The sequence below is a fragment of the Odontesthes bonariensis genome, chromosome 14 (genome assembly GCF_027942865.1).
Source record: "Odontesthes bonariensis isolate fOdoBon6 chromosome 14, fOdoBon6.hap1, whole genome shotgun sequence".
NCBI lineage: Eukaryota > Metazoa > Chordata > Actinopteri > Atheriniformes > Atherinopsidae > Odontesthes > Odontesthes bonariensis.
In genome coordinates this window covers 34041250-34296004 of record NC_134519.1, presented here as the reverse complement: position 1 = coordinate 34296004, position 254755 = coordinate 34041250, and the positions used below count along the sequence as shown (strand labels likewise).

At 39.6% G+C, this 254755-nt stretch overlaps 12 protein-coding genes and 1 long non-coding RNA gene across 34 annotated transcripts; 7 read left to right on the top strand and 6 right to left on the bottom strand.

The window, feature by feature from the left end:
• Positions 1-3280: 3280 nt before the first annotated feature.
• cnn2 (calponin 2) lies at positions 3281-8672 on the bottom strand. The gene is made up of 7 exons (XM_075484127.1): positions 8459-8672; positions 6065-6186; positions 5871-5937; positions 5394-5531; positions 5123-5239; positions 4765-4911; positions 3281-4561 (listed from the first exon to the last, which is right to left on the bottom strand). The coding sequence occupies exons 1-7, from the start codon at positions 8513-8515 to the stop codon at positions 4256-4258; spliced, it is 954 nt and encodes a 317-aa protein (XP_075340242.1). The 5' UTR covers positions 8516-8672; the 3' UTR covers positions 3281-4255.
• Positions 8673-11351: 2679 nt separating this feature from the next.
• Positions 11352-16481, bottom strand: crsp7 (cofactor required for Sp1 transcriptional activation, subunit 7). Its single transcript, XM_075484126.1, has 3 exons — positions 16167-16481; positions 15083-15157; positions 11352-14993 (listed from the first exon to the last, which is right to left on the bottom strand). Exons 1-3 carry the CDS (start codon positions 16236-16238, stop codon positions 13257-13259), a joined length of 1884 nt encoding a protein of 627 aa, XP_075340241.1. The 5' UTR covers positions 16239-16481; the 3' UTR covers positions 11352-13256.
• A 4600-nt stretch (positions 16482-21081) lies between these two features.
• On the bottom strand, positions 21082-49093 carry crtc1a (CREB regulated transcription coactivator 1a). 2 transcript variants are annotated; one of them, XM_075484123.1, is made up of 15 exons: positions 48942-49093; positions 46890-47006; positions 42784-42909; positions 42436-42497; positions 38688-38785; positions 37940-38025; positions 37817-37839; positions 37237-37427; positions 36908-37053; positions 35917-36009; positions 33146-33241; positions 31129-31233; positions 27786-27869; positions 27476-27653; positions 21082-25963 (listed from the first exon to the last, which is right to left on the bottom strand). In XM_075484123.1, the coding sequence occupies exons 1-15, from the start codon at positions 49056-49058 to the stop codon at positions 25758-25760; spliced, it is 1728 nt and encodes a 575-aa protein (XP_075340238.1). In that variant the 5' UTR covers positions 49059-49093; the 3' UTR covers positions 21082-25757. The 2 variants fall into 2 exon arrangements, with proteins under 2 accessions (XP_075340238.1, XP_075340239.1); XM_075484124.1 differs by lacking the exon at positions 31129-31233.
• A 4514-nt stretch (positions 49094-53607) lies between these two features.
• On the top strand, positions 53608-55768 carry LOC142398434 (uncharacterized). 2 transcript variants are annotated; one of them, XR_012772795.1, is made up of 4 exons: positions 53610-53676; positions 53914-54043; positions 54376-54710; positions 55135-55768. It is a non-coding gene; the product is annotated as an uncharacterized LOC142398434 (long non-coding RNA). The 2 variants fall into 2 exon arrangements; XR_012772794.1 differs by having other exon boundaries at positions 53608-54043; positions 55135-55767.
• A 2461-nt stretch (positions 55769-58229) lies between these two features.
• Positions 58230-60315, bottom strand: gdf15 (Growth differentiation factor-15). Its single transcript, XM_075484125.1, has 2 exons — positions 59917-60315; positions 58230-59401 (listed from the first exon to the last, which is right to left on the bottom strand). Exons 1-2 carry the CDS (start codon positions 60251-60253, stop codon positions 58614-58616), a joined length of 1125 nt encoding a protein of 374 aa, XP_075340240.1. The 5' UTR covers positions 60254-60315; the 3' UTR covers positions 58230-58613.
• A 5219-nt stretch (positions 60316-65534) lies between these two features.
• Positions 65535-96889, top strand: mast3a (microtubule associated serine/threonine kinase 3a). 7 transcript variants are annotated; one of them, XM_075484131.1, is made up of 28 exons: positions 65535-65746; positions 67143-67174; positions 73470-73549; positions 76869-76941; positions 78481-78501; positions 78688-78760; positions 80366-80523; positions 82605-82680; positions 82948-83157; positions 83735-83836; positions 84798-84930; positions 85571-85656; positions 85854-85939; positions 86236-86444; positions 86642-86780; positions 87019-87151; positions 87266-87431; positions 88090-88191; positions 89112-89234; positions 89609-89721; positions 89850-90031; positions 90576-90697; positions 90785-90973; positions 92004-92227; positions 92656-92778; positions 92997-93133; positions 93363-93544; positions 93678-96889. In XM_075484131.1, exons 1-28 carry the CDS (start codon positions 65708-65710, stop codon positions 94535-94537), a joined length of 4173 nt encoding a protein of 1390 aa, XP_075340246.1. In that variant the 5' UTR covers positions 65535-65707; the 3' UTR covers positions 94538-96889. The 7 variants fall into 7 exon arrangements, with proteins under 7 accessions (XP_075340246.1, XP_075340249.1, XP_075340244.1 ...); XM_075484134.1 differs by lacking the exons at positions 65535-65746; positions 67143-67174 and adding an exon at positions 69054-69091; XM_075484129.1 differs by lacking the exons at positions 65535-65746; positions 67143-67174 and adding an exon at positions 69098-69514 and having other exon boundaries at positions 78691-78760.
• Positions 96890-97446: 557 nt separating this feature from the next.
• Positions 97447-142241, top strand: pik3r2 (phosphoinositide-3-kinase, regulatory subunit 2 (beta)). 3 transcript variants are annotated; one of them, XM_075484121.1, is made up of 16 exons: positions 97447-97690; positions 106538-107418; positions 116275-116367; positions 117852-117926; positions 118176-118328; positions 121341-121551; positions 121735-121817; positions 121913-122015; positions 122219-122317; positions 122436-122616; positions 122797-122916; positions 130903-131045; positions 131203-131379; positions 131512-131583; positions 131729-131899; positions 135290-142241. In XM_075484121.1, the coding sequence occupies exons 2-16, from the start codon at positions 107100-107102 to the stop codon at positions 135489-135491; spliced, it is 2202 nt and encodes a 733-aa protein (XP_075340236.1). In that variant the 5' UTR covers positions 97447-97690; positions 106538-107099; the 3' UTR covers positions 135492-142241. The 3 variants fall into 3 exon arrangements, with proteins under 3 accessions (XP_075340236.1, XP_075340234.1, XP_075340235.1); XM_075484119.1 differs by having other exon boundaries at positions 106533-107418; XM_075484120.1 differs by lacking the exon at positions 97447-97690 and adding an exon at positions 104766-104912 and having other exon boundaries at positions 106533-107418.
• Positions 142242-150308: 8067 nt separating this feature from the next.
• Positions 150309-153577, top strand: ifi30a (IFI30 lysosomal thiol reductase a). Its single transcript, XM_075484151.1, has 7 exons — positions 150309-150537; positions 151656-151844; positions 151965-152039; positions 152216-152302; positions 152415-152567; positions 153238-153306; positions 153409-153577. The coding sequence occupies exons 1-7, from the start codon at positions 150406-150408 to the stop codon at positions 153475-153477; spliced, it is 774 nt and encodes a 257-aa protein (XP_075340266.1). The 5' UTR covers positions 150309-150405; the 3' UTR covers positions 153478-153577.
• An 860-nt stretch (positions 153578-154437) lies between these two features.
• pde4ca (phosphodiesterase 4C, cAMP-specific a) lies at positions 154438-212924 on the top strand. 9 transcript variants are annotated; one of them, XM_075484141.1, is made up of 17 exons: positions 154438-154795; positions 158546-158775; positions 199385-199576; positions 200215-200259; positions 200747-200783; positions 201533-201606; positions 201739-201791; positions 202487-202599; positions 206172-206265; positions 206425-206591; positions 206698-206796; positions 207078-207242; positions 207378-207477; positions 207607-207761; positions 207887-208009; positions 209253-209435; positions 209524-212924. In XM_075484141.1, exons 1-17 carry the CDS (start codon positions 154757-154759, stop codon positions 210016-210018), a joined length of 2364 nt encoding a protein of 787 aa, XP_075340256.1. In that variant the 5' UTR covers positions 154438-154756; the 3' UTR covers positions 210019-212924. The 9 variants fall into 9 exon arrangements, with proteins under 9 accessions (XP_075340256.1, XP_075340260.1, XP_075340257.1 ...); XM_075484145.1 differs by lacking the exon at positions 154438-154795 and adding an exon at positions 184441-184594 and having other exon boundaries at positions 158693-158775; XM_075484144.1 differs by lacking the exons at positions 154438-154795; positions 158546-158775 and adding exons at positions 175565-176714; positions 184441-184594.
• LOC142398654 (uncharacterized) lies at positions 165850-166887 on the bottom strand. The gene is given in 2 exon segments (XM_075482737.1): positions 165850-166440; positions 166876-166887. Coding segments are annotated over 2 exon segments (603 nt in total).
• A 2629-nt stretch (positions 212925-215553) lies between the features above and the next one.
• LOC142399443 (ras-related protein Rab-3A-like) lies at positions 215554-241611 on the top strand. Of its 2 annotated transcripts, none has more exons than XM_075484114.1 (5): positions 215554-215641; positions 217370-217594; positions 218229-218347; positions 222242-222366; positions 239206-241611. In XM_075484114.1, exons 2-5 carry the CDS (start codon positions 217370-217372, stop codon positions 239394-239396), a joined length of 660 nt encoding a protein of 219 aa, XP_075340229.1. In that variant the 5' UTR covers positions 215554-215641; the 3' UTR covers positions 239397-241611. The 2 variants fall into 2 exon arrangements, with proteins under 2 accessions (XP_075340229.1, XP_075340230.1); XM_075484115.1 differs by lacking the exon at positions 215554-215641 and adding an exon at positions 215807-215858.
• Positions 241612-241897: 286 nt separating this feature from the next.
• On the bottom strand, positions 241898-243865 carry LOC142399442 (transcription factor JunD-like). The gene has a single exon (XM_075484113.1). It carries the CDS (start codon positions 243572-243574, stop codon positions 242639-242641), a length of 936 nt encoding a protein of 311 aa, XP_075340228.1. The 5' UTR covers positions 243575-243865; the 3' UTR covers positions 241898-242638.
• On the top strand, positions 243084-253425 carry LOC142399444 (pyroglutamyl-peptidase 1-like). Of its 3 annotated transcripts, XM_075484117.1 has the most exons (6): positions 243084-244785; positions 246019-246156; positions 246572-246624; positions 248900-249016; positions 249155-249390; positions 249997-253425. In XM_075484117.1, exons 2-6 carry the CDS (start codon positions 246126-246128, stop codon positions 250205-250207), a joined length of 648 nt encoding a protein of 215 aa, XP_075340232.1. In that variant the 5' UTR covers positions 243084-244785; positions 246019-246125; the 3' UTR covers positions 250208-253425. The 3 variants fall into 3 exon arrangements, with proteins under 3 accessions (XP_075340232.1, XP_075340231.1, XP_075340233.1); XM_075484116.1 differs by having other exon boundaries at positions 243084-246156; XM_075484118.1 differs by having other exon boundaries at positions 243087-246156; positions 249158-249390.
• Positions 253426-254755: the final 1330 nt, after the last annotated feature.

The following is a 254755-nucleotide window of genomic DNA, read 5'->3' as shown; positions in this document are numbered from 1 at the left end:
GTACAGACTATGTAGGAAGTATAAAAAAAATGTCATTTCAGTCAATAATTTATTGTGTTCATGAATTGGTACAAAGCAGAATCTAAGAGTAAAGATGGGAAGAGGATCTCCAGTTTGTCAACAAATGAGTGAGACATTCATTGTACTGTTTGAGAATAATGTTTCTCAAATAAAAATTGGAACAGGATTTGAATAATATCATCAAATCACTCTAGCAATCTGTAAGAATTTCAGCAAATAAAGGACAAACTAAGTTGATCTGCTGTGTTCTTTTATTGCTCAGACGACACTGCATCAAGAACCTCAATTAGCTGATATGAGCACATGCGCAAGTCATTACTGTGGGAAACTTTTGATATGGACTTACATTCACTACTGTCGCTTAAAACTTTAGCAATGTGCCAAAAACAAAACTTCAGTTAACCTTACCAATGACCTCTCTGGGTTCAGAGGCATCTGGGATAAACTTTCTTTAGAAGAAATCGACAGTATGCTCCAGACCAAAGATGGAAAAAGATCAGTCAGACTGTTTTTAACAAGTCCAAAAGCTATGCTCCGGAGGTTCAAATATCAAATATATTTATATTTATATATATTCAAATATCGTGTATCGTGTATTTATTAAGAATTTAAGGCTATAACTTGTTTTTTTATGTATAGAAATAGGATCCTCCTCCCATTTATTGTCAGAAGAGAATTATTAAAGTAGTATGTTCAAGATTACAGATATGCTTAATCCAGTCTGAAGTCCTTGGATTTTATTGATCAATCTGCACACAGCTTTATTACAGAGGAAAGGTGCCATAAAAGGAGGGAGATCCTCTGACTTGTTATCTGCGCTTAGTTTAAAGGTGTGCATCTCTGATGGTATGGGGGTGCATTGGAACCTATGGAACTGGCAGCTTGCACATCTTGAAAGGCACTCAATGCTAAAAGGTATACACAGGTTTTAGAGTGACATATGCTCTAAAATCCATACATCTTGGATATTTTAGCAAGACACCGTCCCTCGCAACAGCACGACTTCAGAATAAAAGAGTCCATGTGCTTTACTGGCCTGCCTGCAGTCCAGGGGCCCGTTGCACAAAAGTAGGATAAGGGATTAAGCTGGGATATGTTGGCTATCCTGGATCAATTTATCCGTGATCCAGTTGCACAAAAGTAGGATAAGGGAAGTGGGATATGTTCAGACGTAAGTTACCATGGAGATTTATTCTGTGAAGCTAGCCTGCTCCAGACCAGGCTAAGTTCCAGGATCTATTTAATCTCATTCCTTATCTCAGTCAGCGGTCGCCACAAATGGAAACCAATATTTATTCCACTGCCTAGAACATATTGTTAAAACATTTAACTATACCCACTATCATTATTGAAACATTTGTGATCATTAATTGAAATCATTTTAGATAACTGATGATTTTAGATGAACCACTAGATAATTTAGTTTCCCACAGACTACACATAAAGTACATCACCATATAAATATAAATACACATTAGAGAGTACCACGATGTTCCTTTATTGAACAAGGATGAATCAAAGCAAGTAAACCATCAGCTCCTTTCAAAACTGAAGTCACACAGTGCTCTACAAGACAAAAAGCACAGAATCAAAGCATGCAGTTTGAGACAAACTGTTTGTAAAAATGGCCTATACAAATAAAATTGCCTTGCCTATACAGCACAAAAACCTAACAAAAATTCCTTAGCCATTGCAGGCCCAACTTAAATAAACATGCAATATTAATTAAAATAATTTAACACATATTGGTCTCTGACCAGCCGACCACAGTCGTCATCCGGGAAGATGGCAGGAATGTCCCAGTCTATGAGAGCTGGCACTCTGGGGGCCCTCTCCTTTCTCAGGCAGGCCACATTGTGGAGGACAGCACAGAACACAATGATATCACATGCCCTGTCTGGGCTGACTCTCAGGTGGTTCAGACACAGAAAGCGTGCCTTCAGTAGGCCAAATGTCATTTCTATCCGGGCCCTTGTTCTGGCATAGGCATGGTTGTATGCCAGTTGTGCCTCCAGCATAAAATAATAATTTCAGTCAGTAAGTATGTATCAAAGGATGCTTGACATAAGAACACTTATTGTTTTTCATAAAAACTAAGATTAAATAAATGACTTAGGCATTTTTTGGACCACACATTTGATGCCAAAAAATGACTTGGGCGATTATTTTAGGAAGGTGACGATATGTTAATTAACATTTTATTTGGATTGTAGCCTAATTGTGATAGTTTCAGTGGAGCGGTGAGTGTGATTTGTGCACTACTTACGCATTCAGGCGGCCAGCAATGGTTTGCCACGCTTGCTCCCTTTGTTTTTTAACTGTGGCAGTATTTCCTTTTTGTTTTATTTTCTCCTTCACCTCTTCATATGCTTCCATTAATAATTATTGCTCCGCTGGGGAGAAATACGCCGCCCTTGTTGCCATGGTGAATCAGTGTATCTATGATCGATCGTGGGGTCTATTTAAGCAAGCCGTGTGCAGCACTTATCTAGGATCGGTTTCACCTGGCTTAATGAATCCGTGTCTGCTCATCCTGGCTTGGCCTTTGTGCAACCAACTAAGCCTGGGCGCCCATGTTTTGGATTCCTTGAACCTGGCTAAGTAATTCATCCTGGATGTCTAAATCCTACTTTTGTGCAACGGGCCCCTGACCTTTCACCTTTTTGAAATGTGTGCATCATAAAACACAAAATGTATATAGAAATGTGTACAACTATCCACGACTGTTGAGCAGCTTGAATCTTAAATCAGACAAGACTGGGACTACATTTATCTCCCAAAGGTCCAGCAGCTGATCTTCTCAGTTCCTAGATAGTGGTTAAAAGAAGCAATGCTCCACAGTGGAAAACATGACCCCATCCCAGCTATTATGAGATTTGTTGCCATTATCAAATTTAAGGGGACCTTATTATTTGTCATGAAATAGTAAAATGTCTCAATTTCAGATTTGCAAATCATTGTATTCTATATTTTACAAAGCGTAACTTTTTGGGAATCGGGATGATACAATAAAATCTCCGGTCAACTAATTTGCAATATCATTGATCAATATGGCTTTATATACATCAATAACATTCATTACTGCCATGCAGATGACTGTATATAATAGACTCTAGTTTGTACTCAAAATTGGACCTGGCCAAAATAGAATCAAAGGGCCATTTTCATTTTCTGATATTGGGCATGCTCATCTAGTAATATCTCGTGGCCGGAAGTCTTCAACTCAGCCTCCAATAACCCAGTACAAACATACAAAAGATAATAATGCATACATCTTTATTACATAGTTCTCACATATTTAATTCAATAATTGGAAGAAAAAAAAAATAGAAAAGAAAGGCATAGTCCAATATCAAATGCTTCTCAGAGTCAAGGCACAAAACCCCTCTTCAGATCACAAATATGCATAAATAACATCAAAATGATCAAATATAATGCTAGAATTGGTTCACATATAAACCAATATTTAAGATTGATTACTTACACTATTCACTGGCCAAGGGAAAAAAAAAAAAAAAAAAAAAAAAAAAAAAAAAAAATCCAGTATTCTTGCTTGGAATGTTGAAAACTTACTCGATTACCATTTTATTCACTTCTCTCCTATACTCAGTCCAAAGAAAACAAGCCTCTCCAGTTGAACCGATTATGCAAACAAAGAAACTATTTCCTCCATTAGAAAGTGGAAAGAAAATTCAATGAAAAAAGAAAGTGATTTTTTTTAAAGAATAAAAACATTTGGTTCTATCCATACTGTTCCCTCATCCGTCTGGAAATTGTTACAATAAATCATTGATCGATACTCAAGGAATGAAGAAGATACTGACATAGTAACAAAGAACATGTACATTTTCATTCACAGGAACTAGTTTACACATAAAAATACAGCTATTATGGAGCATAAGCTTGATTTATTTTTCCAAGCAACATGCATTACAGAATCCTTGTGTGTGTGTGTGTGTGTGTGTGTGTGTCTTCCTCACAAATGTTTCACTTTTGGATTCATGTTATCCTCAGAAAAATCTAGGCATCTCCCTTCATGCAATTATTGAGTCACCAAAAACCCCCATGGAAGTACAGGGGGAAATGTGTAGCTTTGGCACATTTCATACAATACTAAAAAGGATATGACCTAAACAAAGAAAAAAAACAAAAAGAAGGTGCAACTTCCTGGGTGTATAAAAATAAACCACACCTTTACACAAACTCCCTTTCCCTTGCACTTCCCTAAGGCCTCTTAGTAATCTGTCCCGTCATCTTGGTACACGTGTTCCTCCTCATGGTAACCTTGGTAACCCTCGTCTTGGTAGTCAGGGATGTAGTCGCGACCACTGCCTGCCCCATTTTGGTCAGCTGCGACCTCTCCAGCTTGAGGACAGTATTTGGCATCATAGATCTGCCTTCCCAGCCCAAAGTTCTGCCCGCTCTGGTTGGCTCCCTGGCTATAACCCATCTGCAGAGACATGGTGCTGTTGTCGCACTTGTCTGTGCCCAGTTTCTGGTCATAAATAGCCCTCCTTGTCCCAGGAGCAGTCATTCCAGCCTGTAATAAAGACACCACCAACCCAGTTGATTTATTGTCAGCTTTGTGTTGTAAACAATTCAGGAGTTTAAATCTTTGTATAAGACTAAACATGATGCCAGTTTACAGCTGCAGTCAATCTGGATATGAGTGATGCCACTCATATCGGCCTGGGGCTTCTTTCCACTGTAGTAAAACTGATTTTATGAGCTCTGTTCAAATACCTGACTTGCTCCCTTGTTGGTTCCCATTTGCAGACTGATAGTTGTGTTGTCCATGGGGGGCTGGATTTGAACTTTGGGGTCATATAAATGCCTCCTGGTCCCATATGCATTCATGCCTGCCTGACTGGCACATTTGTTGGTCCCCATCTACAGACAGAAACATCCAAAGACAATTCATATACAAAAAGAAATTGTTATTCAAGACTTACAGAACAGGATAGTGCATTAGATCCAAGTTGTTGCAGGACATTAATGCATTCAACAAGAATGAGGTTAATGTCCATATTAACAGCACGAAGGCAAACAGATGATTTTAAGATCAAGATTTGCCCAGTACTCCTAATGGAGTAAAACCTACCTGTAGGCCAATGACACACTGTCCAGCCTTCATCTTCTCCTCATTAAACATCCTCTCATGCTTGTCAGCATACTTCACTCCGATGTCAACCCGCGACTGGCAGCCCTTGGTCTTCGCCTGGCAGAAAACACAGGGTTGAAGTTTTCTTTCCCCCCTCTTTTTTTTTTTTTTTTTTTAAAAAAAGGTGACCTACTGAAATACAAATACAAATACAAATCCAACCACACATAACCTCACTCACAGAACAAAGTTAAGATGGTTCAGGACTCACCATGCTAGCGAGGGCGAGCAGCGTGGTCTGGACCTGCGTCATGTTGCCATTCTCAAACAGGTCATTGGCTTCGAAGATATCATGAGGCCTCAAACCATATGCTGTGATGGCTTTGATGAAGTTGGTCAGGTTCTCCAACTAAAAACACCAATTCAATAAAACATGGTTCATGCAACAATTTTCTTGACAAGCGCAATCATTTTTCTATTAGCAAATACAAAACAAATAAAGAACGAGCACAACTTCAATCAAGTTTGTGAGTGGTTATGTCTCAGTTACAAAAGACAAAAAAAATAAAATGATGTTGTTTCAACACTGCCAACAGGAAAGTATAGCCATGACGCACGATTCCATGCATTATGAAGCAGTTTTAAAGTATGTGCAAATGCAAGCCTCCAACTACATGTAACAATGGCCCTCCTCAATCCCAATGAGCCGCGCCCTCAGTTGGTTGAAAAGGATTCCTCGTAAGCTCACCTGATGCCAGTTCAGCGCCGACTTGTTGGTCTTTTTCACAGAGCCTGGCTGGAGTTTATTAATAAGGCTGTGGAAAAGAAAAAAAAAAAAAAAGGAAAGTTGGTGCTGAGGCTTCCAGATCAATGTGTACATTAAAACCAGATGATCATGGGCCTTGCAATTCAGTGTGGACATTTGATGCATCTTCTGCTTACTCGCACAGAATGACTCCATTTTTCAGGCCTTTCTGGAAGTCAGGGCCGATGGACGAGCCAGTGATCTCCTCGATCCAGATCCGGAGCTCCTCCTCCTTCTGAGGGTCGTACTTCTGTGCAATCTGGTTGAAAGAAAAAAAAAAACAAAGGGTCAGAGGTCACGTGTGTTCTACAAAAGGGCCATTACGTAGCTTTTAAGACAGTAATTCAAACTTTTGTTAGCAGCTGTGAGGAAGCCTGTCTGCAGTTAACCGACTTAAACTCCGTTACATCAGAGTTAGTTAAGATGTCGATACCTGAGCAGCAAAATTACTGATGATCACACACAACACTACTCGTGTCGATTATATTTTAATATAAGTTGTGCTTTACAGTTTATTATGTGTATGTAATCATTTTCCATGGTCAGGAGTGAGTTTCACTTTGCCTCAGAGTTGCAGGCTTCATCTACAAAAGGTGTTTTTGTCTTATATAATCCTTGTAAATAAAAAGAAAAGGTGACATTGACGTGACCACACACACACACATACACACACACACACACACACACACACACACACACACACACAGATTTCCTGTTTGGTAAACTGCTAAATTCTCTCCAGAGGCACAGGAAGCAAGTTGGTGAAAAGAGGAGGGAGGGTGAGTTTTAAGGGGCTCAACATGACACAAAGACTGACTGTCCAATGAAGCGTCTGTTGGAGTTACTGTTTTTCCAATTAAAGAGGTGAGCATGAGAAGCATGCTTTATTGATTCTGAAAGAGGCCATGTGGGAGTAACGCGGTCACATTAAATCTGTTGTGTGAAAGGAGAAATGAAAAAAAGAAGTCAGGTAAACATTTCTTCTCCTCCAGTGAAGGGTAAAGTGTTGAGTGAGCTGCGTGCAGACTTCCAAGAGCAACGACAAACTGAACCACAGACTGTATACTTAGAAGCTGGCTCCACACAGCTCACAGCGGGTTAACTCTTTAGGAATCTCTACCTTCTAATTAAATTTCCTTCTGTCGTCCACTATTAAGAACAACACGGGCAATTCCAATTGACCACAAAGAATCCAACAGAAGTAATTCACAACGACAAGCTGAATGGCAGGAATTTACCCCTCAGTGCTCGGATAAAAGAGCCGAATTAAACAAAAGGAGCGGGATTGTGTGTGAATGGATGCGCAACGTGGAAACACTCAAATGTTCCTGCAGCTGGTCAATACTGAGCTCAAGGTCAGCCAGGAGAGCTTTTCTGAAATTTTGATCAGTTTACAGTAAAGATTAAAAAAAAAGGGAGAACAGGTGAAGTGTGGATCCTTAGTCCCTGCCTTTACGTTTCAGAGTGGGCTATGTCACACATGGCAGGAAATGCCACTCAACTGAGCATCTCTTTTGCCCCCCACCTCCTGGTGCGCACACGGAGTCTGGACCTTTTCTCTCCCATTCAAGAATGCAGATCAAAGCAAAAAGTTGACTTAAACGGGCCCCGGACCATGTCAAACTGAAGATCTTATTAAACAGATCAGCTAAAACTTTTCACACTTTAGTGCCGACAGACAAATATGATGAAGATCTTTTTTTTTTTTTTTTTTTTAAAAGGAAAAGTTCTTAAAGGTTTGCAGCTCGATTTGGAGGCGTGGGTCAGATAGTAACCACAACTCAACTCTGGTAATTGAAGTGGACCGAGAGGTGCAGAGGGCTCTGAAGACAGGCCCAAATAAACAAGGGGCTTCCCGCATCAAGGCCGCAGCCAGAGGCACACAGTAACAAAGAGTCGGCTGTCTCTGGGGAGTCAGTCAGACTTTAGCAGAGAGGGCAAATTAGTTCTTGCGCTGATGGCCGTTAAATCATGACACTCAGCACAACACCACGCTGAGGGGAAGTGGGGAATTATTTTAGCCAAAAAAAAGCTAAATTACTTTAGCAAAAGCCACAATGACTGGCATTCTATCCAGGGACTAATGAGCTAATTCTATTAACTGTTAATGCGGGTCACAATGTTGGGCCGCTGGGCCACACAAACAGAGTTCGCTGGGAAGTGGAATAACAGTTTTGCCACAATGACAGACTTCTTTGCCAGGAGGGGCAACGCCCATAGCTTTTAAGGTTAAAGTTAGTCCCGTGCACGAGAAAACCTGAAAAGTAGCTTCTTCACGAAGAACTCGAGCATGTTTAAAACCGAGAACTTTCGGTGCTTGAAAACAAAGAAAATATCACTTTTACATCTCGCTTTTGTCTATACACCTCTACTTTTTTTTTAACCTGGGCACACTTATCAAAATGGAGGCCAGGTGACTCTGACACTGGCGATCCGAGAATCAGAAATAAGGGAGGGGGGGGCACATGAGCAAGTGATAGAAGGAAAAGTTCACTTTAAATTCTATATGAAAATATATAATGCACTCCTACCTTGTTTTTGACTTCCGCTGATAAGCCATAAGCTGGACCTTTGTTGAAAGAAGACATTGTCAAAGTCTTGAGACTTTTCTACTCTTTGGGTAAAAAAAAAGACACTCCAACTTCTGAAAAGAAAACTGCGCTTAATTATCTTCGACTTTCTCTTCCAATGAAACCTCGAAAAGAACTGAATATACTTCCTTTCTGTTTTACGGCCGCCAATTAGAGCGCTCCCACAGTTTCTGCCAAAGAGCGTCGACTCCAGTGTCAAGATAGTTCCCTGCCGCCAACCTCTTACAGTCCATGGAGGCCACGCATGCGCAGATCCATCTGATTGGAAAGAAAAGGGGCTCATTTACACCTCATATAGACTTGATTACACAGTTCAACAAGGTTGTTCAAAAGGTACTTCAAATTCCCAGTCTGTAACCAAAGATTGTACCACAGAATTACAGGTGTCGTCCCATTATGGGGTCGGAAATACTTTCATACAGAAACTAAATCAATCAGTCAGAATGGTGTACAGCATGAATTCAGTTGTCACACATCATGAAGAAAGAAAACGCTCTGATGTTACAGCAGCTGATACTTGCCAGACAACAGCAGGGGGAAGAGGTGTGTGAGTGTGTGTGTGTGTGTGTGTGTGTGTGTGTGTGTGTGTGTGTGTCCGTTGGGCTCTGTGCTGGTACACCTGCTCCTTGGAGTACCACTTTGTGATGTTTCCAGTTATAACCCATTTCTCTGAGGGAACCCATTCTGAAGTTGTGGTATCTAAATTTGAATACATGTGACTCACAGAAAGTCAGATTTCTTTCTTTCAGTGGCTCACAGGTGAGTTTGCAGCTGTTTAAAGACCTTCGTGTTGTGAAAGAAAGTCAAAAGACATTCTTGTAGCAAAGCATGAAATAGGCATGTAACAGAAAACTGTTTTTTTTTTCTTAATGCCATCGAGCGTTTCAATAAGACATCTGGCCCTCGTGTCGAGCACATTCTGAGAGCTTTGCAGAAGCAGTGTGAGTCCAACCTATGAGGCTATAAATGCAAATGATACCCGGAAATCGAGGCTCAGTCTGACGGATTTCCTGCGGGAGCTGTGTTCCACTGAGCCCAGCGCTGATATGCTTTGACATGTGACTACCAATAAACACTTTATTTAACTTGAGATTCCTCCGGCTTGTTCTTGAGCTTCCAATGAAAGAATCGATCTAACAATAAGTTAGAATTAGCACAAGTCTATTGTAAGTTTAATTCGTGTAGTCTTCTCAGGCTGTTCATTAAACGATGGTGGATCTGAAAACAAACGATCAGGGAATAAAGCCAGTGGCAGTAAATGGCACTGCTTGTCGGGCAAAATACTGTGAACATTTCATATGTGGGGCAAAGCCCAGGCAGCCAGAAAGGAAGGCATGACAAATCCAATGAAACGTGTTTGCAGTGGTGGTGAAACATCAGAAACACAGACTGGACTCCTCTTACTTTCCTTCCTACTCTTTGTTTGACACCATGTTGATCGATCCCAGGCTCCACCTCCGCCTGCTCTTCCTCTGGGTCGCGATTTATATGAAAAACTCCTTATATGGAGGGAAACTTCCCAAATTCCTGGATGGTGGGAGTGATCAACCGTACCCACCCGACATACCAGACGTGCGGCCGACGAGACAAATTGTCGCACTTTCTGACTCAACCCAAAAAGTTTGGAAGAACTGGAGCTCAGCGAGCTACTGGGGTGATGTAATGTCGGTGGTGAAGAGAATGACATTCCGTTCAAAGTGGTCTGGCATGCCTGAATTTGTAAGTTGCGAATGCTGTCTCGGATGATAAAAGCATGCCGTCCGGGGGGGGGGGGGGGTTCTTCTCGGGGCAGAGGGTCCCTTTTTGACTTTTCAGTTTTTATTTTTCATCCCCTCTACCTCCGTTTATCTGGGAGCAAAAAGCAGGAACACAAAGCGACATCTCAAACTTTGAGTGTAAGGTAACACATAACTGATAGTTCCTCCTGACATTGAAGACATTTGGACAGCTTCAAGTAAATCTATTGATTAGTCTTGGGTTGGCCTTGGAGATTCACCCCTTATTTTACCATCTGTGCTTTTGTGCTGATAATGAACTGAACCATTCAACCAGTACATTTCAATGAATTGAACACCTTTAACTCTCTTGGGTTCATTTGAAATCCTTCAACAATAAAACGCTGGTTTCCAACACATAGGTTCTCACCCAGACACCTTTTTATGATGTCTGGGCCGTAATCTGATAAGCTGAGAAGTAACAATCCTAATCAATGACCAAGTCACAGGTGCCACCTGCTCAGCGTCTGACTGCATGTCTACTCATGGATACAGCGAAATATGGCGTCATCCAGGTGTAAACACACCCCAGGGGAGGAGGGTTACTCATCCTGACGTGTGATAAACATGCATCAGCTGACACTGACGCAAGGAGTGACGTAGTTGGGATATCACTGAGCATATACCACATATAGTCACCCATATGCGTCAGTAAATGCAAACAAAAATAATCACCTTTGTACACAAAAGGCCATTTAACAGTGTTTAAACTTTTAGGCTAATAGATATTCCATATGGCACAACCTGAATCAAAATCAATTCAATTTCAATTCAGTTTGTTTATCTTAAGTGCCTCGAGATGACGTTTGTTGTGATTTGGCACACAATTAAGAGGTCTCTTACATCACATAGCCAAAGCACACAGCTGCACAATGTGCACCCCCCTATGGATGAACTGTGTGAGTACAACACATTAAAGCAGAACCATAACAGGGAATTTATTAATAGAAAGAGCTAAGGCTGACCACTCTTTGTTTACCGTGGTCCCACCTACTTAGATGGTGAAAATCATTTGACCAAATGGCACCACAAAGGATCTTCAAGTCACCTGACCAAAATGAAGATTTACACATTTTATTTTTCAAACAATCGAGGATGTTAAACGATGAACAAATAAAAGATGCCCCAGTCAAAACTGAAAAAAAAAACAACCCAAAAAAACAGGTTAACCAGTTGTAGCATTTATCCTTTATTGCCAGCTGTGTCTTTGTGCAGTTTATCTTTATCTGCAGCCTCACCTTCCCTAGATCAAAATGTACAAAATTGTAACAGAAAACGGTGTATATACCAGCATCATAATGATCATGGGATTTGTATTTCTCGCACATAAACCGAGCTCCAGGCAGGCATATTTAATGCGGAAGCAAATCCAGATTTACCATTTACCAAGGCACATTGGTAGGGATGAATGAAATAATGAACAGAGAAGCTACACAGTGGCCAAGCTCGATTTAAATCGTGTGTCCGTTGCATATAAATGAAAATCAAATTTAACATCAATAGCTCATGACATGGAACATTACAAGAAAATCTGATTCTCACAGCTTCTCTCTCCCTTTTATGTTTAGTAAATTTAAAAATACAAGCAAAAGAAAAGCTACTTCCAAAATTGTAAATATGTCCAAAACTGAATAAACTGGGCACAGAACTTGGCTAACTTGTAGGAGCATCAGTTGCTGTTGAAGCTTGAATTGTGTCAGTGATGAAATGACAGACAGGTCGTCAACTAATGTACAAGTGCATAAGAGGTCATAATGCTGCACATTGACTAAGGCTGTAAAACTCAGAAAATACTGTCAAAGAACTTCAGAAGGCAATCAATATGAAAGGGAACAGAAAAAGTGACTTCCAGCATTCAGAAATATCCTTGCTTCAGTTTCTCAAATGCAATAAATGATCAAAAGCACCTGATTTCCCACTCATTTTTGGGAGAGAATTAGTATACAGTTTCTATTTTTTTTATTTATTTTTTTTCATTTACATCACACTATTTTAATGGGACTATTTGAAAGCAAAGTAATTTTAAGAATTTATTTTAAGCTTTTGATAGCATGGACTTGTAGGAGCTCCATGATTGACACAGGTGAAGGGTGGACTTTGGAATGTTCATAACCAAAATATTAGGCAACTATCAGAGAAGGACCATGCCAACGTTTGTATGCCCCCTCTAGTGTTGAAGATGAAGCTGACAACATTGTAATCCAAGCAGAAAAAAAAAAAAAAAAAAAAAAAAACAACCCACAAGCTAGAATTTTTTGAATAGTTGTTTTGATGAAAATCTGTAAATGAACTGTTCAAAAATAAATATATGTATACATGATAAGAAATTTATAATTTACTTTTAATGTAATTTACTCTTACATAAAGCCTCTTGTAAATGCTAAACGTGTTCCAGCATTTCATATTCTGGACACGTTCAGCTCCAACTGTACTAGATGAACTCTATTAACATCTTTCTGGACACCAACACGGTAGCCTGGACAAGGACAGCCAAACCCCAGCCTTCCCTCAAACATAACCCTAGGTTGCAACTCCTCAATCCAAACAAGAAGGCAAATGAAAACACCTCCGTGTGCCTGAAATAAGGGTACAATTAAAAATTCACATTCCAACAACATTCCAGGTTATGAGAAATAAGTTTTTTTTTTGTTTTTTTTTGCCTACACTGTCAGCAGCAGATGTCTGCAACATGGGCATCATCATTCCTGTGGCTTTCAGTTTGAAAAATAGAACAGAAACAGCCCTTGGTATTACAAACTCAACTATTCTTTTAATCGTTATACTTTTAATACCAAAATCTTAACAGATTATCACAGAAAGAGGCATGGGGAGGGGAGTTTGGCAGGTCTGGTTCTTGCCAAACTCACAGTCAACAAACAAAATCACAAAGTATCTTGTCTCTGTGAGCAGACAAAAAAAAAAAAAAAAGGAGTGGAAAAGAAACTGCAACCTTCCCAAACCCTTCAGTCAAGGCAAACATATGGCAGGATATTCAATTTGCTTTCATCCCCATGAGGGTCCAGTGATATGCACTCTGTCCAATCATACCAGGTACCCATAGTATCGTAACAACCATTCACCCCCGGCCACTGCTGGGTGTGTATCCTGTCCAAATCCTCATCTGTCACCTCTCGGCTCAAACCCGGTAAATCCCCTATAGAGTTGTCCGTCAGCAAAACATGCGTTTTCCTTGATTCCTTGATCTCCTGTTCTTCCCTTTTCAGATATTCTGACATGAAAAAGTGTGCAGCAGGAGCTTGAACCCCTGAGGAGTTGAGCACATTGCTCTGAAGGTTCAAGTAGGACTGGATTATTTCATTTCTAGACAGCTCCTTCCAATTTGTCTGGAGGAAAGGGTTGGGACTGGGACCTGGGGTTGGGGCTGTGGCTGGAGTTGGGGCTGGAGTTAGGGTTGGGGTTGGGGCTGGGGCTGGCGCTGGGGCTGGGATTCTGACAGCAGGTTGTTGTACAGTGCTTTCAGTTCTCTGCCTTAACTCTGCAGGATGAGGACTGGGCGACTCCTCTGTTTGAGAAGAGTCTTTATGCACTAGAGGTTTAATCTGACCAGTGACTGGGTCAAATGTTAGTCTGCGTTCTTTTAACCGTACAGGCTTAGTTGTGTCCTCTATTCTCTGGCCATCTAAGTTGACAGAGTAGTCTCTAGATCTATACTTCCTCCTTTTATGCTCGGAGTTAGGTACTATTGTCCCATCTGTGTCATCAGACATAGTCATTACTCCCTCAAATTTCGATCTTTGTAATTCTGAGTTCTGTTGAGAGGTGGGGGGGGTGGGGGAGACTGATGGGGATTCCAGTGTTGCAAATATGTCTTGGGGTGGGCAATGAGAGGAGACTTCTGACGTACTGGCCGAGTGCATTGAGGACCTCTGAGAAGACTGTGCCAGCTTCTCAATACAAGATGCCTGGCTGGGGGAGGACAAAGGCTGGGACAAAGACACAGGAGAGTCTCTGGAACAGGGGCTCGGGACTGGCGTTCCTTTTGCTGCATATGCGGAAGAGCGCTTGGTTACCGTGTCTTGCTTCAGGCTTCTTGGACTAGAAGAGATGCTGCGGGGACTTCTGGCTTGATAACCCCCTCCTCCTTCATCCAATCTAGCCTGTTGCTGCATCACAGCAACTTTGATCAAAGAGGAAGTGCTAGGTAGTTTGGCCACCCCAGGAGAGCTGGGGCGAGGCTTGACAGCATTAACTGGAATTCTGTTAACTTTGTCATTATCAATGTGGTCTATACGAGATCTATCAGGAGAAGGAACGACCTCCTGGTCGGGAACAGCATCTGGACTGCCAGCAATCCCGTTTGTAGGTGGTTGTGAAACAGAATTATCGTATGAAGCCATCTTTGAAATTTTCTCTGGTAAGTGGACTCCACTGTCTCTATTCTCTGCCCGGCGCTTGCGGCTGCTTGATTTTTCAGCTTTAGGTGAATAAGTGTTGTGAACATCATTTCTGATTTTGACTTCAGGGACTCCTTTCCCTGATACAGAAATGTCAGGAGGAGATGAATCTGCTCTGCAGGGATGAGAACTGCCATTGGTAGACCCAGGAACACCAGCAGACACAGCTGGCCCAGGTTCGATAAGTTTTTGCCAGTTTCTCAACAGTTTCTTTGCACGCTTTGCAAGGTCTTCATCCTTGGTCTTCTTCCTAACATCATTGATCAATTTTCCAAGTCGAGTTTCCTGCAATAATATTGTATGCAAAGTAGAAACGATTTAGGCATCTTAGTTTTTATATGAAGTACTTGTACATTAATCATGATTTCTTTTACCTCAAGTGCTTCTTTGGTGATAGGATACTTCTCCAGACAGCCAATTACTTCCATTACAGCCACCATATTGCATATCTGCAATGAGGATAAACAGTTTGTATAATCTAACCTCGACAGAAAGTAAAAATTTGAAGTTAACCTGAGGTCACTATTAACATAGGATATAAAAGGAGTTGTCACTGAAGGATCAATTTAACAAAACGGCTGGTATATTAGACAGTGTCTATAACGAAAACATCCATCATTCAATGAGTCCCCCTTACTAACGATGAAAGATGTTTAGGCAAATTTAAAGCTCACTGAATCTTGCTTGCAACGTGTGTAAGATAACGATTTAGCCTGGAACCGTTAGCATGTCTGTGTGCTTCATAGACAAAACGTCGTTGCAAAGTAAAGATGGCAAAGTGACAACTCAAATTACCTCCGTCTTTTTAAACACCTTAAAGATGTAGCATATGAAAAATAATTGGGGCACAAATTTATAAACTGAAACGAATTTCGTTTCTTGTTGATGTTGTCGATGGATCTACCTGTAATAGCTAATTTAGCTACAGCTAGCATTTAACTCAGTTGAGAAGGAAGGATCCGACTATTTCCTAAAACGTATCTTTAGCTCTTTAAGCTAAGAGAAAGTTTCGACCTCCCATACTTTAGAATATTAATGTAAAACAATCTACAACGAAACCCTGGCCATCTAGTAAAACTTACAAAAGACTTAAAGTGAAATAAGCATTCATTGAGACAATGAGTAGATTATGTTCTTTCATACCGTTGTATTTACTAAACCTGCTTTGGTGCTAAATTAGCAGTTAGCATGCTAAGTAACGGCAGATTTCTGTCTAATGAAAGCAACGCTGGTGCCGAATTAGCATGCAAGCTAGCTGTCAACTCAAGAGCCCTGCACATTTGTGTCTCCGAGACATTCGACATATCGGTGGCAACTAAATAGTTGCGTATTCTCTATTAATAAACAGCAAAACATTTAAATGACAGCGGGCGGACAAACTGCCATGTCAAGTTTACTAGAGTGTAAGTAAATAAGCTAAGGTTAGCTAGGTAGCCTGTTAGCTTTAACATAACTCACATTGCTCTGACTGTCAATGGCCTGCAGCAGCCGGTCCCTCATCTGCCGCGGGGTTGCTGAGACCGTTGTCATTGCCTGTTCGATGCGATCCGGAGGATTGAGGGAGGAATCCTCCAAAGTGAAAGCCGGGTGACAATGATGACTCAAAAGCCGCTTCGGGAACACGTCGGGCGCCCGAACAGCATATTTTCTGTAGCATGTAAGGTAGATGAGTCAGTTTATCTCACATGGAGAAATAAATGTGTGGGCTATGTTGACCGTCGGCTGCTGCCTGCTCGGCGCTCTTGCAACTCACTACCAGCTGCTGGATCTCTCAACGGCCTCCTGCTGCATGCTGGGATACAATGTCTGCGCCATGACGTCTGTACGTAGCCGAGTAAACATTCCTGGTATCCAACTTTAGTGCTGGGTATACCCCATATCCGCTACATATTTTATATACTTATTGTATGTGCAAATTAAGCTAAAAGAGCCCCTGAATTAGATGAGACTGGAATCTAAGTAAGTAATTTATTTCCTGTTTAATGACAACCAATTCATCAGCCAATTGAAAAACAGTCTAAATTGAAAAAAATATATATGATTGGCTTGAGTTTACCCCAAGCCAGGGTACACCCTGGACAGGTCGCCTGTCCATCACAGGGGTGAAAAGTATGTCAAATGAAAAAAAACATCAACCAGTTTACAACTCACTTCTGCCAGAGGGACTAAAATCCCTGTCAGTTGATGGAATTGTCCTACTTGTTGGTCTTCGAAATTACGTTTTTGTATTACTTTAGTCAACTGCTTCACCTGTACCAAGCATTCACTTTAAATGTTACAACAGAGTAAGTTATTAACAATGATTACTTTTTATAACAACAATTCACCAGTAGATGGAGTCCTACTGTTTCTAAACTAAGGTCTTTTTTTTAAACCATTGGATTTCAGATCTGCCTGATCCTTTTGGAGATCATTCATTCTTAGTCGAAGTGTTTAGTTTAAGTTGTGTATTTGAAGTAATTGTCCAGCACAGTAATTTGATTATCTAACTGAAAATACAAATTTAAATTTACATTGATTTTTTATTTAATTGCAGACAGTATGAACTCAAGATTTCACGTTTTGTCTTATCAGCTTAATTTGATGCACTTATATACACCCATTTCTGTATTTCTGGTCTGCAACAAATTCCAAAATAAAGTTTGGACAGTAAAGCTTTTTCCACTTAAAAGGCATTCTGGCATTAAGGATACCAATCAGTGAGTCTTCAGGTGTTATTTTTATCCAATTTGTCCTGCTAATGGTCAAGTCAAATCACCTTTATTTATACAGCACATTTAACCTGAGGTGCTTCACAGAATAAGAATACAAGACCCATGAAAACAGCAATGAATAATACATAAAAATTATAGCAAAAAAAATGACCTTAATGATCAGTAATATCTTGAGTATTGTGTACATGTAACAGATCAAGTAAGTAAGTTGGAGCCTGTCCATTAAGGCATTTAAAAGTGAACAAAATCTTTTTATAACAATATCAATCTTCTGGCGAACAGGGAGCCAGTGGAGGGAGTGCAATAAAGGTGTAATATAGTCCCTTTTTTTCTTTCCTGTCAGTAGGTGAGCAGCAGCATTCTTAACTGTTCCATTCAATTTTCAATTTAATTCAGTTTTATTCATATTGCGCAAAATATCAACAAATGTCATCTCAAGGCACTTCAGAGATACAATCCAATTAAGCCAATTAGAATCCAATTCTTTATAGCACAGTCATAATCCAATCAAATCCAATTAAATTAATTCCAAATGAGTTTCATGCAGAAACAATAAAAAAAAAAATTGCCAAGGAAACCAACAGAATGCTTTGAAACGTCTCCTTGATTCTGTCCTCCATCTTGAGCACGTGTGAGGTGACAACAAGATGTTGCAGATCTTCTACAAGTCTGTTGTTGAGAGCGTCATTTCCTCTTGCGTCATCTGTTGGGGCAGCAGCATCAGAAGCAGGGACCTAAAAAGACTCAACAACCTGATAAGGAAGGCTGGTTCTGTTCTGGGGACGACTGTGGAACCTCTGGAGACAATAATGCTAGACAATAAGAAGGATTTTGCATAAAATCAAGAGAATTATGGACAACCCTGAACATCCTCTCCATTAGACTGTTATCAGAAAACAGAGTCTCTTCAGTCAAAGGCTTCTTCAGTTTGGATGCAAAACGAACCGCTACAGGAAATCTTTCCTGCCCACAGCCATCAGCATCTATAATAACTCTTTGATTTAATTGAGCTACATCAACATTTAATTTCCCTCTGGGATAAATAAAGTATTTTTGAATTTGAATTGAATTGAATGGAACAAAAAAACCTCAGATTTAACAGGAAGAAACCTTTGACAGAACCAGACTCAGGAACGACGGCCATGTGTTTTGACTGGCTGGGGGTTTAAGAGGACAGGAAAGAGGGGACAACATGCATGATTACGCTAGGCCAGGGACAACAGTAATGTCATATATACATGGAGAGTAAAGAGAGCAGATTGAGGAAAGATATCATCGGAGGCCCCCCAGCAGTCTAGGCCTATAGCAGCTTAACTATGGGATGTTTCAGGGTCACCTGAGCCATCCCTAACTTTAACCTTTATCAAAAAGAAAGTTTTAAGCCTGATCTTAAAGGTAGAGAGGGTGTCTTCTTCCTGAATCCAAACTGGCAGCTGGTTCCACAGAGAGGGCCCTGATAACTGAAGGCTCTGCCTCCCATTCTACTTTTAGAAACTCTGGGAACCTCAAGTAAACCTGCAGTTTGGGAACGAAGTGCTCTGTTAGGGAAATATCTAGAGCAGAGGTCTTCAACAGGGGGTCCGCGACCCCCAGGGGGTCCGCGGAGGTACTGCAGGGGGGTCGCGAAATCTTTGGTTCATTAGACGATTTTTAACATTTAAAAAAAAAAAAAAATTTTTTTTTTTTTTTTTCAAAGTTTTTTCTCACAAATTGTGTGCAGACGTGTGCCATCCACAGATGGTTTGAGGATTCATTGTCCCATCTACATGCATGTTTAAAGTTAAAATCTGTGGATTATTTGAATAGCTCAGTGTTGTATGCAAGATGTTTGTTTATAAATGGCAGTGGCACGGCCACCCTGTACCTTGCACATGTTTAAAATAAAAACATGAATATATTAACCTGTGTATTATTTGAATAGCTTAGTATTGAATGTACAATAACAGAGTAGCTATGTTTAAACACGGCACTAGGCCCCGTTAAATGTAAAACACAATTGTATGCCATATAAATAGTAGGGGGGTCCCTGCTCCAACTCTCCATCAGTTTGGGGGTCCCTGGCCTGAAAAACGTTGAAGACCCCTGATCTAGAGTAACTATATAGCTAGATGGTTTCCTCCTGAAGTGCTCAAGCTCAAAGACAGGAATTTCAGTTTTGTCTGAATTTATAAGCAGAAAAAAGTCATCCAGGTCTTTATGACTCAGACACAAAGATGTCTCAACGACATAAAGACATGAATGTCTATGTTTATCTTGGATGTTTATCTGTTGTAACTAACTGAAAAAGGAAGGTCACTCTGTGCTGGGAACTGCTTCGGAGCCCCTGGAATTCATTATGCTAAGAGGAATGTTGCAAAATCTGCTCAATATATTGTGCCTGTTGCATATTTTGTTCGACAATTTTCAATATATTCTATAATGTGGAAAACTCAGGACTGTATGCTGACCACTCCAGTACGCAGACCCTCTTCTTCCATAGCCATGCATCTGTTGTGTGGGCAAAATGTGGTTTTGCATCAACTTGTTGAAAAGTGCATTGAAAGAAATCATGTTGAAGGCATCATATGTTGTTTTAAATGTACTTTTCTGCATTTAAGGTGCTATCACATAAGTGTAAATCAGCTTTGCCAAGGGCACTGATACGACCCCACACCATCACAGAGCCTGGCTTTTGCACCTCGATGATAAGAGTCAGGTGGATGGTCTTTTTAATTAAATCTCATAGCATCCATTTATTTTGGTGATTTGTGAATCTAACTCTGTATTATAATGTTTTTGTAAAGGTCTCCCACAGTGATCCGTTGATTACGTGGCCATACCGGCTATTGTAGGATGACAGTTGTTAACGCAATGCTGTCTGTGGACTCGGCGATCAGAGTGTCCACCTTTGACTTGACCCTTTGATTCAACGCACTGAAATTCCTTAATAATTCTTGAACTATTTAATGATCTTCTTCTCTGTAGAGAGAGCAATATACACACCGCTTCCAGCATTTCTTTGAGTAACATTATTTTCAAACTGTTCTGTGGTTGTCTCGCATATTTGTTGACAAATTGGAGGTCCTCTATCCATATTCGCTATTAAAAGAATAAGCCTTTTATGGATACTTCTGTCGTATATTATTAATATATATATATATATATATATATTATAGCCCCATTCCAACAATTTTTTAAAATGTTCTAGGCCTGTAATGCAAAAATGGATGTACAGTAATGGATGTAAATCAACAAAAAACCTGCAGTTTACCACCCCAAATTTTTCAAATTTTAGGTTTTGAACTGTTGAACTGTTCGATTTCGTCTATATCAGAATAAAATTAAAGACTGAAAGTTACACAAATTTCTTAAGATAAGCATAGCATTTTTCTTCCTCAAGGAAAGCAGAAATGTTCCTGTTCATTCATTTTGTTGCACCCATCTCATTCTAAAAAGGTAGTCACTCATCATAAACACTTTTCATATGAACTGAGTGGGAAAGGAAGGGGGGATGCTTGACCTGAAGCTGTGAAGGGAGTGAGCAAGTCCAACATATTAGTTATAGGGACATAAGTTATAATCCCACTATTGCAATCCTTCGTTCTTCTCTCATGCAGTTTGTTAAATCTTACATGTGATGTCATTTTTATGACAAAAAGTGTGTCTTTGTTTTTTCAGATATATTTTTATTCATATTAAATTTACAAATAATAAAGCAAAGGTACAAAGACAGAAGCCATTACACAAGAAAAACATCAGTTACAGCTCAAACAGAAGTGTATTTCATTTTCAGTACAGCACAAATTTATAGCCACCCTTAATTATTTTGGTCCAATTTAACAGTTAGAATAGCAAAACCACAATTTGAGAAGCAAAGTTTGTTATTTTTAAAGGGTTTGCTAAAAAAACAACAACAAAAAAAAAAAAAACATTCCAAGCTGTGCTGCAGAATGCGAAATTTTGCATATTGGATGAGCACAATATTTCCTGTTGCTGTAAGTACACGATCGGAGCATACTGCACTGCTTGACGGCAGTTACATGTATTTTTTGTGTTTTGAAAAGTCTCACTGTGCTCAGAAAGTAAATACATTATGTAATAATTTAGCTGCCATTGTATGAGGCTTGATCCAGCACTGGGCTGCCCTCTGAATGCACATAAAGGATTCCTAACTGTGGCTAATCCACTGATTGACCGTAGTGAACCAACTTTATCTTTCTGATTTTGCTTGTCTTTTTACATGCCCTGTCACAAAGTCAATCCGCAGGTATTAAAATATATCCTGACTGCAAAGTATTTTTCCTGATATGTCCCACTTGTAGTGTTTCAACTTTGTCATTTTTATTTATTTATTAATTTTTTTTACAAGACATATAAATATTACATGTAAGTTCATTTCACAACAAGGTAGTGTTTGACGGAAAATTCTCAAAACATAGGAAAACAAAATGCTTAATTCAAACTAAAATACAACATGTTTCTATATTTTAAAATTCATTTTCATGCATAAAGGACAGTTCCCATGTCCTGCACGGAATATTTCAGACATCTCTAAGTTATTCTGAAAATATTTATGCTCCCTGTAAGCAATGTATCACAAAGTTCATAGCGAACATGAAATAATTTGTCACATAGTATTAGTATTTTTTAAGAGCAAAAACAAGTTTTTCAAAAATTTGAAGGATGAAATCCTCAGCACTATCTAGTTTATGGCTATTTTGAACTTTGATTTAACTGTTAATTTACCACCAAATAAAGAAAAAGATAGTGCTGATGAGAGATTTATTGTAAAGCAAAATCCTATAAAAATCTAAAAAGTTATTCTTATCTTGATAGATAACTTTCTGGTGTTTTTAAATTATGCGAAAAGTGCTCTCAGGGCTTGAAATGCACGTGGATAGTATCTAAAAGTTTTATAATTTATTTATTGACGTGAAAGAAACCTCTTGAAACAAAATGTATTCTTTAAAGTGACATAGAGATTATTGTCCTACATGTGAAATGATGTTACTGATACACAATTATATCTAAACAGCAAAATTATTTTGCTTATCTACAGTGCAGTTGTCTGAGATTCCAGTTAGTGTAAAACTTAGCTGAAACATTTGAAGTAGAGAAAAAAAGAGACCATTGCTCTGTTGTAAACTCTTATCTCTGTAAACACTGGTATTATACCAATGGATACCTGAACACTCATCCATAAAAAGGAGACAGTAACAAGGTGACTTTTCAGTCAAAGCTTTCCACATGTGTAGAAAAAAAGAAAAAGAAAAAAAAACACATAGAAATGTCAGACTCTGGAGTCTGGAGATCCACAGAATATAGAGCCTCAAAGACGTATTGCAGCGGCCTGCAGCCAGTGCATTATCTCACTTTGACATCATATCACATTAAGCACGAAATACATTGTTCCTACCATACAGCAATATACAAAGCTAGTCTATAGAGTTACTTTGACATAATTACAGTCTGTGGGTGTTGCAGAGAAATTAAGCACTAAAGTATACATTGCAGTATAAACAGTACCAAGCAACAGCTTCTACATGTGCATAAAAAGCTGATCACCATATGTTTTTAGGCTTCCCTCATTTACATACACATCACGCAAGTTTAAACAAGACAAATGACAATTTTAGTAAACAAGAAAAACTTAGACAAACAAAACGTATCCCATGTTTCAAATTAAATAAACACAACCATAATGGGGAAAATCAAGTCGAGAGATTCATGCAGTCACAAAATCAGTATAATAAGAATCCCCGCCACACATATATTTTTGTTTTACACTCTGTGAGAATAAAGGTGAAATATGCTGGTTCAAGAGGTCTTTAAAAAAGCAACATATGAAATCATATTGCAGCTACAGAAGAGCCATTTTCATAGTTGGAAGTTTTGAAGCAAAATAATGTCCTTGAAAAGTATTATTTTATTGAATGATAAACATTTCACCAGTACTGAATTTGTGTTACAGGGATTCGCTGATCTCATGTGCAACAATATCATAACAATATCTCCTACTAAAGTCAAATGCACTTATCTAAAAACTCATTTCAATATAGTGGACCATTTTAAAGTAACAGTAGAGAATTTCATAAATGTTTTGCTCTTTGCCTCCCCCTACAGTTGTGGAATGTAACACCACTGGTATAAAAACAAATCTTCGTGCGAGCCCTGCAAATGTATACATATGAAATTTGGTTAATGTTGAAGAGGCAACAAAGACTTCATTAAAAGCCCTCAAAAATGTCTAGCAACCATAAAACAAAATGGTGTGGTGCAGGGCTGGAAACCAAAATGGTATCACAGCTCCTGGGGTGGTCGAGGGCAGTTTCAGGCCTGGGAATGTGCACAATAAAAGTCAGTGGACTTCAAAATGAATAAGAAACACATTGTAGGTTTAAACTTCCTGTCTGTTAGTTCTGTTACTCAAACCCACTGTCCATAGCATGAAGAGCTGCTGTAACGTGATGTGACTGTGGACAGAATGTATATCATCAGAAAGATAAAATACTCACTGGTTAGTTCATACAAACAAATTCAGATCTTTTAAAAAAAACTATCTGAATAGATTTTTTTTCTTAAAAATAACCATGATTTAGCTTTTTCATGTTTTTTCTTCTTTTCTTTACAAGACATGTTTTACCAAAGACAGGGCAAACAGGTCCAGTTCATGTTAACAGTCAAGGTGAGGGGGGGTACTTTAAATTTTCATTAATTAGTGTTTTGAATAGAAGCATAAAGTGCAATGATGAGAAATGGAACAACGTTTTGAAGAAATTTTACCTATTCACTGTAACACACACCGTACAAATGCAAAGTCAACTATAGGAGAGACACAGAGAAAAATCAATAAGGAACACATGATGAGGAAAAGGGGATATTCAGTGTCCCTGTAATCCTCAGGAAACAAAGTTATATAGAAAACATAAAAGAGAATCTGCTTTGCAGGGATAGAATTAGCAAGCGAAAGATTTTTGGTCCCACTGGGCATAAAGGCTAGAAATGAGAAACAATGAGAATGACAAGATGGCAACAACACAACTGCACAGATGTGACCTAAATACATTCTCATTGCATTGACAATGCTTTTCTAGTACAGAGGCATTTCAGTTGTCTGGAAAAATATATATATTTCAACTACTCTGACATCACATCTTTGGGGCGAATCCAGGGAAAAGTTTTTACGCTATGCCACATGCAATGCTGAGTCTTTTCTATCTACTACAACTTAGCATGAAAGAAAAATATACATACGTATATGTATATATTAACATATATATATGTTTATATATATACACACAAAGTAACATGGCACCATCACTGTTCATTCTATAAGAATCTCCTGCACATTGCCTTTATAAATAAATTAATATGTGTGTATATATATATATATTTATATATATTTGTATATATAAAACGTGTCTCACATTTCACAGTCTTTTTAATCACTGTAGTTTTGCATAGATATCATTACGCAAAATCTGACCACATTCTGTACATGTAATATACTAAACAAAACAAGCCTGTAAACATCTATATCATAACAAAAAACTCTCTTTTCTCATTTAGGTTTGATGAATGAATATGGAAACGGATGTGGTAATGAAAATACAACACTGAATCATATAGGCCAAACAACCTGCAGGTATGTAAAAAGGTGTTGTTAAGTCATGTTTATTTTCCTCATTTACATTTTCATCTTTGCATGAAAACCTAAATGTTAAGCTATTAAGGCAAAACAAGTATCCACAGTGATTTATGATTTCATGCATAACTGATAATGTCTCATGATTAAAATATAAATTCAGCATTTCCTAAAAATAAATTAGGTTGCAAAATAATGACCCACTGCCTCACTGGGGCAAATTTCACAAGCCATCCAGATATTACCACGAAACTGCCATCTAATTTTGTGGTACACAGGGAGGTTAAATTTGACCAAGTCTTCGCTCCGAGTGATCAAACTACTCTTAAGTTAAAAGCGTGTGCGTTGTAATCGCTTAAGGTTTTTTTCTCCAAATATAGTTTAGTTATTTATTGAAAATAAAACACTGGATTGTCTTTGCCCTCATCAAGCTAAATCACATGACAACTAAGCATCTAAGTGAGTCAAAATGAAATGCATAATTTGCAAATTAGTGTCAGAACCATTAACATGATTAATTCCATACTGTTTGATGATGTGTAAAAGGGAAGTTGGCAGTAGTGTTCAAAACATTTGAACGCCTTTTCCTCCTACGGCGGCTTTTAAAACCCTCTCTGTGGGGTATCTCTGCCCACTCCAGATATCTTCTCCTCTTTAGTAACCAAAGGCAGCAACATTTACACACCTGTGCATGAGAATGTAGAGTGCTGTTTACAGCCGGTCGAGGCGAAATGCGTCCTCTGTGGCCGGGTCTGTGAGGACCATGTCCGGGTCATTCAGCATGTGCAAACCATCCAGTGTCAGTGGGTCAATTTTCAAATCGTCCAGCGGGAATTGCGAGTCGACATCGAAGCTGACGTCTGTGGACATTGAGCAAGTCAGGTCCTTGGGCAGGCAGGGTGGAGATTCGCCACTCACTGAAGCGAGACAGCATATTTTAAGAAAGAAAAATTCATATCAATTCTTATTAGGTCTCTATAGCAGAAAGGATATGTTCCTTGCTTAAATTAGAGAATTGTATACCAACAGAATACAGGTGACTCGCATTTGATCAAAACTCTACTTGGAATCTTGATTGCAAATTTCAGTAAAAAGTCATTAGAATCTTCAGAAATGTGTAAATGGATATCTAAGGGAGCATTAAAGATTGTGGTAAACATCATAGGTTTATTTCTAATTGCACATGTGCATCAGCCTTTACCCCTTTCACTCAAGAGGGAAGTACCTCCCGAGTGCTTTTTAAGAAACATTTTTAAATGGCAGTCTCAAAAGGTCAGACCTAGTAACATATATGCAGTCATGTTAATGAACGGACACACACACACCATTCAGCTTCTGATCAATATTCAGAAACTCAACAGGTACAATATTAAATACTTAAATAACAGCACTGTTCAAACTTATCTCACCCACAGTTTTACCTTGTGATAATTAACTGCAGTGCTGAGTCATTTTTTTTCAGAGCATCTGAGCCAAATTAATGAAAGAAAATAATTTAATCTTACACTAAAACTTCTACTCTGACAGTTTATTTGAACCCAATGCAGCATGACATGTTGTGAGTCTAGAGACTACTATATCATATTGAAATTTTAGTCTCACACGAATGGGAATTATCTTGTTCGCTGTGGCTCTTTCCATCTGACTGAATAACATGGCTTTAATAGATTGGCAACACAATTAATGTTGCATATCTAATGTTTTACAGTCCCTTAAGCAGCATTTTTAGTAATGACAGGGGCAATTACCTGAGCGATCAGCTGTCCCTGCCTCCAGACAACAAATGTGGCCAATATTGACAAAAATAAACAACAATCCAACAACAATTAAAAGAAATTTAAGAGAAATCCTACATAACCCACCTGGCCAAGATAACTCATTTTGTTTGTGTCTTCTTCCTCTAAGTTTTATCTCTGGTTAGCAACTACTTCTGTTTATTGCAGATGTGTAACTTAACTAACTTATATCACATCTGCTGACAGTACTATGTAGCCTCATTTTTTTTAATCTCCAAAACAGGAAATAGAATAGTAGAATTGAACCTTATGCATATTCTCTATGAAGTGATATTTTTCAAAGGTTTGCTTCACATTTGTTGTGCCACTGAATGGAAAACCAAGCATTATCTGCCTGTCTCTCAGTCAGCCACAACTTCGGTCAAGACTGGAGTGGTATAATTCTATTATAATTTTTTACCTGACATTACTGGTGCTTAGTAGATAAATTGTACTAGATTGAATTAAACTGACCTATCTGCTGTACCAGCAGCTTTAATCTATCTTATGAAACGTTGCCAAAAGTCATACAAACAGGTATGAAGTACAAGCTTTATTCTGGCCTGGCATCCGGCAGTTCGGCACGGTCTAGGTGCCTACCTCAACAAGCCACTTGCAGTCTAACCAAGAAGCCATGACATGTTGAAACAGCACCTGTAAGAATGATGTTGGGAATGTTGCCATGGCTACTGTAGCTCAGCTGCTGTGAGTCCTGTATGTTGCAATGGCCAGTCAAACCCATCATAAGTGCCTGGGAGTAGTTGAGGGTGGAGGTCTGGTTATACAGGCTGTCTGAACTGATGGGGGTCTCAATCATGTTGAATTGTTCCAACTGGTAAACACAGGAGAAAGAAACGTTGCAACACTCATTCTTTACTCCAACTGTGCCTGTCATCTCCATGAAACAGGAGCAAGGTAAAGCCAGAATTAAATATAAACATTTTTGTTTTTTTATGACACACACCTGTTGCGAGAGAGCACTGGCCTGAATGGATGGCAGCTGCTGGTCATAGAAGTCTGCAAACACACTGCCCAGTATGGAGTTATGCTGCAACAACAAACAAGCCAGACTGGGTTACTTCGACTCCAGTCAAAACTCTAACTGAGGACCACAAATATAAAAGCTGCATAAGTTACACATTTAACATAAAAGATGGCATACGGACACAGGACAGCATCAAAGCAGCAATAACACCGATGAAACTAAGTGCTTAGTATCACCTCGTGACTGCTATAAATGTTATTTTTCAGGAATAGTTTTTTCCAGGTGTATCATACAATATATATGCAATTATTGGGATACAAAAACTTGCATACATTTTGGCACCCAATGTCAAAATTTGGGTCAGTGTGAATAGTTCTGTGAGAAGAAAATTAACAGATTCCTGAACGATATATAGCTGAACATTATTTTAAATTTCAACAGAGAACGATGTTGGTGGTAAGATTAAAAATATCACCCATCTTGGTAGAGTTATGGTTGCACACAGTCAGTCATCATTTTAAAAGCTTGATTATGCAGATTTCCAAGCTTTATAAATACTCTTGACACAGATCTACCTGCAAAAGTCTGTCCTTAAAATGAAGGCTCATCATTATGAAACACTTTTCACGTCCTCATCACCAAAATTCAGCATCGGAGACTTGCAATTGAACTTATAAACAAATATGACAAGTCTGCTGAGTGATAATGATGAAACAGGAATTTTTGGCATCCATGACAAAAGGTATATTGTTGTAGGAAATGGGTACGGAACACTTGTAAAACTGTTAAGCTCAAGCTTGGGGCAATCATGCTTTGGGCAGCCAGTGGCACAGGGGACATTTCATTGGTAGAGTGAAGCTTTGATTCACTTAAACACCAGAAAATTCTGGAAGTAAGCATTTCATGGTCAGAGAAGTAAACTGGGGATGAAAAGACGACAACTTCTAAAACAACATTAGGATTTTATGCACACAGGCGGCTGTAGCTCAGGAGGAACAGCAGGAGTAAACCAATTAGAAAGTCAGTTGTTCAATTTCCGGCTTCCCCGGACCACAGGTCACACAGTGAAAAAGTGCGATAGAGGTACAGTCCAATTACACCTCAAAACTTAGGAGCAGAGCAGAAGATTTTGCCAAGACCTTCAAAATCCCCCAACCTCAACATTATCAAACAGTCAAACCAGTGCATGCAAGACAATTCAAGAATGTTACAGAACTAGAAGCCTTTCGGAAGAAAAAGAACAAAATCCCATCAAGCAGGGTCTGAAATACTCTTATCTGACTATAGAAAAGGTTGGTTTTACTAAATACTGACCATCAGAAATATCAGTTGGGTTGTTGTTAGTTATATTGTAACTGAAAAAGATGAAAACAAAAAAAGTAGCCTGTTAAACCTGAAATGTGTTACCTTTAGCTATTTGTCTTTGGGAAATCAGATCACACTTTACTCACTTAACCATATGCATTGACAGGGGTGTCCAAACTGTTTGCAGAATACTGTAGACTATGCATGAATAATTCTGTTAGAACATTAACATAGCCTGACTGAATGAGTGAGAGTATGAGGGACCCACAAAAGATTCAGAAACAAAATTTTCTTTCTCAGTGGATGTTAAAGTAAAACACAACATGCATGTCAACTGAGATTACAAAACCTCCATGATCTACAATCATTCCAAACTGCACTGTAACTATAAAAAAATATATATATTTTTTTCACTGTGTCATTTTCCTTAATAAATTAATGACCATAGAAATAAATGAAAAGAAGATAAAAACAAAACGTGCTTAAATCAATGACATAAATAAAAATCATTCAATACGAGGAGCCAAATTCTCTCTGTGTACATGCAATTTTGTTTAATGGAAACCAGCCGTATGCTAAAAAAAAGTAAGCCAAAGACATGGAAAAGGAAGCTTTATTTCAAAAGCAACCTCTTTCCCACATTCTCTTCCTCTGCTGCCATTTGGCCTTGATGTTTTAATTAACCAAAAAAAAACATGGAATGTCATAAATATAAAATAACGGGAATGATTGAATACATAATCCCCTTTGGGTTTACTCTCCCTCCACTGACTCATCCAGTACAAGCTAATGCTCTTGAAGTTTCTCATTTGAATGTCCTCATTGAATCAGCAACAGAAATTCTCCAGTTTCATTGTGGCCTCATAATGCATAAGTAATTGGATCATATTCTCAGCCTGTGCTTCTCCTGTTTCAAACCAAATAATCAGAGTGTGCAGTAGATGTCCCCACAGGACAGAGCAGGATAACAGAGCACACGGCTTATCAGTTGTGGATAACCTTTGGAAAACCTCAAGAATATGCGTTAGTTGCAGCAGCATGAGACAAAACAGAGCTGGACAAGCAAATAGCAGGACAAACCTGTCGAAACACACACAGCATGAAACATCACTGTCATTCACAACATTTCTCTTTCTTTGCATCAAAAACACAAAGTCCAACTTCCAATGCAGCAAACAAAAGAAATGCTTTTTAGTGAAGGCACCATGTTTTCAGCTGAATCTGATAAGAGAACATTTTAATTAGACATTTTAATTAGACATTTTAATGTCTAATTTTAAAAAACAATCACCATCACTTCAAAATACCAGTTAGACAAATGAACAATCCCCAACCATATTTACCTTTGGTGTGTTTAGGTTATCTTAAAACACCATCCAATGTTCATACTTTCATGTTTGCTGAGATTTAACCATGGGAGTTATGAGCTGCTTCTTCTCAAAATTCCTTTGAAGGGGATTAATATCTCCCTTATTGCTCACTCAATCCCCATGCTGGTGCAAAAGCACAATAAACAAAAAGATCTGACAAACATATTAAAAAAACTGATTTCCAGATGCAATGGAAATATCACAAAAGCAGAAAAGAAGGAAGGTCAGTAACACAGCTACATCACAACACATCAAAGACACCGAGGACTTAAAGAGAATTAGGGTCAGATCTGGGCAAAAGAATAGAAGTGTTTTTTGGTTGTTTTAAATGACTATGATATTTTTATGTGATTTAACATCTAATATTTCCTTTCTTTTGTTCTGTAAGTGCACAAAAACATGGCATTGATAAATAAAATAAATTCTTATATTGTCCATGTTGGGACTGTTGACTGTAAGAGCTAAATTGATTAAAAAACTGAAAATTGCCCAGATCTGCTAATATCCACAAAAGGAAGACGCCATAGGTAGGGTGGGGGTTCAGCCACAAAGCCCTGATCGCCAACAATAATCACAGAATTATAATGCAAGGGACGGTGATGTTTATGCAAAAGGAGCCAGAACCTCACTGGTTCACACGCCCTTACTTGAGGCGAGCCTCCAGGTGAGAAGCCTTGATTGGAGACGGGAGAGGTTGGAGACTGATTGGCAGAAGATCCAACCCTACTGCGATATTGTTGCAGAGAGGAGGCCTTATAAGAAAGGATACATCTGAGTTATTTACACTGGAGTTATTTTCTGGAGCCTCTGTGTTTCATATATGTCTTTTCTTGCATTTTTTCTCTCATGTTTGGAACTCAGAAAATGTACAAACTGAATAATTACTGCATGTGAAGGAAAGTGAGCACCAAGTACAGCATGTCACATCAATGTTTTAACAATGCTGAAAAAGATGTGGGCGACACACTGAAAACTAAAGGGAAATCATTAGAAGAGGAAAATTATTGCCGCCAGTTAAACCAAGGCAAGTGAATATTGTGAAACTCAAGTCTAAAAAGAACTGACTGCTGACTTTAGTTCAGTTGCATCATACCAGCTCTTTCTTTTTTCTTGTCCAATCAATCCATTCCAAACAAGTCAATATACCACTTCCATTGTCGGGAGCTCTCATGATCAAAGGTGCTATCAAAGCAAATAACTGATACATTCTCAAGTCCTTCAAATCCAGAGATGTATAAAATCAGACTGATAATGTCTTATCAAGAAAGACTAAAAGAGTTCAAACTTGGTAAATCTTAAAGGGGAATTCCTGTATTTTCAACATTAAGCCTCTTTTCTGAGTCGTCTGCAATGTTTTAGAACCCCCCTCACCGCTTTTTTGATGTTTACTGCTGTCTCTGGTATTTGCACCGCAAATGCTGCTAGGTGTATTGCATTTCCGGTGCGAGAGAACTACAAACATGTCCGCTATCGACGAACATCCAGTCTTCAATACAACTCAATGGGATTTACAAAATGTCAAATAAAACACGACAGAAGCAACTTTTCGCTACGAAATTTGATATGGATTACCAGTGCACACCAGTAACCACTCCGGTGAGTTGATTATTTTGAAAACGGACGTTTATTGGGCTTTTACAGACCTTTTAAGACATGCACATGACTAGCCGTTCTGAAGCAGGTTGAGAAGAATCAAAATTAGGCAAATACCGGAGACAGCAGTAAACATCAAAAAAGCGGTGAGGGGGGTTCTAAAACATTGCAGACGACTCAGAAAAGAGGCTTAATGTTGAAAATACAGGAATTCCCCTTTAATATATATTGATAGATTTGTTATCACAATATAGCACTAGTAGCATGAAATAGGATGTGCTAAAACAGTTAAAGGTCTGTGGACATTTACAAGTACAATCATGTGGTATGCTCATTTCTGTGGAAAAAAAATATTCGAGCTCTGATAAAACTGAAACAAGGCTGTTTTCCATTATCTCTCTGTCGCTGGATTTGTTGCACTGCTAGAACTTACATGATAGAAATGAAGGAAAACATCTGAAAAAAAAGCAACACATACAATAAAATAGATGAGTTTCTTATTTGTGGTTGATAAAATTAAGCTCCGGGCACACTGAATACGTGAAATGTTTCTGCTTGACCCCACACTGCACAAGTCACAAACTCAGATGAACAGAATGTAGGCCACTTCATTCCTGCAGTAATCCAAACACATTCCCACTGCAACAGAAGCACTGCAGCATGAACAAAGATCTGAAGGACGAGCAGTGCCTTACATAACATTAAGATTTGGATGTTTTCAACATTGTCTTGTGCTTCTGTTTTGTGTATCGATTACTTTTAGTGCAAAACACAGACACCCAAATAATAAATTATATAACTGATTAATTAATACTTAAATTCTTAAAGTGCAAATAACATTTTATGCTTTAAACACAGAGTACATTTCCACTGTTTTTATACCTAAAACACTATGCAAGTTTCTTTTCTTTTCTTGAGCAAGACTCAAGACATGAGCACAGCAGCTTGGAAACTCAACGAAATGTACACATTCATGTCATCCGAATACAACTTTTCAGGGAAAACAGGAGCAGTTATTACTGTGTTGCAATCACAACATAACGTAGAATGTGTGGATTTTGCACTGCTCACCGTGTTCATATCCATGGTCATGTTGGATTGTGAGGATGTCTGGTTGTCTGATGTGGAGCAGGAGTTCACAGAGGACGGCAGCTGGACCAGACCTGTCTGGTGGAAAATGAACAGGGGCTTCAGAAATAGATACAACCATCATCAAGCACCGCTGTGTAGTTTTGAAAAGAGACTCTTGATGAGGAGATCTACTTTTATTTTTGGCATAAATGTTTAAGAATATTTTTCCATTTGAACCCTATATATGATAATATTTTTTGGAGGAGAGACCTAAACACAAAGTGCAAAGATGGGAGATGAATGACAAAATGATGTCTGTGCCCAGCTGATATTTCAGTTGTATTAACTTAACAGCCTAATGGTCTAGAGTCATAACTCTCATTTTAAAAAATCCCAATGATAAACTTCAAGTATTCTAAGACTGAAAGCCAAAACAAAAAAAAGGGAGGAGGGGGGTCTCATCACTAAGGACATTTTTAAAAAGGTAACTGAGTAAGAAGGAAGTCAAAAATGATAAAATTGTTGACTAAGGCGAATTGAGAAATGTAAAGGATGCCTCATCTGTAAATCTTACGCCCCAAAGATATAAGTAAGGAGATCACATGCCTTATGGCACTTTATAAATCGATTCAGGATAAAATAAAATAAAAACTTCATAGATACACCATCTCTGTAAATAACTCTTTAAATAGACATGTTTAAATGTTGAAATGGGGGATTTCTGTCCTTTTCTTATACATATATCCCAGGAGCTTCTCCCACAAACATTTGTCTATTAAAGAACATTCCAAGTCGTGAACCCTCATAGACTTAAATGTTACAGTGACAAATAGATTGTGATCATGTGTGCGAATATCTCTTTTATGAGTGGTAAAAACTATCAAAGGTGGAACATGAGCTCTTCATGAACATCACTTTTTGTAATCTCAGATGTTGACAATCTTACCAGTTTATTCACAATTAGATCATATCCTAATGCCATCATTTCAGTTGGGAAAAAAGTGATAGTTACAGTCTCTTTCAAATCAGACTGAAATTACGACTGATATTGAAGTATACCTGAATATTGGACAGTTGAAAATTCTTAAACTCTTGGATTATCTAACCAAGTCTCCGCGGAAAAACAGATTTTATACCTTAATTAGACAAGCTGGTTAAAGAAAGGAAATAAAAAATAAATTTGAATTGGCATCACTATCTGACACTGTGACTGCAAAACTTAAGAATCTAATGAAAGAAAAAGTAGATGTTTATGTACAAAAACTAAAAAACTTATAGTGAAGGCCTCACAGCTTAATTCCCAACAGTAATCATTTATTTTCTATAATCATCTATCTAATAATTGTAGCTTAATCCAACTCAGGGTCACGAGGGATTCAGAGCCTATCCCAGCTGTCATTGGGCGAGAGGCGTGGTACACACTGGATGGGTTGGCAGTCCATCAAAGACAAACAACCAAGGGTCCTTTTAGAGCCAGCAATTAACGTGACATGCATGCATTTGGGTGGTGGGAGAAAGAACCTACGCATACACGGGCAGAAGGTGCAAACTCCACACACACAGCTGGGATTTGAACCAGGAACCCTCTTGCTGTGAGGCAATGGTGCTAACCCCCTGTAGTAATCATGTCTACAAATTATTTTTAGTACATAGAACTCAATTTCCCATCATGCCTATTAAAAAAATGAAACATTTTGGTGCTTCTTGGTTGTTCTACATTCATGCAGCATTAGCAAACTGTAGTTAGCAACATCTCAACTTCTGCTAGAAAGCCTGGACACAGCGTTGTTTGTTTATCAACAGATGGCAAGCTTCTCAGTGAGAACCACACACTTGGAATAGGAAAGAGGAGTCAGACAGAAGAATCTAAACCATGTTGGATACAGTGAAGCTGATAAGAGTCTGAGGAACAGCTGCATTGGAAAGAAGAGAGTGACGAAGATGAAGAAAAAAAACAAACTGAACAGAAAGTAAAAGATGAGGTGGAAGTGTGTGTACTATGGCTTCCTCCCACCATCCAAAAACATGCATGTTAGGTTGATTGGTGACTCTAAATGGTCCCTAAGAGTGAGTGTTAGCGTGGATGGTTGTTTGTCTGGTTTGACTCTGTGTGGCCCTGTGATGGACTGGGGACCTGTCCAGGGTGTACACCGCCTCTCGCCCAATGACAGCTGGGATAGGCTCCAGCCCCCCCGCAGCCCTAAATTGGATTAAGCGGATATAGAAAATGGATGGATGGAAGTGTGTGTATGTGAGAGAGAGAGAGCGAGAGAGAGAGTAAGAGAGAGAGACAGCTAGTCTGTCACAGAGTTGGATGAGAGACATGCAGCCTGTGTAAATGAGTGAGACAGTGCTATGTCATGAGTGCTCAAGGTCTGCTCAAGACTACGTTTTAATAATATTGTGTAGCAGAATACACCGTTCCCTGTTGTGCTGAAATTTTTAATGTACCAGTTTTGAAGCATACTGGGAGTATAAACCCTATTAAGCTAAATGAGCACAGCGATGTGCTCATTTAGATGTTCTAAGTCTAAGGAAGTTTAATTTGTTTAAAGAGGATAGTGGGATCATAGTTTAATATGTTCATACCCATTTAAAAACTGGTTTGTGCATTTTTTTACCAACTGTAAATAACTGTCTGTAATTCTTAATTCATGAATGCCCATTTCATTGTGATCTATTCTCACCGAGCTAAAATCAGTCCACAACATAATAAATACACAAGAGCTGGTAAGCATTTGTGTAACAGTTGGTTTTGCATAGAAACTCACTTGCTGGTTCTGGTGTGTCTGGGATGACTGCTGCTGGCTGAAAAAGGCATACTGGGACAGCTGTTGCTCAAGGTTCATGGCATCAATGGCCGCCTGAGGAAAGGAAAGCAACTGATAAGACACAAAACTCCAACAATTAACTGGAACTTAGGTTAATCTAATAGTTTAGACTGTATTTCAATATTTCAAAGTCTGTCTTAATATGGCTTATAACTCATAAATCAATGATTAAAAACCTAATATATTGATATCGATTTAACCAGGAAAATGTTCAGATTCAAAAGGTCTTCTGAAAGATTGTCCTGGCAATGACAGGTAGCAGCTCAATAAGCTGTCACGTTCTGCATCTTTTGTCACGTTTGTGTTTCTGTCATGTTCAGAGTCTTGTGTTTTGCCTCAGTCTTTCTTCTGCCCTGCCATCAGCTTCTCTTCCTTCACCAGTGTTCATTCTCACCAGCTGCACTCACTAACCACCCTCCTCTGTATTTAGTCTCCAGGTTTGTTCATGTTCTTTTTCAGATCCTCACCATCATTCATTTTTGTCCTTGTCAGGTTTTTGTTTGTTCCTTATGTTTTTTTTTTGTTTGTTTGTTTTTAAATCCGGCTTTGCTGCATTTTTTTTGTTACAGTACTTTGAAATAAATCAAGTTTTCATTTATATAATCTGCATTCAGGTCCTATCATCACCACCGCGCCAACACCTTGTTGACATAAGCAAAGGTTACATACCAACAAAGAAGTCATACAGTATACCCAAGAATAAACGCAAATAAAATATAAACATGCACATGAAATAAAGAACTACAGAAACACTAGAATAAAACATCAAAGCTATAGTGGCATAAATCATAAAAAGTTTTGTCAAAACAAGTAAATAGGCATAGTGATGGTCAATTATAATGCAAATGACTAAATTTAAAAAAAAACAACAACAATGTGCTAACATACTTTGACGGGGAAACTAAGTTCAGGGCAGAGAGACCAGCAGTACCTGAGAGTGAGGGTCTGGTGGAGATGTTGGGGAAAGTTGCAGGTTCTGTTGCTGGTGTGAGTCTCCTGCATTCAGGATCAGAGGAACAATGCTGTCCTGTCCAGGCTGTATTTCCATTTTTACTGTGGGTTGAGAGTTGCTCACTCCTATCCAGTACACAACAACACAATGGGGAAAGAGTTCTCTTTAAAGAACCCTCAAAGAAGGCACCAAATAGGTGCAAAATGATTAAATGAAAACCTGCACATATCATGCACATATACTGCACAGAGTAAGAAAAGCTTGAATTATCTATGCAAAAGTAGTCCAGACCTGCATCTGAAAAATACCTTGCAAATTAGCTAGACCCTGTAAGCTGCTGGAGGAGCCGAACGAGGCGGCAGCTGCATCATCTGAGTCGAGCGGGGTAGGCAGTGGAGGAGGGAACTGGATGTTGGTAAGGTCAGGAAGAGAACCACCACTATTGTGGGCTGCTGGTTTCAGTGAAGTGCTAAACTGCTGGTCAGGAGTTGGGAATATGCTGTAGAAAAAAACAGATGGGTGCTGTGAACTCTCCAGCAGTGAGCTGAATATTCTAGATGATGAACAGAACAAAATCCCAAACACTGAAAAGCTTATGCAAATTGCCTGGCATTGTTCCAATACAACAACAAGACATTTGGACCTTGATTCATTTAGCTTTACGTAATTTTGAAAAAAAATTTGGCTTCAGAATTTCATTACTTTAACAGTTGAGTGATTCCATGGATGTGTGTAATTAGATATGTAACAGAGGCCGTCTAGTTAAACACAATTTTATAACAGTGAATCCGGAGTCAAAACATACCAAGGGAATATACTTTGTGTTAATCAGACTACAGAGGAATAATGCTAACACATGCGATAAGATAAGAACCATTAAATACTTACTGGATCCCAGGAACTTCACAGAGCTTGGACCGAGACATGTTCGAAAGAGGAAAAAAGTGCAGCTAAAGCATTATGCAGGCATAAGAAAAATCAGAAGGAAAAACACCAATCTTCAGGCTCTACCTTTTTGCAGTCCCAGCCCTGTTTTTGCCTGTCTTCAGTGATCTCTTGTTTAATTGCTTCAGACCCCGGTACAGAGAGTAAGAGAACTGGAGAGATGGAGAAGACAAAATCAAAATCTCCTCATTCTCTGTGGATATCTAGCCTGTTTGAGCTTATAATTGGAGACTCCATATATATATATATATATATATATATATATATAAGGTGATCTAAAGATATTCAAATTAAAAGAAATACAACGTGGATGTGTGACATTATGAAAGTAATAAAAAACTCAACTAAAAGAAATTCAAGCAAAGTACTTCTGAATTCACAATGATCTACCTCACGTGGCCATTAGAAAATTAATTTGATGCTTGAAAGCATCCCATCTTCTCAGCAATCAATTTACCTTTTCTGCCTTCAAAGCCACATTCATAACCTTTCATCGTATACTGTACTGGAGGGCACTTGACTGAACGCTCAAGAGAAGGCAACAAAATATCAGAAAGATAAACAGGACCACACTAAAACAGCCTGAACACCCCCACCACCTACTGTGGATTACACAAAACACCTAATCAAAATGCAAACTGACCCATTTCAAGCAGAGCTAAATTACAGCTTTCTTTATACTGTGAGAAGGGATGGTGAAGACTTACTCCTCAACTAATATCTCTGAGTATCTGAAATATTTCCTGTTTAGGATGTTGCTGAGTAATTCAAAGAGAAGTTTGGAATAAAAACTTTTTGGGGAAGTCCTCTGTACCTCGTTTTGTCAGGAGCTCCTGTGATCCTCCAGCGAAGCAGGACTGGGCAGGGCTCAGTGTTAGTGTGCTCTGATGCAGCGCCGAGTCTGAATTTGTCCTGTAATACACAGAAAAAAAAACACACTCCAATTTATAGTAAAACGAAGTGTTGTTTTTGCTGAAAAGCATGAACTATAGTTAGAAGTCAGAAATAGGGGGTGCTGTAAGGAAAATGCATTAAAACATGCAGTACTTACATTTAATTCAATTTTTATTTAATTGCAGAGTATATATTTAATGTTTTGTGTCATCAACTTAATTGAACTTGTTACTATATATACAATTTTGGAATTGTATAACACTTTGTAAATATTGACATTCCTTCTCACTAAACTTGAAAAGATGTACTGGCATTGAGGATATCAAGCAATGAAGAATTCCCTGTGTTAACTTGTCCCATTATTCCTGCAAACGCCTCTTAAGGTGTGCAACAGTATGGGGTTGTCACTGTCCCATCCTCCGTTTCAAAATTCTCCATATATTCTTTGTTGGGGTCAGGTCAGAAATGCAGGCAGGCAGATCCAGTGCCTGTACCCTTTTACTCTGCAGCCATGCCTTGTTATGGGTGCCAATGCCAAAGGCATTAGAGCACAAGTTACTATTGTGCATACTTATTCTGCTTCTTATTCTTCCGTTTCCATCACGGTTTTCGGTGCTGTCATGTCTGTGGGTTTTTGCCACATTTTTAGTTTCTGTTTAAGTTCTTAGTTTTGCCATGTTTTAGTTTTTCATGTCTTAGTTAAGTTTCAGGTTCAGGTCTTGTTTTTAGTTTTGCCTTGCCATGCCACCTTTTCCCTCAGTCTTTCTCCTGCCCTGCCATCACCTGTGTTTTCCCCATCAGCTGCACTCACTCACCAATCACCCTCCTCAGTATTTAGTTTCCAGATTTCCCCATGCACTTTGTCAGATCCTTACACTTTCATGCCACGTCTTCTTGTTCAAACCAAGCTAAGTATTTTCATGCCAAGTCAAGTCTTTTGTTTTTTTTGTCACTGTCATGTTTTGTTTTCACAGTCTCTTTTTTTGTCATCCGGCTTTGTGTTAACTTTGTTTTAGAAATAATAAATCAAGTTTTGCTTTCACTTCTGAAGTCCGCATCCTTCCTCGCACCCACCCCTCTTGACAGGTGCGCTACTAATCCTGCACGAACCCATAAAAATCATGCCTCAAAACGTGCGTCCTCTTCGGTTTACTCACATTTTCCCATTATTGTGAATTCATCAACTGGGCCTTATGCGTTATAACAGGTTTATGCCAGCCACTGTGATATGTCTGCTACCAATACAATATAACATGACAGCCTCTGTTTCTCAGCGAGCAGTAGCTTCAACTAATCAACTCATCACACAGCTGCTACTCCTTATGAGGGCAAAGCAAAGCTGGCTGACCTGTTATAACAGGTTTATGCCAGCCACTGTGTTATGTCTGCTCCCAATACAGGATCGGGCACAATATGGGTCCAAGTGACAGGGACACCTTGGTCACAGTACAATATGACTATAACATGACAGCCTCTCGGCAGGCAGTGGCTCCATAGACACTCAACCATCAAAATTTCTTCAGAAATTTTCTTGTTGAAAGTAGAATTTACTTTTGCTCAGGGAACTTGTACAACCCCATACCATCACAAAGCCTGGCGTTCTGTCTGCATGGTTCTTTCTATCTTTGGTCTGGTTTTCCAAGAAAAATCTGGAATACAGATTGGTCTGAACAAAGTACATGTTTCCATGTGACAGCATAGTCACATGCACAGTTGAGTCGAGCTTCGGTTAAAGTTTCATAGGCTATTTAACTTGACCACTATCCTTGCAACTGTTTACATTAAGAGCAGAATCAAGTCGGTGACTCAAGTACGTCTGAGGCCGTGATGCTGTGAACTGTGTGAGGAAACAATGCAGTGGACTGTGTGTACAATACATGTTGCCACTTCTTTTTCTGTGAGAGATTACCGAATGCACTGTACAGACGTCTTTAAGTTACTTGATCCGTGAATTTATTTTTTGTTAGTATCTATTTATTTATTTTTATTCTTTATTTTTATGATTTTTTTTTCATTTTTATGCAGTTATACAATCAGGACTTTATTCAAGCAGAGCGATAGTCTAAAAATGCTTTAAGACTGCGAGTTCACACATAGTCTCACAGGGAATTTTTTTTTATGACAGTTGCTAAAGTGTTCGGCCTTCTGACAAAGGAAACAAAATAAACATGTAAATGTGAGCAGCTTTTTGGGGATCCTGTATTTCCTGCATACACTTGTGTTTTACTATTTTTACAAAAGATGCAAAAAGATGGAACTTTGGAACACTTCCAGAAATCATTGTGAAGAAAGTTCACCGTTCCATCCACAAAGGCAAGTTAAAGCTCTATGATGAAAAGCCATATGTTAAGATTAAGAGACTTTTACTGTCATGGAGATACAGGAAATACACAAAATGACTCCTCCGCATTTAACCTATCCAGGCTGGCACCTGTTGAACACACACAAGCACATGCACAGGGTCACACACTCATAGAGACAGATGCCATACACTGGAGCGGTGGGCAGCCATTCACAGCGCCCGAGGAGCATGGGGTTCGGTGCCTTGCTCAAGGGCACCTCGGCCGTGGCAAGGAGGTGGATTGCCACCCCTCCAGCTCGTCAGTTCACCAATTTTTTTGGAGCGGTGAGATTGGGAATCAAACCGCTCCGGTTATTGGACGACCCACTCGAACCACTGAGCTACGGCCTCCCTGTGAAGGTAATCAAGGAACACTTCCATCTTCTCTAAGCTGAAGCTCATTTCAAATGGAATGTGGTAAAGTGGAAAACTGTTCTGTGGTCAGATTAATTGATATTCAAAAGTCTTTCTCTAAATACCAGACATTGCGTCCACTGGACTAACGGAGGAGAGGGAGAATCCAGCTTGTTCTAAGAGCTTCGTGCAAAAGCCTGGATCTCAGGATGGTGTGTGAGATGCAGTAGTGCCTATGGGACTGGCAACTTGCACATCTGGAAATGCACCATTAATGCTGACAAAAGTATAAATAGGTTTTAGAGCAACATATGTTCCCATACAGACAGCTTGTTTTTCAACTTTTCTTTGCATATTTCAGCAAGACAGGGTGAACTGCATACATTATCTATTACAACAGCATGGCTTTGAAGTGCAAGAGTTTGAGTGCTAAAGCAGCTGGTCTCCTCAGTTCCCAGATATTTATGGTCTGTTGTTAAAAGTGATGTTACACAGTGGTAAACATGGCCCTGTCCCAACTTTCTTTTAGATATGTTGCTGCCATCTTAGATCAGCCTAATTTTTTCTAATATGGGGTTATAAAACAGTTCTATTCTCTACTAGTTTGGTTAGAATTCAACCAAAATTATCAACCTATTTTCTCCTTGATGATGGCATTTTTTAAACCAATGAGTTGGCAATATTCTAGAAAAAAAAAACTCTTCTCATATATTACTTTCATATATTATTTAGTGTACAATGTCTTGATAAAGGGAGCTAAACACTTCATGCAGTAGTGGCAAAAATTCCTATTTTCAACTCAAAAATATCAATTTGCAAGTTGTCCCATTTTTGTGGTTGCTTAGATGTACATCTTGCAGTTCTAGAGCATTTCTTTAATTCAACCTTTTTGGGGTAAATCACTAGTCATTATAAATAGAGTACACATGAATTGTGATACAGAGACAGTGTTTATCATTCCAAACTGTCTTACCTTCTCCAGTTGGTATCAAGTGGTGGTGACAGGTATACTGAGCCATATGGACAGCTGTCAATGTGAGATATCACGTTAAGAAAATCCATCAGCAGTGAAGCATTTCGTGGATTCCATGCAGTCTCCCAATTGAATTATTTAAACAGAAGAAGATGTAATTAAAAAAGCAAAGAGCTGTTTGTGTATCAACCAAACTGGCCTGTGATTTAAGTGATGATTGGAGCATATCCCAGCTTTCGTGACTTGAGAGGAAAACTACACTTTGGATAAGTCAGCAGTCCCTCACAGGACTAACAGAGAGACAGACAAGTATATGTCATATAAGCATCAAATCATTCTAAAGGATATCTGGCGTCCATGTTTGTCAATAGTCAGGGATTTTCGATTGGGCGATGTGATGCGGTTTCGGTCACGGTAGACTCTGTCCACCAATCCATGGTGACGTGTTGATCTGTTGGAGTCCAGCTCTGAATTCTGGCAAATGAAGACAAGAAAAATTTGAACCGAAGTGCTCACAAAGTGTAAGTTACCATCCCCTCCCAGGTCATTATGTTTGTGAGTGACGGTCTCTAATCATTGCTCTACAAGCAGTAATAGATAGAACTGAAAATCCAATGAACATAAGGCTTTCTTAAACAGTGAAGTAATTGATTTACAAAAAGCATTGCCTCAGTCTAGGTAGGCTGTACTTGGACCCAGCTGTACAGACCTTGGCCAGCAAACAATAAACAAAATCCTCTGAGCAGCACTGGACACAGAACACCGATGAAAGTTAATGTGACTCAGAGCAAAATGAGAACATAAGACTGAAACGAAAGAGTGAAATATGAAACTAAATCTATCAAAATCAAACTCTTCAAACACCAAATAAAGCAACATTCTCACAAAGCTAGTTATGTCACTAAAATGCATGTGACTAAATTAAAATCAAATTAAATTTCCCTTTTTATTTTTTCATGGTTGTATATCATGGTCTGATATTTTACATATGCCTAATATTTTCAATGGCAAGGCAAGAAAGTACCCAAAGTAGAGATCTGACAGACAAAAGCTTTTCATCCAACATGTCCGAGATGTTCTATTTTGTAGTAAAAGCTTCAACACTTTTGGGTGCCGAGTAAAAGAAAGAAACACAGAGCAGCAGGTCCCTCTCACATATACAGAACGACACATTTACAACCTACCCCGAGCCCTACTACCATAAACTCAACAGCTTTTCTTTATTTAACTCATTACAACCATCCATTTAGAGCAGCTGTCTAAAACCTCAGGTTTTTTGGAAATCCTAAAACTGTCCTCTGAGACCTTTTACTTCTGACCCTGTGAATAAAGTGGAAAAATGAAATCATTTCAAAGGTTAAACCTTCATCTGTAAAGCATTGAATTATCATTTAGGTTTACTGACATTAATTGTAGGCATGTCTTGAAAACACTCGTGTCACATGTCACGCCCATGGGATTTTCCCCATGTTTTTAGCTATGTTTTATCATATTTTAGGTTATGTTTTGGTTCTTGAGTTAATGTTTTGCCATTTGCTTTTCCCCTCACTTCACCTACCAGCTCGTTAGTTTCACTCACATCACCTGTTCATTGTCCCCAGCTGCACTCATTCACAATCACCCAGTTCCCTATTTAGTTTCCAGGCTCCCCTGTCCTTTTGTCAGGTCTTTACCTTGATTACCTGAGTTTCACCCCCTAATGCCACGATGTCATGTTAGAGTTAAGTATTTATCCATGCCATGCTTAGTAGTTTGTTTTTGTCATAGTCCTCTTAATGTTTTGATTTCACAGTTTAAGTTTTGTCATCCGGCTCGGTCGTGCCCTTTGTTTAACGTTTGTTTCTTGAATAAAACCAAGTTTGCTTTTCCCATCCTCTGAGTCTGCATCCGTGTCCTACCCACCACCCCGTACTGACATCACATCAGACTTGAAAGGTAAAACCAAATGCAAAAACTAAAACTAATTTCAGGCAGAAACGTTGTGGTTTTGTAGACTTCCCTAGCGTGTGAGATCATTTGTGTTAGAAATACCCCAAAGCCATGGCTTCTTCAAAAGAAAATTGCCTACCTACTTCTGATGTGTCACGGCATACAGTCACACACTCGGCTAATGTGCTGTGTCAGCAATACATGAAATTCATGATGAAATCTATTTCCCAATATGGTGGACATTGTTTCTGTACAGGGTAAGAGTTTGACACTGATGAACAGCCCTGTGTAGGTTATCACAGAGCACAACACTATAGAAAACAGAGTTGACCGTGGCTTGGTATAGTTACTTTGCCTTTGTTGTATTCTAAATAAAACACTCTTTTGCTTGAACGCCGATTACATAAGTGGCGTATACATGGCCGTAGCGACATTAGAGGACAGCAAGGTCTGGACCTCCCTTATTTCATTCGAGGTTTTTTTTTTTTTTTTTTGGACCGCCAAAAATGCCCAACTGAATCAAACATAAAAAAACCTCAAAACCTCTGTGAAACGTGCTTTGCAGATTGTGGTTAACATCCATGGGCTTTGTTTTCGTTTTTTGCCTGTGTGAGTGAAAAAGACTGTGCGAGTGGAGTGGTGCGACTCGTGGAAGAGAACGCAATTCAGCAGACATCGCAAGTGATTAAAGCCTGATTCTTACTCGGCGCAACCTCGCTTTGACCCATTCTTACTAGCTGGTCGCAAATGGCGCAAACGGTCACGTGACCCAAAATTCCGCCACGCCCCCCGTCACAAGCTAAAAAATCCTCGCGCGTCGCAAGGTCGCGCACACAACTTTTTTTTCTGACTTCGCGCGAGCTCAACCGGGAACAGCTGACCAAGACAAAGGAAACATGAACACTGCAGAGACCGCGGTGACCGAGAGGGTGCGCCTCTACAAACATCTGTACGACACGTCTATGAAGTTACACTGGGACAACGTTGTCCCAAAGGACAACGTTTGACAAAGTTCGTCTTGTTGCAAAGGACGAACATTCCACCTTCTCTTCTGTTTTTGCCGCAGCCGCTTAGCTCTGAGATACATATACAGTTCTACACCCAGAGTAAATTCATTCCGCATCAGATGTGCCAGCCTCTGCTGACGTGACACCACAGGTGGCATTGTGTATGCTTTCTTCGTATGCTTTTCTTCGTCCGGTTCTTCAGCTTGTTTCCTCAACAGTGACGCCCGCTGGTCTGGAGAGAACTGCAAATGTGATGCATACTCGGCGCAAACTGCGCTTATGAGCTGAAGGAACTGTGAAGGGGCTGGCGCTTTCGATGACGTCATTAATGGTTCTCGAGCCAGAACAGTTGCGCGGTTGCGCCGAGTAAGAATCAGGCTTAAGCCTGCGCAGCGCAGCACTTGGGCGCAACAAAGCCAACAGTTTTAAAACAGTAGCCTATGCATAATGAGTTATGAGTAGGCTATGATGTCTTCTTTGACAACTATGTGAAGCAATTTGATAAGTCACTGTTTTTAAGAAGTCGTCATTTGGTTAGTGGAGAAAAAAAAACGACTGACACCATCAGCTGCATAAAATATGAACATTAAAAACATAGGCTCATGTAAAAGCATAGACTATCCGTGAAAGGTAATTTGATTGTAAATTGGAAGGCCTATGATATACGTTGATAGACTTTCGGCTTTTTGCGTTTACGTGTGCAGAACTAAGAGAGAAAAAAATAACACAAAGCGGCGCGCGTGTGGATGTGGACCGGGAGAATATCCTTCGACGGTGAGATGCCTCTGGTCATAGGAGGATTCAGCTTGCATTTGATGAAAAAGTTGATTGTTGAGATTTTAGGTGATGCCATTTGTACTTTTAGGGGCTGTAATTTGCAATGATTTATTTCTACTTGAATATTATTTTTATTTTGGAATATCACTACCATTCATCATTCAGTTCAATAAGTTCAAAGTTACCCCCTATATTCTTTAAAAACATGGTGGTGTACTATAAAAAAATGTAAATTTAGTACAGTACATTTAAAAAAATAAATGCTGGTTTATACAATTAAAAGACATTTAAACAATACAACTCTTGTGTGACCTGTAATTTAATAAATACATTAAAAAATATAAATATATATTGTACATATACATAAATGTAGGCTATATATTAAAAACTATATAATTTAAAATATATCTATATATATATATATATATATATATACATTGTAAAGATTTCGGCGCGCTGTGCGCGCACATCATGGACCTCGCCTATTCCAAAGTCCTGGCTACGGCCCTGGGCATATACAAAGAAGGTCACTTTCAGGGCAGCTGAATATCAAGTCCAGGAAATACAATTTTTGAGGTGTACAAAAAGAGGTCGTAGATCAATGTTGTAAAATATTATCATAAGTAGATGAAAAAGCTGCAAATGACTTGCATAAAAATAAATTGGTGCTACTCTTTTAGTCCAGCTATAAAGTTTTTCAACAGTTATTTGAAAGTGAAGACCATATCAGAAATGCCTCACCTGAAAAGGAGCATCGACAGCGCTGTTTCCAACCTGATTGACGTTTGGCAAAGAACCTCCATAGTACTGCCCACGGTTTTGTCCCAGCTGCAAATACTTCGTTTTCTGCAACTGTAACTACAAGCAGGATAACATCTGGACTTTACCATAAAAAGTTCATCAAGTGACAGCAAAATAATGTGACGGTGACACAACAAGACCGGAAAACATCAAGATCAACAATAATGTTAGCAGTGTCAATAACAATAGCTGAATATCAAGAAAAATACTGAATCAGGACATTTCTACAGCTCTCTTATGAATGTATGGTTTATAAATGATAACACTAAAAACATCATGTTTATTGATATTGTTATTTTGCCAAAAATCACTGCAGACTGCAATGACATCTACAGTGCAGTGAAAATGTCAATCTAATAACTTCTTGAGTGTGCAGAGATGGTATAGCACTCGCAGTGGAAGAAAAGCATCTCACAAATAAATCAATATTTGCTGATTGTTGCATATGTGACTGTCCAATAGCAACATGTAAAAGGTGCTTATTTAAAAATGAACACATTTTTTTAAAACTTCCATTGGAGAGTCCATTACCATTCAATTAAACTGACCCATGCAAGCTCACTGCTCACTGTTGGCAGGGCAGAAAATTTAATAATAACAATTATTACGCCTGCATCATAGTGTATTTGGGCTGTGCCTCTGACATCAGGGTTTATTTCTTTAACTACATGAACACCTACCCTGCAGCAAGGGATTACATGCTGAACCACATCCAGAACATGAGGTGGCCAAAAGGCCAATCGAAATCTTTCTAACTACAAGTCATGTACAGATGTACCGTAACAGAAAATCAAATGGAGAATGAAGGCAAATGAGGGTGAAGCACTAAACCAAAGGCTAGCAGGTCAAACTGTGGCTCAGACAAGAGTTTCTGACATATCTTAGAGCTACATCACGTTAGACCAACCAGTCTACACATGCATCCCAAGAAATACCTCCTTCAAAACATACGAAAAATTCTGACACCATTGATTTATAAAGCACAAATGTAACACTTATTGCAGTAATTGGTAGATAAGAGGAAGAAAAAAAACAACATCTGTCATGATATACTTCAAGACTACAAATAAAAGTACCAGAGATACTAACGTTTACAAGCAATAATTCACAACTTTTTCATTTAAGATTTTTATTAGTAGGAATGTTCAATTGTAATTTCTCTACTATTCTTGATAAAAAGATTAAAAAACAAATTTATTGGAACATGGGTTAGGATTGCTACAATGGCCAAGTGGAGGCGGCATATCAAAAGGGACCCGGTGAATAGATTAGCCTATGTCTTGACAATTACAATGTCGCGCATGGTAAATAATTAAGATCAGTGTCTATTTCGAAGACCCTGCCTCCACTCAGCAATGGTGAAAGCTCTGCTGAAGTCCTGCCTCCCCGTAGCCTATAGGATTTGTTTTGTATGGCTTAATTCCACATAATCTGATGGCCTTCTTTTTTGGCGTGAATGCCTGTTATACATCAGTGTACAAAGGCCTGAAGACCTGTCAGACAAGTTCGCAAAGCCGCGGTGCACAGAAACACACGCCTCTCCATATCCCAATACCATGCATATTCCATGTATCACAAATTATTCAATACAAAAATATGTTCATTTGTATCTCATTGGATTTAATAATTCTGTCAAATCACATTTGAAACTGATTACGATATTAAAATAAAACCTTGTAGCCTACGGTTGGGCGCGCTGTCAAACAGGTATATGCACGCCCCTTTGCTTCCCATTGGCGTGGGACAAAAATGGAAATGTAATAACTTTTTGAGGACGAGGGTCCCTGCAATCCACATCAGCACTGAAGGACCGATGCCCCCTGGCAGCGCCGCGCACTGTCACTGGTTTTAAAGGAGGGCTCCAGCTGCACGGTTTGTTATTGTTTACCAGCTCTGCCCTGGATGCGTGCTGCCGCCGCGCTGCGAACACATAGCTGACAGCTCGCTCACAACAGAAAAGAAAGCGCAAACAGCAAGAAGTGGTGTCGTTACCCGAGTAATGCTGAGGTCTTTCATCACTTCTTCAAAGGCTGCTGTCTCCTCTGCTTGCTTCTGATTATGTAAAGCGATTTTCTCGCTGAATTTCCGTGGATTGTTCGAAGTCGCCATGTTTCGCTCTTCTGCTCCCTTTTCCTTCAATGGTCTGAGTCAAGTTATACTGTGTATGGATATGCTACTTCCGGTTAGAGATCCCCAGCGTATCCAAGAGTAAACTCGTTTTATCCGTCGGTGGACTAAAAGGTTCATATAATCCCTGCTCTGGTATACCAGCAGATTGCATGATTGAATAGCATGGAATAAATCCAGGGTTGTACTGCCTGGTGAACCCTGGTATAAGGCAGACCCACTTTCAAACATCTCTGAAGTGCATCAAATTCAGACGTGTTGCAAGTCATTTAGACTTTTCTTAGAGTTTCAGCGCAATCTGTTGGTTTCCTTAGCTAGGAAATTGTTTTTGAATTGGCTCTGAACGAATTGGGTTATTTTATGAATAATTATGATTACAATTAATTGAATTCCAATTGGCTTGAATTTGACTTTATTATCTAAGTGCCTTAAGATGACATTTGTTGTATTTGGCGCTATATAAATAAAAATGAATTGAATTGAATTGAATTAGAGGGCAAAGAGATAACATTATCTGACTTCCTAGTAGCAGCTGCCTTTACTAATTCCATAATGGATCGTGGATCAGCAGAAGTTATGGGACAATTAGCAAAATACCATTGGGTCACGTTTACGTTATTGTTTTCTAAAACAAGGTGTTAATCCTTTGATGGGCAGGCTGTTTAAAAAGACCAAAAACAGGGTCGAAATGACGAATATACCTCAGTGCACCACACACCACAGAATGCATCCGTTGTGTTAGTGGGCCCTCCTTTGGCTCCAGCTTTAACACACCTCCTCGTGATGTCACAATAATGTCTTACATAGTTCTGAGGAATTGCTGTCTATTCCTCAGTCAGCTCTCCAGAGATGGCCTCACATTGTATGCCGTCGCCACTCTCACCTGCTCAGTAAACCGAGCCATTCTACAGACATGGCCTACAGTTGTGAAAATACTCATCACGGTTTGTCCACTCACTCAAGCAGCGCGCACAGTTGAGTTTGGGACACGATCATTTGCTCTGTTGCGTGTCAGTCTCTCGGTTGTGCGAATAAGGGAGTGCCTTTATTTCAACGCTCACAGTCACAAGTTTCCGGTACATTTTGGGTTGTCTCTGGCTGACTTGACAAATCTCCTTTGGTGAGGCGTGCTCACGTTGCTGCGCGGGCGTGTTGTGGAGGCGCAATGCACATCTGGACTGCGGAACAACTTGAGACCTGAATTTGTGTGTGAAATAGCCTACACACATAAATATATACATATATATTATATATATCCAGTGTATATATATGATGGACTAGCGTCCAATGATAGCTGCAGGCTCCAGCCCCCCGCGACCCTGAGTTGTATTAAGGGGGTATAGAAAATGTATGCATGTATGCATGTGTGTGTGTGTGTGTGTGTGTGTGTGTGTGTGTTTGTAATTATCATTATTTCTATCATTTTTATTATTGTTGTTATATCTTTTTACTCATAAAACACAAACCACTCCTTGCTGTAAACACGTGAATGGAAGCGGCGGTATTTCAGTCAGATGTTTAAGTCCAGTCAACTCAAGCCTCACGCATCAAAGCACAAAGTATATAGAAAATAACGCCCCCCATGTTAAGCAGTATTTTACTGTTTTAGTTAGGCCTACTGCAGCAACAGCAAACTGCCAGGAACAAACCAGGTAAGTTCAGCTGTAAAAAAAGAAAAAGAAAAAGAAAAATTGATTTAAAAGAAAAAGAAAAAGAAAACTTAGTTGTCAATTTGGATTTATAATAGGCAAAAGATTAAAAAGTAAAAGTTTGCGTTCTGGCCACATACCACAGAATAATTGTATTTTCAGACACTGAAAGCTCAGTGGAGCTGTTTCACCTGCCAATAAGGAGGGTGTTATTCAGTTGTAAAGTTACCATGGCAACAGTGTAAAGGAAGCAACTCCAGGACAGGTGGAAAGAGGGACTGTGTGCACAGGATTATTGTGTTATCACTGAACAAACTTCCAGAGGCAAAATGCTTGAAGTTAAGGTTGTTTGTAAAGGCCTTTTAAAATTGAGGAGAGCCATATTTTGAGGGAGATCTGTGGATCCAGCTGGCGTCAGTCCGATAATGTTAATGTTTATCTAAAGCAAACCTGTGTCTGTAACAAGAAAAGATGGCCAGCAGCAATCTCTCACTCAGTGCAGTAAAGATGGAAAGTTTTACTTCCTTTCAGTTCAACCTGAAAGTTGATGTGCAGAAGTTGATAAAACTGTAAAGTATTGAGTGACTGCCTATTGTTGCAGTTTCCTTCTTTAAGTCTGTGACATTTGGCTTTTTTCAAATATCAGTAAGAACATAGAACACTTCCGTTGTAAATCAATTGACAACATTTTTTTGTGCATTTACATGCTTCTATCCTTTGTATGATAGTTTTGTGCTGCCAACACCAGCTCTGACCTGAAGCATAATGTTTATCTGACTTTAGTCATATGTTTACTGATGATATTAGGATTTTGTAATATTTTTCTGAGTTTAAAGTCCTCTAAAGCAATAGAATTCTATAAATTTTTTCTGAAAAAAAATGTCCATCCTCCTTTTTGAAATGCAGAATTTTAATGAACCATGTAGTTCAAGGTATTTAACCTTGCCACAAACTTTTGCCTTGACAATTCTACTAAAAATTAAAAAGCATAAAAAAATTCTATATGAAATGTGCCTGAGCTGGAATGTTAATTATGCCATATTATCATGTGTTCGGCATGTGGGTACAATGCCTGACTGCAGGGGGAGGCAAAGGTCATCATAAACTAACTACCGAGTTTAGTTCTGCCCCCTGCTGAGTCAGACCTCCTGTGTCTGTAACTGGTAGTGACAGTCAAACTTATTGTTTGTCCTTATATTGGGAATTTGGGATTTTCAGGTTTGGTCATAAATATGAAAAATAATACTGAATATGACTCAATGACTATAGATCTGTTGCCCTAACATCCCACATCATGGAGGTGTTGGGCTGTTATTGACTTACCTCCACAAGAGAGTAAGCACTTTTCAAGCCCCACTGCAGTTCGTTTATCAGCCTGGAGTTAGAGCAGAAGACAACATAATCTACATGCTTCAGCTGGCCCACTTTCTTCTAGACAAAACAGGCATCACTGTGTGAACATGCTCTTCGATTTCTCCAATGTATTTAGCACTGCCATGTGAGAAACTCCAGAGAACACAGGTGGAGAATATTTCCTGGATTATTGATTACTTGACAGACAGATCACAATTTGTTTTACCGAAGGGTTGTGTGCCTGAGGAAGTGGTTAGACGCACAAGAGCACTGTGAGGGACTGTACTTTTTTTACATTACATACACTATTTCAGTCCTAAGTGAGACGGTGGAGGTGGTGGAGGACAACAGACTGAACTGAAAAGGCAATACTGAGGCTCTATACGAGAAGGGACAGAGCAGATACCTCCTGATGATGCTTAGGTCCTTCAGTGTTTTCATCAAGTTACTGAATATCTTCTTATAAGTCTTTGGCAGAGAGTTTGATTTTATGTAGGGCAGTATCTTCTTGCAGTAGCCTTAGAGCCAGTGACTAAAAAAATAAAAATAACAAACTGATATGCAAATACCAGTGAAATATTAACATCAGTAAGAACAGCAAAAGCCAACATGTAAATACAAGGAAAAAATATATAATGAACAGAAAGATCAACTCATTTGGTGAAAGCTCCTCCAAAGGGAAATGTTATAGTCTTAAAAGCCAAAATGGTATCTCAGTACTATGTTCAAACTGGGAAGAGGTTCCACAGGATAGGAGCCTTCCATTCTGGTCTTGGAAATTCTGGAAATAGCAGACATGTTCTCTGAGAGCAAAGAATTCTTGTGGGGTGACACGAAATGACGAGACCTTTTAAGGAATATAGAGCTTGGCCATTGAGGGCTTTGTAAGAAGAATCTTAAATTATTCCATTTTTAATTAAATCTATCTATTTTAAATTGAACAGGAAGCCAATTTAGAGGCTAAGACAGCAGAAATCAGATCTGTCTTGGTGGGAAAATATGTGAAAACATTTGACTTCTTTTGGCACCGGACAGAAAGTCCGGTATCACCAAATCTTTCAAATGCATCATCTGGGTACAATGAATATCCACGCAAAGTCTTTTGGTAAGAGTTGTTTTTCTTGCAGCCCAATAAACTGGGTAGGATCTCTTAAAAAGTAAGAGGGTGAAAGAAACTGAAAGTATTGGTGTGAAGTACTGTCTCTCACATACACTGACACTTTTATTTATTTGAATGTGGTGACAAACGTGCGGTTGTTTGAAATCAGCTTAACAATTATTCCAAGGGCAAACAGTTTACAGTTTTTGAGTAATTCTCTTGACATACCAAAGATGTAGGATTGGAATGGAGCAGAGGAATGCAGCATACAGCACAAGTATACTCTGTATACTGGGGACTTGCCAAAGAGAGTGACCAAGGTCTTTTTAAACTAATCAACAAGATTAGCTGTGCTCCTGCTTGTGTTTGTGGGAGTCATTTTGGGTGAACTAAAGGTGGGCTTATCTGTCAATATTTGTGTGGTCTGAAAGCTGGAAGACCATGAAATTTATGGGGTCCTATGGGGAGCAAATATGCACACAGCTAAAAACCTTGAGACGTGAGTATGGATGGCATTGCACAGATTAAAAGTTGTGATGTGATTGAAAATAAATGAATAAAAACAAACATAATCAAAATTTCCTACTGCTCAGAATTATTTCAGTCAAGCTAAAGTTGTTTCATGTTGGGATTTTTGTTGTTGGAGTCACAGAGTTTGCTACTAAACAAATTCACAACTTGTCAGCAACTATCTTTTTTCAGCTTGAGCTTTTTACCGGAAATATTCTGGTTTCAGCTCTTTTGGCCAGTTTCATCATTTCAGAAAAAGGGAACTTCTCTGTTGCAAGTATGAGGTTTAACAGAAAAGGTTCCATGTCTTCACTTGCTACACAGACTTTGACCAATAACGCTTGAAGCCTTGCCTGGTAAGATCAAAGTTCTTGTTTACCTAAACTCTGCCCAGAAATGTGTTTGACTTGGCTTAGATAATATCTTCATTATCTGAATTTCTTAAAAAGATATGTTTACTCTTTTTAGATTTTTGATGGATTAAATCAACTGACAAAGAGTATGCTATTTTCTATTTGTGTGGAGGTCTTATAAATAAGCATAACCACATGGCTGAAACCACTTTATACATTTTGCACATCTCAGCTTGCAACGAATGTCACTCCAACATTGTCGTTTGACTTAAACTTTTGTGTGCAGTGTCATCCCATAATTCCTTAGAATAATTCTGTATCTTTCATAATTACAGATCATGGTTGTAAATAGGACTTTTGTCCAGGGAAATGGAACCGACTCTAGTTTGCCACGCAGCTCCCCGGCAGGTCTTGCTGCGGGGCTTACACTGTTCTTTGTGGTCCTTGTAGTCATAGCTGGTGTGATTGTTTACAAATTCTGGGGTAAAATCAGGATTTTGGTGCAGTTTAGACAAAGTCAAAGCCAAGATAAGGAGGCCTGTACTGGGACTCCTCGTCCTGACAGGCAGAGTACCATTATAAGGGAGCAGTCAATGGTACAGACACCCATCTACGAAAACCTGACAGTTCAACCTGCTGCTTACAAAAAGCCAGCTGAAAACCAGAGCAGGTAAGATGCACCAATTATCTAATTCTTCTTGCGGCCGCAGTCTAATGCAGGTCAAAATGGAGGTAAATGAGGAAACATTTTGTCAGTGAGTGTGCGTGTGCTTGAGAGAGAGCGAGAGAAACCTACAACATGGTGTTTAAGTTTCCTCATTTTGCACAATCCTGCTGTCATATATGGACCTAACTTTTTGATATCTAAAAATAATTCTCCGCTCTTCTGTTTTTTCTCAAAAAATTCAAAATTGACTAATCAAATGTGGCAGCTGATGACTCAGTGCTGGAATTTTTCTCTGAGCAAGAATAGAAACAAGTTGAAGCAAATTTGCCCAGTTTGCACAATGTTTGCCTTGTAATATGATGTTGTTTAAGCAGCGTAGAACTTGCTCATGGAAACATCATCTGCTACCTTTACTGTCTCTCCAAAGGTTACCTGCTCAACCTGAAGAGGATTTGTACTTACAGTGCGACCCAATAGATGATGCAATATACAGCAATGATGCGGCATTTAACTCCAATATACAAGATTCCCAAGAAGAAGATGTGTATGTTGTGCCAGATTCATCGTAGGACACATTTGTGTTGATGCTTTAATATTTTGCTCAATTTATTGGAAACCTTGTGACCATTATTGACTGCTTTGAGGTATAGATGTATTTAATGACATGACGGAGTAATGCTGCTGCTCTCTGATTGCATACCAACTATAAACAGAAAATGTTAAACAAGTAAGGGGAATTGGCTGTTGCTCATGTTCTGCTATCTATGAGTTTATCAGATAATAATGGAGCTTTTTTCTTCAAGCATTTCTGCTGTAAATGTTACAGATACATCCAGAAATGAATGCAGTCCAAGGTAATCAGTTTGCTAATTAGATTGGATTGTTTTACGATACTCTCTTGATTATTCACGCATCATGTTTGTTTTGACATTAAAGATAACTGTAGCCAGTGTATAAAGTCACACTTGTACTGTATTTTTCGATTCTTTTCCTAATACTGGCAAATTTTCCTTTTGCCCTTCATTTGATGTACCATTCAGTAGCATAGACATTTTTTTTAATATTGTTGCCTTTGCATAGTTAAAGTGTTTAAAAGAAATCTGCAACTAAAATGACTTTTTAATTCACTGAAAAGTCACAAAGAGGTATATGAACATGAAGATAACATTTATAAACAAACTCCATTTGGGGAATGCACTAGCCTGGGCGAAAGCCGACTGTTGACTCTGTCAAACAGTCTGGGAAAACCCAAGAGGAATCCGTTTCCATGGAGGGCGGGACCTTACCCAGCAACTTAAATTCATTGGAGTAACGGAGTTCCCTTAACCAATCATAATGTTTAGAAATGACGTTGGTTATGCGCCGAGGTTCATGCTTACTCTCGCGAGGCTCTAGCTCGCGAATCACGCTTCCCACATCCACTTTCATTATACCGGTACCATTTGATAAATCAAACTTTTCCCAAAGCCAGTTGGAAGGAGAGCTACGACATCCTTGCCACTAACAAAATTGACGAGGCATTCCTCTTGCTCTCGTTTTAATTGTGTAATGATCTCCAGAGTTGAGACAACTTCATGGATAGCTTCTAGCGTTCTTCCGTCGCCATGTTTATTTCCGCTGCGGTTGAACTACAATTATATGGACTACAATGGACTCCGCGCGTGAGTTCTGCGTCACCACTCGCAACTGTTTGCTGATTGGCAAAACACTGAGCGAACCGAGGTAGGGGGATTTGGCCAGACTATGTGCGGAGCCAAAATCTTTGGGCGGAAGTACGTAGGATGGCGTCGCCAGGCTAGGAATGCACGCCCTTACGCCCAGTATATAAATCGATAAGTAACAAGATTCATTCTATTTTGTGGAACATTAGTCATCTTAAAGTGACTATTTATAGATCAATGTGATCAGTCGATCATGTATAAAATTCAGTCTGTATTAAGAAACCATTTCCGGAGGAACAGCATGTTGCAATGATTTCATCACTTTAGCTTGAATGCTAAAAATATCTAATCTCAAATCAAATCAGGAACGACTTGAGAGTTTTGTAAGGTCAGATATATAAGGAGAAACGTATGTAAATGAGACATAGCAACACATGTTCAAGCAAGAAAAAGACAAGAACTGAACTCACATTCTTCTAAAGTCCTTTGACAATAGGACACTCTGTGAATCTTATTTGGTTTTAGAAAAAAATGGAAGTAAAGAAAAACAAAACTGAGAAAAAAAGTGAAGGAAAAAAACGTGATTTTAATAATCTCACTGTTTCAGGAGAATCAATCAGGATGGATGTTAAATGCTTCTTATATTTGGAACGACTAAATCAAGATAAACTGACTTCAACGGAACAGATCTAAACAAATAACAGAACAATAAAAGCTACTGAAAGATAAGTGAGCTTTGTGCTTCTATCAGAGGGTAATAACTGAAGATGGACTTGGATTATATGAGACAATGAGGCGTTGGTTTTCCTTGCTTTTGTTTTCATTTAGTTTCCTTTAACCTTGGAGTAAATGTCAGTGGTAGGTTAGGTTTCCTTCTAAGCTGTGTTAGGATCATAACTGAACCAGAACCTAATGTTAATAAATTGGTGCTTTGTATCTTAGACTAAAAACAGACGTCTTGATAGATACCTCACATATACTGTTCAGAGCCTTGAATTTACCATATGGAAGCTTGATAACGGTTAGAATTTGTGTCTTTAGCTCTGAATAAACAGCTATTCATTTATCTGTTTATTTGTTATTTTGTATGAGAAAGTATACCCCACCCTTTAATGTAGAATATTAATTGCACAATGTTATGGTCCTGTTTTAGTGACCTTTACCCATTTAAAGATAAAAACTATAAGGTAGTCGGATGAGGTGGGGATGTCATTAAACTAAACATTTCAGAGAAGTTTGCTACTAATCAGTTTACTTACTTTATAGAGCGGACATCTCTGTGCTTTGTAAATTCTTAGTAACCTTGAGCTGTGTCTTCTTTGAGTCACTTTGGAATATGAACTTTTTTTCTTGTCAGTCACACTTAATAATTTCTCACATTCCAATAAGTTATTTCAGCAGCACTGAGAAGCAAATATACAGGTAAGCTTTGATAATCTGTCATGAAAAATGATTTCTAAATTGTCCACTGATAACACAAACTAGAGTTCATAAAGGAGTTCTTATAAGTTGACACACAGTTAACAGGGGTTTACTTCATTGCTACTCATTACTCCTTTTATCAAATGACTCTTAAATTGCTGGTCAAGGTAAAAGTGACCTCAACTTCAAGGCCATCACATTGAACAAGACTTTATCATATTATTACATTCCGGTATCTTTGCCACACCTTGACTTTACTAACCTAAAAAGGATTATTGTATTCCTGCCAATGAATGTCAAAGATTAGATAATAATACTTTATTATGGGACTTTATTTTAAAATATACATGCTGATACATTCAAGAAATAGTTCAGAATTGATTTATTTATTCTGGTTTTCAATTTAAGAAATTCGTAAGACAACGTGCAAAATATTAAATATTTTGGAAAACAATACAATCCACTGCAGTTAAAGTGAAAATGATGCACATTGATTTAGCACAACAACAAAGTAACACAAGTAGGAAAATAAATACAAATTAAATAAATAACTCTTTTTATGTTATTCTCTTTTTTAGTCTAAACAGTAGAAGTAACATTTTTGTCACTATCAAAGTTAATTGAGCTACAACTAAATACTTTCCATTTTAATTTAGTCAAGAAACTAAATTCTCCCTTAAGGTTTGTTTTTGTTTTTGTTTTTTTCCCACCATGTAACATACAGGACTGTGATTGAGTGGTTAGGTTTTACCCTGCTACCCTGAACAGAAAAAAGGTGGGACACAGCATGGATGGATCAGGTTGTAACAAGCACATTCTTTTCTCAGGCACAGTGACATTTACTGACAATGAAGTCAGTGAACGTTGTCAGTTTTAACTTACCCCTGCTGTCATAGTGCATCAGTACCATGGGTTCGTAGGCTGCTGGCACACAGCAGGGGCGCGGTGTCCCTCCTTTGGTAATCAGATGCAACCGTGACTTGACCTGTGTATGCATGCTTGCTGGTTTGTAGTTGTGGGGGCAGGTGCCGTCACAAAAATGCATTGTATATTCGGCTGGAGCCACCACCCAGTCACTCCAACCAATATCTTTGAAAGACACAGCAACTGACTTTCGGCAGCACCATCCTCGTTCGTCGCAATTGTCTTCCTTGTTGGAGCGACGCAGCCTCGTTCTCTCAGCTGGGTAGAACTGCATTAGGCCCAATTCTAGAGTTATGATTGCATTTAGCTTGAGTACATCTTCTTTTCCCTGAACTACCCCAACATCTACAGCTAGTGACTGATCATCAGTCCTTATCCATCCTTTCACCTCAGAGCTGATGTCCATTATTACATCTTGGGTGCCTGAAATATTGGTTTTGGATGCTGAGTTTGGGAATGTCGATGGAGCAGAAATCATGTGTTTCCTTCCATTGATCTTAACTTTCATATCTTGTCCCACCTTAATCTTAAATGAATATGACATTTGCCAGGAAATCTTTAGTTCTGCTCGTGCTAGGATCATATCAGTCTGGATGTTTGGATTCTTCTGGAAAACAGCTCTGTACCACTGAATGCGCTGACCTGACTTTTGGTGACTCCCCCTCCAGAGCACTTCCAGTGGCTTCACTAAAAAATAAAAACAAAAAAAGAACACAGGCTCATCAATATTTTCTTTCTTGTCTTTATTATTATTTTTCTGTCATTGGTTAGCTCATAGTCAGTGACATAGATGAGAACATATTAAGGTGGTGTCTGTTCTAGGTGTGCCTTTCATGCTCATGATTTCTTCAAGCTTGTGGGAATGTGGTTTTTTTCTCGATTGTTTGGTGGCTACAGATTCTTTTTCTAGTTATTTACAGAACTGCACAGATTAGTACTTTTTTTTTTTTACCTGCAACAGGTTTTTTTTTTTTTACAACTGGAATATTCCTTAGAATTCATTACTACAACAGCAGATTTGATCTTGTCCAAATATGCGACAATGTATTCAAATTGCACTGTTTTCTGGGCTTCCAATGGTCTTTTTACACAACTTAACTTGCTCACTTTCTATTCGATATCAGTCTTTTAAGTGGGAAAATGACAATATTAGACTTGTTTCTTCATAGTATTTCCCTGTTTAACAAGTGTCTCACACATACCTGGAAAGAGCACAGTGGACATGGTAGACTCCCAGCTCTCTCTCACAGGCTGGCTTGAGTTTCTTCTCATCTCACTCAGTTTTTCCTTGTAGAGCTGGTACATCTTCATGAGCTCCCTGTGTGAGGCCTTTTGAGCTGGCCTGGGCTCTCTGTCCATACCCAAAGAACTGAGGATTCCCTTCTTCACTGCATCAAAAAGCAGAACCCGCTGCTTGTCCATTCTGTCCATGTCAGGTGTGCCTTTGTGGGCCATGTGAGGCTGGCTTTCCCCGGATGTGGAGATGAGGAGCAGCAGCGTGCAGGTGATGAGTTGAAGGGGTGTGTGTGATGAGAACATGATGAGCCTGCCAGGTAGGTTTGCTCTGCGATTCCTGCAGCTCAGTGGCCAAAGTTTGTCTATGCTGTGAGCAGAATTCTTGACATGGTTTTATTTATAGAGCTTCTGTGTTGCCACACCCCTGATGGGCTCAGCTTGGACCATATGTAAGTATGAGGCAATATTTTGTAGTATTGTGTCATGTTTTAAAAGTGGAAATTTTCTAAAATGATTTCAACCATCCTACATAACACAACGTAACATAGTTACAGTAAAATGATAGACATTTTACATTTGGTGGTGTCATCTGTCTTTGATCACAGTGGTAATAATAATGCAATATTGTATAGATTCCTACGTAAAATTGCATCATCTCCATACTTTACATTTGATACTATAATAGAATTTTAGACTGTGTAGTTCTGCTTGCCTGCAAATCTTCCCAGTGTGATTAAAGAACGGATTTCCAAAAGAGCCTAAGAGTGAATCAGCTGAAATAATTCTCAAACCTGATAGGTCAACTTCATGTCGAAGAACAGGTGACGTGAGTACATTTTAAATTGACAGCATACAATAAACAAAGACAGAAGAAGGTGGGGAGAGTTTATTATCTGTATTTCAACCATCCTTCCTTGAAACAGTCCGAAGAGGAAATCCATTAAGTTTAAAAAAGACAGACTTAAGCAAAGAGATAAGACAGAGATAGCATGAATCTTACCTACTAGATGAATCATTTCTATGAATGAAAAATCAATCAAACTGAATCTGACATTGAACTCTATTTTTACCATGATTAAGATAGACAAAAAAAAAAAATGATCTCAGCCTCTCCTGTTCTCTGTTTTGGAGCCAAGAACAGCATTCCTGTGTTATCAGTGATAGATGGGAAACACTATGAGCTAAACACAATGTTATACTAAGACTTCAGCTATACAACTGAGTGCTGCCAAGTAGTTATCAGTGTATAAAGTGAAACTCTTCACTACTGACAGTGAATGGTTTCTGTGTGCTACTTAATTACTAGTAGCCTCACCACTCTTTTATATGGCTGTGTGTGTAAATGACCCTATTCTTACCTGTTGACAGATAAGGAACTTCTTTTCATCTATGTTTGAAAATTGTCAATAAAATGCTTTAACTCTCTGCCTTTCATCAACCAGATAACAAAACTCTTAAGCCATTAGAAAGTTCTATAAAAAGTGCATCAATCAAATGCAAATGCAAATGTCTTCATTGACCACTTTAACAGTATTTAAAAAATGTAAACACATCTAGGATTTGATGCTAGCAACATGTTCAAAATGTTCGGAAGAGAGGCATGTCTACCATTATCTTGAATGACTCTGCTTTTCTCTGAAATAACCACAGACCTCCCATAAAAAAAAATCTTACCCTGATGGTTGCATGTCTTTCCATCAAGTGGTGCCTGTTCAAAAGTTCAGGCTGTCCACTGTCTCGGTCTAAGCTCTAAACACATTCCAGACACAAGTTTACAATGGTCAAGTCATACGTGAAAATGTATTTCAAGGTGTAAAGAAGATTCTGATGAGTATCTGCTTCAAACCAGTATATGTAACAATTGTGGCCTTTGAGTCACTGAGGTGATGAAACAATCCTGTACTTTGACAGGTTAGCTTGTCAAGTTTGGTGTGTTAAAGGTGTAGCATGACTCATGTAAACTGGATACTGTTGCCTAAGGTGTCATGAACACTGGCGACTGCTGACTTTTAAAACAGGGGAAGCCCATATTACGCGTTCAGGGTTGTAGTGGCTCGTGCCATCCCAAAGCAGAAGATAGCAAAGTTAAAAAGAATTAGTTATAACATAGCTGTGTCTAGTATGACAAGTATGCCCAGCAAATACACAGAAAGAAGGTATAGACTTTGAAAATTCACACAGCAAGGCCAAAATCAAGTATGATGGAATCTAAGGCCTGTAAATGGCTGGATCTGTGGCTGGATTAGAATCTGTGGAGCATTTTTCCCTGTCATAATGAATATTTAGAGTTTGATGGTGGTGGTAAGTATTCTTAAAAAAGGTAACATTTGTGAATGGGCAGCATGAATTCTGGAAAGAAACAACTAAAAGTATGAGTGAAACTCTGACAGCACTTTCACAGACAACCAGTCTCTTTCGTATCCGCTTTGGGACTGAAGTTCCAGCGTGCTTCTCCCCGCTTATAAATTCGGCTGCCACAGAATCTCTCATGGTGGACAAACACTGACTCCAATCATCCCGACACAGCCCCTCATATTGACACGCCCACGTCTAATCTACCCCAGAGATGCCGAGCAGCCTCGGAAGTGATGAGTTTTTGTCGATTTAGCCAACGATGACCTAGAATTGTAGAAAAAAACTTGACTGTCCCGCCCCCTCCTGAAGCCGGGCAGCCCTCGGCTCGGAAGCCTGGCTGTTAGTGGCGGCTTCACAACATGATTTCCTCAGTGAACGGCGGCGATTTCTGAACAAATCACTTCATTAAGCTACAGGACAACATGTTGTAGTTATGAAAGTAAATGCAGTATTGGGCATATCTTGTGTTTTGTGAATAACTGTTTTATCGTCAATTTAACATTGAAGATGTAGCAATTTCGCCAGAGAATGGGAGAGGCTGCCCGGCTTCCCGTGTTGTCTCTGAATAGCCGCGGCTGCATGAACGACTCCCAGTTTCCTCTCCGTTTCTTCTTTTCTCTTCATCTCTGGTTGTGTGAGATGGATGACAAGAACAAAAAAACGTCAGACTTGATTTGCTTTGTTGTATTCAGAGACAGAGACATTTCTGAGTACTAGGTATGAATTTCATCCATGGGTTTGGTTTGAATAAGTCTAAAAGAATATCCAAATCAAATTGTCTATTACTGTGATGTTTCACTTAATAGCCCCTGCACTGTTTTACTATCATTCTCTCCTTCTCCCAGTGTCTGTAAAATATATTTAAGATGAGAAATTTAGGAATTATAAACATTTTTGATTGAACTGTTCCCGATCAAAATTCAGAGGCAGCCATGACTTTTATATTAAGATGGCCACTAGAGAGAAAACATGTCACTCTGACAGCATTAGTTCTTCACACTTTTCATTCAATCTTGTTCAAATCTCACTCCAACCCCCTTACCCTTTAGTGCATTTATTCTTGCATAAGATTCTTTTCTTTTAAGAAAACAGAAGTGGAGCACATGCAGAGACAGGTTGCTGTAGTTTGGCATATAACTCCATGATGCCCCCTTGTGACCCTAAAACTACAATACAGTCTTTAAAACAATTTCATTCTGGATTCTGAATATATTTTGGTGCTGCTATGTAAATGTTCTTGAAAACTCTCTTATTGATTTAATTGATTCAAAACAAATGTTTGGAATTTGACCCTTCAACTTAGAAACTATGCCACATGGAATCACTTAAAACATAATCTTTTGTGTCTTTGCGATATTTTTCACCTAACTCTGCTTCATCAATGTTTTACTCTTTTATATATATGATATATATTTTATTATATTATGAATAAACAGGGCGACTCTTGAGTAATGTGACAAAACATAGATCTCTTTCCTTTTTCCTTGCAGTGTTTAAAAACTGGTGAGTAAGGCCATAGCAAGGTCAGTGAAAGAAAACAGAAATGACTTTTAAAAAGGGTCCAGCACTGACTTTCATGCCTGGCTGGTATCACTAATGAACATGGACCATTTCAAAACAACCTATGGGCACATCCAGACTTTACATTTAGTGCCTTTATCTCCAAAATCCATATCCTGTCTTGTAGAGAATATGATATCGTGATCGGCACAGATGGACATGTAATCAAGGATGTTCTTTCTCATTTGAAAAAAACAGTGAGTCATACAAGTACAACAGTAGCTTCAGTACAGGGGAATTCATCTTCCTTGTTGTGCCCGAGTTGAAATCACTTCCTTGTTAAGAGCTTATCATGATTTTAGATTTAGCTTCTTAGCTTGTTTCTTTGTTTGTTCATGAAAAATGTTTAAAGGAAAGCTGTGAAACTAGCTACACAAACCACATGCACATGCAAACATAAAACAGGAAGCATGCACAAAAACACTTGGACCTTACACCAACCTGTCTGATCGACACAGAAAGAGAATAAGATGTCTGTGCTACCTTTAAAGCCTTTGTCTAACTTTTTTCTGCAAATACCATGAGATACATTTTTCCATCAGTGCATGCCATCCAAAAAGTCACCCAGGACGCTCAGCTTTACTGGACATAGTGAATTGATTTGAGACAGTAAGAGTTTTCACTTTTAGCTCTTTCAAAATAAACAGTGAACATCACAAGAGAACAAGGAAGGGCTCACATCCCCTTGACTTATATGAATGGACATGTGACATCACAGGACAAGAGAAGAGCCATTGTTGCATGGAAAAACATCACGGTACTTCTGGGTGGCAGGCGCAGATCACTCACTACTACTCAGCTCCACTTCAAAGCTCAATTGTTCCGCATCCTGCCGCTGATGTTCCCACAGACACGCGGTTACGTGACATGACATTCATTTGACCAGCTAACATGCATTGACTTAACACTGAGACAAGCAGCCTGCACGTTCCACATCATGAGGAAATAAGGAGTGACGCGTTCTACGGCGAATAGAGCATTATGGTAACCACGATACAACTTAAGTGATGACACTGCGAGGACCATGGGCAGGGGCGAGGCTAGGGTATTTTCAGTGTTGCCAAGGCACCACCGTGAGATAGCTCGGCACCCCCTGGCTCAGCACATTTTTAAAATATTATATTATGCAAAAACACCTTTTTTATTGCTCAAGGATGCATTATTTTAGTGACCATCTTATTTATTTTCTAGCATTTGTTTTTGTTTTAACTCTTTACTCCCACAATAAATGTTGAGTTATCATCAATATATAAAGTCTTTTGAAATGAAGAGGTCAAAATTGAATGTTGTAGGGGAAAACACTACTCAAAGCAAAACTAATACGGCTCCAAAATTTATAAATGTACTAGTTAACCTCAAATAGTGAGAAATAATGTGCCTCTGTGAGCACTGGGGGCTGGGCACCCCTAAAGACCAGATCCTAAAATCGCCCCTGACCGTGGGGTCAAAAATCCCAAAGCGTTCCTGGAGGGACATGTGAGGGAAGCCATCGTTAACTATTTGTGTATCAGATGCAGTTGAAAAAAAAGACCATTAGACTCAACAATGGCGTCTGACAATCATTCACAAAACATCAATAAGAAGGTTTGCTCTCTGGTACCGTCTCACTTCATTAATTAGACCAGGTTAAGTGCACTCCTTGCCCCGGATCAGGTGATCACCTCTCCTAAGAGCAGCTTTCAGTCCCCGTGCCGTGCAGTTCACCCCGGGGAGGAGCAGGAAGCATAGTAGTGGCGGTGCAGCGGAACTGTGACTGGGTTCATTCTCTATCAGAGAAAGGACGGGGGACGTTATGGGCTGACCGCCTGGGGATCAGCTTTGGGCTTTTTCGAATCTTCAACAATGGATGAGCCGAACATCCTGAGACGCCGCGGTCTACAGGTAAAAGGGAAGATGTCGTTTGTGGCTGTTTCCAGGCGGATGGGATGATATAGTCATGATGAGATATTGGCCACGATACGAGGCGTTCCACGGGTGCACGGATGGTCTGCCTTCGATTGTCCATTAAATAGAACCATGGCGCATTTATTGTTAATTAATCTTGTTTATTAGGCCTGTGTCTTCGTTGGGAAATACTATGTGGCTTGATCATCATCACCGTGACGGGTGTTCATCAGAGTCCACGAATGAGACCACAGCAATGCAAAAAAAAAAAAAAAAAAAAAAAAGAGGAATATATGGTCTATAAAACAGATCTGCTTTCAATTATGTGTTGTTGATTTATTTTGAAGCTCTTGCTTGGTGCTTTGGACAGCCTGGTTGCCTTGGTGATGGGAGCACAAAAGCCCAAGGGATCCTGAAAGACTAGCAGAAAAAAAATCTCTTTTATATTATTCTGGGTGCCATGTTTATTAGTCAGGATTTGTATCTAAAAGGGAATAGTTTTTTCTTAATTCATTCATGTGTGTATTTGTGTGAATTTTAAGCCGAAAGCTGCAGTTATCAGTGTTCTGTTATGAGGAGGAGATACTGAATTTGAAATGAAATGTTCACTGATCCATACTGGGTGTTCCCCTTCAGAAGCAACAACTGGCATCCTTTCTCTCCTCAGATCAGGTGCAGCTCTGCCATCATCCAATAATTAGCATGATGGTCATGGTCTGAGAACAAACAATGTTTCAAAGCAGAAATGTCCTTGTTTACATGTGTTTGCGCACTTAGTTTTTTTTTGTCACTTTTGAGATGGATTTGGAGGTATGCACAGGATGCGATAAGTAGTCTAAAACTGATTTTGTGCTCAACATATTTCAAAATGCCACCTTCAAATCCATACTGGCAAGTATAGTTTGACAGTTGTCTGAGTTCAACTGCAGTAGCCAATGAGGTATTAGGAATTCACACTCCTGCCATTATATGGCCACAAGGTCCACTTGTTCTTCAAGAAACTAGGCCATGCTGTAGCAAATTATATTTACACTGCACTGAAAGGAAAACAAGGGGAGTGACAAAAAGCAGCTGTCTGAAAAACTGCTTTAATCTTTGCTTTTAACAGCTTATGAATTTAAAACGTCGTGAGAGCAATGAACTACATGTTCCTTATAGGAAACTATTTTCACAACCATACAAACAAAAATATTAGAAAGGAGAAGTGTCACCTTATGAGGAACATGTTTTGCAATGCAAAGTGGCCTTTTACCAAAGTATGAAACATCCCTCTGTGCTAAAACATAGCAAGTAGCTGATAACTGCATTTCAAAGCTATGCTATCAAATCAAGCATGGAAGATGATTTTTGAAAAATTACATTAATACATCATTTCTCTTTTTTTTAATTCTAGAAAGAATTGAGTCTTCCTCGCAGGGGTAATGTGTAAGTATTATTGTTTGTTGCACTGCCCGTCGGCATCTGTCCCCCTTTTTCCCTCTTTCTCCAACTCAAACCAGACCAGTCAGATCTCTGCTACTCGTCAGGTTTCATGTGCATGCTCATAAAAAGATTAATTTACCCGATGCTCTCCTACGGGACAGGAATTTCTTCATTTGCCTGACAGACAGAGCAGTCTCAATGCTCAGACAGGTTTTCATGTTAGATGATAGATAAAAAGACAAAGTTTGTACTACCTGTGTTGGATCTCAGAACATTAAAATAAATGGTTTCTTCTTTATTGCTAAAAGAATCCACAGTTTCTGACTGAGTCAGTTTTCATCAGTTTGCTACAGCAGAGTTATTTGCACTGAGCAAGCAAACGGGAGTGATCCTCTTCAGGTAATGTGTGTTTTCAAGTCTTTACCTGTTCAAAATCAAGAGGTCACATGCTTATCATTTCAGCTTACACAAATTTTAATATCAGAGCAGTGACGAATGTGAACTGCACAAAAGAAGTTGCTTGTGAATTTGTTGCTCAGTTAGGAACCAAAGCCAAGATAACATCAATCTCTGTGCAGAATATGGGACTTTTCCTGTCTTCTGAAAGAAGATTAAGGCAAGACTGCTGCAAAATATCTGCGATAAAGAGAACATATTTGAATCACAAAAGATAGTAAAAAAGTAAAAAAGTTCTAAATGTTTGGGCAGCAGTGTGCCAGTGAGCTAAAAGCCCAAGCTGTTTGTGGCACTTGGGCATGCCGTGTGTCTGTAAAAGTTCAAAGATTTTAGGGCTTGATTAAGATCTTGTATTTCTGAGTTTATGATCGCTTACAGGGCTTGGTTAACTTACTATGAGAGCAAAAGAGCAAGTGGGCCTCTGCTCTCTGTTGATAAGGTATACAAAATCATGACATACTTTGTAAATGTTGACATGGACAAAAAAAATAAATAAATCCATAGCAATGTTCAATTAAGCCTAAGTAAGTCTAATCAATTGGTGTCTGTCACATTTTGACTTTTCTGTTATTGTAACTTGTGATCCTTGAATTATTCTGTTATTTAGACATAACATTTGTGTACATGCTTTTTTAAAAATTGCAAGATTATATATAATATAGTATTGTTTTTTAGAATGTTTGTTTCAGTTTTAATAAAACTGATAGCTGAAGTTTATCATGCAAGGACACAATTTGAACTTACGGGACGATGATCTGCCCAGTTCTTTTATTTCTATAAAACACACCAACATAATAAATGAGTAAATGCAAACAAATTACAACTTTCAAGACCTTTTGTCGTTCCAAGAAAACCCAGCTTTAACCTGGATATCATTGCTGTATATGTCATATATATATATATATATATATATATATATATATATATATATATAGATATATATATATCTGTCCTGATACGGAAGAGTATTAGGGCCAGGCATAAGAAAAAATAATAATATTTTGCCTGTCGAGATTAAAGTCAACATGTCGAGAATAAAGTCGAAATTTCGAGAATAAAGTTGAAATTTCGTAACCTGACTCACGTCATCTGGCTGCGTTTACCAACTACACGCGGGGGCGTTCCCTTTCCTCACACAACCAGAGGGCGGGAGTCAGGTAAGAAATTTCGAGAATAAATTTGAATTTTCGAGAAAACGACATGGCGACTTTATTCTCGACAGGCAAAATATAAATATTTTTTCTTATGCCTGGCCCTAATACTCTTCCGTAGTCCCGATGTGTGTTCATGAAACCATTATTTGTAGCTCTCAAGTGGCTACATACAATATTTACACAGCGCCGGGTCTCTCATTTGTGTAATATTCCATCCACTATTTCCAACAGCTCCTGAAAGCACCATTAGTCCCTCCTCCCTGTGGCGCGCGCGGCTGCGCGGTGGAATGGCCCGTGCTGTTGCTGGAAAGTTTGTATCACTCTATAATTTGAACGAATTGCACTGCTCGGTAACGCTGCTTCTCGCGGAAGACAAGCCGTTTCGCTAATTCTGCTGATAATAGGAGAACCGAGCAGCATGGATATAGCTGTGACAGCCGACCGTTACCACCGAGCTACCCTAGCAGGAGTTCAGGGTCAGTTTGTCCTGCAGCTGAATGGAGTTTCCGCTGTTGGATTCGGTTTATTGGCCTAACCACCCGCAAATAACAAGACGATCACAAGGAGACTAATAAACACGATGCCCCCGCTTTAATAAGGAGATATTCAATCTCACATCGTTTTAGCTTTATCGGTCATCACCAACAATGTCTGACCCAAATTACTACTGGACGGTGCTGCCGAGCTACAAAACGAGTTTTGTGACTGGGGCCATGATGAAAAGATCGAAAGGGTAAAGAATTCAAACCTGTTTCTGGTTAAAAACACACACACAGTGTAAATATGCAGACAACTGTGACCTAAGCTTTACTAAACTACCAATAAACTCCCGGCCCTGCTGCAGTTATTAGCTGCACCGCTGACTACAAACAGTTTGTTGAACGTTTAGTCTGAGCATATTCGATTCACAGCACCTCAATTGTTCATATCAGCGTCCTGCTCAAACGGTATTGTCGTGTTTAAGAGCCTTACAGTGCGTTACTGTATGTGTCGGTTACATCCGCCCTAGTTTTTTGTTTCCGACGGAGAAACGTGGCCATTATAGACTTGGTGCGTGTGCGTGTTGTAGAGGCGTGTTTGTGGCATAGACGGGGTGCATTGTTTGTTGCCAGCTGTCGCATAAAGCGACAGAAAGAGCCAGTGCTGATCGATGCACTGATGCGGTTAGGAACACTGTTAGTGCTGTAGATGTGTTATATATATATATATATATATATATATATTAGCTGGGATATAAATGTATTCTACCCTTACGGTCTAACCTTCAATGTCCTCGGACATAGCCCGTCCTTGTCACTGAGCTCGCTCATTGCAGTCTTATCAAAGATTATGGCATCTTTATCTCCCTCAGTCCCAATATGGCTTCGACCACTTGCTTTTTTTGTTCTTGTTTTTTTTTTTTGTCTTTGTTTATTACAACTGACTCATTCACCATGATCTGTTACCATTGCCCCCAATTGCTGAAAAATACTAGATTTGGTGTTGAGGAGGGAAGTTCTGGAAGAAAAATTGTGACTTCACTTTTGAATTTGCGTATAGTGTAGTTTCTAGGGGTGGGCGAAAAAATCGATTCATGTACATATCGCGATTTTTAATGGGATGATTTTAAAAATCGATTTTTCTCCCATACAGAAAAACTTCATCAATTCCTTACATTAAGTTATGTTAAAACTAGCCCACATTTGTGCTGTGTGGACATTTGAATTCATTTTGTAACTGTAAACTTTAAAAAATGCTGTACATGTTAAAGCAATACTATGTAACATTTCTACCTTAAAATAACAGTTTGAAAAAAAAATTGTGCGGCTAGAATGAGTTTTACTATTACGATTGGCCTGTCCCCTATGCCCTTCGGGGGTCTGAGTTGGAATAACTGCGCTATGTAACTTTGCTAGACCGCCCCGGGAGCTGAGCGGAAGTACTTCGACTTGCTTTCTGGCACACCTACCGCAAAAACAAATAGACCCCTCTCACGCTCCCAGGTATAAGGCTAAGCTAGCGCAACATTGTCAGTACGATCATCATGGCAGAGGCACCGAAGAAACAGAAGAAGACGTTGACTGAGAAGTTACATAGTATTACTTTAAAGCAGGGCTCAGTAATATGGGGTTTGTTTACCATGCAATACACACCCCAAAGCTGTAGGGGGAGCTCCGTTGTAAATAGGCAACAGTCTAGCCAGACTGTCGTAAACCCACCAGAGGCAATTTACGGTTTATTTTTCAAGACACTGGCAGAGAGTTGGAGAAGTAGAGATGCTTAACTCGAATCTTTTGGACAATCCGGGCTGATTGGATCATTTCGAGGAGGGGATTCGAGTTATACGGACCACTTGAATCACTTGAGTCACTTATTAAAAAAAACAAAAAAAATCCATTTCTGCCGTTTAGTGGCTATGCGCCTCGCCTTTTTTTTTTTGTCCCATTTATCAATTCATTTTGATAAATCAAAGAGCAGCCTACGGCTACAAGTTCATTCATTTATTTTTGTCAAGTAATAATTCAATGCCATTTTATCTGAAAGCCAGACACAACAGCTAGTGTGTGCATTTACACAGCGACAAATGTGGTTGCATTAGGTGAGGCAATGCTGAGTTTAGACCTACAAGTAAACAACATGGAATGATCTTGCCCTCCCTATATCACTAAATGATTATTTTTCAACGACTGTACAAGATGCATGAAGCCACGCTAACCGAGCCTGTAGCTGCCTGTAGCTGCCTACTGTAGCTGCCTACTGTAGCGCTCGCTTGTGAAGTCATGAGACAGAATCGAAACTTAAAAAGATCCGAGTTGGCATGGATCCGCTACTTGCCCGTCTGACCGCTGAATCGCTGGCTCTGGGCGACTCAGCGGTCAGACGGGCAAGTAGTGGTGGTTCTGCCATCACGATATCTATTACAAACTATATTACAACTCTAGAAGCTAACCGCATTCAATTTAGCCGTCGACAGCTAATGGAGAGAGGGTGTGTCTCTCAGGCTACCTAGCTCGGCTCAGAGCCCTTTACGACCTGCAGTGAAGCAGTAGTTCTCGGCTCTCGTGTGTCGCGAGACTTCCAGAGCTAAACAAAGCACGCGGCGCCACAGGCAAAGTTGCAAGTGCTGTTTCGGGCTAGGGCCACCAGATGGAGATGGAAATGTCACCGTTTTCATCTGAACGGGTCAGCCAAGCAAACTGATGATTGCCAAGCAATTTTATGACCATGAAAAAGTTGCATAGCATGTCTTTAAGTACCTCTTTTTGTCTCAGTTGAAATAAATGTCATTTTATTGACACAGACTGATGTGCATTGTTTATGGGAACGACATTCATTCTAGAAGTGTATAATTCAACTTGTTGTTTTTTTTTTTAAGGAGGAAGAAAATTGCAATTACTGATGATATCGAATCGCAATACTTGTAGAATCGCAATTATCAAGAATCGTGATACAAATCGAATCGACACCTTAGAATCGGGATACAATCGAATCGTGACCAAAGCATATCGTCCCACCCTTAGTAGTTTCCTAATTAGCCTACATATGCTCATGACTATTTGTGAGATATTAGTCAACAGATTCGGCATGGTAAGATTTCTTTTTTCTTTTTTCTTCACATCCTCCTTCAGCTACTTAGTGCAGCCATTCATTATCAGCAGGCATGAGACACAAGCCTCTATGGCCTGTCGTCATCATGTAAAAATGACTGCCTGGAAGGGGTTTCTAATAAAAGTCTTATCACTCCTAACTGCTGTTTGCTGTTGTGATACAGTGGTGTTCTTTGAATTCAGACTTCAGTGTTAGTGTTTGTTTATAAGAATAAAATGGCATACTCTTACAGTAGTTCTGTGAAGTACTTATTAGTTCTCCCATTCTTCTGTTGCTGTGCATCTCTGCCAATTAAAGCCTTTTTTTGGTTGGGGCCACATACTCTGGGTCTGCCTCATCATAGACCCAGAAACGTCAGGCTCTGTTGTCGTCTCATCCCCCCCAAGTATTTTAGGTCACTCCCAGAGAGAGAGACATGACTTTGCCATCACCAGGTTGGAAGTAGAATGGGATTACATCCGGCTTTTTGGTTGAACAATCACAGACACAGACGACTGAAATAGAGGCAAATTGTCATTTAAATGACAACCTCTGTAAAAATGGAGTCCTTACTCAATGTTTCCAGAAATGCTCAAATGCCTACATGCAGGTATGCAGAAACAGATGAAATATTATTTGGCCTTATGCTAATTTATATTTAACAAGGATTTTTTTCGGGTAACTTCTGGTAAGAGAAATGTCACTTGTATTTGACAGTTTTTCTTTACCATACTGCATAGTCCATTACTCTCAAATATCTATTGGATACTAATCTTTCTATAGTTAACATAAGTTGACAAATCCACTCTCTTACTCTATGTATTAGATCATTAAAAAAAAAAAGGTTTGTTTAGTGCTTGTACATCAGCAAAAAGTAATACATGAGCAAGATCAAGTGCATGTTATGTAGGTATATATATGTAAATATATTCTACCAGCATAAGTTATTTGTGTGGTTGCCTTATCACTTGAAACCATTCCAGTTCATAGAGTGACTGTTTTATTTACTGCCGCTCTTTACTGCATTGATAACAGACTGGAAAATACTTCCTTGTGATCATCTTTGTAACCCCATCACATGACCAAATGTTTTCTACTCTGTTTGTTCCCTTCTCTCACAGTTCTCGTAACAACAAGAAAAGGGTTGGAATCCCGTCGCCCACGCTGTCACGACCGCTTTCACCTCTCCCACTTGCCACAGGTAGTTGTGTGTTGTTTTGAGTGCTGTGTCTACTGAAGCACAGCTTCGGTTTGCAAAGGTGCATCTGAACAAACCAAACAAATAGAAAAAGTTAATGCTCAAACTTCACCATTTGTAACTGTGATTTTTCTTTCTTTTTTTTTTTTTAAATGGTTTCTAGTGCAGTGTCTAGTGCACACCAGTGAAAACCTATTGGCCAGCAGAGGCCTATTCACACATGCTCGCTCCATCACGCTGATATAAAGTAACTTCAGCAGCCAGTGGAAAAAAAATGCTGCTCCAAAAACAAGCAGAAATAGCAAAATGTCAGGCATCTAAAACAAATTAGGAAAACAAACTGGTAGCTGTGTGACTAAATATGGTGTGAGAGCTCGACAGCAGATAAAACTATACTTGATGACCGTGTAGGACACAGGTGAAGAAAGAGTTGAGTCAATGACCACTCAAGCAAACAATCATAAAACGGCATTAAACTTTCGTTTGCAGAGACATGAAACTCACCATGTGGTCTGTGGTGGACAGCGATACGTTGGCTCGAAAATCACCGCGAAATACGCTTCCAGAGAAGTTATATTACCATTATTGTCCGTCTTCATTGATTTGTATTGGTTTGACTAGTATTACTCCGTGCGCTGTATGTCGCTGGATGTCTTGCTGCTGCTATTCAACGGTGTCTGGAAAAATAGGTCCACCAAATGCTAAAACAACTGTTAGAAAGCACATTTCGCTGCGATTTTCGGGTCAATTTATCGCTGTCCACCACTGACCACACGGTGAGTTCCATGTCTTTTCAAACGAAAGTTTAATGCCGTTTTATGATTGTTTGCTTGAGTGGTCATTGACTCAATGCAAAGGTGGGGGGGCTGCAGCAGTGGATACCTAAATGCTCCGTTCAGCACCAAATGTCCAAATTGTGATCAGAACATCTATAATTCACCCCAGACTACCTAAAAACAGGGCTTAATGTGCAAAATGGCGAACTAACCCTTTAAGATTCAAGTGGCAAGCCTCACTAATGTTTTTACAAGTGTCTAATTTGAAACCCACTTTTGTTTTTGCACACCAGTTTTTGTCAGTATCTATTGAGCTGTCTGCTGTGGAGTGTTGCGGCGTAGGTCTACAAATGTCTATACGCATACTTTTAGTTGTCTTTATGCAGTTTTATTTGTGGTATATATGGTGTTTATGCCTGTGACTGGAACAGAAATCAATGTTAGGTCTGTAGCTTCCACCATAAAGTGGGGTGTGTGCAGGCACTATTTAGCATGACAAGTTCACTGTTGATGAGAACATCATTTGATGCTGCCAGAGAGAGCTTTCAGTACTTCGTGTTCGTTGATTTAAAAACAGTCTCTTTCTGTGTAGAATTCACAGAAAATATTAATTCTGCTCATTTCAATGTGCACAGCTCTGGTCGTGCACAGCTCTGGTCAATGGTCGTGCACAGCTCTGGTCAATGGTCGTGCGCAGCTCTGGTCGCGCACAGCTCTCGTCATGCCAAATGTAAAGCACTGTGATGGACCACCTTTCCGACAGCTAAAGCCTGATTTATGGTCGGAAACCAGGTCGTCTGCGTGTGTGTCGCAGTTAACGCAGACATGCCCCCGCCCCCTACGCAGACACTACGCAGACACTCTGGTGCACCTCCTCAAAATTGTAACTCACCGCAGACAGTGCCGCAGACATCGCCGCAGGGAGGAGAGAAAGGAGGCCTCTGATTGGTCAACTCTACATCCGCTCTACACTATGCGTATTTCCGGTTTGCTAACCGGCTGACGCTAACCGTGACGATTCTTTCGCCTCTCTGCCAGCTCAAATCAAATCAAAAATAACTGCGTCGTGTCTGCGACAAGCTCACTGCAACACACTGCTGCGAAGTATACACGAGCCTTAAAGCTTGGCCAAAATTGAGTCTTGTAACAGGACAATGATCCCAAGCACAGGAGCAAAACAAGTGTTGCAATGGTTCCATAAAAGTTCAGTTCATTCGTTAACGAAGTAACGCGTATGCAATCTGCAATGAGCACGTGGCCGGTAAGTAAGACTTACTTTTGATGTTTTGATTTTTTTTAACGCCAATTTCTGGCACCGTGCTTGGTCTAGGGGTCTCACATACCATCTACGATATCACTGCTGTCGCCTTTATGGTCATGATCTTAAGGTCAACAAAATGCTAACCTCTTCTATTGATGCCATGTTCACTGTTAATCAGAGTGCTCCTGTTTACATCCTATAATTCTGGCAGCAGCTTCTGGTCTAGTACGTTTGTTACCGAAGGATTCCGCAAGGAGGCACACCTGATCGCTCAGACCGGAAGCTGCTGCCGGATTTACAGGATGTAAGCAGAAACTCTCTGATATTCGGTAAACGTGCCTAAAAAGAAGAGGTCAAATTTTGTTTATCTTGAGATCACAACAGAAAAAGTGACGGCGGCGGTATCGTAGATGGTATGTGTTGCCCCTAAACCAAGCACACCAGGAGAAATCCAAAGTAAGCTTACAGATCCCCTATCAGTCGCCTACCTATTGCAGATCATTTCCGAGCAGATACACAATCATCGCACCAAACAAACGCAGGGCATGCAAGGCAGCCGTGATAAACACGGTACACGTAGTGAACAGCAACTGTATTTGAAGCTTTAGCTGAGAGCATAGATTTCTGTAGAACAGCATGAGAGACTGGTAATGTCATAGATGGAATAACCTCAAGTTATTACAGTTAAAGCTGGTTCTACAAGCTGTTGAATCATGGAATGTTCTTAGTTTTTCAAACCCTTTTCTGCCATTTGGCCGAGTTTTGTTAAATAGATAATAAAACAGTATAATGTATCATGTGTTGTTTATCTGAGGGTGTGGTTACCTAATTCTAAGACTAAGGACCAGAAGATTTTTATTGTTATTATATTGTTATCGTTGTTTTTTTATTGTGCTGTAATACGCAAAGATTTCGATTGAATTTACTTTTTAAAGGGACTGGTAATGAGTGGTTAGTATTTTTCTTCTGCTCATGATCATGGTTTCTGTGTAGTTTCCTAAACTGTGGCGGACTACACTTCATGAAAAATGATACCGGTTGGATAGTATTTCAATTATATTTTTGTAAAAAAAATTGTTAACAACTATATCAGACTTAACAGAATTGTTCTACTTAAAAATGGATTTATCATAACTAATCTCGACATTTATTGAATCATCTGGAAAAGAAAGACACACTGCTAACACACACACACACACACACACACACACACGCTAGCCTTTATCCATTCTGAGTTTCTAACAGATTTCTTTCTCTTCATGTTTTTCCTTCGGTGCGTCTTCAGCTGGCAGCAGTCCTTCAGAAAGCCCCAGAAATGTCTCTGCCAGCACTTCTGCCAACTTTCAGTTTGCCCGCAGGTAAATCCAATGCTTTTAATATTGATTTGCTCCAAGGTGGCCAAGCTCAGCTGCATTACTATGCAAATATGTTTTCACGATTCTAAAATTGGATTTTTAGTAAGACAGATGGTGCAGTAAATATTACCCCAAAGCACTGCAATAAATACGCATGGCAAAATTAGAGAAGTTTGTTTTTCCTTCATACAAAGAAGAAAAATAAGCTGATAAAACTACAGACGGATAAAGTTCGAGATGCTCGCCAATACAAATGCATTTTCTATTATAAAGTGGTAAATAGGGCTGAGAGCTTTAGACACTGGCAGGGTGATGTCTTTGTTTCAGCAGGTCTTACTCTAAACCTCATCACCTATTTAAAACTTTCGTAGGAAACATGGATGAATAATGAGCACGCCCTGCCTTTTTTCCTTTGACTCTGGAAATACAGCAATCGAGATCCAACCGAAAAAACTGAGAGGCCCCAGGGCCACTTGCTGGACATGAGTCTTTGCTTTTGTCAAGCTAATCACGACAGCAAGCTGGTGCTCAAACTCTTTACTGAGGGCTGCTGTGTTTCTGGGTAATACTACACCAAAAGCTTGGGGACGGACAGGGGAAGCCTCAGGATTGCCATGTACGACTCATCTAAATTTGAGTCTTTTTAAGCTGCTGGTGAACACAGTTGCTATGACAGTACTTTTTGCAGCTCCTTTGAGTTTATTTGTCATTTTAACAATGTTTTAATTGTGTCATCCTAACATAGAATGCCCAGCCATGGCTGGCATTTAGGGAAGGAATATTTTTTTTCTCTTTTTATTTATTTATATGCAAAGGAAGGGATAACACAATGAGGAGATGTGTTGTTTCAAATTTAGTATGTGAGGACTGCCAACATATTCTAACGTTAATTTAAAGTCTCGGCTTTAATTCTTAGCCTCCACCCCGTCGCTCAAGCCTCACAGAACCATAACAATATGTCTGTGTATGCAGTAAGCAGTTTGCCATAGCCATAGTGAGTGACTTACATATGAGATCCAAATGAGAAGAGAAACACAAATGTCTATTTAACTCAGAGTAGGACCACTGATTTTCCTTGTCTCACCTCTAATTCAGCCATATTTCTCATAGAGTAGTTTCAGCCAGAAAACATTTGACCATCTCTGTCACCTCAGATTAAATCAGTGACGGAATCTGGGCCATTTCTCAGAGCGCTGCACTGGATGGAAAAATAGGGAGGCAGGGGAGTTCCAGCAAATCTGAAATATCTTACATGCAGTTTGAACATTTCTGTTTGTGGTAGTGGGCTGTGTGTGAGTTTGTTGTGAGGCCACATTGTTGATGTGAGCTGAGACATGAGCTGAGTGTCTGCGGGTCTCAGTGCCGCAGTATGATAACTTCTTGGCAGGTGTTCAGAAGCTGTGACAGACTAACAGCACTGTGACTCTGACAGCCAGACTTACTCTGTCACTATCATTAGGCAGTGTTTAATTTCTTTCTCACTTTCTTTCCCTCTTTATCTCTGTACTTCATTTGCATCTTCCTCTTTTTGCATCTGTGTAGCCAACTGGCTCGCACTGAAAGGTAAGAAAAAGATTACCCATATTGCATCACCAAATGTTATCTGCTCGCAGGAATAAATGCATGGCGAGAGCTTTGGTTGAAGATTGTAACGTCAGAATGTGAAGCTTTGAAGTTTGGAGTGCGTCAACAGGATGTCTAGCTTTCACACAAGCTGCTGCTCAGCGTTCTGCTTCTGTTCTGTTTCAGCAGAGCGGATGGGCGAAGGTGGTCTATTCCCTCATCTGGATACTGCACCAATGCACCCAGTTCATCTGTATCTGTAAGCTGAGCGTTAATCATTAGGGAAATCTCTGCTTTTCTGTGTCATTTTCAACTTCCTGACATAGCACTGCCTTAGGAGTATTTATTTTCCGTTAGTCACACTCATTGGAGCAACCATTTTGCAGGGCTGCGGTGTCTTGCAAGCCTCTGTTCAGCCAATCAGCGCTAGATTACAAGAATAAATCTGCTAGTGTCCAATAGATTTAGAAAAAAAAGCGACTTTATTTGAAAGTAAAAATGCTCTGCCCTTTGATCACATAGTTTTATACATGTAGCATAAAAGCTCTCAGAGAATGACTGCAGTCATACTTAAAATTAAGGAGGACACAGATTTTACTGTGGATGTAGTCTGACATGCACAGTAGAGCCTGTAGCCAAAAGGAGATCTGATGCGTTAATAATTGGCCTTGTCACTTAATCAGTTGCATTAGAATGAAAACTGACCATTAATTATTGTTATTGTTGACATTATTTGTTTCCTAATACAGTAAAGACTGCATGCCTTTCTGTCTTGATACCACAGACGTCCACAACACTGTTGCAAGACAGTTGTTCACCGATTCAAGTTGGTTGTAGAGTGTTGTGGGTATCTTTTGATGAGTCAGACAGCCATAACAGGATATGATGCATTCAGCCATGATCCCACTCTGGTCAGCCATGTGTCACAATCTCAAACATCTGAAATGAAGTGGCACTAAATCCTGAAATGCCTCTTTTCTGATTTTTACTGTTATAGACATGGTAAAAGATAAAAATGTTAGCACTGACATGACAAAAAAATTACGTATTCTTTTTCCATAGTTAAAGAATGGCTTGAGAATTACTATGGAAACAAAGAGACACATGGTTGAGTTGGTAATATACATATAGTGTTACTGTGAATCCAAAAACAGTTTTAGCTGAACTCGGCTTTTCATATCATAAGGAAGGTACAGTGTTGATCATTCAAATAGCACAGCTCTTGTTGAAATTCCCAGATGTCCTTCCTGCATGACCTCACCAATGAGCAGAGACTGTACAACGTTTCTCATTTCCCCACTCAGTTTTTCCTTCCCAATGGAAGCAGCTCAGCATGCTGCCCAGCTGTATCCATTAGCTGTTGGATGCTTTTTTGATGGCTAACTTGAGATTTAGCCTTGGAAGCCACTCCAGAAACTGTAGTTTGTTGTAAGAAAACAATACCTGGCTCTTATGTCACAGCTTTAATCTTGAATGGCCTACCTTGTAGCTCAGAGACGGTGAGGTCAGTCTTCCCCACACAATGCTCCTTTCAGGCTTGCTGTCAGAGAGCTCTTTATGCAGCTCTTGCTCGGTTTTGACGTGTCTCTGGTTTCCTCCTGGGTGGGGTGTCCTGCTTATCTCCTCTTTCTACCACATATTTTCTGTCTTTCTCTGCTTTATTGATCTCTCCTTTTCTAACTGTATTTTTCTCAAACCTTTTCTTTCTGTTTGGCTGCTGTCTTTCCTCCAGTCAGCCCTTCTTTTTATTCGTACACAAGATCAATGGAAATTCTGATAGATTCAAGTCTTTGTGTCCCACATTTTGTCTTTTTTTCTCACTGTTGTTTTTTTCTGCACACCCAACTCTTTATGCCCCCCCCAGTCTTCTTCGTCCCACGAGTTGTTACACCAGTTGCCCTCTCAGCCCACTCAAGATGATCTTCATTTCCTCTTCAAACATTTCCGGAGCACAGAAAGTGTGGCGGATGATGAAGGAGCCCACCACACTCCCCCTGTTAGGCTCCGTTCACGCAGTCTCAGGTACAGAGGATTTCAAACCTATAAAAATAAGAAATTATGTAGATTTCTAAACTTGTATTGTCACACAAACATTTAAGTAACACTAGACTTTACTTGAGAATAGAAAATGCCATCAGTTCGATCAGAATTGGTGAAACCCAGTTGGAGAATGTGTATGATTGCATGTTGGAACAGGCGTGCTCTCTTGTGAGGAATACTTGCTTGTTATCTGCACTTAGAACCATCTTTTCCTAGTTGGCTTTGTTTGGTTGAAAATACTGTTCAAATGACCAATTTTGGTGGCGAAAGGAAGAGATGGAGATGGGAAAATGGAGAGAAAACTATACTGAGAGAAACTGGATGCCACTGAACCAGAGATACGACACCGATCCATGCTCGGTACCAGAATTCTGAACCCGATGGAATTTCCTGCACATCTGAAGCTCCATTTTTGGGCTTGGTCAACCTGATGTTGTATGATTTGAAAGTCTCAAATTCAAGGACGCTCATGAACAAAACTTTTTGAGTTCAATATCTTCTAAATAGAAAAACCTATGTTCTGCTAAAGTCTGATTCCTTGCAGAAAATGACTGTTTATTTTTGATTTATTTGTTCTTTTTTTTTTGTTTTGTTTTATTTTTTCACGTGTTTATCAAAATATAAAAAATCTGAAAACATTCAGCAATGTATACATTTAATTCAGGCTTCTGCCTACTGTATTTAACATGTGCAATGGCACATTTCTAATCAGATTTTGTTTTATCTTATGGTTGTTGAGTAAAATGTAATCAGAATGCAATTATGTGCAAAGTATTTCAAACTACTTTAAAAAAAAAAAAGCATCCTGTGAATGCATTCATGGGTTTGAGTTTGGTTAAGCTTGTCCTGAATCTGTATTCATTGTTGGAATAATACTACCCTACAACAAACAAATACATTGGGAAAATGCATTATTTTAAGGATATATTAGACATTCACCATGCATTAGATACCCTTTCTGCCATTAGTGAAACAAAACATAAATCTAGAATTGTTGGAATCCAAACTTAGTAGCTCCACAGCCAAAGAAAAAGTTGTAACCCAGTTAAATGCCAACTGGGTTACAAAAAGCAGAGTTTTGAACAGAAACATGAAAAAGCAGCATCACATTTGGTAAGATTGTCACTCATTCTCTAATGTCCATATGATTAGGAAAAATTAAACACTGGCTTAGAAGTTGAGTACGGTGGGATATTTTTTGTGTGGCTTTGGAAAAGGCTGCTGTGCTTTTTCTGGATTATAAGAAAACATTACGTTATCATTGAGCAATGCTGAGACAACCCCTCTAAATAGATCTGGTGGTTGGGAGCTTGGAAGTTGCTTAAGACTTTTATGACGGGCTGTGGAGGGTGTTGGCAGCATCTTGGGTTGTTTTTCCGTGGTATGTACTTGCCTGTGCCACACATTCTCACATACTGCACATACACAAACTATTCATTACAGGTCTCGTCCAATCCTTCCAAGCACATTAGAGAAAAATACCCCTATGGGGTTTTGATTATCCAAGTTCAGAAACTAAAAGTGTTTCTCACAGCTGCAAATGACTGATTGTTAAATGTCAGTACTGCTCTAAAATGATCTGGCGTAGAGCATTCCTGTTCCCAAGGGGCTAACTTTCTGAGGGGTTGATATTGCCATCAAGTAAAATGGGCAACATGTGCAACTGTTGTGGTTATCCAGAAATAGTAAAGTTCATGCCACATATTGATATTGTAATTTGAAGTATGCACCATACTCAAGAGGAGAACCCAGGCTCACTATATTTAACTTTTGTGCTGACAGTGCATTGATAATTGATTTGTAATGTGTGTGGACGCTTGTAACCGAAGTGTTGTGCATACAGCTGACGTGTCTGATGTGATGGTGATTCCATTTACTTTCCAACATGCTGTCCAAATCCTTTTTTTAAATCTGAATATATAACCACTTGTCCATCCTCCCTTTGTTCAGTTAACTAATGGGTTCCACAGTTATAGGCAGTTTAAATCTTGCATTGTTAAATAATATGAATATATTTTATGATCTGGTTCTAAGTTTTTCTCCTTTGCTTGATTCTCATCCAGCCCTGGACGGACATGTGGAACATTTGACAATGAGATTGTGATGATGAATCATGTCTACAAAGAACGCTTTCCTAAGGTGACGTGACATTTTCTTGAGCCTCAAGCTCAGCATCAAAATCTCATGTTTCAGTCTGATTGGGCATGACTTGAGCTACATATGTGAAAACAATGTAGATGTACTGTGTGTGTATAAATGAGCCTTTTGTGGGCAGGAGACTTGTAACACTACTGGTAAAGTCCAAACTTTTTCACTAAGCCACCACTGGGATTGATAGAAATTATTAGTAAAATGTAGCCATCACAGTTTTAAATGAAGTCTTCTATTTCCATTTTGGTTTCACAGGCGACAGCCCAGATGGAGGGTCGGCTGCTTGACATAATTTCGGAGTATTCTCCAGACACCACTCTGCCCCTGGCTGATGGTGTGCTGGGGTTTATTCAGCACCAGCTGGTGGAGCTCGCCAGAGACTGTCTGGACAAGTCCCAGAACGGCCTGGTCACCTCCAGGTACTTTGTGGAGCTACAGGAAAAACTGGAGAAGCTGCTACATGAGGTGGGTATTTCTCATCCTCCAGAAATGGATTTCTTGTATTCATCCAATCATATCAATGCTGTCCAAGAGTACACCACAGATGTACATTTTCTACACCTCACATTTCCACTCAAATCATACTTGTGTAATTATTTTTTCTTCTTTGTACATGTAATTTTTTTCAGCTTTAAAAAAAATAAAATAAAATAATTCAGAATATGGTCCCCTCTGTAACATCTATATTTGAATTAATGAAGTAGTTACTATGCCCGCTGGTGGGGCTGAATTCTAGCTGCTGACTAACATGAACTGTTGACTGATAACAGCCTTTCACCACCTCTGCAATACAGTCTTTAATCCTGCTGTTTAACTATGACAGTTTAATGTTGGTTTAAGTTTTCATTCAAGATGTTAAACTACCGGCTATGATGTCATCGATCATAAACATTTCATGTAAAAAGATGCAAAAGTATGGTAAAAGTAAGAGCCAGGCAGCAGTGCAGGCTGCCCCAGTGTATGTGCTGTGCTACCTCAGAACTTGTGCACGTTGGATTATGGCGCAATCATAATCCATCATCCTCTGTCCTTTTTCGATCAGGCTTATGAGCGTTCTGAGAGCGAGGAGGTGGCCATCATCACCAAACTGGTCAAGAAGATTCTTATTATCATTTCCAGGCCTGCCAGGCTGTTGGAATGTTTGGTAAGACCCCCTGGTAGACTGACAGTAATAATAATAACACAAGTGATCTAACTCAATGTTTTTCTCACTATCTTAAGAGTCTTGAACAAAATGTCTCTTGCTAAAATGCATACCCAATAGGTGACTCGTTGACATTGATGATACGCTGTAGTAATGATAAGTTTCTATTGTAATAACAACCCAGTTGCCTTTTGGTTGCAGCCAAATGCAAGTTTTCCCCACTGCATAGGATGTTGTAATCATTTGTGGTCTTCTAATATTGGTAGTTGATGTATTGCTGATGCTCGAGTAGCAAAGCTCCCTACAATTAACACAGATATCAATCACATAGATATCAGATATCAATCACATAGGTCAAGGAATACTGAAAATGGATTTCCTATTCATTATTGCTACATACTGCACCTGTGCAACACACATGTGGTGCCCTCTTAAATTCTATCAGAGTAGTATCAGAGCATGGTCTTAACTGCTGCTCAGAAAGTCACTGTCTTAGTCCTGGAGTTTAGGATGATGCAGGCAAACTGCCTTGCTTTATTTGAACCCTTTCTGTAATTGCATGCTGGTGTGGGCAGTGACGGAAGTACATATTTATTTATTTTTCAGAAGTAAAGCCATACATACAACGACAAAGAAGTAAATGAAAATAACGCAGTGTAAATTAGCTTTAGTTTAGGAGTAACAACAAAGAACAGGACTCTGGAGCGCCATTGGTTCAATTAGCAGTACTATTGAAATCTGAACAGTTACTCTCCCCACTGTCACACATTTGTCTGTTTTAACTGCTTTGACATTGCTTCTTCATATCACTTTCTTACCTTTGTTTGACTTGTTTGTTTTTCTTTATTTCCTTTTAGTCTAAATGGCTGATTAATGGCTGCAACACTTTCCCCCCCAAAAACGAACTGGATACCAAGAATGCATTGACTCCTCAACGTGTCTGTCCATGTCTTTTAACCAGGAATTTGACCCAGAAGAGTTTTACCAGCGTTTGGAGGCAGCAGAGGGTCAAGCCAAGGTGGGCCAAGTCATAAAGACCGATATTCCCAGATACATTATCAGCCAGCTTGGCCTCACCAGGGATCCACTTGAAGGTACAAAGTTTAAAATGGTTCCATTTTTGTTCATTTTATGGTTTGCTGCTGTGTTTGCAGTTGGTGTGCACAATATAAACAACTTAACTGTTACTATTATGTTTAAAATTTGCTCTCACAGAAAGTTTCAATTACAGTGTTTTTCAGCCTGAACAGATTACAATGTAACATCAAATTTCCGCTGAGTAATTTGTATACTTGTCATTTCACTTATGTATAACCATCTGTTTTCTCAATTTAAAAAAAAAATGGCTTTAGTAGAAACAATGAATGAATGAATGAACAGTTTCAACACAGTAAGCCTAACTAACCCTAACCCACAGTTTTAACTCTTTTGATCATCTTTTTATTGTTTAAATGAAAAAAAGTTGCATCATGATGTGAGTGACAGTTAAAACTTTCAGTTTAACTCTTCTTTGATCAGGTTTATAGTGCCTAAATGTCTTGTGTTTGTATTGCATGTGACACTGAACAAATGCAGTAACATTTCATTGTATACTGAGAACTGCATTCCAAAGTGATCTCCAGCACATTAGAGCATAATTCAACTGAACTGGAAAACCTCATTCACTTCTCTTTATCAATACAAAAAAAAATGAACCAAGAGTTACCTACAATCCTCACTTTTTTGCTTCTACAGAGGTGGCCCATCTGGAGCAGACAAGTCCAAGTCAGAGAGCAGCCAGCAGAGAATCTGATGACTCTGGAGAAGCAACACCCATGCAGGTATACGCTCACATTAAGCAGTTGCTGATTAAACAGTGGATGTTGTGCTAAAGATATATTAAAAGTCATTGTACAAAACCAGAAACAGAAAATGTTTGAATGATCACATAGAACTTCTGCAGTTCACCCTGATGCAGTGATGCTGCAGATGCATTCCTTTTATTTCTTTCATTTCTTTTTTCATCTGCGTAATCCAGAGCCGAGCAGCTTGCACCCCTCCTCGCAGGAAACCACTGGAGAGTGACTTTGAGACTATAAAGCTCATCAGCAACGGTGCTTATGGGTGAGTGAGTTTGGGTTTGCCCTGACTCTTACTTTAACTTTGTGGACCTCAAAGTGGTCCGAAAACAAAATGTAGGATATGTTGTGTCAATATTTCTAGTTACACTAGTCTGCACAGTTTCATTAGAAGCAATTAATTATAGTTCATTAGTGAGTGATGGTCATGCTCCCTCATACTTTTCTCTGCAGGATCTCTTGATTATTTTTCTCTTCAACGATCTTATCTGCATCTTCTCTCTTCTGCCCATTTGCCCTGCAATCTTTGTTATTTCTTTTACGTCCTTTTCTACAATGCAGAGCTGTGCATCTGGTGCGCCACAAGGAAACACGTCAACGGTTTGCTATGAAGAAGATCAACCGGCAAAACCTGATTCTTAGGAACCAAATCCAGCAGGTTTTCGTAGAGCGGGACATCCTCACCTTCGCTGAAAACCCGTTTGTGGTTTCTATGTTCTGCTCCTTTGAGACCAGGAGGCACCTTTGCATGGTCATGGAGTATGTAGAAGGTAAATTTAAAAAAAAAAAAGGTCAATTTTGGTTTGGATTCTAGGTGCGTACATAACAAGTGGTTATGTCTGTCATTATGCATGCAAGACTCTGTTACATAAAGCATGCATTGATTAAACAATTTCACTTGGATTAATTACAACAATAAACAAAGACCTGACATAGTCTGTCATGACTAACCTACCTATGTTTTCAGGTGGGGATTGTGCTAATCTATTGAAGAACATTGGTTCTCTCCCTGTGGACATGGCCAGGATGTATTTTGCAGAGACTGTCTTGGCTTTAGAGTACCTTCACAACTACGGCATTGTACACAGAGACCTCAAACCTGACAAGTGAGCTCCCACACAGCTGTGCAAAGAGAATATTCCCAGACTAATTGCTGCTTTTGTGAATTACTTAATAGATTTAATGGTTTTTAGGTTTGCAATCCTTTTTAAGTTAAAGCAGAATGTTCCAAAACCTTCCACCTTAGATGTTAGTATTATAGTTTCTTTTTTTTTATCATAGTTCAAATTTCTTTGGGTTAGCATTTGATGCAACTTGAAATACTTCTGTTTCTTTCTTGTGTAGTTTGTTGATCACCTCTATGGGACACATTAAGTTGACAGACTTCGGACTGTCAAAGATGGGTCTAATGAACATGACAACCAATTTGTATGAAGGACATATTGAAAAAGACACCAGAGAATTCATTGACAAACAGGTTTGTATTTTATCTTGTTGTTTTATTTTCATCTCGAGTTTACGACTTGAATTAACAGCTACTTTTTCTCCGTTCGCCTCTTTTTTTTTTTTTTTTTTTTTTTTTTGAATGCAGGTCTATGGTACACCAGACTATATTGCTCCTGAGGTGATCTTGAGGCAGGGTTATGGGAAACCTGTGGATTGGTGGGCCATGGGCATAATCCTTTTTGAGTTCCTAGTGGGATGTGTGCCTTTCTCTGGAGACACACCAGAGGAGCTCTTTAGTCAAATTGTTAATGGTAATAAATGATTCAGTTTATTGATTTGTCATTACTGTCAATTTACATCGGTCTTCTTAAAGTAACAGTGTGTAACAATTATGGACATCTGACAGTCAAGTTGGAAATAGCAACCCCTTTCTGTGTGTATGTATCCCCTATCCTTTCACTATCAAGCAACAAACTGCATCTATAATTGGCAAGCTACATTACTTGTTGAGGTGAAAACAGCATCAGCATCATTTTGAGCATCATCACGATCCCTTTGCCTGTTTTGAATTTGCTTCGCCTCTTCATTTTTTTCACTTCTTTGAAGAAGTTTATTCATGAGCTTGTTCTTGTAAGTATGATCCCTCATTCCTAAAATAAGTATTCCCAAAACGGCATACACAGTCTCCAGTTCCTCCTCTTTATTCCATTCAATTGTTCCCTGAACAGTCCTCCTCCTTAATCTACATTTTATGGTGGTATTGTGGCTTACCTCCTGTTTAAAAGGACCTGCTGTGGAAAAATGTATATAAATGATTCTATCATTTTGGTTAGGAATGGTTACATATGGTTAGATCTTTATTGTTACACACTAACTTTAAGAAGTTTTGTTCTCTTTTTCTGTGTTATTTGTCATTGCTTAAAATGAATTTTGAGCCCCTAATTTGGTAACAGTCGTTTCTATATTCAGATGAGATCATCTGGCCGGAAGGGGAGGATGCTCTGCCACCTGATGCTGAGGATCTTATCTCCAGACTGCTGAGGCAGAACCCCCTGGAGCGTCTAGGAACAGGTTGGTTGCAGTTTGATTGGTGAGCAAAGGTCATAGTTTTGTGTACTCAAGCTTAATCAATGCTGTGCAATTATAATGGCCAAGAATAGGTAAAAAATATATATATTTTCTTCTTTCCTTTAAGGGAATGTTTTGATTGAAGTAGGGTAGTTATCAAGCAGGTAGAGATGGGACCAAGTCACACATGTGCAAGTCTCAAGTAAGTCTCAAGTCTTAGCTTTCAAGTCTCAAGTAAGTCCCAAGTAAATTTTTCTTAGTCAAGTCAAGTCAAGTCACCTTATTATTGCAATTTTACCTGCAGAATCTGATCTTAATAAAGTGAAAAGACAAGATATTAGTAACTGTCAGTAAACATCATTGGCCAATGTGTCCAACCTGTCCACCCCGTATCATATCAAGCTAACGTTAGCCAATTACCGACGAGGCTGACAGGATAATATTAGCTAATTTGACAAGCACTTACTGGTCAGAATGGATCTTCAAGTGACGAACAAAGTTTGAAGTCATCTGGCTGTCCGAGATGTTGACGCCGCATGTCTTGCACTGTGTTGTTCGTCTTTTGCCGTCATTACGAAAGCCGAAGACAACGACTCTCGGCCCCCCTCCCACTGACATGTTGATGCATATTCAATAAAAAAAAATTTCAAGTCATCGTGTCTCAAGTCAAGTTAAGTGCCGAGTCTTTAACTTCCAAGTCCGAGTCGAGTCTCGAGTCTTTTATTGTTTTTGTCAAGTCAAGTCACAAGTCATCAAAACGGCGACTCAAGTCGACTTGAGTCCAAGTCACAGTGACTTGAGTCCCCATCTCTGCAAGCAGGCATGTTGAATTGTTTTCCAAGAAAAACAGCAGTAATTGTACACCAGGCCTAAAAGGGACGGAAATATGAACCAAACTTAACTTTGACTTATTTCTTCTCTAGGTGGAGCCACAGAGGTGAAGATGCACATGTTTTTTGTGGGCCTAGACTGGAACGGCCTACTGAGACAGAAAGCTGAGTTCATACCTCAACTGGAGTCTGAAGAGGACACCAGTTACTTTGACAGTAAGTACATTACTTGACAGATAAAGGTCTTTCATGAGGTGATGTGAATGCATCTAAGTTTTGACAAAATTAGCTGAAACACACCTTTGGTGGAGTTTCATATTCCTTTTCATACTGTTGATTTGATAGGGGTATTGGATAACAGTTCTGCAATGCAATGCGATGCACCTTCTGCTAATTTCTACTGCTAACTGCCCATCCCTAAAGAGGCTTTTAGAATAAAATATAAAACATCAAAAATTCTGATTGTAAATAATCAAAACATTAGTAATGAGAACAGGATTACAAAATGTTGTTGTGATGGTGAATAATCCATTTCATCTGTTTTAATTTGAATAAGACTTATTCAGTTTTCATTGTTCTGTTTCCTGCAGCACGATCAGAGCGCTACAGTCATCTTGGTTCAGATGAAGATGACGAAACCAATGATGATGAATCATCTCTGGAGCTCCGACAGTTCTCCTCTGTAGCCCACCGCTTCAGCAAGGTAATTCTCGCTGTACTGTCTTATATATTATATATTTGTAATGTTGGCAACTTTGACTTTTTTAAAAAAACATTCATGTATGATGGAACGATAAACATGCCCAGTACCTTTTTCCTCTTAATCTCTAGGTGTACAGTAGTTCAGAACACCTGTCCACCTCCACGCCGTCCAACCAGAGCTTGTCATCAATCGAGCGAAGCCACAGCGAGGAAAAGGAAGAGCGATGGGAGGGGAGGGGATTCCCTTCACCTGCTGACGGACACAAACAATTGGCTGGTGGAAATAAGAGGGCAGAAGGACACAAGGGGAGGTGAGAGCCTGAAGCAAGAGTGTGATGTACTGAGATATTTCTGTTTTTATCCCACATTTATTTAAATATTTATCTTAAATAAGTCATTCTAAGTTTTATCAATTCAGTTTGGAGTTTGCAAATTTGTCAATTTGAGATTTATTAGTGTGTTCTAACTTCCTGAATGTCATACATGTCAGGCGGGGGCAGGGTGTGTTCCATTCACTGTGTGTCTAGATAAGCTCCAGGTCCCCCTGTATGACCCTAGATAAAGTTCATTACTAAACCACTGAAAAGTGACTTGGAAATGGCAACCCCTTTCTGTGTGTATGTATCCCCTATCCTTTCACTATCACGCAACAAACTGCATCTAGATTGGCAAGCTACATTACTTGTTGAGGTGAAAACAGCATAATTTTTTTAGCTACCATCTGAATTTTTATTATTTTAGCTGATTAACTTTAAAATAAATGAAGAATATGCATGTATAAGAACATTCTAATGTTTTTCTGCTGTTTTAGTATTATTATGTACATTGTTTTTTCATATTTCTTTTCTTCTGCAGTCTTCGGCCACGTGCTTCATCCAGTTCTTCGCAGTCAGAGCGCAGTACCAGCCCACTGGTTATGAACAGCACTCAGAGCCTCGACATCATGCCTCGATTTGCAATCTCAACTGAGGAGGAAGGTGAAGCTTTTAATGCAGGAACTACTTCCTACACTTATTTTGCATTGGTGAAACACTAGTGCTCACACTCTGCCCCGCTGATCACAGATGGAATGGTTTCCAACCTGCGTCGCATCCGTCTCCGGAGCAACAGCACAGGCACAAGGCCGTCCTTCCGGAGAGGGGCATCCCGACGGATCGCTCACCAGCTTGAGACCCCAGAAAAACCCAGAACCCCAGCCGGAAAAGTCCCCAAGTCTGCTTCAGTTTCTGGCCTTTCCCTTATCATTACCCCAGGTAAGAAGAAGGATGATCATCTGTACAAAGTGTGAACAGAACAACTATATCATAAATTGATTGGGTATCTTCGGAGTTGAATTAGGAGAATGACAAAAAAAAGGTTAAGAGAGAACGATTAAGTAAAACAGGTAATCCAATCCTCTGATTCCCATTTCCAATCATGGTTTTTAACATTGTTCAAAATTCTTTTAGAGGCATGGCTGCAATCTGTCTGCATTCTTGTGTTTACAGTGCCCTCTGCAGGCTGGAATTATGTCATCGAACCAACAAACCATGAATACTGACATTGAAGTTGAAATGAGATCAGTGTCTTTTATGAATTTTTCTTTTCTTTTCTTTGTTTTTTTTTAACTGGAAGTATCTTAATTAGTACTTCAGTGCATGAGAAAAAAGTAGCAGTTGGGAGTAAATTCTATACTTTGACACAAAGGGATTTTCTTTTTGATCTTTGACTCGTTTCCAGCTTGTACAAAATTATTCTGTGAGGATCCTGACGCGCATTGACAAAAGAGCCCACATTTCCCCTGTCTTAAAATCTCGTCACTGGCTCCCTGTATTTTACCGCAGAAACAATCAAATTTTGGTTTTGACACTCGGACTCTTGCATGGACAGGCCCCTCCCCACATCTGTGATCTGATCCAGCCGTATACTTCAGCTCGCAGCTTGAGATCCTCTGAGCAACATCTATTGATGGTCCCTCACACTCGTTTTCGGACCTGAGGAGACAGATCTTTCAAAGCTGTTGGACCAAGAATAAGGAATGAATTACCACTTTACTTGTGATCACTCGACTCTGTCGATGCTTTTAAAAACCAACTTAAGACTTTCTTTTTTTAAATAATCGTTCTAGCCCAACGGCCCCCGGGCTGCTAAGACTGATATTGACTGTATGTTGCTGTAATGTATCTTTAAATGTCCATATTGTACTTACTGATGCCCTTCCTGTGAAGCACTTTGTGACTGTTGTCTGAGAAAGGTGCTACATAAATAAATTTGACTTACTTACTTTGTGTTTTCCGAAACTAGATGATTCAGCCGCTCCTCCTTCAAGCCCCAAATCGTCTTTGTCTCTGTCGTCCAACCCCTCATCCAGAGACTCATCCCCCAGCCGGGATCTGTCCATCAATGTCAGCTGCCTCAGGCCTCCGGTGGTCATCCATAGCTCTGGGAGGAGGTTTGGTTTTGCACTGCGAGCTATCAGAGTTTACATGGGCAACAGCGACATCTATACTGTGCATCACATGGTCTGGGTATGTGTCCTCACCTCAGACGCATCTGGAGCTGTTATTCATGGATAAAACTAATCTGTATATTGAACAATTGTACAATAGATTTACATTTGGAGTCTTGAAGATTTAGTTCTAAGAATGACATAATATTACACTTAAGGTTTGCTATTTTTTAAGGTCCTAAAAGAAAACAGGGGTATGTACAATATCAGCAGACTCAGAGGTGGCTAAGACTACAAACTCTATGCCAAGGCAGCACTAACTAAAGTTAGTTTTTCCTAACTTTTAGGTTTACATCTAATGCTGTTCATAAGCACATCAGTCTTCACATGTGACTTTTGTTTCTCGGGTTAAAGAAATGAGTTGAAGTAGTTAATTTTCATCTTAGTGACAGTTTAGAGGTTGCCGGCTTGACTGATAACTTTGAATATGTTTTTCTTGGGGTTCAGTGTGTTGAGGACGGCAGTCCAGCTCACGAGTCAGGACTAAGGGCAGGTGACCTCATCACTCATGTTAACGGAGAGTCTGTTCAGGGACTCCTACACACTGAGGTGGTGGAACTCCTGCTTAAGGTATGTAAAGAAGTTGAAATTTAAGAGTCATTTTTCACATATTGCATCATTTGTTGATTGACACGATTATTGAAGAATGTAAAAACTCTAAATGTACAGATGAGATGTTGTTAAACAAATATATCAGCATTTCATTTCATGGCTATTTTCATAATAAGAGAGACTTCTTCCCTCATACTGTAGGTATGACATTATATTATTAATCTGCTTGTCCACAGAGTGGCAATAAAGTGGCTCTTCAAACTACTGCACTGGAGAACACTTCTATCAAGGTGGGCCCTGCCAGAAAGGCGAGCTACAAGGCCAAGATGGCTCGGCGCAGCAAGAAGAGCAAGAGGAAGGACGGTCAAGACAGGTGCATGAAAGGAGAATAAACTCCTGTCTAAAGCATTATTGTTTGACATTTCTTACTCTTGAGGTTTTGTCAGCGTCACGATAACTGGAATTACGTCCTTATAATATAAAGTTTTGCTTTTGTTGGACTATGTTTTACATCCGGGGCTTTATTTTTACTTCCTCGGGAGTTTTTCTTCTGAAGAAAAGTTAACTTATGCCACACTTTTTTTTTCTCTCTTCTTTTGCAGCAGGCGACGCTTCCTGAAGAAGTTGTCCAAGCACACAACTCCGCCACCCATGCAGAGCAGTCGCAGCTTCTCTTCAGGATTTCACCAGTCATCCAGTGACAGCCTATCTGGTTCCCCCACACAAAGTCTCTCTCCTGGGCCTTCCACACCTTGTCGCTCCCCTGCCCCTGACCACTCTGGAGGTGAGTGAGAATGCTTTGCACCTTTATATAGAGTCCTCGTAAAGCTGTGGTTGTCTTTTTTTCTTTTTTTTTTTGGGGAGGAAACACATTTCTGTTTAATCTAAAGGTATCTATATTTGTCCTTTTCTATCAGATTCCAGTTCCTCTCCTTGCTCTAGCTCCCCAAACTCACCTGTGCCCCAGGCTCGGCCCAGCTCCCTTCATGTCCTTGGCCGCTACACGAAAGCTGGTCGTTGCAAGTCCACCAGTAGTATTCCTCCTTCACCTCTGGCCTGTATCCCACCACCTCAACCTCTCTCTCCCCAGTGCTCTCCATCCTGCCTCCCAAGTCACCCTAAATCCCTACAGGGATTCCATGGCAAGACATTATCCCCTCCCACTATTGCCCGTCATTCTGTGCGTCCCCGCAGTGTAGAACCACCACGCTCACCGCTACTCAAGAGAGTTCAATCAGCAGAGAAGCTTACAGGTGACAAGACGGGGACGGGCAGTTACCACGGAGATAGGAAGGCTTACAGCACCCGCCGCCACACATTAGAGATGCCTCTGTCTGAAGGTGAGGGACTGGAGGATGAAGAAGGGGACACCACCACAGGTTTTGTCTGTGTTGGCGAGCACGGTCGCCAGGGGCTGTACGTTATAGGCCAGCAGGACACAGTTAGCGGAGGCAGCGATCACCACCGCGCTACCACCTCCCCACAACACCGGGGAGGTAACCATCATTCAAAGGACATGGTGGTAATGAGAAAGTTGGCTCTGTCAGATCGCAGGGACTCCTTCAAGAAACAGGAGGCTGTCCAGGAAGTAAACTTGGATTACTTGGAAGGGAGAGAGGCAACACTGAGCCCAAAGCCTCCTGTCACCCAGCCTAAGGCATTTAAGGTGTCCTGGACCAACTCGTCCCAGACAGAACCCAGTGTGAAGCAAGGGGAAAAAGGAGTCCAATGTACCGCACAGCAGAAAGCAAAGTCAAAGGACAAGGAAGGGGTTTAGAATTTCTCTTTAACAGGGATAGCAGGTCACCAAAGCGGGTCTTGCATGAGTTGACAAAACTGTGACTAAGCCCAAAATCATCACATGGAACTGCTTTTAGACAGAAGAACAAATTAGAGTCGATGTTTCTCAGTAATACATGCATCCTGCAACACTGGTAACAGAATACTGACTGTCAGACTATGTTTACTTCTGAACCTGTTTTTTCACTTGATTCTCAAATCACTGTGGCACCTGTAACTGATGTATTTTGTAAACATTTTTGTTTCAATGTAAGCAACTTATTTATGACTTTTTAGGCTCATCTGCTCTTTAGTTCTTTTTTTTTAAGTTTAGTTTTTAGTTTTTTTCCATTGTTGCTGCTGAAACTACCTGAGATGCATCAGTTGTTGCAGGCGAGAGGGAGGCCGGGCAACAGCTTTCCAGCGTGGTCTTTTAGTAAGTGCAGAAAATGAGTTTCCATATTAGTTATTATTACAACATGTTGATTTTTTTTTTTTTTCTCCTTTATGTCACACTGCGTGTAGAGCTGTGGGCAATTCTTGTGGGGTCTTTGAAAAGACCTTGCATTTACTCTTTGCACCATATGCACTATAGAATCTCAAAACATTTTATGCTGCCTGTTCGAGGAAATCTGTCATACAGATTGCGGTAGTTAACATTGGACACATTATTCCATTATCACACCTAGTATTTTGTATTTAGTTGGTATGTAACAATCTTTTAGATGACAAAATGATCACCATCACAGTAGTTGGAAGCCTGGCTGTGTTGCCAAAGCATAGTTAAGCAATAGCACCCATTTGAAAAGAGGTACTGTACTTGTACTTAATAAGCATCATGCATGCATGGGCTCTTCCACCACTTAATGTCTGTCCAGTAAACGTGTATCAGTGCTGAAACCCCTAGCAGTTATTTAGATCATAAACAGATCAACAAAGTGGTGGGAAGCTGTGTGGCTGACTTTGTTGTCTGTCCTCCAGTATCTTGTTGATTCCAGCTTTTGTGCAGCTCCTTACAGACAGTCACAATAAATGTGTAACAAAGTACATTTGTATTAGAAGATCTCTTTCTCCATTCGATTCAGAATTGTATCGTGGATGCAGCAAACAAACATGGCTCACTTGGCTGTTTTCTGTATGTGTATTATAAATGAATGTTTACATTTTAGTGCAGACCTGTATGTGGACTTCATAGTTTTCGTTAAATTATTAAGAAAAAAATGAGTGACTGGGAGTGTCAGAATTCAACCCAAAAGCCTGTGGATGAAGGAATGACAATAAAGGGCAACTTGTTTTGTACAATTGATATGGAAACTATCCTGTTGCAGTACTGCTAAACTAGTCTGTTGACAGATACTGTAGAATGGATGGTTGACCCTATAACAGCTGTGTTACAGTGGTGTTTTTTAGGTGGCCTTGTAAGGGTAGATGGATTCAGATGAAATGTATTTTAAGTGGCATCTTAATCTCTTGTTGCAGTTAACTTCATGTTTTACATCTCTGCATAATGTTTCATTACATGTTTCAAGTTTTTGGTCTTATTTGATAGGTATGCATTCATAAGTCTGATACATTAATTTGAGCTTTAAAATATATTTTTAATGACATATATGAATACTTGAGATTGTTTGGTTTTTTTCTCTTTTGGTCCAAATTCTTAAACTTTTTATTGCTTTAATTCAGGAACTGTTTGGGTTTGTGGAAAGAAGACATTCTTCTTGCAGATATTCAGGAAAAGATTTTATCCTCCCGTCTGCACAGTTTTTATTATTTCTATTTCTAATGTTTGTGTTTTTCAGCGTTAAGGGAGATTTAACTAAGGGATTTGCAAAAGAAGTTGAACGCACAACGGAACCTTTATTAAAGGTTTGAGATTGTGCAGATTCAGAAAAAAAATATCTCAGTTTTCTGGTGGAGAAGTGTTTGTGGAATTTATCATTAATATATCATTTTTAATGCAGTATGCATTCAAACAGGTTCGTACTGAAGGATTTTATGTTTACCCCCCCCCCCCCCCCCCCCCCCCCTAACTAATAGCCATAGTATTTTATGTTGTTTCAGCATGTTGTACTTTTTTCAAATGTGGAGATCTTGGCAGTGGGTCGTCTCCCAACAAATGTATCATGTAGGTGTTTTGCTGCCGTCCTCCATATTTTCCAAATATGTGTTTGTGAACTTAATGTGTTGCTCCCAACTTGACTCCCTTGTCCCAAAATGATCCAGCTGGCCTTTGTGAAATGCCTACTCAGTGGGTATCTAATGCAGACAGGTGTGATGTTATCAATTATTTCCTTGTCTTAAAAGTGTTTGAAATAAATGGATTACAAAGGACTGTGTCCACAACTAAAAATCATTTGTACCTGTCATTTGTCCCTCATGCAGCATTATTTTCCTTTCATAATCAGGGCTGTGTTTAAATGGCCCATGACTGTATACTAATGAGCACATGGCAGTGCTGCAGTAATGTTTACTGTATGTAGCAATAGCACAGGCCATAATGCAAACCAGAATATACTGATAAATTACACACTTTATCCACAACATTGCTTCTGTCTTTCTACAGTGAATATTGAGTAATCTCAAAGGTTGAAATAATATAATAAGTGAGTGAATGAGTTGAAAAAGAACTCAAGTTTTGAATAAAGTTAAATGTGGGCAATTAACATGATTGGAACACTATTCCCCCAATGCTCACTAAGGAATTTAGCTTGTGGTTCCAGAGCTTTGCTTTTGGTCAAATGCAACTTCTAGTACAGAGTTTATAAAAAAAAAAGCAGGCATGTACAGTTAAAGCTTTCAAATCTCCACTATGAGACCAGGCCAGGAGTTGACCACGAAATAATCGTTCGGATTGTTCCGTTCGTTTTCGTCCCTTTCCGTGCTCCTCACATGAGTTCCCACGCACTATCCTTCCCTGCGCCGTGCTGAGCTGGAAAATGGCTGTGTAGGAGCAGGGAGTTATGAACGGGAAAAGAAGACGGAGCGAGAGAAAGACGGCGGAGTTCAAAGTAAATCAAAGGTTGGCCGGAAGATTTAATGCACATCACGAAAGCTATCGTCTGCAGATTGGGCTCTGCGCGGACTTTATCAACTACTCTTTAGTGTTAAGTCCCCGGAGCCAGAAGTGACAAGAGTCAGGAAATATCCTCGGGTGAGTTTTTCCAAGTTATTGCACATTTCCAGTACAGGAGGGTAGCAGCGGCGGCGGCCACTGTACTGGAAAATGGTGGAAGCGCCACGCTGTTGACTAATATGAGACTTTTAAAGTTCAATCTGTCAATTTAAATCTCTTTCTTTTTATTTTATTTTGGTCGCAAGTCTCTCCGATAAAAAAAAAATATATATATATATTTATTTATTCTCTTGGCATATGAGCTCGCGCTCGTCGACTGTTGACGTGTATCAAATGCTGAGTTTCTTAATTTAATGTTTGAAAGCTGCTTTAGAACTGCAAAATAAACTGGCTTTTCTGCCTCTTCTGTACTTTTGACATGCCTACAGAATGGGGTGAAAGGGAGTTTAAATGAAGCAGCTTGTAGTTTCCAGTTGTCCAGTGAAACATATTGTCCGTGTTCAGGGTTTGTTTTTATCATAATGCTACAATTTAAATTTTGCTTTGTTGCTGGGACAGAGCAAGCTGCCTTTTAATCACCACTAATAAGAACCATTTTCGAGTACTCTCTATGTATCACATTAGTGGTGAGTGGAACACTATGGTGACTGTAGATTAAATGCAGAGTGGAGGCCTATCATAGCCGAGGGCCTGACAAGATGTGTGTGCCTCGCATCGCTGGTTCCAGGATTTGGTGTAGGTCCAGGAGTAATTGGAAACTGAGCCACTTGTTTGAGACAAAGTCTTAAACTGTGTGGACACCTTCTCTCTGGCTAGTAATTACTGAATCCTGCCTAATGCAATTAAATGCCAGCCCTTCATCATATTTCTTTATCAGTGTGGAGCAAAATTTGTGGTAAGCACCCCCAAATGTCTCAAGTTGCACTTTAGGGTGAGCATGGTTGTTTTGTTTCAATGCTCCAAATGAAGGGCCTCTCAGAAGACTTGAAGTCTGTTGCCTAGTTTTAATAAAATGGTGATATCTGGTCAAAACTCACAACATCTAAGTCACAACTCTGCTTGAAAGGTTACCACAACATGTTATTTATATAAAAAAAAAAAGAAGTGGATTTTCCTCACCTACACCCTTCCACTGTAGGTACAAAGGTTTGAAATTTACAAGGTCTTTGGCTACGATTTAAATAACTAGTTGGTAATATGTCAGATGTACTGGCTGTTTCTTGCAGTCAACCCTGGTCATTAACATACTTGGCTAACGCAGAGTAAGTTATGAAAAGGTTTGAATGCAGTGAAGAAATTTGCATCTGTAAGGGGTAAACAGGGATGCTGGAGTGATACAATCATCTGGGGGAAATAATTCAGCTTTTTGGCTGAGCAAACATTAGGAATATGTTAATTTAGCTGCAAAAAATTCTCACGAAGTTTGAAGTATAAATGACTTAGTAGGCTTAGAAGAGAATAGAAAAAAACTGCATTGGTGTAGCAGCACAGAAATAGCCCGAGCACAGAAAAAAGTTTGTGGGAAAAAAAAAGAAAGAAGTATGCTGACAAAAATAAGTAAAAATGTGAAATAGATAAGCAATAATGAATTTAAGTATTGTATTGTGCATAAAATTTGTATCTGAATATACAAGAACAAGGTATAAGTATACAAAATACAAATAGCAAAACTGAAAAAAAAAAACTTTAGAACTGTGCAAAGAATAACCTAAAAATGAGACAGAGTTAGTACACAGTCGATGGTAAATTGCACATTGATATACAGAGAGAATGTGCAGCCGGGTGTAAAATAGTTTAACAGTTTTTTGTGTACGTGGTCTGTGGGGAGCAGTTCTGGTTGTATAACCCTACAGATTTTCCTTTTATGTTGCTATGATAGTGTTTAAATTAAAGAGCGTGGTCATATAGATTAAATGCATATTAACCTGTAAATCATTGAAATAAACTGCATTGTGTGTGTTGTTGCCAAATAGACTTTTCGGAACGGTGTAGTCTCAGTGCTAAATGTTGGAGCAGATGTTTATGTTTACCAAATTTAGCCTTTCAGTTTCATTAAGGAGCAAAAAAAATTTATGTGAACTTAAATCATGCAATGCATAAGCCATTGTTTCAGGCTAAAAAATAAGTCATCACAAGCTCTGGTGTTGTTGGCTTGTCCTCCAAGTCTGTGGCGCAGCAGATTTTCAGATCCATGCGGACATGTGGCCCGAGGCCAGAATGCATGCATGGCAGCTTTGTAATCAGTTTTCTCCCCAGCAGTTCTGTAAAGGGCCAACTGACACATAAACTTAGAAATGACTTTGTCTATGCAACTGTCAGAATTTTCCATTATACATTGTTATTGTATTGACTCAAATTGCAGCGTATCTGAGCCACCTCTTCATAGTGAGCTGTCAGCTGTATGACAGATTGAAAAGGGATTTTGATTACGTTATACTGTAGATTTCTGTTAATGTTCAAATACATATGTGGAGCAATGCAGATACATTTTCAAGCGTGATAAGTACAGTGTTTCTTTTACAAATGTACAGTTCTGGGTTAGGCCCATCTTGGTTAATCTCTGCGCTGTTTGAGAGCTCAGAAAAACGAGTGACTTGTGTAACTTCAGCTCAGTGTAAGAGTCTCTGCTGCATTTATTTGCCATTTACAGTTGGGTTTGCTCCTCTCCTTTGTTTGCCCTGTTTGTGAAGGAGTGCAGCAGGAGCAGCAACAAGTAAATATATAAAATGTTGCTGAAGTTGAGGACAACCTATTATGTTACTGCAAGTGGAATAAAGTTTTCCAACAAGCTTTGAGAAATAATAATAAAGTTGTACAGACGTCAGTCCAAAACAGTGGTGGGGATGGAAAGCTATAAGCTCTGCTGCTGACCAAATGTTTCCCCATTGTCATAAATCAAAGTGGGAAATGGGGAAAAAAACGTATTAGAAACTATGATAAAGTCGAAAAAAGTGTGACTCCCAAAGCATTTTTATCTTTCTCACAACATTGCCCACATACAACATGGGGTGTATCATAGGTTCCATTCTGTAACTTCATCAATGCTTAGTTTTCATTTCAAACATTTGAATAAAGTGAAAACTGTTTGAACAAACCTGTTCATATACAACCAGAGTGCTGATTGGTCTTTAAGTTTTGTCACATTAATTTAGCTGACAAATCCTTTTAAGTACAACCAGACATCCAAATTTGTATATGCTTTTAGGCTTTGCCTTGTGAAATGAGATGATAATGAATGTCACTAAACCCGATATCTGGCCAAATGTTAATGTTGGTGGTCCATAGATTCCTTGGTAGGTTGCAAAAATTCCTGTTGAGACCATTTAGAGTGAAATTCTCTTCTTGTGCTACCGATTGCACAACTTGCAGCTCCCTTAAAGCTGCAGTCTGCAACTCTTTTTCAAGCATAATGCCTGGAACTGTCCGGGGATTCTGAAAGTAGTACATTAAATACCCCAATACAAAAAAAAAATGAGTTCTCTAGGTCCCCTATAGGTCCCGCTAGGTCCCTCCAAAGCCAGCAGGTTTGTTTACAAAATTGCAGACCGGACCGGTAAAAGGTAACCAATCAGGTTACGAGCTGGGCTCTGCTGCCTGTCAATCACCGATTGTGCACGCGCGATACAAGGTAGGCTCGTCCCCACGCTTATTTATCTGGACTATTGAACTTCATTACGGGCTAGTCTACTTACTGTGTCTTCCATGATCGCAAATGACAGGTGAGTTGATGAATGAGGAGTCGTGTAGGCGCATCTGGCGTGCACGTCTACGTGCACGAGTTCTCATGTGTTTTGAAGGGGCGGGACAGGAAGTTGAATAACTTTTTATTTTTCGGTTAAAAAATAAGCATTTCTTGCATTTTGCGACTACGGAGGTCACCGTTTTCAACTTCAAGCGTTCTGATAGATCATGTAAACTCTTAAAATGCCAAAAAGTAGGACTTTACGTATGACAACAACAAATCTTGCAGACTGCAGCTTTAAAGCTGCAGTCGGCAGGTTTTCAAAATTGCGAGTCTAAAGTCGGAAAATTCGAACTGATACAACTTTCAGGTCCCTCCCCCAACCTCTAACAAGCTCCGAATCGCCCCCCAAACCCCTCCCCCTCTGTGGACGAGGTTGTAAACGTGAGTTCACACCAGTGTGAGCACACACAAGCTGGGGCAGACTCACGCTCAGCAGCGTGTGCACAAGCTGTGATTGACAGGTAGGATTCCTCCACCCTAACTTGATTGGTTAAAAACAGCCGGGAGCGCTCAGTTTTTGCAAGCATGATTACAGGCTTCAGAGGGAGCTACAGATTTCGTTATTTTTACTAAACAGCCTATTTAATATTCTACTTCCAGAATCCCATGACAGTTCAAGCTAATATGACTAAAAAAAAGTTGCCGGCCGCAGCTTTAATGTTTGGGCTTTCTGTGCTTTTCCCTTAGGGGCTCCCATACATAGCAACACATATGGTATGATATACAGTAAAACAGAGAAAAGCTGTAAATTAAGAACTACAATCATCAAATATTTAGATTTTTTTTTGCTCAAAAAAAAAAATCTTAATCTCAATCAATTTACAAACTTGTCTCTATTAAAGCGGCAGTAGGCAACTTTTTTTAGTCATATTAGCTTGAACTGTCATGGGATTCTGGAAGTAGAATATTAAATAGGCTGTTTAGGAAAAATAACGAAATCTGTAGCTCCCTCTGAAGCCTGTAATCATGCTTACAAAAACCGAGCGCTCCCGGCTGTTTTTAACCAATCAAGTTAGGGTGGAGGAATCCTACCTGTCAATCACAGCTTGTGCACACGCTGCTGAGCGTGAGTCTGCCCCAGCTTGTGTGCGCTCACACTGGTGTGGACTCACGTGCACAACCTCGTCCACAGAGGGGGAGGGGTTTGGGGGGCGATTCGGAGCTTGTTAGAGGTTGGGGGAGGGACCTGAAAGTTGTGTCAGTTCGAATTTTCCGACTTTAGACTCGCAATTTTGTAAACTTGCCTACTGCAGCTTTAAAGGTAGGGTAGGAGATCCTGGATTTTGAGTCCAGCGAAGCTGCATTTTGAAAATACACAGGTAAAAAGTCCCAACCCTTTTCTTCACTTTTCCCCCGAAGGCACGCCTCTAGAGTACATGAACGCGCACGAGCACGAAGGTGCACGAGCGCTGTTCTGACAGCAAGCATCGATCGTTGCCGTATTTAGTATTTAGTTTATGCTAACTATACGTTTAATAATGCTAGGTGCTAGCCAAGCTGGCTCTAGTTTAGCTTCCTGCCAAGCTTCTGGACGTTCACGGAGCAGGGTACGCGCACAGGGGAAGGAGGGGGAGGGGGAGGGAGGGGGAGGGGGAGGGAGGAGCAGATTGCAGTTTGATAGACGGCATCAGAATCCAATCATTGTTAACGGTCCGTTCAGTATGATTGGATAGTGTTTTTCCTAGATTGTACGTTCTAGAGGCCACTAAAACTTTTCATATTTGTGTCAAAACTTTTAATTAATTGGTTGCAATGGGGGTGTGAAGAGTATTTCAAGCAATATGTAAAAAAATGTTCCAGAAAAAGATCCCCTACCCCGCCTTTAACAAAACGGTTAAAGAAATTGAATCAAACAGAATTTGATCTGTTTTTGTAATAAGATAACTTTAAATAAATGAATAAGTAAATAAATGAATATTATGAACTGATTTATTTAGCTCTAAGAAGTTGATTTAGGTATTTCTTATAGGTAACTACCATAATTAGCATTGGAAGATCTTCAAGAACATTTTAAAGAATAATTTCATATCATATCTTGAAAAGTAAGTTTTGATTTAAATTGATTTAACATGTAATATAACAGCATAAAACTGTATGGTATTCTTTTGCTAAAGCAATTTTAGTCAGGCTGGTATCACTTAAGTATGTTTTCAATGCTCTGGATGCTTATTTGGCATGGTGTATTATGAGCAGGTCAGGGCTACACTTTTTGTCAGGACAGAACACATCAAGAGACATTTTTGATGTGTGCAGACAGAATAGTAAACGAGATGCAATTTTGAGATGAAATTCGGTCTTGCTTTCCTATGAATATAATAGAAAAATATACCCATGTTCGTCATTTTAGATAAATGTTATAACATATTTTATTACTGTCACTTTTGACAACGTTTTTAGAATAAGTTATAGAAAGCTTTTCATAGAATTCTATCTTTTACACAAGCAATCATTTATTTTCCTCTCTTGTGCTTATTTTCTTTGCATTTATCACCCTCTTATTGCAAAAATTATCTCTTGTCTCATTGCACAACTACAGCATGACTCATGGAGCTCTCTCCAATCACATGCAGCCTTAAGTTTTTCTTTATGTTTTACATCTTTACCCTGAGATAGTATGATTTATTGTAATTTCATCAAATATTATTAGCAATCATCAAGATTGAAAAGAGTAGAGAAGACAGGAGTGTGAGAAAAGGTGGAGTTGTTATGTCAGATGTTTGATCACTGCCTAGAAACATTTTCTAATATTAGAACATTTCCTTGATTTGCCTGGCTTCTGTGGTGACTGTGAAGCACATGGCCTGAGCATCAGCCAATCAGAGTGCAGGATTAGCTTTCCCTCTCTCTAGCAACAGTGAGTTACTTGCTGCCGATTCATTAATTATTTCCCTGTGGTCTCTCTCTGCCGTTTGGACTCTGCTGATAGCAAAGTGCTCACTCTTACTCTGTTTTTCACAGCTTTCTGTTGCTTTCTGTGCAGACTAAATGCAAAGACTCTAACGAGAAGTGGATTAATTGTCTTTGAGGTTGCCAGCTGCTCTTGCGGCTGCTGTGCAGACTGACAGAACTACTAGAATTCTACAAGACTCGGACTGTAACAGAGATGACTCCTCTTTCACCTTGTAGGACTTTTTCTACTTTGGAACTAAACAGTAAAAATGGAATTCTGAACAAGGGCGCCGATTGCTCACTGCTTTTTCATCTTATTTTTGCCGCCTTACTGCTGCAGCTCTGTGACTGTAAACAAATAAAACATGGCAACTGGAAAAACAACTGGACTTTTTCTCTAGCTGAAGATGGGGGTGGGGGGCAGTTGGAGGCTGGACTCTGTGTGTGTTTCAGGGGCTGGGATGGGGGGGTGAAGAGCAGGTGGAGAGAGGAGGGAGAGGAGTTTAGGGTTGGATGGGGGGGTTATGGTGGTGTGAGGATTGCGGGCTGTGGTTGGGTATGCCAGTGCCACGTGTCTAGCCTGGCACTTCTTGCTTCTCGACTGGAAGGATGGGGGATCGAGAGTCTTGCTGAGCCTGCCCGGTTTCTCTCTGAACCGAAAGTGGGGTGAGTTTTCCACTTTGCTGCATCCTGTTATCATGATAACTCTAAAACCATTATTTTTCTTTTTTTTTTTAGGATAACACCTCTATTCACAAATGTTTTTAGTAAATGTATGTTCGCTGTCGGAATGTCAAGGGGGAGAGAGGATAATATAGACTAAGGTTCAGAGGGTTTGTGCACTTTGGCATTGAAACGTGCCAAGTAGAGGTTTAGCTAATATTTTATGTTTTCCTCTATGTATATCCAAGTGTCTGCAATTCATCACTCAAAACCTTGTCCATTCACGAACATTTATAAAACGCTGGCACAGCATCAGGCCTTGCAAACCAGGCCCACGGTTATTTAGATTTAGCCATTTTTGGAAACGGCCCCAGATAGCTTCCTAGATGCATACAAGAATAAAACTTCCATTCACATTTCTTTCCTTGATTAACACCCTTTCATCCCGTTTAAGAACCTTCGTCCTTGGTTGGTCCACAGAGCACAGATGTCGTATTTAATCTGGTAAACATAATCTCTCTTTTCCCTCACTCCCTGTCGGGCAGCATAGTTGTGATTTTAAAAATTTCTACTTAGCAGTGGCTTTTTGTTTTTTTTTCGTTATTGTCCCATTTTCGGTTGGCCAAAAACAGATGAGATTCCTTCACATTTTGTTGTGAATCTTTAAATCAAGTATTTTCAATACGTCATTTTTCTTTTTAAAGCCACTGTTTTAGTAGTTTGTATAACGTGGTAGAACTATCATACTGGCAGAATGAACCATTTTGTTACAAACTGCGCACTTCCAATAAGTATTTTATTGGGCTTCAAAATTATCTTTAATAGAAAATATCAATTTGCATATCTGGTAACATTTTTGCTTTATACATATGTGTATGTTTAGATGTATATAACTAACTGTCTGGAAGGGGTGCTACTGTATTTGTTTTTAAGTAGTGGTTTATGATATTGTGCCAGTGTCTGGTTGCTTGGTTTACCCTCCATTCTTATTCTCATTTGGACTAGATTTGGTACAGTATGATTGAACAATTTTGACAGAAAGAAGTCCAAAAATTTTGCCATGAAACAGAAAGCTGCCTCTTTTCTTCCTTACACTGGTGGAACTATTGCAAAGGGTCCTGCATTCAGAAAATGTTGGTTGCCCTGCAGCTGAGGTACAGTCCTTAGCTTCTTTTGCATGCACATATTGCAAAAAGCTTGTCTTTGAGTTCTGTTAATCGGACGTGCTGCTTTGTAAGTTGAAGGGACATTTATTTCGCAATTAAACTTCTAGTTCCTGTGGAAAGTGTGATGCGTCGGTTAAGGCTGCAAGTGTGTGAATGTAGAGGAGGGAATGAAGGCTCCTGTCCAGGGACCCAGTCTGCTTTTGGTTATGACGCAGCATCATCATCTGATTGCTCTATGCTAGCCGTAGACTGCTCAAATGCATGCTGTCGCAGTTCGCCATTTTCATGCGTTGCTTAAGCTTCGTTTTACATAGATCCGAGCCACCTTTCACATGGCTGTCGTACAGAATCGACCTTTACTGCCAAATCTATTTTTTTTTAACTGTTCTTATTTTTATTATTGTTATTTTTAGACTAATTGTCATTCTTTTTTCCTCTTATTTCATATATTGTTCAGGTCAGTCATGAATCCAGAACATGTGAAGATTTGAGAGACCCGGAGAGGATTAAAAACCTTCCTACTCATCCTCTTGTCCTTCAGTTAGACCACTTGATTTGACTGTGGAGAGCCAACGACCCAAGGCCCTCGACTGGCTAAATCTTTTTCAAGGCTACTCAGGTAGCACCCAGCCTTTAGGTTTTTGCTGCTAGAAAGAGTATGTTGCCAATGCTCTCCCTCTGCTCCATCGTCTGGCTCAACCGGGGTATCAAGCTGAGAAAAGTGCATCAGTCCACCAACACTGGTCAGGTCTGAGTCCTCCACCACCACCGGACAACAGCTGCAAAACCATATCAAATCAAGTTTTAAAAATGCTTTTAAGCTTCGGGTGACTTCCCCTCATCGCCTCACCTCCCTCCCACCCTATAAACCACTGCACCAACAGGAGCCTTTTGTGACTCAACAATTCTATTGGTTTCTGAGGGGGATTTTAGGATAGACGTACCCTGTTTTTACAGTCATACTGTTGCTGTACCATCTAATCCTCTATTTGGTGGCCATTTTGTTTTATGCTTACGTTACAAAATGGCAGCAGAGGGTTACCAGTATCGTGCGCTCTACACATTTACTAAGGACCAGGAAGAGGATTTGGACCTGCAGCCTGGAGACCTCCTGACAGTCAGCAAGGCCTCTCTCACCTCCATGGAGAGCTATGAGGATGGCTGTGTGGAGCATCCTGAGCGTCTGGGCTGGCTACTCGGGTACAATGAACGCACGAAGCAGAGAGGGGACTTTCCAGGGACCTTTATTGAGTATGTTGGGCCCGTCAAAATGACCCTCCCATCAAGTCAGCCAAGGTCCCAGCGACCCATCCCTGCTGCTCCCACATCAGAGTCATCTCAAGGTAGGAGGCTCTCTCTCTCTTTTTTTTTTTTTTTGGTCCCAGGTATGCAGTAATACTGTATGTCCATTATACAAACTACCATCCCAATATTTTTGCTTTTATATTTTCAGTTTACTTTCTAATTATGATTGAAAGTTTCACAAACAATAACACGTTAGTTTTACTGTAACCAAAGCTCTATTCAGAACTGTCTTTATGTATTCTTCCACTGTTCATACTTAGATTTTTCAAATTGAATTTGTAAATTTCAAAATGGATATTACAAAATAAAATGTGTTGGCACAGCCCATCCAGAACATGGACATGGTGCACAATACAAAGGTTGAATCCAAACGGAACAACAAAAAAAGCTACACATATTAAAGCAGGAAACTCTCCTTCCATGTTTATGTGAGTCCAAAAAGAGATCCTATGGGATAGTTCCGTCATCTGTGTTGCCTTTTAGTCGGCAAAGCACGGGCTCGTGATTTAGTCTCAAGCTCCTCATTTAGCCAGTCTAATAAGTCTGGAGATTCTGCCACTTTCCAATTTTTAAGTCTAATCCTGGATGGTGTGATCAACCCAACGATAATAACAGGAAATGAACCTTTTGATGCATTTATATTTCTATTACCTTCTTAGCCAAATCTTTATGTACAGGACTAATCCATCTAAACATAAAAATACATGAATTTTGTTTTGTTTTGAAATTTTTGGTGGTTAGTGGTAGCCTGGGAAATCCCATGCTGCTTTGCGCTCGATTTCATTCTCACTGCAAAGTCAGCCTGGAAACCACCGCCCTTATTTTTGCCAGAGTTTGGGAACCAATCACAGAACGGGGGGGGGGGGGGCAGCAAGACGATGACGACGTCTATGCGCTACACCGAAGCTTGTAGAGTGTTAATCCAACATGACAGCGGACACAACGTTACCGTTCAATGCAGCCTTAGAAAGTGTTTCGGAGTAGATTCACCCTGGGGTCATTTGAACCGTGACATCCAGCCAAGTAGCCCACCCGAAGTTTTTCCGATATTGGCTGAACATCAGCTGAGTTACTGAGTTATCCCGAATAGCTTCGTACAAGCGCTAACGGACCCTGGCAGTATCTCCAAAATTACCACACTAAAATCACATGCCATGACACCAAACTTCTACAGTAGTACAAATATGGTCTGTACTCACAAAACGATGCATTTGGAAGTTTGAAAATAGCCCAGGAGTTTATTATTATCAATACAAGCCTGATAGCTTTTCTGCTGCTAAAGCTGCGTCGACGTCACTTCTGGGAGCTGGGAGCTTCAAAGTAAGATGAGGGTTGATCTACTACTGTAGACAACAAAGCAAGGCTGCTCAATTTCTCCATTATTAAAATAAATTCACAACTCTACAACATAAAAATTCATGTAGAATATAGCATATAGGCCTACTTTGTTGTCAATTTAAGTAGCTTAGAGCGCAAGTTTACTTTTATTTTACTTTTTTTTCTTCTTCCTCGTCGAATTTCTGTCGTCATCTTGTATAAGTGATACAATTGGCTATGAATCGGCTTCCAGCAGTCCCAAACAAACATTCACTTGGCATGAATGGATGAATTCACATTTGCAAGCTCAACTTCAAACATATAGAGCCAAAACAGATGAGTCTCTATGCCATGTACCACATGAGCCGTCGCATTCCTTTCCTTTAAGAAGCTTGATTCTCTGTTGTTCCTTTTGGCTTTTTTATGACAGATAGGCTAAGTGCCACTCTGAGCATGCAGGCTGTGAACTCTGAATTACCTTTGGTTTAGCCACTTGGCGGTTCATCATGTTGAAGTTAAGACTGTTACTTTAAGCTATGTGCTGTCACTACACAGGAATGAACTTCCTGACAGTATTTGCTTTAGTTTGATGTGACCTTACTTAAGATTTGTGGTGCATTGCTTTCAGAATTTGCAGGCTGTTATTTAATTGCAGAACAACAATCCCTCTTCTTGTTTCCATGACATAAAGGCAGTTTTCCATTATTCATCGATAAACCAAAGACATGGCCAACAATTTTTTTGTGTCACAGCAGTCAAAACCCTTTCCTCTGAAAAACTGCTAAACATTCCCCCATATACCTTAGCCTGAGATAGAAGTACAGCAAACCCAATGGTTACACAGTGGATAACAATGAAATAGTTATTCCACTTACATGTTTGGTTCCTAGAAACGGGTGAGAAAGAGTATCCTCAAGGGTTGACCGACTGTGAGACAAACCAGTTGGGCAGCAAGCGTTAACGTCTGTGATTTGGAGAGACGGGTGTAGAGGAACCGAATGAAACTATGACAGATGAGAAAGGGAGCTTTTGGTGAGAGGGAGGTATGGTAGTGGCTTAAGGAAAGAAACCTTGACTTTGCACCGAAATTGCATCGTGGATTTGAAATGGTCATGTCAACACATTACAAATGTCATGTTCTCTTCCCTATAAGATCAGATGCCCTGCTTTTTTGTCATAGCTGGTTACATGCTAACTTTCTAACTGGTGTCCTACTATGCAGATGACAACCAGCTTGCTTATTTTGCACCCTTTATTATATTAGATGAAGAAAAAGTTAAGTAATTTATTACACATCCAAATCAAAATGATTTAGGACATAAAAACCAAACCTCAAAATGTTTGTCTCAGATTGTTCTTTTTCTTGAGCTCTTCTCATTGTTGAGAAGAGCAGATTTTCATCATTTCTACGTCGAAAACAAATCCAACACGAACATGTTGGACGTACTGTAGAAATGTGAAGGTGTGTAGTTGTGGTGCATTATTTTTGACCCGTCCAAAGATTCAAAAGCTGTGGGATAATATTTTGAGAGAGTCACAGCAAATTATTAGGCTGGAAATTTGATTGCGACGTGGATGTGTCCTTTAATTCAGGTGATCCATCAAAGGAACTAACTTGGAAGGCGAGAAAGATCCTGCTGTAAGAGATCAGTGTTTGACAAGGTTGACTCATTATGATAGTTTCTGTTTTGTGGCTCTGTGCAGTGTTATGCATATGACTTCAATGCCAGTTTAGGGGATAGGTGTCAGGACATGCTTTGAGACAAATTGTGACTAAACATCAGTTTGAGTGTTCATGGTGCAAGCAGAACATTTCACATCTTGTAGCAGAAAATAAGTTCTAAAAACCCAGGAAGAGCTTTTTTCTTTTCCCCTCTTTTCTCCCTCCTTTCCCTGGCCTCACTTTAAATGCCTGCTGAAGTGAACCATGTCTTGGCATTTTTGCAAACTCCTCCCCTCGTCCTTCTCTCACCCTCAAGCCCCCCGCCCGTTCTCTCCCTGATTCTGATACTGTCTATGAGCAGTTATAAACCATGTTAGCAAAGCCAGTTCTCAGAAAAGAGAGGCCTCCACTCATTCTCCTTGCTCTCCCTCCTCTCCCAAGAAAACACTTACAAAGAATCCATGGAGAATGGTGGGAGGGGGGCTGAGACAGTGGAGAAAGAGAATGGGAAGGCTATAGAGAAGCTGGAAAGGAGACTTGGGCTACAGTGTAAGACGAGGCTGCCTTACCACAGATGTAGGAACCCGCTGTTCTTAGTTTCTCAGCAGATTGTTGTATTATTCTCCTGTAGTTTAGTCAATTTTACCTGTCACAGTTTGCAGATTTATTTTCCACTTATTTCTTTCCAATGAAATACAACTAATGGCCTCTAGTATAGGAACGACGTTGTCTTACTGATCGATAAATGGCCTTAGAAAACCCACCACAGACTTGCTAACTGTAAGCATGAGTGAAACAAGACACCTAAAAACTATTCTATGCAGCAGTGTCTATGATTCGAGATAACAAGAAGCTACACAAAGCATGAGCAAATATGCCAACAACTGTGCTTTAAAACAAGAGAAAGAAACCAGAAAGCAAGCATTGGTTGTTGTTAGCATTTATATTAGATGGAAGTTTAGATTGTAAGGAAATGCTCACATTCACTCCTATGATCATTAACCTAACATGCATATTTCTGGACAGTGATGGGACACCCAGAAAAAGACCCATGCATGTAAGAGGGGAGAACATGCAAACTCCACACAGAAAGTTCCTGGTTGAGATTTGAGCTGGGGACCCTCATGTTATTAATGTTCACATTTTATTTAAAATATTTTGTAATTTGGTTTTAATGGAGCCTCTTTAATTATAATATTATGATTGTCTTTCTCTCAGAAAAATCTTGGATGTATCTCTAGCCCCTTTCACACTGAGGAATAACCCGCGTTTAATCCGCGAATTTAGCGTGTCCGCTGTTGCGTTCACACTGCCGACCCGGGCTGCCGTGTCAACTCGACTCGCCTTTCGACCCGCGTCGGACCCTAGTCTTTTTGCCGAGCCGAGTTTGGTGTGAAAGCAATCGACGCGGGTCGGACGTGGGCGTGACGTGAGGAGTTTAAAAGACAGAATGGACAGCTGATTCAGAACAACAGCGACAGGTGAGGACAAGTTTCACTCTGTTTTACATCAAGTTCGAGACATTTTTGAAGATGGCCAACTGGGGAGACAAGGAGGTCCGCGAGCTCCTCAGCCTCCGAGCAGAGGACGTTATTTTCCGCCACATGTCGGGGACGGTGAAAGATGGACTTCTGCTGGAAGGGCTGGTGAGAAAGATGGGAGAGCGCGGTTTCCCACGCAGCAAGACGCAGATGACCAACATATTAAAGGCCATGAGGAAAAAGTTCCATGCTGTTAATGACCACAACGGCAGGAGTGGCAGAGGGCGATTGGACTGGCCATAATTTGACATGTGCCACGCCATCTGGGGAGGAAGCCACTCTGTATTTAACCCTACCTCCGACGCATGGCTTGTGCCTACGTCATTGTACACGCCCAGCATTTATGTGTTTCGTGTGACGCTCTGCCACTAGGCAACGCCCCCTGAACTCAGCTTCAGGCGACACGGGTCACCTAACACGCCAAGCGTTCACATTGCTCGACGCGGGTTGAAGGTGCAATTTGGACCCGCTAAGGTAGCGGGTCTCAGTGTGAAAGGGGCTATTGACAGCACCTATTTCCTTCTTGGGCCCAGCTATATGGTGTTGTGCTGAGTTTACTCTACTTGTTTTTTTTTCTTTAAATTTGTCTCACATTTTTCTAGTTTTTCCTGCGTTAACATTTCTAGTTGGTATTGCCTTTTGCCCTGTAAAACCAGATGGAGTACCTGTGCTTGACACGTTTGCAGAGGCTCCCTTGTACACAAGTAGCTTTGTAGTATGTCATGACAGAGAACTGGATGGTTTTCCAGCAACATATAGAGCGTTACAGTCCGTGTATGAGCCAGACACCATCATTCATGGAGTCGCTAGCGTTGTTCAAAATGTTTGGCAATTTTTATCCATGTTTGTTAAAATAAATGTAATTTCAGATTAGCATTTGAATATATAGTAGTAGTACAGGAGCATTTTATTAAGATGAATCTGTTCACATTACTAATGTTGGAAAAGTCTGCAGAGCAACAGTATTATCAACAGTATTTCTTTATCAAATAGAAAGCAATTATTCTCCCCTGCGGGATGCTTTATTACACCGAAACAGAAAAATATCAGCTACTGTTAAGATAAATTATTCACTTAGTTGTTGAATGGGACTTTTTTTTACTTTAACTATACTTATTTATTATTTTACTTTCCAATAAGGTGTGAGAGATGGAGTGTAACATCCTTTAGAAAGCTAAGTCTTTTTATCTATGTTGCACCCAGTCTTTAGTACTCTAAGACTTTTAGTGGCTCATTTAAAGTGAAGAAATTCCAGGGGTTTCATTTGGCCAGTGAGATCCTGGGAATGCATTCATGTTGTTTCTCTGCACTTGGAGAGGATTTGGTTTCTATTACAGAGCTGTAAGAGGAAGTATGCAGCAGAGCCAGCTACTAATGACCTAAACACACTGATGGAGAAGATGCAGAGCCAATGTTTTGCTATGCGTAACTTTGCTCCATCTCGTCTACTTTTGTCTGTCACTGTTTGAATGTCTGCTGAATACACATCGCGCACATTACGTATGACATTCTCATTTTTTACCAAACGCAGGTAATAATAAATCCCATGATTGAATTACAACAGTAACCTATGAAAGCTTCTTTAAAGATCATCTAAAACATGCTCATGAGATCTTGTCTGTGAAAATCACTTGACATGAGAGCATGCACAAACAAGGCTTAAAAGATCTGAAATAAACCTTCGCTGTCATGTAAAGTCATGTGCTTGTACAGCAATAAAGAGTCTGAAGAGGCAGTGTATTTTCCAACAAATGAAAGGCTTTGTCATTATCTCAGTTTCTTTTTTTTCAAACCTTTTCAAGACCCTGAAAAGACCCTGTCTCTGTTTTTGGAAGACAGAAAAAAAACCCTTCTTCTTTGTGAAAAAAAGTGGAAGTTAGACATTTTATCCGCTCCACTCCCAATCTCTAGGAATATGTTCACGTGATGTTTTGATATTATTCATTCACTCATTTTGCCCTTTACTGCTTGGAACTCACAGATCTCAGCCTTGTGTGAGTTTCATTAAGGCTTGCTTTGGTTCTCTTGTACTGAACTATGAATACATTGTCTTTTTAAATCAAAAACATCTATGCACAAATGTTATTAGTGACAATATTATTTCGGCAGGTTTTACTTTAACTGAAAAAATATTTATAACTTTATCTATGACATCTATATATTTAATAAAGGTAGAGAAATACAGTACAAAACATTAATTGGTCTCGTGTTTGTAATTTTGCATCAGGGCGTCTTGTGATACATAAAAAGACGACAAACAAAAAGCGATCTTTGTATTTACATAGCACAGTGTCATGACTCGTCTGTCACAACAAAGGCAGATGCAATGTTTCATTTCAAATGTCGATCCTAACAGAGGACGGTAGAAAAAAGCAACAGGACTGCTAGATTTTTACGCCGCATTTCAACCAAGAAAGTCGAGAAAATACAGTGAACTTTTAAAATGTTGATGAATGGAAAATGTTCACGAGCAAATTCTCATGGCCTGGTTTTGAGCTAATAAATGATGCTATGTAATGTTCTCACAGCGTGCTAGTGTTGGGCATGGCTATGACATGGACCGTAAAACTGTAAACAAAAATTTTAGAATGAAGGCCCCAACAAAGGTGGTCTGTTCCCTCACGCGATTATTTCACTTTGAATTGTTTGTACATGAAATGTGCTATATAAATAAATTTGATTTGATTTGATTTTTGACAGACTTTACATAAACATGACTTTTGTCACCATCTTTGTCACCACAGTTTCCACTGTTTTTTTAATCCTGTATTGTGTGTACAGACGAATCCAAACATTTCTACTTGTTGTAGTTCACATAGTTGTGCTATTGCCACTGCGGCCTGTTGCATTGTTACAATTTAAGTCCATTTAGGCCCAAACATCTGATCAAGGTGGAAACACATTTTATTTCCTGCTAACAATCAGGTAACTACCAGCACTTGTTTGATTTAATCTAGAGAACAGTCAGCCCCACAAATGCTCTTTTTAAGCAATAACAGAATACAGGAATACAGCTACAAACAAAAACCCAAAACCACAGTATGTTGCTCTCTGTAAATTGTTTTTGAGAAATAGAAATACAACAGTCATTTTGTAGTTTGGTGTTGTATGTAGAATGAAGAAGAGGGGGCCTGCCAGCCAAAATGGCCAGCTTGGATAAGGATGAGAGGTCTGTGTGCATGCCTGCTAGTGGGACGCCAGGCAAAGATTCCATGTTTAACGGGCGCACATGGAGAGCAAAAGAGGCAGAGGGTGAAGCACAAAGATGGGGAAAAAAGGAAAGGAGTGTAATCAAATAAAAACATAAATGAAAGAGGCCTAAAGGGGAGTTAAAAAAAAGACAAGGAGTGGGAGAGAAAATCCACAAAGAACCAGTGTGCAAGAGAGCAAAGGCAAAAGGGGGAGAGAGAGGGCAAGGCTAAGAGACATTCAGGGAAGCTGAGAGCCAGAGAGAGAGAGAGAGAGAGAGAACGTGGACGGAATGTGCTGACATGGCGTTTCTTGTCTGAACTCCCCAAATTAATAATCAGCAGCGGTTTAGCCAAGCTGGGCCAAAAACAGGAGCCTACTGCCAAGCCCCAGTCAGGCCAGTCCCTCCCCACATACGGGGTAACAACCCCCCACCCTGCACACCCCTGCCGAATAGGAGGCGCTACCTCTCCTGGCCGGGCCAGGCTTGGCACAGGGCTTTTGCTTGTTCAGTAGTTTTGATTAAATCCTTTATTGTGCTCCACTCACGCAAAGAGCTAAGGCGAAACACCGAGCAGGACGGAGTGGAGGGGAGGAGAGAAGCGAGAGGGGAGAAAAGAAGGGGGGAGAAAAGAGGGAGGGAAATTAGATCTCTATTTTCTCTCTTGCTTTCCCCTTTTTTTCCTAAATGAAAAGATGTTTGATTTAGTCTATGGGGAGTTGTAAAGTAGATAAAGTTTTTTTTTTCTCGCCATCTGCAGTCTGTTTTTTTTTCTGTTTTTTTCTTGTGTGTCCCTTTTATTTTCACTTCTGAATTAAGCCTCGTTTCTTTCTTTTGTTCGTGTCCTAAATGGTTCTGGTTTAATTATCATTTCAATCTTATCATCCAGACTTTCAGACTACAAGCTACTACAGTGATTTGCTTCCCAATATTCAACTTTCTTTCTTTCTCAGTTCATTTTATGGGATGAGTTTTATTGCTGTTTTTTTGCTGCGCTTGTGAAATGGATACTAACCTCAAAATGAACACTCGACTCGCTCTAAACTCTATCATGTTTTATTGTGCTCCCCTGAGTTTCTGTTATAATCTCAAAATTATAGACACTCTACATCTACAACTGTTTCGAGTTAACAGTGGGCTTGTCGGTGCAGCAGTGTAACTGAGATTTGTGTTGTTGTTTCAGCTGCTTCTCTGCCAGACCTTAGCGAGCAGTTCACACCACCAGAGATAGCTCCCCAAGGCCTTGTCAGCCTGATCCAAGCCATAGAGAAGAGAGGTATATCCATGTCAACCTTCCAATGCATTCATGTGTTATCTGACTGTCAGCCCATCTTATCTCTCTGTTTGTGTTCTTCTCATCATCTGTCTTTTCCCCCTTTTTCCAGCATCTGCTCAGCTATACTTATGAAAAGAAATGCTCACATGTTCACACACATTCAAAGCACCTCCTCACTTTTGTGATTAATATGGATTTTGTTCATAGTTTAGTTTTATGAGGTTCAAGTATGACCGAAAGTCCTGCGCAGTGAGTTTGATTCACACCGTGTTTTAACAAAAAGAGCTCGGCGGGACTCCATTCAGAGTTTGTTGGCTTCTTTTTCATGTGTTTTGTTTTTGATGTCTGCCATCACAGTTTTTCACAGTGCACGATTACTTTATATTGCTTAAAGGTTTTAACAGAATCATAACATAAAACAGTGAAAAATATCTACTCTTCAATATTTGGCATCCTTACTTGATAATTATCAGAATAGTTGCCAAGAGATTTTTGTACTACAGACTGACATTTACAGTAAATGTAAATGTACTTTATTTATACAGCCCTTTACAGACAATCCTTACGGTGTACCAAAGTGCTTTACAGCAGGTAATAAATAAAGAGAAGAATAAGTAAAAACAATAAAAGAACAGTGAAAGCAATAAAATACAACAAAATCGAATAAGATAAGATAAAAGTGTATTAAAAGCAATCCTAAATAAGTAGGTTCTTAGCCTAGATTTAAAGAAGTACAGTAGGATATGCAGATTTAAAGAAACAAGTACACATTCACTTCCAATACAGACATTATCACAATAGATTAGAATTGAAGTTTCAACATTAATTTTCTTATTTTTTCTGGGGGGTTTTGTGATGTGCTTTATTTTTGCCATTTTGTGCTTTACATTGTGGGACGATAGTATCAACAACTGAAAATTCTTAAAATGCTATGAGAAACCAAGCATTTTTGCATTGAAGGAATTTTAGTATCATTTCAACAAACATATAATTAGTATACTCAGCTACTTCCCCTTACCATTCCTGTTCTGTTGCATACACAACACACTGGCTTCTAATATTAAAGTGACCCATTAAAAAATGTAAATATTTCAATTTTCCAGTGTTGATATTTACTTAAAGGTGGCAGAGGGTCTGTCTCTGAGTGTAAATAATGAATAATTTTCAAGAACCAGGTGGTTTCTGCACACTCTGCTGCATGGCGTGGTTTAACACCTATCTCACACACTGGCTTGTCTTTAGGAATTGTCTCTGACACTGGAATTAAACAACATAAATTTGAAATTGTGTACCTTTTCGACCAAAAATAGGCTTTTATGGAAACAAGATCTTATACTTCATTAGAGTGACCTTATTGTGCATTTCAACTCATGAAATGAGTTGTCGGGGGCTTAAATGTGCCATTTTTCTTTTCCTTCTTTCCATTTTTTTTTTGTGTTTTTTAACGTGAACCTTTCCTGAACTGTTCCCTCTGGCTCCCTAAGGTCTGGACTGCAACACATTGTATAGGACAGCTAGCTTCTCGCGCTCAGACAGCCCAGTATATACCCTGAGCTCTGGTGAGTGAATTTTAATTGAGTGCTTGTGTCAGTCTATATTTGTGTTCATATCCCAAAGTGTTTGTTTGTCAGCCCACATGATATGGTTGAGTCTTCCCTGAATTCATAATTCTATCCTATTTTCCCACCAAGAGAATACCAAACCGAGCAATAATCCTATTCTGTACTTGTTGTGTATGTAGTCTTTATATCTCCAAAGTAAATTTCCCCTAAATGAATTTGTCTTTGGGTTATGTCTTTGTGGCCTAGAGAGTGACACTGCTCAGAGGGATATAAGTTATCTCTCCGAGAGTGTCCTGCAATACCTGAGAGACCTCCCGTCGCCAGTTATCCCTGCATGTATGTACCCTCATCTACAGACTGCTGTCATGCAGCAGCAGCTCCTTCTCCAACAGTCTGCAGGTAGGTCAAATATCACATGGAGATGCACATGTTGTTAGTAATACCAACTCTATACCAGGTTCCTAACTAAGAATCTTAATGTACACTTTTATGACTTTTAATGACTTGCGGTTGGCAGGTTTTATCTGATACAAATCAGAAAAGAATACCTTTGATTTTTATATTAATTTGCTGCCTTTACAGAAGCTTTGAGCTCATGCTGAAGCTTTATGAAAAACAACATCATGGCCTAAGACTTTATCAATTTGCGTTGATACTAATGCATTTTTTGCACAAAGTTAAACTGCTGGAACCTTGAGCTCAATTTATTAATCAGAAAAGCAGCCTTTAGAATATAAAATGTAAGATTAGATGTGACAAAACCATAATCATAATATATTAAGAGACCTTATTTTGCTAAATATAAAAATTAGTAGGTTTGAGCCAGGAGGAAAAAATAAAAATATGGAAATTTTAGTCTTGTCAGGGCTAGTCACAAAACTACTTTTGTTTGGATGATGTATTGTCCTAAAGATAATTACAAATTGATATTATTATCATTTTAAGAATGAACTTGTATAAAGAATGTTGCATATGACAATGAATGAAAAACAAAAGTATACTCTTTCAAAGCTCAGTGAACTTTTAAGTTTGTGTAAATGTCAATTAGAATATGTAAGACATTAGAATTGGGCAAAAAATATTTATAATAAAAATATAATGAAACTACAAAACTACTCTAGGTAATAAAATGAGCTTGGGGTCTCATATATTGCTCATAAGCATAGATATTATTAAACTGGTGACATGTGAATGGGCCCTCCTCTCTCTTTGGCTTAAACTGAAAATGTTATCACAAACTTCAATTAGTCTCTGAAGACATGTTATTTTCACCTGTTCACTGTCACTGTGTGTGTGTTTGTGGCAGAGCGGTCTGCCTAGCCCACAGTTGAAATTCTGACCGGGAGCAGACATAAGGACAAAGGCAGTGGGACCGGAAATGGCTGCAGGACATCTCTTCTGTCCCTTCTGTTCGCTTGGCTTCGGCACTCCCCCTCTGCCCTTCTTTTATGGCGTGATCTTTGTGCCACCAGGTTGAGCGCGCAGTGACACTGATTTGAGGGCACAGATCTATCTGAAGGAACAATAATTTTAAGCGTGTGCGTATGAATCTCACACACACTCGCTCATAGGTGCTCGGACACGCGCTCAACTCTGACAAACTGCTCGCTCGAACGGCACTCTGCTCGCGCTCGGCTCTGTCTCTGCGCTCGCAACTCTGTTAGTTGTATGTAAATGAGCCACGCCACCAGCCAATCAGTGCAGAGTCTGCAGTGCAGACTCAATTGAACTTCTACCATCACCCTAGAGGAATTAAACTAGATGTTATATTTTTTTGTCAAACCAGTAACCATTACAGATTAAACCAATAACACAATTGATCAGTTTAAAGTTTAAAAGTTTAAAAAACCCACTGTGGGTCAGCTGCTATAGTTCATAACTTACTAGGTAAAAACAACCACTTCAATACTTCAAACATTTAATTTCCTAAGCTGGTGTAGTTTTATTTTTCTACCGTTTTAGATTTTGATCAAATCAAAATCATTTGTAGCACATTTCATGTACAAAACAATTCTTTACATAAAATAAAAGCATTGCAGCAGGGAGTGGAAGAAACATTAAAAATACATGAAAGAATATAAAGAGAAACAAATAAAAAAAGTTGATGTTAGGTTTCTTTCTCTAAAATATTTGTGACACCCTACAACAGTAATCAGTAGGCTAACTAGCTAGCACCCAACTACACCAGTTTTAACATGATTACTACAATTCTTCCTCTTTATTTTTTTATTATTTATCACACAAATACCAGTCTGTGAAAACTACCAGTCTGTGATTGGCTGGTGGCGTGGCTCATTTACATACAACTAACAGAGTTGCGAGCGCAGAGACAGAGCCGCGAGCGAGCAGAGAGATAGAGCCGAGTGCGAGCAGAGTGCCGTTCGAGCGAGCATTTTGTCAGAGTTGAGCGCGTGTCCGAGCACCTATGAGCGAGCGTGTGTGAGATTCATACGCACACGCCTAAAATTATTGTTCCTTCAGATAGATCTGTGCCCTCAAATCAGTGTCACTGCGCGCTCAACCTGGTGGCACAAAGATCACGCCATATTCTTTAAAATAAAGGCCTCTAGTGGCCAAATTAGAATAACACAATTGTTCAAATTAATACTGAAGACTTCATTAAAACCCTATGGCAATAATAGATATTCATATTTGTCCTGATGGTTGTACTGTGCACTGTGAGAAGCCTACCTGAAACAAAATACAGCATGTTCTTGAAATCAATGCATTTTTTACCTTTTGGGCTCTTTAGAAATCCTATCTTACTTACTAGCTTAATTACTTAATGTATATCTTGATAATCTTATTCAACAAATCATCTTACCTGAAGAAGAACTTTGAATGTTTTTATGAAACCAACATTAAAAATGTATTTCCTCTGTTAGTATATTTCTATGATGTTTTTCATTCTTTTTCCATCCTGTCTTCTCTGCCATCTTTGCTTTTTTATTTACTCAGTCAGCAGAAAACAGATTTCCCCTTCAACAAGTACGAATAACAGCTAAATGAATTCCTTTTTGTCCAAGTTGAAAAAATGCCTGCACTAAACAGAGCTGTTTGCTGCTGCTTTTAGCTGCTCGACATGCACCTTTCAAAGCTTCTGTGACTGTAATGTAAGTTAACAACTAAATTCAGCTTGGCAGCTTCTTTACTGCTGATTCTCTTAAGTTTTATGTTAGTGCCAACAGAATTGAGGAGCTTGTCCTCACGAAGGACAACAATATTCAGTTCACAGAAATACGTATTTTAGTCACCTGAAAAATACTTTTAGTAGCAAACTTCAATAAAATCAAAGATGCTGTCCAGATCCTCCTCATTCCATTTAGGTCGTGGTACACGTATAAAGATTCGGTTTTTCCCATTGGTTTTATTCATAGGTCCGCTTTATGGTTGTTTGAAACACTCTTCCAGATGGAGCTGTAGCTGGTAGCCATGAGAGAGAAGTCAGCTTGGTCCTTGAGAATTCCACCGCAGTCCCTCTCCACCATTGTCTCACCCTGCAGTACCTCCTTACACACCTGGCTAAGGTCGCCCAGGCTCAGGCCACCAATGGCTTGGACACACACACTCTGGGAAAGATCTTTGGCCCACTGCTGTTTCGGTCAGGTCCCTCTACCCCTTCGTAAGTTATTTTTCTTTTCAGAGCAAAACACATGCATGGTGGGTAATTTGACAACGTGAGGAAGGACTGGCATCTTGGATTTAATTTGTCATTGTGGCATCATGAAATTAAAACTATCTAATTGAATGTGTTAAAGTGTCAGCCATTGTAATGTTAAACTGTCAAATATTGCCTTGATGACAGCTTGTCATCAGATGAGGATTTCCCTGCCCTGGTGGTGGAGAGATTGCTGATAGAGAGAACTACTCAACAAGATCTCCCTCCGGGTAAGTATGTTTACCTTTAAGATCATCAAGATCCGTCACTTTTGTCTGAAATGCTGTCAATTATGATTTTTGGGTCTGTTTATGTCTGTTTCCAGTTCTTCCAGCGAAGCCATTCAAATCAAAAATTGCACCATCAGCCATGACAGACACTAGCAGCCTGCTAAATGATGCCGAGTGGTACTGGGGAGACATTTCCAGGTGAATTATTCAAGGATTCTCTCACAGTTCTGAAGGGTTTGTTTTTCATTGCAATCAATTTAGTTTATATTTGTTATAAAATGTGTTTGTCTGTCTTCAGGTAGCCTTTAAGTTATCATTTAGTATGTGTAATCGTCCAAGTTAGAAATCCTTTAATGATCCCAGTTAGTGTTAGAAAGGTAAATATGCTGTGATGTTTCCAGAGAGGAAGTGAATGAGAAACTACGAGACACTCCAGACGGTACCTTTCTGGTCCGAGATGCCTCGAGTAAACTGGAGGGCGAGTACACGCTCACCCTGAGGTAAGTTCAGTGGAAAAAAACGGACCTTTGCCAATAAACAATCAAAATGTCAAGATGTCTCCTGAAGTTCTGTTAAGTCATGAAGTCATGTTAACTGGACTTCTGCACCCCCCTACAGGAAAGGGGGGAACAACAAGCTCATAAAGATATATCACAGAGAAGGCCGGTACGGTTTTTCAGAGCCCCTGACCTTCCTGTCTGTAGTGGAACTCATCAATCACTACCGCCATGAGTCCCTTGCTCAGTACAACTCTAAGCTGGACACCAAGCTTCTGTACCCTATTTCCAAATACCAACAGGTTGGTAATGCTGCACATTATATTGCATCTTTTTGATTGACTTTTTCCTTTGCAAGCCTTCTCCCATTTCAAAATCAGTCAAATGTACAATGTTCAGCGTCAGCCTGCTTAAATAGCCTTTTCTTTTTTCACTTTTAAATGTGTTGAGTTTGCTGTCATCTGGTTTTATGCATGACTCAGCTAGTAAAGGAGAACAGTATAGAGGAGGTGGGAGAGCAGTTGAAGGTCTACCATGAGCAGTACCAGGAAAAGAGCCGCGAGTATGACTCTCTGTACGAGGAATACACCCGCACGTCACAGGTATGGGTTCTACACATGCACACATAAAACGTGAAAATCAGGGCTACACGTCACAGGTATGGGTTCTATACACGCATACATAAAACGTGAAAATCAGGGCTGCACGTCACAGGTGTGGGTTCTACACACGCATACATAAAACGTGAAAATCAGGGCTGCACGTCACAGGTGTGGGTTCTACACACGCATACATAAAACGTGAAAATCAGGGCTGCACCTCACAGGTGTGGGTTCTACACACGCATACATAAAACATGAAAATCAGGGCTGCACCTCACAGGTGTGGGTTCTACACACGCATACATAAAATGTGAAAATCAGGGCTGCACCTCACAGGTGTGGGTTCTACACACGCATACATAAAACGTGAAAATCAGGGCTGCACCTCACAGGTGTGGGTTCTACACACACGCATACATAAAATGTGAAAATCAGGGCTGCACCTCACAGGTGTGGGTTCTACACACGCATACATAAAACGTGAAAATCAGGGCTGCACCTCACAGGTGTGGGTTCTACACACGCACATAAAACGTGAAAATCAGGGCTGCACCTCACAGGTGTGGGTTCTACACACGCACATAAAACGTGAAAATCAGGGCTGCACCTCACAGGTGTGGGTTCTACACACACGCACATAAAACGTGAAAATCAGGGCTGCACGTCACAGGTGTGGGTTCTACACACGCGCACATAAAACGTGAAAATCAGAGCTGCACCTCACAGGTGTGGGTTCTACACACGCATACATAAAAGGTGAAAATCAGGGCTGCACCTCACAGGTGTGGGTTCTACACACGTACACATAAAATGTGAAAATCAGAGCTGCACGTCACAGGTGTGGGTTCTACACACGCACATAAAACGTGAAAATCAGGGCTGCACCTCACAGGTGTGGGTTCTACACACGCATACATAAAACGTGAAAATCAGGGCTGCATGTCACAGGTGTGGGTTCTACACACGCACACATAAAACGTGAAAATCAGGGCTGCACCTCACAGGTGTGGGTTCTACACACATACACATAAAATGTGAAAATCAGGGCTGCACCTCACAGGTGTGGGTTCTACACACGCACACATAAAATGTGAAAATCAGGGCGGCACGTCACAGGTGTGGGTTCTACACACGTACACATAAAACGTGAAAATCAGGGCTGCACGTCACAGGTGTGGGTTCTACACACACGCACATAAAATGTGAAAATCAGGGCGGCACGTCACAGGTGTGGGTTCTACACACGTACACATAAAACGTGAAAATCAGGGCTGCACGTCACAGGTGTGGGTTCTACACACACGCACATAAAACGTGAAAATCAGGGCTGCACCTCACAGGTGTGGGTTCTACACACACACACATAAAATGTGAAAATCAGGGCTGCACCTCACAGGTGTGGGTTCTACACACACATACATAAAACGTAAAAATCAGGGCTGCACCTCACAGGTGTGGGTTCTACACACACGCACATAAAACGTGAAAATCAGGGCTGCACCTCACAGGTGTGGGTTCTACACACACATACATAAAACGTGAAAATCAGGGCTGCACCTCACAGGTGTGGGTTCTACACACACATACATAAAACGTGAAAATCAGGGCTGCACCTCACAGGTGTGGGCTCTACACACGCACATAAAACGTGGAAATCAGGGCTGCACCTCACAGGTGTGGGTTCTACACACACATACATAAAACGTGAAAATCAGGGCTGCACCTCACAGGTGTGGGTTCTACACACGTACACGTAAAATGTGAAAATCAGAGCTGCACGTCACAGGTGTGGGTTCTACACACACATACATAAAACGTGAAAATCAGGGCTGCACGTCACAGGTGTGGGTTCTACACACGCACATAAAACGTGAAAATCAGGGCGGCACGTCACAGGTGTGGGTTCTACACACGCACACATAAAACGTGAAAATCAGGGCTGCACGTCACAGGTGTGGGTTCTACACACATACACATAAAATGTGAAAATCAGGGCTGCACCTCACAGGTGTGGGTTCTACACACGTACACATAAAACGTGAAAATCAGGGCTGCACGTCACAGGTGTGGGTTCTACACACGTACACATAAAACGTGAAAATCAGGGCTGCACCTCACAGGTGTGGGTTCTACACACACGCACATAAAATTTGAAAATCAGGGCTGCACCTCACAGGTGTGGGTTCTACACACACGCACATAAAATGTGAAAATCAGGGCTGCACGTCACAGGTGTGGGTTCTACACACGTACACATAAAACGTGAAAATCAGGGCTGCACCTCACAGGTGTGGGTTCTACACACACGCACATAAAACGTGAAAATCAGGGCTGCATCTCACAGGTGTGGGTTCTACACACACGCACATAAAACGTGAAAATCAGGGCTGCACCTCACAGGTGTGGGTTCTACACACACATACATAAAACGTGAAAATCAGGGCTGCACCTCACAGGTGTGGGTTCTACACACGCACATAAAACGTGAAAATCAGGGCTGCACCTCACAGGTGTGGGTTCTACACACACATACATAAAACGTGAAAATCAGGGCTGCACCTCACAGGTGTGGGTTCTACACACACATACATAAAACGTGAAAATCAGGGCTGCACCTCACAGGTGTGGGTTCTACACACGCACATAAAACGTGGAAATCAGGGCTGCACCTCAGGTGTGGGTTCTACACACACATACATAAAACGTGAAAATCAGGGCTGCACCTCACAGGTGTGGGTTCTACACACATACATAAAACGTGAAAATCAGGGCTGCACCTCACAGGTGTGGGTTCTACACACACGCACATAAAACGTGAAAATCAGGGCTGCACCTCTCAGGTGTAGGTTCTACACACACATACATAAAACGTGAAAATCAGGGCTACACCTCACAGGTGTGGGTTCTACACACGCACATAAAACGTGAAAATCAGGGCTGCACCTCACAGGTGTGGGTTCTACACACACATACATAAAACGTGAAAATCAGGGCTGCACCTCACAGGTGTGGGTTCTACACACGCACATAAAACGTGAAAATCAGGGCTGCACCTCACAGGTGTGGGTTCTACACACACGCATATAAAATGTGAAAATCAGGGCTGCACCTCACAGGTGTGGGTTCTACACACATACACATAAAATGTGAAAATCAGGGCTGCACCTCACAGGTGTGGGTTCTACACACACGCACATAAAATGTGAAAATCAGGGCTGCAACTCACAGGTGTGGGTTCTACACACATACACATAAAATGTGAAAATCAGGGCTGCACCTCACAGGTGTGGGTTCTACACACGCACACATAAAACGTGAAAATCAGGGCGGCACGTCACAGGTGTGGGTTCTACACACGCATACATAAAACGTGAAAATCAGGGCTGCACCTCACAGGTGTGGGTTCTACACACATACACATAAAATGTGAAAATCAGAGCTGCACGTCACAGGTGTGGGTTCTACACACGTACACATAAAAGGTGAAAATCAGGGCTGCACCTCACAGGTGTGGGTTCTACACACGCACATAAAACGTGAAAATCAGGGCGGCACGTCACAGGTGTGGGTTCTACACACGCACACATAAAACGTGAAAATCAGGGCTGCACCTCACAGGTGTGGGTTCTACACACATACACATAAAATGTGAAAATCAGGGCTGCACCTCACAGGTGTGGGTTCTACACACGCACACATAAAATGTGAAAATCAGGGCGGCACGTCACAGGTGTGGGTTCTACACACGTACACATAAAACGTGAAAATCAGGGCTGCACGTCACAGGTGTGGGTTCTACACACGCACACATAAAACGTGAAAATCAGGGCTGCACCTCACAGGTGTGGGTTCTACACACACGCACATAAAATGTGAAAATCAGGGCTGCACCTCACAGGTGTGGGTTCTACACACACGCACATAAAATGTGAAAATCAGGGCTGCACGTCACAGGTGTGGGTTCTACACACGTACACATAAAACGTGAAAATCAGGGCTGCACCTCACAGGTGTGGGTTCTACACACACATACATAAAACGTGAAAATCAGGGCTGCACCTCACAGGTGTGGGTTCTACACACACGCACATAAAACGTGAAAATCAGGGCTGCACCTCACAGGTGTGGGTTCTACACACACATACATAAAACGTGAAAATCAGGGCTGCACCTCACAGGTGTGGGTTCTACACACGCACATAAAACGTGAAAATCAGGGCTGCACCTCACAGGTGTGGGTTCTACACACACGCACATAAAACGTGAAAATCAGGGCTGCACCTCACAGGTGTGGGTTCTACACACACATACATAAAACGTGAAAATCAGGGCTGCACCTCACAGGTGTGGGTTCTACACACGCACATAAAATGTGAAAATCAGGGCTGCACCTCACAGGTGTGGGTTCTACACACATACACATAAAATGTGAAAATCAGGGCTGCACCTCACAGGTGTGGGTTCTACACACACGCACATAAAATGTGAAAATCAGGGCTGCACCTCACAGGTGTGGGTTCTACACACATACACATAAAATGTGAAAATCAGGGCTGCACCTCACAGGTGTGGGTTCTACACATGCACACATAAAACGTGAAAATCAGGGCGGCACGTCACAGGTGTGGGTTCTACACACGCATACATAAAACGTGAAAATCAGGGCTGCACCTCACAGGTGTGGGTTCTACACACATACACATAAAATGTGAAAATCAGAGCTGCACGTCACAGGTGTGGGTTCTACACACACATACATAAAACGTGAAAATCAGGGCTGCACCTCAGGTGTGGGTTCTACACACACATACATAAAACGTGAAAATCAGGGCTGCACCTCACAGGTGTGGGTTCTACACACACATACATAAAACGTGAAAATCAGGGCTGCACCTCACAGGTGTGGGTTCTACACACGCACATAAAACGTGAAAATCAGGGCTGCACCTCACAGGTGTGGGTTCTACACACACGCACATAAAACGTGAAAATCAGGGCTGCACGTCACAGGTGTGGGTTCTACACACGCGCACATAAAACGTGAAAATCAGAGCTGCACGTCACAGGTGTGGGTTCTACACACGCACACATAAAACGTGAAAATCAGGGCTGCACGTCACAGGTGTGGGTTCTACACACGTACACATAAAACGTGAAAATCAGGGCTGCACCTCACAGGTGTGGGTTCTACACACGCACATAAAACGTGAAAATCAGGGCTGCACGTCACAGGTGTGGGTTCTACACACACGCACATAAAATGTGAAAATCAGGGCTGAACGTCACAGGTGTGGGTTCTACACACGCACATAAAACGTGAAAATCAGAGCTGCACGTCACAGGTGTGGGTTCTACACACACGCACATAAAATGTGAAAATCAGGGCTGCACCTCACAGGTGTGGGTTCTACACACGCACATAAAATGTGAAAATCAGAGCTGCACGTCACAGGTGTGGGTTCTACACACACGCACATAAAATGTGAAAATCAGGGCTGAACGTCACAGGTGTGGGTTCTACACACGCACATAAAACGTGAAAATCAGGGCTGCACCTCACAGGTGTGGGTTCTACACACGCACATAAAACGTGAAAATCAGGGCTGCACCTCACAGGTGTGGGTTCTACACACGCACATAAAACGTGAAAATCAGGGCTGCACCTCACAGGTGTGGGTTCTACACACGCACACATAAAACGTGAAAATCAGGGCTGCACGTCACAGGTGTGGGTTCTACACACGTACACATAAAACGTGAAAATCAGGGCTGCACCTCACAGGTGTGGGTTCTACACACACGCACATAAAACGTGAAAATCAGGACTACACCTCACAGGTGTGGGTTCTACACACGCACATAAAACGTGAAAATCAGGGCTGCACCTCACAGGTGTGGGTTCTACACACACGCACATAAAACGTGAAAATCAGGGCAGCACGTCACAGGTGTGGGTTCTACACACGCACATAAAACGTGAAAATCAGGGCTACACCTCACAGGTGTGGGTTCTACACACGCACATAAAACGTGAAAATCAGAGCTGCACGTCACAGGTGTGGGTTCTACACACACGCACATAAAACGTGAAAATCAGGGCTGCACCTCACAGGTGTGGGTTCTACACACGCACACATAAAACGTGAAAATCAGGGCTGCACGTCACAGGTGTGGGTTCTACACACGTACACATAAAACGTGAAAATCAGGGCTGCACCTCACAGGTGTGGGTTCTACACACACGCACATAAAACGTGAAAATCAGGGCTGCACCTCACAGGTGTGGGTTCTACACACACGCACATAAAACGTGAAAATCAGGGCAGCACGTCACAGGTGTGGGTTCTACACACGCACATAAAACGTGAAAATCAGAGCTGCATGTCACAGGTGTGGGTTCTACACACACGCACATAAAACGTGAAAATCAGGGCTGCACCTCACAGGTGTGGGTTCTACACACGCACATAAAACGTGAAAATCAGGGCTGCACCTCACAGGTGTGGGTTCTACACACGCACATAAAACGTGAAAATCAGAGCTGCACGTCACAGGTGTGGGTTCTACACACGCACATAAAACGTGAAAATCAGAGCTGCACGTCACAGGTGTGGGTTCTACACACACGCACATAAAACGTGAAAATCAGGGCTGCACGTCACAGGTGTGGGTTCTACACACGCACACATAAAATGTGAAAATCAGGGCTGCACCTCAGGTGTGGGTTCTACACATAAAACGTGAAAATCAGAGCTGCACCTCACAGGTGTGGGTTCTACACACACATACATAAAACATGAAAATCAGGGCTGCACGTCACAGGTGTGGGTTCTACACACACATACATAAAACATGAAAATCAGGGCTGCACGTCACAGGTGTGGGTTCTAAACACGCACACATAAAACGTGAAAATCAGGGCCGCACATCACAGCATTTCTGTTGTGTTTGTTGACTCAATACACTAAAGAACTATATATAATCATTTACACATACAGTGCATCATGAAGATAAGAAGTAAAAAAAAATCAAATTTCAATTAAAAATTAAACATTAGCCCCTTTCACACTGAGACCCGCTACCTTAGCGGGTCCAAATTGCACCTTCAACCCGCGTCGAGCAATGTGAACGCTTGGCGTGTTGGTGACCCGTGTCGCCTGAAGCTGAGTTCAGGGGGCGTTGCCTAGTGGCAGAGCGTCACACGAAACACATAAAATGCTGGGCGTGTACAATGACGTAGGCACAAGCCATGCGTCGGAGGTAGGGTTAAATACAGAGTGGCTTCCTCCCCAGATGGCGTGGCACATGTCAAATTATGGCCAGTCCAATCGCCCTCTGCCACTCCTGCCGTTGTGGTCATTAACCGCATGGAACTTTTTCCTCATGGCCTTTAGTTTGTTGGTCACCTGCGTCTTGCTGCGTGGGAAACCATGCTCTCCCATCTTTCTCGCCAGCCCTTCCAGCAGAGGTCCATCTTTCACCGTCCCCGACATGTGGCGGAAAATAACGTCCTCTGCTCAGAGGCTGAGGAGCTCGCGGACCTCCTTGTCTCCCCAGTTGGCCATATTAAAAAATGTCTCCAACTTGATGTAGGCTAAAACAGAGTAAAACTTGTCCTCACCTGTCGCTGTTGTTCTGAATCAGCTGTCCATTCTGTCTTTTAAACTCCTCACGTCACGCCACGCCCACGCCACGCCCACTTCCGACCCGCGTCGATTGCGTTCACATCAAACTCGGCTCGGCAAAAAGACTAGGGTCCGACGCGGGTCGAAAGGCGAGTCGAGTTGAAGCGGCAGCCCGGGTCGGCAGTGTGAACGCAACAGCGGACACGCTAAATTCGCGGATTAAACGCGGGTTATTCGTCAGTGTGAAAGGGGCTATAGGCTGAAAGAAATGTTCTCTGTCAGATTCAGCAGTTTCAAGCAAAACCAAATCAATCCAACATCAACTGGACTATTACAATCTGTGTTTCTCTTTTTTCCACAGGAGCTGCAGATGAAGCGCACAGCCATTGAAGCCTTTAATGAGACCATCAAAATATTTGAGGAGCAGTTTGAGACTCAAGAGAGATACAGCAGAGAGTCTTTGGAGAGATTCCAACGTGAGGGCAATGAAAAGGAAATTCAAAAGTAGGTTTATGAGCAGAAGATCTGACATGGTTTTCCTTTAATTCATTTGTAAAAGTATAACAACATAAACTGGAAGTTTTGATGCTGTGAATGAACTAGGTTGCAAAACTTTGTCAGCATTAAGATATTCAGCATCGGTTTTGTAATTCTTGATCAGGATCCAGAACAACTCTGAACGCTTGAAGTCTCGCGTGAAGGAGATCCATGACAGCAAGCGTAAACTGGAGCAGGACCTGAGACAGCAGGTGTCTGACAACAGAGAAATCGACAAGAAGATGAACAGTCTCAAGCCAGATCTCATGCAGCTTCGCAAGATCAGAGATCAGTATTTGATGTAAGGACAGTGTACTGAAATGCAAAAGAGTTTTACTATAGGTACCACTGTGTGTGTGACTTATATGCATACAGTACACATGCACACTCCTGACATTTTCAGCAGGACATCTGTTGCGTTTTTGCTTTTCAGATGGTTGACACAGAAGGGGACAAGGCAGAAGAAGATCAACGAATGGCTTGGCATAAAGAACGATGCTGATGAGTAAGTGTTTGAATTCAAACAACAGCTCAGCAAGCTGCTGTGATGACTGCATTCTGCTGTATCTTTTTGAGAGTTGTCGAGAAACTGGTGAAGTTCTGCGTTTGACACGTGCATGTGGGTGTTGATGTATTATTCCCATCCTCAGCTCCTACTCACTGGAGGAAGATGAGAGCTCGCCTCACCATGACGAGTGTACCTGGTACGTGGGTGATATTAAACGCACCCAGGCTGAGGAAATGCTGAGAGGCAAATGTGACGGAACCTTTCTTATACGTGAGAGCCAATCACAGAAGGGGTCCTACGCCTGTTCTGTAGTGTAAGTTTGTGCTACATTTAAGCTGAGAGAAATCCAGCTAAAAAGGGTCATATTAGTAACATGTAAATATAGATATATCTTCCATTTTCATATGTGGTCATTTTTACAAACAATTAGTTTTTTGTGTAATATCTCAAATGAATAGTTTAATATTTTTTGTGTTTATATTTTTGAAGCCAAGCGCTATGCATTAATGATACACTTGGCAGTACCTTTTAAGATGATTTATTCATACATTTTATGTTCAATGTTTTCTTTTACGTGGAGAGGCCTGTTTTCCACTGAGTGCAGTCTCATTCAGCTGGAATATGGAAAGTGAGCTCAAAGACTGGAAATGTTGAAATTTTTCAATTCTAAGATGCATCTCAATGCGGATGTAAACAAATCTGCATTGATGCAGTGATGGAACATACAAAGTAGAGCCTTACACAATAGTATATGATCAACAATTAGTTCATTTCTGGAAGCTACGGAACAACCCGTAGCTTCAATGTTATGCTAAGATTACTGTGATGTTTTGGGTGATATATTAAAAGCAAAAAATGGCTCAACAGTCTGTGATTAAAAAAAAAATAATAATAATAAAAACTTTTTAAATCTGGACTTACTCTGGATTTGGATAATGGGATCCTATCCCAGCTGTCCTTGATCAAGGGGCAGGGTCCATCACAGGGCCACACGGAGACAAATGAGACGCAGAACCATACATGCTCACACCCACTCCTAGGGATAATTTAGAGTTGCCAATCAACCTGACATGCAATGTTTTTGGACGATGGGAGGTAGCCTGAGTACTCGGAGAGAACCCGGGATTTGAACCAGGAACCTTTCTGCTGTGAGGCGACAGTGCTAACCACCACAACACCATGCAGAACCTAAAATCTGCCCATTAACTCATTGGCTGCCAGCCATTTTCAGTTCAGAGACACCCATACTGCCAAGTGTTTTACAGTATTTTGACTGATTTTCCAAGACCCACAGAAAAGTGTGTCTTATGACTATGTACACACCGAAATTACCAAACGAAAGAGTAGACTCTCTTCTTTCATCAGGAAAAAAAGTTTGTTTCTACCATTTTCAGTCCTTTAGTAATAGACAGTAGAACATAGGTTGGTTTCACCAAAAACAGCTGTTTGACCCAAAAAACGGAGAAAACACGCTTTTTCTTTTTTTGTGCAAAGTGGCACTGCTGCCACCTTGCGGGTAATTTTGCCAGTATTTTCTCTGTTTAGTGTTTACAAGCCTAAGATTTAGTGACAAACTCCGCTAGATTGTCCCCCAGCCCGCTCCGTTAAAAAACGCAATTGACGTCTATAGACGTCAATGGCACCGAAAGAGTTAAAAAGTTATTATGAGGGGCCGCTGCATTTGCCCTGACCAAACCTCTGCAACTTTAAGAAACCCAGCGAGCCCAACTGTTCAGTCAAGAAATAGGATTCAACTTTGTGCTTCAACTCCATGAGAAAGTGGAGAACCCCCAATTTGTTGCATCTTTCAGAGATAAGGATATATGAACATATTCAGTTGTAGAACTCCAGGTTTGGCAGGCAGTTGAAGTTCTGTGTGAGCAGACTATTCCCTACAGAGAGAGCTCCACCTTCACTCTGCAACCAAATTATAGTCCAAGTAAACGAGTTATTGACTAAAGCTAGTTGAATACCTGTTATATAACATTAGTGGGCTTAAAAGGTTGTATGCAGCACACGCTATGTACATAAACGAAGTGGGTCGCTCAGCATTTCAGAATGGGATGAAATGGATGAAAATGTTTTGTTTAGTTTATTTGTTTATTTCATTCATCAAAAGTTAAAACAAAACAAAAAAGAAACAATAATGCAAATGCTGAATGAAAGGGGGCAGAAAGAAGCAAACTTATGTTGTCTACCCCTTTTTCAATAATCATTTTACAGATTAAATTATAATAAGTGTCCAAGCCATGTAGCCATGTGCAGACAGTAATTTAAAGATGCAAGCCACTGAGATTTAAGTGAGTACTTTATTCATCTTAAAGGATAAGACCGGTTTTTTGACATTGGGCCCTTGATTTCACATTATAACATGATGTTCTACTCACCCCTGCTTGTTGTTGGTCATTTGGAGCTGTTCCGAAGATATTCGCGAGGCGTCCGGCTGCTCTCTTGAGATATTCGGCCATGAAACGGTTTCCTATGGGCAACGTTATACAGGCACAAACTATGCTGTTTCTAATTTATTAATTACTGTACACTAGCACTGATAACGTGGAGGTGCGTCGCTTACTTAAAAAAATCCGGGTTACTAATTTTGAATTTTAGCCGAATGAATAAATAGGCAGCAGGTCTGTGGGCTGCCTGTGGCAGTAGCACGACGATGACGTCAGTAACACCCACTTTACGACAAAAAAATCAAAATTACAATAACCCGGATTTTTTTAAGTAAGCGACGCACCTCCACGTTATCAGTGCTAGTGTAGAGTAATTAATAAATTATAAACAGCATAGTTTGTGCCTGTATGAGCTTGCCCATAGGAAACCGTTTCATGGCCGAATATCTCAAGAGAGCAGCCAGACGCCTCGCGAATATCTTCGGAACAGCTCCAAATGACAAACAACAAGCAGGGGTGAGTAGAACATCATGCTATAATGTGAAATCAAGGGCCCAATGTCAAAAAACCGGTCTTATCCTTTAAAGCATAGTTGATTCAAAGTTTTGTATTGCATTGTGAAAAGGTGAATTATAATCTAATTGAATCATTGGGCAAGCGAAGATTCACAGTTGTACAAGACGTTATATTATGCATTCCATTTAAAGCAGAGATCAACTCAAAGCCCTTTTCCATTACATAAGGCAGCATGGTTTGCCTCCACTCGTCTCATTTTCAGTACCCCCTCAGTCAAAGTCCCAAGAAAACTGAGCTGATACCAAAGTTTGACATGAAAACAATGTAGACCACAGACTGGTCAGAGAAAATCATCCCTTTTGGATGCAACAACAACAAATGTGGTCAAGCGAGCTTCAGCACTGCCCCTTTAGTTTTAAACACACTGAGTACCCATTTACAGTCACTGCGAAGGGAACCATTTTGTGGCATGTTGCCATTCTTCCTTCTGCGGCAGTAAGTGATGTATAACTTGCACCAATACTTAAGGCCGACTGAAAATGTTATTCTATAATGGTGGCTTGTTAAATGAGCTAGGAGGCTTGGAGTTTACAGCATATGACACATATATTCCATCTTTGCTGTCGGATCACATGTGCATGAATTACAAATCTAAGCGTTTGAAAATTTCTCCTCACAATAGTTATACTCAGTAATTTAAGTAAACATGTTTATAATAGATAATGACCATTTTAGGACAACACAGAGCATATGTTACATGTTAACAGATCATGTATCTCTGTCCTTTTCAGTGTGGAAGGTGATACAAAGCACTGCGTCATCTACAAGACGGCTACAGGTTATGGATTTGCTGAGCCCTACAATCTGTACTCGTCCCTTAAAGACCTGGTGCTCCACTACAAAAACATCTCCTTGGTCCAACACAATGACCAGCTGAATGTAAATCTAGCTTACCCAGTCCTGGCCCGCTCTCAGAACCAGCAACCCAGATGAATTTTCCAGCTGCTGTGTACAACGACAACCAGGCTGGGGAAACTCTCCATCATATGTGTTTCAAGAAAGAAAGAAAGAAGAAGAAAAACATGCCAGTTCATGTCTTTAAAGTGGCAGTAAAACTGACTGACAGTCAGGATTTAAAAAGAAAAAATCATGTATTTTTGGCTGGAATCTGGTGCTGACTCCCCACACTGGCCCCAGTCCAGTTAAGAGCACTCCTTGCTACAGCATGGCCTCTTAATAAGCACACTACTACTGATAACGAGGCACTGTAAAAAATTTTTTTACATTAGCCGGCTACAACTGTACAGTGCCACTTAGGGACAAAAAATGTGAGACAGTCACAAGAAAATCCAATTGAAGCATAGATGAAAAGATAAAACTTGTTAAAGGAAGGCAAAATAGGCACACGAAAATATTCTTTCCAAGATTCGTGGAGAAGAAGCGGAGAGACCAGATGGCGGATGATAGGAAAATTTACAGGAGGTGCTTTTCTGTTTATTTTTGCTTTGAACACAAGATAAATGTCTTTAGACAAAGGTCCAATCTGTCATCCCCAGACTGCCTGCAAACTCTCCATGCACAAAAGCCTGAGCTGTTATCTGCTGAAAGGACTGGCTTGGCCAAACCAGCCTGCTCGCTTCTCACCTAAACATGGCTGAGAAAACTCTGGGAGGTGGTAATCACCAGAGACGGAGGAGGAAATGGGCGGGAGTTCAAAGGGGTTTTAAAAAGATTGAAACAATTTAAAGCTTGCAGAAGTGCCATAGTCAATAGCTTTGAATGACCACAAGCCTATGTCACTATGATATCGTTGAGGCACGTAGAAGTTGACAGAACGATGAGAGTGGAGGATTGAACAGAGAAGGTGGACAAAGCTACAGCTTTAAGATATACATACAGGTATATTTTTTATGAAATAATCTTTATTTCCAACTGCTTTGGCGTGCTTCTCTCTCATTGGTTTTTTTTTTTTAAACTGATGAGGTACAACTTTTAGTAAATTCTGTGTAAGAGGCAACGCATGGTACACATCTGGTATATTCCGAATAACTTTAAAATATACTAGACAGAGAGGTACAAATTCCAAACGCAGTTCCATACGACTCAGGTTTCCTGCGTCACATATCTGTCCTTCTTTTTTCTTCCTTTTTAACACTGTAGCACCTGTAGCCATTGACTTGAGGCACTTATAGTGCTCCTCTTATGCGTCTTGTCTCATGCTAATGACACTTGCAGAGCATCAACTTATGTAATTATTGTATCTTGGGTACTGAAGTTGATTGTCTTGTGAGAGTAGACTGTTTTTATGGTACAAGGCTCTTGCAGATGTTTATCGTAACATCTTTCTTGCAGATTTACACAAGGTACTTCTCCTTTGCGCTTGACTGTTCATTTTACCACAGGCTTGACTCACAGAGCTGTAGAACGTTGATGTACAAAAAAAGAAAGCAGTAATATAACTCATGTACAGTATATTTCAGACACACATGCAGTCATTGTATGTGATTTTATACAATTTCATAGCTGTTACTTTATGTATTTAGGATATTTGCTATATTCTTACTCTGTTTAAGGATGCAAATCTTCCAACTAATATTAACCCAGTCAAAGGTGTATTTCCATGTAGTAAGACAGAAAAACAGAACCAGTCCTTTTACTGTTTGGTATGGCCACTCCTGTCTGAGAGATTATCCAGTAAAGTATGCATGGAGTCCTTTGTTTGGGTTGTTGCTGATAGTTTTATTGCTTGGACTAGTGGTTGGAAATTCTACTTTTAATAGTACATATGGTATGGTGTGTGGTCTGTAGATTTGCAGACAGCCTCCTGATCAGTTTTTTCCCACTGTTTTGTGACGTCAGTGATTTCCTCCTGTTTTTTCCTTGTTTATTTGGCTCGGGGTGATGATTGTACCACCTCTATTCAATGTCACTTTCAAAACACAGTTGTGTAGATGCAGGGTTATGCAGTTTTTATTGTATGGTCAGTGAAACTGCTGCAATGAGAAAGAGGCATCACAAAGCTGTTTTTAAACTTGATCGACAAAGTTGATTTCTTAAGATGAACAAATTTCGATAATCTTTTGTATTTCTTACACAGTCGAATGACAAAAAGAACAGAATATTTTTGTAGAAGGGTGTGGAAAAGCAGAGTGTTTAAAAAAAAAAAAAAAAAAAAAAAAGGACGTGTTGGGTATTCTTTCGATTCATTTCATTTTGGTCCCTTTGTGTTGAGGGATAGAAATTGACGTTCCAAAATGAGATATTGATTTAATTTGCTGGTCATAAAAAAGTAAGTTAAAAGTTAAAATAAGGCTCAAGCTGACAAACACTGCTGTTCAAATGGCATCATTTCTATTTCTGAATTGAGTCGCAGATTTCAGGTTGCAACATTTTTCTAGACGGAGCCATCCCACCTACCACTGACACTAAATTTGTCCTTAAAAGTTGAGATCAACGCATTATTTTGATTTCTGTCAGGACAAATCAATTGTACTGTACTTTGCACAGTTCTTGGCAAGCAGAAGATCCCAAGAATGAAACTGGAGGCAACAGTGGTGCTTCTGATTAGAGGGCTATAAAAACTTGCGTGGGATATGTTAGAAGTGCCTTCAGTCATTGTGATGAGCTCATTGTCTCCTCATTGTCATTGGAGCGCTCCATTAGATGGTGCCACCAACACCGTATATTGTGCCACATAGTTCACACGTTTGCCATTTATCAAAAACTAAAGACTATCTGGCAAATGAACATAGTTGTTGTGTGCGATACTGTTTGTCTGTCTGTGCGTTAGAGCAAATCCGAGCATGTTGTAGATAAGAGAGTGACTGACTTTAGCTGTACCTATTTGTTACATTTATAGTTGTTAAATATTCTGTTTTTCTGTAGTGATGGTTGCACAGTCTCTTGGTTTTCCTTCTCACTGTGCACCCCAGTTTGCTTTGTCTGTTTTTTTTTTTGTTTTTTTTTTGTCTGATTTATATTTTAATAAAACTCAGATAAGATTGAAATGTGAACAGCCCAGCTGTTTAAAGCTCATTTGACAAGGCCCCAAGTTAATGCATGCAGCATTTCTCAGTGTTTTTTATTAAGCTAGTTCCTTTGTGAACAGGCAGTGTGGTTGAGTCATCGACCCCTGCTGACAGATCATTATCATTGTTTGTTGGACCAACACTTTTGTGACAGCACTTTTTTCTGTTTCACACGCTCAAACTAGTGTGTAACCCAACAACCATAAACTAACAGACAGTGGATATGCTTTATTGTCAGTGTTTTTTTTTTAAGTTGATAATGTTTCATAAGGTATATGAGGACTAATCAACGTTTCTTTTTGATATTGGAGTATACAGTTTACATTATGTGCTTTTGCTATTTTGCAGTCAGTAACTGTCACGTAAATCTTATGCTTATGAATGATAGCAACGTTTTATTATTGGTTTTAATATGTAGACTGTATCAAATCTGTTGTACTTTTCAAGCGAACTGTAAACAAATCTGCAGGCTAATTACGTAGTTTTGGTTCACAACAAAAGTGTCCAGCTTAACATATTGAGAGTCTTCCGTTGTCCTTACAGAAAAGCAATTTCCATTCAGTCTAAGTGATATCCAAACACACATTTTAGTTTGATTTATAAATGACTCTTGAGTAAAGAATTTATCCCAGAGAAAACTATTCCACAGTGAGGGTGTGTATTATTATTATTATTATTATCAAGAAGAAGACAAAAGCACAAAAAGTTTAAAAGGATATCTCAAAACCTCAGCATTAAAAAGTGAAACTATGTGTGGCTTGATAGCACATTGGCTGAGTGAATTCTACTGTATGCTGAGGGAATGGAAAAACATATCAAGATCATGGAGCAAGGCACTTCCAGCTTATACCAGAACAAGTCAGCTCGTTGGCTTGAAATTCAAGAAGCAGATGTTTCAGTTTCCTTCCAAGAAATTTGCTGAACATTTTATTAATTAAAGAAAAAATAAAGAAAAAGCAATATTAAACTGAAATGTTTCTTATATCACCTGTTAAAATAAGCATCTCTGCTGTGTAGTTAAACAGTTTCGTCTGCTATATAGTATGTTATTTACAAATGTTAAGCTGGGGCAATGCTGGTAGAAAAGAAAGCTGAGAGACGGGCATGAAAAGGGCAGAAGATGGAAACTTTATTGGGCTTTTAGGCCAGAGTCGAAACTCTGAAGCTGAAAGCTTTTGTCCTGCTCATATGTTAAGATATGCATCTCCAAGCTTCTTGAAAAACATTTTTCCATATGACAAATGATTATTCAAGGAAATATTTTTTCATCACTCTTTGGTACACTGTAAATGATATTTCTTGAAACGGCCTCATATACAAAGCACATCTCTTCACTGACTATAAAGAAACCCATTTAGTAGTTGGTGTCTGTTAAAGTTTGAAGAATGAGAGACATACTAGAGAGCAATATTTTCAGTTATATACCTAGATATCTATATTTTTGGAGGATTTATTTCTGATTTGGGCTGTGCTTGAGACGAATCAGAAAAAGGCATTGATGTGAACATAATTTTTATATTTGCTGCAAGGCTGCTTTGTTTTCAGGCAGTTACTGAAATGCAAGTATTTTTCCTAATCCCCTGCAGTGAGCTTTGACATAATCACCAACAAACTTAGTGGTTACAACTGATTGACATATGTGTTAAGTATTAAGCATGATTACCAGGTGCTTTCAGAGAATGAAGCAAACTCATGTACATGTGTTGATATTTACAGAGCTGAGTTTATATGTTCAGTGCAGTCCTGGCTGCTTCGCATTTATGAAATATTAGAAAATAGTTTTTTGTTTATGTTTCTTGATATTAGAATCTGTTTGGTTATGTGGAAAAATTCCTTTTGTTGTGTAGAGGCAGTGTTAAATTCGCACCACAAAAGATGCACTCGATGCTGCCACAGAGGTCTGCCAAAGACTGGACACTGATGCTGTAACATGGAAGTGAATCATCTTACCACTGTATCTTACTTTGATAGATCTCTTTGGTTGCTGAAAGTCTTTTTTTTTAAATAGTTAATTTGCCCTGGACTTACACTCACAGGCAAGATACATTTTTTAATAAACCAAGGAAAAGTCAAACTTAGCTGAAAAGCTAAAAATACCCACTTAAACGGTTCATGATAGTCATGCAGGTCTTTGTACTTGGAACAATGATGGCATTAGAAAGTGATCTTTTATGGTGCCTGAGTATATTTTGTTTAATTGTTTGGCTTTTTTAAAAAGCTGATAGATTTGTCTGTCCAAGTGTTGGTTATTTTTTTTGTTTGTTTACATCTGTTAATGATAAACTTACAGAGCCTATAAAGAAAAAATAAGCTAGCTTAAATTTTTTTTCCTCCATACAGAAAAAACAAATACAAATGTTTACAATATGTAATTAACCAAATAGTAAATATGAGCTTAAGAATCAGTCTGTCTGTCCCTCAAAGTGGCCGTGATGGATTGATTTTTATTTCTTTATTTCCTCTGTCACTTCAAACTTGAAAATGTTATGACTGCTTGTTCCTTATTTCCTGATTCAGTTTGTTCCTCTTTTTTTCTTAGTTAGAACGGTGCTCCCTCAATATCAAAATAATAATTCAACAGTATAGTTCACCAGGGTGGATTTGTTCTCAATACATTCTTCTATACTCTTCTATAAGATATACAGTCGTTGTCATCCTTTACCTGCTGACTACTTCAGCTCACACTGAACCTTGTTTGTGCTTGAACTTAACTTGGGACTCTGGTAAATCTTTTGCCGTTTATACCATTGACAGTGTAGCAGATTCCACTACAACTCTACGTGGTGTATTCCTGGTAAAGATTCCCTTCTATCAAATTAAAGTGGGCGTTACGAACGTGTGAATAACAATGAAAACACATCACTTGGTGAACATACTTGTACAGTTTTAGTACATTAACACACATGGAAATACAGGAGTAACGATCAAAAGGCATCTTATTCTTGCAAATGTTATTCAAATGAAAAGCTGAATCAGTTTCTCTGTTGGTTGGTTAACTAATTTATAAGACCAAATTTAGCTATTATAGTGTCAGTTTGTGTGTATAAAATATGATGACAACTGCACTTTCATTTCCTTTTTTCTGTCTTTATCCAGTCATGTCATCACATCTTAGTCTGGACTGGTTGCCAGTTTGTTTGATTGATCTGATGTGAATGTTGTAACATTTTTCACTGGTGTACAGTAGTTCATATTCAAGACCGAAACTGCACGTTGGTGACTGGCAGAGGTCTGTTTTTGCAACATTCTGAGAAGCATTACACATTACAAATTCCACATTTCTACGCCAGTCACAAGGCAACATAAACTGCTCCACAAAGTTGCCAAAAAAGGTTTGTGGAACACCAGCTACATATACTGTTAATAATGATGCTATCCACTCGTTCTTTTAAAGAGGATTAATGGAAATGGTTTGGGCAGTCAGAAAAAGCTACTTTACACCAAAGTGCAATTGAACTCAGAGGGAGCACTGTTTGAGCCAGTAGAGGCCTACTGGTTATGGTGAGCCCAACCACGAAGCACGAAAAGATGGTTGTTTTCTTATGTTGTGTTGTCCTCCCTCTGCTGGTCTGTCTTCACTCAAATGCAACATCTCTTTCTCATGTACAGCTTGAAGCAGAGTTGTTTGTTCTCAGACAGGTACTCTTTGATCTGTATAGTAATTTCTGTAGGCTAATGCAATGGTTTTAAAAAACAATAAATTACTTAAAATGAAGTGTGGTGTCCTGATTCTTTTCTTTCTTGTCACAAATACGAGGTAATCATTATCTTGTCACATATATCACGGTCATATACTGCCCAACCTTGTCCTAATTACTATCTGGATGAATGACTTGTACTCACAGGTGTGACAGGTGACACGTGTTTTTGTCATTGCAGAAAAGGCCATCGGTGTGTTAAAGGATAAGACCGTTTTTTTGACATTGGGCCCTTGATTTCACATTATAACATGATGTTCTACTCACCCCTGCTTGTTGTTGGTAATTTGGAGCTGTTCCGAAGATATTCGAGAGGCGTCTGGCTGCTCTCTTGAGATATTCGGCCATGAAACGGTTTCCTATGGGCAACGTTATACAGGCACAAACTATGCTGTTTATAATTTATTAATTACTGTACACTAGCACTGATAACGTGGAGGTGCGTCGCTTACTTAAAAAAATCCGGGTTACTGTAATTTTGAATTTTTGTCGTAAAGTGGGTGTTACTGACGTCATCGTCGTGCTACTACCACAGACAGCCCACAGACCTGCTGCCTATTTATTCATTCGGCTAAAATTCAAAATTAGTAACCTGGATTTTTTTAAGTAAGCGACGCACCTCCACGTTATCAGTGCTAGTGTACAGTAATTAATAAATTATAAACAGCATAGTTTGTGCCTGTATAAACTTGCCCATAGGAAACCGTTTCATGGCCGAATATCTCAAGAGAGCAGCCAGACGCCTCTCGAATATCTTCAGAACAGCTCCAAATTACCAACAACAAGCAGGGGTGAGTAGAACATCATGTTATAATGTGAAATCAAGGGCCCAATGTCAAAAAACCGGTCTTATCCTTTAATGGTCATTTATAATCTGCTTCTCATTGCTTTTGGGGATCTGTCATTCCAAATGAAAAGCACGCTTCAAAGATTTAAATCTCTGTCAGACTGTTAATATAATGTGTGCAGAAAAATTACACCAATGACAAAAGTCAAACTTAGCTGAAAAGCTAAAAATACCCACTTAAACGGTTCATGATAGTCATGCAGGTATTTGTACTTGGAACAATGATGGCATTAGAAAGTGATCTTTTATGGTGCCTGAGTATATTTTGTTTAATTGTTTGGCTTTTTTAAAAAGCTGATAGATTTGTCTGTCCAAGTGTTGGTTATTTTTTTTGTTTGTTTACATCTGTTAATGATAAACTTACAGAGCCTATAAAGAAAAAATAAGCTAGCTTGAATTTTTTTTCCTCCATACAGAAAAAACAAATACAAATGTTTACAATATGTAATTAACCAAATAGTAAATATGAGCTTAAGAATCAGTCTGTCTGTCCCTCAAAGTGGCCGTGATGGAGTGATTTTTATTTCTTTATTTCCTCTGTCACTTCAAACTTGAAAATGTTATGACTGCTTGTTCCTTATTTCCTGATTCAGTTTGTTCCTCTTTTTTTCTTAGTTAGAACGGTGCTCCCTCAATATCAAAATAATAATTCAACAGTATAGTTCACCAGGGTGGATTTGTCATTGCAGAAAAGTCCATCGGTGTGTTAAAGGTCATTTATAATCTGCTTCTCATTGCTTTTGGGGATCTGTCATTCCAAATGAAAGGCACGCTTCAAAGATTTAAATCTCTGTCAGACTGTTAATATAATGTGTGCAGAAAAATTACACCAATGACAGAGAGAACTGTTAGTTCTGTCAGAACCACTCTCGTCAAAACGAGACGAGAAACAGAGATGAATTTCAGAAGCTTATTCTGAATGCATACAATTTGTGTTTGGCGGTATGGCTCTGTTCGGAGGAAGTTCCCGACTTTTCCATGAGCTCCATGGAAGCCAAGACAGGGAACAGCAGCATCCTCAGGTGGAGTGCCTTCCATTTGCTGTAAAGGCAACAAACCCCCTAGAACAGAGCAAGCAACAATGAACAACAGTATGACATTGTTTGGCAATGAGAAGTTGGTGGAGCAGGGGAGGTGGTGGGTGCAAGCAGAAAGCAAAAAAAAGCAGTGACAGCAAACCAAGTTTAAATGAAGTGCCCCAAATGCCAGCATCCAATTGCGAGCATCAGCTGATTACCCATTGAGCGGAGCTGGCCATAAGGGTTGGCTCGGCGTCAGCCAATAGGCAAAGGGCGCGTTGACTACTTGGTCTGCCAGAACTAACGCGGTGCTCCATTTAACGTAAACATGTGCAACAAGTGAAACACTTTAGCATGTGGAAACCAGGCTCAGGGCTAGATAAAGTAAAGGTATACAATGAGGTCATAACTGCAAAATGCCCAGGGGCCCGTTGCACAAAAGTAGGATAAGGGATTAAGCGGGGATATGTTGGCTATCCTGGATCAACTTATCCGTGATCCGGTTGCACAAAAGTAGGATAAGGGAAGTGGGATATGTTCAGACGTAAGTTACCATGGAGATTTATTCTGTGAAGCTAGCCTGCTCCAGACCAGGCTAAGTTCCAGGATCTATTTAATCTCATTCCTTATCTCAGTCAGCGGTCGCCACAATTAGAAACCAATATTTATTCCACTGCCTAGAACATATTGTTAAAACATTTAACTATACCCACTATCATTATTGAAACATTTGTGATCATTAATTGCAATCATTTTAGATAACTGATGATTTTAGATGAACCACTAGATAATTTAGTTTCCCACAGACTACACATAAAGTACATCACCATATAAATATAAATACACATTAGAGAGTACCATGATGTTCCTTTATTGAACAAGGATGAATCAAAGCAAGTAAACCATCAGCTCCTTTCAAAACTGAAGTCACACAGTGCTCTACAAGACAAAAAGCACAGAATCAAAGCATGCAGTTTGAGACAAACTGTTTGTAAAAATGGCCTATACAAATAAAATTGCCTTGCCTATACAGCACAAAAACCTAACAAAAATTCCTTAGCCATTGCAGGCCCAACTTAAAGCAACATGCATATTAATTAAAATAATTTAACACATATTGGTCTCTGACCAGCCGACCACAGTCGTCATCCGGGAAGATGGCAGGAATGTCCCAGTCTATGAGAGCTGGCACTCTGGGGGCCCTCTCCTTTCTCAGGCAGGCCACATTGTGGAGGACAGCACAGAACACAATGATATCACATGCCCTGTCTGGGCTGACTCTCAGGTGGTTCAGACACTGAAAGCGTGCCTTCAGTAGGCCAAATGTCATTTCTATCCGGGCCCTTGTTCTGGCATAGGCATGGTTGTATGCCAGTTGTGCCTCCAGAGGGTCTGCAAATGGAGTCAGCAGAAAAGGCTGGCAGGCGTACCCTCTGTCACCCAGCAATACACCCAGGAATTCACCTGTGAATACAAAATGTTACCATCACAACCTCATAAGTAGTGACAGTCTTAACACAGCCATGATGTTAAAAGTGGTTATCAATAGATCTCGGATCCCCCGAGTCCCCCGTAGTTCGAACACTGCCTAATTGTGATAATTTCAGTGGAGAGGTGAGTGTGTATTTGTGCACTACTTACGCATTCAGGCGGTCAGCAATGGTTTGCCACGCTTGCTCCCTTTGTTTTTTAACTATGGCAGTATTTCCTTTTTGTTTTATTTTCTCCGTCACCTCTTCATATGCTTCCATTAATAATTATTGCTCCGCTGGGGAGAAATACGCCGCCCTTGTTGCCATGGTGAATCAGTGAATCTATGATCGATCGTTGGGTCTTATCTAGGGGTGGGCGATATGGGCAAAAAAAAATATCTCGATATTTTTTAGGATTTTCACGATAAAGATATTTTGACGATATTTAAAAAAAAATTCAAACTTGCGTTAAGATCACAATAAAATGAACACAAGCATGCAAGTCTAAGCACACACGGTACAGTGAAACTGCGAATGGCTCATTAAATCAGTTATGGTTCCTTTGATCGCTCTACCGTTACTTGGATAACTGTGGCAATTCTAGAGCTAATACATGCAAAACGAGCGCTGACCTTCGGGGATGCGTGCATTTATCAGACCCAAAACCCATGCGGGTGCCTCTCGGGCTGCCCCGGCCGCTTTGGTGACTGATAACCTCGAGCCGTTTCTCAGGCTTCTTCTCCCTCCGGAGAGGGAGCCTGAGAAACGGCTACCAACACCACATCCAAGGAAGGCAGCAGGCGCGCAAATTACCCACTCCCGACTCGGGGAGGTAGTGACGAAAAATAACAATACAGGACTCTTTAAATCCTTTAACAGGGATCAATTGGAGGGCAAGTCTGGTGCCAGCAGCCGCGGTAATTCCAGCTCCAATAGCGCATCTTAAAGTTGCTGCAGTTAAAAAGCTCGTAGTTGGATCTCGGGATCGAGCTGACGGTCCGCCGCGAGGCGAGCTACCGTCTGTCCCAGCCCCGGCCTCTCGCTGTCCCAGCCCCTGCCTCTCGGCGCCCCCTCGATGCTCTTAGCTGAGTGTCCCGCGGGGTCCGAAGCGTTTACTTTGAAAAAACTAGAGCGTTCAAAGCAGGGCGTGGTAAGGGCAGAGGACCACTGGCGCCGCACTTTATTGATTTTTGGCGATTGAAAAAAAAAAAAAAAAAAAACTTTTTTTTTTTTTTTTTTTTTGCCTATATCTCGGTATTGCAAAATTACTCATCGTCAAAACAACATTCACGATAATTTCGCAAACGATACATATCGCCCACCCCTAGTCTTATCCAGGATCGCTTTCACCTGGCTTAATGAATCCGTGTCTGCTCATCCTGGCTTGGCCTTTGTGCAACCAACTAAGCCTGGGCGCCCATGTTTTGGATTCCTTGAACCTGGCTAAGTAACTCATCCTGGATGTCTAAATCCTACTTTTGTGCAACGGGCCCCAGGTCCCATGGCTTCAAAACAAGTCCAAATCATCACCCCTCCACCAAATGCTTGATAGTTGGTATCAGGTGTTCATGCCACAAACACTATACAATATTCTGTGTTTGGTTTTCACCAAATGTTGCACTGTGCCTTATGGCCAAACATCTCCAAGATGGTCTGTTCTGTCCAACAGACATTATTCCAGAGATTTTCTGGTTTGTTCAGATCCAACTTAGGTCCAGCATAGCAAACCTGACCTGTGCTGCCATGTTTTTTCTCTGTGATGTCAGCCGCGACTCAGTCCTAATTATTTGCTTCCAAAGAGCCAGGCTTTCTTGTAATCGTTTGAAGTGGTCTTTGGCAATAGTTCTCCAGGCTTTCAGAAAGTCTTTCAAAGTTTTTCTTTGGATGCTGGCCGGCTGCCTTTTCCCTCCATTCCAGTCTTTGTGCCTGACCATTTTCAGAGGAGTGTCATTTCTTTTGTTGTTGTTGCTGCTTGATACACAACTTTAAACTGACCGATGAATCAATCAAGCATAAAAAAGACACCAACTTAAGGAATTAACCTGCATTGTTTCTGCACAAAACACACAACTTAGCAAAGACCAAATTTTTATTTGTATCTATACGCACTTTGTAACTACAACCTGTCCCAAAGATGCATCATTTGTTTCTTTGTATTTATTGCTATCTATGAAAAAATTCAAAGATAATGTTTTGTCTGCTTTGAGAATAAAGCCTTGGAGGTATTTCCAACATTTTGGAATTGAAAACCAAAACTACTGAAATTACCAAATACCACCAGGGAGGCAAGAAAATAGGTCTTGGGATTCTTACATTCTAACGAGTAATAATATTACTCGTATGGGATGTCATACAGCTTCATGTCAAAAGAGTTCCAAAGCTGCAAAATAACTAAAAGTTTAGAATGAACTGAGTGTGAAGTAGAATATCAAAAGCAAAGTGGAGTTGTATAAAGCAACATAACACAATAATCATGCACAACACAAATGCATTAAAAAATGGCCTGTGATACCTGAGTAAATGTATTCTTACAGCTTACAAAAAGCCCTGGATCATGTGAGAATCACCAGGTGAGCCTTCAGTATTGTTCAAGGGTTATTCTGCATGTGTTTTGTATGGCTCTTCTTGAGCAAGACCATGGACTGAGGAACTTTTACAATGACTAACATGCTGCATGCAAGTCATGTTAATGAGTACTTACAACAGGAAGAGTATCACACGATTGGAACTGATCACAAGACACAGTACATGAAAGGTGAAAAAATAACATTTGAACTCTCCAAATGATATTCTCTGCTAAACTGCAGAGTACACTTTCTCCAGCACATATAGCAAGTAGTGTAGTGAGAAACAAACTGACAACCATGTGATTTTATATCAAAATTAAAAAGGAATTTATAGTTTTCACAGTGTAGCAGATTCAATACAACTCTACCTGGTGTATTCCTGGTAAAGATTCACTTCTATTAAATTAAAGTTATTGTAGGAGCTATTTGTAATGTTAGTCTTTGTTTTTTAGTTTTAGTTGTAAATTTAATTAGCTAATTATGAGTAACTTTGTTTGATTAATTTGAGTGTCTGTTTTATTTAGATTAGATTTGTTTATTTTTTGGTAAATGGGTCACACTGGGCACTTGAGGTTATTTTAGGTAGGCAAGCACCTTGAGCATCATGCACCTGGATGGGCCTGAGGCAGCAGCAGCATCATATACATATAATCATCACAAAAATGCAAGAATTCAGCTTGGACATTCAACTACTTTTGCCTGTGTTAAACCACATCCCCATGGTGCATCAGTGGCCTTTTGATTTTGTTTGGTTTAAAGTTAAATTTTTTATTTTTTTTATGGACAAATGGCCACTACAGTTATTATAGTTAGAATTGCTTCAGAAAATTGGTGGAAAACCTTGTTTTACATAAGAAAACAATATCATATGAAACTAAATGGACTTCATGGTGTGTAAACTTGTGTGTCAGTAAACCTACACTAAAATCTCATGACATTTGGCTCGAGCCTTTGATTCAGGCGTTTTCGCGATCAATGTGTATTTCTCTCTTTTTTTTTCCAACTTCCCTTTATTTAAAATTTTTTTACATTACACATGAAACATTTCTATATTATACGCCAGGGGATAAAAGAGGTCACATTAAAATATTCAAGTGTTCACAGATATAAACAGTCTTAATCGCTTTCTGGTTGTTTGAGAATTTAAAGGAGGTCATACTGCTTGAGCTCACCGAGAAAGGCAAGAAAAGATGGGTTTTTTTCATGAATTTACATTTATGGTTATGAAATTTTGCTATTAAAATGATGAGGTTGATAATAAATGTTGGCTTTTTCTTTGGTTTTGTTAAAGTCAGGGAGCCCAAACAATACACTCCTCCAAGAAAAATTAAACTCATTATCAATATTGTTAGCGATAAAGTTACAGATATCACTCCACAGTCTTTGGACAATAGGGCAGTGCCAAAATAAATGGGTAACAGTTTTCAGTATGTATAGAACAGAAAGTACATTTCACATCAATGTCTTTTTTGAATCTTTTAACAATATGATCATTGGATGGATAAAATCTATGAATTAACTTAAATGAAACTTCTCTGACTTTATTAGTTAACAGGTATCGGTTGGGTAAGAGCCAGATCTTCTTCCAGTCAGTGTGTTCCAAGTATTTGTTCCAGTATGAGACCACGTACGGAACTGTGGTGTAATCCCTTTACGTCATATGTGTCAAACTCAAGGCCCGCGGGCCAAATGTGGCCCGCCCCGTCATTTTATGTGGCCCTCGAGAGCTTAAAAGTTTTTAACAAAGTAAATGTCATAACTTGTGTCTGATGTTATTTTTCTTTATTCACTCGGATAGTTTGATCGTTGATTGATGGAGTTGATGTGGGTTTCATAACCTGACAAATTAAAATGATTTATGATATAATAACAGAGCAACAAGCAAACATCTTGTTTTTTTTTTTACATCTATGCAAATATATATGTAATATTTGTAACTTGAATACGTAATAAATTCAGAGTTATTTAACATTAAGGAGTAGTTCCATTTATTTTACATTGCATTTAGTTACATCTGGCCCTTTGAGGGCAACGATTATGCTGATGTGGCCCTTGGTGAAAATGAGCCTGCTTTACGCGGATTTCTCCCTCTGGTTCCCTGCTAGTTACAAATGACGCTGTCGTGACTGCATTCTCGAGAGCCAATCAGATAATCATTAGCCTCCAAGATGATGCATCGTTGTTGTATTTAAAGTCGCACTGTGCGGGTGGTTGGCAGGTCTTTGTTGTAAAGTTTGTGAGTCTTGCCAAACTGTAAAGTCTTACCGCTGCTGAGGATGAAGACTCTTGTGCTGCTCATTTTGACACTTTGGTTGAACACTCCATACGCAAGCTGCTTCCTCTCCTCTTCATGCACCTATCCGCCAGCTAAGTGGTGTTCATCCTTGGACTCATCTATTCAGTGTGGGGTAAGTTAGTTTGAACGTTACTCCTGCGATGAGGGTTAACTGCAAACGTCACTGTTTTGACATTTGTTCCCTTGAACGCCGCAAATACGAGGCTATGCTAGCGTTAAGTTTAATTTCCTGACAATCAAACGACGTGTTGTTCGGGCATGTTTTTCATCGTAATGATCATTGTTTTTAAGCACTACCTTAAGGAAGCATTTTAACTGGGTTCTGACTAGGGCTGCCAACTCCCTGAAAAATAAATAAAGGACACCTCATTGGCAGGACCGGCCGACCCAAGTTGCATTCACTTTTCCTGGTGAATTTTTTAGCCCATTTTTTTGTGAGTGAAATTATTTTTTTTTTACTTTTTGACTCGAACCTGAATTGAATTAGATGCATATTTTTGAGTGACATTAACACAAGGAAAACAAATTATTATCCAGCAATTCACTTTAATAAAAAAATAACTGTTTATTAATTGAATAAAATCAGTATCTTTCTTAAACAGAAACCTGTCCTGCTTTAATTAAAACTGTATACATTATCATAAAACAATAGATATAAAGCAGAACATTCATTCGGTAATAGTGCACATTTTTAGTGCAATAACAACAGTGCAAACAGAAAATCTGTAGAAAACTTTCTGTTTGCTTTGTGTCTTCCGCTATCTTCTTCGCGAGCAAAAATGCCTCCTCGACCAATGGGATGAGTGTATTCTGTATCGTCATACTTGTGTGTTAATATGCTGTCAGCTCATTGGCCACAGAGCAGGACAGGGCTGACTAACTTAAGGGGAATTTACCGATTGAACGAGGAAGTAAAAGTCTTAAAGATATACTCCCTTTCCCTGTTCTGTTTGTGCATTTAGTCAACCTGCGAAAAAAAATCAGACAATATTGATATAAGTGTAAACATCCTGTCTATTTTCTTTATAATGTATGTGTGGTGTCCCATAAAATATTCTACTAGACTTGTTCGAATTCTCCTCTTCATAAACTGGGGGTTTATATAGTTTTAAGCAGAACTGGTCACGTGATTCTCAATCTAACAGAAAATATTTGAGTTTGGCCCTCCAGAAAAAAAGCTAGAAGGTTCTGGAACAGAAGCTGAAGCCCCCGCTTTGCCCCCTTGTGTAGGTTTTGAAGCAGTGCCTTGAGTCTGACTTCATCAAGTCCCGGCAGACAGCCAGTCCGGTGCAGGTGGCGCTGTACTATGAGAGCCTGTGTCCTGGCTGCAGGCTCTTCCTGACTGAGATGCTTTTCCCAACCTGGCTCCTGTTAAACGACATCATGTCTGTTTCTCTGGTGCCCTATGGCAATGCACAGGTAAGCATGAACTGGGATTCTTAGGCAGGTAATTAGACAAAAAAAAAAAGCAATTCATACAAACAGTCAAATGGACCCCATTTAAGAGTGCAGTTCCATATTTTTACTTATGAATTTTAGGAGAAGCCTGATGGACAGAAGTATACGTTTGCGTGTCAGCATGGGGAACAGGAATGTCTGGGCAACATGATTGAGGTAATTTAATGAGTGCCTGAAGCTGGCAAATCTTTTTTGTTTGTTTGTTTTTACTACAATTGGAAGCAATGTAATTGCCTGAGTTTGATGAATGATTTTTTTTTTTTTTTTTTTTTTAGTTCTCTCATATTTTCCAGCACAGTAATATTGACGCTCTCATTAACTGTTCTTTCCAGGCTTGTATTCTGAACATGACTAGCATGGCTTTCCCGATCATCTTCTGTATGGAATCCTCCACTGATGTCATCAGCGCAGCCGATAGTGTAAGGAAGTGTGTGCGCAGTTGCCCAGCCATTTGGCTGGTGCATGCTTCCTTCTATCAATGTGTTCTTATCTCTAAACCTGTTTTTTTTTTTTTTTTTTTTTTTTTTGCAGTGCGTGAAACTGTATGCCCCCGAGTTGAGCATGGAGAAATTAAAGAGTTGTGTCGGTGGGGATTTGGGAAACCAGTTGATGCATCAGAATGCCTTGCAGACGAGAGCTCTGAATCCTCCACACCAGTATGTGCCCTGGGTGACCATTAATGGGGTAAGCTGTCAGTGCAGGTCGTAGCACTTCTTCTGAATACTCATGGCATTCTGTAGAAAAATGTAATAAAGAGATGACTGAAACCATTTAACATCAGATCAGAAAAGAAAAATGAGCCTTCCTTTGAAAACAAGGAATTTTACAGTGATATAAGTGACACTTTTACACATTGACCTAAACCATAAAGTGTGTGTGTGTGTGGCATGGCAAGCAGTCTCCTCTTCACCCAGACAGCTTTATACAAGTAGCATAATTAGAAAGTAGAAAAGAGAGAAGAAAAACACACAATTTTCTATCTAATGTTCTGTATAATTTTCTTTGTAATCATAACTTATTTCTTAAAGAAACTTAACAATGAAGCATCATATATCCACATGTACTGAGCGTGTGGTGTACATTTAATCTCTCTTGCATTCACGAGAGAGTGCTGTATTTTTTGCAAGATTTGATCGTTTTAGTGTCGAGTTTCATGTTTCGCTGTATAAATACCATAAGAGTGACCCTCACACCAGGTTAGACCTAATTGTTGATGCCAGGGAGCTGTTTTGTTGCATTCACCAGGGCATCTGAAGTTTTTAATTGTGATTTCCACCCCCCCCTTCCTCACAGTGACGGTGATATAGCAGCTCCGTTTCTTTCCTCTGTAATACCTGTTTTTGTTATTTTGAAGGAGCACACTGATTCCCTGCAGGAAAAAGCCCAGTCCTCTCTATTCACTCTGGTCTGCGGCCTGTATAAGGTACAGACAATGCCACTCAAATCTCTGTTTATGGTGTACACTTCAGATGTCTTTGTCTTTACACTGGATCCCTGACCTTTAAACAAGCCATGCTCTTTTAAGGGCCCCAAACCGGCTGCCTGTGGAGGGAGCCAGAGACGACACTACAAAAGTTTCTGCCAGAACAAGTGAAGGAGCAGCACAGAGCAAGCCAGCTCTGTTCCAGGTGTGGCCCATATCTTCACGATTTGTTCCGCTTGTTTTTCTTTTTAAAAATAAATTTTAAATTGTGTGTCTGTTTTCATTTTGTCTATAAAACACAATGATTTTGATCACACCATTTTATAATTCCAGGAATATGAATACAGTTTTTATTGAACACAATGTATGTACATTGAAATGTCATCTTTTGAGATAAACTGATTTTGTAGCATACAACACAGTGATATCAGTTGGGTTTTTACACCAATTGACGTGTCCTTTACAGAGACAGTTTGTACTGCACCATATCTCATAAATCCTATTCAGCCAATTTATACCAGAGGTATTATGGGTGAAAGAAGCATTAAGTTTCATTTTACAAGTTAGGAATGATCATGTTCCACAGCATGTTTTCTTACTAGATTTGTTCACTTTGAGATGACAATTTCCTGGATCATTTGCAGTCAACTTGATTTTCATAAGGTTCAAAATAAAATTGCAGAGTATGTTGAATACATTGCATCAAAGTTAGTAACCAAACTACAAATAAATACTGTGAAAAGAGTGAGCCACAGAGTCAGAACTGACATTATGCTTTGTTTTGTATTTGGCTTTTAAACCTGAATTCATGTGAGTGTACGTCAGAAGGAGGCAGGGTCATTAAAGTTTCCAGCATTTCCAGAGGGCTGTATTTAATGTTTAGCACAAACGCAAACGTAGGTAAAAAGCCCAAGCTTGATTGCTGGAGAACAAAAAAAATTCAACACAGAGATTTAGTCATTAGCTCAATCAAAACCAGAGTCTAGCTGGCTCAACCAGAAGGTCTGGATGTATGAGATCCAGAGATTCAGCAGTCCTATGAATAATGACCTGTCACGCAATCTGCTCCCCTCTTTCAGTCTCGCTACCAGCTATGGTAACATCTGCAGGTTTTGTATACTTTCTTGCTTCTTCTTGGTGGAGCGAAAAATCAACGTTCTATTGCATTCATCTTTTATGGGTCTGATTGAGTTGGAGTCTGAGAAGTGCCAGCATGGAGTTAAAGAGTTTAACCAAAAACAGTGCAATGGATGTTAAGTGTTTATCAGTGAACAAACCGACAGCTGAGGGTTCTGAAGAGGCGGGGAAATAGTTCCACAGAGAGTGACAACCTAAGGAAGCATTGGTGCGACAGACTGCCTCATATCTGATCTTAAATGTGGTTCCTGTATCCTCCTCTTTGGTATTTCCTTCCCAGTTGTCTTGTTTCCCAGATACAGTAGCTGAAAGTATGAGGAGAAATAATTCAAAAATTTTCAACTTCACAGAGGTAAGGGTACTTAATTAACCTTGGAAAATACTAAGAAATGTTAATACCTTTTGTGGCAAAGGACCTGTGTTTTATTTTCTTTTTTTTTTTTATCTGGGATCAAAAAAGGTTTGATTTTAAGCTAGCTATCAAACTAAAAACCAAAATGGGAAAGTTACTTATGTAGTTTATTTGAATTATGAAGCAGTACTCTTGTCTGATATTCTACGCTTTTACAATTACCAAGCAGTAGCAGAGAAGATTAATTGTGCGTTGTTTGTTATGATAATGATAATAAAGATCCAACATTGTCAGGAAGACACAGTCATTTTTCATCCTAAATGTCCACTCATGAATTAAATCTGTGATAAAGGTAATTAACACAGTTCTATGTCATGGTCATCCTGGTCAGAAATAGTTAAAAAAGTAACTTGTCAAGTGTGCTGACAGTTGAACATGGAAAGATGCAATTTCCAGGCAAATGGAGCAGTAGTCATGGGATGCAGGAGAAAACAAAGACTCTTATCTGTATCCCTTAAACACAGATGCCCCGAGAGCTAAATCCCAAAAAGCATCTCCCTGTAAGAACTGTCTTTTGTGTGCAAGGTGATAGTGTGTGGGTCTCAGGACCTGAAATCAGATAAAATTTTCAGAAATGATGCCTGAGTAGGCTCTTGCGAGGCTTGGTACATTTATGGCAACATCACAAAAACAGCCCTGTTTGCAGCTTACATTTGATTTTTTCTTTACATTTTTCTGATAGTCTTTCTAATTTTGTAACTTACTTACTCTTAAATATTTACACTTTAAGCTGTTACAAATGTGGAAATAAACATGTAGAGTAGAAGTCTGTCATTTTAGAATTTTTACAGTTCCAAATTATGACTAAATACTGATTGAACATAGTACCACTCGTTATGTATTTACAGTTTTAAAAACACAAAAATCAATTCTCCTGAGTCATTTAACGAATGGTTAAAGTATCTTAAGTGCAGGAAAAGTCTGTCTCAGAGTGTACATTGAAATTTGAATTACCTCTGAAAATAATTGCAAGACATTTAAACATGGCATGAAAATACCTGACTGAGAGCCTCGCTGTTTTCATCAGAGCAAGTTGTAGTGTTTAGTTCATTTTTGTTACTTAGCTAGAAATGTGATACATGGCAATTCATTTTGTTTGCAATACTGAAACATACACTATACTGCTCATGTTTTAGGTCCAAGTCACTGTTGTTCTATCCCTAGTTCAGACGCTGATACATCCTCTTACCAAAACAGACCTTCCGCTGTTTACAATAATCCCATTCCTGTCATCATAAACAGCTGAAAATGTTTTCAGTATTCTACCAACAAGTCCTGCAATCCCAATAATCTTCAATTCATAAACCGATAAACCACCATCGGAGACATGGTGTCTCTCCCAATCATATGCATGTTAAAATAGACAAAACTAAACCCCCATTATAATCATTATATCATTATAAACTCAGGCCAATGATCACTCAGAGTCTGTAGATAAACAAATAGTTTTGGACTGTTCTCACTCTCAGGGCTGAATGAGAGAAAAAAGGGAGCAGGGTTGAGAAAAGACAATCTTAGGGTGTGCGCATTTATGACAAAGAGAACAACTATAAAATTAAATTGGGAATATTATGGCTCAAAAAGCGTTTGAAGCTTTTCATTATTCATTATTTCCTGTAATGCTGCTGCACAGCTGATCTTTAGTTAGTAACTTCAGGCCTCAGGTCAAGCCTCCAAATCTGTTGATTTTTTTTTCTTATAGGTCTTCTATTAGTGCGTTGATGCTGAAAAAAAATTATTAACTTTTGTCAATAAACTTTGTAATCAAATATATCATATATCAACTTTTTCCTTCTGTATCATGCATGTGCTTGATTCTTACTCTCTCGTTTGTTTTGAAAACATTTTGAACACACACACTCAGCCTCAGTGGAACAAACTCTCACACTCTTTTTTCTGCATTTCTCCAGTCCAATTTATCTGTCCCTCGTTTTTCTTCTCACCTCGGGACCATTTTCTTCCATCTTTCATTCAATTTTTGTGACATATTCACACCATAAAAATACATTTTTTCTCCCCCCTTTTTATCTATACCAACCCCAATATTTTGAAACAGAACCAGTTGAGATCTGCATGATATGTGCAGTAAAATATCACCACCCCACAGTTGCACGAAAATAATCCAAATTCTGACCCTGTGTCCTACAGTTTAAATTTGTTCAGTCAACCCGACTCAGTTTCGGGATTTATAGACTGCTTCGCACCCCAGAAGTCCTCAATCCTTCGTCCCAACTCTCGTCAGGGGAGAAGCCCTTCCGTGTCGGAATTCCCCTAATTTTATTTGTCTAGTCGACCCGGTACCTTTTCGGGAATTATAAACTACCACGCTACACGTAGCTATTCGTGCACGGCGACATCTCAATTTTGAAGACAAGTTCCCCGAATGGGATATTCATTTATAAAATGAATTTATCTTGTCTTTTATTTGTTCGAATTTACTTGTCAGGACACTTATTCACTTTCCCTGTGTGAGGCTATGTGTTTATACTTGACGTGTTACCATTCAATGCAAACATCAGACAGTACATTAACACTTGGATTTACCATGATCAGAGGACAACTCAATTCAGACAACTTCATTTAGGTTACCCAATATGCAGAAATTTCACATTTAGTCATTAAGGGGTTTTCTGCTCTCCTTAAGTTTTGGCGCCTCAAATTGTCTGAAAAAAGTCATCCCTCCAATCACCTCAAGCCATCCTCCGAGCCTGCCAACCTCGTGTCACGGCACCATTGTTGAGTTTTAATGAGTTTTAACTACGTACAGCCCTGTTACTAATGTGAGGAGAAGTTTGTCCTGGTTGATGTTGAAGTGCTTTCCAAAGGGATTTCCATACCAGCTCCCGGCCTTTTTAGACCCCCTTCCAACAACGTTTTTCAAAACATCTTATAAATTTTTTTAAATGTTAAATACTGAGCATTGTTAATTATTCTCTTCAAGTGGGAGTTTTTCTAACAGCAGTTAAGACTGCTGTGGTGGAACCGCTACCGAAGAAAAATAACTTTCATCCGTCCTCACTGATTAATTATTGGCCAATATCCAATTTATTTTATCATTTTGAAGTAAAACTTGTTTTCAACCAGTTGCATGACTTTTGAACCTCTCACAATAGAAATGAAAAGTATCAGTCTGGGTTTCGTTCTAACCACAGTACAGAAAGAGCTTTAGTCAAGATTGTAGTTTATTTGAATGTATTTATATATTCAATGTTTTTACTTCATCTCTACTTTACTTCCTCACTGATAGCGCTGCCTCAGTTCAGTTTTTAAATTCAGTTCAGTTTTATATTGTGGGCTCAACATGATTATGTGTGTGTGTGTGTGTGTGTGTAAGAGAGACAGAGAGAGAGAGACTGATACAATGGACTTTTATTTCTGGAAAGCACTTTGAATTTGAACTGTATGAAAAGTGCTATATAAATCGGGTTTGATTGTTTGATTGAGAAAAAAATAACGCCTCAGAATATGTAATGTACTACAATAAAGATGATTGCAGATGTTTTATTTTTCTCTCAAAATAGTCAGTGATTTTCTCTCTAAGAAGCAAATACATTTGAGTGGCCTTCATGTTATCATAGCCTTGATTCTTCAGGATAACACATATGATCTAGTAAATATAAACACAGTGATCACATGAAAAGCTCACCTCAGTTCCATCGTATTCTCTTCCCCATATCATGTCACATCCAGAGACAGTGGGATTCTTCTGAGCCGGCCTTATGCGGTGAGCCTCTCCAGGACTCTGAAATAAGACGTGCTGTGAAGAGGCTATTCACAGGCAATCTGCAGCTGCCAAGGCTTTCCTGCAGACCCTCCACACAGGACAGACCAAAGGATGGGACCCAGTCTCCCCCTGCAGCCCCCACCATCAAACACTCCAGGAGTCTTGGGACCCTGACAAGCTGCATATCAAGAGCCTAGTGAGTCAAGATCATGGAATCTTTTAAGTGATATGCTTTTCATGTTTTTTTATATCCACCATATGTTTAAATGAGCCAAATACATGAGTTTAAATACATTTTAAACAACATCACAGGAGTTCCTTTTTTCTCTCCTCAAAAAACAAGGTCATCTTTTTTTAAGATTAATGGATCTTGGATTAATGGATATTTTCTAGATATTTTCTGGAAAAAGTTTATTTGCACCCTAAGGTTTTGATTCAACAAAGATGGTACTGAAGGCATTACTCTTCAAGCTAAACAATTAGTGCTATAAAAGACATAGGACAAACAAGGCCATTATTACTGTTGCCAATACAACTTTTAAGCTGCTGCTGCTGCAAATATATCTGTAGGTTTTTTGCCCCTCTTCTTTACACTCAATGTGTACATGCGTCTGTGTGCGTGTGTGAATGTGCGTACACTACCACCATTGTCTTTACCTCGTGTGTTTAGGGAATCCAGCCTGACGTGTTTTATTACGTTCGTAGAAGTAGTGCCTGTCAGGCGTGACCAGATATGGCTGTGCTCTGCAATGAAGATAGTGTTGTCTTTGTTATGTTTTCAGGTTGTCCATCTAGTTCTCGTGAACATGATATTTTGGAACAGCTCAATGGGTTTGGCACGAACAATAACTTGGACTCGATGTGATCACAAGCCAAAGTGAACTCACTAAACAGGCTTTTGACAATGACTCAATCATTTTCAAAAAAGACATAGCACGTAACTCAAAGACACATGATGTAAACACTAGCAAGCAGATTAAGTGTGTCAAGCTCAAAATGTGGGTATTTTTCATTCAGTTTACCTGCAGATTCCTCCTACTTTGGGAAAAGGGCCACGTGCCCTCCTGTTTACAAGCTGCTCGTGCGGTTTTGATGGAGTACTAGAGAAACTGTTTATGGAGAAGCATTGAAAGCCACAGAATATTTCAATCGGAAAATTTCATAATAAATTCAATTATTTTATTGTACATGTCATATATCAAAGGTAACATCAAACTAGTTTTGACAACTTCTAAAACATTCACATGATGAAGGCTGCTATTAGTTGATACTGTAGGTGCACCGTAGCCAGTACATAATTATTGTGCAATGTTCAAATAGATGTTCACACTAGATTAGTGAAGACAGTGTGGAAAATGAGTCTAACTATGTGGCCCCTGCCCCTGTCAGCTGTGTGCTCCTCTCTTGCTTGGAACATGTTCTATTTTGTCAACATGAATGTCCTGAAAGCTCCCTCATAAGCTCCCCATTCAGAATTTAGAAAAGCATAAAAAAACAACGATTCTTAGATTTTGTTTTTCATGCAGACCATATGATTTGTATTGTTGACTTTTCTTCATTTGTATATATACAATTAGTTTTGCATTGCAAACCTGCAACATATTCCAAAAATGTTGGGGCAAAAAAGGTTTTACTGTTTTGTAATGTTGCTGTTCCCTTTCCTGAGACTTAAAAGATGTTCTGGCATTCAGGATCCCAACCCATGAAGTGTTTCTATCTTTCTTTTGCCCCATTCTTCCTGCAGCAGAACTGTGTCATTGTTGGCGCTTTTTTCGCCTCACTATTTCCCAAGGATTCTCCATTGGACTGCAAACCAGCCACTCCAGTCTCTTACCCTCTTCTTCCTTTGTAATGTATGCAGGATGTGTTTTTGCTTTGTTTTGTAGAAAATACAGGGAGGTACCAGGAATATGGACTTTCCATATCATCTCACATCTGACACACACTTCATGTTGTTATAAATTTCCAGACTTTTGATCAGAGCATGGCCTCTGGTTTTGTAAACTTTGAATTAGGCTTTTTTAGAGCAACAGCTGTGAGCATGCTGCTTTTACACCAGATGAACCCAGGATATGAATTAGTTGGAGGCAGTGAGCTTGCATGAGGCATCTGGCTAAAAAGATAAGAGAATAAACAGTCATTATCTATCAATAGACATAGTCCCTTGTCTTACATAAAAAAGCCTTCTCATAGGAATCTAAATGTAGGCCTGACCAAATTAATGAAATATGCTACTTTATAAATCTTTTATACGCACTGTGAGTTGACAGCAGTTGTATGTTAGGGAGTAACTTGATCACTAAGTTTTCAGAAAGTAATACAGTGAGTCTTAACGTCTTATGCAATATCATATGAATTAGAAATTATTGCTCTCTTACATGCGACCCATCAGAGGTAAGTCTTAATGAACTTTAGCGACCCCATTTAGAACCTGCTGAAATGTCATCACAGGAATATACACTCTGTTCTCCCTTCAGTTGGAACTTTGAAGCCCTCCCCTCTGCCTATGTCGTTTGAATGATGATGCATTTCAGGGACAGGATTGGTTTGGGGTCTAAGATTATCTTCAGATGTGTTGAAGTCTTTGGAAAAGAGCATCTTTGCTGTTGGGCATTAGAAAAAAAAAATCATTTCTGAAATTTTCCACTGAATTCTCACTCACTCAACAAAAGTTAAAAGTTAACATGACATTGCTAGTGGAGTGCTTTGTGTATCAGCCTGTTTACATGTTTCCTGTAATAACAGAATTCAGAAAAAAACACAGCCAGATCTGACTGATGACTTCCTGTAGCCTGATCAGGAATTGTCCACATTTTGGCAATTGGTCATAAAAGGAGAATAATATATATATATTTTTTTTGTCACTGTTGGCCTGATTGTTGGTGTGAAAGTTATGTATAGTAGAAGGTATATCGTAGAAAAACCTAAAGAATAAATTTGATTTCATGGAGACTTTAAATCTAATGCGCACCCTTCTATTAGCTGGGACTTGGTTTCCATCAACTCTTGAGAAATCTATTTATTTCCCAGATGAAAATCATTCTATTCTGTTTACCAACTGGATGGACAGATATAGCACATCAGAGCTCTGCCAGTGTGCTCTGTAGTGTTGGACAGGTAGTATAAAGAACTGAAAAAGTTCCTGGAAACAAAGGAAAGAGAACTGAGACTGAACTAACAATTGGGTCAAAATGAAATCTTTCTCAACCATGGCGATATTTCTCATCACCTCACATGAATACATTTTCACGTTATATACAGAAATATCAGTCAGCATCAGACAGCACAGAAGCCTTTTTCACAAGATAAGCTCAAGTTTCTTGAATTCATTTCTCTACATTGTTTATTTAATTCTAATATTTGACGGCAACCTCTTATTGCAGATTCTCAGTGAAGACAGCAGATCTCGTGACAGTTAATAACCCTCCAGAGAATTATGATTCAAATTTGATGGCGAGCACTGAACGTCATGTCTACTGTGTGATGAAAGAGATCAATCGGAGTACGTATATTTAGTCACTGACTGTTTTTATACTGCCCTCTTAAATCTTTAGAGACATGCTTTTGTGGCAACAGCTGCTCTAAACTTTCTCGACTTGTTTTTGTCCAAGTAAAAGTTGCTCTGTTTTGCAGTCCTGTGTCAGATGTTCCAGCTTCCTAGGTTATTTCAGTTTGCCGTGACAGTACTGGTGTAAGCTATAAGTCCAGAGTCACCAGAGCACCTTTTCTCACTCTTTAGGGATAAAGAGAGATACTAGAGGGAGGAGGGGTGGGTCAGGGTGCGGGTTGTGAAAATGATGTTGCCTCTGGTCACAGATAGAGAACGCCATCGTGACAGCACCCATGCTCTCTATAGCTTTTATCTACCTCTGCTTTTTATAGTCAAAGGCTGTTCATGTGACTCCTGGTGAACTAAGAGCATGTGAAAGGCATGAGGAAATGTGCAACTCAACAACAAGTAGCACCTCTGGAAGCAGAGAAAAAACTTGAGTGTGCCAAGATCAAGTGAAAATAAAGAAGGTGAAAGTTGCAGTTGGAATGAGAGTAAGGAAGGTTAGCTGGAGGGCTGAGCCAGGCTACGGCTCAATGTTTATACACTAGAGGAACTTAGGGAGGAAGTAATTATGGAGCATAGTTTGAAGTTGATGAACAATATGTTCCGTAAGATTGTGACGGAGGGAAGAGAAAGGCAGAGGGTTGGAGTGAGGAAAAGAGAAACACAAGGAGGTGATCTGTCTTGGTTTCCTTCACTGTAAATCAGACATCCATATTTAGTTTGAGAGAGGGAAGGCCTATATCAGTAATGTAAACAAAGCCTGGGGGAGGGAAGCAGGGGCAGTACATCAACACTCATGTTTTAGTCCATTTCTCAGCACAGCAGTTATCAGGACTTATCACTGGGAAACAGACAAGAAAGACAACGGATCTTAGAGGTTTACTATGAAAGTAGATAATCTGATAGGGCAGTTGCTTTTTAAATTTTTGTTTTATTTTTTTATTTTTAAAGCAACTTGCTGTAACCTTGAGAATAGTTATAAACAAACCCGTGGTAGTTTTAACTGTGAAGAAGGGCTGGATTTGTGGCACTAACTTCTTCTGGATTTGGAAAACTTAGAGAGACTGCCATTGGAAATAAAGCACCTCTGTCATATGTCATGCCACAAAAAATCCTCTAAGAGAGAAAAAGAAGGATAAAAGACTAATCCTGGGTTACAAGTGTGGAGCAAAAGGAGTGACTTCTCGACAACTGACAATCCACCGCTCACTATGAGTGACCTGTGCTCTGAGAGCTCTGAGGAAGAGCAGTGTGAAGTCAATGAAACGTCATGGAAACGAGATGGATCTCTTCCCATCATTCAGCTCCTTTCCAGGTCCAAAGCAGGCTTAGCAGCAGGATCTCCAAAGATCTCGCCCAAGGATTCACCCCGTGGGTCACCTCGAAACTCCCCACTCCTCTTCAGAAAACTGCTGATGAACCGCAGTATCAACCTCCAGAGGCGCCGCTTCACACTGGCTCATACGCCCAGGTATCTTTCACTCTCAGGCCAAGATGGCGAGCCTGACAGTGCTTTGTGCTCCATTGAATGAATAACTATTCAGATTCAAATCTGACTGTGCAGATAATTTTCTTGTGCTTTCTCTTGCTTCTGGTAAATAATTCAGATCAGACAACAGAGGTGTTGAACGACCCCTGTGACCCACTTTTTACATTGAGTGAAATTCTTATCCGATTGTTCTGTAACAAACTTATTATTGGACCACCACTTTTAGGACACGTCACTGAATAGGAACAGTCAAGTGCGATACTTTTGATGAGAGGTTTCTTTAGCACTTAGTTTTTCTCAGTCACTTTGGTTCATTTCATGAAGCAGTCTAAAAACGTCTTTTTTATGACAGCTGTTTCATGGGATATCACAACTCCATTTAATGACAGCAAAAGGTAGTTGTTGACCCAAAACGTTACATTACTGCTTCACTTTGTTATTTTGTGATTTGTGTTAAGAGGTGCGTATTACTCTGAGCTTTTTAGATTTCAGTGTCAGTGGTTGCAAAAAGACCTCTGGGAAAAGACAATACTGTACAATAGCCTACTGTGGTACATAGGAATAGGACATACACAGTTTTACAATAAAGGTATTTTTGTTTCAGTTAATTCTATTATAACAAAGTTGATTATACTACAAAGTGAGATCAATTTACAAGGTACAATAGAGCTTTAAAATATGTATTAAAGGTGTTACATAGAATGTATAAAAAGATGGAATCAATCATCCACTGTTGGACAGTGAGCTGTATGCAGCACACACACACACAAACCCATAAAGTAACACCCCTCCTCCATTTGCACTTTTAAAAAATGTCCTCCCTCCTCTCCACCTTTAAGCCCACGTGATTGTGCTTGCACGCAGACACATGCCCACACACCAAAATGATAATCAACAGATTGAAAACACTTCATTGTTCAATCACTATGTTCTGTAGGGGGTGTGAAGTGTTGTCAGTTATGTTTAGTAACTTATGCAGCCTTCCCCTTCACACTTCAAGAGCTCCAGAGCAGTTCCCAGCACAGTGCACAGTATTTTTATTAGCACAATACATGGCACTAGAAAAAAAACAAAAACATTTTGTTAGTCCAAATATAACTGCACTATTAATTGCAATGTAAACATTGAACAAACTGAACATAACTGTGATAAATGAAGCTTCTCAAATCTAAGACTAACACAAAAATATAGTGCAGTTATGCTTTGAATTGCTCCTGCATCTTTTTGTCAAAATAGTAAAGCATAAGTGTATATTAATACAACCAAATTACAAAGAAGCTCTTATTATCCTATTTTTCTGTCATTTGTGAGACAGCTAAATGCATCCGAAATTGGGATTGAAAATGACCCCATTGATTTTACGTTTTCGGACTGTCACTCTGCTCGAGTAAAATCCTAATTTTGTAACTACAGCTTCATCTGACATAATCATTTATTGAATAACTTTAAGATGTCTGTGCAGTGAACTCTACCGTATATACTTACATGTACACAGAGACAGTTAGAAGTAGCAATGCCTTAAACATTTCTTCACACAGTTCACAGCGTCTCAGCTTGAGGTACAGTGCATCCGGAAAGTATTCACAGTGCTCCACCTATGTCACAGACTTATTCCCAAATAGATTCAATTCATCTTGCACCTCAAAATTCTACACACAATGTCACAAAATGACAAAGTGAAACATGTTTGTTTGAAACCTTTGCAATTTATTAGAAATAAAAAATAAGGGGTAGTCGGTGGCGTAGTGGATTAAGCAGGCACCCCATGTACAGAGGCTACAGTCCTCGCTGCAGCTGGCCCCGGTTTGAGTCACGTATCGGACGGCCCTTTGCTGCATGTCATTCCCCCTCTCTCTGCCCCTGCTTCCTGTCTCTCTTCAACTATCCTGTCCATTAAAGGCATAAAAGCCCAAAAAATAAATATAAAACTTTTACGTAAGTATACTCAGCGTTTGCTCAATACTTTGTTGAAGCATCTTTGGCAGCAATTACAGCTTCAAGTCTTTTTGAGTATGATGCTACAAGCTTGGCACCTATTTTTGGGCAGTTTCCCAAACTCTTCTTTGCAGAACCTCTCAAGCTCCATCAGGTTGGATGCGAAGCGTCTGTGCGCGGCCATTTTCAATTCTCTCCAGAGATGTTCAATTATGTTCAAATTGTCGAGTTGTCCTGAAGCCACTGCTTTGTTATCTTGTCTGTGTGCTTTGGGTCTCTGAAGCAGATTATCATCGAGGATGTCTCTGTACATTGCTGCATTCATCTTTACCTTGACCCTGACTAGTTTCCCAGTTCCTGCTGCTGAAAAACATCCCCATAGCATGATGCTGCCACCACCATGCTTCACTGTAGGGATGGTATTAGCCAGGTAATTACCAGTGCCTGGCTTCCTCCAGACATGATGTTTGGCATTCAGGCCAAAGAGTTCAGTCTTTGTTTCATCAGACCAGATCATTCTCATGGTCTGAGAGTCTTTCAGGTGCCTTTTGGGTAAACTCCAGGCGGGCTGTCATGGGCCTTTCACTGAGGAGTGGCTTCCGTCTCGCCACTCTACCATACAGGCCTGATCGGTGGAGTGCTACAGAAATGCTTCTCCTTCTGGAAGGTTCTCCTCTCTCCACAGAGCAATGCTGGTGCTCTGTGAGAGTGACCATCTGGTTCTTGGTCACCTCCCTGACTAAGACCCTTCTACCCCGATCACTCAGAGTGGACGCGTGGCCAGCTCGAGGAAGAGTGCTGGTGGTTCCAAAGTTTTTTCATTTACGGATGATGGAGGCCACTGTGCTCATTGGGATCTTCAATGCTGCAGCTTTTTTTCTCTAGCCTTCCCCAGATCTGTTCTTCCATACAATCCTGTCTCAGAGGTCTACAGACAATTCCTTGGACTTCATGTCTTGGTTTGTGCTCTGACATGCACTGTCAACTATGGGACCTTTTATAGAAAAGTGTGTGCTGTTCCAAATTATGACCAATCAACTGAATTTACCACAGCTGGACTGCAATCATGTTGTAGAAACTTCTGAGGATGATCAGTGGAAACAGGATGCACCTGAGCTCACTTTTGAGGGTCATGGCAAACGCTGTGAATACTTATATAAATGTTTTATTTATTTATTTATTTATTTAAGGTTTTGATGTAAAAGATTAATTGAATCTTTTTGGGAATAAGGCTGTAACATAGGATATTGTGGAAAAAGTGGAGCACTGTGAATGCTTTCCAGATGCACTACATGCATGGTCAATAGCTCAGTTACGCTCCCCTGCATGTTCACTAGGACAAGGACAGTGGTCCAGTTGAATGGCCCAGATGAGCTTTGAGTGTGTGCCGTGACAAGTCAAGAACCTTTTTTTTTTGTTTACTTCCTGGTAATATTTCTTTCACAAAAAGACCTTTGTTTACAAACAGGTTATTTTGTAAGTTTTTGCTCTACTGGCACTTTCTGTACCGATGAGGCTTTAATGATAAGTCTTCCATGTGGACCAAGTTGTACTAGGTTCACAATTTTGCTTTTTTATCACAATTTTTAATTTACTCCCCTCAATTTATTGTGAAAAAAACATTTGACTTCTGCTTCTGTGGTTCAGGATTAATAGATCTTTTATAATTGTTAATTAAGCCATCCACCAAAATGCCAATAAGAATCATTTGAAACAAATTTGGCTTAACTTTAAAAAAGTAAAGTCACTCTCTTTCTGTACAAATTTGATAATGAAATGAAAACTTTCATCCACAATGCAAAAGTTTTTTCATTGCAAATTCATGTTTCAGGGCCTGGATAGTTGCCTCTGTCAGATAAAGCAATTATTTTGACTCTTCAAAGAAAACCCCCATTTCATGCTGAATCTTTTGGTACAGTTAAATGCACAACGGCTTTTCACCAATTTAGGTTTCTGTTATCATGGTGGTCAAACAGCTTGAAGGTCAAGTGTCTTTTTGCTGGTCGTTGGGCATAATCTGAGTGCTGTTTTCATTGGCTTGTCTCAGTCATTGTGATCAGTGTTCTGGTGTTCATTCTTAAAAAGTTTTACAATTGATTAGATGTTAGTCTTTAAGGAAATGTATTTTTTGACCAATCAGGTTTCCAATTGCAAATTTATGGTCACTTCAGCTTACAAAAAGCCCAAGTTGATGATAAAGATGACCAAAGGTCAAACTCAAATGTTCTAAACAGCTGTTTCAAAAACAGATTAATATTTCACAGTGACTATGTCTTTCTTTCATATACAGTCTATCGTTATTAAATCAGTTTTCAGTGCTTTAAGTAAAAAAAATTTTAACCAGAATGTGTCAGAGAAGATTTGCACAGATAGTTTAGTTTCCCATACCTGCCGTATCAATTTCTGATTGTCCCTCAACATAACAATTTTGACATACCTCTTTATTAAGGGTATTTGGTCGAAGCTAACAGTAATGCTTTCCTCCTAAACTGCTGAAACTAAAAGTTTTCCCTTTCCCTAGTTTTGCTATGGGGCTATTACCTTAAGAAACTTATGTTAACGTACTGTCTCTCTGTCATTACAGAGTGCGTTACATTAACGCACTCTTCTTACAAATACTTTGTACATATATAGATATTTTTTTAATTTTTTACATTTATTACTTTATTTTATTATTATTAGATTTTTTGTTTTTATGGCACCAAACAGACCAGGCCAAATTCCTCGTGATGTAAAAATTACGTGGCAATAAAACCTTTTCTGATTCTGATTCTGATTCTGAAACTAAATAAAGAGAAGTCCTCTGAGTTCTCTGCTCAGTAGGTACTGGGAGTACATGGAGACTTATGTGTTTGCTCTTAGAAGCAACAGTAGGATTCAAGGATTCAAGGATTCAAAGGTTTATTGTCATATGTGCAGTTAGAAACGTGTTTCCCTAAACAATGAAATTCTTTTCTTTGTTGCCCGCACTGGATGTCCAAATGTATAATAATAAAGATAAGAAAGATAAAATAAGCATGCAACAACAATATTCTATTGGTTTCTTAAATAAAATAGAAATATAGAAATAAAAATATAGAAATCTGGCCTGTATACATAATGTGCAGTAGTAGAGCATTTGGTAGAGCATTTTATTCATAGCTGAGAAATTCTAGCAAATAAAAGCACTTGTGGACTTTTTATACCACCTGTATGCAATCAGTCGATATTCTCCTGTCAGCCTCTGATTCCCAGATTGTGCACCAGATAGTCCTGTAGTCTGGCCTTCCAGCTTTTCCCTAGTATGTCATGTGTACTTTCATATGATTTATGTCCGTTGCCAGTATTTGCTCTTTGTCTTCCCTTTGCTAATTCCTACTGTGCTCCTTGGGTGGCTGTGTCTCAGTTGATGGAGAAGTTTCTTTCTAAACCTTCCCCCTGGAAGGTTGGTGGTTCAATTCCAGTGAATCAAAGTACCCCTGTTGCAAGGTACTAACCTCCTTCTTGCTCCTTTGTTCATTAACGTAAGACTGTAGCAGAAAAGCGTTGTGTATAAAGTTAATAAATAATTAATTATACATGTATGTATATATGCATAGATTTATATGTACACATGATAGAAACACATGTAAAGTAAAAACACATGTAAAATGCTTTGTAGAACCTAGACAAGGTTAAAAAGGTGCTATAAAAGTGGATAACTTACCAATTTCAGTTGAACATGGTTTTTCTCTGTCCCCTACTTGGAGAACAGGAACCTGTTTATGACTCTTGCTTTTAGTGGGAAAAATTTCTCTTTTTACCGGCCATTACTGTAACATAGCTGCTCATTTATTCAAGAAAGCGGATTTTTTTGGCCAGGTGGTGGAGATGCTTATTCGGTGCAGACCTCAAAAGTGAATGCCAACCTCAACCTTCAGGCATGCTTTGACGTAAAGAAAAAGGACAAAATTAAAGGGGTCGGTGATGGTTGTCATAAACACATGTGGTACACTTCCTGTTTTATTTTGCAAATGTATTGTACTTACTCTTTTCAACCGACTTCCGGTTTTGTTTTTCTTTCCAGCTACATACTCTTGGTTGTCATTTGGAATTATACACCTTGTATTGCTCCCCTTGTTTCAGTCACTCCTTTCTAGATTTGTATATGTTCCTATATTTCTAGGCTTGTTGTTCTGTGATATTCCTTGTAAGTGTTTGACCTCAGGCTCTTTTGTCTTTAGCCTTGTCTGTAATTATTGTGGTTTCCTTCTGGATTTTTGACTATTGTTGTGTTCCTGCAATTTGATTCTGTCAGATCTGTCTGATAAAATTTCTATGCTGACTTATTATCTGGTTTTGAGTGCTGCTCTGTCAATACACATTGGATTTTACTTGTGTACATGTGTAAATCCGATCCATATGTTTGAGACTTTTCTTGGTCTGTCATCACAGGGCGGTGTTTTCTCATGTTGAGAAACACACTGTCAGCACAGTCTCACTTTCCATAATGTTTTGAATGGTTATTGTTATGCGATGATCAACCCAAACTGCATATTTGTTCATTTCTAAACCTAATCTATAGTCTATTCCTTACTCTGGCCACATATTTTCCTCACATGTAGCCCTAACCATGTATTTCTGGTGCCTAAACCTAACCAATTGCATATGACAGCTTAATTGAAAAGTGACAGCTTTATTCAATTGAATTCAATTCAGTTTTATTTATATAGTGCCAAATCACAGCAAATATTTTCTCAAGGCACTTGAAAGATACAGTCTAATTCAAACCAATTAGAATCTAGTTAATATTGATACAATGAGAACTCAGTCAAATCAAATTAATTAATTTCCAAATTGGTCCAATTCATGCAGAGCCAATTAAAAAAAGTTGCCTGCAAACCAACAGAATACACTGACATTTCTCTTTGATCCAATCCTCCATCATGAGCATGCACGAGGTGATGGTAGAAAGAAAAAACTCCCTTTTAACATGATAAAGCTCTGACAGAACCAGACTCAGGGAGGGCAGCCATCTGCCTCAACCGCCTGGGGGGTGGGTGTACAGGAAAGAGGGGACAGCAATAATGTTGTATGTTCAACATGTTTTAGAAAATGTTCTTTTCAAAGAGGCAGGTAAAAATGACAACCACTCCTTTTGAAACAGTCTCAAGTACTGCAAAATGCAGACATTTCACTTTTTTTTAATGTAATCATAGACAAGCAACAATTTTCCATTTTGCAAGTATTGTGAGTTCTGTAATGTCCAACATAGCTATTTATGTGTTCTGGAGTGAGACTGTGTTGGTGAAGCATATCTTAGAAGTAATTACACCCTTGCATAATATAACTGAATTGCCAAATTATTCATAATTCTTTGCCTTCTTATGACCAATTAAAAAAAAATATACAGTCACAAAAAAAGGAAGTCTATCCTTTTTTTTTTTGAAAGTCTTATGTTGGGCAAAAATCTAAATTATGGCCCTAAATTACAGTAAACAAGACTACAAGTATGGACTCTTTAGAAGGATTGTTAGCAAATAATCTTCATCCTAACAAGAACATGGCAGCATGGCTTAGATTTGCACAGTTGATTCTGAACAAACCTCAAGACTTCTAGAACAATGATCTTTAGACAGACAAGACCAAAATGGAGATGTTTGGTAAAATGCCAATGCAGCTTATCAGGCAAACACCTCATACCAACTGTCAAGCATGAAGATGAAGGGGTGATATTTTGTGTTTGTTTTGAGCCCAAAGAACCTGGGCACCTTGTAGTCACGAGTCAGACATATCCCAAAGTATTCTAGAGTCAAATGTGAGGCCATCTCTCCAGCTTAAACCTGTCCAAAATAGGGTCATGCACCAGGACAATGATCCTAAGCACACTAACAAACAGGCTGAAAAGTAGAATAACCCAGGTGTCACAATTATCCAGTCAAAGTTCAGACCTCAACCTCATTGAAATTCTGTGGCGAAACCTTAAAAGAACTGTGCACAAACGAATACCCCTAAACCTAAATGAACTGAAGCAATGTTGGAGAGAAGACTGAACCAGAATTTCCACACAATAATGTGAGATACAGAAAATAATAACTTCTAGTTATTGTTTATAAAGGTGGTTCTACAAGCTGTTGAATCATGGGTTGTAGTTTTTACACATTAGCCCTGCATTTTGGCTGATCTCTTTTTGATCAATAAATAATGGCATGGTGTATTATGTTTGTCTTAAGTTGTATTTACCTAATTTAAGACTTGACATATTGCTTTATGTCCTGACAAGTTCAGCCCTTGCAGTGAAAGAGAGTGCTTTCTTTTTTACATCTATGCAGTTTTTAAAAAAATAGAAAGAAACTCAGTAAAACAAAAGTACATTTATCCTACTATTGCCGAGGACCTGTACATAAAAGTTATTGATGGTGAGATCACTGAAACAGTATAAGAAACACATGTGATTTCCATTTTGGTCAATTGCATTTGCATTGCATTGTTTGCCTAATTAGGAGGCTGCACGGTGGTGTGGTGGTTAGCACCGGTGCCTCACAGCAAGAGAGTTCCAGGTTCAACTCCCAGCTGGTTCTTTCTTTGTGGAGTTTGCATGTTCTCCCCGTGGGTTCTCTCTGGGTACTCCGGCTTCCTCCCACTGTCCAAAAAACATGCATGTTAGGCTAATTGGTGTCTCTAAACACTCCCTAGGAGTGAGTGTGAGTGGTTGTTTGTCTCTGTGTGGCCCTGTGATGGACTGGCGGCCTGTCCAGGGATGTATCCCGCCTCTCGCCCGATGACTGCTGGGATAGGATCCAACCCCCCGCGACCTGACTGAAGGATTAAGCCGGAATAGAAAATGGATGGATGCCTAATTAGGCTATGAGTCCAAGATTAGCTTTGTTCTTCTGCATTTCTGCAAATAACTGCAAGGAAAAGAAATGTCAGAGGAGCTGAAAAAAATATTGTGAAACTTATTACTCACAGCAAAAAATCCTTTAAGTCACAGTTGCAGCATAGAAAGACACATAATACAATCAGTATTTCATGTATTTTAGGGAAGGTAAAGCAACGGAGCCAAAGAGCAGCTGAAAAAATAGTTCTTTAAAGAATAGCAATTATCATAAAATGTGTTCGATATTGGTATCTTCCATTCTATGAAGTATTGAAAAAAAAGATTTTAGAGAGAGATTTTAATCTCATAAAGGGAAGTCATATCCTACTTCAGTTCTGACATGTAATCTACTCACGTTCAGCACCTTAAAATGTATATTTAACATCTCAGGTTCCCAGTAAGTCTATTTTCAGACATAGATTCCAAAACCTGCTGTCAGATTTAGTGCTTCATTTCCTACAGCTCACACCTCGCATAAACTTGATATTTCCTGCAGAACATGAACATTTGAAATTTACTCATACATTACAGTGGTCATAAATCTTATTTGCATAGAGTGCAGTAGTCTTGCTATCCGACAGCTTTGCTCTGAAACCCGTGAATAGCTTTAGTTTTATGATACAATATTTCTTCAGGCCCATGATTTCAATGCAAATTAAACACTTAATTGGTGAATGACGTTAAAGCAAGCGTTGTTTGATCAGTTAAGTCATATTTGACCTTAACTTCTTCAAAAGGGAAGAAGAAACAACATCTAAAGTACACCTTGTTTTCTTTTAAATGTAAAGACTTTCGTTAATTGTAAAGCCCTGTAAAAGCAGTCTTAACTCACATGCACTGACACCATTGTCAGTGTTTATGCTCAGATTTAGTTAAAATGTTTGCAGATACAAGCTGTCTAAAGCTTGATGCAGGGGTATTAGATTACATCCACCTCTGTGAAATGAGATCTAAAGCATGAGAGAAACTTTAGCTGGTGCTGTAAAACCTTTCCTTGCTTTTACTGTCAAGAAATTAGTATTAAACAGTTCAGAACAAGCCAATAACTACAAAAGCTCATTCACCTTTATAAACACATACTGTTTAATGGTCTTTGAGAATGATAGACACATTTCTTTTCCAGGGTTTACTGATCTGTTTCTGAAGTGTTTCATTAGTTTCCGAGTGTCTGTTGAAAATGTAAATATTGGAGTGCATGATTCCAGCAGAGGGGATTTCAAGGCTCACTCTGAAAAGTCATGTGTTTGCAGGATAGCATAGATACTCAGTGTGACAGCTTTTATAAAACACAGACTGAAGTCAGACCATTTAGGAAGTCTCCCTCGGTAGGGTATGTGCAGTGTCCCACTGTTTCAAAGCTGAAATGAATGAGGAGATGAGTTATTGCAGGATGACTGGCAAGGAGGAGGATTTAAACAAACTGGGAATCCAGCGGAAAATAAATGTCTCAGGCAGCTCAAATTTAGAACATACTCGCAAAGTTATTTTCACTCAGTGACTAAGTTGATGAAGCCTCTTTTTCCACCCTAGAGACACCCTGTCAAATAGATTTTTTGTTGAAATAACATTTATAACTGTTTTTGCCAGTCAGCTTTTGGATGACACTTTTTTAGTTCTGTTATTTCTTTCATCTTTTAATTCTTTCATCTTCCTCGACTATACTGTCTTATTCAAAATTTGTTGAAGCAAACCAGCATCACCCATTTCTACCATTCTATTTTAGTATATAATACTAAAAGTGAGTTTATGTTATGCAATTCATTTTTCACAATTGTTATAGTTTTACCATAAAGTGGCATCTAAACCATTTGATAATACGGTTTATGTGGCTAGATTGATCGCAGAGGCAGGGCAGTTTCTCCTGTAATGCTGCCTGAGGCCTGGCATCCAGTAGTCGTTCATTATTTTGAGCTTCTTAAACTCTCCTCTGTCATCAAGTAATCTGCTGATTCTACAATTCCCCAGAACAGTGTTACTTCTAAATTCTATAAATATATAGCATTTTATTCAAATGTGTTGCTGGCATGGAATTCTACATTTTTTTTATATGTTTTCAGTACAAGATAGTATGTTATTGAAACATTGAGAATAATTTTCTTTGTACCTATGTTTGTTAAATAAGAGGTTCAGACAAACAAAATGTAGATTTAGATTTTTGATGCATTTTATAAAACAGTATCATAAAATATTTTAATCATGACATATGATAGAGCAGGAGGTATATTATCATCTGCTGAAGTTTTCTGTAACAGTGATATGTTGCTTAAGTCCAAATCAGTGGCACAGCCAAGGTGACAATCTGATCTTAATTCATCTTTAATTCCCTTCAGAGTGAGTCCGTTGAAAAAGACTTCAGGTTAGCCCTTCCACTCTCTCACAAAAGGTGCATTAAAGTTGTAGTAGTTGAAAAATATAATTTGTATAAAGATGAACATGCTATTCTTTCCACTAGAGGGTGCTACATTTTGAAATGTTGAAAGTGAACCTCTCATGAAGATGTCTGTTCCTGTAATAAATTAGAATAGGAAATAGATCAATTTTATTTTTGCACAAGTTAAAGTCTATACAGACCTAAGTATTAGCAAAGTATTAATATCTGTTTCAAAAATTACTTTTGGCTTTATCCTAATGAGAAATATTGCCAGATCAGCTGTTTTTAGGAGCGCTTTCTCTGGGCCTTGCATAGAGACAACAGAAAACGTACTATACATTTTCAAACACCACTTATGGGTATTCATTTGTTTGTTAGACAAATTACAGCATGAAAGCAGTACTAAGGATGAGGAAAAATTGAATCACCTTAAAAACAGTGTGCGCACACACCATATCGCTGTATTGATTCACCAATACATGACTACGGCTGCTGGCATTAGGTTCGTTACATATGAAGAGAAATTGAGAAATGGAACTTAACACACTCTTAACACACACAGTGTAACATTTTTGCCCTCTTCCAATCTCACCTCTGCAACTAAGTTCTGTTAACGTTGGTCTACTTTCTCAGTGTACTGGCAGTGTACTTTCTCTTTGTGTTGTTTGTGCGCACTGTCTCTCTCTCTCTCTCTCTCTCTCTCTCTCTCTCTCTCTCTCTCTCCTAACCACCCATTACCCCACCCCTTATCTCTCCCTCCACAATCCCTCTCTCTGCCTCTCACTCTCAGGGGAGATAGTGTTGTTTGTTGTTTTAAGCCTGAGTTTGGTCCCACCACTCTCAGGAGAGAAGAGAAGTTAGAGCAGAAGGCTGTAATGGCCCGCTAACAGGGACTAGATGGGACAGCCCACTCCATTGAGCATCTGATGGGATTGTACCACTTTTTCCAGATAATCTTTTCCCACTAAGAATAACTCTGCTCAGTCTGTTGGTGTGGACAGAACTTTTAAAGACAGAAAATACCTGTGGATCTTTGTTGAGGAATGTGTTTTTTGTTTTTTTAAGTTTTCCGCTCATTTGGAAGAATTCCAGCTTGTTGTCTTCAATTTACTCAATTTTGTGTATGTAGAAAAAAAATAAGCAAGGAAAGTGTTTGTATTGGGATGTCTCAGGTGAGCTGGAGGGAGAATGAAAAAGGAATTAGCCCAAGATGAGCTCTGACCGCCGACACCATCTTCAGTTTGATTCAGGCCCCTTACTTTCCCTGTGACTGGGATGATATGCTCCCTATCTTTAGGTCTTTAACATCCAAGACTCTTTCTCTCATCCAAGACGCCTTTTTTAGATTGCTGAGAGCCCACACGTGCACAGATACACTCCGAGCTGGTCCTTTGTGATTTCCTCCTTTTCCACAAACGCAAGTGGACATATCCTTACTGCTGGGACTTAAAACTTTGATGCACTTTGATTCACTTTGGTTTGTTGATTGTGAATTGAGCTTCATATGAACAAGTTTTTTCTAACAGATACAGGAGTAGGCTTTTCTTGGGTTTCTAGTCACTTTTTTTGCTTCTACCAGGTGCGGCTGAGGCCCTCGCATTTTGCTGTTTTACATCTTGAGGTTGTTTTGCGTCACTCTTTTTTGGATCTTGTCTTTTTTTGCACCATTGTTTCAAAGGAACCTATCTCCTGGTGCCAAAAGTTGTGACCAAGACAACACAAAAGAATTTGGACATCTTCTCCTTCTGATTAATGACACCATGGAAGTTTTTGCTCATGCCACAGAAGTTAAATTTGATCCTTTTCCACTCAAAGATGCCATTTTGACGATTCTCTGAACTTTACCCATGTCTTTTTGAGCACGTCAGTAAAATGATGAACAAAGATTCTCGCTTTTCGAGGAAGATGCACGGCAACTTTTCCACACGCAGGCACTCATGCATTGGGTATGTATCCAGTTGTTTATCAAAAGTTTTGTGATTTGGATTACTGATGCTTGTGGACAGGGGAGACAAAATAAGAAGAATGTGCTTTTCAGTCACAGTGTTCACAGTCCTATCATACTGCTGTTTATTTGCTGGTTTTGTGTTTCATTCAGAGTGTATTTCAGGGGTCCTGTTTGGTCATCATTATGTTTCATATTCCTTTTAGAGGACCCTTTAGATCACAAGAAGAATTTTTAAATGTATCTTAAATGTATTCAAGATGTAGCTCAGTGCAAATAAAAGCTTTATTTAGTGTTGAATAATCACTGTTGGGTGGCATGGCAGAACAAATTTTCTGTCCACTGATGTCCATCCTTAGGGTCCATGGACCAAAGGCAAGCTTTGCAGGTAGAACATGTGCATCCTGTGGTCAGTGAAGAAGTATTGCCATACTCTCATAAACTTGCCCATGAAAGGGCGAGTGCGGCACATTTTTATCTCTGATGAAAACAGAACCGAGAGGGATAAAATTGTTTGTCAAGTTGTCTCAATTCCAAGAGGTAAATGACTTCACCCTGACTAGATTGATTAATTGTAGTTGTATAATGATACAACTGTGTATTCATCAGGCCACACTCAGACAAAGCATAATATCTACTATAGCTATGAGATCCCTGAGGGGCTCATTATTATGGAGGACAAAAATAGACTCATTAGATTAAAACGCTGCATAGATACACGTATTAATACACAGCATGTGAATAAACACACAGATACCCGGAGGCCTGCATGGCTCCAATACAGACATGATAACTCACAATTAGGGCATCAAGATTTAAATACTTCATGAACTCATAAAGGATCATGCTTCTCCCACTTACTCTATATGAAAGGGGGAAAAAAAGATGCTTTTAGAATTTTTTAGTGCAGTGTGTGGTGCAGCAAACATTTCTGAACTCTGGGCATAAGGCATGTGCCTAGCGAGTGTCATCCCAACTCCTCCAGCCATGAGTCTTTTTGGATCATATGAGGAGATCAAAGCAGGTGATTTTAGACCACAGCCAGAAATACAGAACTGCAGAGGGGAATAGAACAAGCCTCTATTCTCTTTTTCTCATGTTACCTGACTGGTACATTTTACTTCCCGGCTTAGGTGGGGGGGGGGGGGGAGCACTGAAGTGGAGTCACATTTGGGGTACATTTCGGCACGCTCAGGACGGGAGATTGGACTGAAGACAAGTTTCAGTGCAATCTGTTGGTTTCCTTAGCTAGGAAATTGTTTTTGAATTGGCTCCATATGAACGAATTGGATTATTTTATAAATAATTATGGTTACAATTAATTGAATTCCAACTGGCTTGAATTGGACTTTATTATCTAAGTGCCTTGAGATGACATTTGTTGTATTTGGCGCTATATAAATAAAAATTAATTGAATTGAATTGAACATCAAAGCAATCTATTTTAAGACAATATTTTAATTATTGTAATGATGGAGGATTTGAAATTGATGATCCGCTGTAACAGCAACAATATATTGGTTTTGGTAGTTGAATTTATTTGGAAAAATAGTTTTGCTGTACTAATGCAACATGGACTCATGCGCACGCTCACACACACAAACACAAATACATACACTTGCGCACGCACACACAAACAAAGCACCGTCTGTCATCCAACTGTGACAGCTCCTATCCTCACTTGTACCAACAGTACCAAGACACTATTCATTCCTCCCTATCTCTTCCACTCATTGTAGCCTTTTCAACAACACACACCACATTTTATTGTTTCATGCACAGTGTAAACAACACCATTAAGCTGAGAATGGATGAAGCAATAATTTCTCAGACAATATCTAATGGAGATAGTTGATGCTTCTTGACTTTTTTGTTTATGTCAAGTCGAATGATGGAAAAAGACAGAGTGCAACGGCTGACTGTCAAAAAGAGATAATTCAGACAAATGGAGAAGCACACAGGCAAGAAGGTGGTGAAGAAATGATAGTGGGGGTTCGAGTTGAGATAGTGCTTTTAGTGCAGCGATAATGACCAAAAGTAGAGAGTTTGACAGAGAGACAGGGGTGTTACTGCGTGAACTGAAAGTAAAGAGATATCCCAAAGCAAAAGAGAGACAGAAAGGGATTGTGACTGAAAGAATTAAAAACAAAAGTGTCAAGTGAGGCCATTCAACTAAAGGGCAACAGTGTCAATGTCAGAGGTCTCAATATAGCTGCCTGTCCCCCCTCCCCAAACACACACATAGATTAGTCAATAGGGCCTGTGTGAGACTGTGGCAGGCTGGCTGCCGTGTGCGTCACTGCTATACTCCCTATTTTCAGCATGACTGATTTCCCAAATCGCCTCCAGAGCCTCATCGATTCCTGAACAATAGCCTGCGACAAGCAGTAACACTGCTGAAATTCAAAACGAACAGCTCTGGTGTGTCATCTTTTCAAATATGAGAGAACAAAGGCCCTTTTTCTTTGTCCAAAGTTTAGAGATTCTGAAGTACCACTTAAAACCTGGGAAATATTACAAGTCTAACAAAAAAATTGAATTTAACGGTACTGTTTCTGACTATTCACCATCCTGAACAGTCTGGATGAGTGCTACTTTGGTCATTATTCTTAGTAGAAGTTTGAATATGGTCTCCGAAAGATATTTTCTTCTAAAAAAGAGTTGTTCAGTTATTCATGAACAACTATGTTTGAGAGGGGGTAGAAGTTCTGGTTCTCAACTCTTTAGTATAGTGGCCTCAGGGTGAATTTCATTGTCACCACTAGAGGGAGGAACCGACTAAGTTATGCTCAGTTAGTATTTGATATTTTTAGTCTAATGTTTTTATTTGGCACTATGTAATACTTCCACTTTTACTACTGTGTTTGTGAAGCCTAAAACTCATCTGTCTTTCCTGATGTTATCCAGCCTTTGTTCTATATTTGATCAACAAGGGGTTGTGTGTAAGTTGTGTATTGTTCTTACATAACTCCATAGCAGCTCAGTATGTGTATAGTGACCAGAGGTTGTCTGTATTCATCTCTTGAACACCTTGAGGGAATTTCTTCAAAGTTGGCGCAAACATCCACTCAGATAGTATTTACAAAACCCTAAACCTCACAGTGATGATAGCAGATGGCAGCTTATTGTGTCATGATTATAGATTATTATTGATTATTGTATCATCTAGCCTTTACTACAATACATTGTGTAACATGATGTGAAAATACAGAGACAGTGACAGTTAAATATAGGCCACTAGAAACAGCTACAGGCTTAAACCTGATTATTCACTACATACACAGTGTTTTAGGTTACATTTCATATAATGAAGAAATGTTTAGTCAGCTTTTTTATTTAGTCTAAATAAATTAAAACACGGATTTGATAAATATATTAGTGGCTGAACTAATTAGTGGCAGTCTTACAAACAAACCACGAACTGCTAACAAATCTGACACACAGCCCTCTTTTGATGACTTCAAAAAAGCATGTTACATAGGAATACTAACCAATCCCTCTATGTAATCAACACATGATATAATGACCCCCCCCCCCTTTGCAAATAAGGGATTAATAAACCCACAACTGAAGGATCAGTCAGAATTTATTATGCCTTTCCATTTTAAGAGTTTTAGAGATTAGCATATCACGTTGCAGCCTTTCTGCTGAGTACTTCAGAGCGAGACTGCCTTAAGACGTGATGTGAAGATACAACACAGAGCCAAACATTCAGTGTCTGTCTTTCTTCAAATATCCCCTCACTTCCACCATGGTGACGTACATAAATGGAGCTCTATGAAATCTTACGGTGTCCTGCCTACAAAGTGTGCGTTTGAGCGTGTGAGTGTGTGTGCGCTTCTCCGCTCAATTTACAAGAATAATGTTCTTGAACCATGTTGTTAAATACCGACAATTCTTCTAGCTGGACATGAAAACTATTGTCTGTCATGAAAAAGAGTAAAAAGTGCAGATGGCTGTGAATCTGAATTAACACTGCAGCCTCATCTTGTTTATATCAGGACACCTTTTTTTCTGAATGTGGACACACTCATAAGTTTATGACACACTGCAGACAGATAAAAGATGCAACAGTTTTGTCAGATCCAAAACAAATAGTGGTGGGAGGACCACAAAAAGTAGTGTGCAGTTAAAATGACAGCAAACACTAAACAAATGAAGCGAGTAACAAGACAGGGATGGGGAAACTATACTATAGACCTCTGGTGTGTAGAACAGGATAAGAGAAAGATAACTAACCAAAGTAAAAACCTGCAACTAAAGAAGTGAGACAATGACCTAAACAAATAACATGGCAGTGTGATAAGATTGATAAACTATTACCATTCCCAATTCACTCTCTAGAAAGCCATTCAACCATAGCACTGTACATCTGTTTAGTTTGTCACTATGACTGACTCCTGGGCACCTCCTCAGATTTCCTTAAAGGGACATTTTTTCTTGACAACCACAGACACAGAACCTTGGCATAATGGTGAAGGATTCTATCAAGTGCTTTGAATGTGTAAACATTACAAGTTGTTTGTGTTGTATACCTTAGCCAATGTAAATGTTAATTCTGTCAGAACCACTCTCGTCAAAACGAGACGAGAACAGAGATGAATTTCAGAAGCTTATTCTGAATGCATACAATTTATGTTTGGCGGTATGGCTCTGTTCGGAGGAAGTTCCCGACTTTTCCATGAGCTCCATGGAAGCCAAGACAGGGAACAGCAGCATCCTCAGGTGGAGTGCCTTCCATTTGCTGTAAAGGCAACAAACCCCCTAGAACAGAGCAAGCAACAATGAACAACAGTATGACATTGTTTGGCAATGAGAAGTCGGTGGAGCAGGGGAGGTGGTGGGTGCAAGCAGAGAGCAAAAAAAAGCAGTGACAGCAAACCAAGTTTAAATGAAGTGCCCCAAATGCTAGCATCCAATTGCCAGCATCAGTTGATTACCCATTGAGCGCAGCTGGCCATAAGGGTTGGGTCGGCGTCAGCCAATAGGCAAAGGGCGCGTTGACTACGTGGTCTGCCAGAACTAACGCGATGCTCCATTTGTGATATATAATACAAAGCCACACAGAAAAAGTGAAACAACTTTTTTTCATGTGCATGTGTGTGGTTAAGCAACAGTCCCATTACGCATTTTGAACACTCCAGAGAAGGACCTAGTTTGTGATAAAAGAAACCTATTAAGTATATACTATATTAGTGAACTATTAGGTTTGATTTTGCTTTAGTATTCTCACTTGTTGTCTGTCTGCCTGACATTTGTAAACTACATGGTGACAAGGTAATACTATTGAGTGACAAGGCAGAGAATAAAACTTCAAGGTACTCGTAGAGGAAAGAAATATTACTTTTATGTCATTTAAGCATTGCCTCTTTTTGGCTGACATAACTGAAAGGTATCAAATGCTTTCACTTTAGGATTAGACAAGAAAAACCTATTAAGGTGAGGGTGAGTTTAACAAGTAAAATGGCTAACATGAACATTAGCTCTAATATTTTAGAGCAGGGGTGTCAAACTGGTCCATGAAAGGGCCGCGTGGGTGCAGGTTTTTGTTACAACCCTGCAACAGCACAGCTGACTTGTTTCCTTCAATCAACTGAACTGTTAAGAACTTCAGTGCAGACAGTTCAGTTGATTGAATGAAACGGCCCTTTCATGGACCAGTTTGACACCCCTGTTTTAGAGCATATACAAATTATTCAGTGTATATGCTTGTTGCAAACAGAACTTTTTCACTTAATTTAATGCACCTCAATCTAATGAAGATAGATAATATTGTGCACAAGTATCATGGTTAACACATGCTTGATCCATAGACAGCGCAATGACAAACAACAGAGACTGTTGTGAGGACGTACCTTAAACTTGCATTCTTCCCATTGGACAGCAGGGGTTGACTTCTATGATTTAGAAGTACATAAAAATATCCTCAGTTAAGTGACCTGAGTAAAAAAAAAAGTCAGGATTTAATTTATGGTTCACATTGCTCGTTTGAATCATACATGTATATGGAAGTATATTGTTTCTTTTTGTTCAGTGTAAGCAGGTAAAACTGAACAAAGGTGGCACAATGAAGATGTGTTATACGGGTCAATGTGCTGCAATGGTTATAAGTATTAAGATGTGGATATCTTGTGAGTAACAAGTCTTTGAGTTGACAGGGAGACCCACATCAAATACTCAAGATGCTGATGGGCTTCGTAACAGTAGTCCACACCAGTGGGTGATGCTTAAACTTAAAAATGACACCACCGGGATCCTAGCTACCTATGCACACTGCTTCAGCCTTGGGGTCTTGGTTGCCACGCTATGACCGGACCGTCACTGTATGGGGGAGGGGTTAGCAGATCATAATAGGTATACACAGGAGAATGCTGTACAAAATGGTTTCAGCAGAGCTGCTGCAGTATAGTCAGAGCACTCCAGCCTCAACTCAAAGAGGGATTTTCTCACATTTCCTTTTAATGTCATCTGAACAAAAGTTCTGACAACTTCTTTGGTCAAAAAAAGCCCTAGCCAGGGTTGAATTGCCTTTGGAAAAATAGTCTGTATATTAATAGCTCTTTTCGCCACCCTTTTTACAGATTTAAGTTTCCTTATAAAGCACTTGCAAGGTCGATCAGCTAAGGTTTCATATTTACTTTTCACATTTATGGTCTTCAAAAATACACAGCCTCTGGCCGTGGGTGACCTTGCAGGCTCATGTCTAAGCCTGTCTATTAGTACATAATGTGTGTGTGTGCGTGTGTGTGTGTGTGTGTGTGTGTGTGTGTGTGTGTGCGCGCGTGTGTGCGTGTTTGTGTGTTCTTAGCAAGCTGCATCCCAAGAGCTACTTACTGTAATACCCTATCATACTCATTCTGTCTTCAATCTCTTTACCTACCTGCTACACTAACACTCAGACAAATACACACTCCATCTGGATGCTATCCTGCAAATGTATCAAGATCGTGTGTGTGTGTGTGTGTGTGTGTGTGTGTCTGTGAGAGAGGGAGAAAGACAGAGAGAGATTGTAGTAAGGGTTAAAATGGCTATAACATTTGAGGAAGGCAGGAACCCAGCTGGCCCTAATCCCGCCCTCTTTCTCAGCTCTGACCTCACTCTGAAACTTGTTCCCCTTTGTGTGTGATGCACACTTGCTCAGTCACATGCCTGCACACACACACACACACATGCACACACGCACACACACACCCACATGCTCACTGACGCACACGCTCATTTACACACACAAAAGACAGCATGCAGATATCTGTGCACAGTCAATGGAGTGCATGGACAAAAAAAAAGCACACATATAAAGGACTGGCATAGGGTGACAAACTGGAGCAGGAGAGCAAGTTTGCCCAGGGAAAGGAAAAGTATCTGTTTGCTCTATGAATAAAGGTGTAGCAACCAGAAGGGATCAGAGGAAGCACAGAGAGAAACATAAGAAGAGAGGGAGCAGACAGTCAGAAAAGGAGAGGCAACAGCGTTCCACTTCGTTTAGTCCCAGAGCAGGACAAGGTATACATAGGGGACCGATTAATGGAGCTCTGCTGACTGATGGAAAGCTTTCTCTTCAATCAGTTGGGCTGACAGACTGCTGGAAGTGTGCAACTCTAAGGACTTCAGGTGCTCGGGGCAGAGTACACTTCGAATTTGCTTTTAGAGAAATCAGATTTTCACCAACATACAGCAGCGAATTGTTTCAAGGCACTGGTCTTAAAGCTGGTTTCTACTCCTGCTAGAGGTAATGAGAACTCCTGGGAAGCCGTGGAGAACCGGACAGCCAGACAGATCAAGACAGACGAGGAAGCGGGCTGGATTTTACAGGGATGAGAGTGGCCACAAGCTGAGGAGAAACAAGAGAGGGAGAAGAGCGGAGCCGCCAAGAAGAGGAGGGTGAGGACGTGTTAAAGAGAGTAGGCTAAAGAAAGATGAGTGTGCCAACGAACTGTGGCTTCTTTTACTCTGTGGAGCGGAGTTTCACAGTGCGGAGTGGGAACTTAAGGGGCTCACCGTGCGCTGTCAACAGGCCCATTGACATCACACAGAAACGCAGGCGGTAATTAAGAGCTATCTCATTTACTCTCAATCAGTCTTTTTTCTTACTTTTTGCCTCATGTCTCTTTTTATGTCTCTCATACACATATATACACATCACGTGTTTCCTTACACAGATCACAAGAAGTTGAACATGGTTCTGGTGATAAAAGGGCTTCTTTAGAGGTCAAAGGTCATTTTCTGTTTAGAAAATAGTTTTAACTACAAGTACTTCAAATATAGAATCACCTTTAGATCCTCCATAATTATGTATATTCTTCATATTGTGTCATATATGTATATGTCTTACACAGAAGCCTTAAAGAATCCAAGCATTGATATAAAAGTGAATATCTGATCTCTTTAAACACTAAATAGTTTATACCAGCTGCAAAACTTGCAAAACATCCTTTAATCCTCATCAGATGTTCTGGTCCTCATCAGCATTTTCCAAAATATTTTGCTACTGTATTTCCTCTTTTTTTTGTCAGAGTAAGCACTGCTCAATTTTTGCTTCATTATTATAAATATTTTTTAATCTTTTCGATGTGAAGCCTTACAGCAGGTAATAGGTGATTTGTGTGAAATTAGTAGTTTTCCTCAAATTTTGTGTTGTATATGTATGTACATAAAAGATCAGTTAAATCCTAAATGGACTTTTAGTGTTGTGGCTAAACAAGCTTTTCATATTAAATTATGTAGGTGACTATATTATACTATCTGTACCATAATCTTAAAAGAGTTTGTATATAGAAACACAGAAAATACAGTGCCTGAAATTGACATTTTATGGACTACTTATTGAACAAACAACTTTTGAAAAATAGAAACTGGTTAATATTTGTTGACGAACATGGATTTTTTTTCTTACTTGCTGTTTTATGCATTAAGTTCAGTAAACAGCTGCTTTATGCATCTAGATTTAACAAAGGTTTTTTGTTTGTTTGTTTTATTGTTATTTTTGCATCTAGCCTTCCTAAAATCCTTATTGTTCACTGCATAATACACAGACTTTTCTTATTAAAGCTTTAATATGCTACTCTCCTTTGCACAACTGTTTACACAGGAAAGGTTCAGCATAAGTTTAGCTGTTTCACAGTAAATCCTTAGTGCCAGCAAGGAGACTGTGAGGGAGGACTCTGAGATAAAGGTATGTTTACATTCTGGTCCTCTGTCCTGTTTCTCAGGCAGGATCTTTGTTTATCTGATGCAATACAGGACATTTGTGATCATTTGAGATTTTAAATGTCCATACAGTTTCATCTGTCTCCAACCTAATGTCAACAAGTATAAACAACTTTTGCTTCTAAACAAGCCAAATCTGCCCCATAGTGAAAATTTCTCTTGATATTGCTAAAGTAAACTTGGACATTTACTCACACTACTGCTTATATCATGACTACCTGTGAATCTAAAAAGCAGTACTTTGTTGAAGAAGATCAGATCAGAAGATGCCTAAAGAGGGGAATGTGCAGGGATCTTTATTTGGCTTTAGATATTGATCTTTGAGGCTAAACCACAGACATTGAATACACAACTGACTCTGCAGGAATCAGATGGTTTATTTTGGCCAGTATTTTCTTTACATTTTCTTTCTTTTTCTTAATGCTCTCCACCCCAGCCATCACACTTTGATGACAAAGTAAAATCCACAGAGCCATTGAAAGCACTCAAGACATATGATGGGGAAATTATTATGTATACAAAATATATTTGACCATAAGTGTTACCTTACATAGACATGAGATAAGCTGGCAAGATGAACATGCATTGGGAGAAAAGATATACATTTTCATATCAGACACCGAAGACAGGCTCTCACATGTCTTCTGTTTGGTTTGAAGTCAAATTATCTCAGTGAGCTGCAGAAGGCAACAGTCTTTTATGTAGATGAATATTTGCCAAGGTTTTTCATGTCTTTACATGTCTGTGAATGAGCTACCTGTGCTGCAGTCTTGAATGTATCTTTTCTTTATGCCGACAAATAACAGTTATTTAAGATTTTTTAAGCGACAACGATAACTTATTTTGCCAAGTGTTGATTACTGGTTTCTCCTTCTATTCTATGAAAATAGCACTTTCTTTTTTTGAAGTAGGCAAAAGATAGATTCCCTTCAAATGTCTGGGTCTGTTGCATTTTTTTGCCTTTGATGTATTAGTACTTTAAGCTGCATTTATCTATCTATAGACCTATTTTTTGTGAACTTGAACTAGCTCTGATCTGTTGAAATCTAAGAGATGGAGCAAATAGGAAGAAAAAAAAAACAGTTCATGGCAGTGTGATAAAATATCTGAATACCCAAAACACTGCAATGTTCATGGAGTACACAAATGTGAGCAGTGAGAGACAGTGACATTCAAATGTAAATCTAACATAGAAGTCATAGAAAATAGTCTTATGCAGCCCGCTAAAAATTAACAAACGCAATTATCCAGTGCATTGCTCCTGATGATCAGCTGTTGGCAGATTTAGGACAGCAGAATTTCATCTGCACCCTCTATAAGAAAGCTGAAGCCCAAGTAGGAGCTCTGTGAAAATCTCATTTAAAAAAGCCTGTTGTAGAATGTTTCTGTCTTTGCTTCAGTATTTGATATGAGAGCAATAGTTTGTTTTTATCCGAATCATCAGGAATTTTGTATTTTACTCCAGAGGAAGTTTTATAAGCCAGGCAGTTTTAGCGCCTCAGCCAAGGTTCAGTACAGTGAGATGGCCATTAAAATCCTTTCACAATTATTGTATTTGCATGATATGGTGTTGTAGAAATAGCACTTTAAGTGCTGAAATTGGTATCAGCGAGTTCCCAATTTGCTTGGTAATTCCTCTTAAGCAAATATAATTTGACCTCTCAGCACTTTGCTGATCTGACTTAATTACCTCAAGTACTGATATTTAGACAGTCACTGATGGTGAATCTTACTGACTTTGGAGACCTCCTGACTATATCCCCTAAGGCCAGGAAAACATTTTTGTTGAGTTTATAATGTTATGTTATGTTATGTTATGTTATGTTTATGTTTATGTTTATGTTTATGTTTATGTTTATGCATTTTGTAGATGCTTTTATCCAAAGCTACTTATATTGGTAGGCATGTCGGATAAGGGGGTCTTACCTAAGGACCCCTACTGGAGGTAGTACCTTTCATTCAGGGAATTTGAACCCAAGTATTTTACCACTACACTATCCAGTCCCATTATATTTCCCACAGTCCTTTAGTTTTTCAGTTGTAGCTCCACCATTTGACCAAATTTCACACTGGTCATCACAAATATAAACAAAACCAATCATATTCCTATAATCCTCAGCTTTGCTGATGTTAGCAGTCAGTATGCTATTATATCTAATAGGCCTAAACACAGACATGTCAGCAATGTCATCATGATTTGTAAGCATGTTGATATCAGAAATCATTTAAGTATATGAATCTTTATTAAGATTGTAATTATTTCTATTACAACAAATCACAGAAGCTTCTTTCATGTGTCAGACGAAAAAAATGCTAGTAAATTTCTTCAGTTCGTTTGGATGATGTATTTTATTTCTTGCCAACCATTAGCAGCCTGCTGTCTCCACACCAGTGTTGGTCAAGTTACTTCGAAATAATTAGTATTTAGTTACTGATTACTTACTACTTCTCCAAGAAAGTAATCCAGTTACCGGTGGAATTGGAAGTGGTAGCCGCAGCGGTCACGTCAGTTGGGGGATCCGGGGGTTTCTCAATGAGTTTCACATTCCTCTGCCAGCTTGCTGGGTGCTTGCTCAGATTTTAGGTGGAATGTTTCGCTGTGGATCAAAATTTTCTCCCCACGCAGAGTGTACAGCAGACGCTAATGTTTTTATCACTTTTTACCAAGTCAAACTCAAACTAATGTCGGTACTTCCAAGCATTAAAACGCTGCATGGTCCTGCTCTCTCCCGCGCTCCATGTTATCTCTTGTTGATCTACACACCGCTCATACGGGAATGTCATAAGACACTCTCACAAACAAAATCATGGTTTAGTAACGCAGCCTGTTTGCGGGAAAAGTAACAGTAATCTAATTACTGTTTTTGCAATTGTAATCCCTTACTTTACTCGTTACTTCAAAAAGTAATTGGATTACAGTTTGTTAGAAGTAACGTGTCACTGGTCTCCACGGGCTTTTAATCTAGTAACTCTAGCACTGTCTGCAGCGGCTCCAGAGCAATACGAAGAAGCAGTTACACAGAGCAACAGTGAGGGAAGGAATGGGAAAATCCTAAAGACACTTTCTTAATAAACCAGTGACAGCAAATATAAATGTAGGCTTTGTTCGATGTTTGCAAGTAAGAGTGTGAGTAATTCGATGTGAATTAAGTCTAACAAAGCTGACACTTCTGGCTGGCTGCACGTGAGTGAAGTAAAGTTGAGCTTTAGAAGTGACTTTGTTGGAAACTTTGTTGGAGCATTACTCTAATGCTCTTATAGCATATTATATACACCCTCTTATAGTGCCCTTTATATTTCCATACTTACATAGAAATTGTTGTCTTTGAGATAAAAACCTAGTGCTGTCCCTTACTGATATTCTTGATATCGAATTTACATTCGACATGCGAAACATGGTAGTTCTTTATATTTGGTCATTTAATCATTTTTGATCATTTCAGTCCAGTTTTGTGCATGTTTTATGATAAGCTCAGGTGCTTTGACCTTCACCAGCAGAAGTTGTTCAGAAACTAGAATAAGATTTTTACATGTACTCCAGGGTGAAATCAGGGTTTTTCAAAATCAGAATAAGTCATGGTCCAAGTTTTGACAGCAGGATTCTGGTGTACATACAGTATATAATATTTGTATATGCTAGAACAGTGTCTTCATGGTAAATTAATCCACGCTTTCTATCACTGTTCTCATTTGCAAAAATGATTACATCGCTGTGTGTCCTTCATAACTCCCACTTGTCCCGATAAAACTGAGGATGAGCTTCAGCCAAAGGCATTTTGGTGTCATGAATTTGTTTGAAATGAGTTCCTCGGTTACTCAGTGGTTTCTAATGGTGCTTTAACCTACAGTGAGTTCGACTTACTACACTTATTTTCCTCATAAAGGCAGCTAATCCACTTCTGTTGTTTTGCGGGCCTGACTCACACACACACAGATGAAACAGATGAAACTGTACACAATATCAGAGTGGAGACAGTCATGTAGACATGCAAACTGTTTTCACCCATATTTGAGAACAAGAAAACAAACTGATATTCATAAGCTATAGAGGAGTTTACAGAGAGAGTCAAGTGAAGCTTTCATTTTTACATTTGAAGATAAACCTTGGAAATATGGTCTACTAAACAACAAAAACAGAATAGAGTCAGGTATCCCTTTATGTGTCAAACAACTTAATGACCAAAGCCAGTAATATAAAGGAATGTGTTTGTAGATCCTATTGTATTTTATAAAACGATCTCCAGCTAAGGCATATTTAAACAACAAGAAGTGATTGCTTTTAAGAGGTGGAGAAAAGTCAAAACCAATTCCACATATCCATAATTGAATAATGTTCGTTGAATTAAAGATAGATAGAAATTCCATCTCTCTGATAGGGTCGTCCCCTTGATAATGGTATTTTACCTCCACATTGCTTCCGTTCTATCAAGTGATTGATAATTTATCGTCCTCGGTAGCTACCTCACAGTGTAAATCGTATTGGAGTTAAACCAGCACTAGTGCTATTGTTTTCAAAAGGAAAGACCTGAGGAAAAGGGCAATTCTCAGATGGTAATTACTGCTGTCGAGGAGGCGGGGGGGTCTGAGAATATAGTTTATGCATTATAATTTCATTCATATACACACTCACACATACCGTATCCACACATACAAGTGTTTTTTTGTAGACTCAAATTTACTTTTGCTGTTCTGTGATCAAACTAAATGTTTTACAGTACTAACAAATACAGTATCAATCAAGTTAATTTGATTGACAGACGAGCTGTTGGTTTTGAAAAAGGTCAGTGCACTGGCCACCAGGAAAATCAAATACAGACTAATGTAAATACATGGCATGATTTGAAAAAAATACACTTGAACTCTTATTTTCTTCAATGAAATTCTAACTGTTCATAATCTTCCTTAAGATAACATACGTTTCCTCCTGTCTAGCCAAATACTTCCTGTCTGTGATCATCAGAGGGAACAATGAAGTCTATATGGACTTTACATTTTGTCTCAGTATTTATGAATTCTTTGTTTTACATTAAAAAAGGCAGTGAATTGCTCTGTGACTAAACATATTGCGGTGGCATCATACTTAGCTGTCATTAGGATACTAAGAGACTGACAAATTTGGTCTTCTTTTTTTGCTGTAAAGTGATAAAATAACTGGAAATGTATTCTTTCTGTTGCTATTCATAAGCATATTCTTTAGTTTTGACACCCAAACTCATGTTTTTAACAAGACAGATTAGTCATTAAAGCCCACAAACATACAGAGGAGCTTGGAGATAAATCCACTTCTTTTTTCCTTTTTCTTTTTCTTTTTTTTTGTTATGCTTTCGCTTTATTGCTGAGAGATAAATTAACACTAAAACAAAGAGAATGAGCATTTCCAGTTAAATATTGATCAAATATATCATTCAAGGTTATATTCTTCTCTCAAAAAAGTAAGCAAGTATTGCTTCTTTCACTGACCGTAAGATCTTGTAGACATTGTTGGTTTGCATAACTGTCCACCAGTCTTAGACATGATCCTCCTGAAATCTCTGACTATTCCTCCATGCACTACTTCTTTAGTTGTGAGTGGTTTGAGTCTTTATTTCAAATTGCTGCACAGCATATCAGTATGAGAGTAAGCTTTGACTTGACCCTCTTTTTCTTTTTTTACCCACGGCTTGATTGATTGTTAGTGTGTTGAGGATCATGATCCTTCTGAAAAGTCCATTTGTTTCCAGTTGTTTTAAAATCTATGTCACTTGATTTATTTGAAATAACTTGGAGAGCCTTTTATATCCCTTACCAGTCTCATATGGTATCCACTACATGTTTTTTGAAGGGTAAGAGAGCTTTTAGATCTTGGCATGATGATACGACATGCTTTAAAAGCAGAGAGCACCACACTCTTGATGTCAGAGCTTTAAATAAGACAGGTCACACCCTTGGGAGGTCTAATTGCACCTAATCTGGAACACCCTTACCTTAATTTTATAGATGTGAAGATGTAACACATCCCTTAAATCTCTTAAGCATTTATTTGCCTGAAACCAAAGACATTAATGTGTAATTTGCTTTTTACTAGCTCTCTCTTTGGGTTTTGTTTTAAAGAGGATCAATGTTGAAAAAGTTTACTATTTCCATGACATGTATGGATTGTATTTTTATCATGCAATGTTTGCCAATTATTTTTAACTTTTAATTTTTTATCAGGAAACACATCAGTGGAGAGTCCTCTTAGGTATGTTTATTTTTGTTAGTACTTCAAATAGTACATAGAATAAATAAAACAAAAGTACTACATTAATAAAGAACAAAAATGGAGAGCGTTCAAAGTATGAAATGATAGGGATAAGTCAGTCATTGATTAAAGTATGTATAATTATACACATAAAGACCTATCACCTCTACCAGATCGCTGCATGAAAAGATATAGCAATATTATATTACAAGACAACAAAAAAAAGACCAAAAGAAGACCACATACATGTTGAGGTCCTGTGTATCAGCCACAGCACATGCAAAGCAAACATTTTCTTTTAAACTTGGTCTCCATTGCTTTGTGTATTGAGTTGAGCTACATGGTGTGGACTCTGCTGTGTGAACCTTCACTTTCACTCACTTATCTTGCTCATTACATTAAACTTTGTTTGGGAGCAGAAAACCTTTTTCTCTTTAATACCATATATGCAGGTGAATTGCAGTTATATCCATCCTTGATTATAATCCTGAATCACAACAGAAAAATTAACATTTTTAACCTTTTTCTGACTTTGATTGACTTTGAAATTGGTTCAGACAAGCAAAGGATATAAAAACTCTCCAGTGTCACAAATATGAGCTCTGTTTTACATGTTATAAATGATTATTACCTTAATTTAGATCTCTTTTCAATAAATGGCTGACCCGGTTAGGCAAGTCAGCTTGGGTGTAACTAATTCTGCCTCTGGTTGTGTCACAGCAAAAGCCTGAGAATGATGAATGAAGGTTCAGATGACATCTTGCCCTGGTTTACAGGCCTGTCTCGTTCTTGCGCTCTCCCTCTACCCGGTAGCTCCTGTATTTTAATGTTCCCCAGATGGGGTTGACGTTGCCATGACAGGTGGTGACGCAGAAAGGGTGTCAAGTATCAGGGCCACTGACAGGCTACCATCAATCACACCCCTACGAGCCAGACACTTAAATAACTAACACAGCAACGATCCATCCTCCCCCCCTCTTTTTTTCTTTTTCTTTTGTCTTTGTGATTCTCTGGAATGTAAGTTTCAGTCTTCGGTAAATATGTGGGCATGTGCATGTGTGAGTGAGTGTTTCTGGGTTTGTGAATGTGTACACGTGCTTGTGGGACTTCCTTTGAGGCAGATTTAAAGAAATTCATTATATAACCTCCCAATTCAAGATTCAAGATGTTTATTTGTCATATCCGCAATATCAGACACAGTGGTTATTATTGGGTAATGAAAAGCTAACTTTGCGACTTCCCAACCAAAAGAACTATGCTAAAAGAGAATTTATATATATATATATATATATATATATATATATATATATATATATATTATTTTTTTTTAATATATATATATATATATATATAATATAAAATATAAAGTGCAAAATATGCAACAAAAGTCATGTGCAAAAATTGCAAATATTGCAGGTAGATATGGTTATTGTCCATGATTCAGGAGACTGCTGGCCTGAGGATAAAAGCTGTTTGTCAGTCTGGCAGTCCTTGCTTTCACACTCCTGTAGCATCTGCCAGATGGTAGGAGTGTGAACAGTCTGTGTTGTGGATGAATCAATATTTCAATCTGTTAACTGTTGGAATGTTGACATTTTAATCTTTTTTTTTTTAAATTCAATTGGCAAATATGTCATATCCGTAAGTAGGATTCCATTACAGTACAATATCATGGAATTTAGCTTTTTTAAATTTAATCAATTTCTTTTACATCCAAGAGGCCATTGGTTGCCCTCTGGCAACTGTTGTAGCACCATGTTACTATAGTAGTCCAGAGGTGACATGAGACACTGACTTTCAATGTGGATGTAGGTAGTGAATTAGTGGTCATGACCAAATTGACCTCAGATCTATTTTACCTGATTTTCACCATGAACTTGTCATCTTCACCATAGTAATTATATCGGTGTAATTATGTCCCAATTGTGTGGCTACTGTGGCCTCACCAAAGCCCAGTAGAGGGACCCTTTCCTCAGTGTCTGGGTAGATTTTTTCAGTTCTCCTGGCAGCACTTGCACCACACTGCAACCATCACTTAACAACAAGTTAATCAGGTGTGTAGCCGAACAACATCCTCGATACAAACAGTTTATTTAAAGAAATATCTCATTTTGTTCCTCATGTTTTTGTCACTTGTACTTGTGCAGAGAGGAGGTGGGTGCGTGTGACTAGCTTGTTGTGAAAATCACAAAGACAATAGAGCCTTTTTTTTATGAACAACCAACCAAGCAGTCACTGTGTTGTATGGATTTCCTGTCTACATGGTGTGCAGAAAAAGCCTCAACACTGACCTTTCCTTTCTGAAAACAAAGCAAAATGCCTCTATATACATTATTAAATTCAAGGATTAAGTTAGGATTATTCAAGGATTAAAATGAAGGATTCTGCACAGTGGAAGTGTTCAATTAAATGAAAGATTGAGCATTCAAACTAGGACTGGATTCTCTTTCTACATTACTTGGTTGTGAAGACCTTAACCACTTATATGTGTTGTGAAGGGATCTAAACTATGTAATTTCTTTCTCTAGAAAGCTCAAATATTTTCAAACGATTTTGAATAAGGAATAACTTTTTTGCAATTAACTATTGTGTATTAAATTGCTGTTTTTGTTAATCATTCATTTAAATTGCCTATGTTTCAGCAACAGTTAATTTTAATATATTAATAGATTAATAAAGAAATAGTAGTATGGTAACTATCTGTGGGCACATACGTAAAATCTAAATTGTCCATTTAGACGTATTTCTCACGTATTTCCCAGCACTGAACTCACAACAGCTGAGTGAAGAGATAAAGAAGAGAAAACTTAAAGTGAAATAGCAGCAAAAAAAAAGATGGGGGTATATTTTGATCTGCGATCTTATTTTAGCTCAGCATGAGATTAATATATAAATATTGATGAATGAAGGAAAGAATAGCCTGCTCTTTGCTACAGAGGTTGGAAAGAGGAGGGCTTGGTATCCTCCCTGAAACTCTACTTTTAGCTGCATTGGTGCCTATCTCAGCCTCCTCTCCATGAAGGGGAGCCAAATTTAGCTGTACAGAGACAGAGGCATTGCACAGAAATTGAAATGTGTATCAGAGTCAGAGCACTAAGTAACAGCCTTGGGTGCAACATCACTGGGGAGGGCAGATTTGTTGATGGAGTAAACTGAAAAATAAAGCACAAGGAAAGGGTTAAGCTTCGAGCTGAATACGTTACATCCTTACAGATTTGTCCTTACAGATTTGAATACTATAGATGCGGTGTACACTGTTAGCATTATTTACACACAAATTCCATAATTTGACACACAGTCAAATCAAATTTTGCTCTACCAAAAGCCACACTGTTGGTCATACTGTGGTAGCACTGTTCTGTTTGATTATTTTACCTTGGTCTTATTCTCTCTTCCCCCTCCTATCTCCCTGCAGTGTGCGCAGTACAGTGTGTGATATCAGCTCCCGTTCAGCTGGTGTTACATAATAGCCAGTAACAGATCATCATCTTGTACTCATGCAGCTTCCTAGGAGGGTAGAAGGCGGAGCCTGACACTAACATTGATGCATATCTGCTGTCACCCTGGATATTTTTTATTGCAATCAAATTGTAAAAGTAATGACTTTAAAGTTACAACTTTTAGCCCTGCTCACAGTTTTAGGAACAGCAATGCTGGTGCACTGCTTTTTACCAGACTGAAGTGTGTTGATTGGATTAGTGCAAATGTTTGACTCCTATGGTCCTCAAAAAAATGAATCAATTGGTTGACTTCCTTCAACATGAGACTGAGATTTGAAGTTTTGATTTTAAATATAAAAAAAACAAAAACAAAACACTATTTGATGGACTGCAAAAGCAAGGACATACCCATTATCTGGAGTAGTACTTTTAATATGTGATTATATATGTGTTGATCTTACTCATTACACCTCTATGCTGTAGTCTAAACTTAATTTGCATGTGTTGTGTGCTGCACATTTACTGTTGTGTTATTCAATGTTCTGATCTGGAATTTGTAATGGACCAGTAACTATAATGATAAACTGGTGTTGTCCTTTATTATTGGCTACAGTTTTAATCAGTGGACATTTCAACACTTTGTCAACCATATTTCCAGATTTTGTCTTTGCTGTCAATAATTGTTTTGAATAATAGTTCCCCTCCAAAATGTATTTTTTCAAAAATGTCTCTATCTGTCAGTCCAAAATCATCTACACTTTGCTAATGGTTGTTTTGCTGAAGCGTAGACTTCTACTTTGGAGTTCCTCGTGATGTTTAGTAACACTGTTGCCAAACTGCAGGCCAACAGAGTCTCTCTCTGGCTTCACATGTCAGCAGAGGGACTTTGGGAAAGAAGGGATATGGATCAAGGTAGAGACATGCTCAGACTGTCAAGAAGGGTCTTGCGGTGCCGTTGTTTGGAGTTTTTCTCTGCAGTCTGACAGTGTTTAATCAGGAGGATCTCCTCCTCACCTGAACACTGCTATTTTTAGATTCACATGACCTCATGTCAATGCTTTGATGCTAATTTTATACCAACTACGCACTCATGGCTTTCCATACACACAAGTACACACACACATAGGCACGCGCCCACACACACAAACACAGACATACTTAAACACACATTTACCTTGCCTGCATAATATTTTTAATACGTACGAAATGCATTTATTAAGAGCACATGCATTAATGCAATGCTATTTGAGCTGTTTTGCCAAAAACATTAAGTTACAGTAACATGATAAATACAGGATTAAAGTACATAGGTTTTATGAATAGTGCTTTAAGTACATGGGATTTGTACTTTTTTCATAGGTTTAAATGTAATTGGACAAATTAGTATAACCATTGATAAAATAAACATTTTATTTTATCGTCAAAAATATGTTGCACTCTGCTTAACTGCCTCCATGAGCATCAAACAAGACCAGAATTCTGCATGATATTTTGCCAGGCCTGTAACTTTCTTCTGTTTTACAGCCGATCTGCCATTATTGGAGCTCACATGATTAAATTGTAAAATATTCCACCAAGTTTGCTTTTACAGTTTGTTTTGAGCCGTTGTACAAGTTGTCAAATCAACTTAGCTGTATTTGACTGAATTTGAGCAGACAGTATTTCCTTGTACATTTCGGAGTGCACTCAGCTGCTTCTGTTACATCATCATCAAAGAGCAGGACTCAGTGCCATTGGAAGCCATGCTTGTCCATGCCACCACACACTGTCCTTGTTTGACAATTGATGACGTATGCTTAGGAACATGAGCTATTGCAAGCCTTTTCCATGCTTTTTTCACTTATCATTCTCACAAGTTGATCTCAGTTTTGTCTGTAAAAAGAATGCTTTTCCATGGCTGGTCTGTACTTTTAGGATTTTTTTAGTTAAGTCGCATTTAACCATTATATTTTGGTTTATGCATGAAAAGTTGGTATCTTGCGATAACCGCTCTGTATTTGCACCTTGTGGCAGAATCAAATAATGATATATCTATCTGTTGCAGAGTGTTCCTCACTTGATTTGATGTTTTATTGGTGTTCCTCCTTGAATGGCTCTTGCAATCATTAATTTATCATCATCAACAACCTCAGTCGGCTGTGGAAGTCCACCAAACAGTCAGTCCCCCCCCCAGAATCTACCAATCTTGCTGATTTGGCCTCTCCAAATATTCTGTCTGTCTTTCAAATGGATTTGTTTTGTTTTGCAAACTTAGAATGACCTGTTCTCCTTGTATGGTCAGTTACTTTATGTTTTCTGTTCACAGCAACAGCTTTCAAAGTCAATTTCAACCACTGAAGCCAACTCCAGATCTAATTGACGAAAAAATAATGAAAGAATAGCTCATATCTGAATTTAAAAGTCCCTGAAGTGGTTTTTATATATTATCCATCCATCCATTTTCGTCCGCTTATCCGACGTCGGGTCTCGGAGGCAACAGGTCCGAGGTGTTCCCAGGCCAAAAGTTGCATATAATCCCTCCAACGAGTCCTGAGTCTACCCCGGGGCCACCTCCCAGTAGGACGTGCCCGGAAAACCCTCAAAAAGAGGTGACCAGGAGGCATCCTAACCAGATGCCTGAACCACCTCTGCTGACTGCTTTCAATGCGGTTTCATATATTAAAGAATTGTAATTCCATACCACATTAAAGCAGAATATTATTACTTAAAGTTCATGTTCATTTTCTAACAACTTGAATATGTTTTGGTGAATATTGTGAATTTAGTCAGTGTCCAAATGTTTCATATTATACTGTCACCTGCTCTTAGTTTTTCATCACACTAATAAAACAGCTATGTGGTTCAGTTTTCTCAGTGAAACGTTGGACACAGAATGAATATCGCTAACGTGCAGTCATCAGAATAGGAAACTATTCTTTGTATGAGGCTCTCAACACCTCCTCATATTGGCTTCAGTCTAATTTTGCAGGGTTATTCTTATCAGCCATTGTTTGTCAAGATTAACAGTGGAGATAATTTTAGCCCACTTCCTGGGATATATTTATCTGATAACTATATTCCCACGTATTTCACAAAGTAATCTCATTTTTGCCACCTTCCAAAATGTTGAATTTTTAGCTCTTATCATGCTTTTTCCTGAATTATAATGGTCACTCTTCCTTCAGTAGTATAATTTTTCCTGTTCGAGACTTGAAATAGCAGAACGTGATGAAACTTTGTGATATATTTAGATGTACATGTGTATGTAATTAATTTTGTCCTTAGCTGATGGAGCTGATGGAGCGCCATTACTAGAATAGAAACGGAAGCCTCCCTCTTTTTTTTGTGCCCCCTTTCAAAGCAAGTTGACACTTTTATTGGTCAGTCTGTTGCCACAAGAGATATGGATGGATCAATTCTCACTGCTCCTTTCATGCATATCACCATCACATTCATAATGCCTGCCTACAGGACTCACTGAATCTAATTTACTCAAGAAGACATAACAGTGCCTGCTGACTGACTTACACCAGTCAGTATACCTCTAATAACACTGTTGACAGCGGATTTGCAGTTGTTCCTGTCGGATGCTATAAACAGGCACATTGTGATTAATATGACTTGTTTTTGATAAACCCAGGAATAAATTCACACAGCATTGTAAGATTGTTGTGCACACTTGCATGTATAAGAGTGGGACAGAATGATTTCTTTTATTTCCTTTCCATCTTAAATCCAGCTTAAATCTCCTTGCTTTTCACCTCATGAAATGTGCCTACAATCATCTAACCCTAATAAACTCTCTCTCTCATTCTGTCTAAACAGTTTTGATGTTGAGAATGGATTATCAGTGGGCCGTAACCCCCTGGATGCCCAGACCAGCCCTGGTTCAGGTCTGGTCCTACAGGCCAATTTCCCTCACAGTCAGCGGCGAGAATCCTTCCTTTATCGGTCTGACTCTGACTTTGACCTTTTACCCAAAGGTCCCTCCAGGAACGCTGCCACTGCCAGTGACCTGTAAGTTCACTTCCTCTACTGTTCCATGACATGAAACATTTGATATTGTACATTCTCTTCCCTCAGATAATTCTGCCATCACTCAGTTGTAGATATACAAGGAGATCTGTTTGTAAGAAGTTACACAACTTAATCTCCAAGCCCAGAATTTTCACATTTTACTGAACTGGACTTTATGCTCTAATGCTGGTATATCATTGTTGGATCACATGTCTGCTTGCTGTCTGAATACATTTCTGCTTATGATTTGTAGAACTGTATTTTTTACACTTCTTATATTGAGAGGTTGATTGGAGTATTAGCATGGTGCATTGGTTTAAACTGTTGCCTCCCTTAGACACTGCAGGATACTCTTGATCGTCACTTTATTTGCAAATTTGAAACTGCCAAAGAACCCACATTGCGCCTTTGTTTTTCTGTTTCTTCCTATTTGAAACTTTGTATTTAAAAGGTTTTGTATTTTTCACAAAATGGTTGTGTGTGAAACTGACTCCATGAGGATTTCACATCTCTGTTTCATTTCTTCAGTCGTTGCCCAAACCAGATAATCCACACTTTATGCTGTCTAAAGACCATCAAGTGTTAAAAGTAAGCGCTTACAGGTCTCCTCATGGACTCTTGCCTATCTGTTTTTAAAGGGAAGAAAGCTTGAAGCACTGGGAGGTCAACTGGTTGTCATCGCGGTGAGAAGAACAAAAGCAAAAATTTGAAAAAAAACACTTATTCTGTTCCCTGAAGCTCTCTGCTGCATTCCCTCCAGACAATTTCATGGTCATTTTCCTCTTCTCTCCTGACAAACATGACTAAATCACAAACACCTCACCTGTGACCCCTGTTAGACACCCAGTCCTGTTCTACTTGTTTTTGCTCGTGATGCAAATATAACTATGCTCTGTCTTTATTTACTTGGGAGTAGACTGTGTCACCCACCCTTAACCCACCCCAGTAAGTTTTCTTACTAATCATACTTTATAAGATATGTGATAACATAACGCTTATTTTTTGATAAAGAAGAAAAAATAGTTCAGACTAAGGTGCATTATTGTTTCTATGATTTATTACTGTTTATTTTATTTACACTTTATTTAGCACAGATTAGATGATAAATGTGGGCACAAGATTGTCAATAATTCAAACTTCTTGTCTTGTTTATCTTCTTCCTGTTTGCAGACATTCAGAAGACATGATAGTCACACCTTTTGCACAGGTTAGTCCTCTGAAACCATTCTGGCTACTGTTGGCATGCAAATGTACCTGTTCTTGTTATTTTAAAATTTTGTCAGTGGTCAGACAAAAAAAAAAAAAAAAAAATCAATGTTCACTAATTTGCTAAAGAAAGCTTGAATAAAAATTGAAAGAAAGAAAACATAATTGAAAAACCTCCAGATGGTCTGAGGCAGTCTCACTGCTCCACTGGAACTCCCTCAGCACTGGGTTGGCTCTGTGACGCGATCAGGCATTCCGCTGGTGTTGTAACGCTTGCGTGGGACGTGCGTCAGACTTGTGCTCGATTTACAGACTGAAAGAGAAGGTTACTCCAATACTGCTGGACCATGCTTTTTAAAATTTGCATGTTGGCTTATAAGGATTCTACACAGGTCAGCTCTGGACATCTGATACTCTGTAGGCTTCCTCTGCATGCAGAGTCAGGGTTTGGCAACAAATGAAGTGACAGACATGATATAGAGGAGTGTCTGTCATGCTATTAAAACATCATAAAGTGAGAGGGGAATGCCTTTGTGTTGCACATCAGCTAAGAGGATGAAAGCCACAGTCTCAAATGTTACTCAGTGATCCATATTGAGAAGCCCTTGATTGTGTTCATTATCAATTAAGTGAAAGCACAAGTAAAAATTAAAAGCTATGAATTAGGGGAAATCTGTGCTTTCACTCCATCATAAGTGTCAAATCATGTTTGATTAACTTTTACATTCAATCTTTTGTTCCCATCCTTAGGTTCTTGCCAGTCTGAGGACAGTTCGAAGTAACTTTGCCATCATAACTGGCCAGCAAGATCGCACAGCCAGCAAGTAGGCGTTTAACTTGTGTATTTGACTACTTGATGAACATTTTAGTAATCTCACCATTACAGATGATAAATACAATCATTCTGTATTTATAATATGTCATTAACCTGCTGACTTTGGGTGGTCTCTGTACAGGATGCGATCCTCAGGCAGCAACCCGCCATCAATGTGCAAGACCAGCCTCGCAGGTCTGTACTGGTGTTAGAATGGGCTATTTACTAATCAATATCCCATAATTAATATTGGTCTGAATACCACAGTGATGGCAAGGTCATTATTGTGATTAAATCTGTGAACTGTAAAATGTGTGTTACTGGTAACACATCACTGTTTAATTCGTGAATGAATGTCATTCAAAAATAAGAGCCAATCTGGAGAAATACTATTAATTCTGATATACTCAAAAACATTTACTTTCAGAATAGTGCTATAAGAATACTCAGACTCATCAACAACAATCTTGCTTTGAAAATGTCATTCAATGCAGAATTTGTATAAGAATGAGTAACATTTACCAAAAGTATCAAAAGTGAAAGTGCTAGTTTATGTTTTGCAGAGATAAAACAGTTCAACATACTGATCTACACTTTCATACTTTGTGTTGTGACATGTATGATATGAGAACTCAGAAAATATAGCAGTTTTCAATGAACGTTATGGACTGGAAGAAAATAGTAGCAAAAATAGGCATACTTAGGTAAATTGTCTCAAATGTGTTCTCAACTACATGAGTATTTTATCAGTGGTGAAATACAGCATTAATTCGTATCCATTTTTACTGAAACAGCAAAAACAGCATTTTTGCAGTTTTTTGACATGTATGTGATTGCCCACTAAAGGTTGAATCCATTATATAATGCCTTCTTGTGTTTATGTGCGACAGAGGAGCCACACCAGCAGCTGGCCATAGAGACTCTAGATGAGCTGGACTGGTGTTTGGAGCAACTAGAGACGCTGAAAACTCGACACTCTGTCAGTGAGATGGCTTCCAACAAGGTACTTTGACAGAATGCACAACACTAGCAGACAATTAACAGTCTGGTGAGTTGAACAGTTGTCACTGCGGTAGGCCAGAGAGTGATACACTGCACAGATACATGTCTCAAGATGAACAATATTGAATGACAAGCTATTCAGGTTCACTTTTGCAACTAGATTTTGTGCAAAGTTGCAATGTAGTACAGTGCACACTGCACACACTATTAATCTGTACTGTGGTTCACCACTCAGGGATTTTTAGAATTCATGTGTAGCTTGTTGCTGTTTTTAAGGTAATCGGCTCTGTGAACACAATATAATATATGAACCCAGACGCTATACTGTACCACAGGATGTTCAATGATAACAATCACTTGATGCTCATTACACTGAAATACTAGCCTTAGGAACCACAAAACTCATAGTTCATTTTCTCTGTTAGAATTCACCAGAACTCTGTGCCAGTCACAATGATTTTTTAACATATCAGGCACGTTTGATCAAATTAGAAGGCAAGAGGTGTGTTGTTGCGTCTCAGCACAGTATCACATTTGTCTTCTCTGACTGGTTATCAGTTTGTTCAGTTGTCCCGTGGCATTTTGGTGTATACCCACTGATAATGTCCAACAGAAATTAAGTCTTACACTACAACTCACACTCACCAAAACATCTAAACAATATTTTATTTAAGATGTATAGTGTCGTTCTATCACACTCACACAACTGACACATTCAAAACAATTTTGGGGTCTTAATCTGGAGGTGCTACAAATTGTAAAACAGACTTTCTGACGAGTAGATAACCCACTTTACCTCCTGAGGTGTTTTCTCTCAGCAACTCATTATGGGCTGTGGGATTCCAGACTTTATTGCATTTGTCTCTTAATACCCAGTTATCAAAATACACACTTTAAACCGGATTCTAAGAGGAAGTATTTCAGAAAAGTTAAAAGTTGGTGCCCTAATTTAAAAATATCTACACCTCATTACTCTCTGTTGTCACTGCTACTGCTGATAAATGACTCTTGCCTGGATGCAGAGCTCTGAATCCGTCCACTCCAAGGAGTGGTTAGTGGTAAATACATGTTACATACAAGCAGATAGAGACGGTACACACAAACACCTTTTCCCCTCTCGTAAGTAGGAGGAGCTGAGGATGAAAAAGTCCTCCTTTGATGCATCCCTCCTTTATGTATTCCTCTCCTCCCCCACCTCCACCTCAGACTAAAGCCTGGTTGTCTGGTGATTCTATGATTAGGCAGCCCATACATCATACAAACAGACTTCTTCACTCTAAGGCATGTACATTGCCTCCCGCCTACCACATACATGTCCTGCTTTGATACATGGACACACTTTATTTCCTTTGCGGTGGTGGATGGAGTTTTATTGAAAATTATTTTCCTACAACACCTCTAGGCCCCAGTAGATATGCCTCAGTCATTGAGCAGCTTCAGTCATGCTGGCACTTTAAGGCAAAGGGAGTCTAAAAAGACCCTTGAAAATGTCTTTAATGAGGGTGAGCAACTCTTTACCATAATGAATTCACATCTCATTTATATTGGTTGAGGTAACACTAAAAACACACTCGACAGAATGTCTGTCACAGTTTTGGGATTTAAAACAGAAACAAATAAATTTGTCACATTGGCATAAGGCAGAAAAAAAAGTAAAACTGTAATTGAACAAATGAAACATTTGACCAGTCAACGTAAGGAAGATAAATAGATTTTTGTCACCATAATGTATACTGTGATAAGGCCTTCTTTTAGAATTTTTACTTGTCTTCACATTTTAAGTAACTTCATGCTATACTAAATCCTCCTTCTTTGAGCTTATATGTGTGTCTTCCCCATCCATTCAAACATTTCCCCTCATCTTCTTTACACTTGGTGCACATGGTGTGTCTCACAACTGCTGCCTCTGACACTCAACCCTGCCTCCTGTGCGCATCTCTCGGCCAATGACAGCCCTCTGATTCTCTAACTGTGGCTGTAGCTGCCACCCCGATTGGTTGCTATTCTTAGGCATTTTTTAAGGAGGCGGAGACTACAGTACCTCTCCTCCCTCTGTTTACACACACAGCATGCAGTAACAGAGTGAATGAGGGAATCGGGGGGGGGGGGGGGAGTGTGGCTTCTCTGCCTTGCATCCTTGCATCCCACAGCATTCTTACAGCAAGGCTTCCATTTTCATGTTCTTTCATGGAGCTATAGATATTTTTCTCCAACTGATCAGCAGCACTGACCTGTTACAGTGGATTTGGGCCAGACATGTATGCACACAAGTACACGTCTTGTGTCCCTGCTATTTGTTGCTCTCTGGAACAGGCACCGTTAGTGTATAACAAGGAAACGCATCTTTCACATTCCGTTTTATTTTTACTCTCATGCTTAACTCTGTGCTGAAATGCCAGAAATGAATCTGATTTTTCCATCACGGACGTTCAGTCAGGTAAGAAGCGGCTTGGGACTAACTTGTTGGGAAGGAATGAGACTGCTCAAGCTTTAATGCTGCTGTTTTTTGTGCATCTGAAAAGAGACTCTTCTTTGTTTACATCACTGTATGTCTGTATAGATGTTTGAAGTTCATCATTAAGTAAGCACAAAATTCCATTCAACTTATAACTCTGTTGAAAGAATTCATTCTGTTTTCACCTCACAATTTTCAAATTAGTGTTTCAATTTCATTTGAAAGATATGCAGAAACGCTGAATGAATAATATGAGTTCACAAGTGGCAGTCTGCTGCAGTAGCATATAATGTCTTTCTTTTTATTTCCTTGAGATTTTCGACAACTTTTTTTCTGTGAAATCAGATATTTTGGAAGCATTTTCCTAATCTGGTTTGGCTGTTGTGCTGTCGGAATGGTTTCTGCTGGTAATTCTGACACTTTTTTAAGACAATATCAGTTTCAGTTACTATTTGAACAGAAGAAAAAGTTACAAGAAAGTTGTTTACATTTGGGAGCAACTGACTTAGCTTTCCAAAACCTGAAATGTGTGGAATCCCGAATCCAGCTAAATTGAGGATGAGATGTCTAAGATGCAGCTGGAAAAAAAGAAAGGAGCAGGAAGCTTTTCTTCTCTGGATGATCGTAGAAAATATGAGCTCAATTGCAGATCAAATGAAAGAGCTTGGAGCCCTGACAAGATGCAGCAGTAATATAAAGGAGGTAATGTCAGACTACATGGGCAGACAGAGACCGAAGACAGAGAGGTAACAGTAAAGGAGGAGGGATTGCAGTGCTGCTAACACTAGATGCTGTAATGCTGGACAGGTCACTGTGAATGAGCCTCTCTGCACCCAAGATGTTTTTCTGTTTGCTGTGAGTTTCTGTTCATGTTGTCTGCTGAGAGTTCACCTCTGTAGCCTACCTGTAGCCTGTGTGATATCCTTCACTAAGGTGCCAAGCTTCCCAACACCCCAGTCCATTCATGACGATCTCTTCATTTTGAATTTAATTGAATGATTTCCCTCCAAAGTCTTTGATCTGATATGTTACTTAGGGGATAACAGTTGTTGCCAAAGTGGCTTAGTTTCCTTTATTTTCCACAGTAGAGCAAATATTCCTGTTTTATTTGTCCTCAGTTCAAGAGGATGCTGAACCGGGAGCTCACCCAGCTATCAGAAACAAGTCGTTCTGGGAACCAGGTGTCTGAGTTCATCTCTAGCACTTTTCTAGGTAAATAGCTCCTCTTTGTACTTTAAAATGCTGTAAATAGGTATATATTTATATCATATCCATTAGATCCTCTAATCAATATTTTTGTTGAAGTTTTGATTATTTTTTTTATGTGAGCACTAAGACACTGGTAATAGTTTGTCTGACCTCATCTGACAGAGAAGCCACATGACATGGACATCATGTCTCCACCAACCAAGGAAAAAGACAAAAAGAAACAACCCATGTCCCAGATCAGCGGTGTGAAAAAGGCCACCCACAGTCTCGCCCCATCCACAATCCCTCGTTTTGGGGTTGATGCCAGTCAGGAAGGACTCCTAGCCAAGGTAAACAGACAAGTTCAGCACTTGCTCATTTCTAATTTCCATCGATGTTCTTTTAGATGTGCTCTGTTTTACATATTCATAATTATTCGTGATTATTCTCTTGCAGGAGCTTGAGGACATAAATAGATGGGGTATTGACATCTTTAAGGTCTCAGAGTATTCTGGGAATCGCCCTCTGACTGTCACAATGTACACCATCTTTCAGGTAACACATCAGAACAGAGATTATGGTATAAACTCAACTATTTGCTACTATAAATTAAATGAGAAAATATTTTATTTATCTCAAAGAGACAGTATATAATACTGAATGAATATAATATACTGTATATCAGTAATTAATTATTATTGTAAACATTTAAATAAATATGGTGTAGAAAATATGGATAAGCACATAAGGGAGTGAGCAAATGAATGAAACATCAAATTTGAACAAATAATTGATCTTTAGCTTGTCTGATGTCTTCGGTCTCTCTGCCGCTGTAGGAACGTGAATTGCTCAAGTCCTTCAAGATTCCAGTTGACGTTTTCATTAACTTCATTATGACATTGGAAGATCATTACCGTGCTGACGTGGCTTACCACAACAACATCCATGCGGCAGACGTGGTTCAGTCCACGCATGTGTTGCTGTCCACACCTGCGCTGGAGGTAGTCAATAACAGGGAAAGCACTGACAAAACTTCATTATTTTTGAGTCAAAACAACAGGATCCATTCGTCTTGTAACATTGAGCATTAATGTAAACACACACATAATGATTGTCTGCTTGTTTGTGTTTCAAAGGCAGTGTTTACTGATCTGGAGATCCTTGCTGCTCTATTTGCCAGCGCCATTCATGATGTAGATCACCCTGGAGTTTCCAACCAGTTTCTTATTAACACCAGTGAGTTTGCGTAGTTCCACAATGATGATGTGAATTTGCACTGGTACTGTGTTTTACTGTGTATGGACGAGGTACATATAAACACGTGGTAAATTTTTACAGTGGTGTGTTTAAACTTTGTCCCTTCAGACTCAGAGCTGGCCTTGATGTACAACGACATGTCAGTGCTAGAGAATCATCACCTGGCTGTAGGCTTTAAGCTTCTGCAGGAAGATGAGTGCGACATATTTCAGAACCTGAGCAAAAAACAAAGGCAGTCACTACGGAAAATGGTCATCGACATGGTAAGATCGTTTTTGGAGAATGCCTAAAAGATTACACACACTCTATATCTACGTCAGTTTAAACGTTGCCTTTGCCGTGAGTTTCAACTGCCAATTCTGATTGAATTTCGCTGTTATACTTGCAGGTGCTGGCCACGGATATGTCTAAACACATGAACCTATTAGCAGACTTAAAAACCATGGTGGAGACAAAGAAAGTCACAAGTCTAGGTGTCCTGCTCCTGGATAATTATTCAGATCGCATACAGGTAAGAATTGTTTTCAAACAAAAACAGAGCTTTCAAAAATAAATAAAGTAATAAATATAGCTGCAAGCAGCGATGTGGGGGTCCTAGCAGAATGGCACAATAGGGAAGGCTTGGGCTGCTCAGGAAGGCGTCGTGAGTCCATGCAGCAAGTTTGGCATTGATACATCAAAGCATCGCAGAGATACGGCCAAATGTCCCGTTTGCGAGTCGGCGCATAGTTTGATTGTCTGCCGCGGTTAAACGGAAGTGAAATAAAAAAATCCACATGATAACTTATGTGCGGCTTGGTCTGAAGATTCTATGTGCCAAGTCCCGTGGAGATTGGACAATCTCAGTGGCCTCAAATGCTTTTTGAAGGTTTTCGATTAAATTCAAAATGGCGGAAAATCCAAGATGGCGCAGATGACATTATGAGGTGCGTTGACCCCGTCTGCATCCAGAGATTCCATTGGTACCTCAATTGTGACATTTGGACTAAGGGGTCCAAAGATATGAGCAAAAATGCATTTTTGCTACATGTAGCGCCACCTATTGCCCAACGGTCACTAAACTTCGTTGGCCTCTTACCGTCCTAGTCACGAGTCTGTGTTATAAGTTTGACGTCATAACATCAAATGGTTGCCAAGATATGGCCTTACTTCCGGTTTGGCGGCGTCAACCTCGAGTTTGATTGGCTTTTATGGAAAATTGGAAGCCTAATTAAAAATTTCACATGATAACTTTTGTGCGGCTTGGTCTTAAGAGTCTATGTGCCAAGTTTCGTGAAAATTGGACAATCTCCGTGAGCTGAAATGCTTTTTTAAGCTTTTTGATAAAATTCAAAATGGCGGAAAATCTAGGCACACGCAAAGTGACGTCATAGGGTGCGTTGGACTTGTCATGATCCAAGGATTCCAACGATGCCTCATTTGTGAAATTTGGACCAAGTAGTCCAAAGTTATTAGGCTGAAAGCACTTTGAACTTTGATGTGTTGGTGGCGCTAGAGAGTAAGCTCTTGGGGTATGAAATTTCTAGACTTTGGCTTTGGCACTTGGCTGATTACGTGTGCCAAATTTCACAACTTTTTACCATAGCGTTCATGGGGCTGCCATAGACTTCAATTGCAGCAGAAATTGATCAATAATAGGAAAAGCTACTAACTCAATGGGTTCCTGCAGCTTCGCTGCTAGGACCCCCAATGACGAGGAATCTGGTGTAAATTGATTGATTTATTTGGTGGTTTTTAATTGTTTTCAATTACAGGTCCTACAGAACATGGTCCACTGTGCAGACTTGAGTAATCCTACCAAACCCCTGGAATTGTATCGTAACTGGACAGATCGAATCATGGTGGAGTTTTTCACTCAGGGGGACAGGGAGAGAGAGAAAGGAATGGAGATCAGTCCCATGTGTGACCAACACAATGCCTCCATAGAGAAGAACCAGGTACAGAACATTATGACATGAAATCTACAGTAAATGGTCTTACATTGAGATGTACAGGTAGCAAAAAAAAAATGCTTCTTTCATTCAGGTGGGTTTCATTGACTACATTGTTCATCCTCTGTGGGAGACGTGGGCTGACCTGGTGCACCCTGATGCTCAAGAAATCTTGGATACACTGGAGGATAACAGAGAGTGGTACCAGAGTATGATCCCCCACAGCCCCTCACCCAACCCACAGGACCTGGAAGAGGAAACCCTTCTCGAGGAGGCCTCAGCTACTGGCGGGTGCAGTGGTTCCACTTCGGCTGACAAGTTTCAGTTTGTGCTGACTTTGGACGAAAAAGGCGAATCTGATACAGAGAGTTCACCTGAGGAAGAAAAGAGCGACAGCAGCAGTAAGGGGCATGAACTTCACAGAACTGGATTTGATTCAGTACCTGCTATGACACGACGGCATAACAAAATCCTCACTAGTGACTCAGGTAGGACGTTTTCTTTTGACTCTGAAAATGATATGGCAGAAGACAGAGAAACCGACCAAGAAGGCATCTCTGAGGTACCACGCTTCAGACTCGGGACTTAGCACCAGTCAAAGTTCTTTTCCTGTGGGCCTTCTGTTTTTTTTAATCTTCACTGTTTTCGGTGCATCGTCCTCTATCACTGCCCCTCTCTCACTCCTAGTAGACACCGTCACTGCTGGTTTTCCCTGGACAAGGTGAGAACAAGACTTCAGATGGGTGAAGGAGAGTGCGGTTGGGTGTGGTGGTTATTTAGAGGGTCTGCCGTTTTACACAGCAGTCACTTGCACTGGAGAAAGATCGACAGACTGAGTCATCGTTCCACTGAGGACAAATGACAAGTTTCTGACAAGTCAGTTGTGTTCTTTCTCTTAATTCTCTCAAACTTTGGTTTAAGTGAGAAAAGTATAAAAAAAAAAACTTCCCTTTCTGGCAACCAGCCCAAGATCTACTACAGCTAAAGACAGAAGTGTATCCCTCTGATGGAGTGTTATAAAGAAACTGAGGAGGTGATTAATTACCATAAAAATTCAACAGACATCTTGCTATACTTGCAGATAACAAGGACAATACTGTTATGTCTGCTTTTTTATTTGTATTTTTTTTTTTTTATTATTCCTCTGTCTTTTATTTAGATTTGTATACACACGAAGTGAAGATGAGTTGACCGGAAAGACCTGAAAGAAGTTTAAGCAAAGTTATGGCAGAAAGGAATATATGTGCTCCATTTTATGCAGAAAACTTCAAATGTAGCAGTTATTTTGAGTGAATCTATCACTGTTATTGTATACACACAGTAGCACTCCTTTCTGCTGTTGTTACGCAGCTCATATGATTGTGATAAAACATGCAGTTTCTTTAAAGAATGATAATGATTGTGATGAATGAGCTGGCATTATATATTATTTGGATGTTTTCAGTTGTTTCAGATGTTTTATTACTAAGATATTGCAAGCAACAAAACTGAGCCAGAATTAGTGTTGTGTTTAACAGTCCAAGAGCTACAACCAAAGTAGTGCAGGTTGTGCATGTAGTGCCTCCCAGTGTCTACAAATGGAACCGAAGTTCTGGTACTGAAGTAAAGGATCGGCAGAGTTTTAGCTTAAATGAAAGCTACAACATTTTCCGGTGGTAAGACTACTCAAAATGTCACTTATGTGTCAGTTCAGTTGCTTTTTTTTTTTTTTTTTTTGAAAACTCATTTTGCATTCTTGATGTTTAGCCCCATTTTATCGGATTGACTTTAATCTAAGCACTTTTCAGTTTGCTCACAGTAAGCCCGAATCGTGTTTTTTTTAAAAGCTTGGGCCAAAACATGAACGCATTGACAGCAGCCAGAGAAACAGCAGCCAGTGTAGACATCATCCAAAAACTAAATTATAAAGTACAGCTTCAGATACATTTGCACTCAAATCCATTTTTATTGTGACTCAGGATCCAACCTCTGAAAATGTGTTTTTTTTTTTTTGTAAAATCTACTTACATAAATGATTTATCAGATAATGACAGTGTGGTAAGAGCAAAATAGTTGAAAAGAAGCTTGTTAGCATCATTGTAAGTGTAAAAACACAGAATGTTACCAAGAGACAGTTGCCTGAGCCAGCATTTTTCCTGTTTTTTCTCTCATAGATCAATATTATGCTCTTCACAGGGGCATAGTCAATGAAAAAGCAAGTGCCAAACAAGCATGACACAACCAGTACTGTAATTTCCATTTTGCCACTGGCTACTTTCCATCAGCGACTGATAAAGTTGGTTGATTGTAGCACCCTCTGTGCCAATCTGACCTCAGTGTCTCTTGTTCCTTTTTCTTCTGTTCAAATAGTAACTGAAACTGATATTGTCTTAAAACAGTGATTTCTTGTTCTTTTTTTGTGAGTGAATGGCTGGGTTGACTTTTTAAAGTATTTACTAAGAAAAAAAACCCACAGCACTTTGAATGGTACTTTTACAGTTCTGCACTTCCAGTGCTGTTGTAACTGTGTAACCTGACTGGTACTGTTTTTCTGTTGATGAATGGTCTGATGGATGAATTGAATTGAATTGAAATGAACGAGCTGGGTCACTACGGCTGTTAAATTATGGACGGTGTGGGGGCTAAGGTCTCCATTTTTCTTTTTGTTTATTTCTTTGATTGTTTGTTTTTCTTTTTATAATTGACTGTACAAAAAGGTGTTCTAATGAAATGCATGACACTGGCTGCAGCATTTAAACAAGAAGAAGTGTTTATGGGTTACTTACAAAACTTAGCCTGTGGAAACTTTTGGGGTTTTTTAGTACCATTAATAAGCATATTACGCTTTATTGTCTGAATGAGCTGCAGTTTTTTTAAGCCTTATTTTCACACTTGTTTTTTTCTTTATTTGTTTGTTTTTTCTGGTTAAAGATTAGTGACATGTGCAATTGTCTTTGTAGCCATAAACAGCACCAAACCAACCAACACTCAATGGTGCCTTCAACACAAAGGACTATTTAACACTTTAACCAGCACAACATGCAATATGCAAAGATTCTGCTTATCTATCTCTACTTGTCACTGTTTTGATTTCATAAATTTTCTTCACAGTACTTCATGTACAATGTATTTATTATTTCTATCTATCTGTCAGAACGATGAGACAAACATGTAGTACTTTTGTGTAGGTTTATTTGTGATCAGCTCAAATGGGGCAGACTTCAACTATTGGGTTTTCTAAAATATTCATTCCTGCCTTCCTCTGTTTCTCCTTATGTCACTAGATTGCTCATAAAGGTGTGTTGATCTGAGACTTCTTCAGTCCATAATGAAAATATAATCATACAGCCTCAACAGTCATCCCAGACCCATTTTTCTGCTCTTATTGATTTGATGAACGTTAATGAGATGCTGCAGCTTTGACAATCCAAACTCTGCTGTTTAACTGTGGGTGTGTTCGCCCTCTTTCCAACTACGACTGTATGCCTTGTGAAATAAAGGAAAAGCTCTTCTCTCTTTGATGTTCTCTGCTTTTTTGAGAAAATGTTTTTTTAAAACATTACTATGAATAATTCTGTTAAAATAACTAAATACAGATATATGTAGAGTCTTGTGCAAAATAATCCTTACAATAGCAAATTTGAATTCAGTGACTTTTTTTTCTTTTGTTTTTGTTTTATTTAACCAGAAAGCTTCACATGGATGGAAGTTACTTAAAGAATTGATGGTGGATTTTAAGACTGTGATTTTTATTTAACAAAGCCTTTATTTGCCACCACAGTTTTCAAACAGTTCTTTTAATTCCTAACTAGCTTCTTTTCTACTAGCATTCTGGGCGGATATTGATTTTCTGCCATGACTCCTGCTCTTTAATGCTTTTTAATTCCTTCCACAGATTCTGAATAGATGAATGATTCAGGGCTTAGCTCTGGCCAGTCACCCCGAAAGTTGATATTGTGGCCAGTAAACAATGCTTCGACCATCATTATCTTATTGGAAGGTCCATAGATGTTCAAGTTTTTTTGCAGAATCTTCCACTTGAATCTTAATGTAGTCAACTTTTATGTAACATTCTCATCATGCTGCTTGACCACTGGGACAGTGCTCCGTGGCTAAGACTATATAAATAAATATCTTTCATCAAAGAGAGTGAAAGCCACTATTTTCATCTCATGTATCACTGAGATAATATATATCTTTTTTTAATCTGTCTAGGTGGGCTTTTGTAAAAACTAGTCAAGTTTTTCTGCAGGCCAAAAGAAACTCAGAAAAGAAAAAGTACATTTACTTCCGTTATGTACCTGTTAAAAAGTTTAAAGTAGAGTTGGTGAATTTTCAATTCTATATATCATTGTAAACACAGTTTATTTGACATGAATGTATAAAATGCATTTGTACCCATGTTAATTGTTTGTTAAAAAAAAAAAAAAGGAATGTAATGTTTTAAAAGATTGGGCCACCCCCTTCAAACTCCATATAGTGTTTGGTCAGGGCTTGCAGTTTGAAGATATAATTAACTTTTTAAATGATAACCTAAAACAAATGTCAAAAATATTTAATTTACTTAGAGACATAAGATATGTTCACAGAGATTTTTCCCCTCCGAGTTGTGTGTTTCAATCTGGGAGACTGGAGATATTTTGGTGAAAACAACTGAAACTATCACAACGCAGTCAATTTTCCAGTTTGAGTAGTTTGTTTTGTTTTAAAGGCCAGACCAAGCTTCGTTTAGATAAACGTGTGTTTCCTTACATAAAAATTTTAATTTTGAAGACAATGATATGATATTAAAATAATAATACTTCCCTTACCCCAAATTGTTAGTTATCAAACATGTTTTTGTTATACGAAGTGTGGCGTGGAGGTGATGATAGAGGACCCGAATGCAGATTATAAAATGAAAAAACTTGAGTTATTCAAAATCCCCCCCAAAAAAGCTTGGCTGAGCCGGAACACCAAAAAAAGAAATAAATAAATAAATAAATAAATAAAAATTAAAATATGACATGAACAAGGACGAACCCTGATTCAGCATGAATAACCGTGAGGATCTGACAATGACCATGAACAAACTGGGAGACTAAATACAGAGGAGGGCTATTAGTGAGTGAAGGCAGCTGAGGGAAGAAACACAGGTGAGTGAGTAGAGCTGACAACTGGGAAGAAGAGAGACTGAGGAAAGTTAGTAAATGGCAAGACTCAAACACAGACGTGACAAAAACATAATACATGACCAAAAAATGCAATGACAATACATGACAGTTTTTCCACATGAGGTGCTTCTATTGGGTTGTTTTTATTTATACATTGTAAAATGTAAAATATACATGAAAGAAAGCCACAAAATAAGCAGACTTAGTTCAATAAGGAAATACAACTGGTTGGTTTTTTCACTTTCTGTACTTTTACCAATCGACTAAAAAATCTCGGTAATCTGATGTATAAGGAAAAATAGACACTTTACATTTGGAACTATAAAAATTTAAAGACGGCAGTCTTACTGTTCACATTCTGTGGGATTGGTGGAAAATTCAGTCAGACAGAGAACCTGAGACTTGAAATGACAGCACACAAAATTATGTTAAAACTATTGAGACTACAGTGTTTTCCCCACATTTGGTCTTGAAATTTTGATAGGTTTTGATATTAAATTACAAAACAGCTATAGGCTAATAACATCAAAGTAGCACTTTAAGTGTCACATCTTAGTTAAGATCCGAGAAGTTATTTCCCCCTAGTTTAATCTTTTTCCAAATTGTGGAAACTCTTGGCCATTTTTAACATCCCAGATGACATAGATTATCAGTCAAGAACTCTACACATATGCTGTAGTTAAAAAATATTTCTATATCATTGGTACCATCTATTTTTTTTCTTTTTTTTCTTTTTCGAAAAAATAATGACCACATGAGTTAGATTTCAGATATGCCTGGGAACGAAGGCGGTGATGAAGAAATGCCAGGGTCAGCAAAAGAAGAGAAAAATAGAAGCTCAGGAATTAAACTGAGAATTTGTTTTTAATCAATACTTCTTCATTCAAATCACTGAGAAATAGAAAGAAAATAAAATAACTCCGCCTGAGTGAGGCGGGGTCTGTAAGGGTGTCGGTCGAATCTCTTTTTTTATTGGTCAATTGTCCTGCCAATCACTCTTACACTCTGCTTCTGCAGGTGCAAAGCTGAGTACTGAACTAGCCGCTGCAGTGAAGCCGAGGGAAAAATACACATTTCACGGTAAAACCTGCGCTTATTTGTCACCGCGGGGCCGTGTGAAACTAGCAACAAATAGCACAGGGATTGTTTTACGTTATGAGGTCTGGGATTTAGATAAAGAAAATTAGTTGTTAACAAGCAAGAGTAACCTTCATTTGACATAGCTGGGATGCTTAGCTAGCTCCTGCTGTCACATTTGAATACTGGTAACGGTAGCTGAACTGTATTAGCATTAAAGGTAGCGTTGCTAGCCTACTTGCATGAATTTTTAACTTGTATTATATTTGTTTAATTGCTGTAGTCTAACCTTGAGGCAGGTACTTGAAACGAAATGCGTTGTATTATATTTCACGTTTTTATCTTAAGCTAACTTAGACATACTGTCACTTTCAGGCAGACATAAACTCACTATCAAACTAAACTCCGTTATAGGTTTTGCGATATGGTTCAAGTCGTTGGGAGTATGTGATATTAAAAAACAGGGGACATAATGAGAATACTTTGACTATGATTTACTGTGGCTTATCAGGCAAATTCTCACCAACTACATGAGCATTCATAATTGGCTGGCCAGCTTGCTCCACTAAGGTTCCCTGCCCTCCCTGGATGGGAGAGGATAGTCAGTTTAGTCGATGCTTAGCCTGTTAAGCACTGGTACTTCCGTCTTATCTTTTATGAGGTGAAGGTGTGCGCTCCTTCTCCGAACTTAACGCTCGAGGCTGTGAATGGATAGTGACACAGCTAATTTGATCGATGGCTAAACCGATCTTTTTCTTGATAAAATTAAGTCGGTGAGATTGTTTTGAAACCAAATGTGGGTAGATTCTGACTTCATTTAATCCCGTCCCGGGTGTACACAGCGCTGGTTAACACTGGCCTACATATTCACATGTTTTGCCTTTTGTCTGTACCAAGCTTGATCATCTTTATACTAGTTTGTGCATAAGTCTTGGGATATCAGTGTCAGTACCGTAATTTGTCTGCCGCGAAATCGATTTCAGAATGTGTCAAAATGAAAAATTGCCTATCATTGCAGCTCAGACACAGTGACATAATTGTCTCTTAGTATTATTTTTAATAACTACATTTTTCGTTATGTTTCCATCTGTTAGTGGTTTCCTTCTTAAGGACTTTTCAAGTCCAGTGAATGTGCTTACAATGGGGTTTGAAATGATAACATCCAAAAACTGTCTGAAAAATTCAATAAATAAACAAAAGTATTTAAGCTTATCTGGTATTTGATGATTTATCATATATCTTTTCCTAAAAAAAGGACATGAGAATCTTACAAGAAGACTGTACATTTACAAGTGTTCACATTTGAGATGACATCTTTTGTGACTTGATGCTATATAATACTTAACTTTTAATACTAAACTTAACTGGTTTAATATTTTTCTGCACCAAACATGAAATGTCTCAGCATGTTGCAAAGAAATTTTGCATGCCACTATAACTACAAGGGGTAGTTGTGCTTTTTCAAAGAGATAGACTGCAACTGTGAATAAAATTGTGCTTTTAAGGAGTAATGTATTGTAGTTGTATGTTTATCTCTGTAGACACTTTCAAAAAGGCTACTACACTGGATATTTTGGAGGCTGTAGTTTATGGTTTGTAGTGGCAATGTATTTTTGGGGTGTATTTTATGGTGTTTCTGTTGTTCAGTCCACCTTATTTGAATAAGAATTTACTCTTTATTCAAGCATTCTCACTCTTGTTTATAACTGTGTAATCTCTTCTCATGCATAGATGGCGTCTGCAAATGCCACTTTCGGACAGAAGGAGTCCTCAGACCAGAACTTTGACTACATGTTTAAAATCCTTATCATTGGCAACAGCAGTGTGGGAAAAACTTCATTCCTTTTCCGCTATGCAGACGATTCATTCACGCCAGCCTTTGTTAGCACAGTGGGCATCGACTTCAAGGTCAAGACCATCTACAGAAATGACAAGAGGATAAAGCTGCAGATTTGGGTGTGTACAACAGATGTCAGGTTGTAGGTATCCATTCTCTTGTGGTTTCTAGTGCAGGCAACGAATCCCCACACAGATTGCTGCTAACACTTGAAAGTCCTCCAGAGTTTAGAAATAGAACTTGAAACTTACTTGGTATGCTTATTACCTTTTTGCTTCTAAAAGTGAGTGGTTTCAGTTATACTGAAAGGTGCTTTTAAAACTCAAGAGGCACTAGGTAAGGGTGTGGGAGTCAGTCTATTTCTATTTTTCATGTTATATTACATAATTACAACCGATTATGCAATGCTAACATTTTCTTACATAACGCAGAAATGTTAATAATATGAAAAGTCTTGGCGACTGCAAATCTATGAATCAAGAATTTTTGAACTGCAGACTCCAGTGTTCTAACACAAAAGTAATTTCCCACATGGTTAATGTGTACCATACAACCTGACCCTGGGACCACTTGCTTTTTACATGAGACTCCTGAAAAATGTGCAATGCTCATGGGAGTTGAGCTGAACGCATTCAACAAGAAAATACACAGCCACAAATTCTTTACAGGTGCGGGGTATGCTATTGGATCTGTTTTCATTTTAATGTCATGCTCATCCTCTTCTAACAATGGCACTCTGTACACTGTGTGTAGGATACTGCTGGGCAGGAGCGCTACAGGACAATCACCACAGCCTACTACAGGGGAGCCATGGGTTTCATTCTCATGTATGACATTACCAATGAGGAGTCCTTCAATGCTGTGCAAGACTGGTAAGGGACAACTGAGTATGTATTTGTGTAGGAAGATAGAAGTTATGATCTTATGTGCTCCTAATATCATCCAGCTTCCCTTCCATCTTATAAACTTCATTGAAAACCAACTGGAAATAATTTCTTACAGTTGACAATTTCTACTCCCTCAACAACAATCACAATTGCCAGCAACCTGGCCAGCGTTCTCTGTTCATGTGAACTGGACATGCACTCCTGATCAAAATCTTAAGGCCAGTTAAAAAAATTAAATCATTTACATTTAGCACTGTTGGATCTTAAGAAGGTTCTAAGTAGAGCTTCAAAATGCAAAAAGAACAAATGGGAACAGGAGACCAAAAGTTTTGAGCAGGCAATTTATTGAAAACAACTATTTAACTGAAGTAGGCTGTTCATCAGCTGATCAAAAGTCTAAGAAATTAAAGTGTAATGAGTAGCTCCACCGTCATTGTTGATCACTTCAAAAATTTGTCTTGGCATGCTTGATGCAAGTGTTTCCAAAAGGCTTGTGGGGATGTTCTCTTGCTGAAAAACCCATTCATTACCACACAGACGAGGGCCCTCAGTCATGAGGGATGCCCGCTGCAACATCTCCACATGGCCAGCTGTTGTTTGACACCCCTGCACAGCCTGGAGCTCCATTGTTCCATTTAAGGAAAAAGTACCCCACATCATGATGGCGCCCCCTCCACTGTGCCGCATAGAAAACATCTCAGGTGGCATCTCCTTGTCATGGAAGCCATCAGGACCATCAAGGTTAAATATTTTCTCGTCAGAGAATAAAACTTTCTTCCACCTTTGAATGTCCCATATTTGGTGCTCCCTTGCAAAGTCCAAACGGGCAATTTTGTGGCGTTGAAGGAGACGTTGCCTTTTGAAGACTTTTCTTGTTTTTGAAGCCCTTCCTTCGCAGATGCCGTCTGATGGTTATTGGTCAACACCAGTCAGAACCAGTAATGGCCTTAATTTGGGACGGGGATCGTCCCGTGTCTTGACGGACAGCCATTCGGATCCTCCGGCTCGGCGCCGGTGAGATTTTTTTTTTGGGTCTACCACTTGATTTTTTTGTTCCATAACCCTGAGGATCTTTTAAGAAATGCAAAATGACTGTCTTACTGCATCCAACCTTGACAACCTCACCTTGTTTATGCAGCTCAACAATCCTACCACGTTCAAAGACGGTGAGCTTTTTTGCCATCAAGAGATCTTCACAGTGTGATTACTTGACAGGAAATGACATGGAATCCAAAATTTAGCACAGATTCTTGGCTTTTAAAGGCTGTGGTCTTAAACTTTTGATCAGCTGATGAACAACCTACTTCAGTTAAATGAAGCACAACTTTTGGTCTCCTGTTCCCATTTGTTCTTTTTGCATTTTGAAGCTCTACTTAGAACCTTCCTAAGATCCAACAGTACAAAATGCAAATTCATGCATTTTTTTTAACTGGTCTTAAGATTTTGATCAGGAGTGTATCATGGCATGTCAGGACTGCACCGGTTTCGGAAGAGTAGAGGCATTGATACACACTTGAGGCGGGGTGCACAGATCCATCTCTACCGAGAGGGAAACCCTTGACAAATGCAGTTGTAAGACTGTATCATTTGGATGTGACTCCTGCTCCTTGCTGGCCCTAAACAGTCAGGTTCCAGATGTAGCAGGCCCCTGCAGGAGTGCATCAGTAGCTGTCATGACAATGCTGGGCACACTCTGATAGTCCTTTTCTATCACTGACTCTGCTTAGCTTGAATGCTGAACTTGAAAGCTTGGGAACCACTGACATAGTATTACTATGTACAGCCTGCTTACGAAGTCGATCTTTTTGTGTACCATCCTCCCCGTCTTTCCTGCACCTCCACCTGTGTCAGTTACACTTTGCCGATGCACAGTCACACATTTCTTTGCATCTTCTTTAATGTCAGACCACGCTGTTTCTTTTCCTTTTAATTTTAAACAAATTTGACAAGTGTGCCTTTCTCTGAGCTGGTGGCATTAAAAGAATAGTTTTTTAAGTTGAGTTGTGTAAAGTAATTATGAGCAGGTAGTACCTAACGAGACAAAAGAAAAATCCATTTTCACCATGTAGAATCTCTAAAATTTTCTGGTGGATGTAGAAATGTAGATTTTTTTTTCTTTTTAAAACTTGCATCCAGACCATTGTTAACTGTGACTAATTTCTCAATTTAGTCGAATTTCTGAACAATGTCGGTGTTGCTCTGCATGTACTGTGGCTGCTTAGCATATCCTGTTTATCATATCACTAAAAATTGTATGGACACAGCCCCCTGCAGGTAATTCCCTTCATTCTTTTAACATTGCTATTTGGATAGCAAACATTTTAATATTTCCAGTTATCAATTCTCTTTACTGAGATGTCTTCTTGAAGCTCATAGCTTATAACTTGTTACAAACACTGGAATGAGTAAGGACAGTATCATATCTTTGCATCAGCCAGGTCCAGAGGTCCGTTTCACGAAGCAGGTTTAGTGAAAACTCTGAGTTTATTAACCCTGAAATGAGGGAAACTCTGAGTTTTCCATTTCACAAAGGGAGGTAACTCAACCCTGAGAAAGAGGGCTAACTCTAGCCTGTTTCACAAAGAGAGGTAACTTAACCTCTCGGTCAGTTACCGTAGTAACAGACTCTCTGAACCTAACCTGGTCGGGATCAGGTTTTATTCAAGAAACCTCGAGTTTCTCTCTGTCCCCGCCCTCTTTCAGCCACACACGCCATTTGATTTCCTCATTCATTCAGTCAGCAGAGCGAGTTCTTCTACTTCTAGAAGTCCATTAGGCACATCAGGAGGCGTGGTTTTTTTTGTTTTTTTTGTTTTTTTTCACGAACATGGCATGTCCTTTTGACAACGATCCCGTGGACGAAGGTGCAGCATTATTGCGCGGAGAATTAAATATTCATCAGGAGATAGTTATCAGACCACACATATGATGTTTTTGCTTTTACAGACAATTATCTTTTTGAGCGGCACCATCAGAATTTTGTTGGGACAAAAGAAAAAAAAGACATAAAAGACAAATAAATATTTGTATGAATATGCTTAAAAAAGACTGACTCCTGGCCCACATTGCATAAAAACTGATCCTGCCATCACTGTGTTTTACAGTTAGGTTGGTAGGAATGGTTTGATGCTCAGTGTCTGGTTTCTATCTAAAACGCCTTTGGGAAAAGTGGCGAGGTCAAATAGTACTGTCTTTGTTTCATCTCAATCCTGTTTTGGCAGAAGTTTAGAAAGTGTGTGTGTGTATGGATATATATATATTTTTTTTTTTTTTACCTAATGGCTTCTTTTTCATTCTGAGAAACACAGTTAATTGCGAGACTTTAAATAGACATGTGTGTGCTTCTTGATTATGTCCAGTGAATACAGTTAAGCACTGTCTGATTGCTCAATCAAGTTGTATCCCCAGAACAACAGATGACAAAGTATCATGCACCAGAACTGAGTTACAACTGTCCTAACTGATATGACATAAATGTCTGACTACATAAATCAATGGGATATTCCAGACTCCAAAGTTATTTTAATCCATTTCAAGGTGATTCTGAGACAAAAAAAACAGAACAGTCATGGGTTTGAAAACCCATGACTGTTTTTATGGTTCACAGATATTCATAAATAACAATCTATGTATATATTTGTTACATTTTGTTTAATTGTATTCAAATATATTCTGATGTTGCCTTACATATAAAATGACAATTCTAGTCTCTGCCGCAAAGTGAGTAATGTATCTTATAAATTCCTCTTACATTGTGAAGAAGCCATAATCAACCCATTCCGAACAAGCTTTTTAGGAAAAACACTGCATTAATCTAGAAAAATGAAAGTTGCTGTGAGACTCATGCTGTATTTTTGGTCACACTGTATCTGCTAACAGGTCGACCCAGATCAAGACATACTCGTGGGACAATGCTCAGGTCCTTTTGGTGGGAAACAAGTGTGATATGGAGGATGAACGAGTGGTGGCATCAGAGAGAGGCCGGCAGCTCTCAGAGCAGCTGGGTAAGTCAGCTGGTCTGAGTGAAAACTAGATTCTGAGTTTCTGCTGTTGTTGAACAAGTGGGTGTTGTCTCTTTCTCCCTATGACGCTTAACCTAGATTCCTATTTTTTTTTTATTAAAGTCTGTTTGATGTGATCTACTGGGATAGGCACTTAGGCTTACGCTGTGTCACCATGATTAAGCTAACTGACATCTAAACAGTTCAGGCTGAAGTTATTGTAAATCGGAGGAAGTTATATCAAAGAGCCATACAACCCCTGGCAAAAATTATGGAAACGCCTTGCTTGGAGGATGTTCATTTAGTTTTTTGAATCTGTGAAAATATAATCAAAAAAATATGACAAAACATTTTAAATAGCTGAACATTCTGGCTTTTTAAAAAAAAAAACTAAAAAAATATATAAATTTTGTGATATCGTGCAACTTTTATCTGATAAAGTGGGTAAAAAAAGTATAGAATCGTGACCCAAAAGAACAGTTAGTACTTTGTGGCCCCTCTCTTGCTTTTCTGACAGCTTGAACTCATTTAGGCATGAACTTAACTAATGAAAACCATTATTCTTTACCATGTTCCAACTTTCTTGAGCTGAGAAATTAGCTTTGCCAGATGAAGTTTTGTCATAGACTGTTTGCCAACCATGTCATTGATTTGACATCTTTCCTGAACAAAAGTTTGATTTCTCTTTGCTCTGTGACAATATGGATTATTAACTGAAAACTTGAGCTGTCACCTTATCGTGGTGGAGGGGTTTGCGTGTCCCGCCAATTCTGGGAGCTATGTTGTCCAGGGCTTTAAGCCCCTGGTAGGGTCATCCAAGGCAAACAGATCCTCGATGAGGGACCAGACGAAGAACGGCTCATAAAAACCCCCTATGAAGAAAGAAATATGTGGAATACGTTGTCCCGTACGTGGATCACCGGGGCCTACTCCTGGAGCCAGACCTGGGGGTGGGGCCCAGCAGCGCCTGGTGGCCGTTTGTGCTTACGCACCAAACAGCAGTTCAGAGTACCTACCCTTTTTGGAGTCCCTGGAGGAGGCACTGGAGCTGGATGGAACTAAAAAATGACTCCCGATCACCAATCCTCTACTTATGGAATGAGAGAAGTGTCCAGAATTTCAGTGTCCACCTGTGCCTTTACTGTAGCAGTGAAGACTGTCATGTCCCCTGGTTCCTTACCTAAAATCAACTCCCTATCATCAGTGATTTTGGAAATGTGCTTGTTTTCTTCAGGCAGTTATCTTTGTATCTTCCATTGGACCTGCACCAACTCCAGAACTCTTCCAAGTGGCCAATAGCCCCATGGAGCAGTAGAATCCATTATAAGATAAGAAAAAATAAAAGATTCCATTATCGTCACTATACGTACAGTGAAATTGGCACAAAACTTTTGTTTCAGCAGACAAGCATACATACATACATTCTTACGTGCTTTCACTCATGCATTCATTGTGCAGAATAGAAATGGTGAATATAAAAATACAAATTCACACAAAATACTTTCACTAAGATCAGTACTACTAGGAGAAAAAAGAAAAAATAGTACTGTATTTTTGTAAAAAAAAAAATATATATATATTATATAAAAGGAGAAAAACTCACCAGTACTATTTGGTCAACAGTAGCAGCAAAGAATGTTGCACTTGTTACAAGAATATTGTACTTGTTAGAAGGTTTAGCAGTAGTCATAGGGTGTAAGTAATATTGAATATTTTATACCATGTTATGCCAGTGTATTATACCATGATGTACTATTGCTTAGGCAGCATTGCACGGAACATTGTACAGAATATTGCAGGTATGAGGTGGTGAGTAGATCTCATTAGGTTCATTCACTGGGTTTAGCACTAAGTGTTCTGATGGCCCAGAGAAAAAATCTGTTTCTCAGCCTGATTGTCCTGCTTTTCAAACACTTCCTGCCAGAGGGCATGAGGTTGAACGGGTGCTGTCCTGGGTGAGACGGGTCTGTGCTGTCTTAATGACCTTGAAGTTTCTTCCTATCTGCCACTAAGGAGTAGGGATAGGAATTGATAAGATTTTTACGATTCCAAGTCCATTTTCGATTCTGCTTAACGATTCGGTTCTTTATCGGTTCCCTTATCGATTTTCATTTGGAGAAAAAGGACAACAAACCGGTCGATTAGCATCAACTTTGTTTAGTTTAGAAGTAACACGAGTCATGACCTTACAAACCCAACAATGGTGAGCGTCCACATTGGTCTATCATGGCCTGGGTAATTTAACTATTCCCTGCTCTGGTGAAAGGAGAAGCTGGAGGTAGACGTGAACTTGGAGGTATTACCACCAGCCTCTGGCTCTGAGCCAGTCAGGCTCTGTCTCTCATGATTTCATCTAAATGTAATGCATGAGAAGGCATTCATTTAACCTTAACCGTTACTAATAAAAGGTTTTACAATGAGGCAAATGGTGCTAACATGATAGGCAGTGTTTGTTAGTTAGTTACCTGCAGTGTTAGCCGAGGACATGCTAACATTGCTGCTGCTGGGTTCAGATTCACCAACGTTAGTCCGGAGCGGATCGAAAACCCGACATTCATTCATAGTTATTGCATGTTGGTAGTATTTCCTCCCTTTGGTGAAAAATCGCCAAACGATTCCAAGGAATTGAAACTCTGGGAACCGGTTCTCAACAAGAACCGGTTTTTGATTCCCATCCCAACTGAGAAGTTGGCGTACCAGACTGTGATGCAGTAGGTGAGGACGCTCTCTATGGTGCTGCGATACAAAGTCACCGACAGTTTCTCTTCCAGATGGTTCCTCCTCAGCATCCTAAGGAAATGGAGTTTTTGTTGGGCTTTTGTAACCACCGCGTTGGTGGTCCATGAGAGGTCCTCAGCTATGTGAGTCCCCAGAACAACCGCTGAACACAGTCCCCGTTGATGTGGAGGGGAGCGAGTTCCCCTCTGCGGCCACTGAAGTCAAGCAATATCTCCTTAGTTTTGATGGTGTTGAGCAGAAAGTTGTGTTCAGTGCACCATCCTGACAGTTTTAACCTCCTCCCTTTACACGGTCTCGTCTCCTCTGCTGATGAGGCCAATGACTGTACTGTCATTAGCAAATTTAATGATGGTGTTGGGGGGTTAGGTTGGTGTACAGTCATAAGCGTAAAAGAGAGGCCTCAGCACATAGCCTTGGGGGGAGCCTGGGCTGTGGGTCAGGGGGGAGGAGCACGTAGTGCCCATTTTAATCACCTGTGGGAGGTTGGATAGAAAACCCCTTATCACCCCTAGGTTGAGGGGGAGTAATCGGCTTGTTGACCAGGATTCCAAGAACAATGGTGTTGAACGCTGAACTGCAATCTATGAATAGCATTCTGATGTTTCAAGCAGCCAGAGGTGGCTGAGTGCTGTGTGTGAAGGGCTGTGGCAATGGCGTCTTCTGTCAATCTGTTTGCCCTGTAGGCAAACTGATGAAAGTCCATGTTCTGTGGGAGGCAGGCCTTTATATGCTGCAGGATGAGCCTCTCGAAGCATTTAATAACTACAGACTTTAAGGCATTGGGTCTGTAGTTGTTGAGACACTTCGGGGCAGATGACTTTGGAACAGGAATGATGGTTGCTGTCTTCTGGCACAGGGGGGAGGGTGGCCTGTGACAGTGAGAGGTTGAACATCCTGGTCAGGACTCCCACTAGCTTTGCCAAGTCCTCCATCCGGGCCAGCAGCTTTCCTGTTGTTCAGTTTTCAGCACCTGCCTTGTCGGTTTTTCCTGGAGGACGAGAGAGCTGTGGCTGGTAGATTGAGGGGGCAGCTCAGCTGTGTCGGGGCTTATTGCCTCGAAGCGAGAGGAGAAGTAATTTAATTCTTCTGCTATGCTAATGTTAGCATCAGGTGGTATGTACACAGCAGTGATGATCATCACTGTGAGCTCTCTGGGCATGTAGAAGGTTCTGTACAGCTCAGTCATTACTTCCAGGTCCGGGGAGCAATGTGTGAGTGTGATCCTACTTGTTAGTACACCAGTCCAAATGAACATGAATGCAGAGACCCCCTCCTCTGGTCTTCCCGGAGCTTTTATCTCTGTCGAGATGGTGCATGATGCGACCAGCCAGCTGAGCGGCCGAGTCCGGGATAGCAAGTGTAGCCAGGATTCTATGATAACCATCACACTGCAGTCACGAATGTCGTGGTTGCTTGCCTTCAGTAAATCCAGTTTGTCAATTTTGTGGACATTGGACCTCGCGTTAGTGAGGAAGATGCTTCATAAGCAGGGTTTTTGGGGATGTTTCCGTAGCCGGGATAGTAGACCACCTCTGCAGTCCCGCTTTTTCTGTCGTTGCTGACGGCGCCTCTCGAGCCCCACAGCAAGAGCGGCGGTCTATTTCCGTTGGGATGTTGTGAGATCGTTGGACATCCATGCAAATGTCGATACGAAATGAGTATCCGATGTTCCTCAACATAGCTGGTGTGTAGGTGAGTTTGGTTTCACTCACACTCACACATATGCATGCACACAGAAACATCCATACAATTACACAAACGAGACACTGAAACGGGGAGCTACTAGCTGCTGCATCAGTGCACGCTGCCATCTTTCACGGACAATATCTCCAGGCTTCAAATTTTTTCTTTTGTGATTCCATTTTTACCTTATCTGCAGCAAAGGTAAGTATTCACAGAGCTATCATTTCCACAAAATATCTGAAATGTACTGCACTTGTTTCCATCTTCTTTTTGCATACAGGTCTTGTGGCTTAAAGAATCCAGGAAGAAATTATGGTTTTCCTTTCGTCAAAGATGTGATTTGGTGTAAGCGACTCAAGGTCATTTGGATCTTCCAACAATTAAGTGATCGGCCGGTCATTTAAAATGGTCTCAGCTTAACATAGGACTGTATGTAGTCCATCATCATGCAATGTCTGCTGCTGAAGAACTGACCAAAGAATCTTTCTCACCAAATGGATTACACCCTCCCAAACTCCACCATAGTGCAAAGTTGGAGGATGATTGAAAACCCACTTTCTCCCTTTTGCTGGAGAGTATCTTGATTCTGTGTATGATTCCAAGACAAGAGGACCTCCCTTAGTTCTCTCTCTGGTCTAATGAAATTGCTTCCATTATCAGATTGGATCTCTTCTTCTTATAAAATGGCAGAAAGCATTAGTGAATGTGTCAATTTTCGGAGAGCACTTTCAAATGAACTATTCTGCTTGCAAAACAAGTGAAAAACAACTCCATAGTGCTTGACTGTGCATTGTCTTCTTTTCACAGATTGGTCAAAGTAGTCAACTCTGGTATTTTTGAATGGTGGATGATCCAGCAAAATCCTTTCCTTGGGCAATTCAGCCATCTTTTGTTCCATAGCTCTTCCATGCTGTCTTTTACAAAAGCAACATTCTGTTATCATTTTCCTTATAGCCGAGTTGGCCTTTGTGGTCCGGTATTTTCTCCTCAGCATTGATAAAGTGTAATAACAAGCACTGTGGCCAAGCTGCTGATGAATGTGCTCAAGGGTAAGACTTGCCACATGTTGATCTTTAGAGAGGAGGTTTTGTCTCTTCTGGTAAAGATCCTTTGGCCAACACAGGGTTGAATATGACGTTGGCCCACCCTTTACAGCTATAACATCTTCAACTCTTCTGGGCAACCTTTCCACAAGGTTTATGAGTGTTTATGGGAATTTCTGACCATTCTTCCAGAAGCTTATTTGTGAGGTCAGACACTGATGTTGGAAGAGAAGGCCTGGCTCGCAGTCTCCACTCTAATTCATCCCAAAGGTGTTCTATCGGGTTGAGGTCAGGACTCTGTGCAGGCCGAATTCAGCCGGCCTGAAAAGCTGATTTCCTTTAAGCTATAAACTCTGTAAATATATAACTTTAGCAACATTTGAAACATTTTCAGGCGAGAAAGTAGTCGTTTAGACCCCCAAGGTGTTGAAAATCTGACAAAATACCGGCTATTTACAAGAAGAAGAAGAAGCATGAATCCAATCGAAGAGAGACTTGCCGAAGAGGTCCTGGCGGTGAATTTCCTTTAATCGTAGTAGGCTTGTCATTGAAAAAAACCCGCTACTCCACCTACTGTCCTGGCGGTGAATTGCCACGCAGCACACGCAACCGCCGACAAAGCAAAATGAAGCATAAACGTCTTGAGCCATTAACACAAGCGCAAGACGCAAGGGCAGTAAAAAGAAGTATAACTCAGCCTTGAGGGGCCAAGCACAGCTCCTGAAAAACAACCCCACACCATAACCCCCCCCCCCCCCCCCCCCCCCCCCCCCTTCCACCAAACTTTACACTTGGCACAATGCAGTCAGACAAGTACCGTTCTCCTAGCAACCACCAAACCCAGACTTGTCCATCAGATTGACAGATGGAGGAGTGCGATTGGTCCCTCCAGAAACGCGTCTCCACTGCTCTAGAGTCCAGTGGTGGCGTGCTTTACACCGCTGCATCCGACGCTTTGCATTGCACTTGGTGATGTATGGCTTGGATGCAGCTGCTCGGCCATGAAAACCCATTCCATGAAGCTCTCTATGCACTGTTCTTGAGCTAATCTGAAGGCCATATGAAGTTTGGAGGTCTCTAGCGATTGACTGTTCAGAAAGTTGGCAACCTCTGCGCACTATGCTCTTCAGCATCTGCTGACCCCGTTTTGTCATTTTACATGGCCACTCATTATGAATAATTGTTATAATACCGCTGACAGTTGACTGTACAATATTTAGTAGCGAGGAAATTTTACGACTGGACTTTTTGCAGAGGTGGCATCCTATCATGGTACCGCGATGGAATTCACTGAGCTCCTGAGAGCGACCCATTCTTTCACAAATGTTTGTAGAAGCAGTCTGCATGTCTAGGTGCTTGATTTATACACCCGTGGCCATGGAGGTGATTGGAACACCTGAATTTAATTATTTGGATGGGTGAGTGAATGCTTTTGACACTATTGTGTATGTAGCTTATTAGCTGCATTGTTATATCCTCATTTGTAAGTCGCTTTGGAAAAATGTCTGCCAAATGCATAAACACAAACATAATACTCGAATACTCAAGCAGCGATGGGGGGGGCCTAGCAGCATAGCAGGGGGCTACCATAGACTTTAATTGCAGTGGAAACGGATCAATAATAATAGGAAAAGCTACCTTCACAGCTTCGCTGCTAGGCCCCCAATGATAGCTAGTTCAGCTTCTGAAAAGTCTTCTGAAGACCTTTTTTCTTGACTTGTCTTTAGCTCCTGAAAGTCACTATGTTAGTTTTGATTTCTAGAGTTAGAAGCTTCGGAAAAAAGATTTCCCATGATTCCTTTCCAGAAGTCTACGGAACCAGGCGACTGCTACTTTAAGCGTCTTAGAAATAAACCATTAATTGACATGTCGCATCACGCGAGTCCTTCACCACAATATTCACTATGTCTTCCTTCCTGACTTCTGGGTTATCTGAGTCCATGGTATACTTTACCATGATGACTGGCCATTCACCCACTGGCTTTTACATAAACTTCTCTCACCCTCATTCTTCTGGTACCATCATCCGCTGGACTTTTCTTGGAGTTGACATACCGCCATTGTAATGTGTTGGTAGATCCTCTGATGACAGACCCTGTTTGCCACAAAGGTATGGAATCGTTAATCCTCATTCTTTATATACTTGAGCACAGAAGTGCTAGCTGTCCAAAAGACTGATTCTTGCAGATGGAGCTTCAGCTCGGCCTTTAACATCAGGTCCACCCAAATAGCAAGCACAGCAGCAGTGAGTTCCAAACGAAGAATAGTAACAGTCTTTAAAGGTGTAACTGTTCTTACCCATCAGGAAAGAAACATGGATGCAACTGTTACTATTTTGCATCCTGAGACATGTGACAGCTCCTTATCTATATTCACTAGCATCTGAAAAACTATGCAGCTGAGCAAGCTTGAGATGTTTAATAAATCTTTCAACCTTGAAGTTTGCCACCTTGACTAATGTTGTAGAATAACCTGGTAAACAGTCTCATCCCATCTAAGTGTTTTTTTGCAAAGTTATTGCTGCATAATCTTAGCAGGCAGCAGAACTATTGCAAGAAAACCCAGTGGATCATACACAGAGCTGGATACTGACAGCATTTCCCATCTAGTGCAAGATTTTTGAGGAAGCTCCATTTTGAAGTTAAATGAGTCCGTTTCAATACCACTGTAATCCAAGAGCTCTCAACAGGAAGTTTGTCTGTCTAGATTCAACTCTTTCAAGTCCTTTGCTCTATGTTCTTCTGCTAGATTTTGTAGCAGGGTGTGACTATTGCTTATCCACTTTGTCAGCGTAAATCCTCCTTTCTGACAAAGAGTGGTTAGTATTTTAACCATAAAAATAGCTTCCTCTACAGAGGCCACACTCTGCAGACAATCATCAGAATAGAAGTTCTCTTTGAATGTTTCAATCACCTTTTTCTGGAAAGTTAGCTCAGCTGTCATCCTCAGAGCAAAGCTGGCACATCTTGGAGAGGATACAGCACCAAAGAGATGAACAGTCGAAACTCTGCCACATCCTTGGCCAAATCGCCAACAAGCGAAGGAAGTCTCTGTCCTCCTTTGCAACCTTAACCCGATGGAACGTTGCCTGTATTTCACCCATAACTGCCACTAAATCTTTATCCTCTGTAACTCTTTCATTTAATTCATGGTCATACTGGTTCTTTAGCATTTGCTCCAATTCACACACAGTGGTCCTGCTGACCATTGTTGACGGGCACTCAACTTTCAAGTTGCTGCCATTTACTTGTGAAGGACCATTAATGACCCATCTCAGTGCTGTTCTTATGGCATATGGGGCATTTCCACAGCTATTAATGACTTCTCAGGCTTCCAATGTCTTGGAGCGTTGCTTCTTATCAACAAGTTGACATTAGCCATAATGTGGGGAATACCTACTTTTAACAGGTATGGCCAATTTGTAAGATCTCCTTCAGTTACAACGTTGTCTGTGCTCACAGGCATCTTTTCCTGTGGTAGAAATTCTGGGAGTTCACAGAAGTTGTTGGCCCCAAAACCTACCACTTCTAAGCCTGACCGTGCATATGCTGGTACAACCCTTTCTTGTCCCATAGTCTGCAAAAGAAAGTGGGTTTGTCTACAAGTAATATTGAGCCTTTGCATAAGATACTGTGAGCAGAAAGTGGCTGAACTGCCAGGATCCAAAAAGCATAAAGCCAGAGTTATAGTTGACGCGTCTGTCACGGCGGTGGCGGACCGTGACGTCAAAATGACGTTTCAGGCATGGCGCTTCCCTTGAAAAGACGGCGCAGCGCGGTGTCGTGCACCAGTCGATTTTTGTAACTTGGCAGCGCCAACAACGACAGACCGGATGGACCAATGTGAGACCAGGCTCAGTGAGGAGGTGCGTTTGTACAGCAGCTGGACGAAACTGCAGTGAAACAGCACAGGGACCACGTAAACTCCCAAACTGGTGCACAGAGATTGGCAGAACTTAGGGGAAAGAGGGAGAGTTCTGTAAGAATGTGTGGAAGAAGCTACGGGACAGATACGTGAAGGCAAAGAAGAGGGCAGAGACTCCAAGTGGTGATGCTGGAGGCTTCAGACCTTCACCTCTTTTAACTAAATTAAAATTATCCGAATACTGCAGCAGTATCATTAATGACAGTATTCCTGCTCTTGACAGTGGCATTGTTTTCTTCTCCACTTCCGTGGTTGTAGAATAGCGGTAACCTTCACGTAGCAGCGCCACCTCTGTGACGGAGAAAATTGCAACTACTGGCGCATCGACTTGCGCCACTATATATTGCGGGCATGAAATCGTGATGTCATCAACACCGCTCGCGCTAGCAGACGCGGCAACCATGCTAGAGCCTTCAGTCTCTATTATCTGACTTAATTTGGAATGTTAGAATGGAGAACAGGCAGCAATCCTTTCTGGACCCTGTTTGACCACAGGTTTTATGTGATGGTGCAATCTTGCGCTTTACTTGCTCTTTAGAGTGCTTTGTCCCTTTTTATGTCTCTCTTGTCAATAAGTAACACACTGGGATGGTTTTCAGCACAAATCCTGCAGATCAAATGCTTGTCACAACCTCTACTTATGTGCCCAGCATATAAACAGCCAAAGCAAAGCTCTTTCTCCTTCGGAAGGTGCATTTCATCTTTGTGCGTCATCCTGTTTTAGTTTTGACAATCCTCCAATGCATGATTTTGAGCACAGTACAAACAAGTTACTGTTACTGTAGAGTCACTCGTTAAATTTCCAGAACTCTTGGTCACTGCCATAGGTATGATGTTAGTGGCAAAGCTGTTTCCTTTAACGTTTTTATTTGGCTGTGGCTTCAGCCTGTTTGCAGCTTTTAAGTAAGTTGTTGCAATTTGTATATCCTGAATTTCACCAAATCACGGATCTGATAGCATTATGACCTGTTTTTCAATAAATGCAACCAAATCCTTGAACAAAGCTCTGCACTTGAGTGTTTCCAGCGTGGTAGTTCTCCAATTTACACATGACTGCTTTCATGTATCTTAGCATATTCAACTCTTGCATGTAGTCCAACTCTTCCATGACATTGGAACATCCATGTGGAAAAAGAGACGTCTTTTTGCTTGCAGATAAGCTTTTTTTTTTTTTTTTTTTTTTTTTAAGCAGTTTGCAGCTTCACACCACTCTCTAGGTCAGGGGTGTCAAACTGGTCCATGAAAGGGCCGCGTGGGTGCAGGTTTTTGTTACAACCCTGCAACAGCACAGCTGACTTGTTTCCCTCAATCAACTGAACCTTCAGTGCAGACAGTTCAGTTGATTGAATGAAACAAGTCAGCTGTGCTGTTGCAGGATTAGAACAAAAACCTGCACCCACACGGCCCTTTCATGGACCAGTTTGACACCCCTGCTCCAGGTTGTCCTCTAGTGAACTGCTCCAGATAGTACAAGCAATCACTGATGCTGGTCTTTTCCTCAACTCCCTGCCCAAATGCTCTGATAAAAAAGATGTACTGAAGAGGATCGCCATCAAACAATTGCGAGCTTCTCTTGCTGGCAATGACCATAAATGCTGTTGTTGTACAAGAGTTGTTATTTCATTTTGTTTCTGCATGATGGTGCAAATATCTTCAGTTTTTTTGTCTACTAATGAAGCATTTAACAGTGAGGGTTCCTGACGTTGTGATTTCGTATCCACTTGGTTGTAATAGGGATGTTGCTTTTCAGTTTCATTTAGTTGATTTGCTCCAGCTGAAATCTGAGGTGGATTCCCAGCTGGAGGGTTATTTGTTGGCAGTGACCAATCCTTATTTTGCATTCATTTAGCGCATATGTCAGCTTTGTATTCCTTCGCTGTGGCATTGAGCTGGCCTGAAATTGCTGCTTTACTCCTTTCCTTGTCAACATAGATATTCGTTGCATTAGATGCCTTCCAACCACTTTGAATATCAGAGCCTTACAAACGGCTAATTTAGCAGTGGATGCAGAAAGTAAAGCTTCCAGCTCAAGTTGCTCTGTTCTCCTTCTCAGCTGTTGTTCTTGCTCCTCTAAAGCATGTCTTTCCTTTAAAAGCTGCTACACGAGCAAGCAATTCAGCTCTATCTGCGCTTGTCTTAATTCTTTCAGAGGAGCTACTACTTGAGCTGGAAGCTTTGAGTGTTTGCTTGCAACATTTGACACGCTATCCTCTGGGTTTACCCCATCATCTCCATCACCACTGTTATTGCAGGCTACAAGTTCTGAACCTGTTAACCAACATTTTACTTCTGAAATTAATCTATTATTAAACATTGTTTTCACTTTAAACCATGTGTTATGCTTTTTTTTTTTTTGGAGTGTCTATTTGCACCCCTGGTACAAATAGCCTTGGCCACACAGCTGAGCTATTCACACCCCGTGACGTAACACCAAAATAAAAGCTGCTGGCTTGCACAAAAAAACATGGCGGACATCCGTTTTTTCGTCATCAGAAAGTGAAGAATACTGCTAGGTTTCGGCACTAATATCCAGGCATGCAAACTTGCCACCTTTCGGCGAAATTCGCCGTTTTGAAATCAAAATGGGTCATTCTTCTGAATCGCGTAGATCCGAGGAGAAAAAAAAATGGGGGGGAGGGGGGGGTGAGCATGTCAACTAGCGAGTGGAACTGTGAACCTCAAAACAACACTAGACCTATCACCGCCGCTCTCTTCTCGTGACAACAAATGACTGACAAGAGTGGCGTGTGAGAGAAGCACTATCACCAATCAGAAGTGAGGAGGGCGAACCCCTATTCACCCCCACCCCCCCACCCCCACCCCGACCCCACACGGTGGAAATTGCGACAAGGACAGGTAGGGATTAATGTTTACAGTTGTTAACTTTGACGCTAAAATGCTACAATTTGACTGATGTCCTGAAATAGTCTTCATAACGAATTGTGTCGTTAGATCAATTAATGTGCTTTTAATAGTGTCTTTAATACAAGTGTCAGCTAAATGTCTTGATAACAGACTTGAAATAGTCTACAATTCCTCGATATTTCACCGCCTCACAGAACGCTGTTTGTGTTAGTGCTACTCGAGGTAACTGTAGAGTGGCTAACTAGCGCCTTCCACACAAGTTCAGGGCTTTGCTAATACTTTTAGCCTACGTCAATGGAGACCTTAATTGTCGCCGGACTTGGCTTTTTAACGAGGTATGCCCCTTTATAATACCCTCCGATAATCACGGAAAGGGAACATTTTGCCCATTTGAGGAGGTCGTTTCATTCGTCGTGAGTTTATCAATGCAGAGTCCGGAGAGCTCTGCCACAGGTCGTATTTGAGAGTGCGACCCCCATCCCCTCGCTGTTCGCCCACACCCCCGTTGATGATGACAGCCTACAGGTGCACTCGTGTTCATCCAGTATGATGCACCATCAATCGAAGTTAAAAGGGGCACAATGTAGGATTACGTAGTGCTCGTGGCATGCATGTCTCAAAACTTACACTGTCATGAAAAAATGCCGTTTAACTAAGCTTGCCGCGAGAATGTTTTTCATGTTAGAGTGCCAGCTGTCGATACAAATTTGTCTCTGGCGGTACGTCAAGTGAATTGCTGATATAAGTTTTTCCCGTGGAGCTCGTTTGGCTCGGCATGCCAAACGTTCACTTTAATGGTTTAATGACAGCGGACCGCGAAAGTGGTCGGGAGAGTTATCGTTCAGGCTATTACTAAGCATAGGCTGTCTTGGGGCAGTAATTAATTAAACTTTTAATCCTACATACTTGTAGTATCCATTTAAGGACCATGGGACTAACTTTTTCGTTAAATTTAATGTAATTAAATGTATGATACTACAGTTAAATGTTTTTGAAGACCTGTGATGTTATATATCAAACACATAATAGTACAGTAAATGCAATTGATAGGCCTACTGTACCTATAAATTCATCTTTTATGCTGCACAGCTGTTCTCTACTTAATGCAAATGGGACATAATATATATTTTGTATAATTTACAACTTAATGCGTCTCATGTTTCCGCTTTTCCGCGCGTGCCGTGTGTCCGTGTACCCTTGTCACCTTTTTCACCCCTTACCAGTTTGCATGCCTGAATATCTGTTCCAGTTAAAAACTAGATGGAAACATTGTGTTTTATTTTCATAATCGATGTTCAGTGAACACATTACAACCGTCAGTTTGTTAGTTTTTAGAAATTTTGCGATCATGACGTTCAGCCATATTAACTATAAAGTTACCTGCACACCACAGATATGTTATAGGATCAACTAGCGTAGTGGTAAGCGATTTGGGTAAAGATGCAGGAGTCCCGGGTTCGATTCTTGCCCGATGAAGTGATAGTGCGCATACCAACGTCTCTGCAGAGAAGGCGCGCAATTTGAAAAACAATTCAGTTCTCAAACGGAAGTTTTGATTGCAACAATTAGCTAGTGCACCAGGGTGTAAATAGCACACTTTGCTATAAATAGCATACATTATTCTGAATGTCTATTAGCACCCCTGGTACAATAGCCTTACACTATTCACACCACTGATCTATAAAGAAGGTTCTTTATAGATCTGTGATTCTTCACACCCCGTGAATTACCACCAAAAACACCTTGCTCGTGAGCACAAAGGCCATTGCGGACATTCGTTTTTTCTTCATCAGAAAGCGAAGAATTCTGATGGCACTAATATATTTTTAAATTGAAATATAGATGTCTTTCTTAACTCTTAGCTGAGGACATCTCTGGCCTAATGGATAGCGACGTAATCCTCCATACGGGAGACAGTTGTTCAACTAGCTATCATTTCATGCTAAATCACCTCTCCCATTTTTCGTTAAGCTTAAAGTTATGATTATTAGCTATATAACCAAAGCAACCATGAAACAAAACTTTAGCTGCCATTTCAGTTTATTTTTTCATAATCATCCTTGAGTTCAATTTGAATGCGAGTAGTAGATTGAGATATCTTATGCCCTGTTGCTTGAAGCATATACCTTTGACCTGACAAATAGCATACACTTCTAATTGCACCAGACGGGGTATCAATAGAACACATTGCTGAGTGCACCGGGGTACGAATAGCATTCACTTCTATTTGCACCAGGGTACAATCAGCATACAGTGCTAATTGTACCAGGGGTGCAAATAGCCTTACCCTTTTTTTTTTTTCACCACCAGGTAACATACACATCAAAGAACCAAGAATATTTTTTGTTTCATCACACAAGTTAATTAAATTAGTAAAGGCATCTTGGACCCCATGTCTTTTATTTTCTTGCATAAGATATTGAATAAGCTTTTTTGAGCTTAATATTTCTACCACTCTACAACCTTTCTAATTTTTCAGCAAGGGCCTTAGCAGTCAACTTCACCACACGTTTTTCTTTGTCCTTTAGTATGCGATTTGGCTGATCATTCAAATGTTCCCCAGAATGCATGAATAAAATAAACAAAGTCTTTTTGACCACCAATGCATTGGAATTCCGTCTTGACATGTGTGGACAGGAATGTGAATGGCCATTCATTGGAAGTGGTAGTGCTACTCAAACCTTATGGTGGGCGCAAAGATGAAATGACTCCCCCCGCTACGCCTGGTAGTTGAAAAGCAGTTCCTCCCGCTTGTGGATGGCACACGGTGGGTCCAATATTTATTTCTGAATGAATGAATGTTGAAGTTGGGTTTCAGTGCATTCTGCTGGTATTTAAATGTTCACCTTCCCTCGTCCTCTTGACTTGAATGTAGCGGCTAAGCCTATTCTTAAAGCCACTGAGGCCCTGTTTGGCCACTGAGGCCATTCTATTAGAAGTTTCTTCTGTTTATTAAATAAAAAAAAATGTCCAAAATGCATCATTCTTACAATTTGAAGATCAAACGTGTCCACATGATTATCTATAAATCCTTCTTTTCTTTTTCCACAGTATTATTAATAGCAGAGCTAAACATCAGGTAGTGGTCAAAAACCTGTGTGCTCTACGGTGCATCAACACCTGTTACCTTTATGAAAGTTCCCACCTATATGGTGCTATCAATTAACTCAAATGTGACACCAATTAGACCAATTTGGTGTCTTTTTACGTTAAATGAGTTATACAGTGAAGGCCACCTCGTTCAAGATAATAGTGACGGTGTGTGCAGCTGAGATAAGGAGAGTGAGAGCAGCTCAGGCAGAGCCAGAGTCAACATTAAACTATCCATCACAGTCATCACTGAGTGTGGACTTGGCTGCTTACTTCATTGGATTTGCCTTATGTTGCTGTCAATGCTGTTATAAATGGCATGTGAACCGTCTCTCTCATATACTCTCACTCCTACTTGTGTTTTGTGGTGTGCAGCGCACCACATACAGATAAATAGACTGTTTGCTCTGCTGCACACCTGTTGTACATCAACTACGTTATACACTTTTCCAACGCACAAGTCTGTACACAACCAAACAAGACACCTTACTCCAATTTTAATGAAAGTGCATTGTTTAAAAGTATACATTAAGTTGGGGATAATGCCCTCCGAGGTGCCCATTATCAGAAATGAATTGAAGACGCCTATTCTTCATTATCCCGCTTATACCATGGTCACTTACGAAAGAAAGAAATATTCAATCAATCATTAATACTTTGTGTTTCACAGTTAAGATCGTGAGGTTTTTTTGTTTTTGTTTTTTTTTACAAGTCACAGATGACCGGACTATTTAATATCTCCCCCTTCCTTGGTCGACCGGACAGACGCATAAAACGGTCGCAAAATGTCATTGAGAGTAGGGGCAGTGTAGCTTTCAAAGTTGATGTCCATGTCTTTGTCAGCCAGGAAGTCTCTTAGTTTTTTACCTGCCCATGTCGTGGTTTTCTTTGTTTATCTCGTCCTTGTCATCGTCTAATTTGTTCAATTCATCCGGTGTCACCTCCTTATGTCGCTTCTCCTTCTCCTTTTTCTTTTCATATTCTTTTCTCTCCGTTTCTTCTGCTGCATCCCAGTCTTCAGAGTTATCAAATTCACCAAATAAGTTAAAAGAAATGATAAAATCACTCATGTTTTTGTCTGTCTTGTCGTTGTGATAAATAAACTGTGAAATAACGTTGAGTCTCCGTTGCCCTGGTTACCAACTAGAGTTTGAGCCAGAGCAATAATCTTTCCTAGGTGTAAATTAACACTTTTTAACCTACACCCTCCAGCCAATCAGAACCGAGTATTCACCCAGAGCATGGTATAATGAGAGATAACTGCACTGTGTCCCGATCGTATTATCTTTGCAATATACCTGACTGCTTGCTGGTTAAAACTCTTATGTGAATTTACACAGCTGCCCCAGTGAAAGGGCTCTGACAACACCTATTACATAGCCTCACTTTCAAAGTATGATCTGTGATTATGAAATCAGACTGCCTATCTCACTGCAGCCTCAGTATATCCTGACATTAGGAGGTAAGTGGATAAACTTCACATTCCATTTCTTGACAGGTTTTGAATATTTTGAAGCAAGTGCTAAAGACAACATCAATGTGAAACAGACCTTCGAGCGACTGGTGGACATCATCTGTGAGAGGATGTCAGAAAGTCTGGATAACAACGACCCGACTGTCATCGGGGCAAAACAGGGCCCACAGCTCACTGAGCAGCCTCAGAGGTCTCATCAAGATTGTGCTTGCTGAACACAACTGCCCACACACACAAACACACACGCAACTGTCCGGAATTTCACACATACATTTTTTAGGTGTTCATTTTTTCAGTTGGAGGTTTGCTGTCATCTTCTCTTTCATATGCACAAACACTGCTTTACTACACAAACACTGCCATACATATACAGACGTGAGTTGCCTGCTGTTTCCACCCCTCTCTCATCACCGAGAGCTTTGTCTACACGAGGCAGTTCTCCCAAAAGATGCTAAGTTCAGTAATACAAAGATCCTGTGATGGTGCTTGCTACTCCGAGTGGTGATGAACATTTTAGAGTGGGACAATCCTAAATTATCTTTCTTTTATACTTCCACACGTAGATATTCACACACGGAATAAACTGAATCTTAACCAGTTTGAGTTGAGGTTAGTCGAGTCTTAAGACAAAATAATTTCTTGTTTGCCTCTTCATAACCACAGGTCCCACTCAGTGCTAATGCCTGAGATATGAATGGATAAGTTAATTGCAGTTGTTCTTTTAGTCCCACTGAAAATATCTTAATTGTGGTGGATGGACTTGGCTTTTTTTAATTAATTTATTTATTTTAGGTTTTTCAGTTGGTCAAGTCTTTTTCTCAATGTGTGAAATCATCTTCAAGTATTGTGGTGAACGTTTTCCGGATATGTAGGGTCCAGGTTTGTTGTTCGAACAGGGTTGCTTGAAGTTTTTCTCTTTTTAATTTAACAAATAAATGAAAGAATTGAAAAAGTTATGCATATCACTTTTCTAATCAATAATGTGGAGCCCCTATCAGAGACTTAAAAGCATTGGATAATAGTGTTGGCTTCTTAGTCTTGCATTAGAAGTAGCATAGACTGGGTCAACAGATTTAAGATAGCTTTTTTTTTTTTACTTTTTTTTTTTTTTTTACTTTGTTTTTAAATCATTCAACAAAAAAGTGTCTAAAGGTCAATAGATGTGTATTTTAAATTGCATATGGTATTTATAATATACATGTTAAATTGCCCTGAAATAATTAGAATGATTTAGGATATTGAATTCTTTCCTGTGCTGTAGTAAGAGCTGCATGTTGATGTTTTTAACCCACACTGGTTGGCTGGATTGATATTATTATGAGCTATTGTCTGAATGTCATGACCCAATGGGGATATTAACATCTTTGTCCCTTCACTTTGTATTCACATTCATTTGTTGCATACAAAATGCAACATACACTCACGAGCACCGTTACAGCACAGGTCTCTCATCTTCAACTTCCTGATAGTCTTTTATGTCTTGTAAATGATTCTTTTGTCTTTATTTTTGGTGGACTATGCTGATGTTTTAAGGCATGTTAAATGCCAGTTTGTGAGTCTTATTTTGCTCTCTGATGCTAAGGTATAGTACTCGTCTGCTCTTATTCAGTGCAAACCTTCTGTAAATCATGCAGTCACGAATTGCAAAAACAGTTTGCTAAATTATTTCCTTAGTATTATTTATAATTTAACTTATTTTTAAGGTAGTTCATGATGGACTCCATTCTGCACTCAGCTTTTTAAGGAGATGTTCAGTTGTATTTAATTGCTTAAGCTGTCCCAGCTTCTATATTCAAATGTTTGTTTTTACTATCCACTGTGTAAAACTTAGGATGCCTTCAAGACAAATGTTAAGCATCCCTATGTAAGTACCAATTATATCCACATGGCTTTGGTGAGAAGTCTTTTTGTCTTTTCATATCGGTCATGTAACTGTTAAAACTTTGGAGCAAATTCAGAGCAAACATACAAGTCCGCTTTAGGCTTCTAACACGAGTATTCATGTGTGTGTACACAGTTTTCATAGTCAATAAATTTTTTGAGGAAGAAGAACTCTTGTGAATAGATGTAAGGCCCAAAAGAGTGCTTGATAGACATTTTATTAGAACTAAATTACCAACCCTACTCTGTGCTGTAGCTTCAAACAAGGAAAGTGTTTGGGGTTTGTTTAACTGAATACTCTTCATTTTTCAGTAATAAGTGAATTTTATGTTATTGATTTACGTTTGACTTGTTTTTTTTTTGGAGGGGGGGGGGGGGGGGTCGGTCAATTTGTTGTCTTTTGCTACAATTGTAAAATTGCTGAAGACTTCTGTACACATGTTGATCCCTTTCAACTCTGCCCATTTGATATTAGATGTGTGAATTGTGCTGTAATAATGTATTATCAGGTTTACTAAAGTGAGGAATCAATAAACAAATGTAAAAGCTGTTTTGTGTTAGTTTAATTGTTCACAATAGTAAGTCATTTTACAAGAAGTGTACATGGCTGATGTTTTTCCCAATTTTCCAAGGTAATTATAATTGTGCCCAGTAGAGGGCGTAAAAATTCAATGTGGTGTTATGTGCCCTCCAGAGTTGTTTGACCATCTATGGTTTGATTCAGCTTCTCTTCTGCTCTGAATACAAATATGTGAATAGGTTAGTGTAAAGGTATCAATTAATGTACTGAAACCATAAGCAAACAACCGCTTCTCTTAGTAAGGCACAACATAAATGAGATTAAATAATGTAGTGAATTTAATAAATGTCAGGTAGAGACTTTCCCATTACACATTGATACAGGGTTTCTCAGTAAATATACATTCATGGAACTTTGGCCACTGAGGAACTAAGCAGCAGCCACCAATATGAAAATTGCAATGATTACAGAACACATAAGCGACAAGATAGTACTGTTCTGGGGGGGGGGGAGAAATGTAAGACTATATTTATCTTTAAGTAAATAAAATATATTTCTCATAACTAAGTGCTTGTAAACAAGTAAGGCATTACATTATATAGTGGATGACAACACTTGGTGACACCCAGGTGTTGGTTGCACCCTTGTTGAGATTGTCCAGCACATACACATACAATATAAATGCTATCCTTTACCAATTCATTTGGATAACAGTTTGCTACATGGCTTCTGCAAAATGAGGGCAAAAATGTTAGCCTGTTTGCTGCAAAACACTGCAAGATTCCCATTATCAAAAGAGGCTGTAGTCCATATGTGTTTGATTTTCAGGTCGACTTGCAGCTTTTATTATCAAGGCCTGTTCAGTTCTGCACCGCGCAGGGCAAAAGTCTGCTTTGTTTCCCAAGCAGGGGGAGGATGTACAGTAGCCTCGCCTTTAGTTTCTTAGAAGGACTTTCCGTAACAGAAAATAAATGTTTTTAAGAGGGCAGGCTCCTGAATCCTGGCTGCACATTTGGAGCTGTTACAACGTCAGTTAAAAAGCATCATTACTGATCATTAGTATGCTTGGACCTGGTTTGGCAAAAGCTGACACCCGCTGCTAACATGGTTCATCACCTTCTGCTTCAGCTGGGCCACTTGCTCCCTAAGGACACTGGCCGTTGAGGCCAGCTCGGTGTTTTGCGTTTTCAGGCTCTTGACTTTGTCCTCCAGCCGGGAGATTCTCTCAAGTTTTCTCTTGCGACATTTCGAAGCCGCTATCCTGTTCCGCAACTTTTTCCTCTCCGCCTTGATGCGCTCCTGGTTGTCCATGTCAATGGGAGACAAAGGAGGGCTGTCACCGAAACTCTGCATGTCCGGGACCGTCTGAGGCTCGTCTTTAACCAGACCGGCGGACTGGAGTCGTGACAGAGCCGCCGCAGCGGCAGCCTGCTGCTGCGCGCTGGTGAGGTGAGACGGAGGAGGCGGAAAGGGAAGTGTGTCCGTGGAGTAATTAATGGTGGTGGCTCCCAGTGGACTCGCCGCATAGCCGTTCAAAGTTGTGTATACAGGCAGGTCTGATGTCTGAAGCACAGTGGACCCAGCTGCGTTGGGCGATCCGAGTATCTCCAGCCTGTCTGTAGAGACGCACCCCGCCTCGCTCAGCTGGTTCTGCTTGTGTAGATCCTCCAGCGCCTTAACGAAACCTTCCGCGAACTCTTGCTCATCACTTGCCGATTTCGGATAGAGGAACTGGGAAGTCGGGTTGGTGGTGGTGACTAGACCATTGGACTGGATAATCAGGCGCTCAAGGTCCGGAGACGTCAGTTTAAGGAGTCCCAGGTCCGGCGAGTTTAAAAGTCCGTCTGTTTCCCGAAGCGAGTTGGATTTCAGCTCGGAGTTCTGATCGTTCAGGTTCAAATTGACTTCCTTCTTCATCATCGTGCTGTGGGAAACGATGCTGGAGACCCTCGGAGTGTTCACCACGGTGGCCGGATAGAGGCTTGTTTCCATTCTACACCCTCATATGAGGGAGTGTCCAGCGTTACGCATTAACGAATGTTTAACAGCCCCATCCAAACATGAGGAAATCAGCCAATGATTTTTTGATGTGATACTGTTTGTTAATGCTCTTCTTATGTAGGATAACAATCGTCGCTCTATCAGTCGGCTACTTGAGCTGTTGGTCCTGAGGGTCTCTGGTGTGGCTCGCAGGCATAAAGATATTGTCTTTTCCAGATGGCACGACTGCTATGCGCAGCGCCAGACCTCGCTCGCTTTCTAGCCCTAAAAATTCCATTATGTCACTCCTTAGCGCGGAGATTGGCCCAAAATGACGTTGGTTTCCGGTTCAATTTGAATAAGGGGCAGAGCCGGTCTTTATTGCCATGGAGACTTTAAGTAAACTACAAACAGTGCAATGCATTGTGGTTTGATGTCATAGCGTAAAAAAACACAGGGTCGCCAAAAGAGAGCTGGGCGGGCGGGGAAGGTGTAGGAAGGAGAAGGCCAAGGAAAAGAAAGAACAGAGGAACTGGGTTTAAAAAGATTTCCTTCAGCCTAAGTTAAGTCAGATTCTAATGATTTGAAAAGAATATTAGGTGCAGGACTAAATAGAATTGTTATATTATTGGTTTTAATGGTTTATGTTGACATTCATTTTAGTGATATGCGTCAAAATTTGGATGTATCTTGAACACCTCCTCTTTTAAATCCAGATTCATAAAGCCACTAGAATGAAGTGTTTTGACATCTTAGGAGCACAAACCAGAAATGGGAAGGAAACATTGACAGTAGATTGGGGAAACCTTTAATTGGAGGTTTAATGCACTGCCAACTTGGTTTTAATGGCTTGTGGTGGATGGATGAGCTGCCCAGAACCCTATATACAGATATATATATATATATATCTGTATATGTGTGTATGTTCCACAAGAAAGCGCAGTTATTTTAGTCAGAAGGCAATCCATTGTGATAGTCACACACAAAGCTGTTATATTTTGACAATATAGATTAAAAGCTATTCACATTTATCGATATGATGGTCAAACGGAGGACATTCATACATTTGCTTGAATAGAATAGTATAAAGTTGTTGTTTTTTTAAAGACAGTGTATAGATGCAGTATATCACTGACTCTGGCCCTGTGGGGGACACGACAGGAGGATATTTTTATTCCACAATGAAGACGTCAGCAGACTGTCTGCATCAGCACCACAGAGAAGTGAGAGCATCATAGGTTTCCATGGCAACACTGACATAGTGAATGACGTAGGAGCGATAGAGACCAAAAGGTGAATGGATTGAGGGAGAAGAAGGAGGGGCCCTAAAACACTGCAGTGCAGGTTGGATAGGTGGTACGTGGAGTTGTTGTGAATGTGTGGTTCGGGAGTCGATTCATGTCGATTCTGTAATCTTTGCACGACTGGCATGAACGACAGTATTTGTTTTTAGGCAACCACCTCTGCAAAGATCTACAGCACATCGAGAGTAAAGTTGCTTATATTTTTTTCTCAGTGCCAGTTACATGGGGAGCAGTGTCCAGAATGTGTGAGTCACTTCTCAGCCCAAGGGTGTGGACCACAGAGTGTGCTGAGAATGACAAGAAAAGCTGTTCTTGTAGGGCAATATTAGATTAGCTTAGCTGTGACTTGTAGACAGCAAATGCCAGAAACCAAAGTTTGAAACCAAAGTTTCAGTGCAATCTGTTGGTTTCCTTAGCTAGGAAATTGTTTTTGAATTGGCTCTATATGAACGAATTGGATTATTTTATGAATAATTATGATTACAATTAATTGAATTCCAAATGGCTTGAATTGGACTTTATTATCTAAGTGCCTTGAGATGACATTTGTTGTATTTGGCGCTATATAAATAAAAATGAATTGAATTGAATTGAAATGTAGAATCAGATTCCTCCTCTGAACTCAGGTGATGGTGTGTCAGAGGTTGTGTAAGTCCCAGCTTCTCTCTACCCTAACCAGAGAATTCTGGTTCTATTCTTCGTTAGTTATAGTCTTGCCCTTACAGCTGACACATTCACACGTGGGAGCTGCCCTGTAAACCCACTGAATAGCTCTTTAGGCACAGATGGTTGAGTGTTAAATGTTTTAATTATTACTTTGAATTGTTTTATATTACGTTATTGAGAGACTGCCCACCCACAAGACTTCTCTATGTTCCTCTGTGTTTTACAAATGCTCTGTTTTTATTTTTCAGTGCAGTTGCTGGACTGAATAACATCTTACTCATTTGAAATTTTTTCTTACTGAAAAATTGTTGCTTTTTGCTCGTTTTAAAAGATCTATCTCCACGTACAAAGGCTCAGAATTACTTCTCAAGTCTTTTTTGTTGTTATTTTCATTTATTTGGAACCAAACAGAATGAACCACTGTGCGTGGCCAATCAGCAGATGGCAGTGTACTCCCTCCATTTTTAGTGTGTTCTTTTCTTTCAGCTTTGAACCCGAAGAAGACAGCGGCAGACAAGCCTGGGATTCTTGTTTAGGGCATATGATCTGCTTATTATTCATCGACAACAATTCCAGCAGAACAAAGCAGGAAGATGGCCAGTAAGAGGAAGATAGTAGTGACAGGTGAGATATTCTAATTGTCAGAAGACTGTAGACAGACACACAACTGTCTAAAACTTTTTAATTGTAGCTGCTGAAGCTAATATGATTTAAGTGTTGGGGTGACAACATAAGCATGTAATAACACTGCTTTCTTAAAGTAATAAACTGCGGAGAGTTATTCCGCTCATAGGAGAGCATGGTTTTATCTCGTGTCATAATTAAGGAAACTGATAAATAAATTGCAGTGTGTCTTTTGTGTGTCACGTGCTGCTACTGTTAATGTTGAACTTTAAACTTTGTATGAAGACACTCTCTTTACTCTCACTAGTCTCTCGTCCTTCCATGAATCCAAGGAACCTTGGTTTTGTGGTTTACGTTGCTACACTGTGCATTGTTGTTGCCGTTGACGATTCTGGTGTGATTATGTTTTCTGCAGGCTTTGAGCCCTTTGGTGAGCATTCTGTAAACTCCAGCTGGGTGGCTGTGCAGGTAATTAGTAATCAGGTTGTCCATATTAGTTTGACATTTGTTTCAAATTACAGTCATGTGAAAAGAAAATACCAGGTATTAAAATGCGGTAAATATAACTTTAGATTAACAACAACACATGATATATTTCACTGTTTCATCGCTTATGTAGCATGAACTAAGCCAAGTTGCAGAGGCATTTGGTGAAATACAAAGTAGACCCCACAATGGAACCTTTAGCAGCATTAACCATGAAGTAATTGTTTTCACTATCTGTCAGCCTCATATCTTTGTGGACGAATTCTGGTTCGCTTGTCTTTACAATGTTGCTTTGGGTTACTGAGATTTTCCAAAATGCATTTTGCACAGCTCTCTTAAGGTCCCCACAAAAGCATTTCAATCAGGTTGAGGTCTGGACTTTATTTGGGTCATTGCAACATTTGATACTTTTCATTTTGAAGCACTGCTGATATACTTGGGATTATTTCCTGTTTGCCTGGCCAAATTTGAACTCAAGCTTTAGCAGCCGGACAGATGGTGTCACGATTTGTCATTTTTGATCATGTTTTAGGTTTCTGTCTAGTCTTTAGTTTTTGCCATGATTTCCTGCCATCAGCTCCACTTACATCACCTGTGCTTTTCCCTTCACTCACCAATCACCCTCCTCAGTATTTAGTCTCCAGGTTTTTTCATGCTCATTGCCAGATCTTCACCGTCACTGATGCCATGTCACAGCAATCCTCGTCCACGTCAGGTTTGTCCTGACATGTTTCTTCAGGTTTTCAAAGTCACAGTCAGGTTTGCCAAGTGTTTTTCATAGTTTAGGTTTTTTGTATTCCGGCTCAGCCGTGCCTTTTGTTTCGATTGTTTGAAATAAATGACGTGTTTTCCTTGGAAATATCTGCGTCCTCCTTCACCACCACATCACCACACCCAACGTGACAGATTGCCTCAAATGAGCTTCTACAATACTTTTGTATACAAAGGAGTTCAGGGTAGACTCAGTGTCTACGAGGTGCCCAGGTCCTGTGGCTGCAAAACAAGTCAGAATCATCATGCCTCCACCATCTTACCTGACAGTTGGTATGAGATGCTTGAGCTGGTTTTTGCCTAACATGGCTCTATGGTTTATGGCCAAATATCTTCACTTTGGTCTTGTCTATCCTGAGAATATTGTTCCAAAAGTCTGGTGGCTTGTTGAGATTCAGCTTTGCAAACCTAAGCCACACTGCCATGTTCTTCTAAGAGAAAAGAGACTTTCTCAGTGGCAACTGCCTTTACTAACTTTACTTACTCATTTTATGGTTATGAGCTCTAACATTTAACATCTTAACCGAGGCCTGTAGAGTCTACAATATTTTTGGTGTTGTTTATGGTTCACAGGGGGGTGGAACCTACTCCAGCTACCACCAGCTGAGAGGCAGGATACACCCTGGACAGATCATTGGTCCAGGGACAAATAAGACACATTCACCCTCACTCCTCCAGTCAATTTAGAATTCACTATTTTTGGACTGTGGGAGGAAGCCGGAGTATCCAGAGAGAACCCATACATGCATGGAGAGAACATGCAGACTCCACTTAGAAAGCCCCCAGCTGAGATTTGAACCAGGGATTTTTTTTTGCTGTGAAGCCACCACAATGCCATGCAACCACAAATGTTTCCACTTTTGAATAATCGTTCTCACTGGAGAACAATAGAGTCAGAATTGTATGGAAATGGAAATGGAGCCTTAATGGACAGCAACAATTGCTTCTCTAAGATTATTGCTGATGTCTTTCCACCTTTGCATCGTGTTAACACTTGCAGAATGCTCTTGACCAGGAAATTGCCAAATATTGTGCTTCTTTAAAAGTGGTTACACCTGGTGTGGATCAACAAATGAAAAGGATTTGATTAGCTGTAACTGGCTGCTCTTAGTTCCTATAAAAGCAGTATAGAAGGACTTAGTTTTATACACGTTGTTTCAGAATTTTGGCTTATTTTTTGTTAAATGAAAAAAAGATTATGTGTTGATGCTCACCCAAAGCTGTATTTACTTAATTCAAGATTTAGTAAGAATCTGATTACTTTAAAAAAAAAAAAAAAAAAAAAGAAGGATCCAAAAAGAGGATGTAATTTCTGTAAACAAGGAACTTTAATATGAAAGTATATTTTCTAATCTGCATTCTGAGTTAATTCATGCACCATACACACAAAATTGTGTTTTATCACTTTATCAGGATGATGGCAATTTTTTTTTTCTCTATAAAATAGCAATTAAGCAATTCTATGTTAACGTTTGTGTGCTCACAGGAACTGGGGCGATTAGGACTGGGGGACGCAGTAGATCTTTACGTGTGTGAGGTGCCTGTTGAATACCAGGCTGTTCAGGAACTCTTACCATCTCTATGGAAAGAGCATCAGCCACAGGTATTTAAAAACAGAATTATTCTCCAGGTATACTTCTGAAAAGATGTTGCTAAACTCCCTGACTCAATAATTATAGAAGAAACAAAACAGACAACCTCCAGCTGACCGTTGCTTCTTCCGTATTCTCTGTCTTGTAAGCAGCTAGTTGTCCATGTTGGTGTTTCTGGGTTAGCCACCACTGTAACTCTGGAGCAGTGTGGCCATAATAAGGGCTACAAACGTTTGGACAACTGCAGCTTCTGCCCAGCCTCTCACAGCTGCATCGAGAATGGCCCAGACTGCATAAAATCAGTCCTAGACATGAATACAGTCAGCAAAAGGGTCAATGACTCCAACATTGGGATCACTGCGTCCGTGTCAAAGGATGCTGGAAGGCAAGTGATGGTGTTTACACATGTTTGAATACTCGTGCGTTCACACAGATTCACAGCCAACAATTTCCCTTTCATTAGAGTAAAAGAGAAGTTATGTACAAGAATAAAAATGGGCTTAGTTTTATTAAGCTTTTGGAGAACCCAGGATTGAGTGAGCAAATGAGAATTCAACCATCTTTTTTTATTTTATTTTGTGCCCTCTGTGACAGTAAAATATCTGTTTTTGAAAAAAAAAAAACAGCTTAAATTTGTGTTTATTTATATAACCTGTATTTACGCCTCTGCTGTACAGTGAAATACAAAAAGGGAATGCAGCTGATGAAATATGTATTGAGTCTTTGAAAATCATTACTAACATTTTAATATCAAAAAAAGCTATTTATGTGTCTTATTCAGTAAAATGTTTTCTTTCAAATATTTTAAACAATTTTCATACACAATCAGCAGACTACTGACATTGGGTGTAATGTTTGCAATCTGCCTGGTGGTACACAGCCTTTGTCAGATGTATTTCCCTCTTGTTCCTTTTCAATGAACGTCACTTTGTTTAAATATCTGATAATACCATTTTACATGATCTAACAGCCATGCTCTGGCCCTTCATAGGTATCTTTGTGATTATACCTACTACACATCTTTATACCTGGGGCAGGGCCACGCTGCCTTTGTCCATGTGCCTCCATTAGGAAAACCCTACAGCAGCCAGGACCTGGGTAGAGGCCTTCAAGCTGTTGTCCAGGAAATGCTGAAGCTGCTGGAGGGTGATTATACGGTGGAGGAGCGCAAGAACAACAAGCACTGCAAGCATACACATTAACACGAGCAGGACTGTGAATGACTGACTTACAACATACAAAGACACATAGACCTGACCAAAATTTAGCCACTGTCATGTTGTTATGGTTTATCTGATGCAAATAACTGCTATTTGATTTGGTTGTGTGGAGAAACTCTTTCAATCTATGGTGGAGACCAGGATGACTTAAATTCAATTCAGTAAAAATCATTTTAATTTATTTAGTGCTGAATCACAACTAGTTTCATCTTAAAGCATTTTAAAGAAATAGTCCAATTGAAGCCATTGTACTGAAATGTATTGTACTGCAATTATAATCCAATTAAATCAGATTAATTACAATCCAAATTAGTCGAATTCATATCATGCTAATTAAAAAAAAAGTTGTCCAGCTAAACCAACAGATCACATCAAATCCTCTCTTGGATTCAATACCCCATTACATATTCAATCCTGCACACACAGAGTGACAGTGGAGAAGAAAAACTCCCTTTAACAGAAAGAAACCTCCAGCAGAACCAGACTCAGGATGGCCATCTGCCTCAAATAGTTGAGGGGTTTAGGAGACAAGAAAAAGGGGTAAACAAGCACCATAACACCAGGCCAGGGAGTTAATGACAAAAATAACATGATGTCTACACAGAGAGTAAAGAGAGCAGATTGAGGAAAGGTGTTTAGTACATCATGGGAGGTCCCCCTGCAGTCTTGGCCCATAGCAGCATAGTCATCCCAAACTACAAGCTTTTAAGCCTCATCTTAAAGGTAGAGAAGGTGTCTGCTTCCCAAGCCCAAACTTGCAACTGGTTCCATAAGACAGGACCCTTATAACTGAAGGCTCTGCCTCCCATGCTACTTTTAGAAACTCTGGGAACCACAAGTAAACCTGCTGTCTGATAGCGAAGAGCTCTGTTGGAAAAATACCAAACTATGTGATCTTTAAGATACGATGGGCTTGGTAATTAGAAGCTTTATATGTGAGCAGTTTAATATTAAATTATATTCTGGATTTAACAGGAAGCCAATGAAGAAAGGACTAAATTGGAGAAATATGATCTCTCCAGAACTCATGCTGCTGCATTTTGGATCACCTGCCAGTTTTTCAGAGAACTTCTGGAACAGTCTGAAAATAAGGAATTACAGTACAGTAGTCCAATCTTGAAGTAATAATTGCATGCACTAGTTTTTCTACATCACTCTGAGACAGGATGTTCCTAATTTTTTGCAATATTACAAAGGTGATAGAAAGCACACCTTGAAACCTGTTTTATTTGTAATTCAAAACGAATCCTGGACAAAATCAACTCCAATGTTTTCCACAGTAGTATTGAAAGCCAAGCTAATGCTATCTAGAGGAAGGCAAGGCAGTGTGCTCCTGAAGCACGTAGGTCTTGTCTGAATTTACAAATAGAAAATGATTCTGCTATTATTCAGGTCTTTATGTCTTTAAGATCTGCTTGTAGTCCAACCAACAGATTTGTTTTATCTGCCATTGTTTAATCTGGATAAGTATAGCTGATTATCACCTACATAGCAAAAATGAATGCCATGCTGTCTTATGATATTATCTAATTTAAGCATATGCAAAGTGAAAAGTACTGGTCAAAGCACAGAATCCAGCAGAACTCCATAACTCACTCTGGTGTGTGAGGAGGACTCATTGTTTACATGAACAAACTGGAATCTATCAGATGAATAGGATTTAAACCATGCTGTTCTTTTAATCCAAATAGCTTGTTCAAACCTCAGTAATAGAAAGCTGTGACAAGTACAGGCACAAGTCCAACCTCAGAAGGCAGTTCATTGGTAACTTTCACCAGTACTGTGCTATGGTGCGGTCTTAACCCTGACTGAAACTAGGCTAAGCTTCTAATTCTAAATTGTATAGGCTTAGATTCCTATGGCACATAGCCTATCAACAAAACGAAAAGCATCCTTGAACAGTTTGGTTGGGATAGGGTCTAAAATACAAGACCATGGTTTAGATTGATCTATTGTTGATAGCTCAGAGAACTCGGCGGAACAGAAACAGTTTAAACCCAAATCAGCTTCTTCAGACACTTCTGAAGCTGCTTCACTTTACACACCAGTAACAATAGGTGCAAAGAGTCCATAAATGTTCTCTCTGATAGAAACAATTTTATTGGTGAAGAAGTCCGTGAAGTCATCACTATTGAGGTTTAAATCAACTTGGTGAGGGTCCTGAAAAGAAAGCTGGGGTTCTTCTTATTCTATTCTATCAAAGATTAATAATAAACTGTTTTGGCTTTGCAAAAGGCTTTCTTCTCTGTAATTAATCTTTCCAAACTAAGTGAGAGTCTTTTAAATTAGTGAAGCACCATTTTGTCATCTGCTTCAAAGCATGCAGCTGTGAATTAGGCAGAGAAGCCAGCCTCCTCCAACTGGTTTCCTTCTTTTTTAGAGGGGCAACATTGTCCGTTGTTGTTTTCAGTGAATCTGTAGCGCTGTCAACAAGACAATCAACTTCTATGAGAGTAAAGTTCTGGTAGCTGCCCTCTACTGTATTAGCACATGGCATTGAAGAAAAGTATAACAAAATTGATTCTTTAAGTTGGTTAGAGTATTCTGTGATAGACACCTACTATACAGAAAATAATGTCAATTCAGATAGACGCTATAAGGGCCAGGTGGCCTTTACAGGAGAGCATTACCTCTTGGCATGATTTTCTCACACTTTTTGTCAACTCTTTGAGGTGTGTTTTAAAAGAGATTGATAGATTAATGGTGTACACATCTGTTTTCAGCATTGATACCCAAAGAACAGCATGTGTTCATTGTAGTTTGTGGACAATTGCATTATAAGTTGGCATCAGTGAGAATTTGTTATGTCTGCCACTGATCTTCCACTGGACAGCAGTATATCCACACTATAGTTGTGCTATGGATAGAAGGGGGTTTGGATGATTATAAATGTACTAACAAGGTAGAAGCTTTTGTTATAGGTTTTAAACCTGTGAGTCTGTTCTCAACCTGTTTAAAAGTACTTTTTAAGTGTACGCTCTTCACTTTGTGTTTCTTGTTTGTGCACTGGAGAAATGTGTTGATCTTGAAATGAGGAAACTTGAAAAAAAAATTAAAGATGTGTTTATCTCAGGAAACATTGCCCATGCAATCAATACGAAGCAGTTTGTATGTTTTTACTTGTTTGTCATATGTATGTAATGTAGCTTTGCAAATCAAAGCCAGTGTAGCACTGTGTATGATTAAAGCATTTCACAAAAGTTTGGTTTTATGTTCTTCTTTATCTTAAATCTTTGCTCACATGAAACACAGCTTGTACTGGTCATGAACTCACTGATGCAACATTCGGGCATCAGTGAGTTCAACAAGAAAATTTCAAATCTAGCTATGGTCTGATGGACCTCTTGATTAAATAAAACCTCTTGCATAATATTCATGTTGCATATTATGCAAGAGGTTTTATTTTTATAGTAACACATGTATAACATTGCTATGAAAAGTCCTTGTATGTTCAACTGGGCTCTTTATTTTAATATCAGGCTTAAAAGGCGTTACATTTATTATTTGACTGTAAATAAAAAAAATTCATACTCCATATTTTCCTGTAAGTAACATTTTAAAAGTCGTTCTGAAGATCCCTTACTACTGGTATATATTACTTTAAGTAGCAGAAGGGTTAATGTGGAAAGTCAGATTCAAGAGTTGTTCCTGTAGACATATTCCCTTAGTATCATAGGCTTTTATTGTGAAAATGTGCCTTGTGAGTCTGTTGTTCCTTTTCTCATAGTAAAAGAGATTTTATTTTGAAAATCATAGCTAATGCTGCATGTCAGTTAATTTCTGTTAAGTTACAGGGGTGTTTTTATTTTGAAAGACTAACTGAAGGGCCTGTTGATATATTCATTTAAGTAGAATGTACTTTTATTTTGGAAACTGGCCCCAAAAAGAACTTCCTTTTGGCTTTTTGTAGTAAGCAACAAAGGCTTTTACTTTGAAAGTTATTGGCAAAGTCAGTTTTAAGAGGTATGCCCTTATAATTTATTTCAGAATTAGAAATACTTCATTAATGCTCGGGGGAAAATTGTTTGTGTCACGGGTGGTTCTGCCAAAAATCCAAAGGAAATAAGTAATATGTAGTAAGAGCACAGAAATGTGTATATTAAGATGCAATGGAAATAAAGAATAAAAATATGTATAAAAAATACATAGAAAATAAAAATACCACATATGTAATCATATACATCAGCAGTACAATCATGTGCAGTATACCAGTATGATATAGTGTTGACAGCACTATAGTTTCAATGCGTACAGCACTGGACAATGTTGCCCCTCTGAAAAGGAAGGTAATCAGTCAGAAGAGGTTGGCTCCTTGGTATAATTCACAGCTGCGTGCTTTAAAGCAGACTGCAAGAAAGCTGGAGAGACAGTGGCGTTCCTCTAATTTAGAAGAGTCTCAGTTAGTCTGGAAAGATAGTTTAACAATGTATAAGAAAGCCCTTCGTAAAGCTAGAACTGCTTATTATTCATCATTGATAGAAGAGAATAAGAACAATCCCAGGTTTCTTTTCAGCACTGTAGCCCGTCTGA

What these genes read in the sequence shown, in the direction of transcription:
- pik3r2 (XM_075484121.1), top strand. Translation starts at nt 107,100, where the DNA reads ATGGCAGCAGAGGGTTACCAGTATCGTGCGCTCTACACATTTACTAAG. An exon ending in CACATCAGAGTCATCTCAAG is followed by an intron (nt 107,419 to 116,274) that starts GTAGGAGGCTCT and finishes TTGTTGTTTCAG; the next exon opens with CTGCTTCTCTGCCAGACCTT. An exon ending in TACTGGGGAGACATTTCCAG is followed by an intron (nt 122,016 to 122,218) that starts GTGAATTATTCA and finishes TGATGTTTCCAG; the next exon opens with AGAGGAAGTGAATGAGAAAC.
- gdf15 (XM_075484125.1), bottom strand. Translation starts at nt 60,253, where the DNA reads ATGTTCTCATCACACACACCCCTTCAACTCATCACCTGCACGCTGCTG. An exon ending in GTCCACTGTGCTCTTTCCAG is followed by an intron (nt 59,402 to 59,916) that starts GTATGTGTGAGA and finishes TTTATTTTTTAG; the next exon opens with TGAAGCCACTGGAAGTGCTC.
- cnn2 (XM_075484127.1), bottom strand. Translation starts at nt 8,515, where the DNA reads ATGTCTTCTTTCAACAAAGGTCCAGCTTATGGCTTATCAGCGGAAGTC. An exon ending in CGGCGCTGAACTGGCATCAG is followed by an intron (nt 5,532 to 5,870) that starts GTGAGCTTACGA and finishes TGGTGTTTTTAG; the next exon opens with TTGGAGAACCTGACCAACTT. An exon ending in TGCTCGCCCTCGCTAGCATG is followed by an intron (nt 5,240 to 5,393) that starts GTGAGTCCTGAA and finishes GTTTTCTGCCAG; the next exon opens with GCGAAGACCAAGGGCTGCCA.
- ifi30a (XM_075484151.1), top strand. Translation starts at nt 150,406, where the DNA reads ATGAAGACTCTTGTGCTGCTCATTTTGACACTTTGGTTGAACACTCCA. An exon ending in TGCCCTATGGCAATGCACAG is followed by an intron (nt 151,845 to 151,964) that starts GTAAGCATGAAC and finishes TATGAATTTTAG; the next exon opens with GAGAAGCCTGATGGACAGAA. An exon ending in CCTGGGTGACCATTAATGGG is followed by an intron (nt 152,568 to 153,237) that starts GTAAGCTGTCAG and finishes GTTATTTTGAAG; the next exon opens with GAGCACACTGATTCCCTGCA.
- mast3a (XM_075484128.1), top strand. Translation starts at nt 69,429, where the DNA reads ATGTCTGACCCAAATTACTACTGGACGGTGCTGCCGAGCTACAAAACG. An exon ending in GGACACCAGTTACTTTGACA is followed by an intron (nt 89,235 to 89,608) that starts GTAAGTACATTA and finishes TGTTTCCTGCAG; the next exon opens with CACGATCAGAGCGCTACAGT. An exon ending in TGCCCCTGACCACTCTGGAG is followed by an intron (nt 93,545 to 93,677) that starts GTGAGTGAGAAT and finishes CTTTTCTATCAG; the next exon opens with ATTCCAGTTCCTCTCCTTGC.
- crsp7 (XM_075484126.1), bottom strand. Translation starts at nt 16,238, where the DNA reads ATGACAACGGTCTCAGCAACCCCGCGGCAGATGAGGGACCGGCTGCTG. An exon ending in CCATTGACAGTCAGAGCAAT is followed by an intron (nt 15,158 to 16,166) that starts GTGAGTTATGTT and finishes TCCTCATTGCAG; the next exon opens with ATATGCAATATGGTGGCTGT. An exon ending in TCACCAAAGAAGCACTTGAG is followed by an intron (nt 14,994 to 15,082) that starts GTAAAAGAAATC and finishes ATATTATTGCAG; the next exon opens with GAAACTCGACTTGGAAAATT.
- LOC142399442 (XM_075484113.1), bottom strand. Translation starts at nt 243,574, where the DNA reads ATGGAAACAAGCCTCTATCCGGCCACCGTGGTGAACACTCCGAGGGTC.
- LOC142399443 (XM_075484114.1), top strand. Translation starts at nt 217,370, where the DNA reads ATGGCGTCTGCAAATGCCACTTTCGGACAGAAGGAGTCCTCAGACCAG. An exon ending in GGATAAAGCTGCAGATTTGG is followed by an intron (nt 217,595 to 218,228) that starts GTGTGTACAACA and finishes CACTGTGTGTAG; the next exon opens with GATACTGCTGGGCAGGAGCG. An exon ending in TTCAATGCTGTGCAAGACTG is followed by an intron (nt 218,348 to 222,241) that starts GTAAGGGACAAC and finishes ATCTGCTAACAG; the next exon opens with GTCGACCCAGATCAAGACAT.
- LOC142399444 (XM_075484117.1), top strand. Translation starts at nt 246,126, where the DNA reads ATGGCCAGTAAGAGGAAGATAGTAGTGACAG. An exon ending in CCAGCTGGGTGGCTGTGCAG is followed by an intron (nt 246,625 to 248,899) that starts GTAATTAGTAAT and finishes GTGTGCTCACAG; the next exon opens with GAACTGGGGCGATTAGGACT. An exon ending in GTGTCAAAGGATGCTGGAAG is followed by an intron (nt 249,391 to 249,996) that starts GCAAGTGATGGT and finishes GGCCCTTCATAG; the next exon opens with GTATCTTTGTGATTATACCT.
- pde4ca (XM_075484139.1), top strand. Translation starts at nt 184,087, where the DNA reads ATGAATAAAGGTGTAGCAACCAGAAGGGATCAGAGGAAGCACAGAGAG. An exon ending in GTCAACTGGTTGTCATCGCG is followed by an intron (nt 200,260 to 200,746) that starts GTGAGAAGAACA and finishes TCCTGTTTGCAG; the next exon opens with ACATTCAGAAGACATGATAG. An exon ending in CAAGATCGCACAGCCAGCAA is followed by an intron (nt 201,607 to 201,738) that starts GTAGGCGTTTAA and finishes GTCTCTGTACAG; the next exon opens with GATGCGATCCTCAGGCAGCA.
- crtc1a (XM_075484123.1), bottom strand. Translation starts at nt 49,058, where the DNA reads ATGGCGACTTCGAACAATCCACGGAAATTCAGCGAGAAAATCGCTTTA. An exon ending in AGGGCTGGGACTGCAAAAAG is followed by an intron (nt 37,840 to 37,939) that starts GTAGAGCCTGAA and finishes TCTCGGTCCAAG; the next exon opens with CTCTGTGAAGTTCCTGGGAT. An exon ending in CCAGTGCTCTCTCGCAACAG is followed by an intron (nt 27,654 to 27,785) that starts GTGTGTGTCATA and finishes TGTGTTTACCAG; the next exon opens with TTGGAACAATTCAACATGAT.